The 288,358-nt window shown below is 44.2% G+C and overlaps 1 protein-coding gene across 1 annotated transcript; it reads right to left on the bottom strand.

Annotated features, from left to right (window-relative positions):
• Positions 1 to 83,833: 83,833 nt before the first annotated feature.
• Positions 83,834 to 261,919, bottom strand: zfyve27 (zinc finger, FYVE domain containing 27). The gene is made up of 11 exons (XM_041209768.1): positions 261,275 to 261,919; positions 250,115 to 250,185; positions 248,500 to 248,686; positions 236,557 to 236,652; positions 230,819 to 230,931; positions 192,915 to 193,048; positions 171,481 to 171,552; positions 154,474 to 154,618; positions 87,204 to 87,250; positions 86,359 to 86,440; positions 83,834 to 84,350 (listed from the first exon to the last, which is right to left on the bottom strand). Exons 1-11 carry the CDS (start codon positions 261,580 to 261,582, stop codon positions 84,286 to 84,288), a joined length of 1,320 nt encoding a protein of 439 aa, XP_041065702.1. The 5' UTR covers positions 261,583 to 261,919; the 3' UTR covers positions 83,834 to 84,285.
• Positions 261,920 to 288,358: the final 26,439 nt, after the last annotated feature.

The raw sequence follows: 288,358 nt of genomic DNA, 5'->3' as shown, positions 1-288,358 counted from the left end.
GGGGTGGACAATCAGGAGGATGGGAACCCCCTACAAAGCTCCCACAAATACCAGTGAGACAAACGAGCGGGTAATATGTTATCATGATGTTGGCTGAGGTATAAACATTGGCCAGGACACCAGGAGAGCACTCCTGCTCTTCTCTGAATAGTGCTGAGCAATCTTTTATATCTTCCTGAGAGGACAGATTAGGCCTTGGTTTAACACCTCCCTATTGGTGCTGTACTGGAGAGTTGGCCTAGATTTGTGTCCAAGCCTCTGGGGTAGAACTTGCATTTACTACCTTTGGACTGAGTCACATCGATGACTAGGAGTGCTACAACCTGTCTGAGTGCTCCTCAAGTCAGGCAGTTGAATAAAATTAGCTATTACTCCTGACTGCTGCCCTGTCACCTCTGCTATAGAATGAGTGGGTGCAAGGTGAGGATAGAATCCACCTGAGCAGTGATGTCCTCAACAATGAAACAACTTGCATTTACATAGCGCCTTTAACATGGCCCCGAAGTGCTTCACAGGAGCAAGTATCAGGCAAACTTTGTCCTCAGGTCACATAAGGAGAGGTCAAGTAAGGTGACATACAAATCAGAGACATACAACGCACCAGAATTGGAGGAAGGCACAGACCTCAGGAGCTGCAGCAGGTTTCAGAGACCGGGGGTGGGGGGGGTGACAGTGGGGGAGGTGAGGGGGTGGGGGGGGGGGAGGGTGGACAAAGCAATGGCCGAAGTTAGGACCCAAGGACGAAAATTTTAAAATCAGGGTATTACCTGTAACTGGAAGTGTAGTGAGGCACCTCAGAGGGTTACCTACTGTATTGGAAGAAACTGATCCATTTTTTACTCTGTGCAATGGCAACTTTGAACTGTTGTGTGATGTGCTTTTAGAAATTTTATGGATGAAGTATATTTTTGGAGAAAATGTCCCTTTGAGTCTGATGGTGGACATTGAGGACATTGAGTATGCAGTAGGAAGCTTTGCTGCTCCCAGCGTGTATTGGAAAATCATGGACTTCCGGTTTCCACGACCTTCTGTTATGGATTGGTTGTCAGAGTGAGCAGATCACCCACCTCTTGCATTCACTCAAAAAATGTGGGCTTGCAAATGCAGGGGCCTAGTAGCTGAAGCTAATCCTGTCCTCCCTCAGTGTTCACACACGCACCTTCTACAATAAGACTAACTTAGTCAGTTCAAGACTGACATTCCCAGCTCAATACATTGGCTCGTAGGAATATAGGAACAGGAATAGGTCTTTCACCCTCTCGAACCTGTTCTGCCATTCATTTAGATCATGGTTAGTCTGTATCAAAACTCCATTTGACCTACTTGAGTCCATAACCCATGTCTGTAACAAAAAATGATCTACCTCAGCCTTTCAGTTGACCCCAGCCTCAACAACCTTTTGGAGTTCCGGGGACCAGGAATCCAGTAGCCTATATTGAGAGGTAAGTTGATAAAGCCGTAAACACAAAAAGCATATGAAACGTATGGGGTTCGTTTTTAAACAGGGCTGGGTATAGAAAAGCAAAGAGTTACAAATGATTGATTATTCTGCAGTTAACTTGCTGAGTCTGGTATGTGTTCACCCGGACTATACATAGGAAGGATGTCAAGGACATGGAGAGAGGTCAGAAAAGATGACAGACTTTAAACCATAGGAAAGATTAGAGAAAATGGGACTCTTTTTATCAAAACCCTCTTCAGTTGGTAGTCATAGGCAGAGTACAAACCACACTCAACCAGCCCCAGCTTGCAAAACCCAAAACAAAATGTCTACTGTTAGATGTGATCTTGTGATTGGGCAGCACTTGCTGAACAATCATGAGTGTGCTAATAGCTACACTAACAACTAGTGTACGATAATCAGTTGAACTTGTAACATGGCTCCCTAATGATGACTATGAAAGCATTGTTGATTGTTGTAAAAACCCATCTGGTTCACTAATGCCCTCTCATCAAAGGTAATTAGGGACGGGCAATAAATGCTGGCCTAGCCAGCAATGCCCGTATTCCATGGATGACCAAATTTAAAAAAAAATAATGGAGAGGATTCCAGTGAGATCAGTGGAAAGAAAAATCAAGTGGGGCACATAATGAATGGCCAATCAGCAAAGGAGAGTTTACCATCCAGCGGTGAACATTAAAGCCTTTAAATAGGAGGTACACCCGAGCGGCACTCGGGTGCGCTCCGGCAGCACCACACCTCTGCCCCCAACACCTGCCCCACTCCCCGGACTCCCCAAACCCACAACCTCTACAGCAGCAAAGCAGCAACAAGTAAAATTGACCTGGCAGACTGGCTTCAAACATAATGGCGCTATCAGCCTGGAAGTTCTGGGTTTTTTTAAGCCTGTCTGTCAGGGCCTAAGCTCTGGCTGCTCAGCGGGATGATGAGAACTCAGTTTAAAGCAGGCTTGTCCTCCAATGTTTTCCACTTTGGGGGGGGGGGGTTGGGGGCGGCAAATTCCACTTTTTTCTCCCTCAGTGGACTGATGAGCAAATTTCAGAAAAATAAGATTCAGCACAACTTTAAATGAATTTTTTTTAAAAGCTGAGGAATTAAGAAAAGAAACAATTGCTGGGCAAAAAAAAAAAGCGACGTGTGGCAAAGTGAGGTACCCTGTCCCTTTAAGAGAATGCAAGTGGACTGATCATGTGACAGCACTGACGAATCACTGTACAGCGCGGGCAACTGGGAACTGTAAGTCTGATTCTGGAGGTTTCCGAGTGAGCGCATATGACCCGGTGCTCTGCCCTATGTCTCAATAAACCATCACTATTTATTCTTACATCAGTCTCTCCCTGTTACTCATTGCAAGCAGTTATTGAGGAGAATAAAGGAAGACGTGCAGCTAGAGTTCGGTTGGCCAATGAACTCATTTGCCCAAGGCATAAAACAATGTCACAGCAATAAGTTGTTAAAAAGTAATTAATAATAATGACCAGAGCGTGAGAGGGTCAGAGTGTGTGTGTACCAGTCTCACTCCTAGTCTCAGGGAGCTGAATCCCTCACCCTCACCCACTGTGAGTGGGTGTTGGTGTGTGGTGGTGAGGATAAGTAAGAAACCTGAGACTGGGAGTAAGGTAGGCACACAATCTTTTTCTCACTCTCACTCCGACACACACACACACTCACTCTCTCTCACACCCACACACACAAACACTCACTCACTCTCTCTCACTCCCACACACACACACTCACTTTCTCACACCCACAGACAAAAACACTCACTCACTCTCTCTCACTCCCACACACACACAATCACTCACTCTCACTCTCACACACACACACTCACTCACTCTCACTCCCACACACACACACACACTCACTCTCTCTCACACCCACACACACACACACACACACACACACACTCACTCTCTCTCACACCCACAGACACAAACACTCACTCACTCTCTCACTCCCACACACACACACACACTCACTCTCTCTCACACCCACACACACACACACACACACTCACTCCCACACACACACTCACTCTCTCTCACACCCACACACACAAACACTCACTCACTCTCTCTCACTCCCACACACACACACTCACTTTCTCACACCCACAGACAAAAACACTCACTCACTCTCTCTCACTCCCACACACACACACACTCACTCACTCTCACTCCCACACACACACACACTCACTCTCTCTCACACCCACACACACACACATACTCACTCACTCTCACTCCCACACACACACACACACTCACTCACTCACACCCACACACACAAACACTCACTCTCTCACTCTCACACAAACACAAACATACATACACAAACACTCGCTCTCTCACTCCACACACACACAAACACGCACTGTCTCACTCACACACACTCATTCTCTTACACACACAAACAAACACACACTCAGTCTCCCACACGGCAGTCACACTCTTCCCCTCTCCTGTCCCATCAACCTGGGACTCCGCAGCATTTCACCCCCCACCCTCGCAGCCAGCCTCTCCTCCCCAGGGTCCGAGCACTCCACTCCCCGGAACTCCACTCCCCGGAACTCCACTCCCCGGAAACCCGCTGCCCCAGCCCTGGTTGGGGGTGTTGGAGCGACTACACCCCTGAGTGTAAGCTGAAAAGCTTCAAAAGTATGTCTCTCTTTTCAGTGACAGAATAAAGAAAGCTGAAGAGCTCTAATATATTTGTTTATGATAAGGTAAATTAGACCAAGCTATTTCCATTGGTCAGTTAGTTGTTATGTAGAGGCCAGAAAATTAAGATCATCACCAAAAGGGAGAATTGTTTACAGAATTTTATTTTTTTATATTCGTTTACAGGATGTGGGCATTGCTGGCTGGGCCGGCATTTATTTGCCATCCCTAATTTCCCTTGAGAAGGTGGTGGTGAGCTGCCTTCTTGAACCGCTGCAGTCCATGTGGTGTAGGTATACGCACAGTGCTGTTAGGGAGGGAGTTCCAAGACTTTGACCCAGTGACAGTGAAGGAATAGTGATATATTTTCAAGTCAGGATGGTGAGTGGCTTGGAGGGGAACTTCCAGGTGGAGGTACTCCCATCTATCTGCTGCCCTTGTCCTTCTAGATGGTAGTGGTCATGGGTTTGGAAAGTGCTGTCGATGGAGCCTTGGTGAATTCCTGCAGTGCATCTTGTAGATGGTACACACTGCTGCTACTGTGTGTCGGTGGTGGAGGGAGTGAATGTTTGTGGATGGGGTGTCAATCAAGCGGGCTGCTTTGTCCTGGATGGTGTCAAGTTTCTTGAGTGTTGTGGAAGCTGCAGTCATCCAGGGAAGTGAAGATCATTCCACCACACTCCTGACTTATGTCTTGTAGATGGTGGACAGGCTTTGGGGCGTCAGGAGGTGAGTTACTCATCGCAGGATTCCTAAACTCTGACCTGCTCTTGTAGCCACAATATTTATATGGCTGGTCCAGTTCAGTTTCTGGTCAATGGTAACCCCCAGGATGTTGATAGGGGGTTACTATTATTAGGATTTAAATCACCTACTAGAAACCATGGTGGAAGCAGAATCTATAATAGTGTTGGATAAATATTTGAAAAAGAAACATTTAAAAGGCTATTGGGCCTTAGGGAGTAACTTTTTCATGAGAGCTGGCACAGAGACGATGGGCCGAATATGCGCAGTAATGGAAGAACTGCCTAGCTCTCAGAGAGCTGACACAGACACAATAGGCAGGAGAATGAATTGTAGAATTGTATTGCACAGAAGTAGGTCAGTCAGCCTGTCATGCCGGTGCCAACTATTTGAAAAAGGTGTACAATTAGTCCCATTGCCCCTTCCTCCGGCCCTAGAAATACTCAATGGGGTTAAGCAGGTAGCTCATTCAGAGAAAGGTCTCATGCATGATGAACTTAGCGGTGTCAATTTCTATGCAGCCTTATGCAGCTGGTCGTGATAAGTTAACTGCAGGACCTCTCTGATCTGTAGCCCAGCTCCAGCCAGACATATACATCAGTTCAGTAACATTCACCACGCTCTGCGATGCTGGAGTTGTGAAACACAGTGTACGCAAGAGCCCTCAAACACACAGTAAGACGGCCAAAACTTTCCTGGCACATCAAACTCAATATTATTTACAGTTGCAGGTGCAAGACCAATTGGCAGCAAGCAACTTCATGTTTCACTTTGGTCCAAAGTGGTCCTGATCAAAGGGTTATCTCACATCTTGCAATTTCAGGCTGATTATTTCTCCTGTGAGTTCCAACAAACAACTCGATTGACTTCATATGGCTATGAATGACCACCACAAGGTGCCCTGGGCGTATTTCTGACAGAGATTTTTTTCTGAGAATGAGGAATAAAAGGGCAGGGGAATGCTAAATAAGGAGAGATTTTTCATTACCCCTGCACCTTTTATTTCCTCCCAAAGCACTTTGCAGCCAATGAGTTTCTCTTGAAGTACATTCAGCATTGCTGTGCGGATAAAACTGGCAGCCAATCGGTGCACAGCAAGATCCCACAAAGAGCAATGAAGTAAATAGGCAGCTGATGCTGGTGGCGAGTGGTCAGTTTTAGCAATCCAGGACCTGAATAATAACGCATGAGCTCAGATTGACAAGCGCCAGGTCAAAACCGCCTCAGGTGAGAGAAAGCGCCCCCCCCCCCCCCACCCCAGCCCACCTCACAGCTCCAATTCTCCAACCTGTATACCTGGTGGAGCCTCACCGATTGACCCTAGCATTTCTACAGGGCCCCACTCCGGAGGTAAGGATTGTTGTGTAGTAGCGAGACGGTAGATGGACTTTGGTCATTTTTGACTCATAGTTCCTAAGTTCCTCTGCGTTAGCACAGCTTCTCCGTCCCCTTCTGTGGAAAACAGGCCATTTCAACTGTGAGCGATGTAACACAGCAAACAACCCAAAACCACAACAACTTATACTTATATGGCACCTTTAATGTGATAAAACAAATCGAGACACTTCGCAGGAACATTATAAAATAACATTTGACACCGAGTCACATAAGGAGATATCAGGTCAGATGACCAAAGCTCGGTCACAGAGGCTAGTTTTAAGGAGCGTCTTAAAGGAGGAAAGTGAGTTAGAGAGGCAGAGGGGCGTAGGGAGGGAATTCCGGAGCTTAGGGCCTCGGCAGCTGAAGGCATGGCCGCCACTACGTCGATTAAAATAAGGGATTCTCAAGAGGCCAAGGTTGGGTGAGCGTGGGGCCGGAGGAGATTACAGAGGTCAGGAAGGGTGAGGCCATGGAGGGATTGGAAAAGAAGGATGAGAATTTTAAAATCAAGACATTGTTTAACCACGAGCCAATGTAGGTCAGCGAACGCAGGGGTGATTGGGCAATGAGAGAGTGAGTCAAGACACAGGCAGCAGAGTTTTGGATGAGTTTACAGAGGGTAGGACCAGCTGGTTAGAAGCTGCTGTATAATAGTTTATGGAAGCCTGTCCTTTGTCAGTCTGGTCACTTACTGTTTGAACAGACAAAGATGTTTTCCAGTTGGGTCATTCGCTCCTGTTGGAATGTTTATCAATGCTTTTCCTCAAGCGAATTCTTACAAGAGGATGGTGGGGGTGGGAGGGTTAAGTGATGGAGTGTTTTGAAACATTTTCCTTTCATCTTCTTGAACAGTCCAGCCTAAGTAGGTGAAACTCTTAATGTGCACTGCAACAGCATATCCAATGTGCGAACCACTCGCCAGATGTGCCTAATTGGGAATCCAGATGTGGTGAATTCTGTTTCTGATCAGCAAATAAACATCGAGTGGGAGACACCAGCATTAGTCATGTGATCCAAATACTTGTATTCAGGCGTTGTGCTCATGTGAACTTTAACCTTTGTGTGCATTTGTTGGTTAAAATGGTAAGATGAAGAGTAGGGTGTCCACGTACGTTTTCATCGTTGTTGCTGTTTTGCTTCCTTGGTCACTGGGTGCTGGTGACTGCGTACTAAGTAAATAGACACGCGTGTGAAGTTCATTCACCTGGATTGTGTGTTTGTGTGAAAGGTGCTCTCCACTAAAATTCATGCACAAACTGTGTTGCTGTAGTCACACCAATGGCCAGTCAGCATATTGCCTTCTTTACATCAAACGGAGAACTCTTCTTCAAGTACAGTCAAAGGCAAACTGTTCCCATTAGCTGATGGTACAAGGACTAGGGGACGTGGACTTAGGGTTTTTGGGGAAGTGATAGGGTGGGGGAGGTAAGGAAGAATATTTTCACGCAGCAAGTGGTAATGGTCTGGTTGGTGGAAGCGGAGATGATGAATGATTTCAAAAGGTAATTGGTTGGCACTTGAGGGAAATAAACTTGCAAGGCTACAGGGATAGAGAGGGGGAATGGGATTGATTGGAATATTGTGCAAGAGCCAGCATGGACTCTATGGGCTGAATGGCCTCCTTCTGCACTGTTATATCTCTGTGACTCTATGTCAAGAGAGGGCCATTTGGTCTTTTGAAACTCCAGTCTCCCAGCTTAGCCTTAGCCCATTGTCCAGATGTGTACCATGGAGTTACACATGGCACCATATCAATTTTCAATGACTATATCTTTGAAAGTGGCTGTGTTATGACCAGTCCCCGGGCAAAGTTCCCACAATCTGTAATGATCCCAGATGAGATTTCCCCAAATTATTATGGTCCCGGGTGAGGAGGGATGAACGGGCTCCTCTTCTTTGTTGAAACACCTCGGTTGTTCGCAGCAAGGTTAATTTAAAAAGGATCCCTTCCTTCGTGGATACCTTTCCCCAGTCCAAATGTATTTTTTGTTTTAAACGGAGTCAATTTAACCAGGTTTTCTTGAGTCAAAGAAGGAGTGAGTATATTAGTTACTAAGACGTGAGAAAAAATAATAAAAATGCAACACACGTACACACAGATTAAATATGACAAGTGAGGCCAGAAATAAAGGTTTAAAATATATGCGAGTCAGTCGTTGGCTTGTCCGTGAAGAGTAGATGGCAAAACATTGCGGCCGTTGTGGTGCTCCAGCAGAGGTGGCTTTGGCAGCTGGGCAGTGCGTTTGGAGATTCTTGGATCTGCAGGTTAGCTGCAAGGAGTTGTCCTGTTTCCTTTTTGACTGTGGCTTTGTTGACTTGTGATTGGCCTCCAGCAATCAGAGAGAGAGGACATTTTTACCTGCAAGTGCAGGGATGCCTAGTTAATGTTCTTCAGCTGTGGCCTTCATAGCACACCCTCACACACCGGGCCTGGAACACTAAATCTAGCACCCAGAGACCAGGGTTGCAGTTGGCTTTTAACCCCTTTTCTTGTGTATTCCTGAAAGGGAGAAAACAAACATGTCATTTGCCCAGGTCTGCTTTCTTTTCAACTCACATCCTGTTCACAGTCTGTGATATAAATCACAGGAGATGGTAATCAGGCTTCATTATCTCCTCAACCACAAGAGATTACTGTTCAGTTTTTGCATTGCATCTTTTCCTTTGAAGTTTCTCTGTCTGAAGTAGGCCATGACACCTTTTCAAGTATGACATTCTGTTCTCTGGACCAGTTGGTCAATTATAATCCGCATCAGAATTTTCCAGCAAGTGGTTACTTTATAGTCTCAGCCAGCTTTTGCTTGTATGTCCTTTTTAAAAAAAACATGCCTTACTTAAAAGTTCAATATGTCCATTAGTAATTCAGGGCTATGATCAGCGGCCATGACAACTGTTGTCTCAACTCCTCGACTTCCTGCAATATGATACCCAAATTTGGTGGGCCAGAACCTGAACTAGGCTAGACATATAAATACTGTTGCTATAAGAGCAGGTCAGAGACTAAGAATCCTGTGGCGAGTAACTCACCTCCTGGCTCCCCAAAGACTCCACACCATCTTCAAGGTCAGGAGTGTGATGAAATACTCTCCATTTGCCTGGATGAGTGCAGCTCCAACAACTCAAGAAGCTCAACACTATCCAGGACAAAGCAACCCACTTGATTGGCACCATGTCCACAAATATTTTCTCCCTCCACCACCGATACACAGTAGTAGCAGTGTGCACCATCTACAAGGTGCACTGCAGGAACTCACCAAGGCTCCTTAGACAGCATGTTCCAAACCCATGGCCACTACCATCTAGAAGGACAAGGGCAGTAGACACACGGAAACAGCACCACCTTGAAGTTCCCTTCCAAGACACACACCATCCTGACTTGGAAATATATCGCCATTCCTTCACTGTCTCCGGGTCAAAATCCTGGAACTACCTCCCTAACACCACTGTGGGTGTATCTACACCACATGGGCTGCAGCGGTTCAAGAAGGCAGCTCACCACCACCTTCTCAAGGGCAACCAGGGATGGGCAATAAATGCTGGCCCAGCAATAGAGACATCCATATTTATATTTCATATCTATATATATATTTGAGAGGGCTGGTAGCCATTGTTAACTGTTTACTAAATACACCAGCCACAGCTGGGACTTTCACTCTCGCCTCAGAGTCAGAAGAAGAGTGACACAGGATTAAGTAGAATGCATAGAATTCAATCCAACTTCTGCATATTTATGCTCCACATGTAACTCCTCCCACCCCTCTCCATCTAGGGTCAGAGCTCAACTCCCACTCCAGACGCTTGAACACAAAATCCAGGCTGACGCTCCAGTGCAGTACTGAGGGAGTGCCACACTGCTGGAGGTGCCTTATTTCAGATGAGACAGTAAAGCGAGGCCCCGCCTTCTCTTTTAGGTGGACAGGAAAGATCCCATGGTGCTATTTCAAAGAAGAGAAAGGAAGTTCCCCCAAAAACTCTGGCCAACATTTATATCTCTCAACCAACATCAGAAAAACAGATTACGACATTGCTGTTTGTGGGAGCTTGCTGTGCACAAATTGGCTGCCACATTTCCTACATTACAGCTGTGACTACACTTCAGAAATAATTAATTGGCTGCAAAGCACTTTGGGACGTCCTAATGTCATGCAAGGTGCTATATAAATGCAAACTTTCTTTATTAAAGGCAATTCTAAACTAACAGATTGATTCATTTCACATGGCATACGCATATGAATCAACAGAATGCAGTCTTCCATATATTTCTTACTGCTCCTCATATAGTAAATCAAATTACAAATACCCCCCCGCCCCGCCACCATTTTGGCTGGCAACCTACCTACGGATTCACTACCGCCCTGACACTGACTAACACTCACTTTAAGTCTAAGATCCGTGTGTTCTCGATGTCATTCACAAAGCCAGTGAGTGATTCACGCTAACCGTCCAGGTAAACTCCCACCTGTCTCACCGGGCTGAATTTTACAGGGGGTGGTGGGGGGAGTGCGTACTGCTCGCCCACCCGGATGCAACGTCAGTCACGAGTTGACTGACTTTGTAAAAGGCTCCCTGCCCCGCACTGATAACATGCAGCCGGAGGCGGACTTTCGCCCTTCAGAGGAAGGGAGCCCCGCCCTCGAGAGCTGCCAGCCAATCAGATTAGCCGGCGGCTCTCGCTGCCCAACAGAGCCAGGGGAGAGTAGCGGTCGCTGTCAGGACTGCAAGGGAGAGGCCTCTGAAGGTGGAGGGCGGACACCGGACCCAGGTAAGTCCCAGGTTTTTTTTTAAGGCAGGGAGGGATCAGGCTCCCTAGGGAGGCGGGGAAGTAGGTTAGAGGGCAGGGTTTGGAGGCCAAGCGGGGAGGCCCAATTCCGGAGGTGGGGGGGGGGTGTTAAAATCTTTTGAGAGGGCAGGAGGGATGTGCAAAGGGCACCCCCCCCCCCACCCCCACCCCTCAAATGACGTACACCCATTTCCTTCCCACCTTAAAACAAACGGCCCCCTCACTCTCGCCCACCTTCCCGGTGTAGGCAGTGAAGACGGACTGAGGGCCTTAGGTGGACAGCGACTGGCCCCTTGATCTCAATAGGGCCTAAGGGCGGGCGGGCGGGCGGGCTAATGGGAGCTTTACCCACCCAGCAGGCCGCTGCCACCCCAAGTGTGTGGGGGCTGGGTGGGCGGGAAGACGGCGAGTTACCCACCCGGCCTATTTTATGTGCCCTCCCTCCCACTGAAAACACGCCCAGCGGGGAGCTGTAAAATCCAGCCCATTATTTCTGACTTGAAACTGCCCAACCACCATCACCACCCTGACCCCATTGTCATGTCCGCAGAGAGATGACAGGACAATTGCTGGCCTCTGACCCCATCTCTCTCAACAGTGTACCTGAAGGATTGGCCGACCAAACTGTCAATCAAAGCTGCCGCTTGGAAACATATGGGAGCCATTGCAACTATATTGTCTGTTTAGCCAAGCTCTCTTACCGTGGTTGAATGAACATTATTCTAGCTTTAAAGGTGAGAACAGCTGTAGAATGTATGCTCTGCCTGAAGTCCCGAGAGGTCATGCTCTCGATAACTGATTCATTTGATACTCCAAATAACCGGCCCTTGGACTTTTTAATCAGCTGCCTGGGGCCCTCTGGAATCCCTCTCTACCTCTCTCTCTCCTTCTTTAGGACGATCTTTAAAACCTCCCTCCTTGTCAATCGCCTGTCCTAATATCTCCTTCTGTGGCTCAATGGGAGACTTTCTTTCACAATTTTGCTCTTGTGATTGTTCCTTGGGTGTCCTACTCTAAACACGTGATATGAATGCAAGTTGTCATTGTCATCCTACGCAACATCGCAAAGAGAATGGGCATCTCTGCAAACCATTTGTGAAATTAATCCACTTTTGTAACGATACCACAATAGAAATTAAACCAAGTGAAGTCCAATTAAGATCGAAAGGTGACACACCCAAAACTGCAGGAATGTGACATTTCTGACATATGGTGTCTCCTGCCAAGGCAGTATGGCCATCAAGAAGGCTGCTGATACTTGTCTGCGCATGCGCAGAAATCCCATAACATGCATACATCAGTTTACCCAGTGCACCGCCAACTCACATTCTCAACATCTGCATGCTCTGTCACATTCTCAAATCTCTTCAGTTTAAGAAGGATCAATGAATTCACGACATTGTAGAACTAAATGTGATTTTGCAAAGCACTGACAGTCACTTTATTTTCATCCATGGTACATAGTTCTTGAAAGTAAATAAGCTGGATTCATGTCACACCTTGCCCCCTATAAAGATGGCAGCCACATGTGCCCCCTGCTGCATATTGCCCTTATAAAGATGGCAGCCACATGTACACCCTGCTGCACATTGCCCCCTATAAAGATGGCAGCTGTGCATACAATTGCACAGGAATGGCATTGGCAGCAAACACAGCCTTTCTAACAGCAACAATCTTAGTGCTGTCTCCGAGTCATTGTGGTGGTTTAGAGCTGCTTAGTGTGGTAATATGGGCAGCTTTTTTGTGGGGGGTGGGGGGTGGGGGGAGGGGTTTGGGGTAGTGGGATTGCATTAACCACATTCCTCAGCCCCTCAACCAATGATCTGGAAGACAAAAGCAAAAGCCAGGAACATATAAATTCCCTTGACCTGAAAGTCAGCAGCTGAATTTTTATCTAAAGCCTGCTTCCAGTTGTGATTTATTCCGTCATTGGTCTTAAGGGCGGGGAGGTGATGGTGGGGCAGTGGGGGTGGAGTGGGGTGTTGGGCGATGGAACTCTCTGGCTCAGTCTGGTCTCAATAACATTTTTTCACTCTTCATTTCAGCTGCTCGAACAAACTGCGTGAACTTTGCATCATGAAAGAGTGATGTTCTTCTCTGGCCCACACTGACAGTTAAAAATTGCAAAGTTCCTTTCCTTTTTCTCAGAGTAAATATTCATTTAAAAGAAAGAGCAATCTAACCTGAGTATAAGCCGCCATCTTTCAGGTGATGAGAGACAAGCTGATTGGATGATCCTGAGCAAATAGCCCAGCAAGTGTGAAAAAAAAAAGAAACTGGGAATTCCGGAAGTTGAAATGGAGGCAGTATGCGTTGGAAATGGAAGTCAGCTTTGAGAAGGGAACATAGGAACACATTCTCAACTCTTCATTTCCAGTATAGTGGCCAACTCCCCGTGCCTTTGATAGTATTGTCACTCATCTGGACTAAGCTTTTAGTGTCCTCTCTGACCCCCTCTCTCCTCTTACGAGCGTATAAATAAGGAGCAGGAGTAGGCCACTCAGCCCCTCGAGCCTGCTCCACCATTCAGTAAGATCACAGCCGTAGCCTCAGCCCCACATTTCTGACTTTTAAGGCCTTGATTAGAATGTGCCATTTTGACCAAGATTTTGAACTCCTGTCCTGATACCTTGTTATGGTAGAAATTGTGGATGGTTTACGACACAGAAGGAGGCCATTCAGCCCATCATGTATGTGCTGGTTGACAAAAATGGCCCCACCTAATCTCACCTTCCAAACACTAGGTCTGTAGCCCTGAAGGTCACAGCTCTTCAAGTAAAGATCCAAATGTTTTTTAAATGTGGGTAAGATTCATTCATCTACAACCTTTTCAGGCATTCAGTACCAGGTCCCTACCACCCTCTGGGTCAAAAAATGCTTTCTCATCTCCATTCTAATTCTTCTCCCAATTACTTTAAATCTATAAAAACAAAAAAACTGCGGATGCTGGAAATCCAAAACAAAAACAAACACAGAATTACCTAGAAAAACTCAGCAGGTCTGGCAGCATCGGCGGAGAAGAAAAGAGTTGACGTTTCGAGTCCTCATGACCCTTCGACAGAACTTTAAATCTATGTATGCCTTCGGGTTTATTGACCTCTCTGCTCAGGTAAACATGCCTCCCTATTTCAACTATCTAGACCCCTCATTATTTTATCCACCTCCCCTAAGCCTCCTCTGTTCCAAGGTACCCCCAGTCCAGCCAATCTTTGCTCATCGCTAAAATCCTCCATTCCTGGCCACACCCTCGTAAACCCCCTCTGCACCCTTTCCATTGCAATATGGATTTTTATTAGATTAAGCTCCTATGATGTGCCTTGGGATGTTTTACAACATTAATGGTGCTGTTTAAATGTGAGTTGTTGCTGTAATGTGCCCAGAATAACCATGTCTTTTCATTCTTTCAGCCACTGGGAACATCTGGCGCCTCCTTGGGAATTACTGTTGTTTTGGATTTGGAAGGGCATTCCAACATCATCCACCCATAATTAGCCAGGGATCATGAGGGGGCTGTAGGTCTCTCTCTCTCTCTCTCTGTTCAATTCTGGAAATTCCCCTCCAAGCCACTCACCATCCAGACTTGGAAATATATCAGCCGTTCCTTCACTGTCGCTGGGTCATAATCCTGGAACTCCTTCCTTAACTGCACTGTGGGTGTACATACACCATAGGGGCTCCAGCAGTTCGAGAAGGCAGCTCACCACCACCTTCCCAAGGGCAACTAGGGATGGGCAATAAATGCTGATCCAGCCAGCGAAGCTGACATCCTTTAATGAATTTTTTCATGGGTGTCTCCATGTGTGTGCTTGTGTGTGTATGTGTTTGTCTGTGTGTGTCAGTGTCTGTATGTGTGTGTGTGTTTGTGTGTGTGTGTGTCAGTATCTGTATGTGTGTTTGTCTGTGTGCGTGTGTATGTGTGTTTGTCTGTGTGTGTCAGTGTCTGTATGTGTGTGTATATGTGTTTGTCTGTGTGTGTCAGTATCTGTATGTGTGTGTGTGTTTGGCTGTGTGTGTCAGTATCTGTGTGTGTGTGTGTGTGTGTTTGTATATATATATATATATATATATATACACATATATATATATACCAGAAACTTCTCAAAAGTAAAATAGAGGTCTTGATCTAAATGATGAGCAATTTTTAAGTATGCCGCTGTCATTCTTTCCTCCATCCAGTTTCAGATGTTGTGCACCCATCCAGACCCTCTCTGGCCTGACCTGTTCTTTCCTGATGTTTCACTTCCATTGTCACTAACATCCCGGCTTCAGCGGTCCTCCTTTCTCAATCCCTGCTTCTACATTTCAGCTTAAAACCTCCTCATGGGGTTTCCGCCACTGGCTATTTAGTAACAGCTGAGTTATTTATAAGAAGACTGCAGTGTGTGCGACCTACAGGAAGCACTGCAGCAACTCACCAAGGTCAGACAGTATCACTCTCCCCTGTGACCTCGACCACCGAGGCAGACAAGAGCAGCAATATCGTGGGAACATCTTCACCTTCAGATTCCACTCCAACTCAAACACCGTTCCGGCTTACACATATATCAGTTGCTCCTTCAGCATGGCTTGGTCAAAATCCTGAAGATCAGTGACTGCCACCACCTCCTTCTCAGGGCATCTAAGGATGGGCAATACATGTGGCATTGCCAGCAATGCCCATGTCCTGTGAACAAATAAAAATAAACAAATTAAATAAATAACAGCAAAATAACATGCATATATTTATATATGTATATATACATATAAATAAAATGTGTGTGTTGTGTATGTGTGTGTGTGAGTGTGTGTATATGTGTGTGTATGTGTATGTGTGCATGTGTGTGTATGTGTATGTATGTGTGTGTTTGTCTGTGTGTGTATATATGTGTATGTGTTTGTGTGTGTATGTGTTTGTATGTATGTGTGTGTGTGTTTGTTTGTGTTTGTGTGTGTGCGTATGTGTGTTTGTGTGTGTGTGCACATGTGTGTGTTTGTGTGTGTGTGCATGTGTGTATTTGTGTGTTTGTCTGTATGTGTGTGTATATATATATATATATATACCAAAAACTTCTCAAAAGAAAAATAGAGGTCTTGATCTAAGTGATGTTATTTTTCGTAAATAATGTTTACATATGAAGTGTTTCTAAACAATACAAGAGATGAGCTAGTTTGAAGTGTGCATCTTGGAAGTTCCAATTAGACTCTCTCAGGTTCAAAAAACCTTAAAGATCCCCAGAAGGTTACTGGGACATCCTGAGTATTTTTTTTCTTTATTCTTTCATGGGTGTTGCTGCAAGACCAGCATTTGTCGCCCATCCCTATTTGCCTTTGAACCGAGTGGCTTGCTAGGCCATTTCCAAGGGCAGTTAAGAGTCAACCACATTAATGTGGGTCTAGAGTCACATGTAGGCCAGACCAGGTAAGGATGGCAGATTTCCTTCCCTAAAGGGCATTAGTGAACCAGATGGGTTTTTACAACAATCGACAACAGTTTCATGGTCAACATTACTGAGACTAGCTTTTAATTCCAGACCTAATAATTTGAACTGAAATATCTCCAATTGCCATGGTTGGATTTGAACCCATGCGCCCAGAGGATTTGCCTGGGCATCTGGATTCAGATGTAGTCCAGCAACACTACCATTACACCACAGTCTCTGGGTAGAATTCTTACCACTGAGTCAGAAAGCTGTGGGTTCAAGTTCCTCTTCAGAGGCTTGAAGACAAAATCCAGGCTGACCCTCCAGTACAGTATTGAGGAAGTGCAGCACTGTCAGAGGTACCCTCTTTCAGATAAAGTTTTAAACTGAGACTGTGTCTGCCTTCTCAAGTAGATGTAAAAGATCCAACAAAGCTAGAATGGGGGAGTTCTCCCTGATGTCCTGGCCAATATTTATCCTTCAACCGCCATCACTAGAACAGGTTATCTGGTGGTTATCATGCTACTGTTCGTGAGAGCATACTGTGTGTAAATTGATTACTCCGTTTTCTACATTAAAACAGTGATTACACTTCAAAAGTGTTAAATTGGCTGTAAAGTGCTTCGGAACCTCATGAGTTCATGACAGGTGCTAATTAAACATCATCCTCAACATCCCCCGGGTTACCATTGACTAGAAACTGAACTGAACCAGCCATATAAATATTGTGGCTACAAGAGCAGGTCAGAGGCTGGGAATCCTGCGCCGAGTAACTCACCTCCTGACTCCCACCAAATTACAGGGCACAAGTCAGGAGTGTGATGGAATACTCTCTGCTTGACTGGATGAGTGTAGCTCCAACAACACTCAAGAAGCTCAACACTGTTGAGGACAAAGCAGCCCACTTGATTGGCACTCCATCCACAAACATTCACTCTCTCCACCACCGAACGCACAGTGGCAGCAGTGTGTACCATCTACAAGATGCACTGCAGGAACTCACCAAGGCTCCTTCGACAGCACCTTTCAAACCTGCGACCTCTACGACCTAGAACGGGGTCAGCAAACTTTCAGAAGTGGTGTGTTAACTCTTCACTTATTCACTCTAATTTAAGGTTTCATGTACCAGTAATACATTTTAACATTGATAAGGTCTCTATATATAATTAAACTATAAATTAAACTATAATTACCAGTTTAGTGGGATCCTTGCCCTTGCTTTTCCTTGCTGGATTTTTTGATGTCCGGCATGTATTCGGATGTTTTAAGCTGCATACAGGCTTCTGAGTGACCAGTTGTTAACTGACTCTGAGAGGGACAGAGGACTGACATCATGTGTGAAAATATCTGTTCACACGGGTATGTGGATCCAAATGCTGAAAGCGTTTCAAACGCAATTTTCTTCAAAGTTAAATTTCACCGGCAGGGACGTCTGAGAGGTCAGAATAGAGACCCTCGTGATCCCCCTCGCTAACTTCAAGTGCACTCTGCAGGTCTCTAAATTGATGCCCACTATTGCGCTTCTCCAAGAAAGGTTTTTGCATGCTTCGTTTGAACTATTGATGTGTGACAGGCAACACTTTCACAACAGAAAGCGCAAACAGCACGGTCCTTCTTTTGAATAAATCCAAATTCTCTTGTCCAAGAAGGTAGAAATGAACAGACATCTAACTGTGCTTAGGAACTGACACAAATGTACCCCTCAATATATAGTGAAGGAAATCACGACAGACTGCTTGTACAACATCAAACACAGGACGTGATACTGATGTAAGCAGCAAATCGGGACTAAAATAGCCTGTAATGAATAAAATGCAACATTTACTATTGAAATACAAATATTATCAATGTAGCATACCCTCTCAGGATAAGTAAATGACAAAATATTAGATTTAGAACTTCTTGTGCCGTTAATTGGACTAGCAGTGTGAGTGCCACTCAAAATCATCTGCGTGCCATAGGTTGTCCACCCCTGTCCTAGAAGGACAAGGGCAGCAGACACATGGGAACACCACCACCTGGAAGTTCTCCTCCAAGTCTCTCACCATCCTGACTTGGAAATATATCGCCGTTCCTTCACTGTCACTGGGTCAAAATCCTGGAACTCCCTCCCTAACAGCACTGTGGGTGTACCTACACCACACGGACTGCAGCGGCTCAAGAAGGCAGCTCACCACCACCTTCTCAAGGGCAACTAGGGATGGGCAATAAATGCTGGCCAAGCCAGTGACGCACACATCCTATGAAAGAATAAAAAATATATTAATGCAAGTCTTAATTTCTTGGATTTGAATATGTCGATTACATTTAAAATAGATTGATTGTTACAGTAAGTAACAGTGGAAAAATACACAGTCACCATTTGTTTGAAGACAGCTTGGCTCTTTTCTCAGGCTCTACAAACATTTAAGACTTGGGAGAATACTCTGTCAGCAGTATTACAAACCCTATTAGCAGTATTACAAACCTTATTAGCAGTGTTACAAACTCTATCGGCTGTATTACAAACTCTTATCAGCAGCATTACAAACTCTATCAGCAGTATTACAAACTCAGCTGTATTATAAACTCTCGGCTGTATTTCAAACTCTTGGCTGTATTACAAACTCTATCAACAGTATTACAAACTTCTTCGAGCTAGTGACTCGATTAAAGGGTCCTCTGCAAAACTAAAGTGAGGAATGATCTGCTATCAATCATAGTGCGCGTGGCTGGTTCAATAATATCCTACAATTTTCCATATTTCGGGCCTCTCAATGGCTCCTTTCCAGCTCCCTCTTGAGTTTGTCAACGCTTTTTATTTTTATTGTTTTTCCTGAGTAGATCCCCCAGTATTCACCAGTCTCTGTGTGAGGCATTTAAACCAGCACTGTTCGTTCATCTCTCCATTTCAGGCGCGCGGTCACTCCCCTAAATGTTAACCTAGCCTCTTTTTAGTTTTTCAGATTTTTCAGGCAACTTTTGGTATCTCTTCCGGGCAGGAAGAGGATGGGCAGTGCTCAGGAACCTGTTCCGCTGCCATTCAATGAGATGGTGGCTGATCTGTATCTTATCTTCATCTACCCACCTTGGCATCAATGCTTGGTAGGGCCTGAAGGCCATGCATGGAACTTATCAGCCATCTCAGAACCCATCGAACTGCAGAAGAAGCAAGTCATCCTCAATCCTGAGGGGCTGCCTAAGAAGAAGGTGGGAAGCTCATGAGGGACATCAACATCAGTATGGACCAGTTGGGCAGAAGGGCCTGTTTCTGTGCTGTAAACGCAATGTAACTCGATATTACTTCATACCCTCGCCTGACAAAACAATCTCAAGGTTTTAACATTTTCAATTGGCCCATGGCTTCAATAACATTTTGGGCAGGAGTCCTCAGGAGAGGCAGGCCCCTAACCCAAAACAACCTCCCCTTAAAATAAGAAATAAGTTAATTCCCAACGAGGGGGCACAATTATTTCTGGAATTTCTGCTGATTTCCTGACTTTTTTTTCCCCCTTAGAAACAGGAGCCTGGATAATGAAATAGAATTCTCTAGATCATAGGGGACTGATCGTGCAAACATTTGAATGCAGGCTGTTTAAGGCATCACTCACTAAACAGCTAAAGTTTTCACTCTCAATATTACATAATGAAAGACTTGGTACTGCAACCAGACTGATATATAACAGACCTGCCATTCTTTGTTCCACAACACACGGCAGTATTATACTTCAGTGACGCACACTATGCTGCCATACAGTTTGGCGGGGGAAGGGCTATATTTCCCTTAGCTTATCTGCTGCTAAAACCTTTATCCACGCCTTTGCTAGCTCTAGACTCTGCTAATCCAATGCACTCCCACCTTTCCCTCTTTGTGCACTTCAACTCATCCAAAGCTCCACTGCCTGTATCCTACTCACACCAATTCCATTCACCCATCAGCCCTGTACTCGTTGACCTACAGTCTGGCAATGCCTCAATTTTAAAATTCTCATAAATAAAAGCAAAAATCGGAAATCGGAAATAAAGAAAGAGAAATTGCTGGAAAAACTCAGCAGGCCTGGCAGCATCTGTAGAGTTAACATTTTGAGTCCAATACGAGCTCACACAGACTCGAAATGTTAACTCTGTTTCTCTCGACACAGATGCTGCCAGACCTGCTGAGTTTTTCTAGCATTCTCATCCTTGTTTCCAGGTCCCTCTGTGGCCTCATCCCCATCTCCCTAACCTCCTCCATGGTCCTCCAACCCTCTAAGATCTCTGCTCCCCTTCAATTCTGGCCTCTTGCTCATCTTCAGTTTTAAATGTTTCACCGTTGGCGTTTGCACCATCAGCCACCAAGACCCAAGGGCAGAATTGTCCCAGGTTTGCACTAAGGGTGGTAGAGGACAGAAAAAAGAACGTTTAACCTGCCGGCCACAATGGCAGCTTTTAACGCCATATTGTCCCAGTTCCACCTCATGAACTATGCACTCCCAGCAAACACGCCATTTCGATGGCGGGCAGGTTGATACTTCCTGCCATGCCGTCACCTCACCACTTCCTCAAGCCGGGCACCATATTTAAACTGCAGATGCGCACACACCTCTGGGTGCTCCCAGCCCAGGACTGCTACACAGAAGACATGGCATCAAAAGGCAAGAAGAACTGCAGCCCCCTGATTCAGTGATGCTCCCCTGGAATGCCTTTTGGACGCTATGGAGGCCTCTAACCCCGCTCTGGCCGCAGGAGGGGCAGCTACATTACCACTCGGGCTTGGTAGGCGATGGCAGTGGTGATCAGTGCCAATGCCGCACAGAAGAGGTCAGCCATCCAATGCAGACAGAGGATGAATGATCTCATCCATGCAGCCAGGGTAAGGCAACCATCCCATCACTCCAAACTCACACACTCAGGCCCATCACCCATTCACTGGCATCTCACTCACTGTCAGCTCAAGGGACATCACCACCCATTCTCTCACCCACACCCTCACATCTCCATCTGGCCTCATCTCCTCTGGAGACTGCCTCCTCAGCCCTCACCATCTTGAGGCCACTTGCACGGATCAACATGTGGCCCCACACACACCCTCCCCCAGTGCAGCCCTCGCCCTGCAGCCTCTTCTCTTGCCTGAGGCCACATCTCCCCCTCCCCCAAGCAAGCCCTACCCCTGGAGCCATTGAAAAGCCACCCCTGCCTTACAGCTGATCTGGTAGGTAGAGACCTGCCCGTGAGTCCCATTAAAAATGATGTGGTGTTGCCTGTGAAGCCTGGCGCTGATGACTACGAGTGCTGCCTGAAGCAAGGTGGGCAAACAAACCTGGAAGTCCTGAGCCAGCTGCGTGTTGCTTACGTACAGCTGTGAAACATGTCGCCAACTTGCTCGGGTGATCCAGCGTGAGGGGATGTTTCTGGTGAGCTGGTTTTATAATGATATACAGATGTATTACAATGAAGTTCCCAACACCCAGAAGGGGCAAACGCGGCCCACCATCGGCGGGCGGAGCAGACGATTGCAAACGGGTTTCACGACATCGGCTTCCTCGCCAAACACATCAACGGGCATGGAAAATTCCAACTCAAGACTCTGAAACTTCTCCCCTATCCACTTCTACCACTTCCTCCTCCTTTTGTGACATTTCCTAAAACCTGCCTCTCTGACAGTGTTTGGTCCTCTGTCCTAATATCTCCTTATGTGGCTCAGTGTCAAATTTAGTTCGATCATCACTCCTGTGAAGCACCTTGGGACACTTTACCACGTTAACGGTGCTACATAAATGCAAGCTGCTGTTGTTGGCTAAATTCAGTTAAAGCAAATGTGTGCCGGAAATGACCTGGATTTTTTTGTTGACCTGGCAACACCTCTTCCTAAAGACATTAACAAACAATGGCAAGAACCAGGAATAAAAATCTGAGTTTTGCTCATTGAAGCTTCATTAACTTCATTAATGATGAACTTGTGTGCCATTCCTTATTCAGAGTCAGCATGTACTCGTCCACTCTATTGCTTCCCTGTGTTGGGGCCTGTTCCATTAGGTCAGCAGTCGCGACCTGCTTCCTCTACAATTCCTACACCTCGTTGCCCGACCGGCCTTGACTTTGCCCCTTCAAGCTGGGGACTAATTGTTTGGGGCCTCCATATTCCTAGCCTCCCCTGCCACCCCCCCCAGGGTACAAGGCCCAATACGGAGCCTGTGAGTTCCATGCCCTTCTCAATCTCCTCTCGAGCTGCCAAACCCCAGGCAATTCTTTCTCTTCTTCCATACTTATGTGGCAGACTCAAAAGAGCTATTACATAGGCCCAGATTCCCATCCTTGAGGTGGGAAGCGAGAGTCAGGAAAATTCCCAGCTCAGCCTGCCCGCCTGCAGAGAGAGTGCCCACAAAGACGGGATTTTCACTGTAGGGAGTGGCCCTTCATGCCAAGGTATGGCCCCCAATGAGATTCTGCGGGCACAGTGTATACATGTCCAGAGCCCCTGGTTATCCAGAAGCATATGGGGTAAGATAAAGCAGAAAAAGAAGCTTATAGCAGTTACAAAATGCTTAATATTGTAGAAATCCTAGAGGAGTATAGCAAGTATAGGGGTGAACTAAAAATTGGAAATTAGGAAAGCAAAGAGAGGTTACAAAAAAATATAGGCAGGTAAAATCAAAGGAAACCCAAAGATGTTTTACCAGTACATTAAGAGCAAGAGAGTATCTAAGGAAAAGGTAGGGCCTATCAGGGATGTGCATAGTAACTAGTGCATTGTGCATAGTAGATGTACATTGATGCAGAAGATGTGGGCAGGATTCTCAATGAGTACTTTATCTCTGTCTTCATTAAGGAGAGAGATGATGTAAACATTCTAGTTAAAGAGAGGGAGTGTGAAATATTTGGTACAATAATCATAATGAGAGAGAAAGTACTAGAGGGACTGGCATCCTTGAACGTGGATAAGTCACCAAGGCCAGATTAATTGTGTCCCAGGTTACTAAAGGAAGCCAGGGAGGAAATAGTGAATGCTCCGTGGATCATTTTCCAATCCTCACTAAGTGCAGGTGAGGTACCAGAGGACAGGAGGTCAGCGAACGTGCTACCATTATTTAAAAAGGGTGCGAGAGGTAGGCAAGAAAATTATAGGCCCATCAATCTAAGTTCAATGGTGAGGAAATTATTAGAATCGATTCTGAGACAGGATGAGTCGTCACTTGGAAAGGAACATGTTGATCAGCGACAGTCATGGTTTTGTTAGTGGAAGGCCGTTTCTTATAAATTTAATCAAGTTTTTGAGGAAGTAACAAGGAGGATTGGTGAGGGTAGTGCAGTGGATGTTGTCTACATGGGTTTTAGTAAGGCACTTGAGAAGGGCCCACATGGCAGACTGTCAGAAAAGTGAGATCTCATGGGATACAGGGGAAGATGGTGCGTTGGATCCAAAATTGGCTCAGTGACAGGAAACAAAGGTAATGGTCGATGGATGTTTTTGTGAAAGGAAAGTTGTTTCCAGTGGTGTTCCACAAGGCTCAGTGTTAGGACCCTTGCTGTTTGTTGTACATATTAATGATTTGGAGTTAAATGCGGGAGGCATGATTGGGAAATTTGCAGATGACACAAAAATTGGTCTACCAAGTGTCTTATATTAATTCAGCAAAACCTCTCTGCTCTTGTACTCTATGCAGTTATTAATAAAGCCAAGGATACTATATGCTTTATTAACTGCTCTCTCCACCTGTCCTGCCACCGTCAATGATCTACGCACATATACACCCAGATCTTTCTGCTCCTGTACCCTCTTCAAAATTTCACCCCTTATTTTATATTGTCTGTCCATGTTCTTCCTACCAAAATGCTTCACCTCACACTTCTCCACACTGAACTTCATCTGCCACCTATCTGCCCTCTCCACCAACTTGTCTATGTCCTTTTGAAGTTTTACACTGTCCTCCTCACAATTTACAACACTCCCAAACTTTATATCACCTGCAAACTTTGAAACTGTCCCCTGTACACCAAGATCATTAATATATATCGGGAAAAGCAAGGGTCCTAATACCAGTACCTTGGGAACTCCACTACAAACCTTCCTCCAGCCTGAAAAATATCCATTGGCCATTACTCTCTGCTTCCTATTTCTTTCACCAATTTTGTATCCAAGTTGTTACTACCCTTTTTATTCTGTGAGCAATAACTCTTCTCACAGGTCTGTTGTGTGGCGCTGTATCAAATACCTTTTGAAAGTCCATGTACACCACATCAACAGCAATACCCTCATCGGCCTTGTCTGTTACCTCTTCAAAAAACTCCAGCAAGTTAGATAAACATGATTTCTCCTTTAGAAATCCATGCTGGCTCTTCCTTAGCAACCCATATTTTTCCATGTGACTAAGAATTCTATCCCAGATAATTGTTTCTAGAATCCTGCCCACCACTGAAGTTAAACTGACTGGTCTGTAATTGCTGGGCTTATCCTTACAACCTTTTTTGAACAAGGTCATAATGTTAGCAATTCTGCAGTCCTCTGGCACCTCCCCTGAGCCTAGGGAAGACTGAAAAATTATTGCCTGTGCCCCTGTAATTTCTACTCACTTCCTTGGATATCATTAGATGCATCGCATCTTGTCCCAGCGCCTTGTCAACTTTAAGTACTGACAGTCAATTCAACCCTTCCTCCTTATCAATTTTGAACCCTTCTAGTGACAGAGTTTCCTTTGATAGGGTCCCCTTTGTCCTCACTTTTCACTCCACAAGCCTCTGCATTCAAAGGATCATTTCAACTAACTCCAGCAAGATGCCCACCACCAAACACATCTTCCCTTCAACACAAAAACAGAAATACCTGCAAAAACTCAGCTGGTCTGGCAGCATCGGCGGAGAAGAGCAAAGTTGACGTTTCGAGTCCTCATGACTCTTCAACAGAACATCTTCCCTTCACCCTACCCTCGTCATCATTCTGTAAGGACAGTTCCCTCTGTGACACCCTGGTCCACTCCTCCATCACCCCCAACTCATCATCTTCCCACGGCACCTTCCCATGCAATCGCAGAAGGTGCAACACCTGCCCCTTTACTGCCTCCCTCCTCACCGACCAAGGCCCCAAAACTTCTTTCAGGTGAAGCAGTGCTTCACTTGCACCTATTCAATTGAGTCTACTGTATTCGCTGCTCCCAATGCGGTCTCCTCTACATTGGAGAGACCAAACGCAGACTGGGTGACTGCTTTGCAGAACACCTTCAGTCTGTCAGCAAGCATGACCCAGACCTCCCTGTCGCTTGCCATTTCAACACACCACCCTGCCCTCATGCCCACATGTCCGTCCTTGGCCTGCTGCAATGTTCCAGTAAAGCTCAACGCAAACTGGAGGAACAACACCTCATCTTCCGACTAGATACTTTACAGCCTTCCGGACTGAATATTGAGTTCAACAACTTCAGATCATGAACTCTCTCCTCCCTCTTGACTCCTTTCCCAATTCAATTTTTATTTATTTTTTATTTTAAAAATTTTATTTTACCCTTTTATTTATTTGTTCATTTTTTAATCCTTTTTCCCCTCCCACCCTCCTCCCACCACAAGTACATCTGTCACTTGTTTTGTGTTTTGCTTCCACAGAGTGCTGACCTTTGCTCTGTTATTAACACCTTCTACTATCTTACCCTTGTGGCACTATCAGCACCTTGTTTAGTTTTTAACACCACCATTAACACTCCCTTTGTCTTGTGTCCTTGACATCTTTGTCAATCTCTCCTTAGCTCCCACCTATCCCTGACCTTCTATCTTGTTCCACCTGCTCCACCCCCACCCCCTTTAAACGGTGTAAAACCCATCACATTCCTACGTTAACTCTATTTCTCTCTCCACAGATGCTGGTCAGACCTGCTGAGTTTTTCAAGCATTTTCTGTTTTTATTTCATCGGTTTGAACATGGACTGTAAGACGCAGGTACGTTAAGCGTAGCTAAACATTGGCCAAGAGCACGCCCCCTGTTTAACTGGGTGCCAATGGAGCACATGCTGCTTATTCAGAACAGAATGGAACTTGAGGAACTATGGTACAGGAGTGAAGGGTGAGAAAGAAAAAAAATGAAAGAAGTACCGATCAATTTTTTGCGTTCCCCCCTCTCCTGTACTTCTTCCCCTGTGGCCTCCACACCCTGTGCAGCATATGTCAGTGGTATTTTTTTTTCTTTTTTCTAGTGACAAGCACGAGCATCTCTTGATTAATTGCATGCACTGGAAGCTGTTGATTAAACAGCTAGAGCAAACATGGGGTTGCATCAACTCTGTCGCAGGACCCTGTGAGATTGATGAGTCATTAATAAGTTACAGGAGGGCGTCGTTCTCGGTTTGAGGTGAATGGGAGTATAAATTGCTGGCTTGTGTCCTGCAAAGGCCAATGCCCGAATGGCTGAGTGCAAGGACTGCTCTGAAGTCTCTATAAATCTGCCTTCCGCTGATGGATTGTGTGACTTCTTTGGTTATCCATAGTCCAGATGCTTCCTTCATCGCCCAGAACAGCTGGAATGTTTCAGTTTTAAAGCTGCTGGGTTTAGGCATTGCTGCCAAACCAAGAGTGCTACAAACGGAGGTACGCCTTCACTCTTTCCTTGCTAGGGGGTCCCGATCTGTTTACTCGTTTTCTAGTCTGTTTATGCTCCTCGCTGATAAATGGGAAGTCAAGGAGGACGAAACAGTTTCCACTTTGACACCCAGCAAGCTTCAAGGACGTTCCCCATCTGGAGCACCTACAGGTCAGAGACAATGCACAATATCACAGCAATGTGTCCAGTTTCAGAAGAGCCCGCTCTGTTCTGCCAGCAAGGCAGTGTCATCCATTACAAACTACTGAATCTCTGTTGGCCCTGCTGAGTAAGTATCATCAGCTCTCAGAGTAACTCTTTCACCGACGAATGTTTTTTTTCCCCTTTCTGAAGGCTGAGGGATTACATTGAATTTTAGAGCAAAGACCTACCAGTCCATGAAAAGAAACTTGCCCTTATACAGCACCATTCACAGCCACTGTTATGGCATCAGCTAATAAATGCCAAGTTGCCCAAATCCCAGGGGGAATCTTGAAGCAGCTGCCACAACTATTTGCAATTTGTACTCATTTCGAGACGCGGGCTTTGGATTCAATAAAACGGAAGCCACCCACTGAAAAGTCGAATTCAAAGTGAGTTTTCTTAACTTCAGCTCTTGCAGACAGCAGTTTAAGGCTTAGAAGCTAGAGGCTTTTTACACTTGTTAGATCTTGGAATGCCTTCCCTTACACACAGCTTTCTCTCCTTCATACATATTTTCCCCTTCGAATGCAAATTCCCATTGTTTCACTATGTCTTTGGGCTTTATCTCTCTAATAATAAAATCTATCATAGTACCAATTTTACCAGTAATCTTTGGGAAAAATAAACACACTGTTTCTTAAATTCTCCTGGCTAGGTGAAACATTTCACCCCCTCTTTTGATTAAAGCCAGTCTGGTGTATTTAAATATGCAAATGTTCCCTTTACACCTCACATTCCAAAATCTCCCCCATGTTTACCTATTTAGCACTTCAAACATAGTTTCTCTTTCTACATCACAGCCTTCAAACCAGCTATCTCTAATACAATTAAGTCCCACACACATACACCCTCACAGACCCACAGACACAGACCCCACTATTACTCTGTTTTACAATAAAATCCAATAACATTATTAACATTATTATAACTTCCTGTCAACCACCAGACATCCCAAAATGCTTTACAGCCAATGAAGTACTTTTGAAGTGTAGTCACTGTTCTAATGTTGGAAACATGACAGCCAATTTGCCCACAGCAAGCTCCCACAAACAGTAATATGATAATAAACAAGATAATATCCTTTTGTAATGTTGATTGAGGGATAATTATTGTCCAGGACACTGAGTAGAACTCCCCTGCTTTTCTTCAAAGCAGTGCCATGGGATCTTCTATTCCCACCTGAAAGGACAGGGCCTCAATTTAACATCTCATCCAAAGACAGTGCAGCATTCCTTCAGTACTGCACTGGAGTGCCAGCTAGGCTAGATTTTTATGTTCAACTCTTTGGGTCTTAAACCCACAACTTTGTGACTCAGAGACAAGAATGCTGCCCATTGTACCATGGCTGACAGTGTTTTGTTCCACATGAACCTATTCCCAACTTACACTGTCACATATCCTTGCTCTTTCTTTGTTCCTTATCTGCTTATTTAACTTCTGCTTGAATGAATCTATGCTATTCACCTCAACTGCTCCATGTGGTAGCAAGTTCTGCATTCCCACCACTCTGTGTTTTTAATTACATTCACTATACCTTATCACAGTTCTGAGAAATGGCTAAACCAATGGCTGCAAAAGCCATTTTTACTTTAAATCATAAAAAATTGGAGAGAAGCGGCCTCCAATTTGAAGCACCCTCCCCCTCAATTACTTGCCATGACATCCTGCTGCTGTGTTAAAGTTGGACTTGGCCCTCCACCTTCGAGAGCCCACCTGACGCCCTTAACTGAACATTGGGCATGTCCTGTGGTCATTAATTGGATGCCCTGGGGAAAATCACACTGAATGACTGACCCCCACACAGCCCGGTTTCCTGACCTCCCACCACCACTACCACCTTCCCACCCCCACCCCCCCCCACCACCCACCCACCCCCACCCACCCCCACCCCCCGAGTAATTGCTCGATTACGTTCATGGGAGAGATGGTGGAGCAATGATGCAAAATTTTTGCCTGAATAGTCAGGAAGCAATTGCACTTTGACGACAGAAAGATCATAATTGATGGAAATAATTACTTCTTTGCTTTTATGGGTCTCCATTATTCTTGTAACATTGGAAGTGGCGTGCAAATCATTCGTGAGCTGCACCAGCATCATATTGCATTGCTGTCGAATTGCCGCTTGGTATTACAGAACTTGAGTATTGCTGATAAAAAGAGACATGTCGAAGCTTTTCGTCTTGCACTCATCAGGACGCTTCGTAAGAATACCAATGTCAGGGGAAAACAACAATTAATACTGTATGTGAAGAGAGTGCTGATTGGTTGGCAAGTGGACTCTGATTGGTAGAGGCATTGCCATGGAGAATGCACCAGTTATGGTAACAGACAGTTAACTGCCGAACATTGGTTGAAATTTAAACCAGGCAGCTTGACCCTCATTGGTCAAGGCAATGCCCTGAGGAATGAGTCAGTAAGTGGCTGTCATTTATTTTGTTTAAGCTGGAACAGGCTCAATGTGTGTACGTGTTCTTCCTGTTTGCAAAGAACAGGGCCCATGTACAAGATAAATGATCGTTTTCCCCTTATTTTGGTATTCTTGCAAAGTGTCCTGATGATTGCAAGATGAAAAGCTTTGACATGTTGCTTTTTTTCAGCAATGCTATTTATTTATTTATTATTTTCACAGGATGTGGGCATCGCTGGCTAGGCCAGCATTTATTGTCCTTCCCTAATTGCCCTTGAGAAGGTGCTGGTGAGCTGTCTACTTGAACCACTGCAGTCCATGTGGTATAAGGACACCCACAGTGCTGTTAGGGAGGGAGTTCCAGGATTTTTACCCAGCGACAGTGAAGGACCAGTGATATATTTCCAATTCAGGACTGTGTGTGGCTTGGGGGTGAAATTTGCAGGTGGTGGTGTTCCCATGTATCTGGTACCATTGTCCTTCTAGGTGGTAGATGTCATGGGTTTGGAAGGTGCTCCCGAAGGAGCCTTCGCTTATTCCTGCAGTGCATCTTGTAGATGGTACACACTGCTGCTACTGTGCCATCAGTGGTGAAGGGAATGAATGTTTGTGGATGTGGTGCCAATAAAACAGGCTGTTTTGTCCTGGATGGTGATGAGCTACTTGAATGTTGTGGGAGCTGCGCTCATCCAGGCAAGTGGAGAGTCCATCACACTCCTAACTTGTGTCTTGTAGATGGTGAACAGACTTTGGGGAATCAGGAGATAAGTTACTCATTGCAGGATTCTGAGCCTCTGACCTGGTCTTGTAGCCATAGTTTTTATATGGCTAGTCCAGTGCAGTTTCTCATCAAGGTAACCCCCAGGATGTTGATAGTGGGGGACTCAGTGATGATAATGTCATTGGATGTCAAGGGGAGATGGTTAGGTTCTCTTTTGTGGAGATGGTCATTGCCTGACACTTGTGTGACACAAATGTTACTTGCTACCTGTCAGCCCAAGCCTGGATAATGTCCAGGTCTTGCTGCATTTGGACATGGACTGCTTCAGTATCTGACAAGTTACGAATAGTGCTGAACATAATCAGTGAACATCCCCACTTCTGACTTTATGATAGAAGGAAGGTTATTGATGAAGCAGCTGAAGATGGTTAGGTATAGGACACTACCCTGAGGAACTCCTGCAGTGATGTCTTGGAGCTGAGATGACTGACCTCCAACAACCACAACCATCTTCCTTTGTGCTAGGTATGAATCCATCCAACAGACAGTTCTTCCCCTGATTCCCATTGATTTCTGTTTTGCTAGGGCTTCTTGATGCCACACTCAGTCAACTGTTACCCTGAATTAAATGAGAACTTTCATAGATAAGTCAACTGTGGTTCAGTGGATAGCAATTTCACCTGAATTGGAAGGTCGTGTGTTCATGCTCCACTCCAGAGACTTTACTACAACATCAAAGCGGACATTTTAGTACAGTGTTGAGGGACTGCTACATTGCCAGCTGTATCTTTCAGATGTCATGTTAAACTGAGGCCTGGTCTGCTAGGTGAGAAAGGTCACATGGTACTATTTCAGAGAAGAGCCGGGGAGTTTCCCTGTCCTGCCAATATTTATTCTTCAAACTGATTGTGATTTGTGGGATTTAGCCATTTCTTTTACTCAAGTTCTGTAATACCAAACAATTCAACAGCAATGCAATATGATGCCGGTGTAGCTCACGAATGATCTGCATGCCACTGCCAAAGTTATAAGAATAATGGAGACCCATAAAAGTAAAGTAATTATTTCCATCAATTATGATCTTTCTGTAGTCAAAGTACAATTGCTTCCTGAATATTCAGTAGGCAAAACTTCTTCATCATTATCCATCATCTCTCCCATGAAAGTAATCGAGCAATTACTCAGGGTGGGTGGGGGGGTGGGTGGTGGTGGTGGGGTCAGGAAACCGGGCTGTGTGGGGATCCGTCATTTTTCCCCAGGGCAGCCAATTAATGGCCACAGGACATGCTCGTTGTGCAGTTAAGGGCGTCAGGTGGGCTCTCGAAGGTGGAGGGCCAGTCCAGCTTTAACACAGCAGCAAGATGTCATGGCAAGTAATTGAGGGGGAGGGTGCTTCAAAATGGAGGCCGCTTCTTTCCAATGTTTTTATGGTTTAAAGTAAAAATGGCTTTTGCAGCCAGGCCACCACAATGGGATGGGGAGGGTGCCCCTATACAGGGTAGCTTGTGGCTGCTAGACACTCCAGGTAGGAATAGGAAGGGCCTATAAGCCCGTCTGGAGCACTGGCACCCTCCATCTGCTATCGGGAGGCTGCCTCTGGACAGCTAAACTGGGCCCCGGCGCCTCTAGGAAGCTGAAGGCCGTCTGCAAAATCCCAGTCAGCCTCCTTGAATTGGCCTTAAGTGGCTCTTAGTTACGATCATCAACTACTCGTCATGTGTAGACAGGTCGTCCTGCCACACCTCACCCTCCCACCCACCCACCGCCAACCCCCTCCACCACACCCCCAATCCCACTTCCGAGAAAATGATCTAGAGCCAAGGTGGTTCTGGGGAATCAGCACACCATCCGGTGGGGTTACTTTCAGTGCCCACCGGCCGCCCATCCTATGGCCCTGAAGGGGCCTAAAAATCAAACCCAACATCCCCGCCAATCCGCTGCTTTCCACTTCCTTCATCTCGCTTCGTAGAAACAGGGACAAGCTCTTCAGCTCCTCAAGCATGTTCCGCTGTTCAACTAGATCATGCTAAGCTCATGGTCTCAACTCCATCTTAGCTCCAAAACCCTCTATACCCTTCATAACAAACAAAAATTTATTGATGAAAGGACATCAGTCCAAATTGTTACCTCTTTCTCTTTCCACAGAAGCGGCTTGAGTATTTTCATCATTTTATTTCAGATTTCCAGGATCTGCAGTATTTTGGTTTTGTTAAAAAGCCCACTGACCTCAGTCAAAGGTTATGGCGAGACCACATTTGGAATACTGTGCGCAGTTTTGGTTTCCACATTTAAGAAAGGATACGCTTGCTTTGGAGGCGGTACAGCGACCGTTCACTAAATTGGTTCCTGGGGTGAGGGGGTTGTCTTTTGATGAGAGGCTGAGTAAATTGGGCCTATATTTCCTGGAGTTTAGAAGAATGAGAGGCGATCTCAGTAAAACATACAAGATTCTGAAGGGGTTTGATAGGGTGGACACACTGAGAGATTGTTTCCATTGGTCGGGGAAATCTAAAACACAGGGGCACGGTCTCAGGATAAGGGGTCGATCGTTTAGGACTGAGATGAGGAGAAATTACTTCACTCAAAGGGTTGTGAACCTTTGGAATTCCCTAACCCCCGAGGGTTGTGGATGCTCCATCGTTGAATATATTTAAGGCTGGGATAGGCAGATTCCTCAGGGAATCAAGGGATATGAAGCTGGATTTTCATCTTTGAGGAGTTGGGAAAATTCCCATCTTGCCCTGCCCACCTCAGGGGGAAGTCCTAGGAAAGGTGGGATTTTTACTCCAGGGGGAATGGGTGTGGGCTGACCCGGGATAAAGTTCGGAGGCAGCCACAGGGGTGCCGAGCTGGGCTGTTCAAATGGCCCACCTCAGTGCTGTGCGACTTTGTCTCAGTTAGAATCAAAACAGAAAGGCCCTCCGCCCTTCACCATTCACACCCTCACATCTCCCCAGCTATGCCATCTCTTTCCGTCCACCCAACCCCTATGGCCCCTCATTCTCACCATGCCAAGGTAATCCCCCACCTACTCCCTACGAACCATCATGCCCCCTCATGCCAAGCTATGCCACTCCCATGCCCATTCACCCACTATACACTGTATAGAACCAATGAACCATATAGTGACAATAGGATGTGTAAAAAAAACTTTCAAAAAAACAGTCATTCATTAATAACATTTGACTTTCTTAAATAGAAACTCCTTTTTACTACAGGACAATAAAACTGTCAATCATCCAGGCCCTTTGAAGTGTCCATAGCACAAACCTCTTTACGTTGTGTAAGTAAACATCGTGAAATTAACAGCATAGATTAGTGGTCAATCAAGCAACGTTTTCCTTGTGGCTCTGCTGTTAATGGGTTTCTGGGCTCTCAACCAAGCATCATTATTCATTCTTGGCTGAGGGCCCAGAAATCTATTAGGATTGGGGAGAGGGGGCATGAGGAGCACCTTTTGAATTTACCTTTCAAAAGGTTCCCATATGCAGACTATAGTTCACAACACCTCTGAGGTGCTGTCAACCACGGCTCTTAGAAAAGCTAGCCCAACTCCATGAAAATTGCAGAGGCCTAGAACAACCCCACATTGGAGGTGGCCAGGTGAGAAATGCAGAGTGTGGCCTCGTGACCCAAACCAATCCGCACCCTGAAAGGCTCTATTTTTGTAATCAATTCTTCTCACAATAAACAATAACATTTTATTAGCTTTCCTAATTATTTGCTGTACCTGCACACTAGTCTTTTGTGATTCATGCTCTAGGACACCCAGATCCCTCTGAATCGCAGAGCTCTGCAACCTCTCACCATTTAGATAATAATTTTCTTTTTTATTCTTCCTGCCAAAATGGACAATTTCACATTTGCCCACAATATACTCCATTTCCAAATCTTTGCCCACTCACTTAACCTATCTATGTCACTTTGTAGCCTCCTCACGTCCTCTTCACGCTGTGCTCCTACTCCCAATTCTTGTGTTCTTGCAAGGAAACCTCAATTGATCTTCTGTACCCCAGCTCTCTGGAGAGAGAGTTCCTGATTACCACTACCCTGGGTGTGAAAAAACATTTCCAAATTTCACTCCAAAATGGCCGGACACTAATATTAATTAATACTATGCACTGCCACACCAGCACCACCATTCTGGGTTCCCTGCAGAGGAAATCAGGGACTATTTGACTATCTGAACCCGATCCTGCTTGTTGCAATTTTCCCAATTGAAGTTGAACGCCCTTCAACAGACGCTAGATCAAGGATCAGCAGCGACCTACCACTCCAGAGCCACATGAGACTCCCTAATAACTCATGTGCCTCTCCCAACCTTTTCCAGTTGAATCACATTGAAAATGACAAGTCAAGTAAAGTAAGCGTTGAGTTTTTATTGCGGGCTTTAAGCACCTGAGCATGCAAATACTGGAGATAAGAGGGAAAACAAATCAAAGAAGACTCAAAAAACAGAATAATTCAGAATTAGATCTATCTTAACATCAATTTTCTTTCCCATTGATACATAAGTTGAATGTATTTTATTTCTCATGTATGTAAATTCTACCAGAGACACTTGGCGATTTGCCAAATATTTGGTTTAGACATGTTTATTTTTTTATCTTGCAGCTCTGAAAATTTTTATTTTTGGCAATTTTTTAAATAAAAAACTTTGCTGGCTTCTGTCCGTCTTATGTGTGAGGCAGTCCCTGATGCTCTCATGCACCTCCTAGAGGCCAGCATCAGAAGTGTATTGCCAAGGGCCTGGAGTAAGTCATTGTTCCTTCTTAGCTTTTTGGCCAGAGTACCATGATGCTTTTGTTTAATATTCTTGCAGTATAATAATGCTTCCCAGTAAGAATGATGTAGCTGAAATATGCTTCATGTCTGCAGTTAATTGTCTATGGCTTTTAATTACAAGATTGATTCAAAAAAACCTGAGATTAAAGGAATAGATTCGGGCAGGGGCCTGGATTTTTGCCACGGTGAAGAGCCATGGCAAAAATGGCGGACGAGCCCACAAATTGGAAGTCCTGCTCCCGAACACAGCGCTTGCTATTTTTTGCAGTGGCAGGAATGGAGACAGTCGATGTTCACACATGTGCAGTTTGCAGAGGCAGCTGAACGTTTATATCATCATTTGTCACCACCGAAGTGGGATTTTGGTAGGCCAGGAGTGTGAATCTCAACGTGTGCAGATTAGACCTGTCAAAGGGAGCTTATCTGAGCTTGGTGGATTCATTTGGGTAGCCATGGTAGCCTTTGGAGGGGTAAGCTACCCCTTTGGACCTGGTCCCAAGACATCTTTGGGATAGGTCAGATGTATTTTGGAATTGTCAAAATTAGGCATAAATCTGTGTAAAAAGCTCATTACTGTCAAGCTCAATGGAACTGTCAATGGACCTGTCAAAATCAACTGTCAAAACTATCAGAAGCACCCAACAGGGGGGCATGTCAAAGGGAGCATGTCAAAGGGAGTTGTCAAAGGGGGCATGTCAAACGGGGCGTGTTAAAGGGAGTTGTCAAAGGGGGCATGTCAAAGGGGGCATGTCAAAGGAGGCATGTCAAATGGAGTTGTCAAAGGGGGCATATCAAAGGGGGCATGTCAAAGGGGGCATGTCAAAGGGAGTTGCTAAAGGGAGTTGTCAAAGGGAGTTGTCAAAGGGGGCACGTCAAAGGGAGTTGTCAAAGGGGGCATGTCCAAGGGGGCATGTCCAAGGGAGCATGTCAAAGGGGGCATGTCAAAGGGGGCATGTCAAAGGGAGCATGCCAAAGGGAGTTTATCAAAGGGGGTATGTCAAAGGGGGTATGTCAAAGGGGGCATGTCAAAGGGGGCATGTCAAATGGAGTTGTCAAAGGGGTCATGTTAAAGGGGGCGTGTTAAAGGGAGTTGTCAAAGGGGGCATGTCAAAGGGAGTGTCAAAGGGGGCATGTCAAAGGGGGCATGTCAAAGGGGGCATGTCAAAGGGGGCATGTCAAAGGGAGTTGTCAAAGGGGGCACGTCAAAGGGAGTTGTCAAAGGGGGCATGTCAAAGGGAGTTGTCAAAGGGGGCATGTCAAAGGGAGTTGTCAGAGGGGGCATGTCAAAGGGGGCATGTCAAAGGGGGCATGTCAAAGGGAGTTGTCAAAGGGGGCACGTCAAAGGGAGTTGTCAAAGGGGGCATGTCAAAGGGAGTTGTCAAAGGGGGCATGTCAAAGGGAGTTGTCAGAGGGGGCATGTCAAAGGGGGCATGTCAAAGGGGGCATGTCAAAGGGAGTTGTCAAAGGGGGCATGTCAAAGGGAGCATGTCAAAGGGAGTTGTCAAAGGGGGCATGTCAAAGGGGGCATGTCAAAGGGAGCATGTCAAAGGGGGCATGTCAAAGGGAGTTGTCAAAGGGGGCATGTCAAAGGGGGCATGTCAAAGGGAGCATGTCAAAGGGGGCATGTCAAAGGGGGCATGTCAAAGGGAGTTGTCAAAGGAGGCATGTCAAAGGGAGCATGTCAAAGGGAGCATGTCAAAGGGGGCATGTCAAAGGGGGCATGTCAAAGGGAGCATGTCACGTCTGTTGATAGGACCTGTCAGAAATGTCAAGAGGACCTGTCAAAAGCAACTGTGCAAGCGAGCTGTGAAAGGGAGCTGTGAAAGGGAGCTGTCAAGCTGTCAAGGCATTTAAAAGTAATGTCCTTTAAATTTCTGAGAAGAAAAAATGCTTGCTGTTGCCACAGGGGCATATGTTGGCATGGAGGTTATGTGAGGTTACGAGGGTGGATACAGGGGCATGAGGTGGCATTGGTTGACATGGATGGGGCATGGAGGGTGTGGGGGGGGTGGGGGGGTGAGGGCTGAGGGATGTCTCACAGGTGACCTGAATTCAGTAAGATCAAACTCCAACTCTGACAAACAAGATTCCTTACCTTACAGAACAAAAACAGAATTACCTGGAAAAACTCAGCAGGTCTGGCAGCATCGGCGGAGAAGAAAAGAGTTGACGTTTCGAGTCCTCATGACCCTTCGACAGAACTTGAGTTCGAGTCCAGGAAAGAGCTGAAATATAAGCTGGTTTAAGGTGTGTGTGTGGGGGGCGGAGAGATAGACAGACAGAGAGGTGGAGGGGGTTGGTGTGGTTGTAGCGACAAACAAGCAGTGATAGAAGCAGATCATCAAAAGATGTCAACAACAATAGTACAATAGAACACATAGGTGTTAAAGTTAAAGTTGGTGATATTATCTAAACGAATGTGCTAATTAAGAATGGATGGTAGGGCACTCAAGGTATAGCTCTAGTGGGGTTTTTTTTTATTTTATATAATGGAAATAGGTGGGAAAAGGAAAATCTTTATAATTTATTGGGAAAAAAAAAAAGAAGGGGGAAACAGAAAGGGGGTGGGGATGGGGGAGGGGACTCACGACCTAAAGTTGTTGAATTCAATATTCAGTCCGGAAGGCTGTAAAGTCCCTAGTCGGAAGATGAGGTGTTGTTCCTCCAGTTTGCGTTGGGCTTCACTGGAACAATGCAGCAAGCCAAGGACAGACATGTGGGCAAGAGAGCAGGGTGGAGTGTTAAAATGGCAAGCGACAGGGAGGTTTGGGTCGTTCTTGCGGACAGACCGCAGGTGTTCTGCAAAGCGGTCGCCCAGTTTACGTTTGGTCTCTCCAATGTAGAGGAGACCACATTGGGAGCAACGAATGCAGTAGACTAAGTTGGGGGAAATGCAAGTGAAATGCTGCTTCACTTGAAAGGAGTGTTTGGGTCCTTGGACGGTGAGGAGAGAGGAAGTGAAGGGGCAGGTGTTGCATCTTTTGCGTGGGCAAGGGGTTGTGCCATAGGAGGGGGTTGAGGAGTAGGGGGTGATGGAGGAGTGGACCAGGGTGTCCCGGAGGGAGCGATCCCTACGGAATGCCGATAAGGGGGGTGAAGGGAAGATGTGTTTGGTAGTGGCATCATGCTGGAGTTGGCGGAAATGGCGGAGGATGATCCTTTGAATGCGGAGGCTGGTGGGGTGATAAGTGAGGACAAGGGGGACCCTATCATGTTTCTGGGAGGGAGGAGAAGGAGTGAGGGCGGATGCGAGGGAGATGGGCCGGACACGGTTGAGGGCCCTGTCAACGACCGTGGGTGGAAAACCTTGGTTAAGGAAGAAGGAGGACATGTCAGAGGAACTGTTTTTGAATGTAGCATCATCGGAACAGATGCGACGGAGGCGAAGGAACTGAGAGAATGGGATGGAGTCATTACAGGAAGTGGGGTGTGAGGAGCTGTAGTCGAGATAGCTGTGGGTGTCGGTGGGTTTGTAATGGATATTGGTGGACAGTCTATCACCAGAGATTGAGACAGAGAGGTCAAGGAAGGGAAGGGAAGTGTCAGAGATGGACCACGTGAAAATGATGGAGGGGTGGAGATTGGAAGCAAAATTAATAAATTTTTCCAAGTCCTGACGAGAGCATGAAGCAGCACCGAAATAATCATCGATGTACCGGAGAAAGAGTTGTGGAAGGGGGCCGGAGTAGGACTGCAACAAGGAATGTTCCACATACCCCATAAAGAGACAGGCATAGCTGGGGCCCATGCGGGTACCCATAGCCACACCTTTTATTTGGAGGAAGTGAGAGGAGTTGAAGGAGAAATTGTTCAGCGTGAGAACAAGTTCAGCCAGACGGAGGAGAGTAGTGGTGGATGGGGATTGTTCGGGCCTCTGTTCGAGGAAGAAGCTAAGGGCCCTCAGACCATCCTGGTGGGGGATGGAGGTGTAGAGGGATTGGACGTCCATGGTGAAGAGGAAGCGGTAGGGGCCAGAGAACTGGAAATTGTTGATGTGACGTAAGGTGTCAGAGGAATCACGGATGTAGGTGGGAAGGGACTGGACAAGGGGAGAGAGAAGGGAGTCAAGATAACGAGAAATGAGTTCTGTGGGGCAGGAGCAAGCTGAGACGATCGGTCTACCGGGGCAGTTCTGTTTGTGGATTTTGGGTAGGAGATAGAAGCGGGCCGTCCGAGGTTGGGCAACTATCAGGTTGGAAGCTGTGGGAGGGAGATCCCCAGAGGAGATGAGGTCAGTGACAGTCCTGGAAACAATGGCTTGATGTTCAGTGGTGGGGTCATGGTCCAGGGAGAGGTAGGAGGAAGTGTCTGCGAGTTGACGCTCAGCCTCCGCGTGGTAGAGGTCAGTGCGCCAGACAACAACAGCACCACCCTTGTCAGCGGGTTTGATGACAATGTCAGGGTTGGACCTGAGAGAATGGAGTGCAGTAAGTTCAGAGAGAGACAGGTTAGAATGGGTGAGAGGAGCAGAGAAATTGAGACGACTAATGTCGCGCCGACAGTTCTCAATGAAAAGATCGAGAGAAGGTAAGAATCCAGAGGGAGGGGTCCAGGTGGAGGGAGAATATTGAAGATGGGTAAAAGGATCCGTTGAACTGGGAGAGGACTCCTGCCCAAAGAAGTGAACCCGGAGACGAAGACGGCGGAAGAAGAGTTCAGTATCATGCCGAGCCCGAAATTCATTGAGGTGAGGGCGTAAGGGTATGAAACTAAGTCCTTTCTGGCGCACTGACCTCTACCACGCGGAGGCTGAGCGTCAACCCGCAGACACTTCCTCCTACCTCTCCCTGGACCATGACCCCACCACTGAACATCAAGCCATTGTTTCCAGGACTGTCACTGACCTCATCTCCTCTGGGGATCTCCCTCCCACAGCTTCCAACCTGATAGTTGCCCAACCTCGGACGGCCCGCTTCTATCTCCTACCCAAAATCCACAAACAGAACTGCCCCGGTAGACCGATCGTCTCAGCTTGCTCCTGCCCCACAGAACTCATTTCTCGTTATCTTGACTCCCTTCTCTCTCCCTTTGTCCAGTCCCTTCCCACCTACATCCGTGATTCCTCTGACACCTTACGTCACATCAACAATTTCCAGTTCCCTGGCCCCTACCGCTTCCTCTTCACCATGGACGTCCAATCCCTCTACACCTCCATCCCCCACCAGGATGGTCTGAGGGCCCTTAGCTTCTTCCTCGAACAGAGGCCCGAACAATCCCCATCCACCACTACTCTCCTCCGTCTGGCTGAACTTGTTCTCACGCTGAACAATTTCTCCTTCAACTCCTCTCACTTCCTCCAAATAAAAGGTGTGGCTATGGGTACCCGCATGGGCCCCAGCTATGCCTGTCTCTTTATGGGGTATGTGGAACATTCCTTGTTGCAGTCCTACTCCGGCCCCCTTCCACAACTCTTTCTCCGGTACATCGATGATTATTTCGGTGCTGCTTCATGCTCTCGTCAGGACTTGGAAAAATTTATTAATTTTGCTTCCAATCTCCACCCCTCCATCATTTTCACGTGGTCCATCTCTGACACTTCCCTTCCCTTCCTTGACCTCTCTGTCTCAATCTCTGGTGATAGACTGTCCACCAATATCCATTACAAACCCACCGACACCCACAGCTATCTCGACTACAGCTCCTCACACCCCACTTCCTGTAAGGACTCCATCCCATTCTCTCAGTTCCTTCGCCTCCGTCGCATCTGTTCCGATGATGCTACATTCAAAAACAGTTCCTCTGACATGTCCTCCTTCTTCCTTAACCGAGGTTTTCCACCCACGGTCGTTGACAGGGCCCTCAACCGTGTCCGGCCCATCTCCCTCGCATCCGCCCTCACTCCTTCTCCTCCCTCCCAGAAACATGATAGGGTCCCCCTTGTCCTCACTTATCACCCCACCAGCCTCCGCATTCAAAGGATCATCCTCCGCCATTTCCGCCAACTCCAGCATGATGCCACTACCAAACACATCTTCCCTTCACCCCCCTTATCGGCATTCCGTAGGGATCGCTCCCTCCGGGACACCCTGGTCCACTCCTCCATCACCCCCTACTCCTCAACCCCCTCCTATGGCACAACCCCTTGCCCACGCAAAAGATGCAACACCTGCCCCTTCACTTCCTCTCTCCTCACCGTCCAAGGACCCAAACACTCCTTTCAAGTGAAGCAGCATTTCACTTGCATTTCCCCCAACTTAGTCTACTGCATTCGTTGCTCCCAATGTGGTCTCCTCTACATTGGAGAGACCAAACGTAAACTGGGCGACCGCTTTGCAGAACACCTGCGGTCTGTCCGCAAGAATGACCCAAACCTCCCTGTCGCTTGCCATTTTAACACTCCACCCTGCTCTCTTGCCCACGTGTCTGTCCTTGGCTTGCTGCATTGTTCCAGTGAAGCCCAACGCAAACTGGAGGAACAACACCTCATCTTCCGACTAGGGACTTTACAGCCTTCCGGACTGAATATTGAATTCAACAACTTTAGGTCGTGAGTCCCCTCCCCCATCCCCACCCCCTTTCTGTTTCCCCCTTCTTTTTTTTTTCCCAATAAATTATAAAGATTTTCCTTTTCCCACCTATTTCCATTATATAAAATAAAAAAAAACCCACTAGAGCTATACCTTGAGTGCCCTATCATCCATTCTTAATTAGCACATTCGTTTAGATAATATCACCAACTTTAACTTTAACACCTATGTGTTCTATTGTACTATTGTTGTTGACATCTTTTGATGATCTGCTTCTATCACTGCTTGTTTGTCGCTACAACCACACCAACCCCCTCCACCTCTCTGTCTGTCTATCTCTCCGCCCCCCACACACACACCTTAAACCAGCTTATATTTCAGCTCTTTCCTGGACTCGAACTCAAGTTCTGTCGAAGGGTCATGAGGACTCGAAACGTCAACTCTTTTCTTCTCCGCCGATGCTGCCAGACCTGCTGAGTTTTTCCAGGTAATTCTGTTTTTGTTTTGGATTTCCAGCATCCGCAGTTTTTTTTGTTTTTATCCTTACCTTACAGCACTGGCTCTTTGGATTTTCCTTCTTCCGCCACCTCAAAATACATGCATCAATAAGATCAGCACTCATTGGCTGAGATTTAAACCATCCTGCCAACCAATCAAAGACAAATTTTTCCCAGAAAGACCGTCTCAGCTCCTGAAAGATGCCAAACTGATGAAATCAGAGAGGAAGATGCCAAAGGATCAACCAGGCTATTTGGCCAAACTGGTCTATGCCGGCATTTATGCTTCACATGAACCTCCTCCTGCCCTTAGTTCACCAGCCCACCACCAATATCTTCTATTCCTTTCTCCATCATGTGCTCATCAAACTTTCTCTAAATGCATCCCTGCCAAAATATGAGGAGAAATATTTTAAAGTAAGTGAAAATCAATGGTAAAGTACATAATCTAAGCAAAGGCAGAAGGAGATAAATAATTTTTGTAACTTTTAATATTGATAAACTGTTCTGGAAGTTTTGTAATACAATACTGTTGCCATCTCAGTCACAATCGTTAATCGTCAATGTCGACTCTCATGACAGTGCAAAACTGGTGGTGGCAGTCAGCGACCTGTTTCACATCTCCCTCCCTCCATCAAGGGAATGGTATAAACTGGGGGGCTGACTCCCTATCAGCTAGCACCGTGTTACACCATGGTAAAAAATCCATATCTACCCCTTAGCATGACAGCTGAAAAGTATTTTTTCTTCACAAAATGGAGATGCAGATTTTCCTGGTGTAGCCAGCAAAGTTTGTATTGATGCAGAATAGTCAATAATTAAAAAAAAGGTCTGAGTCCAGGAGACCACTTGCGGAAGAAATACAGAGTGTCCCTTTAACCATGCGTCTGTATCAACAAGCATAGGGTTTCTGCAGTAATTCAGCAGGAACCATATCAAGGTGTTAGAAATTATTTCTAAGTGTTCCTATGTTAATAAAATGGAACTAATGTTCCAACGACATTGCTCTTCATTACCGTCTCTATCAGTCCCATATTCATGATTATCGTTGAAAGCTGAATTTAGATGTCAGATGGTAATGCAGGGAATATGAATATTTACACATGTTTAGCTCCCTCAGTTTAACATCTCATCTGAAGGAGCGCACCACCAATAGTGGCAGCATCAGGTCTGTCAAGTTCAGCACTTGGATACACAATAAAGCTCCCTCTACACTCTCCCCATCAAACACTCCGAGGACAGGTACAGCACGGGGTTAGATACAGAGTAAAGCTCTCTCTACATTTTCCCCATCAAACACTCCCAGGACAGTACAGCACGGGGTTAGACACAGAGTAAAGCTGCCTCTATACTGTCCCATCAAACTATTCCAGGGAACAGGTCAGATGGAGAGACTACTCCTTTTATGCTATGCTTTTAGAGACTCTTCCCAGATTCAATGTGGGTTTGATACAGTGTTAAATCCTCTCTATATTCTCTCAAAAATGTTCCTATGCCCAAACTTCAGAAAGGAAGATTTGCTTTATAAAGCACTCTTTGCAACCTCAAGACTTCCAAAACTGCACTGCAGCCAATGAAGTACTGTGTGAAATGTAGTCACTGTTGTAATGCAAGGAAAACACTGGAACCAGTTTGCACACAGCAAGCTCCCACAAACAGCAGTGTGAAAATTACCAGATAATCTGCCTATCTGACATTGGTTGTGGGATAAATATTGCCCAGGTCACCAAGGAGAACTTCCCTGCTCTTCTTCAAAATAGTGTTGTGGGATATTTTACATCCAAATGATAGGGCAGATAGGGCTTTGGCTGAACACCTTGCCTGAAAGACAATGCCTCCAACAATGCAGCACTTCTTTGGTACTGCACTAGGCACAGGCTGAAGACACAGCGGCCGATGGTTGTGAGAAGGAAGTGGCGGATGCACAAGAGGCCAGAATTGAAGGAAGGAGTGTCAGCAGTTTTGTTCTCAAGTTCTGGAGAGGGGCTTAAACCTACAACCTTCTAACTTAGAGATGGAAATGCTACAGAAAAGCCACAGAAGAACATCAGCACGCCTTTTAAACAAATCTAAATGGCATTTGCCCTTTTTCTCCCCTTGGTGGCTACTTCCAGTTTCTTAGTAAGACAATATATTGCAAGGGAAATGCAACAGAACAAATTTTGAAAAGGGTTCTTCACAAACCCATAGAAACTTTTACAGTCAGTTTTTATGTTCCCCCCAAGCTTAATCTCCTGCTCTATTTTCCCCTTCTTAATCAATCCCTTGGTCCTCCTTTGCTGAAGTCTAAACTGCTCCCAATCCTCAGGTTTGTTGCTTTTTTTTTTAGCTAATCTGTATGCCTCTTCCTTGGATCTAATACTATCTCTAATTTCCATTGTAAGCCATGGTTTGGCCAACTTTCCTGTTTTACTTTTGCGCCAGACAGGAATAAACAATTGTTGCAGCTCACCCATACGCTCTTTGAATGTTTGCCATTGCCTATCCACCGTCATTCCTTTAAGTAACGTTTCCCAATCCATCATAGCCAACTTGTGCCTCATACCATCGCAGTTTCCTTTATTAAGATTCAGGAACCTAGTCTCAGTATCTATTACATCACTCTCCATCTTGATGAAGAATTCTATCATATTATGGTCGCTCATCCCCGAGGGGCCTCACACAACTAGATTGCCAATTGTTCCTTTCTCATTACACAATACCCAGTCTAGGATGGCCTCTTCTCTATTTGGTTCCTCAATGCATTGGACCAGAAAACCAACCCATATACATTCCAGGGGCAGAATTTTATGGCCCCATTTCAGCAGGGACAGGGTCTTTATAAATGCCATTGATGACAGCGGGAACGTAAAATCCCCCTGTCGTAAAATTCTGCCCCAGGAATTCCTCCTCTATGGTATTGTTACTAATTTGATTTGCCCAATCTACATGCAGATTAAAGCCACCCATAATTACAGATGCTCCTTTCTTGCACGTGTCTCTAATTTCCTGTTTAATGCCATTCCCAACATCACCACTACAGTTTGGGGGTCTATATACAACCCCCACTAACGTTTTTTGCCCCTTAGTGTTTCTCAGCTCTGGCCATACAGATTCCACATCATTGGAGCTAATATCTTTCTTCACTATTGCATTAATTTCCTCTTTAACCAGCAATGCAACTCCACCGCCTTTTCCTTTTTGTCTGTCCTTCCTAAATACTGAATACCCCTGGATTCTCAGTTCCCATCCCTGGTCACACTCCAGCCATGTCTCGGTAATCCTGACTATATCATACCCATTTACATCTATAAATGATGGTGAAACGTCTCACTTCTAAATAGTTTATGAATATAATTGCAATACTTCAGATAACTGGTCAAGTTTTAAGGATGCTATGGGTGTGACATTTTGCTGAGTTGCAGTAAAGTAAATTTACAGCTTTGCTTAAATACAAACTGAGAGAAAACTGGTTAAAACCAGTCATACCACCTATCTACATCTTTAGGTTCTTTGAAAAGAAATATTTCATGGGAATGTTTATCACTGAGTAAACAATTCCCAGTAAAATATAAAATCCAAATTTCAAAACCCCTTTATTTACTTTAAACTGAAAACCACTTTTTAAGGTCTTTTTAAAAATGAATTGTGAATGTTAATTTTTCTGACCTTTTTAATTGCTTCTTCTTGTTGGTTTCTAACATGGCCCACTATCGCTCGACACTGAAATACCAACCTGCCAGGATTGTCCTGGTGTCTCCAGCAATGGAAAGTTAATTCTTCTAGCAACCCCCGCGAGAAAGAAATGATAGGGTCGCTGAATAAAACATGGTGGGCATCCTTTTTCTGTTTTCTCGGAAGGTTTTTGTTTCTCAATTATAAAAATAGCGCAGAAGACAGGGAGTGAATGAAAGAAAAGCTGTTTGACTGGCAGCCAAGAATCATCCAATCAGGTAACAATCTTTCCAATTGGTGGGGAGAAGGTGGAATGTCACGGCAATGCATGTGTCAGGTGACCAATGATGGGGATTGAGGGTGGGGCATTTGGTGACAGATTATGTGATGAAACCTCTTGAATATGGCCAATCAGAGTTGACAACCCTTGGCAGGGGAAGTTATCCTGGTGTCCAGGCCAATTGTTATCCTTCAATCACTATCACTGAACAACCTGATTATCTGGTCTTTATCTCTTGGGAGCTTGCTGATGTTCCATTGAATAGTGACATGGGAGAGGGCAGGTGGGGCCTTAGTTTAACATTTCACCTAAAAGCCATCACCTCAGACAACACAGCATTCCATCAGCACTGCACTGGGCATGTCAGCCTGGAATTTTCAGCTTCGGTTTTTGGAGTGGGACTTGAACTCTACCCTCCTGCTTCAGAGGAAAAGTACAACGCACTATGATACACTATTTCAGCCTTTTAGCAACCCAAGCGGCCTTACAATCGCAATTTAATTTCTCATCACCGTGAGCTTTCTCCCTTCAGATTGGCTCTTATCCATAAAATAGCTAGATGCTTAAAAAAGTTGGCAGTGTATCCTTGAAGGTGTCAGTGACTCCAATGGGAAATTTGCAACAGTTTTATTCCTGTCCAGGGCCATATCGCTTCAGGAGGAGAGAGGTGGGGTGGTGGAAAGGCCTAAGGAGGAAATCCCAGAGCACAAAACCTGGTTGACTGAAGGCACAGCTGCCAATGGTTGCGAGAAGGAAGTGGGGGAAGCACAAGAGGCCAGAATAGAAGGAGGGCAAAGCTTATAGGACGATGTAGGCATGGAGGAGATGGCAGAGATAGGGAGGGGAGAGGCGAGGCTATGGAGAGATTTGAACATAAGGGTGAAAACTGAGTCAAGGAACTAGGCTGAGATTTCCAGTGCCCAGTGCCGCAGGAGTGCTGCATCATCAAAGATGCCATCTTTCAGATGAGACATTAAACCGTGGCCCCATTCAGTTAAAAGTAAAAGATCCTGTAACACTACAACACTATTTTGAAGAAGAACAGGGGACTTTTCCCCAGTGTCCTGGGCAATATGTATCCCTCAACCAATATCTTTATCTTGAAGGACTTTGCTTGTGTGAGAATTGGCTGCTGCATTTTCTAACTCACAACTTGAAGGAAAAGTACTTAATTGGCCGTAAAGCGCTCTGAGGCTTCACATGGTCATATAACTGCAAGCTGTTGTTTCTTCCTGTTGCATGCTAATACGTCAATAAATAGATGACAAAATTGGAGAAGTTCAGAGACAATGAACTGAATTTTCACCCTCGAGGCAGGCATGGGGAGTTGGGAAAATTCCTGCTCAGCTCACCTGCCCTCAGGAGGAAGTGCCCGCCAAGGCGGGATCGTCGTTGCTGGGGGATGGGTGCAGGCTGCAGTACAGGCAGCCAACTGGGAAGAAGTGTGGAGGCAGCCGCTGGGGCTGCTGGGTGCCGAGGTGGGCTGTTTAAAAAGCCTCACCTCGCTGCCATGGGACTTGTCCCAGTGGCCAAAAAAACACAAAGACCCTGCAGCCCTCACCCCTCACACCCCCTTCACCCTCCAAGCACTCCCAATACTATCTCACGCCTCCCCCACCCACCCACTCCTATGTCCCCTCATGCCCTCTATGCAAAGTCCTGCCCTTTGACCCACCTCCTCAGGCCCATCATGCCCCCATGCCAAGCTCTGCCCTTCCACCCACCCCCTATGCCTCCTCATGCCCCTGTGCCAGGCTCTGGCACTTCCATGCCTATTGACCCCCTGTACATTTTCTAGAACGAATGAACACCACAGTGTATAGTGGTATCTATAAAAAAAACTTTGAAAAAGTGTAATCCATTGATAAATTTCTCCTATGCAAAAGATGCCTGGACAGTAAGCTAATAAAACTGTCAATCATCCAGGCCCTTTGAAGTTTCAGAAACCACAAACCACAAACTTTTGAAACCACTTGACTTATGTCAGCAATGACCACAGAGATCAGGGATGCTGAGCTGTCAATCAAATAATGTTTCCTCTGGGGAGCAGGTGTTCTGTGATTCTAGTAGATGTCTGGGTATGAGGCGACATAGGGGGTGGGTGGGGGCCATTGCTTTGCATAGGGGGCATGAGGGGCACCTTTTAAACTTGCCTTTTAAAAGGTCCCTCATGAACACAAGGGTTCACGACTCCTCTAAGGGGCCGTGAACCATGACGCTTTAAAAACCTGGCCCGACTCCATGAAAATTGTGGAGTAGTAAGAGCTACCTATCTCTGCAATGGAGCCGGCCAGGTTGAGAATGCCAGAGGCAAACCTCTGACAGGAGACTGCCCTCACCCATTAAAGGCACTCCTTTATTGCAACAGCTTGGGAATGGGGTTGGGAATCCTGGACTTAGGATCTGCCCGCCATTTTTAAAGGGTTCCCGAGTCAGCCTGCCTCAGTGAGAATCCAGGCCACAGTGCTCCTTGGCCTGCAGTATAGTTGGTTGCAGAAGGATAGAAATCAGATGACCTGGTTGGTCTTTCCTTCTACCATGTGCAAGCTTTCAAAATCCAAGCTTCCAGTCATCAAGCCAGCTCTTTTTAAAGAGTCTGGACCCATCTCATCTCCTTTCCTTTACAAACTTACTGGTATCCCGGAGTGTAACCATCCACCCTACACCCACATTTCTCAAATGAAAGAAACATAAACAGGTTCGTAGAATGGGGCGGACAAGTGGCAGATGAAGTTTAATGCAGAGAAGTGTGAAGTGATATATTTTGATGGGAAGAATGGGGAGAGGTTATATAAAATAAAAGGTACCATTCTAAAGGGGGTGCAGAAACAGAGAGGCCTGGGAGTATATGTCCACAAATCACCGAAGGTGGTGGGGTGGGTATGAAAAAGCAGTTAATGAAGCAAATAAAAGCAAAATGCTGCAGATGCTGGAAATCTGAAATAAAAACAGAAAATGCTGGAAAAACTCAGCAAGGTCTGGCAGCATCTGTGGAGACAGAGACGTTTCGAGTCCGTGTGACTCTTCTTCATAACTCTTAATAAAGCACACGGAATCATGGGCTTTATAAATAGAGGTATAGGGCACAAAAGCAAAGACATTGTGATGAACACTGGTTCTGGCCTCAACTGGAGCATTGTGTCCAACTTTGGGCACCACACTTCAGGAAGGATGAGGAGGCTTTAGAGAGGATGTCATAAAGATTCACAAGAATGGCTGCAGAAATGAAGAACTTAAGTAAGTGGATAGATTAGAGGAGCTGGGGCTGTTCTTCTTGGAGAAGAGAACAGTAAGAGGGGAATTGATAGAAGTGTTCAAAATCATGAGAGGCATGAACAGAATAGATGGGGATAAACTGTTTCCATTTGCCACGGGATTGAGAAAAAATAGAAACTGATTTAAGGTGTTTGGCGAAAGAACCAAAGGCAACATGAGGAAGAATCAGTTTACGCAGTGAGTGGCCCGGATCTGAAATGCACTGCCTGAGAGTGTGATGAAGGCAGGGTCAGTCATGGTCAATCTTCAAGGGGGCATTGGCCAATTATCTAAAGAGAAAAAAATTTGGGCTACCGGGAGAAGGCAGAGCAGTGGAACTAGTTGAGTTGCACTCGCAGAGAACCAGCACAGGCCCGCTGGGCCGAATGGCCTTCTCCTGTGCTGTTACCATTCTCTGATTCTATTCTATAAGAAATGCTTGCATCAGCTGAGATCACAATGTGTGAATAATAAGAGCCTGAAGATGTCATGTTAAGTGATACTTAGAGAATGAGGCTGGACTGTGAAGTGCAGAGCAAAGAATATAATACCTTTCATTTGATCTCCAGTTCTATCCTGCTACTCAACGATTAAATGCACTGTCAAGGATTGGAGAGCCATCCACCCTGAAAGGTTTCTTTCAACTTAATTTCAAGATGGGAAGGAATGAATATGTCATTTTAATTCAACTGAGTATCTACTCAGGCTTGACCCTGCCTGGGCATGGGATAAGTGAAATTCTTTCAACTTTAAGGAGGCTCATCAAACTATTCTCCCTGATGTAAATTATATGCACGAAGGCATCCGTCTCACTTGATAATATTTGCTTCAAACAGCCTGAGGTTGCACAGCAAGCTCCTCCAGAGACCACGCTTCCATTTTGAGCAATTTTTCAGCCCTTCCCCCCCCCCCAACCGCTCCCCCCAGCCCCCCCCCACCGGCTACGCACCCCTCCCCCACCTCCAATCAGCACCTCTGTTCAACGTTGCTTTGCGCTGAATGTAGATTCACCAGCTAGCCCCACACTTAACTCACCGAGAGTCACGCTTTTGCAGTGACATGTTGACAACTCTGGCCGGGCCTTGGGAATGGGGCCCCATCTTTCGATTAGGCACTTTATAGTCTTCCAGGCCCAACACTGAGTTCAGCAATTTCAGACCCTAATCTCTGCTCCACAATTTTGTTTCCTTTTCTTTGTGTAGTTTTTGGTCTTAAGTCTTGTTTTGCTTTTGGATGGCAGTTGTTCATTATTCTGCCATTCACACCTCTTCCACACATAGTGTTTGTTTCTTTACTTGCTCCGTTACTATTCCCCTGGGCACAACTAACCCTATTGGCATTTAACCCCACCAGCCTCCGCATTCAAAGGATCATCCTCCGCCATTTCCGCCAACTCCAGCATGACGCCACCACCAAACACATCTTCCCTTCACCTCCCCTGGCAGCATTCCATAGGGATCGCTCCCTCCGGGACACCCTGGTCCACTCCTCCATCACCCCCTACTCCTCAACCCCTACCTATGGCACCTCCCCATGCCCAGGCAAAAGATGCAACACCTGACCCTTCACCTCCTCTCTCCACACCGTCCAAGGGCCCAAACACTCCTTTTAAGTGAAGCAACGTTTCACTTGCATTTCCCCCAACTTAGTCTACTGTATTCGTTGCTCCCAATGTGGTCTCCTCTACACTGGAGAGAGAGACCAAACGTAAACTGGGCGACCGCTTTGCAGAACACCTGCGGTCTGTCCGCAAGAATGATCCAAACCTCCCTGTCGCTTGCCATTTTAACACTCCACCCTGCTCTCTTGCCCACATATCTGTCCTTGGCTTGCTGCATTGTTTCAGTGAAGCCGAATGCAAACTGGAGGAACAGCACCTCATCTTCCGACTAGGTACTTTACAGCCTTCCGGACTGAATATTAAATTCAACAACTTTAGATCTTGAACTCCCTCCTCCATCCCCATCCCCTTTCTGTTTCTTCCCCCTTCCTTTTGTTTTTTCCAATAATTTATATAGATTTTTCTTTTCCCAAATATTTCCATTATTTTTAAATCTTTTATACCCTCCCCACCCCCACTAGAGCTATACCTTGAGTGCCCTACCATCCATTCTTAATTAGCACATTCGTTTAGATAATATCACCAACTTCAACACCTCTGTGTTCTTTTGTTCTGTTATCTGTGACATCTTTTGATTATCTGTTCCTATCACTGCTTGCTTGTCCCTACAACCACACTACCCCCCACCCCATTTCTCTCCCCCAACCCAAACCCCCCCCTCCCCAACCTTAAACCAGCTTATATTTCACCCCTCTCCTAATATTCGCTCTGTTCTGTGGGTCATGAGGACTCAAAACGTCAACTCTTTTCTTCTCAGCCGATGCTGCCAGACATGCTGAGTTTTTCCAGGTAATTCTGGTTTTGTTTTGGATTTCCAGCATCCCGCAGTTTTTTTGCTTTTATGTCATTTAACCTCTCCCATCTTCCGCCCTTTCACAGGCCAAGGCCGGAATTGTACGCCAGTGGGATTTTACGGTCCCGCCGAAGTTGATGTGGCTCAGGAAGGCTTTGCCGTATTTTACCGCCCCGTGACAGAGCCGTTATATCCCCCCCCGCCCCCCCAGGGGCCTGGATCTTGCGCTCCGAGGTCAAGTGCCCACCCTCTTCCCGCACCCCCATCCCCCGCACCTCCCCTCCCCACCCCACCCCCTACCAGCAGCACCAAGCCTTTCTCAGAGTACTTTTCACGCTGGCTGGCCGGCAGCTAATTGGCCAATCACGGGTGGAAGCGCATTGTGCGTCCACTTCCGGGAGTCGGGAGCGGGCCCGCCAACAATAAAGCGGGCAATTAAGCCCGTTAGGAGGGCAACTGTCGGTGACTTTACGCCTCCAGTTTGACGGCTGGGCCTTCACGTTTTCGCTACAAGCTCCGCTCCAAGGGCGGGACGAAATGTCGGAGGTGAAATAAAATGGAAGGAGACGATTGAGGGAACGATCCGCCCGCAGTCTAGTCTGCTGCCCGGCGCTTGCATTTACAGTATCGTCAGAGTTGGCAGCATTTGCGGAGGCCATTTCGTTTCTCAATTACTGCAGCTCCCCTCAGGCATCTTCACAGCAGCCGCCAGCCTTCAGGGAGCGTGAGCCCCCACCCAGTCCCCCCCACCCCCCCTCCCTTCGTCCCTACCCTCTTTTCCCACGTCCCCCCCTGCACCCCCACCCCCGGCAACGTGGAACCTCTCTCAGCCCGCCGATGGTGCACGCCCGACAAAGGCAAGACTCCGGCCCCGGTCATCGACCGGCCCTTCTCCTTGCAGCTGCTGGAAACTCGCGTAATATACCTCCCACTTCCGATGAAAGGTCACCGGCCTGGAACCTTGGGCAGAGTTTTCCGTGCGCCGGGCAGGGGGCAGGGTGGGTGGGTGGGGGGGGAGTGAGAGGGTTGGGGGTGGGGCGCGGACTGACCTGAACGCAGTGACTTGCGACCGGACGTCGAGCGGGCTGGCGGGCGAGCGAGCGGGCGTCCCGACATCACCGCGCTCTCTCTCACGCGAGGTCGCTTCGGCCGGCGGGAGCACACACGGGAGTCGGCAGCGCGCCCGCCGGCCGTTAGCGGGGCCTGCCCGGGCCCTCAAAGATCTAATTTAATTAACTCTAAGGTTGGACGGACTAAGGCAGGCGAAAAGGCCAGGCGGCCTTTGGGTTTTTTTTTTTTGCGGGGTGAGGTTTCGGTCCGTCAATAATTTTTAAAAAAAAAAAACACTTTCAAACTCTTGTGAGGGACGCGTTAGAAATGGGTTACGAAAATTTTACAGAGTGGCACGAGGGGGTCTGTTTTTAAATTGTTTCTTTTTTACTTTTTACTCCGCGCCTCAGGGAGCTTTCCCTGTGCGCGCCCGCAAACTTGCGCGCTCGCCCTCCTGCTCACCCACCCACACAGGCAGCGCTGCGGTGCACGTTTCACGCAGGGCGGGGCCTTCACTGGCCCGCCAGCTCGAAATGGCGGCCGGGCTCCGATCGCGGGCAAGGGTTGGCTCTCCGACACCTCCTGCTCACCCCGCCTCCCCCCCGCCCCCCCACCCCACCCCACCCCACCCCACCCGACGAGCGCAATATCATGGCCATTGGCTCTGTGTTTCTCCACGGATGCTGCCTGACCCGCCCAGCATTTTCTGCCCATTTCTGGCTGGAACGGTTCCTGGAGGTTGCGTCACATGACCTTCCTGTCCCTCGCTGACCGGCCTTCTCCACTGGCCGCCCAACACTTCCGCCCTCATGGCGCCTCCCCTTCCCGCGGCCAAATGAGCGGCAAACACAACCTTGGAACCTTGTCAATTTCAGTCTCCCCCCCATCTCCAATGTTGCTCTGTGTCCGAGGGGAAAACGGTTAAAGTAAGTTAACAAAAAAACGGATCCCGTATGCTTTTTTAACGGCTTCCTCAACTGGCCCTAACTCTTTGTAAGATTTGTGTACACACACACCCTGAGGTCTCGCTGTTCCTGCACCCCCTAGAAAGTTGTACCATTTCATTCGAATTCCCTCTCGTTATTCTCCCGATGAAAATTAATCGCTTCGCACATCTCTGTATTAAATTCCATCTACCCGGCTCCCGGCCAGTTCTCCATTCTATGTCCTCCTGAAGTCGGTACTGTCCTCTTCATCGTTTGCTACATTTCCAAGTTTCATGCCACCTGTAAACTTTGAAATGAAGTAATCTGCAAGTTTTTAAAGCTATAAACTTTGCTCCCTCGACTGCTCAGTTGCAAGGTTCACTGTCTTTCCATCACAAATTTGCATCTTTTTACAGATTTCAGCATGACAAAATGCTAATCCGTGGCATTTTACAATGATACAGCTTGCACTTTACACAATCCAGTCGACAACCTCATAAAACCCACCCTGGTTATTTCGGAAGCTCGGAGCTCCCTATAACAGTTACAGCTCTATCGTCACTTTTCGAATACACTTCCTCCATATTTTGTCCACTTCGTTGGACAACCCGTAAATATTCAGGTCAGCCAGATATAAAAATGAGAAGGGACCGGCAATCAAGTTCCGATTAACAAACTGAAAGGGAGGTCAAAGGATCTCTGATTCCTCATTAAAAAAAGGCCTGATGAGGATAAAAATCCCATTAATAAATCACCCAATTTGTGCCTGAATGACTCTCTTTAAAACAAGCTTGCTGGAACAACTGGAGCTGGTGTACTATCCCACAGAGAAGGACCAGATGAAGGCAGCAGCTCCTCAACCCCTCCGCCAGTGACCACTGCATCCGGTGAGGCTGCAACGACTGGGGAGATGCCAACTGTGGAACCAGGCGCTCCCTCCCAGGCGGGACCAGCACAGGCTCCACGGGCCAGAGGACGACCGCCAAGGTCATCGAGGCCAACAGGACAGCAGAGTCAGCAGGCTGGCTCAGATACCACGCCCAGCGAGGGGGCAGCACCAAGACGTAGCACCCGAAAATGTAAACATAGGGCACCTTAGGCAAATCATGGGTTTCTCACTGGTGCTTTTGTGTTGGCCCGAGATGAGAACTTTATGAGATGGTGTGATTTTTAACACCTTTTTCATTTTGTTTCATTAAGGTTCTTTGGTTGCAAAAATAAATTCAGACATGTCACCATGGCTAAGTTTGCCTCCTATGTTCTGCAGGTGGATGGTTTCCAATAACGTAATGAGTGCTTTGTGGGAATTTCAGCTTTATTAACAAGGACTTTAGTTAATGTTCATAACCAGGCAGATTTTGCACTTAGGTCTCGAATATGGAGCAGGCAGCCCAGGCTTGTCTTGGAGGTCCATGTGTGTTGCGCTAGCTGAAGGTTTGTTTGATTACAGCCTCCTGGGTGTCCCTTCCTCCCTGGAGTATGCCTGGGTCAGCGTTTACCCCCTCCGCTCATCCTCAGACTCACTGCTGGATTCACCGTGTGCAGCTGCAGCCACTGTGTCAATATCTTCATCATCCACTGCATCCCCCCTTTCCAGCGCCAGATTGTGGAGAGCGCTCCATGCAACCACTATCACCAACACACGATCGGGAGGTACTGGAGTGCGTCCCCTGAGTGGTCCAGGCATCAGGAGCGCATCTTGAGAAGACCGATGGTTCTTTCCACCACAGCCATTGTGGTGCTGTGGCTTCTATTGTACCGCTGCTCAGCTTCTGTTCTTGGATAGCGGAGAGATGTCATGAGCCACCTTCTGAGGGGATAGCCCTCGTCACCCAGCAGCCATCCATCCAGCCGGGCTGGAGCACTGAAGAGCCCCAGCATCTGGGAGTGTCTGAGGATGTAGGTGTCGTGGGAGCTGCCTGGGTACCTTGCACAGACTTGTAGAATCAGCATCCTGTGATCACACACTATCTGCACGTTCATGGAGTGGAAGCCCTTCCTGTTGACGAAGGCACCGGGCTCACCTGCTGGCATCTTGATGGCCACATGTGTACAGTCTATAGCACCCTGGACGCGGGGGAAGCCAGCAATGGCCGCAAAGCCTCTGGCTCACTGTGTCTGACTTGTCTGGTCCCAACAGAAGTGGATGAAGGTCAATGCGCAGCTGAACAGAGGTGTAGAAGCTGAGGGCAGCTGTGACCTTCAAAGCCACTGGCATGGGGTGTCCACCCACACAGTTTGTGGAGAACTCAGGCCCAATCATCTGACAGATATAGTTAACTGTCTCCCTTGAGAGACGGAGCCTCCTTCGGCACTGCACCTCAGACATATTGAGGTAGCTGCTTTGTCGCCTGTATACCCAGGCAGCAGGATAGTGGTGTCTTCTGCGGCCCCTTCTGCCTTGGACTACCTCTTGGCCCTGCACCCCTTGTGCCTGCGCCTGTCCTCCCAAAGATGGCTCCCCTGGAGGTTGAATGTGGACTCCTGGCCTCCTCCACCTTCTAGCCCTCCCTTCCTCCTCAGAGGAGGTTCCTCCAGTGGAGAGTTCAACTCCCATTCCCAGGCTAAGGGAAGGCTTCCTGATACCTGCAGGCCCAGAAAAGATTCCTCACTGCAGAGTGCAGACCTGAAGGTTGTGAGTCCAGACCAAGCAGCTGGGATGCGTTTTGAAGTATTGCAGATCACACACAGGCAAATATCAGTAACTTTGAAAAATCAATGCTCGAGAGAGCACACTTGCCACCCCACTGAGCCCTCTTATCCCACCCGTGGATGAGGTTAATACAAATGTGTCCTACCCGCCTGCCCGTTGTGCCTGTGCGCCGACCCGAAGATCGCACGGGGCCCCGAAAAATCGTGGTGAATTGGTGAATCAGGGGCCTTAAGTGGCCCGTTAATTAACGGCGGGCGGGCATTGGAGAGCAGCGCGTGCCTGCCCAGCCAAATATCGCGATGGCGCGCAGTGATGTCGGGGCTCTCGTCCGATGTCACCACGTGTCATTTTACGCGCATTCATGCGGGACCCCCCCCCCCGTCACACCAACGGGAAAATTCTGCCCCCTGGGGTTAGCACTGAGGAGCTCGAAGGTGCAGTGACGTTGTCCTCCATGTAAGCGAAATTAAAGACCTGGGTTAACTTTGGTTCAGGTTACTTAAATTTCTGGAAGCAATTGTTTGTGCATCACGCATTAAGAGGGAAGTAAAAATACCAAAGGTATTGTCTGAAATAAAAACAGGAAGTGCTGGAAAAGCTCAGCAGGTCTGGCGGCATCTGTGGAGAGGGAAACAGAGCTAACGTTACGATTCCAATACGACTTTTCTTTGGAACTTTTTCTCTCTCCACAGATGCTGCCAGACCTGCTGAGTTTTCCCAGCACTTTCAATTGTTTTTATTGCAAGATCTCCAGCACCTGCAGTATTTTGCTTTTATTGAAGGTATTGTCAGGCTTGCTTCTGTAAACCATCTGGAAACGTTATTTCAAAAGAAGTTTGGATTGAAAGTGTTTACAGCCGACCTGTCAGTACCTGTAGAGTGTAAAGGCAGTCCAGTGTTTCAGTGTAAACCTGAGTCAGAGCTCACTCCTTTAGTACTGACAAGCTCCCTACAACCAAAGCATTAAACGCTCTCTTTTCAGATGTTGATGAATCGGCAGTGCATTAGCAGATCCTAACTCACACCAAGTCCTGTTCACCCATCACCTCTGTCTTAATTGACCCACAGTGTCTCCGAGTCCAGCAACTCATTGATTTTAAAATTCCCATCCTTGTAGTTAAATCGCCTGACCCCTCCCTATTTGTAATGACCTCCAGCCCACAACCTACTGATCCTTTAACTCTGGCTTCTTGTACATTTCTGATTTCCTTTGCCCCACCATTGATGCCCGCACCTTTCAGCTGTCTAGGCCCTAAACTCTGGATTTCCCTCCCTACCTGGCCTCTCTCTTCTCCTTTAAGATGCTGGTTAAAATCTTCGTCTTTGACCAGCTTGTGGTCATCTATCCCTCTACCCCCACCTCCACACAGGGCTCAGTCTCAAACTGTGTCTGATTTATGTTCCGATGAAATGGCTTGGGGTGTTTTACTGTGTTAAAGGTGCTAAATAAATGAAAGGTATTTGTTTTACTGGAAATTTTAAAGTTGCAAATAAAAACTTGAATAATTAATAATCCTTTACTTTTCATCCATTCAAGTGAAATATTTTTGAAAGCATACCAAAATCAAAGGAAACCACAGGACAACTATCGCATCGTGGCAGCATGAAATAAGAACAGACACTCTAGAATTGCATCCTCACACACAGACAGATGAAATATACTTGCAGGAGGGGATTAGGCAGTTCAGACAGCGGGGGTGTCCCTCTTGAACATACCCACGAGCATTTAGTAAAGTGTCCCATATCCGTATCCACAAATCAAGATAAACAAAACCAGGCGGGAGCTCTGTGTGAAGTCTGTTCATGATTCAGATATTGACTATATGTGAATCAATAACCAATAAGACTGGCCCCACTTAAGCTGAATCATGATTGGCCGATTAGCTGCTCAATTTGTTCTCTGCCACAGCAGGTGGGAACTCACTGGTTTCGTCCTGCGGTTAAAACAAAATGATTATGTTTTTCATGCAATCTTTGAACTTTGGCAAGATGAGCAGGGAGGGAAGTTCTGAGAACAATCCAGCGCTTGTGCACATACTTATCTCCCACATAACAGAATGAATGTCACTCATCCATGCCTTTCTTAACTCTAGGCTATTTCAATGTTCTCCTAGTTGACCTCCCATCTTCCACCCTCCATAAACTTAAGCTCATCCACAACTCTGCTGTTTGTATTTTAAATCGTGCCAACTCCCGTTGTCCATCAGCCTTGTATTCGCTTACCTGCATTGGTTCCAAGTTAAGCAGTGCCTCAATTTTAAAATTCTTATTATTATTTATAAATCCTTCCATGGCCTCAACCTCTCCCTAGCCCTGTAATCTCCTCCAGCCCAACAACCCTCTGAGATATCTACAACCCTCCAGTTCCGGCCTCTTGTGCACGCCCAATTTTAATCGCTCCACCGTTGGCGGCCATGCCTTCATCTGCTGAGGCCCTAAGTTCTGAAATTGTCTTCCAAAACCTCTCCTTTAAGGTGCTTCTTAAAGCCTACCTCTTACGCCGAGCTTTTGGTCACTTGTCCTATTATCCCCTCATGTAGTCCAATGTCAAATATTGTTGACAATGCTTGTGTGAAGCGCCTGAGAACATTTTGCTTTATTAAAGGCACTATATAAATATAATTTGTTGTTGTTCTTGTCTTTGAGGTCAAATTCACTGAAGTCACTGTTCACAATGACCACTTAATATCACTCGCAATATGAACTCATAATAAATGGTAGGAGTCAACAACAAAAAGTTGCGTTTACCATTATTAAACATCAAAAAGCACTTCACAGGAGAAATTAGCAACAAAATTTGACATCGAGTCCCATAAGGTGATATTAGGTCAGATGATCAAAAGCTTGCTCGAAGAGGTAGGCTTTAAGCAGTGTCTTAAACAAGGGGAGAAAGGTGGAGAGGTTTAGGAAGGGAATTTCTGAGCTTGGGACCTCAGCAGCTGAAGGCTCAACCATCAATGGTAGGGCAATTAAAATCAGGGACGTTTAAGGGACTAGGACTAGATGACGAAGAGATCCTAGAGAGTTGTGAGACTGGAGACCACCAGTCTATAAGGTTGTCAACTCTGGCTGAATGCATCACAACATAACCTCCAGTCTCCAATTACTCCACAAACTCCCCTATCCTATTCTTCCATCATTGGTTGCCCAACACGTCTGTCTTCCATAATCTGCCTTCCCATAGCCAATTGGAAAGCCAAAAGACTCCGCGTTATTGGATGATCCTTGACACCAATATTTTTATAACTTATAAACATAAGGTTTCAAAGAAAATGAAACACACAATTTTCTTTTAATTCTCCCAGGAATTTTCTCCTGGGTTTCTTACCCAGAGAATAATCTTCAATTCCTGAAGACCCCAGGCCAGTAGTGGAGGGCTGGCAACCAGCCTACCTGCCTATGGCAACCATCCAAAAGTGGATTCCAGGTGTTGGATGAAGACAGGTTTGACTGAACGATTCAGGTGGGCACTAAAGACCACTTGGCACAATGCCAAGAACTGGGAGATGCTGTGGTTTCATTCCACTTTCAATCAACGGGCCATCCATCTCACTGTGGGATCTTGCTGTGCAAAAAAATGCCTGCTGCCTCTGCTCACATAATAAGCAGTTCACTGTAGCAAGGCACAACAATGATATAAATTCAAGCTCATGTAAAACTGCTCAAAACATCTACTTCATTCATGAGGTTCAAGAAGTCAAAATGTTGGAAAGGGTTCTGCACGGTGGTCCAGAGCAAAGTGATTAAAGGGGGATGATGCTCTGGGTATTAGGCATGATCCCACCCTCAACGATACCACTTGTCCACATCTGCTTGACTTATTCGTGTGCTTAATGGACCCTCACTGAGCTCTACAGAGAAGCCCTTTAAATATTATTTTCAGAGCAAATATCTTGGATGCAAAGAGAAGCCCACATGGAACCCATCAAAGAGGCAAGCACTTTATGTTCAATGTACTTACTCTTTTTCCCCTCGCATCCCCACCCCATTTGAGCTATCTCTTTCAAAAAAATAATCCTATTAGTTTGAAAATAAAAACAGATTTAACAAAATAAGATGAAAGATTTTGTCCCTCAGAAAGACGCAAATCAAATCCAAATTGTTCGCCCATAACGTAAGTTGTAATAAAGAGGAAAATGGTCCTTTCAACCGTCCTATAAAACATAATTATTTAATTGAATACATACATCCCCATTTCAAGAATAATCAAGTCTGTATAAACCATATCCCAAAACAATCCTAACCCAAAGTTTGGAATTCCAAAGCACTAAAATCACGTCCCATCTCCTCCAAGGAACCGGGAATTCCTCATTCAGCCTCTAACACTTCAAGGAATAATAATGCCGACCAAATTTGCTGCTGTGTAGTTTACTCAACATTGTCCCTTCCCTGTCCTGGAACATCAACTGCTGGTCTGCGCCAATAATTTGCACAAGTTCTAAGCCATCTATTTATAACAATTCCTATTTTATAGAAATGTTCTCTATTTAGATTCAGCTAGAGATTGTCACAGGGTTTATGTAGCCTAGTTAGATAGCCCAGGGTGTTGTCAACTAATGGGTGAGAGGCATCAAGGATCTGAGGTTGCACAGTCCTCTGCACAAGTTCATCATGACACTGAATCCCAATGGGAAAATACATCAGGACTGTGCAACCCATGACCCATGTGAACAAGCAAATCACTGCCAAATTGTTTCATGCCCTTGAGCTAAGTGGCTTGCAAGGCCATTTCCAAGGGCACTTGAGAATCAACCACATTGCTGTGGGTCTGGAGAGTCACCTATAGGTCAGACCAGGTATGGATGGTAGATTTCCTTCCCTAAAGGGCATTAGTGAACCTGACTGGGGTTTTACAACAATCAATGGCAGCTTCACAGTCACCATTACTGAGACTAGCTTTATAATTCCAGGTTTATTTATTCAATTTAACTTCCACCAGCTGCTTGGTGGCATTTGAATCCAAGTCCCCAGAGTATTAGCCTGGGACAATGGATTACCACCCCAGTGACATTACCACTATGCCACCAGTACCCACTAAGCCATACACACAGTGCACTTGTGTGTTATGCCATCCAATTGCCACAATGTGAATAATTTTCACTTGACTTACTCTTATTCATCCTTTTCCACTGATTTCTCAGAAGTTCCAGCACTGCTGGCAAGTGAAATAGAATCAAAATGAAACACTAAATGCAGCATCTCCCTCAAAAAAGAAACAACATTTGTATAAATACAACAGTATAAAACATTCTGATCCAAATGTAACATTTCTTGGCAAATTCACGGGGTCTTTATCAGGATTTAATTGTATTACATCCCTCATTAATCTCTTAAATGCCAGGAGGTCCCATTAGTTTAAATGCCTGTGACATAACATCTCATTATTAGTGCTTAAAACATACCACTAATTTCTGGAAGGCTGCCAAATCTGGGAATGAAAACCACAAAGGAAGAGAGAGAGTCGAGTTAGACTCAGTTTCTAAAATCCCTCTGAGATCCAGCCCTTTCATCAATGTGCTGCCTTTTAAATCACAAGTCTCAGTGGCCCCTGCAAACTTACTGCTGGCCTGGGTCCCCTTTATCGTATAATGTAGAAGCATCCAGAAGCATTTCTTGCCTGCAGTTGTGGCGTGTGCATAAAGCCCTATGTAAAGTTTAAACCCACGTCCTGATTAACTGCCGTATAATCTCAAACTATTGATGTGAGCAGATCTCGTTTGTCAGATTTTAAAAGAGAGAGCAGTAAAGCCATTCAGCCCTGGAGTCCTGCTTCCCCGCTCAATAAGAGAACAGTTTGACCTTCTACATCAACTTTCTCGACCTAACAACATTTTCCTCAATTCCCCTAGCGCCCTAGAATCCATCTCTGATGCTGAAAGAAGACATTTTGTCGAAGTTTTTCGCCTTGTACTCATCAGGGAGATTGCAAGAATACCAAGGTAAAAGCAAAATACTGCGGATGCTGGAAATCTGAAATAAAAACAGAAAATGCTGGAAAAACTCAGCAGGTCTGGCAGCATCTGTGGAGAGAGAGAGAGAAGCAGAGTTAATGTTTCAAGTCTGTATGACTCTTCTTCAAGTTAATGGTGACTGAGAGTTAACTGCCAAGCATTGTTTGAAATTTTAAACCAGGCTTGACTCTAGTTGGTCAAGGCATTGCCCTGGGGGAATGAACCAGTGAATGGCTGTCACTTATTTTGTTTAGCTGAAACAGGTGCAATGTGTGTACATGTTCGTTCTGACTGCAAAGAACAGGGCCCCGTGTATTAATATATGTAGCTTCCAGTACACACAAATACACCACATTGTAAGCCTGGCTGACAATTTAATAACTGGCGCATTCTCCATGACAGCCAATCAGAGTCTCCTTGCCAACCAATCAGCACCCTCTTCTCCTACAGTATAAAGTTGCTGCTTCCCCTGACATTGGTATTCTTGCGATTGTCCTGATGAGTGCAAGATGAAAAGCTTCGACAAAATGTACTTTTTCAGAAATGCTCGAGTTCTGTACCACCAAACAACTATTCAATCTTTAACCCAAAGAGGAGGCTATGTTTCAACTGTACAGAGCATGTTCAGCCCACATCTGGACAAAGTGTGTTCAGTTTTGAGCACCGCATCTCAGGAAGGAGATATTTGGCCTCGGAGAGGATGCAATAAAGGCTATTCAGCTAAACGGGTTAAATTATGAGGCTAAGTTGCATAATCTTGATTTGTATTCCATTGAGTCTGGGGGAATTGGGGGGTGGGGGGTGTGTGATTTGATTGAGGTGTTCAAAATGATTTGGCGGGGCAGATAATGAGGAATTATTTTCTCTGGTGGGGGAATCAAGAGCCAGGGGGACATCATCTGAAAATTAGAGCTAGGTCATTTGGAGGGAAAATCAGGAAGAAACTTTTTCACACAACGGATAGCAAAAACCTGGAACCTTCCGCCTCCCAAAGGCTGTGCATGCTAGGGGAAACAATTGGTGCTTTCAGGACAGAGATAGATGATTGTTAAGGCATCAAGGGATTTGGAGCGAAGGCAGGTAAAGTAAATTAAGTTAAAATACAGATCAGCCATGATCCAATGGAATGGTGGAATAGGCTTGTGGGGCTGCAAGGCCTCCTCCCATTCCTAACCATCCATAAGGCAACAGTACTGAAAACATCAAAATCACAATGTCCTGAAAATTCAAGCAGGTTAAACTTTAACTTGAATGATAGCTACTCAGCAGGTGGGTAAGGGACTATGTCATAGCGATATCACTCACTGTGAGAAGATGAGTGAGAAACGCTTTAGCGTGGAGCTGTAGCTACGTCCTGATGTTCTATCAACTTTAGTACAGTTAGTGATTTAAATAAAAGTATTTTGAACAAAAGGTTATTTCCTTCAGCAATGTCTCTTCTAGAGTAAAAAAACGAGGGATCCTAAGTCAAACCCACAATAACAGATGATGGCAGCAGTGACCACGCCCCCGAAACAGTACAAAGGGTCGTGAGGAGCCCCGAAGAGAAACCCAGCAGTGCAGAGCAGCAGCTGAAAGACTTCGAGGCCAACCCAGCAGCCACTTCGGAGAGGCGAAAACACAAGGACAGCCCAGCAACCTGCCAGGCAAGCAGGTGCGGGAAAAGGGAACCTTGACCCAGGGTGAGAGATGGGCCTTACCCTAACACCTTACCTCTCGCAGAATTTTTCCAAGACATAGAGGGCCCCAGACAGAATGAACAATGGGAAAACTGGAGAAGGCGTTTCACCCATTACCACAACGCTTCAGGTCTTGCGAGTAAAAATATTAAAGACCAAGTTAATACTGCAATATATGTTGTCGGGAGCATGGCAGATGATGTGCTGGCCAGGCAGGGGTGAACAAAGAGACAGCTTCCTATTAGGACGATATTGGAGCCTTTGGAATCTCAGCCTCCATAGAAATATTCTGATAGAGGGGGAAAAATTTAATTGACACATTTGAAAACAGGGTGAAAGGGTCAACTCATTCGTCAGCGAATTGTACCGTCCGACAGACAATATTTTGAGTGTCAAACATTAAAAAGACAACCTGATCAAAGATAGAATAGTCGTTAGTATTTTAGATGAAAACTTCTCTGACGTGTTACAATCTGGGGAAGGTTTAACTTGAAGTAAAGCGGTACAACTAAGCTGAAGAGCGGAGGCAGAACCGAGTCTTTGTACGTGCTACGAAGGAAATCCCACACATCATTTCTATATCATCCTCGGTTTCCCTTTGAGAAGGTGGTGGTGAGCAGCCTTCTTAGCCGCAGTCCCTGTGGTGTAGGGGTGCCCACAGTGCTGTTTGGGAGGGAGTTCCAGGATTTTGACCCAGCGACAGTGAAGGAATGGCGATATATTTCCAAGTCAGGATGGTGAGGGGCTTGGAGGGGAAGGAGATGGTGGTGTTCTCAAGTGTCTGCTGCCCTTGCCCTTCCAGGAGTAGCTAGGAATGATCTGTTAGTGCTCGCCTTGCCAATGACATCTGAACCCTGAAAATGAATTAAAAACAGCTTGGCGTTGCAAATGCATGGATAGAAGCAGCAGTGATATTTTGGGTACTCATGGAAGTTAGTCTGCTGGACTATGAGTGGCACCCCATTGACCGGTCTACCTTCAGTTCATTGTATATGTGGGGCTGGAGAAAACACTGAGGTAATCTCCAACTAGACTGTATGTGTGGAGCTAAAAGCACCTGCAGTAACCAGCCTGATGAAATCCCTTCAGAGGACTGTATGTGAACCCCACCCTCGCCAACTCTAGCCTGCAAGTCTTGCCAAAAAGATTGCAAGAAACCACTCGATTAATTTCCTGTCTGATTTATATTAACAAAAAAAACAAACAAGCCAGTTGAATCAGAATTATCCAACAGATTAATAACATTTCATAATAACTGGTATATAGCCCAGGGTCTGTATTGTTTAATAAAACAGTTCCTTTTGATCAACATTACAAGAACACTGTGGGGAAAAAAACACACTAATTTTTGCAATGAGACATCTGGGCTCTGTGGAGTTGAAGAGCTCACATTCAGAAGAACCATCTCATTGAGGGAAATGTCTTGGAGCATTTAACAAGGGGCAGATTAGCTCCCAGAAACTGTGTAAGGGCGTGCGAGAGTCCCTTCAGAGTCTCACTTAGGCTCGGACCGTACTCTGGACATAACAGGACTGAGTGACAATGCCAGGTAATGTGTTAAAACGACAGTTTTATTGAATATTGAATAATGATAATTATAATAATATGATAATTATAATTGATAATATAAAAAAGAAAGTAGAAAGAAAGAAAGATAACTTCATTGAAAACAGAAAGCACTTTATTATATGTCAGAATAAAGAAGAAATCCAGATTTTTTTAAAAGCATAAACAATAATGCCAAATTGGTTTGTTCCACAACAGCTCCCCAATGGGTTTGGGTGGTGTGGGGGTGGTTGGTTGGCTCAGTTGACTGGATGGCTGGTTTGTGATGCAGAGTGACATCATCCCTGAAGGCCCCAAATTCTCAACCTTGCCCCTCGCCTGAGGTGTGGTGACCCTCATGTGACACCCACCACCAGGTCATCTCTCTCTAATAAGAGAGCAGCCTCTGGTCCTCTGGGACTGCACTGCCTTTCACTTTCCCCAAAATGGGTAACCCCAAATTAGTCTGTTCCATGAAAGTATGCTAAATTGGTAAAAATTCCCCTTGGTATGTACACTACCAAGTTTCTGAGTAACCTTACAGGGGTGGACTCTTTAGCCAGTCACTCTGATGTCCCTTCCTCCGTAGACTTCAGTGGTTGACTATTCCACTTCAGCTGCAGCACTGAATCCTGGGAGCAGTGTCCCTTTAAGCCAAATTTCTGGCTCCATTCCAGCCTTTCGAGGCCTCGCCCAGGTTTTCTCAAAACAAAGAGTCTGGAAAACACACATGTTCTTATCAACTCTCTTCAGAGGCACTTGCAAGGCTTTGCAGACTTGACAATTCAAGTTATTTACGCATCTTTTGAAGGGGCCTTCCCATCTGCCATCAATCAGGTTGCAGTCTATCAATCAAGCTCCATCTCCTGATTCCACACCATAGTTGACCACCCCATGTCAGGCTACTCATTGTCCTGGCTTGTAGTCCAAGGGTCATCAAAGAACAAAGAAAAGTACAGCACAGGAACAGGCCCTTCAGCCCTTCAAGCCTGCGCCGATCATATTGCCCGTCAACTAAAACATTTTGCACTTCCGGGGTCCGTATCCGTCTATTCCCATCCTATTCATGTTTTTATCAAGCTGCCTCTTAAACATCACTATTGTACCTGCTTCCACAACCTCCTCTGGCAGCGAATTCCAGACACTCACTAACCTCTGCGTAAAAAACTTGCCCGGCACATCACCTCTATGGTTTTGTCCTTTCACCTTAAATCTATGTCCCCTAGTAATTTGACTCTTCCACCCTGGGAAAAAAGTTTCTGACTAACTTCTCTGTCCAAGCCACACATAATTTTGTAAACTTCTATCAAGTCGCCCCTCAGTCTCTATTGCTCTAGTGAGAACAATCCAAGTTTCTCCAACCTCTCCTCATAGATAATAACCTCTAGACCAGGCGGCATCCTGGTAAACCTCCTCTGCACCCTCTCCAATGCCTCCATATCCTTCTGGTAATGTGGTGACCAGAATTGCACGCAATATTCCAAGTATGGCCTAACCAAGGTTCTATACAGCTGCAGCATGACTTCCCAGCTTTTATACTCAATACCCCTGCCATTGAAGGTAAGCATGCCTTATGCCTTCCTGACTACCTTATCCACTTGCGTTGCCACTTTCAGTGACTAACATCGGGGTCAATACGGTAACAGTTCCTCTTTTTAAAGATTAGAAAAATAACTTTTCTTTAGTGGCGCATCTAGAAAAAATGCAATGTTCAGTCAAAACAGCAGCTGTGAAACCGCTGCACTGGAAAAAATTCTTGGGGAAAAAGACCAAGTCTACAATGAATAATATTACTGATTATAAAACTGATCAATATTCAATCACATCTAGGTTTAAATCAATGTCTACAAAGGAAGATTCATTACAGGTCAACTTAAAAATCAAAAGTGAAGTAAAAATAAAATGACAAAGTTAGTAATTGCGGCTGTAGGTCTACAAGGGGCAGCAAGAGAAGAGAGCTAACACCTTGTTGTTGTGAGAAGCTCAAATTCAGTGCTGAATTCACCCTGATGTTAAACGTACTGTGCAAGTCTATGCACAGAAAGGCACAAACAACAGGAGGTTCACTGAGGGAGCACGCTACGAGACACAGCATCAGGTGTGCTGCTCGACCACAAGAGCACAGCTAGCACTGAAACATTCCAGATTAGTTAGCCGTGGAACAGTGGTTAGCTCTCCAGCTCTGATTCGCAAAGGTTGTGGGTCCAATCCTTGCTCCAGAGACCTGAGCACAAGTCCAAACTGAGCACCATACTGCCAGTTGTACAGTCTTTCAAATGAATATTAACTGAGGCCTACCTGCCCTCTCAGGTGAAGGCAAATAAGCCCACGGCATTATTCTGTAGAAATGCAGGGAAGATCTTGCCAGTGGCCTGGTAAAGATTTATCCCTCAACCAACATCAATAAATGCAGATGATCTAGACATTTATCTTGTTGCTGCTCATGGCTACCATATTACAACAGTCTTGAGAAGGTGCTATATAAATACAAGCTAATTCTACCTTTCAACATGAGACGACCTGAACTTACTTTAGAATTTTGTCCGTGTGAAAATACTTTGTTGTGGAACACCCCGCTTCAAAAGGAAAAAACCTTTGAGTGTGTCAAGTAAATGGAGCTTGCGAGAAGGAATATCTCTCTGAATTTTTTTTTGAAAATTAGGCTTTTGTCTCCATGACTCAGTTGATTGGGTTGCTTATTCTGATAACCCACCCCCTTTGCACAGCCCCTGTCCCCCACTGGGCATCCACCGTGTGCACAAAGGCTTTCATTTTCACACGACTCCATCTCCTTCATGTCAACAGTGCAGTGTTCAGTGTACCAACTCCCAGCCTTGCAAACTAAAGCCAACGATGCTTTTCTCTCCAACAACAAATAAAAATGAGCAAATAAAAAGAACGATTTGACAGCAGCAGGGTCAAAGCCTGTGCTTGTTTCCACTGCCACTGGTCCAATATAAGCATCCAAGACTCCAGGTGTCAGGTGGGTCCTAGAGTCCAGACATGCTTCCGTGTTGATCTTTGCTGTGAAAGCGGGTCAGTACTCAGGTTAGCACCCTGGGAGGTACGGCTAGAAATCCTCCAGGATGATAGAGCACCACCAGGAAGTATTAAAATTCATTTTAATGGGATGTGGGCATGATCAACAAGGTCAACATTTCTTGCCGATCGCCAAATGCCTTTGATATACAACTGAGTGGCTTGCTTGGCCATTCCAGAGGGCAGTGGGTTCACAGAGCTATCAAACTGCTCTTGCTTAGCAATAGCCTGCTCACTGACGGTCAGTTTGGACTCCGCCAGAGCCATCCAGCTCCTGAACTCATTACTGCCTTGGTTCAAACATGGGCAAAAGAGCTGAACTCCCGAGGTGAGGTGAGAGCGACTGCCCTAGACATCAAGGCAGCATTTGACTGAGTGAGGCATCAGGGGGGAAAGCTCTCCACTGGTTGGAGTCATACCTAATACAAAGGAAGATAGTTGTGGTTGTTGGAGGTCAATCATCTCAGCTCCAGGACATCACTGCAGGAGTTCCTCAGAGTAGTGTCCTCAGGCCAACCATCTTCAGCTGCTTCATCAATGATCTTCCTTCCATTATAAAGTCAGAAGTGGGGATGTTCACTGATGATTGCACAATGTTCAGCACCATTTGCGATTCCTCAGATATTGAAGCAGTCCATGTTCAAATGCAGCAAGACCTGGGCAATATCCAGGCTTGGGCTGACAAGTGGCAGTTAATATTCAGGCCACACAAGTGTCAGGAAATGACCATCTCCAACAAGAGAGAATCCAACCAACACCTCTTGGTGTTGACCTTGGAACTCCCTCCCTCACAGCACATGGGCTGCAGTGGTTCAAAAAAGCAGCTCACCACCACCACCTTCTCAAGGGTAATTAGGGATGGGCAATAAATGTTGGCCTAGCTAGTGACGCCCATGTCCCGTAAATGAATAATTTTAAAAAATGGAGGCCAGACTTGGTAAATACAGCAGGTTTCCTTCCCTAAAGGGATATCTATCAAACCATTTGGTTTTTATAACAATCTGGTAGTTACATGGTCTTTAACACCAATATTGCTTCCAGGTTGATTGAATTAATTGAATTTAAATTCACTAACTGCCATACTGGGATTTGAACTCATGACTCTGCATTGTCAGTCTAGAATCTCTGCATTACTGGTCCCGTACATAACCACAATGCTACCACACAGCAATTCCCAGCTTTGAAGATATATCTCCAGGACACTGCTGCTACAAACAGCCTAGGAGAAAAATCATAAAGTTCATTGAATAAGACTGTGCTTTAAACTGCTTTCCGTAAAACTGCTTTCCATGTGTTGGTTGTAAAAGTTTTGGAGATAGAAAGAAAGGCTGTTTCACTAACAGTCAAGATTAATCCAATAAATTTGTTCCCTTTCCAGTTGGCTATCTGCCTGGAGGAAGGGCCAATGATAGAAGTGTGGGCATGGATAGTTTAAAGCAGGAGGAAGTGGTGAAATCTCCAGGAATGTCCAACTACAGTTGATAGAACCACGGGAAGCGACATAGAAACAACTCAGGCTCCTGCTCCCAATAATCTCCAGATTTGGTATCACTACATCTTTTTACTTATTCATTCATTGGATCTGGGCATTACTGGCTAGGCCAGCATTTATTGCCCATTCCCTAATTGCCCTGGAGAAGGTGGTGGTGAGCTGCCTTCTTGAACCGCTGCAGTCCATGTGGTGTAGGTACACCCACAGTGCTTTTAGGGAGGGAGTTCCGGGATTTTGACCCAGCGACAATGAAGGAATGGCGATATAGTTCCAAGTCAGGATGGTGAGTGGCTTGGAGGGGAACTTCCAGGTGCTGGTGTTCCCATGTATCCACTGTCCTTGTCCTTCTAGATGGTAGTGATTGTGGGTTTGGAAGGTGCTGTCGAAGGAACTTGATGTGTTTCTGCAGTGCATCTTGTAGATGGTACACACTGCTGCTACTGTGCGTTGGTGGTGGAGGGAGTGAATGTTTGTGGATGGGATGCTTTGTCCTGGATGGTGTTGAGCTTCTTGAGTGTTGTTGGAGCTGCACTCATCCAGGCAAGTGGGGAGTATTCCATCACACTCCTGACTTGTGCCCTATAGATGGTGGACAGGCTTTGGGGAGTCAGAAGGTGAGTTACTAACTGCAGAATTCCCAGCCTCTGACCTGCTCTTGTAGCCACAGTATTTATATGGCTAGTCCAGTTCAGTTTCCGGTCAATGGTAACCTCCAGAATGTTGATGGGGGGATTCAGCAATAGTAATGCCATTCAAAGTCATGGGGCGATGGTTAGATTCTCTCTTCTTGGTGATGGCCCTTGCCTGGCACTTGTGTGGTGCGAATGTTACTTTTCATTTGTCAGTCCAAACCTGGATATTGCCCAGGTCTTGCTGCCTTTGGACATGGACTGCTTTAGTATCTGTGGAATCACAAATGGTGCTAAACATTGTGCAATCATCAGCCAACATCCCCACTTCTGATTTTATGATGGAAGGAAGGTCATTGATGAAGCAGCTGAAGATGGTTGGGGCTAGGACACTATCCTGAGGAACTCCTGCAGTGATCCTGGGACTGGGATAATTGACATGCAACAACTACAACCATCTTCCTTTGTGCTTGGTATGACTCCAATCAGCAGAGTTTTCCCCCCGATTCCCACTGACTGCAGTTTTGCTAGGGCTCCTTGATGGCACACTCGGTCAAACGCTGCCTTGATATCAAGGACAGTCACTCTCATCTCACCTCTGGAGTTCAGCTCTTTTGTCCGTGTTTGAACCAAGGCTGTACTGAGGTCAGGAGTTGAGTGCTCCTGGCAAAACCCAAACTGAGCATCAGTGAGCAGGTTATTGCTAAGCAAGTGCCACTTGATAGCAGTGTTGATGACCCATCACTTCACTGATGAATGAATGTAGACTGTTGGGGCGGTAATTGGCCAGGTTGGATTTGTCCTGCTTTTTGTGTGCACGGCCTTTGTGATCCCAGCTGATGTTACTACTGGACAAGCCAGATCCCAGGGTGGGACAGGTTTGATAGATCCTAACTTTTATTTTTGTTTGGAAATGAGGAGAGCAGCTACTGAACAGAGTCACAGGAGTCAGCTGATGAACTTCTAACATTTATTAAACAAGAAAAGATGAACTATTTTACGAAACTGCTTCACTCACAATTATGCCTTTACTGATATATACAGATTTGTAAGGATAACTCAAGTTATAAAAGCTTTCTTATTCTCTCATATTCACAGAAAGTATACAGTCCATGTAAACCAATAGGTGACCTGTAGTCAGGGATACCACAATCTGAAACCAGGTGATAGATGCCACCCAAATAGATGCTGTGGATCCCTTATAAACTCCTCATCACACCATAAGCCAACTGAGTTCTGTCTTTCACATGAGGGCTTCCAATTTCCACTCTCAAAGAACACACTTTGGAATCTTCTCCCAAACAATGCTTTTTCTTAGACGCCTTTCACAAGGGTCCACCTCCAGGGCTTTGAACTCACCTTCCAATGTTCCTCTCCCCTGGATCGCCACATACATTCAAGTTTCGCCTTCCACACACACTCAGACATTTAACCATGCCAACAGAACACAACTGCTTCACATGCCCACAGTAAGTCACCAGCCTTTGGCTGTCTCCTCAGATCTTCTGGCTTCTCATGAGCCCATTTTGCTTTAAGACTGCGTCTTTAAGCTTGAAGCCTTCCTCCGCTCCTCACTCTTAAGTTCACTTAACTGGACCTTTTCCAGATTCTTGTTCTTCCTTTGACTAGGTCTTCTTCGGACCTTTTTCCTGTTCCACTCCCTGGTTTTGGCTTGTTCTTTGGTTTGGGACTTGCTACCTCTCCCTCTCCTATGCTGCTTCACCTGGCAACTCCTTTCAACTAAACTGAAACTGCTTTTCTGTTTCTCTCTGTGGGTGCCTCTCCCTGGACTCTTTTTGCTAGGCTACAGCACAGTTTTTCTACCGTGTGTTTGCGTTAACTTCTCTTCAGGAGTCATAAAACCTCATTAGAATGCAGGCATCCTTTAAAGTGAAACCAAAACTCAAGTTCACCCTTTCTTAACACACAAATACAGAAATACAAATTAAACTTAAAGCTGAAACTCATTCTTCACGCTCACAAATACAAATACAACTTACTTACTCTATCTCTAGCTCCGAACAATATCTGGGCAATTTTCCACATTGTCGGGTAGATGCCAGTGTTGTAGCAGTAATGTAACAGCTTGGCTAGGGCCATAGCAAGTTCTGGAGCACAAGTCCTCAGCACTATTGCTGGAATATTGTCAGGGCCCATAGCCTTTGCAGTATCCAGTGCCTTCAGCCATTCCTTGATATCACGTGGAATGAATTGAATTGGCTGAAGACTCGCATCTGTGATGCTGGGGTCCTCCAGAGGAGGCCAAGATGGATCATTCACTCAGCACTTCTGGCTGAAGATTGTTGCAAATTCTTAAGCCTTATTTTTTGCACTGATGTTCTAGGCTCCCCCATCATTGATAATGGAGATATCTGGGGAGCTGCCTCCTCCAGTGAGTTGTTTAATTGTCGACCACCATTGACAACAGGACTGCAGAGTTTAGATCTGATCCGTTGGTTGTGGGATTGCTTCGCTCTGTCTATTGCATTCTGCTTATGCTGTTTGGTATGCAAGTAGTCCTGCGTTGTGGCTCCACCAGGTTGACACCTAATTTTTAGGTAGGTCTGGTGCTGCTCCTGGTATGCCCTCCTGCACTCTTCATTGAACCAGGGTTGATCCCCTGGTTTGATGGTAATGGTAAAGTGGGGAATATGCCAGGCCATGAGCTTACAGCTTGTAGTTGAGTACAGTTCTGCTGCTGCTGATGGCCCACAGCATCTCATGGATGCCCAGTCTTGAGTTGCTAGATCTGTTTGATACCTCTCCCATTTAGTGTGGTGGTAGTGCCACACAACGCGATGGAGGGTATCCTCAATGTGAAGACAGGACTTCGTCACCACAAAGACTGTGCGGGGGTCACTCCTACTCATACTGTCATGGATAGATGCACCTGCGGCAGGCAGGTTGATAAAGATGAGGTAAAGTATGTTTTTCCCTCTTGTTGGTTCCCTCACCACATGCCACAGACCCAGTCTAGCAGCTATGTCCTTTAGGGCTCAGTCAGCTCAGTGAGTAGTGGTGCTACCGAGTCACTCTTGGTGATGGACATTGAAGTCCCCCAACCAGAGTACATTACGCGCCCTTGCCACCCTCAATGCTTCCTCCAATTGATGTTCAACATAGAGGAGCTTTGATTCATCAGCTGAGGGAGGGCAGTATATGGTAGTCAGCAAGAAGATTCCTTGCCCACATTTGACCTGATGCCAGGAGACTTCATGGGTTTGGGAGTCAATGTTGAGGACCCCCAGGGCAACTCCCTCCCGACTGTATATCATAGTGCCACCACCTCTGCTTGGTCTGACCTCCCGGTGGCACAGGGCATTCCCAGGGATGATGATGTCTGGGACAATACCTGTAAGGTATGATTCTGAATATGACTATGTCAGGCTGTTGCTTGACTAGTCTGAGACAGCTCTCCCAATTTTGGCACAAGCCCCTGGATGTTAGTAAGAAGGAGTTTGCAGGGTTGACCAGGCTGAGTTTGGTGTTGTCGTTTCTGGTGCCTAAGTCGATGCCAAGAGGTCCATCTGGTTCCATTCCTAAGAGACCTTCGTAGTGCTTGGATATAACTGAGTGGCTTGCTAGGCCATTTCAGAGGGCAGTTAAGAGTCAACCACATTGCTGTGGGTCTGGAGTCACATGCAGGCCAAACCAGATAAGGACGGCAGATTTCCTTCCCTTAAGGGCATTAGTGAACCAGGTGGGTTTTTACAACAATCGACAATGATTGTATAGTCATCAGTGGACTTTTAATTCCAGATTTTATTGAATTCAAATTCATATTCCACCATCTGCCTTGGTGGAGTTTGAACCCAGGTCATCACCCTGGGTCTCTGGAATGCTAGTCCAGTGACAATACCACTACGCCACTGTCTCCCCCTTACCTCCAGCTTGTCTCTTCCCTTTTTTGATTTTTATGGTGTTCTGTTCCATAGCCTCAGCATGAAAGTAGCACAAAGTTAACAGCATTTTTAGAATAATGGCAGACTAATTAATTGTCTTGTGAGTTGAGCATGGTTGTAACCTTAAGAGACAGGCATCCTGGCTCTTTGTCTTGGCCACATGTTTTCTAAGCTCAGCAGTGAACCTGGGCTTTGTACAGAAATAGCAACAGTTTGCTGTCCAACACTCAAAAACTGATGGAAGTTGCACGCAGGCAAGTTCATAAGTATAGGAATAGCCTTCAATAAATCCAACAAGGAGTTCAAGAAAAAACCTCTTTACCCAACGTGAGAATGTGGAAATTGCTACCAGGGAGTAGTTGAGATGAATGGTGTAAAGGATTATCTCTAATGATAGGTACTGAGAATGTACGTAGAGAGCTATGGCACAGTGATGTCTCTCACTGAGAGATGAGTGAAAGGCATCTCAGAGAATAGTTCCAGCTATGTCTTGGTCTTATTTAACATTTGTAAATAGTATGTAAATAATGTTTTTGAACAAAAGACCAATGCCTCCAGCAAGATCTCTCCTAGAGTAAGAATCCTGAGATAAACGCTTGATAACAGATGGTGGCAGCAATGACTACATCCACAGAAGAATCATAGGAAACGATGGGAAAAGCCTCAAATGAAACCCAGAAACAGTGCAGGGCAACCACACCGGTGATGACCAAATAATGACTGGCCAGGCAAGCAGCGCAGGAAAAGACAACTTCAAACCAGGGTGGGAAATGGCTACTGCTATGCCCCTACCAAAGCCCCATACAAGCTGTGCAATGGCAAAGTTGGTGGGGAGATTTTACCTGGTACTGCAACATATCAGATCTTGACAGTAAAGAGAACAAAGATCAAGACTTTGTTATATGTTGTTGGGAGCAGAGCAGATGATGCGCTGACCTTACAGGGGATGAACGAAGAGACAATCGCCTATGTGAATATCATCGGAACCTTTGACTCATACTTCAGTCTTCAGAAAAATATCGTCATAGAGTGAAAAACAGGGTGAAAGGCGAAAATTGAGAGTACGCAACAATAAAAGACAACCTGATCAGAGATAGTCGTTGCTGTTTTAGATAGGAATCTCCCTGACCTCTTACAATCTTGGGAAGGTATAAATTTAAGTAAAGCTGTACAACCGACCAGACAGGCCAAAGAGTGCTGGCAGAATTAGGCTTTTCAGAGATGTGAGGGGAAATTTCCCAAGAACAGACTGATAAAGTCACTCAGTTTGTTTAGCAAAAAGTTTAGCAAGGCAGCTTCCTAGGAGAAATAAAGGAAAATAAAAACCAGTATTGTAGTGCTGACATTGACGTCAATGGACATCCAACTAAATTCAAGCTAGACACAGGAGCTGGTGTCGCAGTGTTATCTGACAGAGTTTCATGGCTGAATACAGTGAAACTGCAACCATCCTCAATTTAACTCCAAGGGCCAGGAGGAATCGAGCTAAATGTTAAAGGTCGGCTTGATGCAACACAAAGATAGAGAAATTTCTGAAACATTGTACATTATCAAGAATCAAAAATGCTCTTTGTTGAGCAGAAAAGCCTGCTTGGCTCTGAATCTGCTTATGAAAGTTGGTGAAGTCAACACAAATTTACACAAGGTAATGAATTTAGGAAGAAATTACCTACACCTTTTAAAGGCTTGGATAAGCTGAAGACCGTTCTTTTCACATTACGCTCAAGGCAGATGCAAAACCCATTTGTCTACTCATGTCAGGGAAGATCCCACACTCACTTATGAAAAGTCAGGTGTGAGATAAAGGCAATGCTGCAACAAGGGGTACTTTCACCCATTACCAAACCAAACAGGTGGTGCTCTGGTACCGTACCAATCCCAAAGCCTAGTGGCTCCAATCAAATCTGCGTTGACCTGACACACCTGAACAAGGTTGTGGAATGAGAAATACCATCCAATAGTATTGGTGGATGAGGACTCGGCCAAACTTGTGAAAAGCACAATCTTCATCTAACTTGACGCCAACAGCGGTTTCTGGCAGTTACCACTGGATCAGGAGTCAAAACTCTGAACTACTTTCATGATTGCATTTCCTTTGGACGGTACTACTTCAACCATCTGCCGTTTGGCATCACATCTGCCTCCGAAATGTTCCAAAGGACCACAGCCAACATACTGCAGGGCATGGAAGGTGTCCTATGTCACACGGACGACATCATGATCCATGGGTTGACGAAACAGGAACATGACAAACCGGTCAGGGAAGTCTTTCTAACACTGCAAGAAGCTGGATTGGCATTCAATGACAAATGAGAGTTTTCTAAGCCCAAGTTAAAGTTCCTGGGGCACATTATCAAGCAACTGGGATCATCGCAGACCTACAGAAAACAAAGGCAATAAAAGGAGTACCTGCCACCTAGAAATATTACATCGCTACAAAGGTTTATGGGCATGGTCAACTAACAAAGTAAATTCCCATCTCACTTAGCCCAGAAAACTGAATCCCTCAGACATCTTTTACAAGACCAGGTCATGCATCAAGTCCAGATTCAAAACCAGCAGCAGTCGTTCGAACAAATCAAAATGATGCTAACATCCTCAGAGGTGCTAACCCACTACGGCCCTGAACCTCCTATGATTGCGGCAGCTGATGCATCTGCAATGGGATTGGAAGCAGTGCTATTCCAGGTCCCAAGTGACGGCAAAAGAAGACCAGTTTATTATCCATCCGGGTCATTAACCGAGACCGAACAGTGCTACACGGTTATCGAAAAGGAAGCTCTTGCAGTGACTTGGGCATGTGAGAAATTCTCCGATTATGCATGGGCCTGCAGCTTAAGATTGAGACCGATCATGACCCTGTTGAACACAAAAGAAATTGCAAAGATGCCACCCAGGATTCAGCGAATCAGACTTCGGCTCATGCGATATGACATTACTATGGAGTGCGTGCCAGGTAAATATCAGACTACGGTCAATACACTGTCCAGGATACCCACCAATTACCCAAAAACTTCATAGCCTTGACTACCAAATACTTGCCGGCAACTGACCAAAAGTTGCGTGAATTCCATGTGGCCCAACAGCAAGATGACAAGTGCATCCAGATTCGCACATACTGCCTGGACGATGGCCAGACTACATCCCAAGCAACTCTGCCTTGAGGAAATATTTTGAACAGCATCACCGCATTAACATTGTAGATGAACGATTGGTGGTACCACAAGCTATCCGCCTGGAAGTCCTCCAGAAGAACACCTAGGTATAACCAAGTGTTGAGCCGGCGCACAGCAGTCAGTTTCAGGCCAGGGATTTCGCACTCAATTGAACAGATGGTCTCCAACTGCATCACCTATGCCATTCACAGACAGGAGTAGAAAGAGCCACTTCTGCTCCCTTCCTTTCCATCAAGGTATTGGTATGGATTTGTTCGACTATAAAGGGAAAACATTTCTTATAGTATTAGATTATCATTCCTGCTGGATAAAGCTGCAAAAGCTACATGTCCTCACCTCTGAAGCAATTATTACCTCCTTGAAGATGATGTTCTCTGCACATGGTATTCCGGACATTGTCATCTCTGATAATGGACCACAATTTGCCAACAAGTGCTTCCAATCCTACGCAGCACCATATGGATTTGTGCATGTAACAAGGTTCTCAAAATACCCTCAGTCTAACGGAGAATGAGCGAGGAGTACACACTATAAAAGCCCTACTGAAGAAGAATGACGACTTTGAGCTTGCTCTGCTTAGTTATCGCTCCACACCATTACATAATGGGTTTGCCCCACACGGGTTTCCTGTGGGCCGCGGGCCAAAGACCCAACATTGTTTCCTGCCCCACACCAAATGTCATGGTGGAAGGCCATCATCAAGCTGGGAAGAAAGAAGAAGCCTATCGAGCAAGTCAATCTCATGTTTAGGGCATGGGGCTCAAGACCATCCAATTCTTGGAAGGGGAGGGAGGGTGTGGATCAGAGACCAGAGCCGTGCTGGTACAGTAATTGAGAAGCTACAGCAACAAAGGTCGTATCTGGTTCAGATACGGTCAGGAATTATTTGAAGAAACATTCATTTGATTGCCCTAATTTCAATGAACCTCAGGAGAATGTCAAACCTACAGAACGGGAAACGATAATGGCAAACTCAGCCCTGTCGACCCTGCAGGGTACTCCTTACTAACACTGGGGGCTTGTGCCAAAATTGGGAGAGCTGTTTCACAGCTTGACCTAGTCATACTCATGGAATCATACCTTACAGACAATGTCCCAGAAACCATCATCACCACCCCTGGGTATGTCCCGACCCACAGGCAGGACAGAACCAGCAGAGGTGGCAGCACATTGGTATACAGTCGGGAGGGAGTTGCCCTGGGAGTCCTCAACATCGACTCTGGGCCCCATGAAGTCTTATAGCATCAGGTCAAACATGGGCAAGGAAACCTCCTGATTACCACGTACTGCCCTCCCTCAGCTGATGGATCAGTGCTCCTCCATGTTGAACATCACTTGGAGGAAGCTCTGAGAGAGGCAAGGGCGCAGAATGTTCTCTGGGTGGGAGACTTCAATGTCCATCACCAAGAGTGGTTCGGTATCACCACTACTGAGTGAACTGGTCGAGTCCTAAAGGACATAGCTGCTAGACTGGGTTTGTGGCAGGTGGTGAGGGAACCAACAAGAGGGAAAAACATACTTGACCTCATCCTCGCCAACCTGCCTGCTACAGATGCATCTGTCCAGAATCGGCAGGAGTGACCACTGCACAGTCCTTGTGGAAACAAAGTCCCATCTTCACATTGAGGATACCCTCTATTGTATTGTGTGGTGCTACCACCACGCTAAATGGAATAGATTTTGAACAGGTCTAGCAACTCAAGACTGGGCAACCATGAGGTGCTGTGGGCCATCAGCAGCAGCAGAATTGTACTCAACCACAATCTGTAACCTCACGGCCTGGCATATCCCCCACTCTACCATTACCACCAAGCCAGCGGATGAAGAGTGCAGGAGGGCATGCCAGGTGCAGCGCCAGGCATACCTAAAAATGAGGTGTCAACCTGGTGAAGCTACAACACTGGACTACTTGTGCGCTAAACAGCTTAAGCAACAAGTGATAGACAGGGCTAAGTGATTGCACAACCAACGGATCAGTTCTCAGCTCTGCAGTCCTGCCACATCCAGTTGTGAATGGGGCTGAACAATTAAACAACTCACTGGAGGAGGAGGCTCTGCAAATATCCCCATCCTCAATGATGGGGGAACCTCAGCACGTCAGTGCAAAAGATAAGGCTGCAGCATTTGCTACCATCTTCAGCCAGAAATGTCGAGTGGATGATCCAACTCGGCCTCCTCCAGAGGTTCCCAGCATCACAGATGTCAGTCTTCAGCCAATTCAATTCACTCCATGTGATATCAAGAATTGGCTGAAGGCACTGGATACTGCAAAGTCTGGCAATAGTACTGAAGACCCATGCTGCAGAACTTGCCACGTCACTAGCCAAGCTCTTCCAGCACAGCTGCAAAACTGGCATCTACCCAGCAGTGTGGAAAAGTGCCCAGGTATGTCCTGTACACAGAGCAGGAAAATTCCAACGCAGCCAATCACCACCCCATCTGTGTACTATCGATCATCAGTTAAGTGATGTATGGTGTCATCAATGGTACTCTCAAGTGGCACTTGTTTAGCAATAACCTGCTCACTGATGCACAATTTGGGTTCAGTCAGGGCCTCTCAGCTCCTGGCCTCGTTACAGCTTTGGTTCAAGCATGGACAAAAGAGCTGAACTTGAGGTAAGAGTTACTGCCTTTGGTATGAAGGCAGAATTTGACTGAATGTGGCATCAAGGAGCCCGAACAAAACTGGAGTCATTGGGAATCAGGAGGAAAACTCTCCACTAGTTGGAATGATATCTAGCACAAAGCAAGATGGTTGTGGTTCTTGGAGGTCAGTCAGCTCGGCTCCAAGACATCACTGCAGGAGTTCCTCAAGGTAGCATCCTTGGCCCGAACATCTTCAGCTGCTTCATCAATGACCTTCCTTCCATCATAAGGTCAGCAGTGGGGATATTCACTGATGATTGCACAATGTTCAGCACCATTCACGACTCCTCAGATACTGAAGCAGTCCATGTCCATATACAGCAAGAACTGGACAATATCCAGGCTTGGGCTGACAAGTGGCAGGCAATGATCATTGACCAGAAGCTGAACTGGACAAGCATATAAATACTGTGGCTACAAGAGTAGGTCAGAGGCTAGGAATCCTGTGACGAATAATTCACCTCCTGACTCCCTGAAGCCTGTCCACAATCTACAAGACACACATCAGGAGTGTGATGGAATACTCTCCACTTGCTTTGATGAATGCAGCAGCAGCAGCAACACTCAAGAAGCTCAACACCATCCAGGACAAAGCAGCTAACTTGTTTGGCACCCCATTCACAAACATTCACTCCCACCACCACCAACACACAGTGGCAGCACTGTGTACCATCTACAAGATGCACTGCAGAAACACACCAAGGCCCCTTAGACAGCACCTTCCAAATCCGCGACCACTACCGTCTAGCAGGACAAGGGCAGCAGACACATGGGAACACCACCACATGGGAGTTCCCCTTCAAGCCACTCACCATCCTGACTTGGAAATATATCGTCATTCCTTCACTGTCACTGGGTCAAAATCCTGGAACTCCCTCCATAACAGCACTGTGGGTGTACCTACACCACAGGGACTGTGCCGGTTCAAGGCAGCAGCTCACCACCACCTTCTCAAGGGCAACTAGGGATGGGCAATAAATGCTTGCCCAGCCAGCAACACCCATATCCCATTGAATGAATTTTTTAAAAAACCCACTAAACGAGGGAAATCAGGAGTGCAACCCCCATGAACTGACCACAGATCAACAGATTCCAATCTACCTCAGAGTGAGTTGCACGCTCATTCAGGAAGACGATGAAACAACTGTAGAGACTTTCCCTTTAAGAGGGGGGACTTTAGGGAGAGGTGCCGGGCAACACGTGTATGTTAGTATGGGCATAAAGACTCAGGAGGAGATGTAGGGTAAAGGGTTAACTCTAATGATAGTAACTGAGCTCAGTCACTATGTCACAGTGATGTCACTCATCGAGAGATGAGCTTGAAGCATCTCAGAGTAGATCCAGCTATGCCTTGGTCTTAATTAACCTTTGTGAAGAGTTAGCATGGAAGTAAGTGTTTTTGAACTAAAGACCATTGCCTCCGGCAAGGCCGCTTCTAAGGTAAGAAGCCAATGAATCCCGAGAAGAACTCACAATAAGAGAAATAGCATTAGATGCATTTAACGGGAAGCTGAATAATCATTTGGGAGAGAAGGGAATAGAAGGATATACTGATAGGGTGAGGTCAGTACAGTAGATGGAGGCTTGAATGGAGCATAAAAGCTGGTCAAACAGCCTGTTTCTGTGCTGTAGCCTCTATGTAATTCTGTGCAAGAGACAAATTATGAGGGAAAAAACCATAAAAGATCGTGCAAATGGAAGAAAGTCAACTTGTAATGAACAGAGGACCTTTGTGCTAAAGCAATAAGTAGCAGCTGGTGGGATTGATAGGCTATGGGATGCTGCTACCTTCCTTGTGCCCTCTTCTTTATATTCTGATTATGTAACTAAGGGAAATTACCAAATAGCCGACCTTCTCTCTTCCTGTGGCGCTGCTTCCTCCTTTACAATACAGTGATACACGGATCAGACTTCAGAATTGATGATAGAACAAACAAACAAGGAATGAAATATTTTTGGCAGTGAAATTCTTATCTCTGTAACTACCTTCAGCCCTACAAGCCTCTGAGCTCTTCCAATTCCGGCCTCTTGTGCATTTCCCATTTCCTTCGAGTTACCATAAGCAGCTATGCCTTCAGCTGTCTAGGCACCAAGCTCTGGAACTCCCTCTTAGCCTGCCTCTCCTCCTTTAAGATGCTCCTTGAAACTCATTCATCAAATGTTTGGTCGCCTGTGCGAATATATCCTTACGTGATTCAGTGTCAAATTTAGTATGATAATTGTCACTGTGAATCATCTTCGAAGCTTTTATAATGTTGAAGACTGTGTACAAATGCAAGTTACTGGTGCTGTCGTCTTGAAAAATCTGGCTTCTGGAGCACTCCATACCCTGTGGATCAGCCTGGAAATTGTTTATGAATTTCTTCTTTTATGAAGGTTTGAAAGTGCCCATTCCAGATATCGCACTCTATCAAACACATATTACTGAGCAGCAAAAAGTTGTAAGAAAGCCAGCAAGCCATTTCCTTCACTTATCGTGATCTAGGGATAACCTGGGCTGGTTGTTGAGAAGTCAAGCAGTCACTAAGCTCGAGAAATTTCCAACAATAATTCACCTTAAAATAACCTCAGGATCCATTTAGATCACTTAGAGAATTTACAGCACAAAAACAGATCATTTGGCCCAACTAGTCCACACCGATATTTATGCTCTTCTACATCTCTCCATCAGCATATGCTTCTACTCCTTTCTCTCTCATGTGTTTATCTAGCTTCTGCTTAAATGTGTCTACACTATTCACCTCAACTACTCCTTTAGGCGGCAAGTTTCATAGGGAATACTTTCAGCAACGGGGGGAATAAAGGTTCAGGGCAGGGTAGATGTTAAATGCGATGATTCAAAGATTGACCGTGGGAAGCTGCACAGGAGAGCAGTAGATATATCCAAAAAATGTTTAAAAAAATATGAAAAATCACAGCCTCCTTTCACAAATCTAACAAATAGTTTCATTTTTTAAAAATGGTTCTGTTAGAGTAGGTAGGAGGAAACTGTTTACACTGGGTGAAGGGTCAATAACCAAAGACACAGGTTTAAGCTAATTGGCAAAAAAGATAGAAGTGAGATGAACAAAAAGGTGGTGGAAACATATTCAATAGGGACTTGAGAATTAAATCAATACATGAAGGGGAGATGACGACAGGGCTATGGGGGAAAAGCAGAGCAATAGGACTAACTGGATAGCTCTTTCAAAGGCTGCACAGCAATGATGGGCCGAATGGCTTTCTTCTGTACTGTAAGATCTTATCGTCTCGATTTTTTTTTTCATACATTAAAGGCAACCTCAAAAGATGCAAAGCAAAGGTGTTGGGAGAAAGAGAATGAAAAATAAATGAATTGAGTTGGAGGAAAAACTTTAAAAATAACATTTCTGAAAGAAAAACCTTTATGGAACACCAACCTTTAAAAAAAAATTATAACTAACAATCTGACACCAACCCGTCCACTCCCCGGAAAAACTCCAACACAAAGTGTCACAAATCTTGGGTGCCCTTCTGATATTTTTTAACAGTAGGTCATTTTTATTGAGAAAGTATTAGACTTGCACCACAGATATCAAACTAAAGGGAAAGCATAAAATACAATCTTAAGAAACATGGTTTATGAGGACTCGGAGAGCTTTACTAGCTCTTTAAATAGTGTTTGACATCGCACTCTATACAAAACAAAAGGTCTAATCTGACAATATATACAGTAGAAGGCAGTATTTAGAGGTGAGGATACATATATATATATATATATATTATATATTATTTTATATGACAAATGAACATTGATACCAGAAAGCTTTCCTTTCATAGCTAGATTGTAGCCCTAATCCCTTAATACAGAGGAGCCCATTAGCAAGCACAGATCTCTCATGTCTATCTCTGTCCTCTCCAGTTTTCAGATACAGTACATTTTATTTAAAATGTAAAAATAAAATTTACATTTAAAAGGGGAGGGGGAAAAGAAAGAATGAATGCCTCGTCCTATTTGCTCAAGATGTAATGGCATTGAGCGCACACAAAGACAGTCTCCCGTTGGGCATCTGGTGCTGAAAGAGAAAGAGAGGGAGAGAAAATTATAGTGCAACAAAACCTGTGGGCAACAGGATTGTATGTTCTGTCGCTTCCTCCAATTTAGCCGGGAACTGGAGATAGCAGAAATGGAGATGTTTACAACAAATAGAACATATACAAATACTGTGTTCAAATTATCTCATGGGAAGGAGGGACAGACGAATGGACCTGCATCTGACATCTCAACTGACAAACAGGCAAACCTCCTTACTGAAGGAAAACAGGGTTTGAATCCAACCAAATAGGATGGATTGGAAGTCATCTCTGGATGAACTTCATGTGAAATGACTCTTAATGGAGTGCACTGTGCATGTAACGCAAAATTGGCCCTTATTCAACGGCCTTTGGCAACCTTGCTCAGGGAAGCCTAGCATAGGAAACAATAAATCCTGCAGTAGGGATTCTGAAGTCTACTTTTAGGGCAAAAAGGCAAAGGGAGCACTGATCTGCACGATGTCTGACATGGAAGTGCCTTGGTGCCAACGTTGGGTGTCCCATATTGAAAGGGCTCCATTCCCCAGAACCTGTATTTCTCATTATAATGAACATCAAAAGTCAGATTTTTGTTTGGGGAAAATGTCAGTCAAATCTGCAATTTCAACCAGGCAGTGAGTTGTGTATAGTTACAGCTATACAAAACGCTGATTAGATCACATCTGGAGTGCTGTGCTCAGTTCTGGGCATCACACCTTAGAAAAGATATACTGGGCTTGGAGCGAGTTCAGTGTATATTCACCAGAATGTTCCATGCATTTCAAAGAGTTATGGTACGAGGCAAAATTACACAAGCTAGTGTTGTATTTCCTGGAATTTAGAAGATGGTATGGTTTGATTAAAGTTTTCAAGATATTAAGCAGAACAGATAGGGTAGACACTGACTTGGTTGGGGAATCTAGCACTAGGGGATACAGCATAAAAATCAGAGCCAGGTCTTTCAGAATTGAAGTTACAGAACACTTTTATAGGAGTTTGGAACACTCTTCCACAAACAGCAAATGATGCTGGGTCAACTGTTAATTTTAAATCCGAGATCGATAGATTTCTGTTAATCAAAGGTTTAAAGACAAAGGTAGGTGTATGGAGTTGGGTGAAAGATCGGCCATGATCTTATTGTTTCTACAGAACGGGTTTGAGGGGTTAAATTACTTGCTCCTATGTTCCCAAGCTGCGATTAGGAGGCTGCAGGACTCTACCTTAATTGGAAGTTTAGCAGATGCAAGCATTGCAAAGCTGTTAGTCCATTCATGATGTACATGAAACGTTCAGTTGGCATTTGCAACAGAGTTAGTTTTATTTTACTGCAACTATTTACAGGCACTAAAAGTATTTTTAATAGATGAAACAAACCAGCCATACTGCTTATATATGTGTTCAAAACATTTGATTCAGCAAAGAAATTAAGCCAAAATTCATCAGTAATTAGCTTCAAAGTTGCATGCACTTTTGATGTCTGCTTGCTCTACTCTTCGCATCAAAGTGATGATGCATACTGCGGTGGTCCCACGCTTTCGGTAGGAGCCTACACAATGAGTGTTGACATGCTCTTTGAGATGAGAAGAGGAGAAAGGGACAGGAGGGATATTACACCAAGCTTAATCATCTCCGGGAAAAAGATGTTCACTCGATATCAACCAGGAGCTGGGAACCATAGCTGCTTTCTCCCTGACCGAGCACAGAAGCATTGAGGTTCGTCATGGCACATATATCTGTCACCCTCAAAACAGAGATCAGCAAATTCAGCACAGATGGGGAAAACACACCAAGGACATTCTCGGTATGTAGTAGCACAGTAGGTAGTGCAATCTTCCACCGCATTACAAAGCAGTTTCTTTGGCTTGGTTTTTGACTCAAGGCACAGAAGCTTTGCACGCATATTGTATGCTGATTTTGAATTATTTTTGCAAATTTTTTTTAAATTGAAAGAAAACCACCAAAAGACACAAAAACGGATGGCACAAGGGAAATAGGAAGAGTCATAATTACCAGTTGCTCCCATTGACGATTTGGGAACTTTAAATGAACAGCATCTCGAACAATAGCTGTTGCCACAGTTGCTGCAGTTACGCTAAGCATGGAAAGGAAAAAAGAACTGTGATGAAAGGAGCAAGTACTTAACACATACCCAGTATATTAGCAGCACTCCCTACCAATACATTGCCTATACAACGTTAATTAACAAAAGGAAAGGGGGGTGGTGGCATAGTGGTACTGTCACTCTGGTAACCCAGAGACCCAGGATAATGTTGGGGACCTGGGTTCAAATCCCACCATTTGAATTCAATAAATATCTGGAATTAAAAGTCTAACAATGACTATGAAACTGTTGTCAATTGTCATAAAAACCCATTTGGTTTACCAATGCCCTTTAGGGAAGGAAATCTGTTGTCCTTACCTGGCCTACTTGTGACTCCACAGCAATGCCCTCTGAACAAGGGCAATTAAATGCTGGCCCAGCCAGTGACCCCACATCATCTCAAGGGTGAGTACTGACTCTCCGACATTGTAGTAACCCCTCGGTGTTGACTCTCCGACAGTGCAGCGTTCCCTCAGTACTGACCTGCCAACAAGTGCTCCCTCAGTACTGACCCTTTGACAGTGCAGAGCTCCCTCTACTGAATTTGGAGTGACAGCCTAGAATCTTGCACTCAAGTTCCTGGAGTGGGATTTGAACCTATAACCTCCGGACTCAAGAGGTGAGAGTGCTAGCTGCTGACCCATGGCTAACACTGCTGTATAGCCATTCCATCTCCTTTTTTAAAAAAAAAGATAGGCATTGAGCTTGATGACAACAAAGGAACAAATTATTTTTTTTTTGAAAGAATACTCACTCGCTTCTTCAGGACTGAAAACGTGGCACTGCAGCTGTTACAATTTCCTGAAATGTAGAAGGAAAAAAGTGTAATAAAAACATAAATTAAAAAGCACAGCTATTAAAACAAAGCTTCTTCCACACTGACTCTGCATTCCACTTCTGTTATTGCACTGATTGCCACAGCACGCTCTGGAGCAATCATTAAATATTAATTCACTGGAAATGCAGTTGACATAATCGGGTCCCAACTTTGACCCTCCTTTCAGGAGGAGGCCATTGCTGGACTGCATCAATTAAATAAAAATCACAATTTGTCAGAGAAACAGGATACAAAAATAACAGACTTTCGAGCAAAGATGTCAATGTGTATCGTAGGAAAAGAAAATGTGGTGGTGGGAGGGGTAAGGGTGCTGCAGCTCCTCGATAATCTGTGCACCTTAGCTTTGGGATGTCCAATTAGTCTTTGCCCTCCCTCTGAACAATTAAAGCAATTGCTTCACATTATGCTGGGCTCGTGGTGGATTCCTGACCCCTCACTCCATTGCTATATAGTGACACAATAACAACAATAACTTGCATTTATATAGATCCAGTGATGTGGTGAAACACCCCAAGGCACTTCTCAGGCGCATCATCAAACAAAACTTGACACTGAGCCACATAATCAGACATTAGGAAAGATGACCAGAAAGCTTGGCCAAAGGGCTAGGTTTTCAAGAATGACTTAAAGGACATAGAGGTAAAGAGGCAGAGAGGTTTAAGGAGGGAGTTCCAGCGCTTAGGGTCTAGGCAGATGGAGGCAGGGCCGCCAATGGTGGAACGATGAGAACTGGGGACGTACAAGGGGCCGGAATTGAAGATGCGGAGATCTCATGAGGATTGTGGGGCTGGAGGAGTATACAGAGAAAGGGACAGGCAAGGCACTGGAGAGATTTGGAATACCAAGAAAATTTCTGTTTGAGATCAAAGACAGACTAATTTCATTCTAAGCCAGCCAGCCTCAATGTTCACATGCTCTCACAGACTGGTGGAGGTTTACAGACACTGCTAATATTTCAGAATGCCATAAATAATCAGCATGCTAGCCGAAACGTACTCCTACTTTCAAAAAAGTGAAAGAAGTGATAAGTCATAATTTAGTGTTTTGCAAAATCATTTATTTGTAATCGACTTTAACCCTTCAAACCCAAGGAAACTCCTCTCTCCCTGGGCCAACCTCTTTTAACAAATTTTCCAGCTCTCTCACTTTCAATATTACAGCAATGAAACCACTCAAAGACCAGGATTAGCTTTATTACAGGGCTAGTAACCACAACGGAAATAAGCATTTAAAATCCAATTTTAATTAAAAAATAATAAATTTTAAGCGCTTTTTTCTTTGTTCTTTTATCCCTTTCCCTTTGACTTCACTGTCCTCTCTAATTCCCTGTCACATTTTCTTTCGATTGCTCAAATTCTACTTTTATTCCAAACAAAGTTTCCTTTTTGAACCACTGTAAAAGTTATTGCCTCTTTTTTTACCCCTCCTGTCTCCCTTTTCCATTTTTGACAGGTGAAGGAAGCACTTTCAAATTTTATTTTCATTTTAATTGTTTCAAATCTGCTCAATTTGATTGCTGTCCAGCCAAGCTGAAGCTTAAAATGTAAAGGGTAATGCTGTATAGAAGCACAAAACAGAAAGGCCTCTCTTCAGTCGCTCTGGCACTGCAAAGGGCCAGAGAGGCAATTTCTGGCTAGCTCCAGCTTTTAAAAATTCAATATGCCATCTTTCAGCAACACCACTTGCATTTAAATAGCACTTTTAACACACTAAGATATCACAAAGCTCCTCACAGGAATGTTACCAAACAAAAATCAACACCAAGCTAAAGGACATCAAAAGACATTGCTAGAGAACAAAAACTTGGTCAAAGGGTAAGCTTTGAAGTGAGTCTTAAAGGAGGAGGAGAGGAGAGAGAGGTAGAGAGATTTAGGGAGGGAATTCCATAGCTTAGGGCCTAGATGCTGAAGGCAAGGCCACCAATGGTGGTATGAAGGAGTCAGTGTGGACGCAAAGGCAGAGTTGGTAGAATGCATAGTTCTCAGAAAGTTGGAGGGAGTTACAGACATAAGGGAGGGAGAAGACATGATTTGAAATGAGGATGAGAGTCTTATAATGGAGGCACTCAAGGACCGAGAGCCAATGTAAGTCAGTGAACACCAGGTCTTGGGTGAACAGAACTTGGTTCACATCCTTCATCCATTTGCACTACTAAATACAGATCCAGTTACAAGTAAAATATGTTCTGGCCCTACTAGACTGTGTCCCCCAGTATTCAGCAGCGAATAAATATGACCACAGAAATGTATAAAACAGCTACTCTTGCAGGGATAAAGCAGAGGGTAATGCTTATCCTTCCAACTTGAAAGAGAAACACAATCAAGAATAATTTCTCTTCTCTACTTTATAATCTGAAAACATTTGAAAAAAACTCTCCAGATCAGTTTACACAAAGACCTATTTGGCCAATTTGAACTCATCCTTCAAGGAACCAACCCTACTGCCCACCTGAACAGGTAAGCGGAGCCTGGGTTCAACACCTCACTCGAAAGATGAAACCACCCTCAGTGCTGTACTGAAGTATCAGTATAGGCCATGAGTCTAAGTGCTAGTGTAGGGTTTGAACACTCACCTTCTGAGGTGAGGATCCTACAAATGGAAACAAGCAGGCGTGAGTTGTCACCACTTGTCCAAAATTCAGCTGATCTCCACCCATTTGAAATAAATTTATCCTGTTGCTACCCCAGATCTTCATTCTCAGGCCTTGGAAGTCAGTGAGGGAACGTCTCACCAATGAGGGCCAGCAAGCACAGGGGAGCTACAACGAGTGCAGTAGCAGCAAATGGGTTAAGTGAAGAGTACAACTGCGTCAATATAAAATACTTCCTTGCAGAATACCAGTTATCCCAACCGATAATGCTGAGGAAGGGAAATCTGCAGAGAATCATTTTTCCAGATGTAATCGGACAGAAAGCGTGTTTATATTCTGGAAGCTCCATCTGTTTAAATGTGACTCCATGTATAAGGTTCCCAGCAACATTTGCTGAGCATGCAAAAAAAAAAGTGCTGAGGTTATCAAAACACAGGTCAACAAGCATTTAGGTCACATCCCTGGGCTAAAAGACAAACGTGTTAAACATGTCCTTTGTCAGCTGTTGAGCCAATTCCTCAAACACTAAGTTTGGGTTTGCTGCTGTTTCATCTAGTTCTCTCTCTCCCCACCCACCTCCAATATGGGGGGGTTTGGAGGAGGTTTGGGTCAGGCAGAGGGTTATGGCACAGCCCTATTAAGACTTGGAACCTGGGTTTGGATATATCTCCAAATGAATGAAGGTCACCTGTCTCGAATGATACTACCAAGACACAAACAGCCTTGTTGTAGGGAAGAGCATGAAAATATGATACAGGGCAACAAATTGTCTTGGACAGCGTGTGGAGGTTCTCAAAGTGAAAAGAGTTTTGGGTCAATCTCAACTGATAGCAAAAGTTGACCTAATAACTCATGGGACAGAGACAGACCAAAGCACAGGTCACAGACAGAGAGGATCACAGACCAAGTCTTGCAGTACACTGGTTGATGCAAGTTACTAACACAGTTTAGTGCTAGACCAAGTGACTTGTTTGACCAATCCGGGAGCTTCTCAGGCTTTCAGTATACAATGTGATTTGTTATCTAAATAAATATCGAAACTTTGCTTTAGAAGGTGACCAAGGCAATGAAAATACTGGTTTCTGAGGAAGTCAGTCTGATTTGGTTGGTAGCATCCTTAGCTGAGTTGACAGGTTGAGAGAAGCAGGTCAAGGTTGAATCCTGGGGATGGAGGGGCCAAACAGGCATCCTAGAAGATCTCATCCTTTCTGCGAGTACATTGCTTAATATATTAAATTAAAATTTCTTTGTGCGCTAGTCTGTAGTAGACACAGCACCTTGGCTCAGTTGCTAACACTTTCATCTCAATCGCTAACACTTGCAACTCAGTCAGAAGGTTTCAGGTTCAAGCCCCACTCCAAGGCTTGAGTGTGTAGTTTGGGCTGATAATACAATGCAGCACTGAGGGAGTGTTGGATTGTTAGAGCTGGCACTCTTCAGATGAGATATTAACACAGAGTCCTTATCTGCCTTAACCAACAGTTCAGGTGAAGATCCCTTGGTACTATTTGAACAAGAGCAGCAAGTTCTTCTCACGTTGTGGCAAACATTCTGCTCTCAGCCAACAAATTAATGGGTGATTCACCTCAGAATGGCTGATCCATTTGTCCATGTAATGATAGAGGCCTCTTCAAATGAGTAGTCTATTGCACACTAAGCTCTTAAGGGTCAACTGTGTTCCTCTCTGCCGATGCTGTCAGAACTGCTGAGTTTTTCCAGGTATTTTTATTTTTGTTTTGGATTTCCAGCATCCGCAGTTTTTTGCTTTTATCTTTTAGGCTCTTAGGGGTGTCTGAATATTGTAACAAGGTGCTATAAACATAAGCGTGTCCTTTATTTTAGGGATGGAAAGCTCACATGCTTTATGCGCGAGTTGGGTGAACCTCAGCCTGGTTATAATGTAAATTAGGAGGTTAATGTAAAAATGAAAGGAGTGGGGCAGCAGGGGGGCACATTTAACAGACCAACTATACCAATATCACGGGTACAAAAGAAGAGCAGAGTCCGGGTGCTCTGCAATCAGTGGTTCGTCTCCTGACCCATCAAAGCCTCAAGTCAAGAATGTGATAGATACTTAAACTCTCTTGGATGGACGCAGATGTGACACCAGCTAAGAAACTCAACAACATCCAGGACAATAGTTTGCTTGATCGGTGCCCCTACCAATGAGCGCAATATTGATCCCCCTCCCCCTACACCACCTCATCACCAGTGTAGTATCTGCTGAATGTACTATACCAATTCACTAAGGTGACTTTGACAGTGCCTCCTGTCCCTGTAACTTCTACCACCAAGAAGGACAAGAGCAGTAATGCTATGGGAACACCAAGCTCCCTGTCATGGGGTAAACCACTGTGTGCTGGCAAACCAACATGTACTTTCAATTTCTCGATACTTCAAGCTGGGCTTGCAGAAAAAACATATTAGGTGGAATATTACGGAGCCCACCAGAGCAGGCATGACGTTGGGGAGGGGGGGGAGCTGGTAAAATCAGGCTGGAGTTTAGTGGGGAGCAGGAATGGTTGGACACAAGAATCCCACCCGCAGGACCTCAGTAAAGGTTATTAATGAGCTATTTAAAGCCAATTATCCCTGGGCCCACCAGGATTTAACAGTGGCTAAGGGATTTAATGGGACTTGTACAGGTCTCCTGTGTCTTCGAGAGCCGCCCAGGAGACCCAACAGTAGCCTACCAAGGAGTTCCTCGCTCACAGACACTCAGTGCCCAATCAAAGGACACTGCACACTGCATTGGGAAAGTGGAGGGGTGGTGGGGGGGGGGGTGGTGGTTGCTGAAAGTTATCCCCTCTCTCCTTGCTTCTAACCCCTCTTCCCCCGCCCTGCTGGTGACTCCCTGCCTGTGACCACCATCTCACCTCACTTGCCCATCACCTGGGATCCACCTATGATCCCTGCTGAAGGCCTCAAAACATTGCCAGCAGCAGCCACCACTCCTGGTGGTGCTGCCGGTAATTGAGAGCTGCAGATCTCTGGGGATGGAATTTCCACCCTACTGGAGCCTCGATCAAGTGGGAAGTCCAACGCTGACCAGCTAAGTGCCTGATTGCATTTAAATAGCGTCGAGCCTCCCAGAGAGAAGCAACATGGGGCCCCCAGCGATTCACCAACTAACGGAGGGAGCCCTTGTCACACAAACTAAATACTATCCTTATGTGACACATCTAGTGTCGCTGTATTTAAAGAGAAGTATCAAGTGATGAAATTTGGATAAGCTGTAATATATTGGGTATTGGATCAACAAAAAAAGAACTACTTTTGAGTGCAGTTTCCCCCCCCCTTCCCAATAGACAGGGCATAAATCCTGGTAATCTAACCCTGCCAAGTTTACTCAGAGACTCAAAGAATCTGCTGGCTGCAGTTGTTACTTAATAGCCCCTCAAAAGTTACTCAAATCATTTTGTTTTCCTTGGAGCAGAGAAAGCCAGCATTCCCTGGTGGGGAACGCAAGACAGATGGGGCTGGCCGAGCCTTTGAGTCTTGTGGATGCGCTGGAAACCAACTTTGTGTACTGACTCCCTTCCTCCTCCTAACATGTCACGTGTAAACAACATTAATACTGTCCAGGAGGCACAGGCATGTTTTGGATTTGTATAGTACATTGTGCCTTCTGGGTGGAATGTTGTTCAAACTAAGGACACAGTTGGCTCATGCCAACAAGAGCTAAACGTTCAGCGAATCGGCTTGATGTATCTGTTCCTTTATGGTCACATGTGTAGAGATGGAAGCAAAGCCAAGTTTCTATACATAGATCGGATTGTACCTGGTCTGTGAAAGGAATAGAATATGAAGGGCTGAATGGCCTTTCCTCATTACATAGTATGATACATTTTAAAATCACATCAACAAAGAATCTTTCCATAATGTGCTTTCAATCTACATCATTTACAATGGATAATAAAACTAAAAACTCTTATCAGAGTTCCTAACTTGTTCACATTTTTAAAAAAATTTAATAGAAAAGTCTCACGATTAATGTTAAAACCTTATAAAGCAGCAGTGCTCAAGCTCTCTGTCTCCTTGGGCCATTTAAATGTGCACCACAGGGCTTCAAAGGAAAATTTAACGTCCTATACTTCCATTAACGTGCTCAGATGCCAAGCGAGAGTTGAAGGTTCCACCTTTCGGGTGACACGCTATACCGAGTCTGTGTCTGCCTTCTAAGGCAGACGGCACTATTGGAGTTCTCCCAGGTGGCCTGATCAATATTTATCCCTCAAACAACATCGCTTAAAAAGGAAAACCAGATTCTTTGGCCATTTATTGTCGTTTGGGGGGGTTTTGCTGCGTACAAATTGACTGCCGCATTACCCTACATTACAATAGTGACTACACTTCAAAGTAGTATTCCATTGGCTGTAAAGTGCTTTGGGGCATCTGAAGTTGAGAGTTCCGCTACATAAAACACAACTTCTTTCCTTCCTGCTGCTAACTGATCTTGGAGTTTCGATTTCAGATTCATCCACAAATGAGGCAACAATGCCAAGAACGGTCCTTTTCAAAATTTCTGGTCCGCGGTATTGGAGCAGGACAGCCAGCGAGAGACAGGAGTGCAAACAGATAGGAATTGCCAGGGCTCTGAGAGTTGTCCAGATGCCTTCATTTTGATTCTGCTGGGTAGATCTGCACGAGGTCGATGGAGGAGGAAATTCTGAATGGGATGGGTGCTCCAAGGCCTGTCCTCCTAGTCTAGAAATGGTGAGAGTTGGCAACTCTAGTCAAATGCTTGCCTGGAGGTTACATCATGTCCCTGTTCACACTGTCGCTCGTGGCCAATTGGAAAGTAAAAGGACTCTACATTATCCAACTGGAAGCTTCTTGACTGTCTTACAGTCTTTCCTAGTGCCTCCAATCTCCAAAATTTCTATAATTCATAAACAGAAGTATTCAAAGAAAACGAGAAAAATGGTTTATTCTAATTACCACCATGATTTTTCTCTAGGGCGTTGCTCACAGCAGTGTCGTGGAGATTAATCTTTTATTTCTGGTGGGTGGGAACCCTAGCAAGGTCAAGTCGCAAGCAAAATTAGTGAGAGGTGCTGATCAATGTGACATATCATTGTAGATTATGTGATTAATTAGTTACCCTTGGAAAACTGCAATTTTCTGAAGACAGAGACCATTGTACCTATTTCTTTGTAGGCTGTCTCTCCCAGGAAGCAGGGAATTACTTCAAGAGAAGTGATAAGGGTCAAAGGTATGTGAATGAAAAATCACTTCTTTCTAATAACCACATGCACAGGCCCTTTTCTAGGCTTCAGCCTTTATGGTTCACGGCAGGGGGGGCGGTGGGGTGCAGTGGTACAGGAATGCTCTCCTCTCACAGCTGCAAGGTTCTATTTACGAACTCAGGGAAGAGTTGGAAGGTGAAGGGATCACACCTGCCTCCCAACTTTCTGTCTGGGTTTTCCTTCCTCCTAGGGATCTTCATTTTTTTTTTTGCCAGGCTCAAATTGCAGCGTATACACCAGGGAGATACCACCGTTTTAATGGGAGGTGTTTCCTCCTCTTTCCTTAGGAAATCTCAATGCTGCTCGACCGCAGCGCAGTGCGAACTCATTGAGTGACTTTGCAACTCAGAACTGTACTATAAACAGGAAACTAGCTGCAGCTGCCACAGAGGAGTCCTGGCATTTCAGACTCAAACAGACCGAAGGTGCAGGTGATGAAAACATAATAATCCTGCATTCCTTACGCGTATGCTTTGAATTTTAAACTAAACTGAAGAACAGGGGCAGCGTAAGGAGTCAAACCAAGCTAATATCAGACAATGAGGCCACACTATAAGGCGGTATGAGTAAATCTCTTCTGCACCCTCGCACCCTCTCCAAGGCATTTACACACTTCCTAAAATGCGTTGCTCAGAACTGAACACATTACACCAGCTGAAGCCTAACCAGTGCTTTAAAGGGGATTAGCATGGCTTCCTTGCTTTTATACCCTATTTCTCTATTAATAAAGCTCAGGATCCCATTGACCTTCATCAGAGAAATGATGGATGAAGTAACGCTGGTGTGGAACATAAACATTGGCAAAAACCAGTTGGGCTGAATGGCCCGTTTCTGTGCTATAAATAAAATGTGAAGTAATTCAACCATTTTTCCTTTATGAAGATTGTTTTTTTTTTAAAAACCGCCCCACCCCCACCATTTTGGCAGCATCTACTGGGCTCCTCAACACTCGACCCCAGGTCAGTCAGAGCCATGGCAGAGAAAATAAATTTTGCCGCTTGTTCCCTCTTCTCCCTTCCCACTGCAGCATGGGTCCAAATGGTAGCCCATGAGGCCCACTAGCCATCCAAGCTAGAATGCTAAGTGCTGGCAACTCAGTTGACAGGAAAACTTGCGTTTCTGTAGCACCTTTCACAATCTCAGAACGGCCCAAACCATTCTTATAACCAATGAAGCAGAATCATAGAATGATGCAGCACAGAAGGTGGCCATTCAGCCCAGCAAGTTTGTACTGGCTCTTTGAAAGAGCTATCCAAACAGTCCCCGCTCCACCTGCTTTTTTTTTTCCCCTAGCCCTGTAAATTTCCCTTCAAGTGTTTATCCATTCCTTTGTGGAAGTTACTGCTGAATCTGCTTTCATCAGTCTCTCAAACGCTCTATTGCTGATCATCACAACTCGCTGTGTAAAAAGAAAAACCCTAATCTTATTTCCGATTATAATGCCAATTATCATAAATCTATGTCCTCTGATTACCGGTCCTGCTAATACTGACAAGGTGGAGGGTGTGGTGGGGGAGGGGTGGGGAGGGAGGTGGCGCAGGCTGTCCCTCGGAGAATGTCAATATTGACAGGTCACCAACAAAGAAAATTTGAAAACCACTTCTGTACACAGTGGGGTGTTGACCTCATTTTATCAATTTTTATTGTTAATAAAGGTCAGGCTACAAGAAATAGCTGTGTCTATGCGAGCTTGAGTTGATGCGTTAACCTCAATATTCAGCAGAAAAGCAACATTTTCATGGATAAATGCATTCTACGTTTTAAAAAAGAAAATCAGAGCTGCAGAAAAATCAGGAACTTGTAAATATTGCTGGATTTCCTGGCAGTTCCACGAATACAACTTTGATGGCAATGTTTTTAAAACAACAGTATATCAGTAACAAATATCAAAAGCAGAGAAACTCACATTAAGTGACATGACGCACAACATAGAGAAGGATTAGACACTGAGCAAAGGAGAGAGGTGACTGAAAACACATGAGCCGACTATTCAGCCCATTACGTTTGTGCTGGCCCTTTGAAAGAGCTATTCAATTAGTCGCACTCCTTCTCATTTTTCCCCTTGGCCCTGCAAATCTTATCCTTTTCCAGCATTTATCCAGATCGCTTCTGAAAGTTATTAATTGGTCAAAGAGATGTTCTCAGAAGTACGGAAAAGCACGAGTGGGTGTTAATGGGCAGGAGAAGAGAGAGCAGGGTTAGGAAGGGACTAGGGCTGAGGCAACGCAAGGCTGCATCATCAATAGTAGAGTAGGGAGGGAGGTGCGTCACAGAAGAGACCAGAGGCCTAGTGAATTTGGCTAGAAGAGAATGTAGAGAGACAGGGTTGGAGCCATGGACTGAGGGATTTTGAATTTCATGCTGTGCGAAGCTGGTGGTCATTGGAGGTTGGGTTGAAGGGTAAAGCAAGTTGCAGGGACAGGCAGTAATGTAACAAAATTGCTTTCTTTTCTGATCTTCTCACCATGCTTTCCTCATCCGCTACCTCCTCTGCTGAAGGCGCTGACTCCAAGCTAGGGTCCCAGCAGTGCCCCCTAATCTCCAAGGTGGCCACTGTTCATTTAGGAGCCTAAATATCAATTGGAAATGGGAGAAACCAGGCCCAAGTCTGATCATTTTCCAGCACAACTTGCCAGAGTGCCATTAGAAACTGGAATTCTGGTGATCATCTGCACTCAACCCCAAGGCTCTAGAGACAATTTACAGCTTCTCCTGCCACTGCGTTGATTGTAAAGCTACTACATGTGCTACTACAGTTGGGCCCACTGACATAACTGTGAAGTGGAGACAGATAGAAAAAAAATTAGATAGTGAATTTACTAAAGCTGCAGCCTCGGGCAGATATCCAAGGGCCACATTCCTGGCAGCTTGGGCGAAAGTTAGCTAGCTCATACCCAGGAGGTGTGCAACTATGAGGAGAATGGAAGTACGTCAACAACTGGCAACACCGTTATGTAGAAATCAGCGCAAGGCAGTTCACAAGAAGGAAGGAAGGATACGGAGCTGTAGTTGGAGTTAGGTTACAGAAGAGTGAGGAGGCTTCTGAAGGGGCAAGGCAGTAAGGGTTGCAGAAACAATAGCAGAGGGGTGGTTTAAAAAAGCTGAAGGCTCTGCCAGCCGTGAAGGAACGGAGGAAGAAGATGGTTCCACAGTTGGAGGGAGATGAAGTGACCAGCAATGGAAGAAACTCAATACGTAAAGAGAGACATAAGGTACATACCAAAAAAAGTTGTCTTTCAGCTAAGTCTAAAATTTTGTATATGAATGCTTTTCACAGTTGCAAACTAGATTTATTTTTTCTCTAAAAATTGTCCCTCTGTAAATAGCAAGATTGTAAGCTGCAAATCTCCAGCTCATACTCACTCCTTAAATACCTTTGCCAGATGATGTACAGTGGACCCTTGGGATGTGTTTAGGTAATTGCAACAACTACTAAAATGTCAAATGAAATAAATATTCCCACTATCACAATCTGGAAGTCTCAAATGTACACACATTGCTGCATTCCACCACAACAAAGGATTTTCCTTTCAGCTATTGATTATGAACTTTCAGGTTTGGCACAATTTACAGCACACAATATTTCAAATACACTGCCTCTTCGATATGGCAAAAAAGCTCAATTTTTCAAACGTTTCAGTCTTTTTATTAAATAAAAATGAATGGTTGACCTCCCATTGCATTTCACATGGGAGAGTCAAGGGCAGATGTAGTTTTCAGATGAAGTGGGGTTAGAGGGAAGGGAATAATTGAGTCATAATGGTGTCCTTGTTATGAGACCATACAAATATAAAAATAAGGGCAAAAGGAATTACAAATTCTAGGCGGTAACTTTGAAGTTAGGCAATAGGGAAAAACAAGCTATTTTGCATCAGTCACCCATCACCCAAAGTCCAAATTATAACACCAGTATTCACATTTATAATGGGAACTGCCAATATAAACTGAACACACTCGTCAGCTGTGGCATTGCAATGCCTTTACTGGATAAGAGGGATGGAGGAAAATTACAGCATGACAAATCTACATAGGCATTATAAATACAGACATAAGAATTTATACTGAGAAAAGTAGAGAGGTAGTGTGTGCATGTAAGATTTTTATCGATTATAATTTTTGGAGAGATTCTCCTCTTGATGAGCCAGACACTGTAGATGTAGTATATCTGGACTTCCAGGAGGCTTTTTATAGGATGCCGCACAGAAGATCAATACACAAGATAAGATCAAACAGAGTTAGGGGTAATGTATTAGCTTGGATAGAGGATTGGCTAACCAACAGAAAGCACAAAGTCGGGATAAATGGGACTTTTTCTGGAAGGCAAGCTGTGGTTTGTGGGGGCCACAGGGTTTGGTCCTTGGGCCCCAAGAATTTCAAATCTAAATTAATGGCTTGGATTTAGGGATATAAGGTACTATAGCTAAATTTTCAGATGACCAAAATAGATGGGAAAGTAAGTTGTAATGAAGAAATAAGACATTTACAAATGGATATGGACAGGTTTGGTGAATGGGCCAAAATTTGGTAGATGGAGTTTAACATGGATAAGTGTGAGGTTATCCATTTTGGTCGGAAGAATAAAATGGTGACTTATTATTTAAATGGAGAGAAACTTCAGAATGCTTCAGTGCAGAGGGATCTGGGTGTCCTTGTGCATGAATCGCTGAAAGCTAATATGCAGGTACAGCAGGTAATAAGGAAGGCAAATGGAATTTTGGCATTTATTGCTAAAGGAATAGAGTACAAAAATAGGGAAGTGTTGTTGCAACTGCATGAGGCATTGATGAGCTGCACCTGGACTACTGTGCACAGTTTTGGTCCCCTTACTTGAGGAAGAATGTAGTTGTTTTGGAGGTGGTTCAGAGGAGGTTCACTAGATTGATTGCAGAGATGTGGGGCTTGGCTTATGAGGAGAGATTGAGTAGTTTAGGCCTATACTCACTAGAGTTTAGGAGGATGAGAGGAGATCTAATTGGGATATATAAGCTGCTAAAGGGGATAGGCAAAGTGGGCGTGGAGCAGATATTTCCCCTTGTGGGGCATTCTAGAACAAGAGGCCATAGTTTTAGGCTAAGGGGTGGTAGATTTAAATCAGAGATGAGGAGGAATTACTTTTCTCAAAAGGTCGTGAATCTGTGGAATTCACTACCTCAGAGTGCAGTGGATGCTGGGACGCTGAATAAATTTAAGGAGGAGATAGACAGATTTTTAGTTAGTAATGGGCTGAAAGGTTATGGGGAGAGGGTAGGAAATTGGAGTTGGAGCTGAAATGAGATCAGCCATCATCGATTTGAATGGCAGGGCAGGCTCGAGGGGCTGAATTGCCTACTCCTGCTCCTAGTTCTTATGTCCTTATGATGTTTGAGAGTAATTTGCAGCCTGGCTTTAACACACAAGATCAGCGAGCTTGTATAGTAGGAATGAATCAGTTTGTAAACAGATGTCACACTACACAGTTTAACCCCATTAAAATTGGAGAATCATTGAAAATTATGGCACAGAAATAGTCCATACAGATCATCAAGATTGTGTCCCCTGGTTTTCTCCATAAGCCACCTAGTCTAACCTTGCTCACCTGTTCTGTCCTCTTTTTATATCTGGATAATTTGCTACTAAGCAAACATTATTGTTTTTTTTTTCATAAGAGTTTAAAGTTATGTTTTTGCTCTCCCCAAGTCTAGTTATGGAAAATAAAAATGCATTTTTAAAAAATTAACAAGGAATGGCTTTTCTTTTTCTCTCATTCTTGAGTGCCTCTGCACTACTCATTAACCTGCACTGAGGGGGGCAGTTATTCAACTGTCTCCGTACATGTGTGAGCATGGCAGCATAGCGGAGCCTAATCCTGTAGGCCCACATTTTCCAGTGGGTTCACTGGAGAGCATTCAGGAACACTGGCCGATTCATCCCTCCCGCTTCCTGAGGAGTTACAGACAAATGTGCACACCATGCTTGTTGCTCTGTTTTAAGTACAGCCTAATTCAGTGCTGGTGAGGACAGAACTCAATGCTACCCTTGAACAGAGCCTTTAACAACTGGTTCATTGGGAGAGCAGCCAATGAGTTACTTTAAGTCCATGGGTAACCTTCTGCCTTCACCAATGACACTCTTTGCAGACTGTCAAAATGGATACAGAATTGTCATATGTTCCTAGGTAGTTGCATGAAGCCAGTACAGGCTGTCATATAATTTGAACATATGTCTCACTGGATTCATCCCATGCATCAGTCAATCTCTTTACGAACTCCTACAAAATCGAGACAATGGAGTGGGAGCCCACCACTGCAGTTAATGGAAGTGCTGCAACATAAGTATAATGACACCTACCCCCCACTAATTATTCATGTCAGTCATGAGTCTTAATGAACAATCAGTTTAAACACATAGGGGTCAGTCAAGCTAGAACTCTCACTCAGATACGGGCATTCGAGGGTTCGCAAGCCCTACTCCAAAGCGCAAAATCTCATTTGCCACTTCCAGTGCAGTACTGAGGGGGCACTACACTGTCAGACATGTCACCTTTTGGACAAGATGTTAAACCCAGGCTCCTTCTGCCCTCTTGGGTGGATATAAAAGATTCCGTGACATGATTTAAAAAAAAACAGGGAACACTCCCCAGTGCCCAGACCAATATTTATCCTTCAATCAATATTACCAAAAAAAATAGCTGTTCGCGATTCCTCTCTGTAACTTTAATTGGTTGCCACATTTTCTACATTACAAGTGACTCACTTCAAACATACAGTAATTCATTGGCTGTAAAGAATTTTGGGGTGCCTGAACGCATTAAAAGAATTACATAAATAAAAGTGTTTTTGCTTTACTACAGTAAACAGGTTAGCACAATTTTCTTGAAAATGCTGTTACTGAACACTTTCTGATACTTTTGCAACATAATCAGGGAGCAATATCATATTTCTCATAGAAAAACACAGTCGACAACAATTCTCAAGGACAGGAAGGCCTCTCAAAACACCTTACAGAGGAAATGATACAATGTACACTAACAGAAAACAAAAAGTAAAATATTGAACCTGATCACCAACACAATAGAATGGAATTCAGAGGAAGCTTACCTGTCACAAAAATCAAATTTACACCTTCCTCAACATAAACATAGACTTAAAAAAAGAGTCTCCTAGCTACCTGCACTCCCTCAACATTCATCTCAACCAAAATTCCACAGCCCCTATCCTCACTCGCACCATCTCCCATCATCCTAAAGCTCTCCTGGCCCCCGGTACCTCAGTAAACTAACTACAAAATTCACAACGTTGCCTTCAAATTCTTCTACGCCCTTACACTTACCTTCCTTAGTGGTTGCCTCCAGCCCTCACCTGTACTTCTTTAAAACTGGTATTCTCCTTGCCGCACAAAACCTCCTTTCAGCTCTTCCACAACAACTCCTTTCCAACACTCTCCTCATTACCAACCTCCTCAGAATGTTCATAAATCGCTCAAAAACACTTCTTTTTAAACAGTGCCTTCAGTTCCCACACTCAAATCCTCTTACAAGCTCAAAGATAATTACAGGGGACGAAGGCTATTCAGCCCATCTTAATTCATAGTCACATCCAATTAGTTTTAAAGGGACTTTAAGATTTTCACCTTCACTATTCTTTATGGGAGACCTTGCCAATGCGTTGAATGCTCTTTCAAATAAAGAGCTTTCTGAACCAATCCTAAGTTTATCTTTTGTAGCTTGAACTTTTGTCCTTATGTGCTGCTCTTGGCAACTTAATTTGGAATAATTTTCCACATTTGCCTTTCCAACCATTCAAAAGAAGTAAAATGATTTTTTCATACGCAGTGTTATCAGAACGTGGAATGTTTTATTAAAAGCAGCTATTAGAGCATCATTATTTAAATGCATTTTATGCATTTCTAGAAGATCACCTCTCAAAGCATTCCCTTCAAAGTCAAAAGCTTGTCCAGTTTTTTTCTTAGTAACTCGGGTCCCTGGCACTTGGGGGAAATTAGCCTTCAGCTCCTCTCTTCACTGTGTCCAAGTGATTGAGTCTTTGCATCTCGGTGACACACTGGATGCAGTATTCAAGGTGTGGCTGCCCAGAGCACTATATACTTTGATCAAGGCTTCCTCTGATTTGTATTCTAATGATGAAGTGATCAAGTTCAACATTTTACTTTTCATTTTCTGTCTGTGTACAGTGTATCATCCCCTCTTCGAGAGGCCTTCTTGCCCTTGAGAATTGTCGGCGACTGTATTTTTCTATGGAAATATGACAATGCTCCTTGATTATGTGTCCCCCGGAACAAAGAAAAGACATCCCCTTCAGACAGCTGATGCTTCCTGTATATCGGCTGCATATAGTGACACCATATTCCCGACCGGAATAGAATATTGGATAATTTCCTCATCAATCTCGTCTGGAGACTGCACTGTTGTAAAGAACCGGGACTGATTTTATGCACATAGTCTGTATATAGCTACCTGCTCTCCACTCACTGTGTTTTGCTGGAGAAATCTCCAAATGCAGAAATAATCCTGCTTTTATCAGAAGTTGCTGTGGTCATGAGCTTTGTTTTCTGTATTCAGAAACCCTTTTAAATAGACTCTGCAGACTGTTTGCTGTCTTGCATTCTTAAATACATTATTTTGAGTAGATAGACTGAGTCCTGCTGTAAGTCCTGGACCGTCTTCAACTCACGGGTTGACACAGTGGTGTCAGGAAACTTTATATCATGGAGGAGTTTCAAGAATAACGTTTGTATAACAGGCAGGATTTCCTGATGCCGATTTTACACCATCACCCACAATGCGACGGCTTATAGGCAGGTTTGCACACCCAGTAATCACCTGAAACTTGTGCCATTCTACTTTTAGTTCTGGCCAACGGGGTAGGAACTGCTGTATGAGGTGGGCCATTTAACCCATCATGCCTGTGCAGGCTCTCAGAGAGCTGTCAATTCATCTCACTCCCCCTCTTTCCCCATAGCCATGCTAATGTTTTCTTTTCAAGTATTTATTCAATTCTCTTTTGAAAGTGACCCTGCTCTCATGCCCACATGTCTGTCCTTGGCCTGCTGCATTGTACTAGTGAAGCTCAACGCAAACTGGAGGAACAGCACCTCATCTTCCAACTAGGCACTTTACAGCCTTCCGGACTGAATACCGAGTTCAACAATTTTAGATCATGAACTCTCTCCTCCATCACCACCCCCTTTCTGATCCCCCTTTTTTCCAATAATTAAAATAGATTTTTCTTTTCCCACCTATTTCCATTATTTTTAAATGTATTTCCACCCGTTGTTTTATCTCTACATTTTAGCCTATTTCGATCCCTTCCCCCCCCACCCCACCCCCACTAGGGCTTTACTTTGCTCGTCCTGCTTTCTACTTCTAATGTCACCTATTATCACATTCCTTAGGTAATATCACCACCTTCAACACCTCTTTGTCCTTTTGTCTGTGACATCTTTTGGTTATCTCCACCTATCACTGGCCCTCAACCCAGCTCCACCTGTCCCACCCCCCCCCCGCTCTTAAACCAGCTTATATTTCACCTCTTTTCTATTTTTCCTTAGTTCTGTTGAAGAGTCATACGGACTCGAAACGTTAACTGTGCTCCTCTCCGCAGATGCTGTCAGACCTGCTGAGTTTTTCCAGGTATTTTTGTTTTTGTTTTGGATTTCCAGCGTCTTTTTGCTTTTACAATTACCCACTCCGAATCTCTGCCTGTTCCATACATAATTTATTTCACCGGAAAATATCTTTCAAGTCGCCCTGTCTGCTATGGATAACTACTGTCAGCCTCCAATACTAAAGAGCAGCAAGTACTACCAGCAGAGACGGTGTACATTAATAGGCCAAACCCAGAGAGTGTTCACTCCAATCCTGCACCTTTAAGGTTTTAAGAAACATGCGTCTGAAATAACAAGTGAGTGCGAACAAGCAAGTGAGAGAAAATATGTTTTAATAAGTGGTGCCCCAGACTCACATTGAGTGATCAATGCCGTGCTATTTCCAATGTAAAACATTTCTAGCCATTTCCCTCCAGCCAGACATTCCACACGTAGCTCACTGAATGGGGGTGTAAACGAGAGCAAATCTCAGGACACTTGAAAGGAACTTCTGCACAGTTCGAACTATCTCGCATCAAATCTATCGCTGCCAGAATAAATGGAATACACTGATAGGACATAACATTAATTCCATTAATATACTGTTAACTGCATGTCAAGCTGTCTACAAAAACAGCCACAAGTATGTGCTGTAGTATCTAGGCTCAGTTATTTCAACTGATCCGTTGTTTCAAATGCAAAGCCTGAAGCCAAGTCAGTCAATAATCACACCATATTTATAGCACAGAAATAGGTCTTTCGGCCCAACTGGCTTATGCTGGTGTTCATGCTCCACATGAGCCTCCTCCCACTCTATTCACCTCAACTCCTCCTATCAACATCTCCTTCTATTCTTTTCTTCCTCAAGTACTTATCTTGTTTCCCATTAAATACATCCATGGTATTCTGCTCAATCACTGCATAGGGCCCTGACAGCATTACCCACATCCCAAGACCAAATAAAAACAAAATGCCTTGCAGAGGGTGCAGAGGAGATTTACCAGAATGATACCTGTGATGAGGGAGTCCAGTTATGTGTAGAGTACAGAGAAGTTGGCATTGTTGTTCTTAGAGCAGAGAAGGTGTTGAAAAATTTTGATAGAGTAATTAAGGTGAAACTCTTTCCCCGGACAGGAGCAAAATTAACCAGACACAGCTTTAAGATAATTGGCAAAAGAGCTAGAGGGGAAATGAGGAGAATTTATTCTTATACTGCCTGAAGGGGCATTGGAAGCAAATCCAATAGTAACTTTCAAAAAGGAATTGGATATATACTTCAAAAGGAAAAATCTGCAGGCCTATGGGGAAAGAGCAGGGGATTTTTTTTCAATAAGTTAGGAGGAGGTCATTTGGCCCATTGTGCTATGAAAACTTATCCAAACCTGTCATAATCTTGTACACCTCTATTAGATCTCCCCTCAATCTCCTTTGATCCAAGGAGAACAGCCCCAGCTTTTCCAAACTAACCTTGTAGCTAAAATCCCTCATCCCTGGAACCATTCTGGTAAATCTCCTCTGCACCCTCTAAAGAACCCTCATATCCTTCCTAAAGTGTGGTGACTTGTTGGGGCTGAACCAGAGCTTTATAAAAGGCTCAGCATAACCTCCCTGCTTTTGGCTCGATGCCTCTATTTATGAAGCTCAAGATCCCATATGTTTTGCTAGCTACCCTCTCAATATTTCCTGCCACCATCAAAGATCTATGCACATGAACTCCATGGGGGCAGCAATGGCTATGAAGTGATTTGAAAACAAGAATGAAAATCTTAAAATCGATCAGGAACAGGAGCCAATGTAGGTTATACAATAGACTTTCAAATAAAATATTCTCTCCCCATCCAGAAATAAAATTAAGATTTAAAATATAGCCCCACCCAAGATGTAAATAAAATCGTTTGCGGGGCCAACTATGATGTTAGCTACTTGTGTTGGTGACAAAGGCACATTGCTAAACATCCAAGATCTGATTGCCAGCCTTGCTCAATAACACACTTGCATGGAACTATTAATACTATATAAAAAAACTCACTGCTTCACATGCTTCCCCCTTTCTGTTTAATTTCTCCCAACAAACTTGTAATTAGTGCAATTCTTTCCATGCACCTGAATCCTATCCCAATCCCATATCATCTTGACTCAACTGGTAACTGTCCTGCTTTTGACTTAGCACTTGACAGTTCAAATCCCAGCAAGGAATTTGAGCATACAAGCAAGGCTAGTACATCCCAAACTGTGGGTCACAACCTCAAGATGGGATTTTGGGTCACAAGCTCTGAGGCAGCAATGGCTGCTGTGGAGCTCAATCTGCTTCTGACAGCTATAAGTCCTGACATTTTTTTTGTTGGTAGGCATGGCCTAAAAGACTACTCTCTGAGGCCCAATTGCTGCTGCTGCAAATGTAAAGCCAGTGAATAGGTAGGTGTTTGCTTTATTTTGGAGAAACCCTGCCTTTTCACCATTTCCCCTCTTGCTCAACTCCTGTTTCCACAACCTGCCCCTAAACAACTGAAGCAGCCCCCACTGATCAACAACTGAAGCATTCTACCCCACCTTCTCATACCGCTCAATTTTCATTCTGGGTCACGTGATGTCTGAGGCATTAAAATGGGGTCACACCTGGAAAGTTTGGGAAACATTGATCGAGGCTGGTGGGCCAGTGCAAAACCCAGGGTTGCTACGGAATTGAATGTCCCGCTTGTTACAGGCAAATGCGCAAAGCCGAGGCAGTGTGTCATTTGGGTATAAAAGGTCCCATGGCACTGTGAGAAAAGGGCAGCAAGTTCGCCTGATGTCTTGGCCAACATTCCTTCCTCAACTGACACCACCTGAAACAACACAACAGCTGGCCACTCAGCTCATGGCCGCGTGTGGATGTTATTAGCTCAGGAATGGATGCAGTGTTTACCTACATAATGACAGTCTCTGCCCTCCGAAAGAAAAGTAGCTTATCGTGTGAACTTTCTTGTTGCTTCTATGAGAGAAGCTCTATTGAAATGCAAGTATTTCCTTTCAATCAGCTTTCTCTGTAGAAACAGAAGTATTTATTTTCTTGACCATGTAGTAAACTGAGAAAAGCCAGATCAGGCTCTGCAATATGGATGTGATATCCTTGCCAACCCTGCAAGGAAGGCATTGTATATTTGTAATAGAAAAAGGAATCACTTAGCATATCAAAAGCTGACTCGGGCACTCTATGCTTTCAGCTGGCTTGCCAGCTATGTGTGTTAATTATTCAAAGAATTTGTTTGTGTCTTGCACATGTGAACCAAATCATTTCTTGGCGTCTCTTTCTATAAATATTCATTTATCTTCAGAGCCACGGCATCCCTTCATGTCACAATCTATACATGTGAGAGTCATTTACAAAAGAAAAACAAAAAAAAAAATCCAAAAGAACTCAATCGGTTTTAAAACCCTGTGGTGGGACCACTGCAGTTCCCGCCACTGCTTCCCCCAAACTTTCACCCCTGCTCTCGATGCCACCAGTTCATGAGATAAGGTCCCCCTGGCACCGCGTTCCACCACTCCACCTCCCCCCCACCCCCCCACCTCATTGCCCCCTCCAAGTGTGAGTGGAGAAAGTGGGGGTCACCATCAAGCTAACCCACTGTGAAGGTCACCATTGCTTAACCTGATCTGGTTCTCATGGATACACTTGGGCGTGCACACTTTGGACAGTGACCAGAAGCCTGACTCATCTCCACCCCTTTCCTAGCCTCAGCTGAGGTGTGCTAACACAGTGCCCCTGTCTGATGGCAACAGCTAGTTCAACTCAGAAAAGGGATTACAATTTTTCTGTCAATGACATTCTGGGAGCAGTTAAGAGGCATGGAGCTTCAACATGAAAGGTCACCCTTTGCACAAGAAATCTGGAGTTTATTCTTTTAAAAAAAAAACTTAAGGCATATATATATTTTTAAATAAGTGGGGAAGTAGAGGGAAGAATGAGTCACTTAAAGCTTTTGTTTCTTTTTAATCTAAGCTGTTCACCAAGCAACATGTTAGAGGTAACTTTATTACATCGTTCCTAAGTTTCTGTAACTAAGCATTCCCATATGTACAACACATGCACACCGTTATAATATCAAACAGAATAATGTATTAACTCAAATTGTCTAGGAAATGCTATGTCGCTGACTGCCAGGACCCTATGACTTGAAAACAACAAAAATATAAAGAGAGGCGCTTGCCAGATGACACATTTGTGTTCTTTCTGACAGACTGAATAACAGATCACTCCACCCAGCAAGCTGATTGTGAGAGTTTAATCCATGATGTGTGCTCATGCATGTATATTTTGGATGTCCTGTTCCTATCTACACAAACACAAGTAATGGATACAGATCTAAGTGCCTGGGTGGTTCAGAGTTAGACATCTAAACAGGCGCGATATGCATTGCTTGAGTCCACAATCCTGCACAGCATAGCACTTTTCTACAAATCTTTGCCAACTTCAGGGCTGATGATGCCCAGGGAGTTCGGACTTGGTTATTTAACAAGATGTGCTTTAGTTCAGCTTCACTCAGTGCTGAGTTTCAAACCCCACAATTTCGCTTTTAACCACCTCCAATGCTTGGAATTGAATTGTTGCACCATGCTGTCTCACACTAATCTAAAACCTTCAAAGCTATGAAGGTAGATTCACTATTTATTCCCCACTTCATATCAGAGCTCAGAGTTGACAAAGTGTAGTTAACAAAGAGGCAGTTTTCCATTGCTTACTGATAAGGTGAAATCATAGAACAGCTAACACATGCAGCTGGTGTAGTGGGGAACATCCCTCCACACCAACCACTGCTGAAATGTAAAGTTACTGTGTTCCAAGCAGCCCTTACCCCACTGTGCAGTGAGTGGGAATCACATCTAACCCAAAAAAGAGAGTCTAGTTTCTTCTAAGCTGCATTATTTATTGTCTTTCACAAAGCCAGGATGCTCCAAAGTGATTCACAGGCAATGAATTACTTTTGGAACTTTTGGTTCATAAAATAAAAACTTATATTTACATCACAGCTTTCATGACTTCAGGCCAGCTCAAAGTGCTTCACAGTCAATGCAACATGTTGAAGTGTAGTCACTGCTGAAATGTGGAAAATGTGACAGCCAATTTGTGCACAGCAAGATCCCTCAAACAGCAATGAGATAATGACCAGATAATCAGACTAGCTATGACCTTACTAAATGGTGAAGCAGTCTCATCGGGTTGAATGGCCTACTTCTGCTCCTAAATCATACGTTAGTATGGAATCTGTTTTTGATGTTGACTGAGGAATAAAATGTTGACCTGAACACCAGCCCTCTCCTGCCCTTCTTTGAATAGTGCCATTGGATCTTTCACATCTACCTGAGCAAACAAATGAGAGGGTGTAACCTCTCAGCTGAAAGGTGCAGCATTCCTCTATTCTGCATAGTGTCAGCTAAGATTCTATATCAAGTCCTTCAGTGGATCATTTGCTGTGAGTGTTACCGAGCTAAGCTGATGCCCAAAGCTCTTAGTGCAAGGTATCATCATGGCTGTAAAGAATAACATTAAGGGTAAGATTGTAGCAGATTGTAAATACTGAGGGAGGTAGAAGCTCTGAGGATGAATGTGTTACCACTCAGAGATGATGCAGAGAGTTTATTTTCAATACAGTGAAGGATGGTTATTCTTTTACAGTCGAGTAGGTATTTTTGACTATTCTCATTAAATGTGGCCAACATCCTATGCCTCAGAGAGGATGCTTTTGATTGCCAAGATATCTAGGTAAATACAGAATATGTCCAGAAAATGAATGAAGGGTTCACTGGATGAGCTCTATAAGCAGAAATTGAATAGAATGTGCCTATACTCTCTGAAGTTTAGAAGAATGATCTTAGAAAATTGAGAGAGAGCTCAACAAGGTAGATTCTGAGAGGTTGTCTCCCCACCCCCCCACCCCCCCCCCCCACCCCTCACCAACTGGCTGGACAGTGTAGAACCAGGAGTCAGTCTAAGAGATCGATTTTGGACTGGGATGAGGAGAAATTCCTTCACTCACAGGGTTGTGGACGCTTGGAAACCTCCATACCACAGAGCTGTGGATGCTCAGTTGTTGAGTATATTCAAGACTGAAATTGATTTTTGGGCACTAATCATAATCAACAGATACAAGTATAGAGCGAGAAAGTGGAGTTGATGTAGGAGTTTAGCTGTGACCTTATCAAATGGCTGAACAGGCTCGAGGCTATGGCCTCGACCATGGCCTATTCCTACTACTTATGTTCTTATGAATCTTCAGTGACTGATATCAGTGACTGATATCACCAAGTCTTTGGAAGATGGCAGAACAATATTCTAAACTTTGAATGATCGGTCAGGGGCCTGAAATGTTAACTTCATTTCTCTCATTCCACAGATACTGCCTGACCTGTTGAGTATTTCTAGCATTTTCTGTTTTCATGTCAGACTTCCATCATCTGCAGTATTTTGCTTTTGTTCTCTAAGCTTTGACTTGAGGTGCAACTGTCAAATAAATTTACTAACAGTAAGACAAGAAGAAAATAGCAGCAATAACACAGAAAAGTTTTTTTTTAAACAAGTGTAGTCAATAAGCTTCATTAATCCCTCACATGAGTAGAGAGCAATAAGCACTTACTGATGGCTGTGCTGAAATGTGACACTGGTAATAAATATCCTTACAAATTGGCTCTATTCTTTTTCTCAGTGTTTGTGGAACTAGTTGATTCGATTATCTGTTTGGCCAAAATCAGGGACAATGGCATCACATCAAGCTGTGACACAATGTTTGTAAGTGCAGCTGTATTTAACCATAAAGAAAGGAGCCAATGTGAATCCGAGACAAGGATGTTTCATTTTTGCTAGGAGCAAGAGTTTGCTGGATTCTGAAAAGTCTGAAGAGTGCAAACCAAAGTAGCATCAAGAAAGGAAGGAAGAACTTGCATTGATATGACACCTTCCACAATCCCAGCACATCCCCAAAATATGTTACAGCTAATGAAGCTTCATTACTACTGTGGGAAAAAGAAAGGAGTGAAGGGCAAGAAAGCTGGTAGGAGGAGAGAGATTGAAAGCTAGAGTTGGGAAAGGACTCATCCATCCACTGAATTCATCCCTCACTCCTGCCCGGCGTCCTTTTCAGGAATATGAAAATTAGAGACACCTTCCCATACACCAGGGCTTTATTCATGTTTTTGGAGGGGCTCAGTGTTCAGCAGTTGTTTTCTAGATGCACACACACACACGAGAAACTGGGTTGAGACTGGTCAACTCATTTCATGTAGAGCCCTAATAGGTGTTAGAGAAAGGAGGCTTTGTGGGCTATGCTCAAACCCACAGTTCAATAAGAACATGACAAGAGGATGAAAGAACAGCGATCCTTCCAGCAAACCCACTTTCTCAGCAAATATAAGTGACATTCACAGACTCTACCTAGGATATTTATATTTTGGTGAGAGGTGAATAACCATAGAAAAGATGAGAAACCACTCCCTAATTCCCTCAGGGAATAAGCAAGACTTTAGGATATCCAGCCATGATACTGCAAACTAAATTGCTCATCTCTATGGTCCAAGCAGCATAAAGACCATTTTGTCGTACAGAAGATTTGAACATGCATCAAATACCCGGTTAACCATCTCCAATTAACCACCTTGCAGCTACACAATGTTCCTATAATATTTTACTTCAGAAATGACTCTTTATAACACTTCAATTCTGACACGGTTAAAATGTGCTCGTTTGTGGAGCCTGGGTAAAAGGGAGAAGGGCTTACTTTATCACAGTGAATTAGTGTAGTGCCTGTCATAGAGGAAACATGGCAGCCATTTTGCATACAGCAGCACTTCACAAAGAGCAGTGGACAATGCTGTGGTTTTGCCTCTCTCTCCATGGGATCTGGGTTCAAATTTAGACCAGATTGATGGGAATGAAAGTCTCTTTTGAAGGTTGTAAAGCTCCTGAGTGAACTGAATGTGAGGCACTCTCTGTCAGGCTTCCCAAGAGACAATACATTAAAATGCCCACACTTCAGCACTGACCGGCATTAGACTGTCAATCTTACTTGAAAAGACCACAAAGAACGGCAGATGTGAGAAATGAAAATAGTCAACCCACTCAACACATATATTGTGTTAAACATATGGTACAGATTATATGCAGGATAATAGATGGTTGACATTTATCAAGTTGGGGGGTTTTAATGATGTCAATAAACAGTGAAATCAAAGCCAAGCAGTTTATGTCGTCACATGCCTTCAAGTCAACAAACTGCCTCTTATCAGCAGAAAATACATTAGCTGATCATCTGTGGCATTGCTCAGGGCTAGTTTACATTATAAAATTAACCATGCTTCGAAAAGTACTCTACTGGCTGTAGAGTTGTGAAAGGCGTTATATAAATGCAAGTCTTTATTTTACTGTGGGCAGTGGGGCATACAGACATATAAAATAGGAGAAGTAGGCCATTCGGCCCCTCGAGCCTGCTCCACCATTCAATAAGATCATGGTTGATCTGTTTGTATTTCTAATTCCACGTTGCCATCTTCTCCCAGTGAACTTTGACTCCCTTCCCAACAAGAATCTATCTATCTCCACCCTAAAGATTTTCAATGACCCCGCTTCCACTGTCTTCTGAGGCAGAATGTTCCAAAGTCGCAGAACCCTTAAAGAAAAAACTTCTCCTAATCTCTGTCCTAAAAGGGCAAACCCTAATTTTAAAACCATGCCCCCTAGTTCTGGACTCACCCACAAGAGGAAACGTCCTTTCGACATTCACCTTGTCCAGACAATTCAGGATCTTATATGCTTCAATCAAGTCACCCCTCACTCTTCTAAGCTCCAGTGGAAATAAGCCCAGTCTGTCCAACCTTACCTCATAAGACAACCCGCTCATTCCAGGTATCAATCTAGTAAACCTCCTTTGAACGGCTTCTAACGCATTTACATCTTTCCTTAAATAATGAGACCTAAACTGCACACAGTATTCAAGATGCGGTCTCACCAATGCCCTGTATAACTGAAGCAGCCTGTGACATCTAGCCATGCACGAAGGTGTGTTTCAGATGGATTGTTCCTCTTAAGACCATTATTTAGGTACTCGCTGTGACAGAACAGTCCACATTAGGCACACACTGAGATTATACACTGAGCAGAAATTTCCACAAGTTGGCAGCTACTTGCAAGTCCTTGGCTCCTGCTCTTGGAAAAATGATAGGTCATCAAAGTCAACAAAGCCAGCAGAAACAAAACAACCCTCATTTTTAAAAACCAAAATTTTTGTGTTCTGAGCTTGAAGTAGAAAATGCGATGAATACCCATATGGAGTGGGACTGTTTAATAATTACTACTGAAGCATTCTATTACAAATTTGGGTCAGCTACAGATATCTTCTAGGAATCAATGTCACTTATGTAAGCATCTAAGCATCTTTCTTTTAAGTGAGTTGAATCATGCTGCCCTCTAGCTACTTGTATAATACTGGGATCTGGAGCTGTGACAATGAATGAGAGAGAGATTTGGACTGGATCCCTTGCTCTTTATCGTTCTCACCAACGATGGGCCGAGTTAAACATTGGGCGAGTCAAGGCTCAGTCTGAATTAACTGGGTTACGTGTATAGTGCAAAAGGTCAGACTCACTTAATTTAATCAGCAAATCTTATCTCTGCATGTTGATTTTTTTATGCGTTCATGGGATGTGGGCATTGCAGGCTAGGCCAGTATTTATTGCCCATCCCTAGTTGCCCTCGAGAAGATGGTGGTGAGCTGCCTTCTTGAACTGCTGCAGTCCCTGTGGTGTAGGTACACCCACAGTGTTGTTAGGGAGGAAGTTCCAAGATTTTGACTCAGTAATAGTGAAGGAACAGCGATACATCCAAGTCAGGGTGCTGAGTGGCTTGGAGGGGAACTTCCAGGTGGTGATGGTCCCATGTGTCTGCTGCCCTTGCCCTTCTAAGATGGTAGTGGTCATGGGCTTGGGGGTACTATCTAACGAGGCTTGGTGAGTTCTTGCAGCGCATCATGTAGATGGTACACACAGTTGCCACCTCGGTGGTCCAGGGTGTGAATGTTTGTGGATGGGGTGATAAACAAGAGGGCTGTTTTGACCTGGATGGTGTCAATATTCTGAGTGCTGTTGGAGCTGCACTTACCGAGGTAAGTGGAGGATATTCCGTCACACTCCCGACTCGTGAAAAGTCATGAACATGTGACACTTGTCACTTTGGTGGGTCATCTTACATTCAACAGAATAGCCCCGCTGCAAATATAACCTTCATTCCAGGGTGTAACATCTTCCCCCACCCTCTCCAGCCTCATGGTCCACACATATGGCTTTTTGCTACATGGCTTAAAAACATAAGCAATGGGAGCAAGAGTAGGCTATATGCCCAACGAGCCTGCTCTGCCTTTCAATAAGATCATGGCTGATTCTCATCCTCAACTTCACTTTCCCCACTTGATCTTTTTTTGAATATTGAGGTGATTATCTACCTTAGCCTTGAATATTCCAATGACTGAGTAACCTCACCTCTCTCAGATAAGAGAATTCCAAAGATTCACAACCCTCTGAATGAAGAACTCTTTCCTTATCTCAATCCAAAATGGTTGCCCCCTTAACCTGAGACTCTGCACCCTAGTTTTAGGCTCTCCAGCCGGGGTAAACGGCCTCTCAGCATCTATCCTGTCAAGTCCTCTCAAGATCTATGTTTCAATGTGATCTCATTCTTCTAAACACCACGGAGTATAAGCCTATTCTATTCAATCTGTCCTCATAAAACAACCCCCTCATCTCAGGAATCAACCTTCACTGTGCCCCCTTTAAGGTAAAAATATCCTGCCTTAGGTATGCAGACCCCAGTATTCCAGGTTTGTCTCAATAAAGCCCTATAGAATTGCAGGAAGACTTCCTTACTCTTGCACTTAAACCCCATTGCAATAAAGGCCAACATGCCAAATCATTTGCTGTACCTGCATGTAAACTGTCTACAAGAAAAAAAAAATCTCTCTAAACAGCAATAGTTAGTAGCTTCACAACATTTAAAGAGTTATGATTTTCAATTCTCCATACCAAAATGAATAACCTCACATTTCCCCACATTATACTCAGGTGGGTTTCTCAAGTGCCCAAGGCAACACAGCGTTAACATGGCAGAGTGGCAAGGAAAGTGCAATAAGCCAACTGCTTGAATTGTACTTTATCCAGGATGAGGGACTTCAGTTATGAGGAGAGGGTGGAAAATTTGTGCCTGTTCTCCTTGGGTCAGGGAAGATCAAGAGGTGACCTAATAGAGGCTTTAAAGATGATGTTGAGCTGGCATAGAATAGAAAGGATATTTGTTCCTTCTGGCGAGTGGGTCAATAACTTGAGGTGACAGATGTAAAATCATTGACAAAAGATCTAGAAAGGAGATGAGGAGAAATGTTTCACTCAGTCGTCGGGATCTGGAACTCTGCCTAAAAAGATGACAGGAACTGATTCTAGAAATAATTTGAAAAGTGAGTTGGATAGGTACTTGAGGGACTTACAGGATTACAGACAAAAAGCTGGGGTGGGGAAAAGCATAACTGCTTTTTCAAAGAGTCAGCACAGGCACAATTGGCTGAATGGACTCCTTCTGTGCTGTAAGTTTCTATGATCCTATAATTCTATTTCTCTCTCTTATTTTTCCAGATGATGAGGATTGAAATTTCCATAACACACATACAAAAATTCCTTTGTGGCCACAAAACTGATTCAGCAAAGAAAAACACCTCCTGAATAAGAAATGAACATTCCAACTGCTTGTTCCAGTGCAGTCTAATGATTTGTACAAATGTACAAAGTGTGACTGCCAAAGTGAGACATGCTGTGTTGTTTAAATATCAGGAAAGACTTGGGTTCTTAACTCTACAAAAGAGAAGGCTGAGAGGCAACTTGATATAACTTGTTCAAATTATGAAAGAGTTTGACAGTGTAGGTGTGGAGATATTTCCACTTGTGGGAGAGACCAGAAGTTACGGCAATAAATATAAGATGGCCACCAATAAATCCAGTGCCAACTTCAGGAGAAACTTCTTTAAGCAGGGACTGGTGTTAATGTGGAACTTGTTATTACAAGGGGTAATTGAGGTGACTAGCACAGATGCAGTTAAAGGGACGCTAGCTAGGTAAGTACACGAGGGAGAAAGGAATAGGAGATGCTAATAGGGTGAGATTGAAGTAAGGTGGGGGGCAGCTTGTGAGGAACATTAAAACCAGCATGGACCAAATTGTCCATTATGTAATATTCTATCCCCTAGGAAATCACTTATAGCCTATAGATTAGATTCAAGACATCATACACAAAAAGGCAAGTACTGTGGCAAACAAATAATTCCCTGAAATTCTATGTAAATAGCTAGAAACTAGTTGAGATGGTGGTGTCTTAAGAAGCTAAAATTTCTCTCAAGAATATTAACATTTTCACCGTTGATAATTTATAACATGGGGGCTGGGGAGAAGCCCATCTTCTGTCAAGGTTCAGAGTCATTGAAAAGCGAAGATCCAAATTACACGAGGGGCTATTCTTAAACAGAAAGGTGTACAGCATCACTACAAAAGGATGTCACTTGGCCCATCAAGTTCCTTCCTTGTGCAGATCCTGTGTGAATCAATCCCACCAAGGGCACAACCTCACCCTGTTAATCTCCAGAGCGTGAATTTGCATCAAAATGCACTCTTTGTGAAAGGTAAATCATACAAAGCTCATACCTTTCAATTTCCTCTGAAGCAAGTGAGCTGCCTTACATGACCTGGGAGTGTTCAATCCAACAAAACAACAACTTACATTTTATACAGTGGCTTTAACATAGTAAAACATTCCAAATGCGCTTCACAGGAGTGTTGACACCGAGTTACATAAAATGATATTAGGCCAGGTGACCTTGGTCAAAGAAATAAGTTTTAAAGAGCACCTTGGAAAGAGAAGAGAGGCAGAGAGTTTTAAGCAGGGAATTCTAGAGCTTAGGGCCTATGCAGCTGAAAACAGTCACCAATGCACTGGAAATAGAAGGCGTTACTTTCCCAAATACTAGGTTTGAACGAAGACCCTTCAGCCCATTTTCATCTACTTTCAAAGCAGCAACCTTGCCGTCTTTTCAATATAAATTCACAAGAGCAGCTCAGATTGGTCCTCAGCTGTATTGACTCACCACTAACCACAAAGACTGCAAAAACAAAACATGTTTAAAAAAAGGAACAGCTGGAAACTGACAGCAGATTTGTCTTCAGCGAAAGCGATAGGTTCACATTAAATATAAAACCCTTCACCAATTTCCTTTCAGAGGTTGAAAGGTCTGTTCTCTATGATTTTATTTTTGATTTTCCACATAAGAAACTTAGAAAAGCTCATATTAAACTACCTTGTTCTAATGATAAAAAAAGTGAAGTTTTTCATTGATTCCTTCAACTGGTCACATAGAAAATCAACAAGCTAATGACTAAAGGAACAAAGAACTTGTGTTTACACAGTCCTGTTCACATCTTTAGAAAGTCCAAAAGTGTTTTCCACTAAACAAATTACTTTTGAGTATAGTCACTGCTCTAAGGTAGACAAATATGGTTGCCAATTTCTGCACAGAAAGATCTCACAATCAGCATAAAGATGAACGACCAGCTATTTGGTCTTGGAAATGTTGGCTGAAAGGCAAATATTGGTCAGGCCACTAGGACACCTGCTCTGCTTCAATGAGTGGCAACTTTTAAACCTGGCTGCTCAGATGGAAGTAACATCTCTTCCGAAAGACTGCACCGCATGTTGATGCAACACTCCCTCAGTACTGCAATGGAGCTTCAGTTTAGATTATATGCTGAAGTCCCTGGGGTGTGGCTCAAATCCATAACCTTCTTGGGAGTTCCACCAATTATGCCAAATTAGTAAGTTTTGACCATATTAAAGTAGCACAGAAAATGATTTTTCACGAGCACATTAAGTATCATGCTGGCAAAATGAATTAGACCACCATCCCCCACACATCCACTATTTAACCCTGGCCTCCTGCCTTTCCCAGACAATGGCCCCAGCCACACAGGAATCTCCGTGTCCCAGAGTATTTCCTCGTTTCAGTCTACACCTACCACCAGGTGTTTTTTATTCTGGTGGTACAGCACAAGGAAATATAGCCTACAGTATGTTTTGCAAGGAGAAGAACAAAAAGCCAGTACCTTAGTTTAAAAAAGACCTTTTTGTCAACCATCCTATAACGTCTGTTTATCATCATCTGCAGGTGCAATAATCCTTCTAAAATCCAGAGAGATGCCGTGTAGTTCAAAATGATTTTATACAGTGCTAGTCTCTGGAGTTTGTTTAAAAAAGCCCATTCACTTTCAGTGTAGTGTGCTCCTATCAATCAGTACAATTAATCATATTCCATCAGCACTGCTTCACTACTCAAAGCATGTTCCAGCCCAGCGGACTTCTCACCTCATCGGCTGAGCAGATTTGATTAATGAACACTTGTGCTTTTCCTACCTGCTGAGGTCGTGTTGACTGTCAAAGCTGTTATTCTATGAGTGAAAAATGCTCCTAGCTCTGGTAAATAAAGGCAACATCCAACATGGCCTATCATATTCTCTCTCTCTCTCTCTATATATATATATATATATATGTAAAGATAAAACCAAAGTTTTGGTGCCAAGAATTCACTGTGTGACCCACTGAAGTAGTCAATGAAAAGCAAATGTTGCTTTTCTGGATGGGGACCAGAGCGAATCAGAAAGCAGCTCCTTAAAGGACCAGTGCAGAGAACAGTAAAGAGGCCGTAAATTGGAAGCAGAAGTATAAAGGTGACAGAAGTGTACAACAGGTCAGCCAGTAGATGAGAGAACAGGGCAGCGTTCAATTGTCAACGTTAACCTGGCCAGTCTCCCATGTTCTACCCTCACCAAACTTGAGGTCACCTCAAACTCTGCTGGTTGTGTCCTAACTCACACCAAGTCCCATTCACCCATTCCCTCTGTGCTCACTGATCTACACTGTTGCGATCCCCCAGAGACCAATAACTTTTGAAAAGAAAGTCAAACTTTCAGTTATTGCTTGTTATGACCGGGATGGGAGGAGTGTGCAGTTGATCTAGCCCCACTACTCCACAGGCCGTACCATTAGTTTAAAAGTTTAATTTATTCACCAACGTGGCCAATCGTTTACCTTCAATATCGGTACCCAGAATAAAAGAGACTGAAGGAGAGTCATACGGACTCAAAACGTTAACTCTGTCTTTCTCTCCACAGATGCTGTCAGACCTGCTGAGTTTTTCCAGCAATTTTTGTTTTTGTTTCAGATTTCCAGCATCCGCTGTATTTTGCTTTTATATAAAAGGGACTTTAGCCAGGCTTCTTTCAATAAATAACAAACCTATTAGTTTGTTACAAAACCGGGCTTGTCAAATAGAAAGGCGGAGCTTATCAACATACAGTATGGAATATGAAATTATACTAATTACTCTTTCGAGATACCCCGAGTCTCTCTCCCTCTCACACACATACACGCAAAAGAAAATAAAATAAAAATAGAAATGGGGTATCGCGGCCAAAGGTTAAAAATCAATGGTTTAAAGGCAATGGAGTTCTTGAAATGGCATGCGGGTTATACAGTTGGACTCTCAGCAATGATCTGCAAAACAATCGATGACCTTGGCACTGCTTTCCAGGTGGATTCATGGAATACTCGAGCGTACTCTATTCCAGCATGCAGAGCATCTCAGAAGCAGCTTATACCCACTTCTGGCTGTGGACTGGCTCTGGACTGAAAAAAGGCTGTTGTTATGCTTCTCAAGCAGTTGGTCCTTCACTTCTCAAAGCAAAGCCAAAACACGCTTTTAAAGTACAGTTTTCTAAGCATGTTTTTTTTTTAAAGCCATAAAATCCATGTGACCCCCTCTGTACACAGTTCACCCAAACCAAGAGAATGACAGGTTTTTTTTCAACTGCTTAACTACAGTTTCTTGTAAAAGAATGCGTTTTCTAGGAGTAGCAATCAGAGTCCTGCATTAACCCCATAAAGGACTGTGTATTTTAAAATAAATTCTTCCAGAATGTCCTAAGCCCATGAAGGTAAACCATTTTCTGTGATTAGTGTTCAAGTCAAGCTGAACAGATGATAACAAGATTCATATTTTAAGGCACTTACTGTAACAAACAGACTAAAACCACTATTCAAATACTATATTTGTAGGTAACTTATAATTCAAACTACAGAACAGATCTGTTAACAGAATCAAAAGAGCCCACTATCAGAATATGCTACACTATCCTTTAAATAGACATTCAATTCTCCTGGAACCAGTCTAAAATAAGTCTTAGCTCCCAAGGGTTTAGTTCCGATCCTTTCCCTTCCCAGCCTGGAAACTTTTAATTCTAGGACTGTCTTTCATGGTGCGAGTTTTCCTGAAGACCTCTTCCTCCAGCTAATGCTAGGCAAATCTTCCAGCCTCTTTAACTCCTCAGGAATTTGGTCTGTCAAATCTAAGCGTGAGCTCCTACTAGCATTCCTGTGCGATGAACCAAAGAAACCTTCAGAGTTCACTTGCCATTCAATCAGCACTCTCTTCTCAGACAGTATAAATTGTTGTTTTCTTCTTATATTGATAATCTTGCAAAGTGTCCTATAAGTGCAAGATGAAAAGCTTCAGCATGTCTCTTTATTCAGCAATAGTCAAGTTCTGTACTACCAAACGACTTAAAGAAACTTTTGGCCTTAGCTGCTCTCTCTCCCTCCCTTCTGGATGCTGGCAGGCTAATGTGCCTGAGAGTTTTCAGGAATATCTTAGAAATCCTTCCCCTCTCAAAGCCAATTTTCATGGCAACATTAATCGCATGGTATTGTATCCAGGTAGAAATGCTGATTAACTAATCTTAAAACTAAAACTTCCTTTTATATTAGAAGAAAATGAATAGTTTAAAGTACAACTGCTCATAACCTCAACATTCTCAACACATTTCTTGGACTTTGGAAACTTGTAGTCTATCCTCTGTTTGCACAACAGGCTGCGACCATTGCCTTCAAGTGTAAACACCTTGCACCTTGTCCCCAGTAAAACAATCTGAACCCCTCTTAATCTCTGATAATCAAAGCACCCAGGCGTGCTGTCAGGCAGACGTCAGAAAAGGTCACGTGACTTCCTTCATTTTACCTCAAATTAAAGACACAGCCCCAAAACACAATAATCTTTTAAACCTCATAATTGTCAAATCTGACTTGTGGTTAAGCAACGCCTTAATTTTAAATTACTCATCTTTGTTTTCAAATCGTTCCAAGACATTACTCCTCTCTATCTCTAATCTCCTCCAGCACCACAACCCTACTAATTCAGCTGTTAAGAGCTTTGGGACTTCCCGAGGATGTGAAAAATGCTACTTTAATGTCCACTTACTCTTTCTTCTTTACTCAATTTGCACGCATTACTATAAAATGTGGTACATGGGTCACACCTTCATGCTGGCTTTATCAGAGATGAAAAATTTAAAATATAGTGCTTTTCACAATGCTGGGCATCTTAGAGCGCTTTACAGCCAATGAGGTATTTTTTGAAGTGTTGTTACTGTTGTACTGCAGGAAACACATCAGCCAACTTTGCACACAGCAAGCTCCCACAAACAGCAAAATGTGATAACGGCCAGATAATCTGTTTTTGAAACGTTGAGCAGCACACCCTCAGTAACCCACTGGAGTGTCAGCTTGATTTTGTGCTCAAGTCCTGGAGCAGTGCTTGAGTCAGAAGATTCTGGTTTCAGAGGCGAGAGCACTACCAACTGAGCCACTGCTGACACATCTGTGACAGCTACCAAAACAATGACACTTATAATGGCCTGACTCACGCACTGGAACCTATGGACTTGCTGCACTATATTTGCTGCCCCGCTTTGCAACAGTCTGAGCTAGAGACCATCTGCAGTGCATCACAGGGCTGATGTCTCAGGGAAATGGTACAGAATTAAAGAAAACATTCCTAACTCAATCAGCTTGCATGTCATCTCAAGAACATGCCAGAAGACTTACAAGGTGAAACACAAGTTTATCACTGCTTCAAGTAGGGCGCGATGATACTCAAGGCCATGTCTTTTAAAAAAAACCCTTGAAGCTCTCCATTGCCACAAACTCTGATAAGACAGCTCATAGCACATGTTCCCTCATACAACCCTCACCAGACATTCCCTGATTCACAGAGATAAAAGCAAAAAACTGCGGATGCTGGAAATCCAAAACAAAATCAGAAACAGAAGTACCTGGAAAAACTCAGCAGGTCTGGCAGCATCGGCGGAGGAGAGCACAGTTGACGTTTCGAGTCCTCATGACCCCCCAACAGAACTGTTCTGTTGGGGGGGTCATGAGGACTCGAAATGTCAACTGTGCTCTCCACCGCCGATGCTGCCAGACCTGCTGAGTTTTTCCAGGTGCTTCTGTTTCTGATTTTGTTTTTGTTTTGGATTCTCAGATTCACTGTCATGACTAGAATGATGCAAACACGGCACCAAGCATTGGCCACTGCAATTCTGCTCATGTTAGTTGAGCAAGATGTTCATTTTCTTTTAAAATAAAGTTGATTAAACACACATTCCAATGAGAAAGAAAACTTCCAAGGGGAGAAGCCACCATCTGTGGTTAACTAAAAAAGTTAAAGACAGCTTCAAACTTAAAGAAAAAGCTTTTAATTGAGCAAAGATGGGTGGAAGGTCAGGAGATTGGACAAAATATGAAGAACAGCAAAGAATGACAAAAAGATTAATAAGTACGGAAAATTTCAAGTACAAGAGAAAGTTAGCTGGAAATATAAAGTTGGATAGTAGAAGTTTCTATAGGTATAAGAAAAGAGTTAAAGTGATGTTGGACCTATAGAAAGTGAGTCTGGGGAGTTAATAATGGAAAGTAAAGAGATGGCAGATGAATTGAACAGGTATTCTTCATTGGTTTTCACTATAGAGCTTACAAGTAACATCCCAGAAATAGCTGTAAGAGAGGGAGGAAGTCAGAAAAATTACAATCAGCAGAAAAGTAGCATTGAGCAAATTGTTGGAGCTGCAGGCTGCCAAATCCCTTGGTCCTGATGGACTTCATCGTGAGGTCTTGAAAGCAGCGGCTAGTGAAATAGTTGTTGCGTTAGTTTAAATTTTCCAAAATTCCCTAGATTTGGTGAAACAGCAAACGTAACTCCTTTATTCAAAAAGGGAGGGAGACAGGGAGCAGGAAACTACAGGACAGTTAACTTAATATCTGTCAAAGGGAAAATGTTAGAAGCTATTATTAAAGATGTTATAGCAGGGCACTTAGAAAAATTCAAGACAACCAGGCAAAGTCAACATGGTTTGGTGGAAGGGAAATCATGTTTATTGGAGTTCTTTAAAGGAGTCACATGTGCTGTGGGTAAAGGGGAACCAATGGATGTACTGTATTTAGATTTCCAGAAGGCATCTGATAAGATGCCACATCAAAGGTTATTGTGGAAAATAAAAGCTCATGGTGCAGGGGGTAACATATTGGCATGGATAAGAGATTGGCTGGCTAACAGGAAACAGAGAGTGGGCATAAATGGATCTTTTTCTGGGTGATGGGATCTAACAAGTGGTGTGCCACAAGGATCAGTGCTGGGGCCTCAACTTTTTACAATTTATATAAATGACTTGGATGAAGGGACAGATGGTATGGTTGTTAAATTTACTGATGACAGAAAGATAGGTAGGAAAGTAAGTTGTGAAGCAGACGTAAGGTGACTACAAAGTGATGTAGATAGGTTAAGTAAGTGGACAAAGACCTGGCAAATGGAACATAATGCGGGCAAATGCAAATTTATCCATTTTGGCAGGAAGAATATAAAAGAATCATATTATATAAATGGTGAGAGATTGCAAAGCTCTGAAATTCAGAGGGATCTGGGTATCCTAGTGCATGAATCACAAAAGGCTAGAATGCCAATACAGCAAGTAATTAGGGAAATTAATAGATCGTTATGGTTTATTGTGAAGGAAAGGGAATACAAAAATAGGGAGGTTATGCTTCAGTTGTACAGAGCACTGGTGAGACCACATCTGGAGTACTGTGTACAGTAACAGTCTCCTTATTTAAGGAAGAATGTAAATGTGTTAGAATCAGTTCAGAGAAGTTTTACTAGACTAACACCAGGAACAGGCGGGTTGTTTTATGAAGAAAGGTTGGACAGGTTAGGCTTGTATCCACTGCATTTTTGAAGAGTAAGAGGTGACTTGATCGAAACCTTTAAGGCCCTGAGGGGTCTTGACAAAGTGGATGCTTCCTCTTGTGGGAGAATCTAGAACTAGGGGGTCATGGTTTAAAAATAAGGGGTTGCTCATTTAAGACAGATGAGAAGTTTTTTTTCTGAGGGTCGTGATTTCTCTCTTCCTCTATAGGCAGTGGAAGCAGGATCTTTGAATATTTTTAAGGCAGAGCTAGATAGATTCTTGACTGACAAGGGGGTGAAAGGTTATTGGGGGTTGGCAGGAGGTTACAGTCAGATCAGCCAGTATCATACTGAATGGTGGAGCAGGCTTGAAGGGCGAAGTGGCCTACCCCTACTCCTAATTTGTATGTTTGCATAAGCAATGAGGAAATGCTACAAGAACTAGGAATAGTTACATTAAAAAATGTCTCAGGAAAGACTATGGTGAAGCACTGAGGTTTATGAGGGACTCAAATAAACTAGATCCTAATAATATATTTGGCATAATCACTAACCATGACAAAAGTCCATGGGTTGAGTTTCAGAGGAGAGAAAATTAACTGACAGTAAAGTTTTAACCACTTTATGTTGCTAAGCATTTAGAACAGGTTGCTTGGGGAGGCAATGGGGATGGATGTAAACATCGATGTTCACACTGTGACTTGAGAGTCAAGGCAATCCCCTGGCCCAATAGCCTACACTCTCAAATCTCCAGTTACTCAGTCCTATGTGAACTTACATAAATTCTGTGTTTGTTTGCTAGTTTGTCCTGTTAGAATGTTGTGGGCCTGGAATTTTGCAGAGGATTAATTTTAGTGCAGAGATGGATAAATAATAAACCTGAAAACCAAATTCTATTTGTCTTGTCAACTTGAGATATTTACAAATTAATGGGAACACAGGTTTAAACTTTATTTTAAAGGCTGGGGCTCTTTAGGCAAGAGCAGACTGAGGGGTGACTCGATAAAGGCTTTTAAGTTTACGTAAGAGTTTAACAGGGTAAATGGAGAGAAAGGTATCCACCTGATGTGGGCGTGTTGTGCAGGGGACAAGGAATAATCACTACCAAACCCAATAGGGAATTCGGAAGAATACCTTCACCGAGAAAGTGGTTAGAATGTGCAATTCGCTATCACAAGGGGTAGCTGAGGCGAAAAACATAAATGCATTTAAGAGGAAGCCAGATATGTACTTGAGGCAGAAAGGAATAGAAAGATATTTTAGTACAAAGGAACAAAGTTCCCAAGATTCATGACCCTCAGAGAAAAAATTTCTCATCTGTCTTAAATGGACGATAAGAGTGCAAGGCAGAAAGAAGTTATTCATGCACCCCAAAGATAAGTCTCTATTACAAAAAAATTCCAAGCTATGATAGTGGCTCAGACCAGTGAAAGAGTCACTATTCACAATGCAGTCATGCTATTACAAACATATTACTGCAAACACGTTCCTTAATCACAGATGGATTCCTGTTGAAGTAAAAGGTGACCGCAAAACTCTTTTTAAACAAAACACAGAACAAGGAAAATGCCACTCTCTCCAGCAAGCCCATTCATTCCACAAACATACATAATTCTTCACTGGACTCGAGCCAATCACTTCAGCACCAAGACTCTCTTCTCTAGAGTTTCTCACCTCACCCTAAAATAAACCATGTGAAAATCCGGTTCCTAAACAAAACAAGAAACACTGAGCAGGTCAGGCAATATCAGTATGAGAAAGGAAAGGAAAGTGAATGTTTCAGGTATAATCCTTTGTCAGATTTTATGCTACACTCCACAGTCCCTGCCATGGTATGACATGTCACAGCATTTCAGAAATTGCTGCAATCCACTTGATTGTAGTGAATATGGTTTGGCAGAAGACTTGCGCACCAAAGTCCTACAATTTATGTTTTGGCCTACCTACATATAAATGCTACTTTTCTCTGAAATTCCTTTTAGTTTCTATTTTAAATGAGTCAACATTTCAATTCAAAACACTGTGAACAATATTAGACCAACACTTCAAGTGCTTGTAAGTTTCTATCCCAGAGTCTAACTTCAGGGCCCCATCAATCCACTTCTAAGATTCAAATATTTAATTTTCCTACACTGCTTCCGTCAATCAATTTACCTGCTTTCCAATCTTGGAAAGGCCAAATTAAACTGCACTTGAACAGCTTCTCTGAAGCCAAAAAGCATTTTTCTGAACAAATCTTATGTTTCCACTGTAAGTGTCAGTAAGTGACACTTGCCTTGGAGTCAGAAGGTTGTGGGTTCAGGTCTCATCCTTCAGACATGAACACAATCCAGGCTGACATTCCCAGTGCAGTACTGATAGACAGCATTTCCTGATGGACCACTGCCCTATCAGATAGGATGTTAAAATAAGGTCCCTTCTCCCTTTTCAGGCTGGCATAAAAGATCCCTGGGCACTATCAGAACAAGAACAAGGGTGTTCTGGGCCCATTTGTACCTCTCAAACAACATAAATAAAACAAGATTATCTGGTCATTTATATCATTGCTGCTTGTAGGAGCTTGTTGTCTGCAAATTGGCTGCCACAGTCCCGACATTATGACAGTGATTAAATTTCAAAACGTACTTAATTGGCCGTAGTGCTCTCTTTGGGGTTGTGAAAGGTGCTGTATAAATTAAAGTCCTTCTTCAGTTTATTTGTTTCCAAGTCTCAGCAGCACTGAATTCAACTTCATCTGAGTCAGCGATGGTGCAGTTGAAATAAAGCCAAAATTCCCCAGTGCCTTTCCATAAAATTCTTACACTTCCACTACAAACGGCTCTACATATATAGTAACTGCATGAGTTACAAAGACATCAGTTACACAGCCAGTTGGTGTAGATTAGATTGCTTAGCAATGCAGGCAAGGAGGTTATAATCATTACCATCACTGGATGAAACTCAGTTCCATTACTGAAAGCTTGGCAGGAACCCCAGACCTATATACTAGGCACTAAGCCCAGACAGACAGGTGTGAGGCACGATTGTCTTATCGTACCCCCCCCCCACACACATTCAAAAGGAACTGAGATAAAGCCTCAAAGCAAAGTAAGAGATGAACATTTTACGCAAAGGAATACTGGAAGATAAGGTGCTACTGTGGCCTTTATTCCTCATCAGTCGTGGAAAAGTACTGGTTTTATGAAAGAGAAAGACCTATGATATGAAGTTGTGGGATAATAGCATACACATTGGTCTGCAATTCCTCTCTGCACTGTCAGTTTGCTTAAGATAAATGAATTAATGCCTCTGCAAAAATAGCAGGTGAATTTCCAATGAAGATTTTAAATGCTCACACCCCACAGCGTAAATACAGTAGCCAAGTACTGTGCCATCTTTAACTGAGGGACCTCTGAGGAGTTTAGCCACACAAATGGAACCACCATTTTTTCCACATTTTTAGCATGATTCATCCTTACTTTCTGTTGTCATATAATTGTCACACTTTTCTGTCAGCTTTCCGCATTATAATTCCTATGGTCCACATTTATAATGGAGGTAGCCTCCGTAAAAGTGCCATGCTGTGATTAAAGCTATCCCAGTTGTAGCTTTACAACTGCTGTCACTGCGCCACAGCTCCCAACCCCAAAGTCTGTCCTGCAATAACTCCTTTGCCACAATCAACTCTACTTTCTTATTTCAGAAATTTCAAAAGGAAGATTCCATGGAAGCTGGTCATCCCCTCTCGAGCATTGGCCTGTGTAGTTACTACTGGCAGGCTATTCTGACATCATCCATTGTGGTCAACTCTCAAACTAACCTGGGGCGCTAAAGGCACTTTATAAATACATGTTGGTGTTGGTCTAGCAATCCACTCAGTTGTTACCAAAACCACTACATGCAATGGCCCAAGAGGGAGGCCCACCACCAACTTCTCTGGGAAACTAGTAATGGATATTAAGTGAACCTTATCAGCAAAACCACATCCAGTAAATGAATTTAAAAATGAAAAGAAATAATGGCCAAGCCAACTCGTCTGATGTCTGCGTGTGCACATTCCCAGTGGGGAAACACTAGGTAGTGATCTGGGACAGGAATCTTGACCACTATTTTCTTTTTCTCTCGTTGAGGGATATTGAGACCAATTCTCCAGCCTTAGCAGTTAACTCGATACATGTTTGGGACAAAACCTGAACTTTCTTTATCTGGGTGGCATGTTTGCTGGTTGCAGCAGGGCTCAAGTGTCGGAAAGCTGAAGGTACCAGTGAATAAGGCAATTCCCTTGCTACTGGGTGAATCTAGAAACACAAAGTTGGCCGAAAACCCTTTAATTGTGGGTCTTGTGTTCTGTTGCTGGATTCACTGGCTCTGCTGCAAGTCGATGTTTACCTACAGAATTCAGTGGCAAATGGGGTAAGGAGTTGCATTATTTGCCTGTACATAAGGCTGGAATATAAAACGGTCTTCAAACAGAGCAGTAGAGGGTCCATGACTGGTAATACAGCATTCACTACCATGGCAGTTATGATGCTGCAGTAGCAATGTAGAGGTCGTGAGTTCAAATCTCAACAAGCTGTGGAACGGAACAAATCTGGTCATTTATGGGTTGCCAGATTGCTGCTATAAAATTAATTGGTCACGGATCCTGGTTTTGATCACCATCTAAAGCCCCTGCTACACAGTGTGCTTCCACAGATCTAGCATAAGAATAAGATGGGGCTCGTCTTTGATGCCTCCCAAGGGTCAAACAAATCTGTCAGCATTCCGTCTGGCCTCACACATGGTGCCTGTAGAGAAGGGAACTGCGCCCCAGCATGAACCGTGAGAACACAGGACTTAGGGGCAGGAGTAGGCCATTCAGTCCTTCAAGCAAGCTCCACCATTCAATCAGATCATGGCTGCTCTGGTTGTGGTCAACTCCACTTTGCCGGCAATCACTATCGTCAGAGGAGAAAGAAACCAAACAGATCTTGCTGGCTTGCTGCTGCCCTTCTCAAGGGTTAATCGCAGTTAGCGCCAGCCCACAATCTCCAAAGGCAACTGACAGCAGCAGGCAGCATCGCAATTAATGTGACAGAAATAGTAACATCACTTTTGCAGCAATATATCAAAGAACATTTTGCAACAATGGCAGCCTATAAACTATTATTCAAACCAATTTAAAAACCTGATGCCTTTTGCTAAAACAGTCACTAATTCAATCCCCATATTATACAGGAGTGGATCCTTAAGCCCTGTGCAGAACTTCCTTTACATATATTTTAAGTAAAAGTAAGAAAAAACAAAAATCACATACAATTTTCTAAATGCTGGACAAATGGTGTTTCCAATTGTCTGAACGGTTAGGTAAACACACACACACACACACACACACACACACACACACACACACACACACAGGCTGGATGGGCTGAATGGCCTATTTCTGTGCTAGAAATTCAATGAAACTCCAGGTAAATTAATTTTGGAAATTTGCAAATCATCTCTGTTCTCAGACATTATGTTCAAAAGGTCACCTCTAGGTCTTCGCTTACGGTTAGGAAGGAAGACAGCGATTTATATGACTAACTGGCTCCAAGCTGTTTTTCTGCATGCAGTAAGCAACTGTGGAGCCATTTTGTTTTTGCACAACAAGATACCACAAACTGCCACAAACCACATTAGTCGGTTGATTCAAAGAGTGCTTTTTAAAATTGGTGTTGGCCGAGGTACCAGGAGATTGCCCAGCTCTCGTTCCAATAGTTCCATGGGATCTTGAAAAGTAATGATCAGAAGAGGCACAGGGTGGGCTTGTCTGGAGGACAGCAGCTGAGAAACACTGTGGCATAACCCTTTGGGGTCTAGTTTAGATTATAAACCCAAATTACTACAAGGCAGGGGAGGGGCTTGAACCCATAAACTTCTAATCCAGCGACAAGAGCACCACCAAAAGAGGTAAGCAACAAAACAATAACTTTTGTTTATATAGCACATTTAATGTAGTAAAATGCCCCAAGGTGCTTCACAGGAACGATCATCAACAAAATGTAACACCAAGCCATGTGAGGAGACATTAGAACAAATGACTATGAAGCTTGGTCAAAGAGGTTTAGTTTGAAGGAGCACCTTAGAGGAGGAAAGGTGGAGGGGTGGAGAGGTGAAGTGGTTTAGGGAGGGAATTCCAGAGTTTAGGGCCCAGGCAGCTGAAGGCACCGCCACCAATGGTGGGGTGATTAAAATCAGGGACATTCTAGAGGCTAGAATTGAAAGAGTGCAGGTATCTGGGAGAGCTGTAGGGCTGAAGGGGGTTATAGAGACAGGGAGGGGTGAGGCCACGGAGAATTTTGAACACAAGCATGAGAATATTAAGATTGAGGTGTTGCCGGACCTGGGGCCAATGTAGGACAGCAAACACAGGGGTGATGGGTGAATGGTACTTGGTGCAAGTTATAATGCAGATAGCAGAATTTTGATGAGTTCAAGTTTATGGAGTGCAAAGTTGCAGGGTCAACCAGGAGAACATTGTGGAAGAAGGGAACTACTACAAATAGCAGGAGAGGGATAAAAGCAAAAAAAAAAACAAAAGCTAATAGAACTAAATTTAAAAGAGAAATATTGCAAGTTCCAGAGTTACATGAAGCAATGAAAGTGGTCATTGGTCTAACCAGAGCCCACGTTAGATTCCAAGAGAGCTTATGGGTCTCTAAAGAGAGCTGATAAGAAACTATTTATATAGCTTCACACACTGCTAGTTCATTCATCACCCGCTTCTCTTGCTGTCACTGCATAACCTGTTGCTGACTAATAGCGGTGCGTACCTGTCAGATGTTATCAGATAACTAGCAAGAGGAAACAATTGGCTGGAAGTGGACAGCCAGACTACACAGTCACATAACACCCCTTCTGCTGTCACTCGACTGGTCGGTCACTTCACAAGGCTTAAGTGCGTCTTCAACAAGGTGACTGTATGAGGCGCCAGAAAGTGGGCTAAATTAACTCAGAGAAGGTTGGGATTTCAAACTGTGCAGGTGCCAGGCTGATTTTCTGTTTATTGTCCTTGGTGCAGGGTGAGCTTCTACACTAAGTTACTGTTAGTTGTGTCTGCTGTGGCATGGTTGGCAGCAGTCTTGCTTCTGAATAAGCACAAGAGTCCAGGCCAGCACACTTCAGTTCATTACTGAGGGTGTGCTGAACTGCCAGGCTATCTTTTGGATGTTAAACCGAGGCCCCATCTGCCCACTCAGTTGGATGAAAAAGAACCCATTACATTATTGTGAAGAGGAGCAGGGGAGCTATCCCTGGTACCTGGTCCCTCAAACAATATTAAAAAAAAAACAGATTATCCGATAATTACACATGGCTGTTTGTGGGATCTTGCTGTGTGTAAATTGGCTGCTGGGTTTCCCACATTACAGCAGCGATGGCATTTCAAAGGGTGACTAGTGGGGGTGGGGGGGGGGGGTGGGGTGTGTGTGTGTGTGTGTGTGTGTGTGTGTGTGTGTGTGTTGGGGGGTGGGAGGGTGGGAGGGGGTGCAGAAAAGGCAGTCAGGTTTCATGCCCCAGAGTGGATGTGTGTGTGTGTATATATATTGAACAATTGCTCAAGATTATGTCTGATCTGAATCATAGAATGGTTATAGCACAGGTGGAGTCCATTTGTCCTGTCAAACCCATGCTGACTTTCCACAAGAGCAATTTAGCCCACTCCCCCGTCCTTTCCCCATCGTCCTGAAATTTTTTTTTCCCCTTCAGGTTCTTTTTCTTTATTATTTCATGATGTTGCTGGCAAGGCCAGCAGTTATTGCCCATTTGCTGCTAGGTCATTGCAGGGGGAAGTTGAGGCTCAACCACATTTGTCTAACAAATTGGATTGAATTTTTCGAGATGGTGACTAGTTGTGTAGATGAGGGTAGTGCAGTTGATGTAGGCTACATGGACTTCAGTAAGGCTTTTGACAAGGTCCCACATGGGAGAATGGGCAAGGTGGCAAGGGCCCATGGGATCCAGGGCAATTTGGATCCAAAACTGGCTTAGTGGCAGGAGACAGGGGGTGATGATCGAAGGTTGTTTTTGCGATTGGAAGCTTGTGACGAGTGGTGTACCGCAGGGATCAGTGCTGGGACCCTTGCTGTTTGTAGTGTAACGATTTAGACGCGACTATAGGAGGTATGATCAGTAAGTTTGCAGATGACATGAAAATTGGTGGTGTCGTAAATATTGAGGAGGAACGCCTTAGATTATAGGGCAATATAAATGGGCTGGTAAGATGGGCAGAGCAGTGGAAAATGAAATTTAATCTGAGAAGAGTGAGGTGATGCATTTTGGAAGGACTAACACGGCAAGGAAATACACAATGAATGGTAGGAACTTAGGAAGTACAGAGGATCAGAGGGACCTTGGTGTACATGCTCATAGAACCCTGAAGGCAGCAGCATAGGTACACAAGGTGGTTAAGAAGGCATATGGGATACTTGCCTTTATTAGCCGAGGCACAGAATATAAGAGCAGGGAGGTTATGTTGGAACTGTAAAAACTCTAGTTAGGGCACAGCTGGAGTACTGTGTGCAGTTCTGGTTGCCACACTATAGGAAGGACCTGATTGCACTGGAGAGGGTGTAGAGAAGATTCACCAGGATGTTGCCTGGGCTGGAGCGTTTCAACTATGAAGAGAGACTGGACAGGCTAGGGTTGTTTTCCTTAGAGCAGAGAAGGCTGAGTGGGGACCTGATAGAGGTATACAAAATTATGAGGGGTATAGATAGGGTAGATAGGAAGAAACCTTTCCCTTTAGCGCAGGTGTCAATACCCAGGGGCATAGATTTACGGTAAGGGGCAGGAGGGTTAGAGGAGATTTAAGGGAAAGTTTTTCACCCAGAGGGTGGTTGGAACCTGGCTGAGGGGGAGATAGAGGCAGGAACCAAACACAACATGTAAGAAGTATTTAGATGAGCACTTGAAACACCATAGCATACAGGGCTACAGGCCAAGTGCTGGAAAATGGAAGTAGAATAGATAGGTGCTTGATAGCCAGCATGGGCACAATGGGCCGAAGGGCCTGTTTCTGTGCTGTATAACTGTATGACACATTGCTGTGAGTCTGGAGTCACGTGTAAGCTACAACGGGTAAGGATGGCAGATTTCTTTCCCTAAAGTGGCTCTAAAAGCAGGTCAGAGGCCAGGAATTCTATGGACAATAGCTCACCTCCTGACTCCCCAAGCCTGTCTGCCATCTACAAGGCGGTATCAGGAGCGTAATGAATACTCTCTGCTTGCCTGGATGAGTGCAGCTCCAACAACACTCAAGACGCTTGACAACATCCAAAACAAAGCAGCCCGCTTGATTTGCACCCCATCCACCACCTTAAACGTTCACTCCCCCCATCACCGATGCACAGTGGCAGCAGTGTGCACCATTGACAAGATGCAATGCAGCAACTCACTAAGGCTCCTACGACAGCACCTTTCAAACCCCATGACCCCTAACACCTAGAAGGACAACGACAGCAGATAGATGGGAACACCACCACCTGCAAGTTCCCCTCCAATCCACTCATCATCCTGAATTGGAACTGTCGCCGAGTCAAAATGCTGGAACTCCCTGCCTAACAGCACTGTGGGTATACCTACACCACATGGACTGTAGCAGTTCAACTGGAAGGTCACCGCCACCTTCTCGAGGGAAATTAGGGATGGGCAATAAATGCTAGCTTAACCAGCGACACCATGAAAGAATTTAAGAAAGGATATTAGTGAACCAGATGGTTTTTACAACAATCGCTGGTCACCATAACTGAGACTAGCGTTATATTTCAGATTTATTAATTGAATTAAAATTCCACCAGCTGCCGTGGTGGGATTTGAACCCGTTCCCTGGCAACGTTAACCTGGGTCTCTGGGTTACTAGTCCAATGACATTACCACCAAGTTACCGTCTCCCCTTATAATTCTCATTTGAAAGTCATGATTGAGTCTGCCTCCATCACACCTTCATGCAGTGAAACTCCAGATCATGACTACCTGATGTGTCAAAAGGCTTTTCCTCATGTTGGTTCTCTGACCAATCACTTTAAATCCATGCCCTCTGGATCCCATCCCTTCTGCCAGTTCAAACAGTTTCTATCTACTCCGTGCCCTCGTGATTTTCAGCACATCTAGCAAATCCCCTCTCAACCTTCTCTAAGGAGAGCAACCCTAGCTTCTCCAATCCTGGAAGCACTCTCAAAGCCTTTCTGAGAAACAAGTAAGTTTAAGATCACATCTAAGACGTTGCAGATTGGATGAGTAACAAGAAAAAGGATAGGTCAGAGTAATGGGCAAAACTCCTGGGGGAGTAGGAAGCATAGGATTACTCTCTTTTGAGGACATGACATAAAAGGACATAACGTTCAGTGGCCATAACAGCAATGACAGAAAACTGAAGTTAGTAGCATGGTAGTAGAACTATATATAGACACAAAGAATTGACAGCATGGCAGAGGGCCATTTGGAGGGGACGTGCGTGTGTGTGTGCGAGAGAGTGTGTGTGTGTGTGTGTGTGTGTGTGTGTGTGTGTGTGTGTGTGTGTGTGTGTGTGTGTGTGTGTGTGAGAGAGAGAGAGATGCATGAATATATAGATTTACATTGATTGATATATAGATACAAGGGATACCAGCTGGTGTGCTGCAGAAGTGCATATCTTTTCACATGAGTTCAAACTTGGGTCAGTGTGATCAGATGCAAGTTCTTCTGCTGGCTGTAAGAATCCAATTTGAAATTAATTCAGACAGTCTCAATCCAATTCCTTGTGTGTGTGAGGTTATGGCACAAAGTACGCAGCGTCATCATCAGCCTCAGTTAGCCAATCACTAATTACAGAGGTAACATCACAGACATATATATAAGTTTAACTTTCTTTTTATTTATTCATGGGATTATGGAAATTGCTGACAAGGTCGGTATTTATTGTCCGTCCTTAATTGCCCTGACAATTGCGTGGCTTGCAAGACAAGGGCAGGCCAGGCAGATATCCTTCCCAAAAGGACCGTTAACCAGTTGTGTTTTATGACTCTCATGGCCACTGTCACTGTAGCCAGTTTTTACTTCCAGGCTGTTTTTAATAACTGAATTCAAATTCTCAAACTGCTGTAGATGGAATTTGAACTCATGTTCTCTGGATAATTAGTTGAAGCCTCTGCAAGACTAGTAACACAACCACTATACTACTATATCTCTTGCACAGCATGTGACCACATTGTTGGCACAGAGTAAAGGGAGCTTCATTCTATTTCTAACAATGCTATACCTCAGGGTGTCAAACACATGGTTCACAGGCCAAATCCAGCCAATAAGCTTTCGTTATGTCGTAAACTTTAGGATGGATGCTTTCAATTTGCATGCTTGAGACATAAATTATCTCTACTGCTGATTTCAGCTCTGAACTTTCTTGGCCTAAAGGACTGCAAAAGATTGTTCCTTTGGTGGTGGATTTAGACCAAATCGGAGTTGTAATGTTTCAAGATTATTCCACAGAAAGGAGTTATGTGGAGAAAAAAGAGACATTACTCTTAAAAGCAATGTGTGTTCTCATGTGTTTTAAACTAACTAGCACCCGAGTGAAGGTCACTATGTTAAACAGAAACAGTTTCTTGCCCCCTGCGCATACGATAAACCATTTTGCATGATTGGAAAACCTTTTTATATTAACACAGTAACAACAAATTGCATTTCCATATCGCCTTTAACATAGCAAAACATCCCAAGGTTCTTCACAGAAGTGTTAACAAAATGTGATGCTAAGCCGCATAATATTGAAGCAATGATGATATTGAGGCAGGTGACCAGAAGTGTGGTCAAAGAGGTAAGTTTTAAGGAGTGTCCAAGTGAAAGGGGGAGGTGAGAGAGAACACAGCGAAGAGGGGAAAAATGCTCTGATATTTTCAATGTTGTACAGTGTTATTTCTAGCAGAGATAGTCAAGCAGTCAAATCAAAACTTTTCCTATCTCATCATATGAAACTGCTCTGGGTCAGCATGACACGTTCATCTCCACCGCTAGACGTAGTCAGGATGTTGGGAATTACAGTGTATTGAAATTTATATGAAGATTAAAAGGAGACTGAATGCTGATCTTAAAATCAAGGGAACTATTGCGTTTTTTTGTATTTTTATCTGGAAGTATTTGACTTCCTTATCACACAATAATTCTCTCTTAAAACAAAGGGCTTTGCCTTGTTCTCGAAGCTTTCCCAGACTCTCTGAATTAACCATCTCAACAGCAAGTCTTTTTGATATTACCGAATGTTTGGAATTATTTTCTGAAACAGGATTATTCGATTAGGATTCACAGAGAAGGGGTTCGGGGCCAACCCTGTGCCCTTCCTGCTGGAATCCCGACATACAAACGGCTTCCACACAGTCTCCTTTTAGAAGGCACTGTTTATTTATCGCAGAATTATTGACATAGGATATCCTTGTTAAACCCATTAAGTTTATTTGCAATGGATTCCCGCCCAATAGCTTACTGGAGACAGTATAAGCTTAATAAAAGTCAAGAGGATAGAGTAGGAGACATTTCTCATAGTTCAGTGCTGCAGGACAAATGGTGCTCACTGCATTATGTTTCTGCTCAGACACAAATAAATATACATACAAACACATGCGCACATGCTCAAACATAATCTCTCTTGCACACTTTCGTTTTGATGCCCTGGCTGCTTTCATTTCCTTCTGGGAGGATGGGAAGGACACTCTGGTTGACTTATTTTTTTTTTAAATGTCAGCTTGGCCATGTGGTGCCACGCTTTCCTCAGAGCGAGAAGATGAGAGTTCAAACACCACATGGACTGCAAGAGTTCAAGAAGGCAGCTCGTCACCTCCTTCTCGAGGGCATGTAGGGATGGGCAATAAATGCTGGCCCAGCCTGCGAAGCCCACATCCCTTGAACGATTTTTTAAAAACCCACTCCCGGATTTAAGTGCATAAACTAGCCTGACGTTTCAAAGCAGCACTGCGAGAGTGTTGCACTGGTGAACTTGCTATCTTTTGGATGAGATGTGTTCAGGAGGGCCCAAAGAATTTCACAGCCCATAGATTACTTTTGAAGTGCGCTCACTGTTATGACAGGAAAACGTAGCAACTGCTTCACACACGAGTGAAACAAAGAGCCAGCTAACCTATTCTTGGTGGCGATGTTTGAAGGATGAATGTTAGCCAGGATACTAAGTTCACCTTCTGTTTGAATAACCAAGTAGGGCTCCAGTATGACCTCATCCAAAAGATGGCACCTCTGACAACAACACTCCTTTCAACTATACTGTTCCCATATCCTAACTCTCATTACGCCCCATTCACTCATTATCCCTGCGTTCACTAACCTACATTGGTTCCCTGTCCAGCAATGCCACAATTTTAAAATTCTTATCTTTGTTTCAAATCCCTCCATGGCCTTGCCCTGCTCTACTTTTGTGACTACCCCCCCGACCCCAAACCCTCAGGGATCTATGCTTCCCCAAATCTGGCCTCTTGTGCATCCCCGATTTTAATCGCTCCAACATTGGTGGCCATGCCTTCAGCTGCCTGGGCCATAAAACCTGGAGTTCCCTCCCTAAACCTCTCTGCCTTTAAGACCCTCCTTAAAACCTACCTCTTTATGACCAAACATTTGCTCACCCATCTTAATATCTCCTTATGCCAAATTTTGTCTGATAATGCTGCTCTAAGGTGTCTTGCAGAGTGTTACTATGTTAAAGATGCTCATATAAATACAAGTTGTTGTTGTTGTTGACGGGTCGACTTAGGTTATCTACTGGAGTGGGTTTGAACCCATAAGCAAACAAAAGCAAAACACTGAGGGTGGTGGAAATCTGAAATAAGAACAGAAGGTGCTGGAAATACTCAGCAGGCCTGGTAGCATCTGTGGTGAGAGAAAGAGTTATACAAGTAGTCATTTGGTATTACAGAGCTTGAGCTTTTCATTCTTGCACTCATCAGGACCATCGCAAGATGGGCTCAGGTGGGCTCTGATTAATAGAGGCTTTGCCATGGAGAATGCCCCAGTTAAGGGTGGCTGACAGTTATTTGCCGAGCAATGCCAGCAATTTAAACCAGGCAGCTTGACTCTCCATGAAAACGATTCTACTTGCCAACCCATCAGCACTCTCTTCTCATACAGTATAAAGTTGTTGCTTCCTTGACATTGGTATTCTTGCGATTGTCCTGATGAGTGCAAGACAAAAAGCTTCGACAAAGTGTCTTTTCTCAGCAATGCTCAGGAAACAGGTTTAATATTTTGAATCAAATATGACTCTTCTTCAGAGCCCCTAAACCCCCAATCTGAAGACTCCCATTTCACTCAAAAAGTTAACTCTGTTTCTCCATAAATGGCGTTAGACCTGCCGAGTACTTCCAGCACTTTGTTATTTGAACCCATGAGCCTCTGACTCAGAGAGAAGTGTGCTGCCAACAGAGTCAGGCTGTCGATCATCTGCAGATAAACATGTGAAGTACAGTAAGATAAAGAGCTATGGGAAGAAAGTATGGGAAAGTAGAGCGCTGCGATTTTTTTTTATTGCTCTTGTATACAGCTGGTGCAGGCATAAATAGTCAAATGGGCTACAATGGTGCTTTGAACCTCAAAGTGATTCTGGAGACAGTCATATCGGCTCATTTATTTTGCAAGGAGGCAGTCGAATTTGGAGCCACCATCAGCAGCTGTAATGGAAGATTAAGGGACTGCAAAACAGAACACGTTGATCAAAGATAGAAACACTGCACATGTGGCAAACCTTCACAGTCATTCAGGCGTGAGCTCGAATCATCATGGACATCATACAAAATAGAACCACACTTCCTGAAGGTGGTAGAATAAGGTGACATGGCCATTATATGCCTTGGCATAGGCATTATAGAGATACGAAAGCAAGGAAGTTACACTAAACCTTTACAAATCACTGGCTGGACCTTAGCTGGAGCATTGTGTACAATTCTGGGCACCACAATTTAGGAAGGGCGTTAAAGCCTTGGAGAAGGTGCAGTACAGGTGTCTTAAAATAGTGCCAGGGAGAGAAACTTCAGTTCTAATGCAGAGGCAGTAGAGAAGCCAGGATTGTTCTCCTTACAACAGAGAAGGTAAAAGGGAAGATTTCACAGATAAGTTCAAAATTAAGGGGTTTTGTTATGAAGAAATTTAGTTCCACTGTCTTAACAGTTGGTAATCCAAGTTCACAGATTTAATATAACTGCAAAATCATTGGGGGAGGGGAGAGAAGATTTTCTTTACATGCAGTGAGTTATGATGATCTGTCTAAAGGATGATGGAAGTAGATTCAGCAGTGATTTGCAATGGAAAAGTAAATAAATACTTAAAAAGGAATAATTTGTAGGGTTTTGGGGGAGTCGGGAGGGGGGTGAAGATGCGGGGCTAATTGGATAGCTCTTTCAAAAAAGAGCTGACACAGGCATGATGGGCTGAACAGCCTCCTGTGCTAGAAAATTCTATGATTCCAAAACAATTGCCATTTGGATGTGATACCAAGGCTGATTTAGTCGATCCAAAAGCATATATATCGTCTTTTGCCAAATCCACTCCCAATACTTTATCATCTTTTTCCATACATAATCTCCACCAACAGGTACCTTGACCAAGGATAGCAGGGGAGGGGATGGGGACAGGGCAGACACACACTCTTCACAGGTCAACCAGTTATTTTACCACTGGCCTGATTCTACCCTCATCTATTAAAAACATGAAGTGAACTTTGTGGCAATGATCATAAGATAGAATCACAACTGGATAATTTATCTCTGTTATGTTGGAATATTGAGGTCAACTGTGGTGACCCATTTCTGCCCCAGCACTGCCATCAGAGCTGAACATCATCCTTTTATGGAAAAGGAAACAATAATGTTGATCTTTCTGGGAGTGTGGTTTAGTGAAGGATTTATTGGAATGTTTATCTTGAGTGAAATAAAAGGTTTAATTGGAACAATCTCCCCAGTAATTCAGCTTTTAAATGCTTGGTAATTATTAACTGAAAGTCTTCCAGAGAGAAAAAAGGATTAAAATTCCTGGTCACCTGCAGAACGGCTCCTGATCCTTTGTGATGGTTTGATTTGGCTGGACTTGGGAAGGGGGCAAGGGAGAGAAATGCTTGCGTGCTTTCTAATGTCGGAGTGTTCTGGCCTTCCTTGTAAAAAATGTGATACCAATTACAGAGCTAACTGTTGCTTTTGTTTTTAATTGGGAAGAAAAAGGCCATGCAAAGGGCCAAGGCCCATAGTCCCTGCAAAAGCAATGAGAAACAATGAGGTATATCAAGGAATGGTAATTGGTATTAATTACCTGATTAAGTGTAAATTATTAATTGGCACGAGTATAGATCAGGAACATTGGAACAGGACTAGACCATTCAGCCCCTCAAACCCATTCCACCATTCTGAGAGGTCAAGGTTGGTCTATGGCTTACTTCCATGTACCCAATTTTGTCCCACAAAGCCTTTGATAACAAAAATCTATCAGTTTTAAAATTAAGAAGTGATTTAACATCAATTGCTCTTTGCAGAAGAAAATTCCAAACTTCTACCACCCTTTATGTGCAAAAGTGTTTCCTAATTTTGCTCCTGAATGATCTGGCTCTTACTGTGCTCCCTGGTTCAAGGCTCCCCAACCCTATCTACCCTATCTGTTCCACTTAATATCATGAAAAAGTCAATCAAATCACCCATAACCTTATAAATTCCAGGGAATACTATCCTAGTTTGTGTAATCTCTCCTGTAACAAATATTAATTATTAATTGATAATAGATAGGTCACATTGTAAATGACTGAAGTCATCAAGATATTGAGAACAAAAAGGGGGCATGAAAAAACATTGGCAGGTAAAATAAAGGAAAATCCAAAGTTATTTTACAAGTACATTAAGAGTAAGAGGATAACTAGGGAAAGAGTCAGGCCCATTAAGGACCATAGTGGTAATTTGTATGTGGAGCCGGAAGACATAGGTAGGATTCTAAATGAATACTTTGTGTCGGTGTTCACAAGTGAGAGGGATGACGTGGATATGGAAATCAGGCAGAAGGGCTGTGATATAATGAAATAAATTAGCATAGAAAGGGAGGAGGTTCTAAGTGGTCTGGCAGGCTTGGAAGTAGATAAATCTCCAGGCCCGGATGAAACGTATCCCAGGCTGTTGAGTAAGGCAAGGGAGGAGATAGGGGCGCTGGCAATAACTTTCAATACCTCTCTGGCCACAGGAGAGGTGCCAGAGGACTGGAGGACAGCCAATGTGGTACAATTTTTCAAGAGGAGAGGAAGGGATAAACCAGGGAACTACAGGCCAGTCAGTCTAACCTCAGTGGTGGGGAAACTATTGGAAGCAATTCTGAGGGACAGAATTAAGCTACACTTGGAGAGGCAAGGATTAATCAATGGCAGTCAGCATGGTTGTGTTAAGGGGTGGTCATGTCTGACCAATCCTGATTGAATTTTTCGAAGAGGTGACCAGGTGTGTAGATGAGGGCAATGTATTTGACATAGTCTAGTTGGACTTCAGCAAGGTTTTTGATAAGATCCTGCATGGGAGACTGATAACGAAGGTATCCATGCGATCCAAGGCAATTTGGCAAATTGGATCCAGAGTTGGCTGAGTGGCAGGAAGTAGAGGGTGATGGTCGAGGGGTGTTTTTGTGACTGGATGCCTGTGTTCAGTGGGGTTCCACAGAGATCAGTATTGGGTCCCTTGCTATTTGTGGTATATATCAATGATTTAGATTTGACTGTAGGAGGGTTGATCACTAAGTTCGTGGATGACATGAAAATTGGTGGGGTGGTAAATAGTGAGGAGGATATAGACGGACTGGTCAGATGGGCTGATCAGTGGCAAATGGAATTTAATCTGGATAAGTGTGAGGTGATGCACTTGGGCAGGACAAACAAGGAACAGGAATATACGATGAATGGTAGGACCCTGGGAAATACCGAGGATCCGAGGTCCCTTGGTGTATAAGTCTACCAGTCCCTTAAGGTAGTGGGATAGGTAGATAAGGTGGTTAAGGCGGCATATGGGATACTTGCTTTTATTAGCCGAGGCATAGAATATAAGAGCAGGGGGGTTATGTTGGAACTGTATAAAACACTGGTTAGATCAGAGCTAGAGTATTGCGTGCAGTTCTGGAATCCACATTATAGGAAGGATGTGATTGCACTAGAGAGAGCGCAGAGATTTACCAGGATGTTGCCTGGGCTGGAGAGTTTTAGTTATGAGAAGAGATTGGATAGACTGGGGTTATTTTCCCTGGAGCAGAGGAGATTGAGGGGGGACATGATTGAGGTATATAAAATTATGAGGGGCATAGATAGGGTAGACAGGAAGGAACTTTTCCCCTTGGTGGAGGGATCAATAACCAGGGGGACATAGATTTAAGGTAAGGGGCAGGAGGAAGAATTTTTTCACCCAGAGGGTGGTGGGAATCTGGAACTCACTGCCTGAAAGAGTAGTAGAGGCAGAAGCCCTCATAACATTTAAGTAGTATTTGGATGTGCGCTTTGCGATGCCATGGCATACAAAGCTATGGGTCTAGTGCTGGAAAATGGGATTAAAATTAGGTGCTTGTTTGACCGGCGCAGACTCGATGGGCTGAAGAGCCTTTTTCTGTGCTGTAGGTCTCTATGACTATAAAGAGGATAGGAATGTTCACGGAAATGCCTCGAATTTCTGCTACTGCTATAAATCATAGCTTCCTTGAGGATTAAATACCACTTTCCAGGACCTCAAGGGGGGGGCTTGGGCAGGATAATGGGTTCAACCTTCAAGCTCCTATAATTATGTTTTACTGTGGGGGACAGGGGTAAGAGGGAGAGTCCTTGCGTCTTTAGATAAAAGTCAATGGATCTCACAACACTACAGAATGATAAAACAAAATCAGAATTACCTGGAAAAACTCAGCAGGTCTGGCAGCATCGGCGGAGAAGAAAAGAGTTGACGTTTCGAGTCCTTATGACTCTTCAACAGAACCCTGTTCTGTTGAAGGGTCATGAGGACTCGAAACGTCAACTCTTTTCTTCTCCGCCAATGCTGCCAGAGCTGCTGAGTTTTTCCAGGTAATTCTGTTTTTGTTTTGGATTTCCAGCATCTGCAGTTTTTTTGTTTTTATTACTACAGAATGATACTTCTTCCCGGGTATCTTTTGGGTGAACTTTTCACCACCTGAAAACTTACATGGGCTCAGAGATGCACATAAAAAGTTGTATATTCCAATAGCTTCTTTTATATTAAAATAAAAGCAAAATACTGTGGATGCTGGAAATCTAGAACAAAAACAAAAATACCTGGAAAAACTCAGCTTCTTTTATATGTAGGGAATAGGTAAATTATCAGATTTGTTGGGAAACCGAGGGTGGTACTAAGGAAACTAAGGGATACGAGGCTAATACAAGAAGGTGAAGTCGAGGTGGGAGGAGATCAGCCGTCAGATTTGCTAAGGGTGGAGCAGGCTTGAAGGGCTAAATGGTCTACTTCAGCTCCTATTTCTTATGTTCTTAAGTGGAGGGCAAGGTGCACAGTGCAGGGCACCCCTGAAGGTAGAAGAGATGAGGAAGGATGGTGAGAGTCAAGTAGTAATGATTAGGTGCCACAGGGTTTGGTTTATATTAGCCAGTAGGATTAGGGAGAAGGGAACCACTGCAGGAAGTAAAGAGCTCTGTACTTCAGAGCTGCTAGCAGAAAAGTAAATTTGATTCCAGTGGTGGCGATGGAGTGAGAACGCATGAGTAGGTCAAAGTACTTGGGAGATTGGAAAGAATGAGAAGAGGAACCTTAATAATAGTCAATAAAATAGAAATACAAGAAGGTTGGAAGAGAGAGATATATATTCAGAAATAATTGATTGGCATCGGAGGTGCAGCAAGAAAACCACTGGATCTTTTACGTTCACTCGAGGGGGCAGACAGGTTCAGCATCTCATCTGAAAGATGGAACCTATGGCAGTGCAGCAATCACTCCTTGCTGTACAGAGAATATCACCCTGGATTACGTGCTCAAGTCTCTGCAATGCGGCTTGAACTCTTAATTCTGGCTCAGAGTTAAGAATGCTGCCCACTGGGTCAAGACTGATACCCAAAGAGGGGTAACAGTGCTAGAATTCAAGGATGGTAAAGGAATGTGCCTAAGTGATAGGAATACACTTAAAAATAGAAATTACAGCATCTCGTTTTGTTCTTCATTCTTCCCCAAAATGGGTACGCACAACAGTTTTTGTTATTTTTACCTTTGCCTATTCCAATCTTACTTTGTTAAATAAAAGCCGATGCAGCCTGTCTGATTGAAATCAATGGAAACACAACACCGCGAAAATTACAATGATCTCTTCTCCTGGTACATGTGATGCTCGATCTCTTAGCTACAGATTCAAATTAGACCTGACGCTGATAATTTTGACTACATCCTGTAAGGATTCCACAAAGTATTTTTATAATAGTTGGAATAATCGTTCTATTTTTCTTTTTAAAACGTTGCCTGAATTCATTCCATATTTATTTAATACTTCCCCCTTTTCTCAATGATCTTATTTTGGTGAGTCTGACCCTAAATCCAAGTTGGCAAAGGCCCTCAGCTCAGAAATGCTCAGAATTTTAGACTAAGTGGGCAATTTGTTTGAGGGGCCATTGGAACAGCTGGTTCAAAAAATACAGATTATCATCTGTGAAGCACCTTATGATAGCTCTCAAAAATGCCTCCAAACACTTTGCACACAATGAACTAACCTTAAGTTCCAGTGACTGTTATGTAGGCCCTTAACTTGTACACAGCAAGATTCCACAGATGGATGATTTACCAGTTTTTTTTTTCTCCATGGTGTCATTCAACGAAGGAACATTGGCTAGAGCACTGGGGCAACTCCCCACAAATAACAGCCAGTTGTTACAAACTTTGAAACTTTTGAAATGCAATCACCGTTGTAATGTAGGAAATGTGGAGCTATATAAAAGACTGTACATAGAGAAGAGGTATATAATTTCAAGTTGTGTTGTTAAGACACAGAGTTAAGCAGAAAAAATGGGGCACTTTTACACAACAGCTTACACTATTAACATGTCAGAACATCCCAAGAAGATTCAATGGTGTATGACTAAACCAAGCAAAAGGAGGTGAGTCCGGTTGAAGGGGCAGGTTTGAAAACAGAGAAATCTAACAACAGTAAAAAAAAGAATTTCAGTTAACAGATTAAAAATTTTAACCACCTTGACTCAGAAAGTAAGTGTGCAGCTGCAGCCCCTGACCGATACATAACCCACATACTTTTTAAAACAAACATGATCACACAAGCCGCCCGAGCTAAAAGCAGAGATATGAGAGAGAATAAGAAATCTGATCAATAGCAGCAAATACAGGAAATACACAGCACATCTCCTTGTCCCCAAAAGAGGAGGAGAGAGGGAGAGAATGGGTTATGATGATTTAAGGATCCTGGAGGTGGAACGATGGGGACTAACCCTTGACTGTTTCTGATGAAAGGCCATGCTTGAAATGTCCACCAATCATTGTTCCCCTTTTGCACCATGGCCTCCAGACCTGTGTGTCAGACGTGCTCGTGGAATAAAACCCTAAGGTTCTGCAACCTAGACCAATAATTCTCGGCCAATATTCATCCCTCAATTACGACCTGGTAATTATTTGCTGTTACTGCTGCGGGGGCTTACTGTGCTCAAATCGGCTGCCACGTTTCCTATAGTGCAACAGTGAGGACACTTCAAGAGTACGTCATTTGCTGTAGAGTGCCTTGGGGTGCCCTGAGATCATGAATGGCGCTGCACAAGTCCACTTCTTGCTATCTTTCTTTAGGCCAACACTCTGATGACTTCATGCTCATTGTGCTCTTAGGCCACCAAGGAAGCTGCCTGAACAAGCTCAGGTCAAGAAATCCAGGCCTCTGCAACTGTTGGCTTTGTACAACAACCTGCATTTGCATAGCGCCTTTAATGTAGTAACAATGATCCAAGACGCTTCACAGGAATGTTAGCAAGCAAATCTTTACACCGAGATACAGAAAAAGACATTGGGTTGGTTGGTTTTAAGGACCGTTCTGAAGGAGGAGATAGAGGTAGTACGATTTAAAGAGGAAATTCCAGAGCTCAGCACCCAGGTGGCTGAAGGTACAGCTGCCAACAGCAGTGTGATTAAAACTGGGGAGGCACAAGAGGCCAGAGTTGGCAGAGCAGAGAGATCTTTGTAATTTGCAAAAGCAAAATACTGCAGATGCCGAAAATCTGAAATAAAAACAGAAAATGCTGGAAAATTCAGCAGGTCAGGCAGCATCAGTGAAGAGAGAACAGAATTAACATTTCAGGTCACTAACCTTCTCTCACCATAGATGCCCTCTGGAGAGAAGGTGTATGGGTGGGAATGGAACAGTGAAAACAAGAAAAGGATAACTGGGAGGGCAACACTTAAGTTTAGACATATAGCACTTTGATATACTTTCAAGATTAGCAGACACTGGGTTCGTAGTAAAAAGCATTAACCTCTTGAGACACAAGGGAGATGACCTCTTAACAACACCTTCTCTTCATTTCCTCTCAACTTTTGACAATAACAACCCATGATGTCCAAACAACTAATTGCCAACAACTGCGCTAGAATTGTTGGACAATGCTGAGGAACTTGCTTCCTAACTTCCGGAAGACAAGTCAATGGAAAATGGCGCCATCATTGAAGAAAATTTCATTTTAGTCAGTAAATAGTCGCAGGAGCAACATGCAAGCACATAAATATTAAACTTTTATCCATTGAAATGATGCACAAGATAAGGATAGATTGGACCCTACTAAACAGTGCCACCCGTGCCGAATGTTTATTACACAGGTTTCCCCCCTCTACTGCCCCACCACCCACCTCGATCATCTTTTCCTCTCAACGTCTTAATCCTAGGAAACAGTACAAAATGCAGAGAGCTTGAATTTAATGGTTTCCTGTCATTTACCGAAGATTGGAGACATTTGATGAAACAAAGCAAACACTGAACTGCGAGAGTCAGCTTGACAGTAACATTTGTAACACAGAACATGATGCCTTTCCACCCTACAATAAGTTGCACAGAAGTTTGAGCTGAATTTGAAACAGTGGACTATAGGGTCAGTTCATGTCAAACTACTTTTCCCTAATTCACCAGATTAAATGGTGGTGCCAGATTCAATCAGGGCGCTGGCCGACTTGGCTCAAATGGTATACACCACTGTCTCATGCATTATAATTCTAACTGCTCTTATCAAGTGTGTCAGCTTGTTTAAAATATCTAACTCCCGTGATTCTTTAAGCAGTCGCTATCTGAAGGCTGCAATTCATTCAGAGTGGACTGCAGATAAAACAAAGAGCTCTCAGTCCCTACTTATGGTGGTCGCCAGTGAAAAGTGAATGGCAGTCCCTCCTGCACTGCATGACAAAGAGTATTTGCCCGGGATTCCTGCAGTTATGTGAGCTATAGAGTCCTTGTATTACAACAGGAAAGCAAGGAATTGCATTTATATAGCATTTTTCAAACCTCAGGACGATCCCAAGAGCTTTACAACTAATTAAGTACTTTTGACGTATAGTTACCATTGTAATGGAGGAGAGTGCGGCAGTCAATTTGTGCACAGCAAGCTCTCACAAACAGAAATGCCATAATGACCAGATAATCTGCTGCAGTGATGTTGGCTGAGGGATAAGTATTGGCTAGGACACCAGGGAGAATTTAAACAGCCTCCTTTACCAGGTTTTCCTCCTTGAAGGACATTAGTGAATCAGTTGGGTTTTCTTTAATGACAATCTGACAGCTTATTCTCTCTTACTAGTGCCAGCCCCTCTATGTATCTCCACCTTGACATTATGGAGAGGTTTGCGCGCTTCAACAATCCCTCAAGCGATGCCGTCGGGAGCTCCTTAACCCTGGTAGGGCCACCCACTGCAGCAAGACTATGGTGAGGCACCAGACAAAGTGCGGTCCAAAAGTCCTCTATGGCAGAACAGACAAAGGAAGACTGTGCATGTCACTGGCTGCAAAGGCAGAAAGCAGCTGCAGCAGCAAGGTGGCCCCAGTTACTGTGGTTCAACATACCATCAAAACCCATCAAGCTCATGTGCACAATAATGGTGCCCCAATGTCGCCACATTAGACAAAGTCATGTAAAACGTCAACCAGGGGCCATTTGCCAAGCTCTGTGGTGATGGAGAATTGGCAACGGGCATGGGGGCTGTGAACCTGTGAGTCCCTAATTAGGAACTGTGCACAGCCGACTGGTGCACGAAGGTTTTTGGACACCTCTGTTGGGACAGAAATGCCTTTGGGCAGCATTTGTGACTGAGCAGTCCTGTTCAGGATACCGTCTGCCCATGCCACATGGGGAGGGGGCTAGAAAAGGTGCCCTAAAAATAGGCTGTCCCAATTTCTCCTGGCTGGGGAACCACGCCCTGTGGGATCACCATCTTTGGTGGTCAAAGAAAGAAGACTTTAAATTTTGCAACTTGGAATTTTAGAACACTCATGGAGAATCTCAAGAGTGACTGCCTGGAAAGGACTGCAATCGTATCATGTGAAATCAAGACTCCAAATTGACATCGCCGCCCTCAGCAAGACCCACCTGAGGAGGGACAGTTGAAGGAACTAAGAGGGTGATACACCTTCTTTTGGAAAAGAGAGGCTGATAGCAACCTTTACATCCCACGGAGTTGGTTTTGTCATCTGGAATAGGATCTTTGATGTACTGCCAGAACTCCCCAATTGTATAAGTGGCATTTCACCTACAGCTCAGCTGTAATCACCCGCCATCATCAGTGCTAATGGCCTGACACTTGACTCTGATGAAGATGCTAGGGTAAAGTTCCATTCTGACCTTGATGAAGTCCTCATGCTTTCTGGGGGACTTTGTCAGGGTGGCTATGATTCTGAGGTCTGGAGCTTGAGCCATTGGGAAAACCAGGGTGGGAAAAGCCAAATGTAAATAGTGTCCACCTGCTAACAAAGCACGCTCAGCATGGCGTCATTATAACAAACACCCTCTTCTGCCAAAAGATGAATACAAAACCATATGGAAGCATCCTCAATCAAAGCACCTCCTGAATTATGTCATTGTTTGGGTCAAAGATCAGATGGCTGTATCGTTCAATACAGGGACTGATGCTTGCTGGACAGAGCATAGACTTGCTCAATCTGTGAAGAATATCCACCTACCACTAAGACATCGCAAAGCTCAAAAGTCCAAGAGGAAGATGATCAATGTCTCAGCCCTAAACCAGCCTGACTGAAAAGAGGAACTCCTCCAGCTCACAGCCAATCAGGAAAATCTTCATACATGTAACTCAATTCCAGAACAATGGGATCAAATAAAGTCAGCTGTACTATACGCCTTTGTTCAGACCATTGGATTCGAGCAACATTGTCACCAGGACTGGTTCGATGAAAATTATGCTCAACCAAAACAAGCAGCCTTCACTGCCTGGCAGAACAATCCAAGGTTGCAAGTCAAGGAGGCAGCATTCCAACAACTCAAGGCTGATGCCCAAAGACAGATCCAAAAGACAAAGGACATGTTGTGGGAAGAGATACTGTGGAAACTAATGAGGTACTTCTCCCTTGTGCATAGCAGGGAAATCCTGACGTGCATTCCCCAGAATCACCTGAATCCTGTGCCGGAGGAAATCCTTAGAGACACTGTGTGGCTTTAGACCCTGCAGCATAATCTCTGTTGCCAGAAAAATGTCGAGATCAACACAGGGAACTCTTCATTGCATTCATTGACCCGACCAAAGCAACTGACTCAGTAAATCGCGAGCTCTGTGGATTGGACATCCGAATCTTTGGAACACAAGAAACTTCATCACAACCCTGCAACTGCTTCATGATGATGACAGCAACTGTCTGAGTGGGAGATCTGAAAAAGACACCTTTAAAATCCAGACCAGGGTCAAGCAAGTCTGTGTGATAGTCCCCATACTATTTATAATCGACCTGACAATGGTTATTCACCTCAAAGATCAAATGCCCTCCGGTGTCAGTAGTATTTACTGCCTAGATGGAAAGCTCTAACCTCAGTCGACTCCATGCCAAAACTAAACTGATCACCACAGATATATAGGATCTACAGTTTGAGGGTAACTGCATTGCTGCTGCTCACTCTGCACCAGATTTGCATGCCACTCTCAATCTCTTCAATTCTGCATAAAAGAAACTCCACCTGTCCTTGAATGTTGCCAAAATAAAACTCACATCAACCCACACCTGGTCAGCCAAATATTCCACCTCTCATATAAGTTGAAGGGGAGACTCTGGAATATGTGGAGCACGTCCCATACCTGGGCAGCCACCTCTGTCAAAGGGCCACCATTAACAAGGAGATCCAACACAGATCATTTGTTGCTAGCTCAGCCTGCTTCAAACTATGGCAGCGATTGTTTGTGGCAACACAGACCTCTGAAAGTTACCAGAAGTCCCAGTGTACAGAGCAGTGGTCATCATTCACCTGTACTGCAGCGAGACCTGGACTATGCATCAGTGACATGCAAGAAAAATTCGATCAGCAATGCCTCTGCCGTATCCCCCAGATCAACAGGAGGATCACGAACGAACGCTTGTGCCCTTCTCGAAGCCAGCTCCACAAACATTCAGGCAAAGCTCCTGCAAAAATCAATTTCCAAGTACTGGATGCTGTGTCCAAATGACTGAAAAGCAACTCCCCCACCAGGTCCTGTTTTCTCAGCTCATAAATAGCCAGCATTCCAGGGGAGGATGAAGAATATACTTCAAAGGAACCATGAAGCTCCCTTTGAAGTGAGGCAGCATTGACATTAATGACTGGGTGCAGCTTGCTACCAATCATTCAGAATGCCGACAACTTGTCCATCAAACTGCGTCATGCTCATGCTTTCAGTCCCAATATCTTAATGAAGAAGCAGGGCACGACAGAGAAGGAAAGAAAAGGACGCAAATTCTGCATTCCAGATCCCACTACCTAGTGGGACGCCCTGCCCCATGTGCCCAAAGATTTGTGGGTTGAGAATCAGCCTGTTCACTCTCATGAAGACCCATGGCGGAATCCGGAGTGGATGTCTTCCTTGAATCGAAGGTCAGCTGATGACATTTGGTGCCAGCTTTATCCTTCCAGACATAGAAGAAAATGCTCTGAAATTCTCAAATTGTCCTGGTGTGATTGGAATTCACTTCTGCTGGTTGCTCATCAAGTTTCAGAACCTCATGTTCCTGTACTTCAAACATACCAAAGACAAGTAGGTACCATATATCCAGAAATCTTTTGTGCATTGCCCCTACACAGTATAAATATTGTTCTCTCTCTCAAACCTCACCAATACTGATATTTTATTGCCCAGTTTTCAATATGTTCGCAGTCTGGCAGGCTGTCCTCATTCTGATCTCTCATAGGTGATTAGCCTATTCAAACTAGTACCTTCCCGCATTACAATCTTGACTTCCCTTCAGAAGTATTTAATTGGTTGTAGAATGCTTTGGGACATCCTGAAGTTGTTAGAAACACTAGAAATGCAAGATTGTATTTTCTTCCTTTGCTGATTATATCAGCAGCTCACACTATGTGAAGAAAAAATGTCCAAGTATCAGTAAAGAAACATGGAAAAGGATGTCACAGTCAATTGATACATTTTTTTGAGCCACTTGGGAACTTTATCTGCTAAGAGACTGTGGAGGTATAAAATGATTTTCAGGCACCCAGCATCACCATCAAACACTCCCAGGTCTGGTACAGATGGGGTTAGATACAGAGTAAAGTTCCCTCTACACTGTCCACACTCAGGGCAAGTACAGCTCGGGTTTAAATACAGGGTAAAGTTACACTATCAGATCAAGCACTCACAGCTCAACGACACCAGCAGCTAGATGTAAAGTGAAGTACCTTTTATACTATCCATTAAGCGCTCCTTTGTCAGACACTGAGGGGTTATACATATGTAGATTGAAGCACTCTCTGCCTGCAACAAGCATATGGCTCAGCTCCAGCAGCATGTAGCCACTTAGTAAGTTTAAAAGGAGGTCTAGTGGTAAAAATTTCCCTTGAAATGGAGTGTAATCTGAAAACATTTTTCATCTTAGTGCCAAGTAACAAGACAGAACCCTCTATCATGAAAATTATTTAGCAAAACTCTGAACAAGAGAAGACTGGGAGCTGTAAAAATAAAAAGAACAGAATGTGCAATGTGAAAAGGTTATTAAAACTCTTGTTGTATTTTGTAGAGCAGGTGCACTGTTGCCCTTTACTCCTGGGATCCAGGCATAAATCCAAATCAGTGGAAATCAGTTGTCATCCACAAAATGAAGTTCCAAAGCCACAAGAATGCAGCACAAAGCTGCACAGGGAGGAGGGTAAAGGGATCTTATTTACTCAATTTTCTATTACTTTTCTCGTTTTCTCCTAAGTGCAGGATCCACAACAAAATGGCAAATCGGCAGTACCTAGCAGCAAGGGCCACGGGGCTGGAATGATTGTATGGGTTTCAGCAGCGATGGTGGAGCCGGACATTCCTGGACAGGGTGTAGAGGGAGGTGGCCCTGTATTTTGGTCAAATTGTGGTGTAGATGCTGAGATTTGGCACCAAAGGTGACTATTTAGCAGTACACTATGTGGTGATACTGCAGTTATTAGCAATGTGAGATTGGCTGTGTTGTTTGAAAGTAATGTGGTGCAGGTCCTAGGAATTTGACAGCATTGAGGGCATGGCCCTGCATTTTGTAGTAATTGGAACAGCTCCAATGGTTTGGAAAAACCTGCAGAGGTCCTTTAGATTGATACCACTGTGAAGAGAGAACCTGGTCTTCTTTAGAATGGGCACCTGGAAAGTTGTGTTCAGTTCATTGAATAGTTCCCAGGATCTGGCAAGACTGATTTACTTTCCCAATCTCAGGCCAAAGCAATACTGGCAGGAAACAAAGAGAACAGTTGCAGGGGCTGAGACCAGGGGAGAAATCTAGAGCTCTAGCACAGGCTGCTTACAAGTTGGGAGGGGTTTATGAAACAAGAGGACGGGAGCAGCCTTGATTTTCTGCTCAGTTCTCATTCCGTAACATGCCTAGAATGCCCTTCCAGTACTGCCAGATGATTAGACTCCCACCTTTAATACTACTATGTTCGAGGGTCCAATACCATTGCTAAACCTGAGAATCCAACAATGAGCCAAACCTAGCATTCAAACTGCATAATTTCCAGAAGATCCTACTAAAGGATTATAGACACAATAGAAAGCCATCTGTTGTTAAGTCCATGGTAACTTGTGTCCAATAAGAAGAGAGATCTGTAACTGTTACTGTAGCAGCTTCATCAATATTAGGAGTTGGAATATAAAAATTGAGAGGGGGTGGGAGAGAGAGTGGAAGAGAGAGAGAGAGGGTGGAAGAGAGAGAGAGAGAGAGAGAAGAGAGAGGGTGGAAGAGAGAGAGAGAGAGAAGAGAGAGGGTGGAAGAGAGAGAGAGAGAGAGAGAGAGGGTGGGAGAGAGAGAGAGAGAGAGAGAGAAGGCAGAGGAACATTACAGAAAGAGAAAAAATACAATTTTATTTTTAATTTCTGCAACCAATATCACAGATGATCATTAATGCTTAATTTACCACAATATCATTGTACAATTTCAGCCTAAATTCTCTCACAGAATACCTGCTTAACCCACATAGAAAGATTAAAGTAAGGAAAATCTGGGAGAACATGATTTCCACTCACCATAGTTGTTGGTGGGATAACGTTTCCGCAGTTTCTCAGTCAGCTTCGAAACTTTGCTCCTGATGGGCTCGTTTTTATTAAAAAATCCATTGTCCTGCATGGTCAGATCGTAATCCCCACCGCACTGGGGACCATCGTCATCCTCCTAAACACAGGAGCATAAAATCATCAGATCAGAAGTTCCCACAAGTTTTCATTAAATCCAAGACATAGCAAGTGAACTTTGGAGCAAAAGCCATTAGCCTTCACAATTGTTTACCAAGTTTTTGTCCATGTCAGCTGCTTAAGCATTGCCAAGGGGCCACATGTAAATAAACACATGTCTCCATTAATTCTCAAATCATTGATACCAAGAGATCTTGACTGAAACATAGAAAGTCCTGAGGGGTCTTGACAGGTTGGATGTGGAGAGGATGTTGTCTTTTGTGGAAGAATCTAGAACTAGGGTCAATTTTTAAAAATAAGGGGTTGCTCATTTAAAAGAGATGAGATGAAATGTTTTCATTCAGAGAGTCATGAGTCATTGGAACTCTCTTCCCAAAAAGGTGATGGAAGCAGAGTCTTTGAATATTTTTAAGGCAGAGGTGGATAGATCCTCGGTAGCAAGGGGGTGATAGGTTATCGGGAGTAGGTGGGATGCAGATTTCAGGTTACTATCAAATCTTATTGAATGGTGGAGCAGGCTCGAGGGGCTGAGTGGCCTGCTCATGCTTCTTGTTCATGTGTTCTCATTCAGAATTCATCAATGAGACAATAGTGAATACAAAATGGAAGTGAATATAGGGTTGAATTTGTTAGTCTTCAAGGGGCAGACTTCTAGGACTCAGACAACAAATGGGTTGTGGTTATCTAGCAACCTGCAGTAAGCAATAGCGTCTGGCATGAATGAGATTAGTGGGTAACAGAACACATTGTAGCAGCAACAGGAAGACAACCAGTCTTGGGTAGATGTGCACATGGTCCAGGATTCCAACACAGCCTCAAGGCCTGTTGAGAGCTCTAGACAGGAAAACATAGCCTCTTTTTAACAGAAGCCCTCATCCAAATATACAATAAGACACAAGTGTGTGCGCGCACGCATGCGGTTTCAGGCTTGCAAACTATTAACTGGAAGATTACTTTGGGCTCTTTTCCTACCTGACGATTGGGATAAAATGCATCTTGCTGATGAAAGAAAGGCTCCCATTTACAACACATGATCGGAATTGTTACTATCCACATGTATGGATGGATAGCACTTTTGACAGTGCTGCACTTCCTCAGTACAGGACTGGAGTGTCAGGCTAGATTATGTGCCCTAGTCCTGAAGTGGAATTCAAACTCACATGGGAGTTTTTCAGTTGCTGCTGAAAGGAAATTTAATGGCAGTTAGTTGCCCATTTAGCTGCATTGGAGCTAAACATGGTGTTACCGGGTTCCCTCTAGCAGCAAATCAGTACTTAATGCTCTCAGGGAAACTACGGGGAATCAATAAATACTGCCTTGCCAGCAATGCCCACAATCTAAAACTACATTTATAGTGCAGCAACATAGTGTTTACTTCTGGAGCCCTTGGGCCAGGAGTTTGTCAGCCAGAGTCCCCTCAATTGCAATCAATCTTTGTACAGATAAAGCACTGTCACAACTGCCACACTGAACTCCACAACCAACATATAAAGTATTCAGAGGATCAGATATGCTGGGCAAACGGCTCTTGCTCACAATCAACAGGATGAAAGTCACGGATGGGTTATCGGATTTGCGCCAAGTGCCCATCCAGGTACTTTTTAAAGAATGAGAGACAACCTGCCTCCACCATCCTTCCCAGGCAGTACATTCCAGACTGTCACCACCCTCTGGGTAAAAAAGCTTTTCCTCACATCCTCCCTCAACATCCTGTCCCTCACCTTGAACTTATGTCCCCTCGTGACTGACCCTTCAACTAAGGGGAACAGCTGCTCCCTATCCACCCTGTCCATGCCCCTCATAATCTTGTACACCTCGATCAGGTTGCCCCTTGGTCTTCTCTGCTCCAACGAAATGATGAGTCCATTGTAAACAGTATTGTGTGAATTGCTGTTTATAGCAGTGGGCAATTCAATGTAAACATGAACCATTTGAATTTAAACTGCAAGTGGGCTTAATTTGTCTCTCAGTAAATTGGTACAATCCTGTAAACTGAGTTTAGAAAATATCCCCAGGTCTGTAGTACACAAAATACGATCGTGTGAATAACACAGAATTCCAGGCATGCGATCTAAGTAGGTGTTTGCATGTGTCTGTCAGACTAACAAGAGTACCACTTCTACTACCCATTGCACTTATAATAGAACCGGCATCTCCTTTTGTTGCTGGAGGATGCAATGGGCACCTTCTAGTCTCCTAGGAGCACACAACACAAGGAGGAGAAATCCTTCTCCTTCCACTTGTTCAAAGATGTTTCCTTACAGCCATGATACAAGGCTAATGAGCACAGATTTTTTCCATCATCGGCCTTGTGAAGATGTCTTAGGGTGTCACATGTGAATGTTCAAACTTATGAAATAGGAGCAGAGGTAAGCCATTTAGCCCCTTCAGCCTGCTCTGCCATTCAACAAGATCATGGCTGATCTGTTTGTGCCTTAAGTTCCACATTCCCATCCAACCCCAACAACCTTTGATTCCCCTGCCTAATAAGAATCTACCTCCACCTTAAAAATATTCAATGAGCCTGCCTCCACCACCTTCGGAGGCAGAGAGTTCCAAAGTCGCTCAACCCTCCTCACTTCTGTCCTAAAATCGCCATTAGGTTAGATCCATTTATGGTTCGAGCCATGATTCAATGGGGGTGACTCTCACTTCTGGGTCAGATGGTTGGGGCATCAGTTGCACTCCAGAAAATTGAACACAAAATCTAGGCTGACACTCATTGTGTAGCACTCCCTCAGTATTGCACTGTCAGGGGTGCTGTCTTTCAGATCAAATACTAAACTGAGGCCCTATTTGCCCTTTCAGGTGGACACAAAAGATCCTTTGGTATCATTTCGAAGATGATTACTTTCCTAGAGGCAATATTTATCTCTCATCAACATCCCGAAAACAGATGACCTGGTCATTATCATAAAAACAAAAAAAACTGCGGATGCTGGAAATCCAAAACAAAAACAGAATTACCTGGAAAAACTCAGCAGGTCTGGCAGCATCGGCGGAGAAGAAAAGAGTTGACGTTTCGAGTCCTCATGACCCTTCGACAGAATTTGAGTTTGAGTCCAAGAAAGAGTTGAAATATATCCCTACAACCACAGCCCCCCCCCCCTCCACCTCTCTCTCTCTATCTCTCCGCCCCACACACACACCTTAAACCAGCTTATATTTCAACTCTTTCTTGGACTCGAACTCAAGTTCTGTCAAAGGGTCATGAGGACTCGAAACGTCAACTCTTTTCTTCTCCGCCGATGCTGCCAGACCTGCTGAGTTTTTCCTGGTCATTATCACATTGCTGTCTGTGGGACATTGCGCAAATTGGTTGCTATTGTTTCATTGGTTATAAAGCACTTTGAGATGTCCTCAGCTCTTGAAAGGCAATATATGAAATCAAGTCTTTCTTTATGTACCAATCGCCTAACCCACCATCAATGCAATCTGGGCACAAGTTAAGTGTTCAGAATCTCAACCATGAATCTAGTTCTGATGGCAGACGATCTTGCTCACCCCACTGAGGAAAAAATAGTGCTACCCGACTGCTCCCCGTATCAACCTAAACATATTTGTTCTAGAGATTAATCTCCATCTGTTTCTTTAATTTTCTGCAAGTCATAACAGTGCGCTCTATAACATATGAACATACAAATTCAGAGGAGTGGGCCACTTGGCCCCTTGAGTCTAATCCGCCATTCAATAAGATCATGGTTGATCTGATTGTAACCTCAACTCTGCATTTCTGCCTACCCCCGGATAATCTTTCACCCCCTTGTTAATAAAGAATCTACCTAGCTCTGCTGTAAAAATATTCAAAGGCTCTGCTTCCACCACCTTTTGGGGAAGAGAGTTCCAAAGGCTCAACACCCTCAGAGAAAACATTTCTCATCTCTAAATGACCCCATAAACATTGACCCTTAATTCAAGATTCTCCCACCAGAGAAACATCCTCTCCATATCCATCCTGTCAAGAGCACTCAGGATCTTAAAGTTTCAATCAAGCCACTGCTTCCTCTTCTATATTCCAGTAGACATGCCTAACCTGTCCAGCATTTCCTCATAAGATAACCCACCCATTCTTGGTATTAATCTAGCAAACCTTCTCTGAACTGCTTCTAACGCATTTACATCTTTCTTTAAATAAGGAGACCAGTACACAATACTCCAGATGTGGTCACACCAATGCCCTGTCCAACAGAAACATAACTGCCCTACTTTTGTAATCAACTCCCCTCACGATAAATAATAACATTCTATTAACTTTTCTAATTACTTGCTGTACCTGCATATTAACTTCTTGTGATTCGTGCACTAGGACACCCAGATCCCTCTGAATCTCAGGGCTGCAATCTCTCACGTTTAGATATTAAGCTTTTCTTTTATTCTTCCTGCCAAAATGAATAATTTCACATTTGCTCACATTATTCTCCATTTGCCAGGTCTTTGCCCACTCACTTAACCTATCTATGTCACTTTGTAGGCTCCTTGTGTCCTCTTCACAATTTACTTTCCTACCTATCTGTGTTGTCAGCAAATTTAGCAACCATTCCTTCGGTCCCTTCATCCAAATCATTTATATAAATTGTAAAAAGTTGAGACCCCAGCACTGATCCCTGTTGCACACCACTTGTCACATCCTGCCAACTAGAAAAAGACCCATTTATGCAAACTCTCTGCTTCCTGTTAACTAGCCAATCTTCTATCCATGCCAATATGTTATCATGTTACACCATGAGCTTTTATTTTCTGCAATAACCTTTGAATTGGCACCTTATCAAATGCCTTTTGGAAATCCAAGTATAGTACATCCACCGGTAACCCTTTATTCACAGCACGTAACCTTTTTTTAATTCATTCATGGGAATGGGATGTGGGCATCACTGGCCAGGCCAGCATTTACTACCCATCCCTAATTGCCCCAGTTCAGAGGTCATTTAAGAGTCAACCACATTGCTTTGGGTCTGGAGTCACGTGTAGGCCAGGCAAGGGCGGCAGATTTCCTTCCCTAGAGGACATTAGTGAACCAGGTGGGTTTTTACCACAATTGACAATGGTTTCATCGTCATCAAAGAACTCCAATAAATTGGTTAAACATGATTTCCCTTTTACAAAACCATGTTGACTCTGCCTGATTGCCCTGAATTTTTTCTAAGTGCCTTGCTATAACATCTTCAATAATAGCTTCTAACGTTTTCCCTATGACAGATGTTAGGCTAACTGGCCTGCTTTCTGTCTCCCTCCCTTTTTGAATAGAGGAGTTCTACTCTAATGGAACCTTTCCTGAATCTAGGGAATTTTGGAAAATTAAAACCAATGCATCAACTATCTCATTAGCCACTTCTTTCAAGACCTTAGGGTGAAGTCCATCCGAACCTGGAGATGTGTCAGCCCGCAGCCCCAGCCATTTGTTCAATACTGCTTCCCCGGTGATTGTAATTTTCCCCAAGTTCCTCCCTCCCTTCCATTTCCTGATTTACAGCTAATTCCGGGATGTTACTTGTGTCCCCTATAGTGAAGACTGAAGCAGAGTGCTGGTTTAGTTCATCCACTATCTCCCTACTTTCTATTATCAATTCCCCAAATGCACTTTCTATAGGACCAATGCTCAATTTGTTAACTCTTTTCTTATTGAAATATCTATAGAAACCCTTACAATTCATCTTTATACTTACTAGCTAGCTTTCTCTAATACTCTAATTTTTTCCCTCCTTGTTAATCTTTTTGCCATTCTTTGTTGTTCTTTATATTATTTTCAGTCTTCTTACCTGCCACCCATTTGTTTTAGCAATATTCCATGCTGTATTTTCACATTCCAATAGAAAGATCTCAAGAGATTATTTGCAAAAGCTTGCCCCCATTTCAAAAAGAAGTGCTTTTGAGTCTGTGTTTAGCCAACAACTCGTATGCGTGGGGGTATAAGGGATAGAGTAGTGCCTCTCACAGATGGGCTCGCTGACACTTTGGGGTGGCTCAACCTGTACTGGTACTCACGTTCACCCAGGTCTCACCTGTGACTCCATGTGTGACAGCAGCCAAATCCTGGTAAACTGCTTTGACAGGCGAGCTAAATCAGAAGATGATGGCCAATGGGTCTCCTACCCTCGGCAACATAGGGATTTGGCTATCCTGGTACGCGAAGACTGATTCCAGTCAACTGGGAGGATGAGACTAATCTAAGGTCCAATGGTCTTGAAGGCAGGTCAGAATCGTGTTATGGAACGCGTGGAGCTCAACCAGACAAAGATGACATCCTGGTCACGCACTGCATCTAAATCTATCTCCAGCTGCCTAGACTCATCTTGCCACCACCAACATAGGTCAGGATGGGAGAGTGAAGCTGATGATGCGCAACTCTCCCTCCCTATAATCCAATTCACATGCAAGTCACGCACATCCCATCATCATCATTCATCTTTCAGTACAACAAAATTGGTCCAATGTCTGGTACAGGCATGAGTTAGACTTAAACAGGAAAAAGGAAGGCACTGGGTATAGCACAAGTTAAGGTGTAGGCAACCTACTGTCCAAAAAGAAGCCTCAACATTAATGTTACCTTCATTCAGAAACCATCACTTTTCACTGGCTCTAGGGCTTTTTATGCAAAATTATCATATTCAGATACCAAATGATCTTGCAAATGGACCAATAGAGAAATTATTCGCTATTGGCTCAGTTTGTTATACCTTCATCACTTTGCTTCCTCAGCATGACCCTCAGAAAGGGTAACCCCGACTGGACTAGGATAATATTCTACAAGGGTGAGGGAGAGCTCGGACACTATTCAAGGGAGACCAGTTAAAAAGGAGACAGGCTCAGCACAAAGGAAACCCATTCACTGATCCGTCAAACCCCTGCGTCCCACCGGGGAAGCCCTTCCACCACACATTGTTACTGCAGGGCAGTGGCATGTAACTGGTGGAAAGGACACCACACACAGAATGAAATTCTCTTTCTGACAACTTAGAAGATCTCTGAAATGAAAATCAATTTGGGTGACCCAGGCCAGGGCTGGGAATGAAGCCACGGCATCAAACCAGCAGACTTAGCATCAGGTCAAATTCCAGTCTGAGAAAATCAGTCATGTTTGTGCTGTCATGAGTTTCGGTAGATTAGACTAGCAAAGGGTAGGATTATAATACATTTCAATAAGTTTGATATTAACTCGACCCAGGCAGCCTGCATTTAATTTTGGAATGTTTAGTAGCATTTCTAGGATGGCAGAGATAACAGAGTGAGGAGCTAAGGCACGCCACAGTTTTATTGGATGTTTTAGAAGAATGAGTTACAATGGGAGGCCGTGTAAGGAGATCGGATTCGGAAGAGCAAAAGGAGCAGCATTTGTGCAGACAAACATTTCTTTAGAGTTACTAAGGTAACTAACAGTTCCTACTGCCCTTCACACTAGGTCTTCCATGGCTGCATTGACTCTTGGAGGTAAAACCCAACATTGTGTTACCTTGGAGGAGGATGACGATGAAGACTGCATGTGCATGACTCTTACGGCAGTCAGAAATTAGAAGATAATAACAGGATATATAAATGGAAAGCTATAGGATGTTGAGCTATAAGGACTCCGCAGCCTAACCAGGATATGGAGGAAGAACATGGGGCACACCAACCAACTACCTTGCCCATCTCTTTTAACAGAACTGCACCTGTTCCTGCAAACATAGAAGCAATTAGTTGCCATCTCAACCAAACTAATGCCTACAAGACAACATTCGATGTGTTCAGGAAATGTTAGGGTGATGTATTTTACAATCTGTTCAGAAAGCACAACATTCATTCAGTAAAGAGAACATTACCAATTAATTTGAGGAATATAGGAACTCCTACTCTTTAAACAGTTTAAAAACCAACACTAAGACATTATCAGTGATTGAAAAGGAGTTTCCCTTTGAATATCTACATGCTACTCACCGTTACCAGCAGCTGGTGCTCCTTTTGGAATAAGCCGCAAAAATAAAGAGAGAAGGAATAGTTTGAAATATTGAATACGGGTAAAAAGAAACAATGCTCAATAGAATTCATTTTGACAAGGTGCCCGAATGAAGATCCATGGCCTTAAATGTTAACCTTGTTTTCAAATCTCTCCATGGCCTCAATTATCTCCGTAGCCTCTCACAGAACTACGAGCCTTCGAGATCTCTGTACACCACCAACACTGGCCGCTTGCACAACCCCAATTTTAATTGCTCCAGCACTGATGGCCGTGTCTTCAGCTGCCTCAACTCGAAGATCTGTCTTTCCCTCTCCTAGATTTCTCTGCCTCTCTGTCCTCCTTTAAGACACAATTTATAACTTAACCCTATTTGGTCACCTCCCCAAAACTTCTCCTTATGTGGCTCAAAATTTATTTGATTACTCTTCTCTGAAGCCCCTTGAGATATTTTATTACCTTAAACGCTAGGTAAATGCAAGTTGTTGCTATGGTTAATCTTGATGCTGACAAATCTGCCATGCCAACACTCTTTGCTTTTATTCCAGCTAGCCTACATTTGGACTTTATCTTACAATTCCAATTTCTTATCCTAAGACTGAACAATTTCTTTCTATGGAGATAACATTCTCCTTCTTTTGGTTTTACTTTCTCCAGGAAGAATTCTGCATTCCACAAGATATGGAATATCATTGTTAACTGAACAAGTTTCCATTTTTTGAACCTACTGCCCGAATCGGGCACTCTCCTGGAAAAGGAGTACACAAGTCAGGTTCAGAGTAAAGCTCCCTCTATACTGTTCCCATCAAACACTCCCAGGACAGATACAGCACAGGGTTAGATACAAAGTAAAGCTCCCTCTACACTGTTCCCATCAAACATTCCCAGGACAGGTACAGCACAGGGTTAGATACAGAGTAAAGCTCCCTCTACACTGTCCCCATCAAACACTCCCAGGACTTGTACAGCACGGGGTTAGATACAGAGTAAAGCTCCCTCTACACTGTCCCCATCAAACACTCCCAGGACAGGTACAGCACAGGGTTAGATACAGAGTAAAGCTCCCTCTACACTGCCCCCATCAAACACTCTCAGGACAGGTATAGCACGGGGTTAGATACGGAGTAAATCTCCCTCTACACCAGTGAAGGTTAGTGAGTGGCATGTGCACTAACCGTGACCTCATGAATAAAATTTGCGGGGCAGCACTTTGATTGGACGCAGACGGCGCATACGACTCTCACAGTCAATGTTGTGGTCAATCGGCATGCACCTCACTTCACGCACCCTTACTTTGCATGCGTATCACTTTGGTAATACCAGTAGGGGAAAAACTACATGGAAGGAAACCAACAGAACCTGGCAGCTCTGCATGTGGGCAACTATCAACAAAATGTCTTGTGGGTCGCACTCAGAACCCTGATGGGCCACAGGCTGCCCACCACTGCTCTACATTGTCCCATCACACCGTCCCATAGCAAGCACAGCATGGGTTAGATACAGAGTACATCTCCCTCTACACTGCCCTATCATACACTTCTAAAAGAGGTGCAGCAGTTAGACACAGAGTTAAGCATTCTTCATTCTCATTTTAACGACACACTTTGGACCCAATCTCAAAAGGTGCACGCTCTACTGTTTTGTTTACATTCCCTCATCACTTGCCTTATATATTTTCTCTGTGGAAAGCACCCAATCTCCAGCAAATTAACTAATGGTTTTTAACTCCCTCTGCACCTGAAGGACTTGTTGAGAGGGGTTGTGCCAGGGGCATCAGAATCTTGCCCAAGTGCCCATTCTTCCAAAGTGAGTGCTGGCAGTCAGTTTCGACAAGCTACATGCATTCTTGTGGAGCCCTTTGCTATCCTTACCCAATGTTCAAACACATGTATTTTCCAGCCAGGATCGCTAGTTAGCAAACAGCAGTAGGAACACCAGTTGATTTTCCTCTCCTCATCCCATAAAAGCTGCAGCATTTTTAATGCCACCTTAAGATAACTCACACAGTTGAGTTCACTGACGTCAGCTCACTGCTTTATCCAGATCAGCCACCAAAGGGGCAACTAATCTTAATCACTCATCAGTTTTATTGCAATCAGTTTGTAAATCTCTAAATCTAGACAGTAGCAGCTGATTCAATGAGGCTGAGATAACAGGATTGACAGCAAAACCAAGTCCAAATTCTGTCACTGTCCAATCTCCACACAGAAGCATTTCAGGGGCAGGCACCCAAGGCAATTGTAGAACACAACAACTGCCAACTGAGTGGAGATCAGCCAACTTAGCAAAAAATAATACATTTATATAGCCCCGTTCGAGATCATGTCATTGTAAAATACTTTACAGCCAATAAAAGTATTTTTGAAGAGTAGAAATGCAGGACATGTGGCAGCCAATTTGTGCACAGTAAGCTTCCACAAACAGCACTGTTCTGATGAATACAATTTGTTTTAGACATGTTGATTTATGGATAATATTGGCCAGGACACAGAGGAGAATTCCCCTGCTCTTCTTCAAAATAGCGTAGTGGAATCTTTTGCAATCAACTGAGGCCAGATGGGGCCTCAATATAACATCAGAAAGGCATCTCCAACAGTACAGTACTGGAATGGAACCGGTGGCCTAGGTTCCATGCTCAAGTCTCTCGAATGGGACATGAACCCAAATCCTTATAATGCAGGGGAGAGAATGCTGCCAACCGAGCCTGGGCTGAAACCCTGGGTCAGCAAGGAATAGAGCTGGGGTCTGGATGGTCTGTATGGACTACGCTGGATAATGACTGCTCACTGAACATGCACACACTGACAGAAAAAATAACAGATTTCTCAGAACTCTGGCAAACAGGAAAACTTAGTCAATGTGGCCAAGTAACCAGATATAATAGGAACTGCCGTATTCTGCATTTTCATTGCCTGGGCTTTTCCTTATTCTCTCATGGGATGTGGATGTCACTGGCAAGGCCAACATTCGTTGCCTATCCCTGATTGCTCTTGAGCTGGGTGGCTTCCCAGGCCATTTCAGAGGGCCCTTTAGAGTCAACCACATTGCTGTGGGTCTCGAGGCACCAAGGACAGCAGCTTTTTTTTCCTCGAAAGGGCATTAGTGAACCAGATGGGTTTTTACAATAATCAATAATTGTTTCACGGCACCATTACTGAAACTAGCTTCCAATTCCAGATCTATTCATCAACTGAATCTTATTAATTGACTGAATTTAAATTCCACCAGCTGCCGTTGTGGGATCTGAACTCGTGCTCCCAGGGCCTCTGGAATACTCATCCAGTGACATTATCATTATGCTATTGTCTCCCTAATAATCCACATTACATCTTGGCGATATGAGAATGGGAATCCAGTTTTAAGAATCTGGAAATAAAAACCTGAAGTGAGCATGAAGTTGCTGCATTGTCAGAAAATCCTAACCAGATCGCTATGTTCTTCAGGAAAGGAAACCTGCCACCTTAACCAACCTGGTGGCATACACGTGACTCCAGTTTCATACAAGGTGATTGACTAACAACTCCTCTCCGGCGTGCTAGGCCATTACACGCAGTTGGATCATTACCTTCTAGGGATGTCTAGGAACGGGCTGACCAGAGATGCTATCATTCTGAGAATGACTTCATTTTTAAAATCTTATTGCAGTTTAAATTCAAATGGGCCTTCACATGGTGGCACAGACTCAGTGAGGAACCAGGCGCATATGTCCCGTCTCCACAGCGCCATAGAGCATGCAAACTCTGACACACTGTGCCATGTTCAGGGCTGTGGATGGATGTGTGCTTTCCTTGCACGTTACTTCCCTAACAACACTCAGGTTTTCGGCTTTGAATTTAACTGCACATCAAGAGTGGCTGTTACATATCATTCTGTTCAGCCTGTTCTCCCAGGTGTGAACTCTGCAATATCTCCATGGTACATAATAAAAATAAACCACGAGGAATCCACATCTATTCACATAAACCAAAAGAAAATCATAAAGTCAATTCCGGAAATTGCACATAAATGATTGTATAGGACACTGTGCCAAATAAAACCAGACATGACACGCATACTTGGCGTAAAATTGGGCCTGAAGATTTTATGGACTGAAATTGCGGTGTGTGAAATTAGTAACAAATGTGTTGACTTGCAATTTTTTTGCCCACTATTTTAAACAAGGGTATGAACCCATCTGTCTGAAACACCTTCTGTTAAATAATGAAGAGGAAATTCAACAAAACAGTGATTTTATCATAAAATATTCCCAAAGCAGTTCAAAGCAGGAGGAAATAACTGAGCATGAGCAACGATGGGAAAAGGTTAGGAAATGACTATGGTCCGAGTTGGGGTTACAATAGTGACTACACTTCAAAAGTACTTAAGTGACTGTAAACAGCTGGAACGTCCTGTGGTTGTGAAAGACGCTATATAATTGCAAATCTTTCTTTCTTAAAGCAGAGATAGGGGCAGCGAGGTAGAGAGGTTTGGGGAAGAGATTCAGAATGTACAACTTAGATGGAGAAAAGGAGTCATACAGACTAGAAACATTAACTCTGTTTCTCTCTCCACAGATGCTGGCAGGTCTGCTGAGTTTTTCCAGCATTTTCTGTTTTTGTTTTAGATGGATGGCAGGTCCTTGGAAGAAGGGGTTTATAAAGGAGGCCAGTGAAAAGAGCAGGAGTTGGGCCAAAGATCAAGGACTGAAGGAAGTTGTATTGGTAGAGAGGGGGGTGAACTTGTCTTTACTTTGTGTCCTCAATGTACAAGATAGTCAATAATATATTCAAGAGAAGTTTATTTACACAGAGAATAGTGAGAATGTGAAACTCACTACCATATGAGTTTTTTTTATTAGTTCATGGGATGTGGGCATCACTGGCCAGGCCAGCATTTATTACCCATCCCTAATTGTCCTAGTTCAGAGGGCATTTAAGAGTCAACCACACTGGACGCAAGGACAGCAGATTTCCTTCCCTAAAAAGGGCATTAGTGAACCAGATGGGTTTTTACAACAAGCAACAATTGTTCATGGTCATCATTAGACTTATAATTCCAGATTTTTATTGAATTCAAATTCCACCGTCTGCTGTGGCTGGGTTCAAACCAGGGTCCCCAGAGAATTACACTGAGTCTCTAGATTACTAGTGCAGCAACACTACGCCATCACCATACGCCTTGGTGTAGCTATATATAGCGTAGATACACCCAATTGAAAACTGGATAAGTCAATGAAGGAGAAAGGAATTGATTACACTGCTATGGTTAGATGAAGTAGGTTTGGGGAAGAGCCTCATGTGGAACTGTTAGCCAAATGGTATGTTTCTGAGCTGTAAGCACAATGTAATGTAATTTCAAGTGAACACGGTTTGCTACTAATACCATACCATCCAATTTCTATCCATGTGTGCCCCCCACCCCATGCCGGTCACTTGACGTCATGCAAACATCCATCAAAATATTGCAAAATTCCCTCCACTTCATCATAATGATCGGATAAACTGGTACATTAATACTTTCTTTTGTTTTGATCAATTCTCTCTGTGCGCTCTTGACAAGTCCAATATTCAAAACACAGAAACTACAAAGGCCAGTTGTGTGGAGGAAGAGTTAGGGCTGTGTCTTCAGGTGGCTGATTAATCCCGGGTGTAGGATCCACTTATCTCAATTGAAAACATGTGGCAACAGAAACCTGGATTTAAATCATGACTCTTTCTTCTTTATCCAGTTTATACTGCAGACAAATTCCCCCGGCCTCAACCCTATCCATCCTTCTCTGAACATAAGGTAAGGGATTGTTAATTCAACGATCACAGCTCAGCCTGACCCTGCCTTCACTTGACTACCCACATAGGTCCAGATGTGCATTCTAGCAGGGAGTTGCGGCTACCTGAATGACTCAGTCCCTTCCCTAGGTGAGGGACAGGAGACAGATTGTATCACCTCCACCTGTTACCCCGACTGGAATCATTCTAACACAACACAAACCACTGACTGTGAAGGGGCTTGACAGGGGTAGACATTCAATCCACTTGCTGGGAGATCTAGAACATGGGGGCACAGCCTCAAGATAAGGGGTTGGTCATTTAAGACAGAGATGAGGGGATATTTCTCTACTCAAACAGTTGTGAATCTTTAGAATTCTCTACCCTAGAGGGTTGTGGATGCTCCATCATTGAATATATTTAAGACTGAGAGATGGATTTTTGACCTTACAGGCCAATGATGCACCCACACCTGGAATACTGTGTATAGTTTTGGTCTCCTTATTCAAGGAGGGATATACTTGCATTGAAAGCAGTTGAGAAGGTTCACTAGGTTGATTCCTGGGATGAAGACGTTGTCTTGTAAGGAAAGGTTGAGCAGGTTGGGCCTATACTCGTTGGAGTTAAGAATGCAAGGTGATCTTATTGAAACATACAAGGTTCTCAGGGGGCTTAACAGGGTAAATGCTGAGAGGATGTTTCCTATCGTGGGGGAACCTATGACTAGGAGGCAGAGTTTCAAAATAAGGGGTTTCCAATTTAAGATGGAGGGGAGAAGAAATTTCTTTTGAGGGTCATTAATATTTGGAATTCTCTATTCCAGAAAGCAGTGGAGGCTGAGTCATTGAATATTTTCAAGGCTGAATTAGACAAGGTTTTTTTATTGAAAATGGAGTCAAGGATTATGGGGAACTGAGAGGAAAGTGGAGTTGAGGCAACAATTGGATCAGCTATGATCTTACTGAATGGTGAAGCAGGCCTGATGAGCTGTAAGGTCTATTCCTGTTCCTATTTCTTACATTTCTTAAGTTTTTGTCATGGAGGGGGACTTCCCAGGGTTGCCAAGACTCCAGGAATTGAGGATGAATCTCCAGGACACTGCTGCCACAGAAAATAAACATAGTGGCACTTCAAAAAAAAAGTACATTTTCTTCCCCTATTTTCCTGAAATGCTTATTAGTCATTAAAATATCAGTGATGGGAACAAAATGGCTATTTGACTGAGAAGTCAAGAACCGTGCTACTGATGAGACTGTTCAATTAGTAACGGGAAGGCCGTCAGCCCCCAGTCCTGAGAGAGAGAATATCGGGCAGGATGGTTGGCGACAGAAGGTCGTGTGATGAAACCTCCAGTAATCATTCCAACCCGAGCTGGCAGCCCAAGGTCATTTGTGCTTTGCAAGATCCAGTTCTGCAAAGAGGCAGTCCACTGAGCTAGCAAGAAAAGCTATGCTATGGCCACTTAATTTTGTGTTATTTTAAAAAAAGATACAAAAGCTGTCCAAGGCATTAATGTCTCCTAGAGCGTGCCCTCCTTTTCATCATGAAAGCAGAAAAAGAGAGACAGCAGTAAAACTCCGCTCACATGGGGAGAGACGGGGGGGGGGGAGGAGGATGCGTGCTGTTGGCTGCAATAGGAGCTGGCCGAAACTAGTGCACCATTCAGGTCCAACGCGAACAGCAGCTTTAAAAGGAGGCATTAAACACCTAATAAAAGATGAACTTGCATTACACTTTTGCATTGTTGCACCTGAATTCCCCGAAGTCTGTGTAGGAGGAACATAAAAAAAACAAGGGAAAGCATTGTGCTAATTTAAAGGGGGAGGGGGAGGAGGAAACAAGAATATTTGCTGACAGTGTGATTTATTTAAAATTAATAAGCCATGTATTCAGATAAACTGCTCTTTCATGATGCATTGGACCACACAGCAAATTAGAATCGACTCATAACAACAGGCACAATCTGTAATTGAAAAAAAAGGCTTGTACTTATAAGCACCTCATTACAACTCTCAGAAATGTCTCACATACAGTGAGTTACCTTGAAGTGCGGAGATTGCTATGAGTGTGAAAGCAGCAGCCAATTTGCATACAGCAAGGTCCCACAAACACAAGACTGGATTGTTTGTCTCTTTCTTTAAGGTGATGCCGGTCGAAGGAGGAATGTTGGCCTGGACAACGACTTTTTTTTTGTTACATCCACTCGAACAGGCAGACGGGGCCTCAGTTTAACACCTCAGCCAATCTGAGATAGCACGTCAGACAGCACCTTAATACAGCATTCCCTGCTCCTCTGAAAATAGTGGCATGGGGACCACTGACAGTGCAGCACTTCCCCAATACTGCACTGGAGGGTCAGCATGCACTTGAGGCTGAATGTTCATGGGGTCTTAAAGATTATCCACCATGGATATGGAGGAATAGCTACAGAAAACCTAGGAAAAAAACGGCATACAAACCACGTGCAACATTTTTCCCATGTTTCCATTGATCTTGTGCCAACCTTACAGAGGACGATTATGAGAGCCCCAAAAGAAATTCATCCCTCAAGTGATTAGTGCTGAAGTGGAGTTTGAACTCATAACCTTCTGATTTAAGGGGCAGGAGTAATACTAACTGAGCCAGGCTGCCAAGGTCGTCTTGAATAAATGCAACAGGGAATTCAGGAGAATCTTCATTACTCAAGAAATGTTGAGATTTGAAATTTGCTACAGAGCGTAAGAAGAATAAAATAAAATGCATTTAAAGGGAAGCTAGATAAGCACATGAAATAGAAGGATATGCTGACAGGGTGAGACGAAGTAGGGCAGAAGAGACGACTCTAGTGGAGCATATACAAACCGGCAAAGACCAGTTGGGTGAATGGCCTCTACATTCTGTGGAATTCTGGTCTTTAATGATTAGCCATCCCAACGAGATTAAATCCTTATCGCAATGCAAGCGATAACCTATGAAGAGCTGCATAATTGTGGGTTTTTGTTTTAAACTTGTGTTTTGGGGGATTGTTCTTAGTGACTTTGATCTTCATGAGTATCCTGTCCCTCCGATTTACATATTTGATCAATGCAACAAAGTAGTCACTCACGATGGTGGCATCAAATTTAAGGCCAAAAATTCGCAACGGTAAGCAACAGCAGGCAAATCCTCTGTCAGTAGTGTCCAGCTCACCTCTATTGCATCTTTGAATTCATCTTCTGCCTCCGGCTCCTCAGGCTCCTCCAGGTTTCCCGGGGTTACTTCCTACACAGAAAGATCAAAAACATGTATTACTTAAAATAAATCGTTGATGGAGGGGGGGGAAAAAGTAGGGGGCAGATGGAAAATATGGTCCTCATGATAAATAAAAAAGATAAGATATTAAAGAGGTGTAAGCACTTAATTTGGTGGAAGAAAGGAAGTGGGCAAGTGACCTCTTCCAAGCTGGAGATCATACGGCTTGATACTATCAGACAAATTTCAAATCCCTTATTCTGTTACTTATGCAGGAGAGGCTAACTCAATCAGACTTTTAAAAAAATATTTATTCATGGGACGTGGGCACCACCGTTAAGACCAGCATTTATTGCCCATCCCGAAATGCCCTTGAGAAGGTCGTGGTGAACTCCCTTCTTGAACCGCTGCAGTCCCTTCACTGTGCTGTGAAGGAGGGAATTCCAGGATTTTGGCCCAGCAACAGTGTGGAAATGGCAATATAGTTCCAAGTCAGGGTGGTGTGCGACTTGGAGCGGAAGTCTATAAAAAATTTGGACAACATTATTGCACAGGCCATTTTCAGCAGCCAACATTTAGCAAGAAGCCTCTTAGTCAGCAGTTTATTCAAACACAGAGAAAGCACTGCTAAACTTTAAGTCTATTATTGTTGGGTATTTGAAAGTATCACAGCTAAAAGAAGAAATAAAAATGTAAATTTTCACTTCATAGGCTCTGATGTTTACAGCACAGAAGAAGGAGGCCATTCAGCCCATTGTGTCTGCACCGGTCAAAAGATCTGACTACACTAATCCTATTTTCCAGTGCTTGGCCCTTAGCCCTGGAGGCTTTGGCAACGCAACTGAATGCTTCTTAAATGTTGAGAGTTTCTGACTCAACTACCTTTTCAGGCAGTGAGTTCCAGATTCCCACCACCTTCAGGTGAAAAAATTTCTCAACTCCCCTCTTAGCCTTCTACCTCTTACCTTAAATCTATGCTCCCTGGTTACTGACCCCTCTACTAATAGGAAAAGTACCTTCCTATCCACCCTGTCTTATACACCTCTATCAGGTCCCCTCTCAACCTTCACTGCTCCAAGGAAAACAACCCCAGCCTATCCAATCTTTCCTCATAACTCAGACCCTCCAGTCCAGACAGCATCCTGGTAAATCTCCCCTGCACTCTCTCCAGTACAATCACATTCCTTCCTATAATGTGGTGACCAGAACTGCATGCAGTACTCCAGTTGTGGCCTAACCAGTGTTTTTTTTTTTTACAGTTCCAGCATAACCTCCCTGCTCTTGTATTCTATGCCTTGGCTAATAAAGACAAGTATCCCATATGCCTTCTTAACCACCTTATCTACCTGCCCTGCTACCTTTGGGGAATCTGTGGATATGCACACCAAGGTCCCTCTGATCTTCAGTATTTTCCAGGGTCCTACCATTCATAGTGTAATCCCTTGCCTTGCTAGCCCACCTCAAGTGCATTACCTCACACTTTTCAGGTTTGAATTCCATTTGGCAACATTCTGCCCATCTGACCAGTCCATTGATATCCTCCTGCAGTTTACAGCTATCCTCACTATTTATCATCCCACCAAGTTTCCTGTCATCCGCGAATTTCTTGATCATACCGTCTACATTTAAGTCCAAATCATTTACTTACACCACAAACAGCAAGGGCCCCAGCACCGAGCCCTGCGGAACTCCATTGTAAACAGACTTCCAGTCACAGAAACATCCCTCTACCATCACTCTCTGTTTCCTGCCTCTCAGCCAATTTTGGATCCAATGTGCCACTTTGCCTTGGATCCCATGGGTTCTTACTTTCTTGACCAGTCTGCCATGAGGAACCATATCAAAAGCCTCGCTAAAGTCCATGTAGACTGCATCATATGCCTTCACCAACATTCCTGGTTACCTTCTCAAAAAATTCAACAAATTTGTCAAACACGACCTTCCCTTAACAAATCCATGCTGACTATCCCTGGTTAATCTCGCTCTCTCCAAGTGCAGATATATTCTGTCCCTCAGAATTCTTTCTAGTAACTTCCCCACCACCGAAGTTAGACTAACTGGCCTGTAATTTCCTGGTATATCCCTTCCTCCCTTTGTTAGTGATGGAACAACATTAGCAGTCCTCCACTCCTCTGGCACCTCACCTGTGGCCAGAGAGGATTTGAAAATTACTGCCAGGGCCCCTGATATCTCTTCCCTCGCCTCCCTCAACAGCCTGGGATACACTTCATCTGGGCCTGCGGATTTATCCACTTTTAAAGCCACTAAATTCGCCAGTACCTCCTCACTGTTAATTTCCTCTAATATGTCACAGTCCTCCACCCTGATGTCTATACCTGCAGCATCCTTTTCCCTTGTGAAGACCGATGCAAAGTATTCATTAAGGACTGCACCCACGTCTTCCGGGTCCCCACACATTATCTCTATGGTCCCTAATTGGCCCTGCTCTTTCCCTAATTATTATCTTGCTTTTTATATATTTAAAAAACCCCTTTGGGTTTTCCTTTATTCTACCCACCAATCTTTCTCAAGCACTCTCTTAGCTTTCCTAATTTCCTTTTTAAGTTCCCCCCTGCACTTTTTATATTCCTCTAGTGGCTCTGCCGTATTGAGCCCTCGGTATCTGCCATAAGCTTCTCTTTTTCTCTTAATCCTAACCTTTATGTCCCTTGACATCCAGGATTCTCCAGACTTGGTCCCCCACTTTGTCTTTACGGGAACATACTGGCCCTGTACTCTCGCTATTTCCTCCTTGAATGCTTCCCACTGCTCTGACACAGTTTTATCTGCAAGTAACTGCTCCCAGTTCATTCGGGCCAAATCGTATCTCATCTTAGTAAAATTAGTCTTTCCCCTGTTTAGAACTTTTAGTCCCGGCCCAACATTATCCTTTTCCCTAACTATCCTAACTCTAACTGAGTTATGGTCACTATCTCCAAAATGCTCCCCTACTGATTCGCCTTCCACCTGCCCAGGCTCATTTCCGAATATTAGATCCAGAACTGCCCCCTTCCTTGTTGGGCTATGTACTGGCTAAGAAAGTTCTCCTGGATGCAACTTAAGAATTTTGCTCCCTCCCTAGCACATTAAAACGACCCCAGTTAATATTTGGGTAGATGAAATCCCCTACTACTGCTTTATTATTCTTACACTTCTCTGAAATTTCACTACATATTTGATCCTCTATCTCTCCCTGATTGTTTGGGGGCCTATAGTACACACTCAACAGCATGTTTGCCTTTTTTGTGTTTTTTTACTTCTACCATATGGCCTCATTTGATGATCCTTCCAAGATATCATCCCTCCTCACTGATATAATTTTTTCCTTGATCAATATTGCGACACTGCACCCCCCCCGCCACCTCCACCGCCCTCTTCTATCCCCCTCTCGATCTCGTCTGAATACCATATAACCAGGAATGTTGAGCTGCCAATCCTGCCCTTCTTTTAGCCAAGTCTCAGTCATAGCTATGATATCATACTCCCACGTGCCTATATGCGCTCTCAGCTCATCTGTCTTATTCCTCAAGTTCCTTGCATTAAAATACATTCCATTTAGCCTTGCTAAACTCACTTCTTTCTTATCTAGCCTATGTTTCCTCTGCCTTCCAGACTCACTCGCTAGCGTTTTACTTATAATTAACTTATAGTTAACTTCTAATTCCATCTCAGCTTCTCTCCCCTCTGAATTACTTTTCAGGATCCCATCCCCCTGCCAATTTATTTTAAATCCACCCGTACAGCATTAGCAAGCCTCCCCGCGAGAATGTTGGTGCTGTTCCTGTTCACATGTAACCCGTCCAACTTGTACAGGTCCCACCTCCCCCAGAAATGGTCCCAATGCCCCAGGAATCTAAAGCCCTCACTCCTGCACCATCTCTCCAGCCACGCATTCAAATGCGTTCATCTGCCTTCATCTTTCTGTTCCTATACTCATTACTGCATGGCACCGGGAGTAATCCAGAAATTACTACCTTTTAAGCCCTGCTTTTCAGTTTCCTACCTAAATCCCTCGTTTTTCTTTCTTCCCATGTCATTGGTCCCTACATGGACCACGACCTCTGGCTGTTCACCCTCCCCCTTCAGAACACCCTGCAGCCGTTCCGTGACAACCTTGACCCTAGCACCCGGGAGGCAACATGCCATCCTGGGGTCACGTCTACGGCCGCAGGAGCGTCTGTTTAGTCCCCTCAATAATGAATTCCCTACCACTATTGCTCTTCCACACTTCTTCCTCCCCCCCCCCTGAACAGCTGTCACTCTCACCATTTTCCAAGGCTGAAAACTGTTTGCGATCGAGATGCACTCGGGGAATTCCCTGCCTGGTCCCCTTCTTCAGTCTGGCGGTCACTCATTCCCTCTCTGCTTGCACGTCCTGAAGCTGCGGGGTGACCACATCCTGCAACGTGCTATGCACGAAGCTCTCAGCCTCGTGAAGGCACAGCAGTGCCCCCCCCCAGCTACTGCTCAAGCTGCAAAACCCGGAGCTCGGGTTGCTGTAGTCGGTGGCACCTCCTGCACACGTGGTCATCCAGACCGCCAGGAGTGTTGAGGATATCCCACAAAGCTCAGGATGTGCGAATCACAGGACTGAGCTCCCCAGGCATATCTTAACTAAATAGAATATGGACCCTTGCTGTCCCAAAGTCCGGCTGTTTTAACCTCTCTGTCCCAAAGTCTGGCTGCTTTAACCTTTCTGTCCCAAAGTCTGGCTGCTTTAACCTTTCTGTCCCAAAGTCTGGCTGCTTTAACCTCTCTGTCCCAAAGTCTGGCTGTTTTAACCTTTCTGTCCCAAAGTCCGGCTGTTTTAACCTCTCTGTCCCAAAGTCTGGCTGTTTTAACCTTTCTGTCCCAAAGTCTGGCTGTTTTAACCTCTCTGTCCCAAAGTCTGGCTGCTTTAACCTTTCTGTCCCAAAGTCCGGCTGCTTTAACCTTTCTGTCCCAAAGTCTGGCTGTTTTAACCTCTCTGTCCCAAAGTCTGGCTGCTTTAACCTTTCTGTCCCAAAGTCTGGCTGTTTTAACCTTTCTGTCCCAAAGTCCGGCTGTTTTAACCTTTCTGTCCCAAAGTCTGGCTGTTTTAACCTTTCTGTCCCAAAGTCTGGCTGTTTTAACCTTTCTGTCCCAAAGTCTGGCTGTTTTAACCTTTCTGTCCCAAAGTCTGACTGCTTTAACCTTTCTGTCCCAAAGTCCGGCTGCTTTAACCTTTCTGTCCCAAAGTCTGGCTGTTTTAACCTTTCTGTCCCAAAGTCTGGCTACTTTAACCTCTCTGTCCCAAAGTCTGGCTGTTTTAACCTCTCTGTCCCAAAGTCTGGCTGTTTTAACCTCTCTGTCCCAAAGTCTGGCTGTTTTAACCTCTCTGTCCCAAAGTCTGGCTGTTTTAACCTCTCTGTCCCAAAGTCTGGCTGCTTTAACCTCTCTGTCCCAAAGTCTGGCTGTTTTAACCTCTCTGTCCCAAAGTCTGGCTGTTTTAACCTTTCTGTCCCAAAGTCTGGCTGTTTTAACCTTTCTGTCCCAAAGTCTGGCTGTTTTAACCTTTCTGTCCCAAAGTCTGGCTGTTTTAACCTTTCTGTCCCAAAGTCTGGCTGTTTTAACCTCTCTGTCCCAAAGTCTGGCTGTTTTAACCTTTCTGTCCCAAAGTCTGGCTGTTTTAACCTTTCTGTCCCAAAGTCTGGCTGCTTTAACCTCTCTGTCCCAAAGTCTGGCTGTTTTAACCTTTCTGTCCCAAAGTCTGGCTGTTTTAACCTTTCTGTCCCAAAGTCTGGCTGCTTTAACCTCTCTGTCCCAAAGTCTGGCTGCTTTAACCTTTCTGTCCCAAAGTCTGGCTGTTTTAACCTTTCTGTCCCAAAGTCTGGCTGTTTTAACCTTTCTGTCCCAAAGTCTGGCTGTTTTAACCTTTCTGTCCCAAAGTCTGGCTGTTTTAACCTTTCTGTCCCAAAGTCTGGCTGTTTTAACCTCTCTCCCCAAAGTCTGGCTGTTTTAACCTTTCTGTCCCAAAGTCTGGCTGTTTTAACCTCTCTCCCCAAAGTCTGGCTGTTTTAACCTTTCTGTCCCAAAGTCTGGCTGCTTTAACCTTTCTGTCCCAAAGTCTGGCTGCTTTAACCTTTCTGTCCCAAAGTCTGGCTGCTTTAACCTTTCTGTCCCAAAGTCTGGCTGTTTTAACCTCTCTGTCCCAAAGTCTGGCTGCTTTAACCTTTCTGTCCCAAAGTCTGGCTGTTTTAACCTCTCTGTCCCAAAGTCTGGCTGCTTTAACCTTTCTGTCCCAAAGTCTGGCTGTTTTAACCTCTCTGTCCCAAAGTCCGGCTGTTTTAACCTTTCTGTCCCAAAGTCTGGCTGTTTTAACCTCTCTGTCCCAAAGTCTGGCTGCTTTAACCTCTCTGTCCCAAAGTCTGGCTGTTTTAACCTTTCTGTCCCAAAGTCCGGCTGTTTTAACCTTTCTGTCCCAAAGTCTGGCTGTTTTAACCTCTCTGTCCCAAAGTCTGGCTGTTTTAACCTTTCTGTCCCAAAGTCTGGCTGTTTTAACCTTTCTGTCCCAAAGTCCGGCTGTTTTAACCTCTCTGTCCCAAAGTCTGGCTGTTTTAACCTTTCTGTCCCAAAGTCTGGCTGTTTTAACCTTTCTGTCCCAAAGTCTGGCTGTTTTAACCTTTCTGTCCCAAAGTCTGGCTGTTTTAATCTTTCTGTCCCAAAGTCTGGCTGTTTTAACCTTTCTGTCCCAAAGTCTGGCTGTTTTAACCTTTCTGTCCCAAAGTCTGGCTGTTTTAACCTCTCTGTCCCAAAGTCTGGCTGTTTTAACCTTTCTGTCCCAAAGTCTGGCTGCTTTAACCTTTCTGTCCCAAAGTCTGGCTGCTTTAACCTTTCTGTCCCAAAGTCCGGCTGTTTTAACCTTTCTGTCCCAAAGTCTGGCTGTTTTAACCTCTCTCCCCAAAGTCTGGCTGTTTTAACCTTTCTGTCCCAAAGTCTGGCTGTTTTAACCTTTCTGTCCCAAAGTCTGGCTGTTTTAACCTCTCTCCCCAAAGTCTGGCTGTTTTAACCTTTCTGTCCCAAAGTCTGGCTGTTTTAACCTTTCTGTCCCAAAGTCTGGCTGTTTTAACCTTTCTGTCCCAAAGTCTGGCTGTTTTAACCTTTCTGTCCCAAAGTCTGGCTGTTTTAACCTTTCTGTCCCAAAGTCTGGCTGTTTTAACCTTTCTGTCCCAAAGTCTGGCTGTTTTAACCTCTCTCCCCAAAGTCTGGCTGTTTTAACCTTTCTGTCCCAAAGTCTGGCTGTTTTAACCTTTCTGTCCCAAAGTCTGGCTGTTTTAACCTTTCTGTCCCAAAGTCTGGCTGTTTTAACCTTTCTGTCCCAAAGTCTGGCTGTTTTAACCTTTCTGTCCCAAAGTCTGGCTGTTTTAACCTTTCTGTCCCAAAGTCTGGCTGTTTTAACCTTTCTGTCCCAAAGTCTGGCTGTTTTAACCTTTCTGTCCCAAAGTCTGGCTGTTTTAACCTCTCTCCCCAAAGTCTGGCTGTTTTAACCTTTCTGTCCCAAAGTCTGGCTGTTTTAACCTCTCTGTCCCAAAGTCTGGCTGTTTTAATCTTTCTGTCCCAAAGTCTGGCTGTTTTAACCTTTCTGTCCCAAAGTCCGGCTGTTTTAACCTCTCTGTCCCAAAGTCCGGCTGTTTTAACCTTTCTGTCCCAAAGTCTGGCTGTTTTAACCTTTCTGTCCCAAAGTCTGGCTGTTTTAACCTCTCTCCCCAAAGTCTGGCTGTTTTAACCTTTCTGTCCCAAAGTCTGGCTGTTTTAACCTTTCTGTCCCAAAGTCTGGCTGTTTTAACCTTTCTGTCCCAAAGTCTGGCTGTTTTAACCTCTCTCCCCAAAGTCTGGCTGTTTTAACCTCTCTCCCCAAAGTCTGGCTGTTTTAACCTTTCTGTCCCAAAGTCTGGCTGTTTTAACCTCTCTGTCCCAAAGTCTGGCTGTTTTAACCTTTCTGTCCCAAAGTCTGGCTGTTTTAACCTCTCTGTCCCAAAGTCTGGCTGTTTTAACCTTTCTGTCCCAAAGTCTGGCTGTTTTAACCTTTCTGTCCCAAAGTCTGGCTGTTTTAACCTTTCTGTCCCAAAGTCTGGCTGTTTTAACCTCTCTGTCCCAAAGTCTGGCTGTTTTAACCTTTCTGTCCCAAAGTCTGGCTGTTTTAACCTTTCTGTCCCAAAGTCTGGCTGTTTTAACCTCTCTGTCCCAAAGTCTGGCTGTTTTAACCTTTCTGTCCCAAAGTCTGGCTGTTTTAACCTTTCTGTCCCAAAGTCTAGCTGTTTTAACCTTTCTGTCCCAAAGTCTGGCTGCTTTAACCTTTCTGTCCCAAAGTCTGGCTGTTTTAACCTTTCTGTCCCAAAGTCTGGCTGTTTTAACCTTTCTGTCCCAAAGTCTGGCTGCTTTAACCTTTCTGTCCCAAAGTCTGGCTGTTTTAACCTTTCTGTCCCAAAGTCTGGCTGTTTTAACCTTTCTGTCCCAAAGTCTGGCTGTTTTAACCTTTCTGTCCCAAAGTCTGGCTGTTTTAACCTTTCTGTCCCAAAGTCTGGCTGTTTTAACCTTTCTGTCCCAAAGTCTGGCTGTTTTAACCTTTCTGTCCCAAAGTCTGGCTGTTTTAACCTTTCTGTCCCAAAGTCTGGCTGTTTTAACCTCTCTCCCCAAAGTCTGGCTGTTCTAACCTTTCTGTCCCAAAGTCTGGCTGTTTTAACCTCTCTCCCCAAAGTCTGGCTGTTTTAACCTTTCTGTCCCAAAGTCTGGCTGTTTTAACCTCTCTCCCCAAAGTCTGGCTGTTTTAACCTTTCTGTCCCAAAGTCTGGCTGTTTTAACCTTTCTGTCCCAAAGTCTGGCTGTTTTAACCTCTCTCCCCAAAGTCTGGCTGTTTTAACCTTTCTGTCCCAAAGTCTGGCTGTTTTAACCTCTCTCCCCAAAGTCTGGCTGTTTTCACCTTTCTGTCCCAAAGTCTGGCTGTTTTAACCTCTCTCCCCAAAGTCTGGCTGTTTTAACCTTTCTGTCCCAAAGTCTGGCTGTTTTAATCTCTCTCCCCAAAGTCTGGCTGTTTTAACCTCTCTCCCCAAAGTCTGGCTGTTTTAACCTCTCTCCCCAAAGTCTGGCTGTTTTAACCTTTCTGTCCCAAAGTCTGGCTGTTTTAACCTTTCTGTCCCAAAGTCTGGCTGTTTTAACCTTTCTGTCCCAAAGTCTGGCTGTTTTAACCTTTCTGTCCCAAAGTCTGGCTGTTTTAACCTCTCTCCCCAAAGTCTGGCTGTTTTAACCTCTCTCCCCAAAGTCTGGCTGTTTTAACCTTTCTGTCCCAAAGTCTGGCTGTTTTAACCTTTCTGTCCCAAAGTCTGGCTGTTTTAACCTTTCTGTCCCAAAGTCTGGCTGTTTTAACCTCTCTCCCCAAAGTCTGGCTGTTTTAACCTTTCTGTCCCAAAGTCTGGCTGTTTTAACCTTTCTGTCCCAAAGTCTGGCTGTTTTAACCTTTCTGTCCCAAAGTCTGGCTGTTTTAACCTTTCTGTCCCAAAGTCTGGCTGTTTTAACCTTTCTGTCCCAAAGTCTGGCTGTTTTAACCTTTCTGTCCCAAAGTCTGGCTGTTTTAACCTTTCTGTCCCAAAGTCTGGCTGTTTTAACCTTTCTGTCCCAAAGTCTGGCTGTTTTAACCTTTCTGTCCCAAAGTCTGGCTGTTTTAACCTCTCTCCCCAAAGTCTGGCTGTTTTAACCTCTCTCCCCAAAGTCTGGCTGTTTTAACCTTTCTGTCCCAAAGTCTGGCTGTTTTAACCTTTCTGTCCCAAAGTCTGGCTGTTTTAACCTCTCTCCCCAAAGTCTGGCTGTTTTAACCTTTCTGTCCCAAAGTCTGGCTGTTTTAACCTCTCTCCCCAAAGTCTGGCTGTTTTCACCTTTCTGTCCCAAAGTCTGGCTGTTTTAACCTCTCTCCCCAAAGTCTGGCTGTTTTAACCTTTCTGTCCCAAAGTCTGGCTGTTTTAACCTTTCTGTCCCAAAGTCTGGCTGTTTTAACCTTTCTGTCCCAAAGTCTGGCTGTTTTAACCTCTCTGTCCCAAAGTCTGGCTGTTTTAACCTTTCTGTCCCAAAGTCTGGCTGTTTTAACCTTTCTGTCCCAAAGTCTGGCTGTTTTAACCTCTCTCCCCAAAGTCTGGCTGTTTTAACCTTTCTGTCCCAAAGTCTGGCTGTTTTAACCTTTCTGTCCCAAAGTCTGGCTGTTTTAACCTTTCTGTCCCAAAGTCTGGCTGTTTTAACCTTTCTGTCCCAAAGTCTGGCTGTTTTAACCTTTCTGTCCCAAAGTCTGGCTGTTTTAACCTCTCTCCCCAAAGTCTGGCTGTTTTAACCTTTCTGTCCCAAAGTCTGGCTGTTTTAACCTTTCTGTCCCAAAGTCTGGCTGTTTTAACCTCTCTGTCCCAAAGTCTGGCTGTTTTAACCTTTCTGTCCCAAAGTCTGGCTGCTTTAACCTTTCTGTCCCAAAGTCCGGCTGTTTTAACCTCTCTGTCCCAAAGTCTGGCTGTTTTAACCTTTCTGTCCCAAAGTCTGGCTGTTTTAACCTTTCTGTCCCAAAGTCCGGCTGTTTTAACCTCTCTCCCCAAAGTCTGGCTGTTTTAACCTTTCTGTCCCAAAGTCTGGCTGTTTTAACCTTTCTGTCCCAAAGTCTGGCTGTTTTAACCTTTCTGTCCCAAAGTCTGGCTGTTTTAACCTCTCTCCCCAAAGTCTGGCTGTTTTAACCTTTCTGTCCCAAAGTCTGGCTGTTTTAACCTCTCTGTCCCAAAGTCTGGCTGTTTTAACCTTTCTGTCCCAAAGTCTGGCTGTTTTAACCTTTCTGTCCCAAAGTCTGGCTGTTTTAACCTCTCTCCCCAAAGTCTGGCTGTTTTAACCTTTCTGTCCCAAAGTCTGGCTGTTTTAACCTTTCTGTCCCAAAGTCTGGCTGTTTTAACCTTTCTGTCCCAAAGTCTGGCTGTTTTAACCTTTCTGTCCCAAAGTCTGGCTGTTTTAACCTTTCTGTCCCAAAGTCTGGCTGTTTTAACCTCTCTCCCCAAAGTCTGGCTGTTTTAACCTTTCTGTCCCAAAGTCTGGCTGTTTTAACCTTTCTGTCCCAAAGTCTGGCTGTTTTAACCTCTCTGTCCCAAAGTCTGGCTGTTTTAACCTTTCTGTCCCAAAGTCTGGCTGCTTTAACCTTTCTGTCCCAAAGTCCGGCTGTTTTAACCTCTCTGTCCCAAAGTCTGGGTGTTTTAACCTTTCTGTCCCAAAGTCTGGCTGTTTTAACCTTTCTGTCCCAAAGTCCGGCTGTTTTAACCTCTCTCCCCAAAGTCTGGCTGTTTTAACCTTTCTGTCCCAAAGTCTGGCTGTTTTAACCTTTCTGTCCCAAAGTCTGGCTGTTTTAACCTTTCTGTCCCAAAGTCTGGCTGTTTTAACCTCTCTCCCCAAAGTCTGGCTGTTTTAACCTTTCTGTCCCAAAGTCTGGCTGTTTTAACCTCTCTCCCCAAAGTCTGGCTGTTTTAACCTTTCTGTCCCAAAGTCTGGCTGTTTTAATCTCTCTCCCCAAAGTCTGGCTGTTTTAACCTCTCTCCCCAAAGTCTGGCTGTTTTAACCTCTCTCCCCAAAGTCTGGCTGTTTTAACCTCTCTCCCCAAAGTCTGGCTGTTTTAACTTCCTTTTAAGGAAAACATTCCTCAATTTGTAATTCACAGGATAGTAACAACTAATGTCACTCATCCAACTGCAAGGTGAATAGAAAACACAATCTTCATTTGCACAATATTTGACTTTGTATTTGACTGTCCAGTTGCAATCTGGGATGTGCTGCCTGAAAGGGTGATGAAAGCAGATTCAATAGAAAATTTCAAAACAAGAATTGGATAAATACTTGAAAAGAAAGATTTTGCAGGGCCATTTCAGATAAGAAAGTTGGGGGGAGGAGGTGAGACAAGTTGGATAGCTCTTGCTGGCAGAAGCACACTGGGCCAAATGGCCTCCTGTGTTACAAAATACTATGGACAGAATTTTACACACCCCAGTGGTGGGTTGGCAGATGGGTAGGGGTGCATAAAATTGGGCATAATGTCATTGGTGCTGTTCTAATCATTTACCTGCCCACCCCACCACAATTTTACATGCAGTGGGAGGGTGCTGAACTGCCTGACCACCCAAGGGCCAACTAACCAGAACTCCCCACTGTAGTCCTCCCATTCTGCAGGTCGCAAAGTTTGAAAAATTCCATGACTACTCAACTACTTCACAGGATCACACAGCGTAGAAGAGGCCCTTCGGCCCATCGAATCTGCACCAAAACGTGAGAAACACCTGGCCTACCTACCTAATCCCATTTACCAGCACTTGGTCCATTGCCTTGAATGTTATGATGTGCCAAGTGCTCATCCAGGTACCTTCTAAAGGATGTAAGGCAACTCGCCTCCACCACCCTCCCAGGTAGTGCATTCCAGACCGTCACCACCCTCTGGGTAAAAAAGTTTTTCCTCACATCCCCCCTAAACCTCCTACCCCTCACCTGGAACTTATGCCCCCTAGTGACTGACCTTTCAACTAAGAGGAACAGCTGCTCCCTATCCACCCTGTCCATGCCCCTCAATCTTGTACACTTCGATCATGTCGCCCCTCAGTGTTCTCTGCTCCAACGAAAACAACCCAAGTCTATCCAACCTCTCTTCATAACTTAAATGTTTCATCCCAGGCAACATCCTGGTGAATCTCCTCTGCACCCCCTCCAATGCAATCACATCCTTCCTATAATTGGCGACCAGAACTGCACACAGTACTCCAGCTGTGGCCTCACCAAGGTTCTATACAACTCCAACATGATCTCCCTACTGCTGTATTCTATGCCTCAATTGATAAAGGCAAGTGTCCCATATGCCTTTTTCACCACCCCACTAACATGCCCCTCTGCCTTCAGAGATCTATGGACACAATCACCAAGGTCCCTTTGTTTCTCAGAACTTCATGTCATGCCATTCATTGAATACTTCCTTGTCAAATTACTCCTTCCAAAGTGCATCACCTCACACTTTTCAGGGTTAAATTCCATATGCCACTTATCTGCCCATTCAACCATCCTGTCTATAGCTTCCTGTAGCCCAAGACACTCAACCTCACTGTTAACCACCCGGCCAATCTCTGTCATCTGCAAATTTATTAATCCTACCACCCCACCCTCCCATTCCTCCACCCCAACCCACCCAAATTCATCTATGTCATTTATATAAATGACAAATGATAGGGGCGCGAGGGGGTGAGAGAGAGTGTGAGAGAGACAGCACGAGGGGGAGAGAGAGAGAGACAGCGCGAGGAGGAGAGAGAGAGAGAGACAGCACGAGGGAGAGAGAGGGAGAGAGAGAGAGAAAGAGAGAGAGAGAGAGAGAGAGAGAGACAGTGCAAGGGAGAGAGAGAAAGAGAGCGAGCACACGAGGGAGAGAGAGAGAGAGACAGCGTGAGGGAGAGAGAGAGAGAGAGAGAGAGCGCCAGGGAGAGAGAGAGACAACGCAAGGGAGAGAGAGAGAGACAGCGCGAGGGAGAGAGAGAGGTATGCCACTGGACACTGGCTTCCAGTCACTGAAGCATCCTTCTGTCATCACCCTCTGTCTCCTACAACTAAGCCAATTTTGAATCCACCTTATCAAATTACCCTGTATCCCATGTGCATTTGCCTTCTTTATAACTCTCCCATGTGGGACCTTGTCAAAGGCTTTGCTGAAATCCATATAGACTACATCAACTGCACTACCCTGTCACCTCCTCAAAAAATTCAATCAAATTTGTTAGGCATGACCTCCCTCTGACAAAGCCATGCTGACTATCCCTGATCAAACCTTGCCTCTCCAAGTGGAGATAAATTCTCTCCTTCAGAATTTTCTCCAATAGTTTCCCTACCACTGACGTGAGACTCACTGGCCTGTAATTACCTGGCTTATCTCTACAATCCTTCTTAAATAGCGGAACCACATTAGCTGTTCTCCAGTCTTCTGGCACCTCCCCCGTTGCCAGAGAGGACTTAAAAATTTGGGTCAGAGCCCCTGCGATCTCCTCCCTCAGCAGTCTGGGACACAAATCATCTGGACCTGGAGATTTGTCCACTTTTAAGCCTGCCAACACCTCCAATACCTTGTCACTCCCTATATCAATTTGCTCAAGAACCTCGCAGGAGAGTAAGAAATCAGAAATGTACAAGGGGATAAACTAGAAGGAACCTTCTGGAGTTCTCAGGAGGGTTGTAGGGCTGGAGGTTGCAGACATAGAGAGGGACAAGGCCATGGAGGGACTGGAACATGAGAATGAATATTACTGTCAGTCATAACTCAATTCCACCGTCTGTTAAATATCTTTCTGGCTCCCCCTTGGATCTGTTAGCACGATCATCTTTTATTTCCAAATTCATTCTGATGTTCTTGACCTTGTCTTTCACGTTTCCCATTCTGGTCTTGTTTTAAGCTATTCACTTTAATCAGCGATAGAAAACCCCTTTTGTCTTGTTACCTCCTGCTAACAGTTTCCTAAAGAAATGTCCTCTTTAACCTTGCCTTTGGTCTCCAGCTTCTTGCTGCCTTTGAAGCACTTTATCATGTTAAGAACTAAACTGCCACTGCATTATGGCAAATCAATGTGTTTAGGGGGCAGCAGCTCACAAGACCCAGAAGGAAGAGCAACCAGAGCAAGCAGCTGCAGGTGGATATCAGAGCACCTTGTAACATAGTCAGTCTCATTACACAGGTGCAACCAATACACGACATTTCATGGCATTGTTCGTACATTATGGGGGCCTCATGGTTCAAGAAACAGTTAATAGAAGCAATTGACGGCATGCCTGTCTGATAAAGCACCATCCTGTATGCAAGTATCAGCCTCAACTCCGTGGTAGAACTCTCACCCCTTGAGTCAGAAGGTCGCAGGTTCAAACCCCATTCCCAGGCTTGAGCACATAATCTAGGCTGGTACTCCCAATGCAGCGTTGCATTGCCAGATGCAATTTTAAGCCAAGGCCCCATTCTTCCCCAGAATCATCACCATCCCCATCCTATGACCTCTCCATCGTACTCAAAGACATGTTTGCTTTATTCAAAGGCATGGCTTTGAGCAGATGTAGGAATGTGCATCTGCATGGTTCCCTTACCTGTCTGGTACTTAGCCATAGACCAGGAAGGTGCACGGGCATTTTTCTCTGTCAGAGAAACAAGAGTTTTATATAGCTCCACATTAAGAATGGAGCACAGCAAGGAGGCTTTTCATGAACTACCACAGCAGTACAGGGATTGAACCTATGCCATTGGCATCATTTTGCCATCTAGGAAACTGAGCTAACCAAACCCATATGTCTTCCTCAAGGACATGGATGGCCTTGACCAGACGTAGGAATGTGCACTCATGTGTTCCTGGATGCCTTTGTCTCCTGCACTGTGGAGTTGAGCTTTGTGAACGAGAATGCGAGCTTGACATGGCCCAGTTCTGACCGTGGCAGTGCAGCAGTCTCTCTCTCTCTCATACAAAGCACAGAATCCACAAAGTCTCAGCTGAAAATGGAAGACTCTCAGCTAATCATTCTGGGCTAAATTCAAATTAAGGGAAGAAAAGGACAGGTAAAATAAACAAACAAAAATCTCAATCCAAATATTTCATTTTTAATTTCAAAAGTTAAAATATGTTAAAGATATGGAGTTTGACAGGATACCCAAATGCCTCAAACCTTGAATAAAAAGAAAAATCCCCACAAGGACAGATATTTTAAGGGATTGTGCATAATTTCCAGCATTTCTCACAAGTTAACAGTCGCTTGGTGGTACAGAACTTGAATATTGCTGAAAAGAGACATTTTGCTGAGTACGCAAGAGGGAGGGAAGGAAAAGGAAAAAAGAGGGAGGGAAGGAAAAAGAGGGAGGGAAGGAAAAAGAGGGAGGGAAGGAAAAAGAGGGAGAACACACGAGCTCTGAATTTTAAGCCTGCAAATCCTCAGTTTATGCTTTTACTCTATTCAGAATGAGCTTGTGAAGGTCTGGCACCTATTTGCGGTTTTGCACCTCTTGCTTTGGGACTCCAGCTGTTTCTAACACACAGCATGCCAAAATCTATGTCTTTATTTAATGTACGATGTGCCAAGATCTATATCCTCAAGTAATACACCACATGCCCAGACTTCTAACCTCATTTAACATGCAACATACCGCAACTCATTGTGGTACACAATGTGCCACAGCACAAACACTCCTTTAATATAAAATGGGTCACAAACTGGATCTTTATTTAACATGTAATGTCATGAATTAGAGGGACTATTTGGATTTATATAGTGCCTTTTGATTTTTCAGATGTCTCAAAATGTTTCACAACCTGAATAAGTTATGCTTTGAAGTGTGGCTATTGTGCAGACAGATACACTGACAATTCGCATACGGCAAAGTTCCACCAAAAGTAACGTGGTAAATGATCAGTTCACCCCTCAAGGAGATATTGGTGAAAGGCAAGCATTGACCAAGGCTTAGGGAAAAGTACCCTACAGTTCTTTGACTTTGTCCACCTGAACAGGTCACCTGAGCCTTGCTTTGACGTGTCATCCAAAAAACGGCACCTCCAACAATGCAGCACTCCCTCAGTACAGCAACGGAATGTCAGCCTGAGCTATTTTCAACTGTCAATTCCCTCCGGGTTACATCTTCACAATCAGAGCAGCTGGATGAGAATTTTAAAATTGAAGTGTTGCCCAACCAAGTGCCAATGTAAGTCAGTGACAGCAGGAACGATACGCTTCTCTCAAGTCCTAGTTGCAACACGCATTGAACACTTTTCAGTTTTTGGCTGGCCGACAAATACCGTCAAATCAAACCTCGCACCAGCCAACACTGGAAATGGGAGGACAGATGAATGCAGATGGCGTTATGCTCTCCAAAAACTTCACTTGAAAGTGAGATTGAGAAGGTTGGTATGCAGGTTAATAGTAATTATGCTAACTGTGATAGAATAAAGAGTAATAAACTACCCCACAAAGATGTGTATTGGGTGATATTAGTCTGTTGGTTGCCGAAACATTTTAATTGGAATCTGTTGAGCTTTGTGAACGAGAATGCGAGCTTGACATGGCCCGGTTCTGACCATGGCAGTGCAGCAGTCTCTCTCTCTCTCGTACAAAGCTCAGAATCCACACAGTCCCAGTTGAAATTGGAAGACTCTCAGCTAATCATTCTGGGCTAAATTCAAATTAAGGGAAGACAAGGACAGGCAAAATAAACAAAAATCTCAATCCAAATATTTCGTTTTTAATTTCAAAAGTTAAAATATGTTAAAGATATGGAGTTTGACAGGATACCCAAATGCCTCAAACCTTGAAAAAAAAAAGAAAAATCCCCACAAGGACAGATATTTTAATGAGATTGTGCATAATTTCCAGCATTTCTCACAAGTTAACAGTCGCTTGGTAATACAGAACTTGAATATTGTTGAAAAGAGACAAAGATAGGAATGCCAAATTTCAAACGTTTGCATCAATTTTGAGATTGTTTGAAATCTGGCATTCTTGTTTTTGCTCTGATGACTGCAAGAAAAAAAGCTTTGGCAATATGTCTCTCTTTTCAGCAATATTCCAATTAATTTTTAATCATTCATGGGATGTGGGCATTGCTGGCTAGGCCGGAATTTATTGCCATCCCTAACTGCCCTTGAGAAGGTGGTGGTGAGCTGCCTTCTTGAACCCCTGCAGTCAATGTGGTGTAGGTGCACCCACAGTGCTGTTAGGGACGGAGTTCCAAGATTTTGACCCAGCGACACTGAAGGAACTGCGATCTATTTTTAAGTTAGGATGGTGAGTGACTTGGAGGGGAACTTCCAGCTGGTGGTGCTCCCATGTGTCTGCTGCCCTTGTCCTTTGAGATGGCAGCGGGCATGGGTTTGGAAGGTGCTGTCTAAGGAGCCTTGGTGAATTCCTGCAGTGCATCTTGTAGATGATACACACTGCTGCTACTGTGTGTCAGTGGTGGAGGGAGTGAATGTTTGTGGATGAGGTGCCAATCAAACGGGCTGCTTTGTCCTGGATGGTTTTGAGTTTCCTGAGTGTTGTTGAAGCTGCACTCACCCAGGCAAGTGGAGAGTATTTCATCACACCTTGGACCTGTGCTTTGTAGATGGTGGACAGGCTTTGGGGAGTCAGGAGGTGAGTTACCCACCGCAGGATTCCTAGCCTCTAACTTGTTCTTGTAGCCCCAGTATTTCTATGGCTGGTCCAGTTCAGTTTCTGGTCAATGGTAACCCGCAGGATGTTGATTGTGGGGGATTCAGTGATGGTAATGCCATTGAATATCAAAGGGCAATTGTTAGATACTCTCTTGTTGGAGACAGTCATTGCCTGGCACTTGTGTGCTGTGAATGTTACTTGTCACTTGCCAGCCCAAGCCTGGATATTGTCCAGGTCTTGCTGCATTTGGACATGGACTGCTTCAGTATCTGAGGGGTCAGGAATGATGCTGAACATTGTGCAATCAGTAGTGAACACCCTCACTTCTGGCCTTATGATGGAAGAAAGGTCAATGACGAAGCAGCTGAAGATGGTTGGGCTGAGGATACTATCCTGAGGAACTCCTGCAGTGATGTCATGGAACTGAGATGATTGACCTCCAACAACCACAATCATCCTCCTATGTGTTAGGTATGACTCCAACCGGCGGAGAATTTTTCCCCAGATTCCCATAGGCTCCAGTTTTGCTAGGGTTCTCTGATGCCACATTCTGTCAAATGCTGCCTTGATGTCAAGGGCAGTCACTCTCACCTCACCTCTGGAGTTCAGCTCTTTTGTCCAGCTCTTTTGTCCATGTTTGAACCAAGGCAATAATGAGGTCAGGAGTTGAGTGACCCTGTCAGAACCCAAACTGAGCATCAGTGAGTAGTTTATTGATAAGCAATTGCTGCCTGATAGCACTGTGATGACCCCTTTCATCACTTTACTGATGATCGAGAGTAGACTGATGGGACAGTAATTGTCAGAGTTTGAATTTGTCCTGCTTTGTGTGTACAGGACATACCTGAGCAATTTTCCACATTGCCAGGTAGATGTCAGTGTTTAAGGTTTACTGGAAATGCTTGGCTAAGAGTGCAGGTTTTGGAGCACAAGTCTTCAGTACTTTTGCCGGAATATTGTCAGGGCCCATAGCCTTTGCAGTATCCAGTACCTTCAGCCATTTCTTGATATCACGTGGAGTGAATCGAATTGGCTGAAGACTGGCATCTGTGTTGCTGGGGACCTCCAGAGGAGGCCAAGATGGATCATCCACTCTGCACTTCTGACTGAAGATTCTTGCAAATGCTTCAGCCTTATCTTTTGCACTTGGGTGCTGGACTTCTCCATCATTGAGGATGGGAATATTTGTGCAGCCCCTTCTTCCAGTGAGTTGTTTAACTGCCACCATCATTCACGACTAGATGTGACAGGGCTGCAGAACTTAGATCTGATCCGATGGGTGTGGAATCGCTTAGCTCTATCTATCACTTGCTGTTTATGTTGTTTGGCAAGTAATCCAGTGTTGTAGCTTCACTAGGGTGACAACTCATTTGCAGGTATGCCTGGTGGTGCTCCTGGCATGTCCTCCTGCATTGAATCCCTCACTATCAACATCTTTAGGGTTACCATTGATCAGAAACTGAACTGGACCAGCCATATAAATGCTGCAGCTACAAGAGCAGGTCAGGAGCGAGGAATCATGCGATGAGTAACTCACCTCCTGACTCCCCAGAGCCTGTCCACCATCTACAAGGCACAAGTCAGGAGTATGATAGAATACTCACCACTTGCCTGGATGAGTACAGCTCTGACAACACTAAAGAAGCTAGACACTGTCCAGGACAAAGCAGTCCACTTGATTGGTACCACATCCACAAACATTCACTCCCTCCACCACCGATCACAGTAGCTGCAGTGTGTACCATCTACAAGATGCACTGCAGGAATTCACCAAGGTGCCTTAGACAGCACCTTCCAAACCCCTGACCACTACCATCTAGAGAGGCAAGGGCAGCAGATGGATGGGAACACCGCCACCTGGACGTTCCCCTCCAAGTCACTCACCGTTCTGACTTGAAAATATATTCCTTCACTATCACTGGATCAAAATCTTGGAACTCACTTCCTAACAGCACTGTGGGTGTTCATACACCACGTGGACTGCAGTGGTTCAAGAAGGCAGCTCACCACCACCTTCTCAAGGTTAATTAGGAATGGGCAATAAATGCTGGCCAAGCCAGCGACACCCACATCCCCTGAATGAATTTTTTTTAAAAACTCTTCATTGAACCAGAGTTGATCCCCTGGTGGTATGGTAGAGTGAGGGATATGCCTGGCCATGAGGTTACAGATTGTGGTCGAGTACAATTTTGCTGCTGCTGATGGCAACTGTGAGGTGCTGTGGGCCAAGTCTTGAGTTGCTAGATCTGTTCAAAATCTATCCCAATTAGCACGATGGTAGTGCCACACAACACGATGGAGGGTATCCTAAATGTGAAGACAACGTGAAGAATAAGCTTTGTTTCACCTCACATTTTCCCCCTACTCCTGAAAAATGTATTTCAAAGCTATTCTTCTAAGACTGACTACAAGGCAGAAATTCAGTTGAGAAAAGCAAGTGATAGGCAGAGAGAAGAAAATGCATGAGTAAAAAAAAACACCGAGGAAGATTTTTCAAACTGGAATATAGCTGAAGGGCTCATATAGCTTATATATAGAACAACTAATACCCAAAAATGACTTGCAAATTGGAATCCAGTTCCAAAGAAATTCAAGCCACGAGAGGTGAATCCTCAAAAAGCTACTGCGAAGTTCAGAGAATATTTTAATTAGCCTTGTACACACTAATCATTTTACCGGTACTGATTTCTGCACAAAATAACAAGGCAGCAGGTGCCTAATGCCTGCACTGACTACTTGGTCTACAGGGGACCAAGAAAATAAACTGAATGAATGAAGATCAAAAGAGTAAAGACATGCACACTGTAGGGAGATGTACCCTGGAATATGGAAGCAGTAGCATCAGTCTTGCCTCAGCAGAGAGCCCCTCACACCTCAGAGTCAGAAAGTTGCAGGTTCAAGTCCCACTCCAGAGTCACCAATACAGCATCTAGGTTGGCACCCCAGCACTGAGGGAGTGCTACACCACCTGAGGTGCTCTCAGAAAACAGGTCGTAAAAGATATCATCGCCATTATTCAAGCAAGAGCAGGGAGTTCTCCCCAGCGTCTTGGGGGGCCAATGTTTATCCCTCAACTAATAACATTAAAACAGACTATCTAGTCAGAATGTGATTACTGTTTGTGGGTTATAAAAGGCATTATATAAATCCAAGTTCTTCATTGCTTTCTTCCATCCAGCGGTATTTATTAGGAAAAGTATACACCAGTCTATAAAATCTAAGCTTCTCACCTCTGGGGTACTTGCAGTTGGAGTTATGTCCTGGTTTAAACCTCCTTCCGAATCTGACACTGCAGCCACCTCCGCTTCAATCTCAGTGTTTGATCTAAAATTCTGCAGTAAAGCTCCCTTGTAATCAGTAGTAACTGCAGAAACAAAAAAAAACAACAGGGAGAAGAAAAGTGAAACAATCATTGGGAAACACAGCATTTCTTCACCTCTCCCCTCACTCCCCAACCCTGCCAACCCAACTTGAAAGCTGTATAAAGCAACACACCAGGCTGAAAGATGGAACTGCTTTGATGGACCAGTGCGCAAATGCATCGGTCTGGTTTCAAGTTACGCAGGCCAAGCAAAAAATCCCAGTTTAAACTGCAATACGGGGGATCCAAATAAGAGTGGTGACAGAGGTTTTGGAATAGAAACAGAACATGCTGGAAATACTCAGCAGATTAGGCAGCATCTGTGGAGAGAGAAACACAGTTAACGTTGCAAGTCTGTGACCTTTCACCAGAACTGAGAAAAGTTAGAGATGAAATAGGTTTTGAGAGTGGGACAAGGAAAAAAGGAAGATCTGTGATAGGATGGAAGACAAGGCGGGATTGAATGGCAGAACAGTTAATTTTCCAGATGTTATATATTGTTGCATTATCTGTAAATATCTGTAAACAGCTAGGAACTAATTAGCTAGGAGCTAATGGTTGTGTGTAAGCACTCCAGGGGCCACATTTCATGGCTGCACTAGAGGCCGATGTGATGTGCAGAACCAGTTCAAACCAGTCCTTCAAACAAGGCAGCATGGCAAGTTAAAGATCAAGAGTTCTGATCTTTTCAAGTTTAAAGTGCGATTATTACCAACATCATTGATATGAAGCGTGGGAGTGTTGTGAACTGGGAGGAGGATGGTGTGGAACTTCAAAAGAACATAGGCAAGTTGGTGGAGTGGGCAGATAGGTGGCAGATGAAGTTCAATGCGGAGAAGCGTGAAGTGATGCATTTTGGTAGGAAGAACATGGACAGACAATATAAAATAAGGGACGAGATTTTGAAGGGGATGCAGGGGCAGAAAGACTTGGGTGTATATGTGCATAGATCATTGAAGGTGGCAGGACAGGTGGAGAGAGCAGTTAATAAAGCATATAGTATCCTGGGCTTTATTAATAGGGGCATAAAATACAAGAGCAGGGAAGTTATGCTGAATTTATACAAGACACTTGTTAGATTTCATCTGGAATATTGTTCTGGGTAACATAATATAGGAAAGGATGTGAACACATTAGAGAAAGTGCAGAAGAGGTTTACAAGAATGGTTCCAGGAATGAGAAACTTCAGCTATGAGGATAGACTGGAGAGGTTGGCACTATTCTCCTTGGAGAGAAGGCGGCTAGGAGGGGATTAGATAGGGATGTTCAAAATCATGAGGGGGCCGAATAGAGTAGATGGGGAGAAGCTGTTCCCACTCCTAAAAGGATCAAGAACGAGAAGGCACAGATTTAAAGTGATTTGTGAAAGAAAAAACTGTGACGTGAGAAAAAAGCTTTTTCACACAAGTAGGTTTGGGTCTATAATGCACTGCCTGGAAATGTAGTGGAGGCAGGTTCAATCGAGGCATTCAAGGGGACATTAGATGATTATTTGAATAGAAACAATGTGTAAGGGTATGGGGAAAAGACAGGGCAATAGCACTAGGTCATAATACTCATTTGGAGAGCCGGTGCAGACACGATGAGCCGAATGGCCTCCTTTCTGTGCCTTTAAGACTCTGTGATCCAAAAGACAACAAGGACACATAGCACTAGGGCCAAAGGGAATGGTGATGGGGCAAGGAAAGAAACAAAAGATGTGCCTAAAGCAGGCGTGCTGCTGATTACAAGCAAAAATGAGAGAAAAACCAAAAAAATGCTGAGAAAAGGAAACAAAATGGGGCAGAGATTATGGTCTGAAATTGTTGAACTCAGTGTCGAGTCTGGAAAGCTGTAAAGATGAGGTGCTGTTCCTCAAGCTTACGTTGAGCCTCGATGGAACAGCACCTCACCTTTACAGCAGGCCGAGGACAGAAATGTCAGCGTCAGAGCAAGGTGCAGAATTAAAATGACTGGCTACCTGGCATGATCGGGGTCATGGTTACAGACTGAATGGAGGCACTCCACGAAGCAGTACCCAGTCTGCGTTTGGTCTCCCCAGTGTGGAGGAGAACAATCGTGAGCAGAGAAGTAGACTAGATTGAAAGTAGTGCATGAAAATCACTGCTTCACGTGGAGGGAGTGTTTGGGATCTTGGATGTTGAAGAGAAAGGAGGTAAAAGGGAAAGTGTTACATCTCCTGTGTTTCATGGAAAGATGCTGTGGGAAGGGGATGGGGTGGTGTTGGGGGGTGGTGGGGGGAGGGGTGCTGACTGAGAAATGGCCAAGGGTATCAAGGAGGGAATCCTTCCTTTGGAATGTTGAAAGGGGAGCAGAGGGGAAGATGTGTTTGGTGATCACACTGGAGCTGGCGGAAATAGCGGAAAATGATCCGTTGAATATGGAGGTGGGTGAGGTGGAATGTGAGGACAGGGGAATACTACCATGGTTCTGGGAGCGCGGGGAAGGGGATAAGAGCAGAAATGCAGGAAATGTGGCAGACACGGTCAAGGACCCTGTCAACAAGGGTGGGGTGAGGGGGATCCTCAGTTGAGGAAAAAAGACATCTCAGAAGCACTGTTGTGGAAGGTTGTTTAAGATATGACAGAGACAGAGGAACTAGGAGAATGGAATGGAATCCTTGGACGTTTTGGAATTGGCCTCAATGACCTTGGCCTAGAGATGGGGACAAAAACCATTCAGATCAAGGTGCCTGCTCTTGTTTACCGCTTAACAGCCCTGCTTAAAGTATTCACACATGGGTGCCCATAATAACAACAACCTGCATTTATACTTTATCACAAAATCATAGAATCATATGTTACAACACAGGATATTTGGCCCCTTGTGTCTGTGCTAGCCCTCTGAAGGAGCAATTCACCTAGTCCCACTCCCTTGTCTTTTCTGTGTAGCCCTGCAAACTTTTCCTTTTCGGCTATTGATCCAATTCCCTTTGAAAGGCTCCTCAATTGACCCTACCTCCATCAGACTCTCAGGCAGTGTATTCCAGATCCTAGCCCAAGTACCTTAAATCTATGCCCTCCACTAATGGGAATACTTTCTCCGTATTTAATATCTATATCCCTCCCGATTTTGAATACATTTATCAAGTCCTCTCAACAGAAAACACAGTCTCAACTTCTCCGATCTTTCTACTTAACTGAAGATCCTCACCCTGGAACTATTCTTACGAATCTTTTTTGCACCATTTCTAATGCCTTCACATCCTTTTTAAAGTGTGATGCCCAGAACCAGACGCAATACTCCAATTGAGGCCGAACCAGTGTTTTACACAGGTCTAACATAACTTCCTTGCTTTTGTACTCTATGCCCCTATTGATAAAGCCCAGAGTGCTGTAAGCTTTATAAACCGTGCTTTCAACCTGTTCTTCCACCTTCAATGATTTACACACGTCCCTCAGCTCCTGCGTCCATTTAGAATTGGACCCTTTATTTTATATCGTCTCTCTGTGTTCTTCCTACCAAAATGAATCACTTCACACTTCTTTACATTAAATTTCATCTGCACTTGCCTGCCCATTCCACCAAACTATTCATGTCCTTCTAAGTTTCTCTTTATCCTCCTCATGGTTTACAATACTTCCAAGTTTCGTATCATCTGCAAATTTTTGAAATTGTGCCCTATCCACCAAGGTTTATCAGGAAGAGCAGGGGTCCTTTGGAAACTCCACTATAAACCTTCCTCAAGTCCGTAAAACAACTGGTCACCAATATTCTTTGTGTGGTAAAGTGAGGTACCCGCTCCTTTTAATTGAATGCAAGTGTACTGATCATGTGACAGCAGTGACATCAGTGAACAGTGCGGGCAGCTGGGAACAGTTAAGTCTAGTTCTGGAGGTTTCTGAGTGAACACATATGATCTGCCCTATGTCTCAATAAACCATCACTGTTTATTCCTACATCAGTCTCTCCCCGTTATTCATTGCAAGCAGCAATTGATGAGAACATAGGAAGGCGTGCAGTTAGAGTTTGGTTGGCCAATGAACTCATTTACCCAAGACATAAAAGTGACAAAGAGGATAAAGATAAAAAGAAATTTCAAGATGGGTAAGAAAAGCATTAGAAAGAGCATCTGTACTTAACTTATAAAATAGGCGACAGCCAGCAACTGGAGCAGAAAGCAGTGTTGCAGTTTAAAATAAAAACCTTGCAGAATCGCGATCGCGGGGATCCTGCCAAAACCCAAAAATTGTGAAACCCAGCAGAGAAAAGCCGACAGCAGCACAGACAGAGTTAAAAAAAAAAGTGACTGCTCTTAACACGGCAATACATTTAAAAGGGTAAATAAATGAAAAATGGCTATGGGCAGAAAATTATAAGAGATCCCAGAGAGAGGGCGACTCCGCGGTAAGCTAAGCACCTAAATTCTTCATTACCTGAAAACCCAACAGAAGTGCAGCCCCATGCAGTCGTTCACAATGCCGCAGTTCGGCATGTCGATCCAATCGACCCCATTTCAGATGCCTGGTCTCAGTATGTCAAAAGCCTAGTGTTTTTTTTTACCACTGACAACATGGTGGGAGAGGAGAAGGGGGCGATTCTTTTGTCGTCATGCGGAAGCAAAATGTACGGACTGATCCATAGCCTTATATCACCTAGCGCCCCAGACTCAAAGACTTTCGACGAGTTAATAAAAATTGTACAGAGCCACGAGGCCAAAGCCCTCAGTTACTATGCAGCACTTCAAGTTCAATTTAAGGAACAGGCTTCTGGAGAAAACAATAGCTGAACATGTGGCTGTTTTAAAAGGCAGTAACTCAGCATTGCGAATTCAGAACGTCCATTAGTGATATGTTGAGACACCAGCTGATATGCGGGATTGGAGACGATACTATCCAAAAGTGTTTGCTAGCCGAACCTAGTCTAGATTTCAATAAGGCATTAGAATTAGCTACCATGATGGAGAGTGCTGTTAGAAATTCCTAAGTTATAAAAGATACACAAAATGGCGGCGTCCATCTGGTTGAGCGGGACAATCCAGCAACAAAAGGCGTGGAAACTTCGGACTCTACAGGAAGATGGGGAACTCTCTTTAGCTCCAGACCATTGATAAACAACGGTACTGCAGTGAAAACCCACAAAATAAGTGAGAGAAATACATCCAGGCCTCCAGTGAGCGAACGACAGCTCAAACAAGTCGAGTGCTTTTTCTACCACCATTATGGCCACATAATGCGGCACTGCAGAGAAAGGCTAAAACAACACTATAAAGGCAGAAGGAAAAATCATGAAATATGCCTCATGGAAGAGCCAGAAGAAATAAAATCAGACACCCAATCGTTATATAACCTCAAAGTGGGTAGAAACAAGCCAATCCAAGTAGCCATAATGATCAACGGACAACCCATTAAGATGGAAGTTGATGCGAGAGCGTCGATGTTGGTCACTGGAGAGCAAACATTTAGACATCTGAGTAAAGGAACCCATCCTTTGAAGTTAGAAGTTTCAGACACAAAGCTGAGGACATACACGGACGAAGAAATAAATGAGAAAGGGGTATGTCAGTGAAGGTGCAGTATGAGGAACAGTCTGCAAAATTACCCCTATTTATATAATGTCAAGCAGGGGACCGAGTCTCCTCAGAAGGAACTGGCTGGGAGAGATAAATCTTGAGGGCCCGCTAAGTTCCCAATTCGAAACCAGAAGTGTTGCTGCAAAATAAAAAGCGTGTGCAAAGACCCAAAGGGAGAAGCCCGTGGAAGTGTTACACCAGCACAGAGTTCAAGCTGAAGTCAGCATCCTTCAAAAAGGAAATGGAAAGTCTGTTAAAGGGTCTTTGTGCGCTACAAAATTCAATCAACTCCCAATCTGTGCCATGAGAAAGATATGAAGAAAAGGAAGAATTAAGCCCGCCTCTGGCCGAGTTAAGGAACGAATTAGCTGAGAAGGGGCAACAATATGCGATTCTCCAGAAAACTATTAATGAGAATAGGAAAGATTTGAAAGAGCTGAAGCAGCAGCTGCACAAAAGCCCTGAAGTTTTAAAGCTAGAAGGCCCCGAATTCTCAGAAGAGCTGTCAGGAAACCCAACTACTGAGCTCATTCACATTCAGCTCGCGTCCGAGTCTAGTCCAGCCAACAGCGAAATTAAAGACAAGGTGGAGATACAGGTCAGTGCTACCAAGAAAAGGACATGCAGGAAGAAAGAGAGAAATTGACAGTCCTCAGAAAGAAAAAGAAAATATTTTTTTTTCTTTTCCTCTTTCTCCTCACACATCACGTAGCTCATCGCTGTATTGCTTTGTGCTTGTTGCCCTTTATCTGTTTCAGCTTGGAGGGGAGGGGCAGTAGGAGTGAACGTGACTGCACCCAGAAGATGGTGAAATCATCCACTGAGGGAGATAGTAGGCAACTGCCCCTGAAAAGGAGGTCTTGGAAACACCAGCTGAGGTCGTTGGGCTACGACGCACAACCCATCAAAGAAGGGCCGCCCGAGAGACTTGACCTGTAAATAGTTATTGTGTAAATAGTTAATGTTTTAAGCTTTTAAATAAAGGGGGAGGGATGTGGTAAAGTGAGGTACTGTGTCCCTTTAAGAGAATGCAAGTGGACTGATCATGTGACAATGCTGACGAATCACTGTACAACGTGGGCAACTGGGAACTGTAAGTCTAGGTTTGGAGGTTTCTGAGTGAGCATGTATGATCTGGTGCTCTGCCCTAAGTCTCAATAAACCATCACTGTTTATTCTTACATCAGTCCCTTCCCGTTATTGACTGCAAGCAGCAATTGATGAGAACATAGGAAGGCGTGCAGTTAAGAGTTCGGCTGGCCAACAATCTCATTTACCCAAGACATAAAACTTTGTTTCCTATCACTCAGCCAATTTTGTATCCATGTTGCTATTTTTCCCTTTATTCCATGAGCTCTAACATTGCTCACAAATGCCCTTCGGAAGTCCATGCACACCACATCTACAGCATTACCCTCTTCAACCGTCTGTTGCTTCATCAAAAAACTCCAGAAAGTTAGTTAGGCACGATTTGCCCTTAACATATCCCTCCTGGCTTTCCTTAATTAACTGGCGTTCGCCCAAGTGACTATTAATTTTGGCCTGAATTATCATTTCTAGAAGCTTCCCTATCACCAAGGTTAGCATAGTAAAACATCCCAAGGTGTGTGACAGAAGCATAATCAGGAATTGATCTAGAGAAGGAGAGAACACTAGAGGGGTAAATAAGCTAAACAAAGCAGCAGATAACGCTCGCCTTCCTTCCAGGGTGCATTGGAATTATGCAAGGTGAATCCTTGGCACTGTTCAGCACTGTGTAAAGTTCTTTCACGAAAGGCTTAAGACTGAATCGTCAATCCGGTTGCTTAATCTACTACTGTCTTCTATTGGTTCTCAGGCATCATGAATGGCATGGCATTACACGCTATGCCATAATGGGGTTTGGCTGATGCTCTGTTGATGCCAGCTCAGTCAATGAAAGCCGGCGCCATTGACTCAATGGAAAGTGGCATCCTAGAAAATATATTGTGGATCCAACCAGGGATCAGGCTATTTTGGGTCTGGTAATGTGTAACGAGGCAGGTATAATAAATGATCTCAGAGTAAAAGATCCCCTAGGAAACAGTGGCCATAACATGTGGAATTTAGCATTCAGTTTGAGAGTGAGAAACTTAGTTCGGAAACATCTATGCCAAATTTAAATAAGGGTAATTACCAAGAAATGAGGGCAGAGTTGGCTGGAGTGGACTCGAAAAGGAGTTTAGCAGAAAAAACAGTTGGTGAACAATGGCAAATGTTTAAGAAAATAGTTCATGACTCACTTCCTTAAGTACTCTGGGATGTAGATTATCAGGCCACAGGGATTTATCGGCCTTCAATCCCATCAATTTCCCCAACACCATTTCCCTACTAATGCTGATTTCTTTCAGTTCCTGCCTCTCACTAAACCATGTGTTCCCCAACATTTCTGGTATGTTATTAGTTCTGAATGGCTATAAATTGAGAGGGGAATGTGCAACGAGACCTGGGTGTCCTTGTACACCAGTCGCTGAAGGTAAGCATGTAGGTGCAGCAGGTGGTAAAGGCGGCAACAAATGGTATGTCGGCCTTCATAGCCAGAGGGTTTAAGTACAGGAACAGGGATGTCTTGCTGCAATTGTACAGGGCCTTGGTGAGACCACACCTGGAATACTGTGTGCCGTTTTGGTCTCCTTATCTGAGGAAGGATGTACTTGTTATAGAGGGAGTGCAGCAAAGGTTTACCCGGCTGATTCCTGGGATGGCAGGATTAACATATGAAGAGGGATTGAGTCGATTAGGACTATATTCGCTAGAGTTCAGAAGAATGAGGGGGGGGATCTCATAGAAACCTATAAAATTCTAACAGAACTAGGCAGGGTAGATGCAGGAAGGATGTTCCTCATGTTGGGGGAGTCCAGAACCAGGGGTCACAGTCTGAGGATACGGGGTAGACCATTTAGGACTGAGATGAGGAGAAATTTTTTCACCCACAGAGTGGTGAGCCTGTGGAATTCACAACCACAGAAAGTAGCTGAGACCTAAGCACTGTATGCTTTCAAGAAGGAGTTAGATATAGCTCTTGTGGCGAAAGGGGTCAAAGGGTATGGGCAGAAAGTGGGAGCAGGCTATTGAGTTGGATGATCAACCATGATCATAATGAATGGTGGAGCAGGCTCGAAGGGCCGAATGGCCTACTCCTGCTCCTATTTTCTATGTTTCTACAACAAAGATATATCCCAGTGAGGAAGAAGATTGTAGGAAGGGGATAAACCAACCATGGCTAACCAAGGAAGTTAAGGGAAGTATTAAAGGGAAAGAATAAAACATACAATGTGGCAAAGATTAGTGGTAAGCCAGAGGATTGGGAAAGTTTTGAAAACCAACAGAAGATGACCAAAAAAAAATAAAGAGGGAGAAAATAAACTGAGGGTAAACTAGCAAGTAATACATAAATGGACAGCAAGAGCTTCTTTAAATATATAAAAAGGTAAGAGAGGCCAAAGTCAATATAGAATGAGGCTGGGCAAATAATAATGGAGAACCAGGAAATGGCAAAGGAGTTGAGTAAATACTTTGCATCAGTCTTCACGGTAGAAGACACTAATAGTATTCCAAAAATATTAAATAATCAAGGGGCAAAAGGTGGGGGAAGGAAATAAATACAATAACTATCACTAGAGAAAATGTACTAGGGAAACTAATGGGGTTAAAGGTTGATAATTCACCTGGACCTGATGGGTTGCATCCTAGGATATTAAAGGAAGTGGCTACAGAGACAGTGGATGCACTGGTGGCAACCTTCCAAGAATCCTTCGATTCTGGGAAAATCTCAGAGGATTGGAAAACTGCCAATGTAACACCCTTATTCAAAAAGGGAGGGAGACAAAAAACAGTAACCAAAGGCCAGTTAGCCTAACATCTGTCATTAGGAAAATGTTGGAGTCTGCTATAAAGGATGTGATAACAGAGCATTTAGAAATACATAATCTAATCAAGCAGAGTCAGCATGGCGTCAAGAAGGGGAAATCATGCCTGACAAATTTATTAGAATTCTGTGAGGAGGTAACAAGCAGGATAGATAAAGGGGAACCAATAGATGCAATATATTTGGATTGCAAAAAGCGTTCGATAAGGTACCGTTCATAAGGCTACGTAATAAGAGTCCATGGTGTTGAGGGTAGTATATTAGCATGGATAGAGGACTGGCTAACTAATAGACAACAGAGAATTGGGATATGGGGGGCATTTTCAGGATGGCAACCTGTAAGCTGAAGTGCCACAGGGATCAGTGCTGGGGCCACAATTATTTACAATATATATTAATGACTTGGATGAGGGAAATGAATGTACTATTGACAAGTTTGCAGATGACACAAAAATAGGTGGGAAGGCAAGTGGTGAGGATGACACAAAGAATCTACAGCGGGATATAGACAAGTTAAATGAGTGGGCAGAAATGTGTCAGATGGAATATAATGTGGGAAAGTGAGAGGTTATGCACTTTAGCAGGAAGAATGAGGGAGCTGAATATTATTTAAATGGAGAAAACTGAAGAAAGCTGCAACACAGAGGGATTTGGGGGTCCTCATGTATGCTAGCTTTTTGTGATTCATACAAGTTCAGCAGGTAATAGGTAAGGCAAATGGAATGTTGGCCTTTATTTCAAAGGGAATGGAGTATAAAAATAGGGAAGTCTTGCTGAAACTATACAAGACACCAGTTAGACCACACCTAGTATCCTGTGAACAGTTTTGGTCCCTATATTAAGGAAAGGTATACTGGCATTGGAGGCAGTCCAGAGAAGGTTCACTAGGTTGATCCTGGGGATGGAGGGGTTTTCTTATAAGGAGAGATTGAGTCGGTTGGGCTTGTACTCATTGGAGTTTAGAAGAATGAGAGGCGACCTTATTGAAATATAAGATTCTTAGGGGGCTTGACAAGGTAAATGCTGAGAGATTGTTTCTCCTTGTGGGAGAGTCTAGGACCAGAAGGCATAACTTCAGAGTAAGGGGGCACCCATTTAAGACAGAGATGAGGAGAGTAGTCGATCTACGGAATTCTTTACCGCAGAGGGCTGTGGAGGCTGGGTTGTTAAGTATAGACAAGGCTGAGATAGACAAGATTCTTAATTAGTAAGGGAATCAAGGGTTATGGGGAAAAGGCAGGAAAGTGGAGTTGAAGATTATCAGATCTGCCATGACCTCATTGAATGGTGGAGCAGAATTGATGGGCCGAATGGCCTACTTCTGCTCCTACTTCTTATGGTCTTATAGTTTTCACATGGGAAGTGATCACTTAACCAGTCAAGAATGACCAAAACATCAAAGTCAATATGGCACATCACGCAAGACACTGCAGGGAGCAGCACTTGATATTGAAAGTCCCATCCTGAGAATCAAGCATGTAAAAAAAATGGGAGGGATCATCCACATCATTCGTTCATTGAGCTAAGGAGACACCCCAGCTAATCACTAAGATTCCTTCTGGTACCTGCATCTTAGGTTACTAATGGTTGGAAATGACTTGCATCGTGACATTAAAACGAAGTGCCAGAAGTACACAGCAAATCAGATAGCATCTGTGGAGAGAGAAACATGCTGCCTGACCTGCTGAGTGTTCCCAGCACTTTGTTTTTTTTTTATTTCAGATCTCCAGTATCGGGGATATTTGCATTAATATAACACTTAATACTGCTGAGTGGATGTCACCACATCTTGTGCTATGGCCAGTCACCCAGGATGGATCTCATGCTCCAAGAGAGGCTTTTTAGGGGGCCAAGTATATATAAAAAAAATTGATTCAATTTTAAGGCACACGTAGAGATGAGAAAACAAACTTTTCAGATACTAATGTCCCATCCTACCTACAATAATAAAAAGCGACTGGCTCTCAAACATTTCTGATACCTGCAAGTAGAAAGTGAAGTGAATGGAACAGTGCAGCCCTCATGAGAGATGGAAAAATGCAGTGCTTGCATTTGCCAAGCGATGCTGTTGGCACACGCAAATCCTTTTGGAATATAGCGCACAGGCAGATGCAGAAGTACAAATGTAAGTTTTCCATTCAGATGGAAACGTTTATGTAGGGAGGAAGGGGTTCGCAGCCTCCACCAAAACCACATTTAAAAAGAAAACAATCTGAATATATTATCTGAAAAGCACAATGATAAACAGCATTAATAACTGCAGATCCTCAGTAAGTCACGTTCACAGGATTCCACTCATGAAACAAGATCTAAAGATGCACCAAAAACCAAATGTTCACATCATTTACAGAGGTTTCTATAACCAAGGTCACAGTGACAGAATATTCATTGCTTGGCAATTCCAGGTTTTTTTTTCAAATTGGGCTTTAAGGCACCCTAATAGAATGATACAGGATAGAGTGTTATTCATAAGAGGTTGTAGTGGAAGAATTAATCCAGGCTGGTCTTTTGGTTCAAGCTGGTTTATTTTCAAGACAACTCCTCAGTGCTACTGACTTCCAGCTAGCTTCCACACAAAGTGTTCCAGCTGTATCTTTTTATTCTATTTAGATGGGATAATCAATGCCCATCACCTGTTTAACTAGCAATTGTCTTTAACAAGGTGAATGTCACATTGACATAGAGGACCATTTGGCCCTTCATGCTTGTGCCAGCTCTTTGAAAGAACTATTCAATTAGTCCCACTCCTTTCTCTTCCCTTTTGGTAATCATATATTGGGGGGAGATGGTAACGTAGTGATTTTGTCACTGGGGTGGTAATCCAGTGACCCGGGGTAATGCTCTGGGGACCCGGATTTGAGTGCCACCACGGCTGGAATTAATCATGGTCTTATGGTGACCATGAAACCATTGCCGATTGTCCTAAAAACCCATCTGGTTCACTAATGCCCTTTAGGGAAGGAAATCTGCCATCCTCACCTGGTCTGGCCCACATGTGACTCTAGACCCACAGCAATGTGGCTGACTCTTAAATGCCCCCTGAACAAGGGCAATTGGAGATGGACAATAAATGCTGGCCTAGCCAGTGATGCCTACATCCTATGAACAAATAATAAAAAAAAATTGGGTGTTTAATTGTATTCAAGCAGTAGGCATTAACTGGGGATTCACTTGCGCTCATATATGGAGAAACAGACTGAAACTGGGGTTTTTGGATTTGGAGGTGCAGGTTTGTAATGTGTACCTCGATAAATAAAAGCTTATAAATGTCTAACCTTCACTGCTTGGCTACCTAGAATAGAACGCCCATACTTTTCAAATCCCAACCCCCGCCCCTTTCAAGTATTTATTCAATTCCCTTATGAAAGTTACTATACAATCTGCTTCCGCAAGCCCTTCAGGCTGTGCATTCCAGATTATAACAACTCGCCGTGTAAAAAAAAAAAAATGTTTTCCTCATGTCACCTCTGATTCTATTACCTTGAATCCATCTGCTTTTCAGTGGCCTTTTCCGGGCCACCGAGCATTACAGTGCAGCCTGCCTAGCCCACCATCATGGAGGAGATCCTGATGTGGACAATAGAAATCAGTATAATAATCGAATCCCCAAATTTTGGGTTTATACTTATCACACAGCAAATGCCTTGGCAAGGGAACGAAGACAAATACAGTACAAGTGGTAAGTGAACCTTATTCACAAGGGTTAAATACAAATGAAGAGTGTTAATGGACTGTACAGTGAGGCAACACCTCGCCTTGTCTTACAAATAATCCAATGGATCATTAGGTTAGAATGATTAGCAGAAGGATAATCGTGCAGGATTCTCGTGTATTCCAGATTGCTTCTGGAGTAACTAAACGCTTTTCTTCAACTACAACCTACTTGTTGCAGAGTTACTGGCCACAAGGTTGTTACAATGATGCAGCACTTCGATAAAGAAAGACCTTTCCTCTGGTTGTGGTAGTCAGTGGTCATAATCTAACATGGCTACAGAACGAGAATAGAAAGAGTACAAAGAATTTTCCTCATTTTTTAAGCTTGTTCTTGGGGATCTGAGCACCACTGGCAATGCCGACATTTATTGCCCATCCTTAATTGCCCTGGAGAAGGTGGCGGTGGCCAACTTCTTGAACACTGCAGGCCATGTGGTACACCCACAGTGCATTCTGGAGAGGGCAGTTGGTTCAGAGTCAAGTCTTAACTCTTAAACCCCCCCACCCCACAGCTGCCATGAATTTGAACTCCTGACTCTGGAGCATTGGTCCAGGTCTCCGCGTTATTAGTCCAGTAACAGAACCACTATGCTACCATCCCCTCATGCCGGGGGTTGTTAGAACCACCGGGAGCGGTTGAGGCAAACACAAAATGCACCTTTTAGAAAGTGGATTAATATTTGAGCGAGAAGAAAATACAGAGCTACGAGTTTCTAATAAATTGACAGCACAGACACAACTGGACGAATGGTCACATTCTGTGCTGGTCAATCTCCTGGTATGTATGACTGAGCCGCACACTGCCTTTACTATCTGAGCTATCAATGGAATTCAGTAAACATTATTCAACACAGCACAAGATATCTGGAAGCAATTTCAAAGCTGCAATCTAATGCAGGGATTCAGATATGAGGGTTATAAATAGTTGAATTCATTCAAGTGGTTTATAACATCTGAAACTCTTGATTAGATTATGCCATGTAATCATTTGTGTATATACCCATTATAAGCCAGCAAACCCCTCAATTCGATCAGTCATGCAAACATTTTCAAATATTCATTATACTATAAAGAATCTTTAGTTAGGAACATAACATAAGAAGTGAGAGCAGGAATAGTCCACACATCAAGCATGCTTTGCTATTCAATAAGATCAAGGCTGATCTTCTACAGCAACTTCACTTTCCTGCACTATCCCTATATCCTTTAGTATATACAAACCTATTGTTCCCAACCTTAAACTTACCCAACAACAGAGCACTTACAGTGCTCTGGGGTAGAGAGTTCCAAAGATTCTCAACCGTCAGAGAAAAAAAAAAATCATCTCATCCCAGTCCTAGATGGCTGTTACCTTATCCCGACACTATTATACATAGTTCTAGTTCGCCCAGACAGGGAAATAGCCTCTCAGCATCTACCCTGCCAAGCTGAGTAAAAATTTTATATGTATCATTGAAATCACCCCTCATTTCTCCAAACTCCAGAGACGCATGTGGATACGTTCCACTCAATCTCTCCTCACAGGGCAATCAGCTCATCCCAGGAACCAATCTAAGTGAACCTCGATCAAGAAATTTTCAATTAGAATACAGTCTTATGGCAATTCGATGGTATTTCGGACTTTATACTGAAATTATGATGCTCGGATGTTACTGTCAAGTATATTATTCTGTATGTAGGAGAAATAAAAAGTTCCTACAAAATATTCTGATGAAATTGTCTTGCCCAAAATATTAGCCTGTCTGGTTTTTTTTTAAAGTTTACCTTAGGCACCTTTCCTGTGCCAAATAGCACAAATTGAATGCTACAACCTGATACTTCCACAAGAGCTGAGCAACTGTTGAGATCTTGGGCTCAAACACAAACCCAGGTTACTGTATGTGGTTTATGGGATGAACTTATTCACTTTCCTTTACAATTGCATTGACTTCAGAAAGGAAGTACAATAAAACATTCAAAACGTGGTTCAGACTATAAAATACCAGATTGATTAATAGTAAACAAACAGTAGCAACAACTGATTTACTGTATTATACAGATACCAGCTATCGTTTCCCAGTATATGCAAACAATTACATAATTTTTAATTGCTTCCTCTACATCAAAAGGCAAAGTAAAATTGGACCCAAAACAAGCTCCTTGTATAGTTTTCAACGGCCCTCCTGCCTATGTGCCAATTTCTGACAGAGAGATTTCAGGAGGCTTGCTCAATATCTTGACCTGAAGAGGTCAAACATCCCCACTGACTGATGGGAGACCCTGGCTTGTGACCACCAAAATGGAGAAGGCTCATTCAGGAAGGCACCGAACACATCGAGACACTTCATTGCGAATGTGCAGAGGTGAAGTCCAACCTACCTACCCAACCCTTCAAGCACTACGTGCCCTGCATGTGGCAGAGTCTGCAGATTGCACACTGGATTTGTCAGCCACCTCAGAACCCATCAAACAGGAGTGGAAGCAAGTCATTCTCCATCCCGAGGGGTGTCTAAGAGGAGCTCAATATATACTTTCTAACTCTCAAGTACCACACAGAACAAAGGAAGTCAAAGGAAATCTTTCACCACTTATTATTTTCCAATAACATGCTTTGCTATTTTAGAATCGTCTCACTCTCCACTTCCGAATGTAGTCCAGAAAGAGTCCCATGGTAGACACCAGGCCACTGGTACTTCACTGGAGGCCATTCTTCAATTGTCAGCCTAGCTGGTGTACGTGGGCAGCTGCTCATCCACAGCCGAGTCTCACCCTGCCTGCTCTTTGTTGCCCACGTGTGCTCACTTTTGGAGCAGAAGTCAATGGGTAACAGGGAACAATCTGTAGCTTGTTATTCTGTGGTTAGACTAAATTTGCTTTGAGCTGTTGCAATCCAGAGTGAGTGATCATCAGGCAACAGGATATTTTTCATTGTATTAATATATTTCTAATACTGCATGCTCCACACAGACTCCCCCAAGGGCAAACCAAACTGCACCAAACAAATTCCAGATGAGCAGTCCTTTCTAAGTTTTGAAGGAACAGGGAAAGTAGGAACTCGCAACCAGACACATAAATCCTCAGATCAAATGACAATCCATCAAAGTCACCAGGTCATCAGTAGTCAAATTTCTCCCATCGTCAGTCAATGGACCTCCAAAAGAGAGACTACTCTGCATTGGTTTTGGGGGGGGGGGGGGGGGCGCGCATGCGCGCGCGGGGCGGGTGGAGGGGTTGCTAGAAGGGAAAGATGCTACAGCAAGCTCTGGTCTTTCCACACTTTCTTCAACCCAGATCACAAATGGTCAGAATGCTCTTAAGTCAGCACAAATTAGTATTCTCATTCAGAGGATAGCTGGTACTGCGAAAACAAGGTACTGTCTCTCAAAACAAGGGAGCGGATTCAGAGGCTCAGAATAACTATCTTCAACTAGGCAAAGTTATGCCCAATCAGAGTGATGTCCCCACTCACAGTTTAGTTAGCACAAAAATTTACCGAAAAGAATATTTTGTTTGTTCAAAATAGGAACACTATTCCTTTCCTTCCTCCCATAAGTTTCTTTCATTATTAAGTTGCACAGGAATTTCAAACTGAGGAAGAATGCAAAATAAACAGTACTTTTTAGTTAATTCTGCACTTGCTGACTGATGCAGTGAGAGCTCGTCACGTTTAAGTAGTTATTAGCAAACAGGATAAGGGCCTTTCAGTGTCATTGCTATGAAACAGCTGAATTGCAGAACCCGACAGCACACAGGGAAGCTGTTCGACCCATCATTGCAAGTGAAATTCAATCTGTAATACGACTATCTGCATGTCACACTAACTACACAGAGATGAATTGTGTGCTTCTGTAATCAGACCCCCGTTATGCGAGATTCCTAATTTGCTAAATTTATATGTTTGTTTCCTGCTGACTGTCCTTCTGACCATCCTGAGTGTGTGGAATTATTTTTAAGCTCAAGATTGCGTGGTATGAAAAGAACAAGCAATTAAATATGGGTATCATTTCTTGTTGCAGATTTAAGACAAATGAAAAATCACTTATTCATGAAGTTTCAAGCTGGGTGTTCACGCCTGTGCTGGCTCTTTGAAAGGGATTGTGGTTAAAAAATCCAAATCATTTCAAGCCCCATTCCAATGCAGGTGGAAATACTTTTGTACTTTGTTTTTAAATTAACGGCATAAACTTATCAAGCTTCAGTTTCAAAAGAATCATTTGGTTAACATAATTTTTTTTTAAAAGCCATTTAACAAAGTATATACTCCATTACCTATCTGGGTAATCAGACGAAAAGCTCATTAATGGGAGTTAGGTTATAGAAGTAGCAGAGACTGATGTGCAGGGCCTGATATCTTAAAGATAAAAGTGTCGATCTCCTGAAGATAAAGGGAGCTTAGTTCCTGGAATTTTGTGGGTCTTGGCTTCTATCATTGGAACACACGCTACGGTTCCATTGAAAAAGTCATGCAATGCAGGTAACAGTATCAAGCTCTCACCTCAAATAAAATTGTCTTACAAGGTAATATGTTTTAATGTGTTTCTTGCACAATGCCCTTAAATGAATTGCCTCAAATTGCTGCTACCATTAGCACGTTACACTAGCGTTAAAAGGAAATATCAATTGTGCTAATGGACAGTTTTCACAGTTCAGTGGACAGTTATGAAAATTTTCACACACCCACTGTTAGGCTTCACTCATCGCAATGAACACCCAGCTTGAAACTTCACGAATAAGTGATTTTTTATTTGTCTTAAATCTGCAACAAGAAATGATACCCATATTTAATTGCTTTTTCTTTTCATACCACGCAATCTTGAGCTTAAAAATAATTCCATACGCTCGACAGTCAGGAGGACAGTCAGCAGGAAACAAACGTATAAATTTAGCAAATTAGGAATCTCGCATAATGGGGGTCTGATTACAGAAGCACACAATTCATCTCTGTGTAGTTAGTGTGACATGCAGATAGGCATATAACAGATTGGATTTCACTTGCAATTCAGAAAAGGGTAGATATTGCCCCCAAATGGTTTTAAAGTGCTATGACTAAAAAGAATAGCAGCCAGCTTTAAAGAAACTCTATGCTCGCCACCCACTCTTTTCGCTTTGTTTTAAGTCTTCTTACAAAACAGAAAGCACCAATCTTCCCCACATCCTCACTTCACGTACAGCTGCCCTCTGAGTACCTTTTCCCAATTACCATTCTTTACGTGAGCACAGACACTGAGTACTCACCATCAGCAGTTGCTGCATAGTGACATGGAGCTAGAGTCTGGCTGTTATGTTCACTCTTTCATTCCATAATCCATGGCTGATTGAAGCACGGCTCAAGCCTCCCAAGCGGACAAATCAGGCAACTCGACAAAGGCCAGGACTAAATTGGAAACTTTCCCAGCGGGTGTGCTTCAGTGTATCACTGCAATTACAGGATAATTATCTTTTGGCTTCTCCCAGTTTACGTGGGGTCGCCGCAATGCCAGATGATCATCCTCGTCCAGTCAGTCCCCCATTCCTCTTCCAATTATGCCGAATTCATTGGCATTGCATCTTTCCATTTGGTCTTAGGCTTTCCTCTTCTTCTTCCTGGCAGCCCCATCTCTATCACTCACTTCACCACATTTCCTCGCTCCTTGCAACGGTGATCATACCATTTCAATCTCTTCTCCGCTACTTTCTTTGATGCTCCCACAGTCTTCACTGATTCCCTGATGTATTGATTGCGGGTTCCTGATTTTGTCCTTTCTCAATACTCCGCACATCCATCCCAGCATCCGCACCTTATTAGTATCCAGTATTTGTTTCTCTCTTCTTGATATTTCCCATGTCCCTGCCCTATATAAGGCTGGTTTCACAACCGTCTTATAGATTCTACCTTTCGGTTCTAATAGGACAATGTAGCATTATATTTAAAGAGAAAAGATTAAGTGTGAAGACACTGTCAATTGATTTCTAGAGAAGACTTTTAAACAGGGTCGATACAAATAAAAGGAGACCATTTGGCTTTCAACTCATTTACCCAGAGTAGGGCAGCAGATCCACCTTAAGAGATTTTATGCAGTGTTCTCTTTAAAATTTTGTTGTTACGCACAGCCAGTTTTCTCAATGCACTACTGCACACATGCATGATTTAACACAGAACTAAGGCTTCCGCAGTATCTTCCAGACACCTGGGCGGCAGTGTCTGCGTGCAGCTTAGTAGGAATGCTAATTATATAATAGATTTGTGTTTACCAAGAGCATACAGGTTTCAGAATTGCTACAATCCTTTTAGAGATCGTTGATGTTTAAAGAGAAATCCAAAATCCCTGTTACCTACTGAAAGGATAAAGTCACAAGATTCCACAGTTTAAACAAACAATTTTACTATAAAAGAATCAAACAAAGCAAACTCTACTAACTAAACACTGTCTTAGGTTATCAATTATACCTTACGCTCAAAAAAATAAATGCGATCACTTCTATTTTAAAATTGAACTCCTCAACTGAACCTTTCCCTTTCCACTTTGACGTCCCTCAGAAAGTCGTTGACTACTTATCAGGTTCTTGAAGGCCCATTAATTTCCCGGGACCAAACCAAAAGTGCCACGGTTCTCTGGGCTTCACTTCTAATCTCCTTGGTGGCCCTGCTAACCCCCAAGGTACGAGCTCTCTTGGGGTCCTTCCACTAGCTGTCAGCAAGGTGGCCCTCCACCAATTCGAGTGCCTCACAATGGTGGACACTCCAGTTCTAACCTGGGCTTCACTGCATCCTGTTTTAGTGTCTCCACATCTGAAATGCCTTTTTGCTTTGGATCTACAACTGCTTTTCAGCTCTTAGCAGACTCTCTACCGCTTCATGCTGAACTTGGGGCTTCCATCCACCAGCTTGGCTGCTTTCAGCTCCTACATCAAAGATCTTCCGGAAAAATCCAACAACTTTCCAGAATTCCAATCAAGGCTCCAATCTGAATCAATACCTCTATGGCAACACAGGCTAGCTGAAATGTTCAATAGATATTTACATTAACTAACCTTTCAGCTTCAAAACCAAACCTCTTGATCCCCAGATCTACAGGGATAATTCAAATTTCTCATGAAGTCAGGGCAATTCTCCTCAGATCTATTGTCTGCAGTTCCCCAGCTAAATGAAGGCCACCTAACTCTGACCTCGTAAGTACACCTGCAAGGCCCTTTGATGTGTGGCTTTGGGTGGTCTGGCACCTTCTGACCTCTAGAGGTTCAATTCCCTTATATTTCAAAACTTGCTTCCCAAAAACTAATAATTACTCCTCTAAAATATTAACATAAACCATGAATCTAGATGATTATGAAAGAATCAAGGAAGCACTGTGGGTGTACCCGCACCACATGGACTGCAGTGATTCAAGAAGCCAGCTCACCATCATCTTCTCAAGGGCAATGAAGGATGGACAATAAATTCTGGCCTTGCCAGCAATGCCAACACCCCGTGAATGAATAAAAAAAATTAGATTGGCCATGATGCAGTCGAATTGACGAACAGGCTTGAGGGGCTCAATGACCTATTCCTGCTCCTATAACAGCATTCAACTGTTTCTTAAAGTACTCAACAGCTTGCACGTATACAATAATGTCACTACCGTAACATCCTGAAAACAAAAATAGGAATTCCAGACTTATACCTGAATTGCACTATTCAGAAACAAAAACAAAAATAGCTGGAAAAACTCAGCAAGTCTGACAGCATCTGTGGAGAGGAAGACAGAGTTAACATTTCGAGTCAGAAGTCCATTTGTACATCAATCATTCTTTGTGGAGAAGTTCCTAAAATCAGCCCATTGTTTATTCTTTGTTTTGTTGTTGGAGTTTACTTGGCATTCTGAAGTTCATGCGATCCCTAGATTGGGTAAGTGACAAAACTCAAGACAGAGTAAGTTACCTCTAACAATGCACCATGCACCCAATGACAGATTAAAGTTACAAATGACCAACTATACATTAACACCGGAGGTAGGTCTCACAGCCCAGTCCACTATGGAGCAACAGTAGCAAGAAGAGGCTCTGTGTTCACAGGTTCTAATTAATTTCAGTCTACAAATGGAAGATCCTACAGCAATCTCCCTTTAAGAAGCCTTTCACAAGTCACAATACTTGCTGAAGGAAGAAAAAGCAGAGTGTGATTTCACTTACAATCCATTAATCACCGAGAAAAAAAAAGGATCTTCAATCTTTCATTTAAAAAGTTTCTCATCCAGAGGTAGCATGCATATTTTTGCAAGGGAGTTCTTTGATATTTAGTGGGTTATCAGTGTTTTTAGCCCCTAAAAGATATCTGAAGAACATTGGAGTTCTCCCCAATGTCATGGCCAATATCGATCCCTCACTAAAAGAGATGATCTAGTCATTTTCACATTACTGTTTGTGGAAGCTTGCTGTGTGTAAATTTCAGCGTTTCCTTCATTACCACAGTGACTACACTTCAACATTGGCTGTAAAGCACTTTGGCACTGTTGAGGTAAGAGCTTTCTTGGGGTCCTTCCACTAGCCTCCAGCAAGACGACCCTCCACCACTTCTTAAGCACCTTCCAATGGTGGATACTCCAGTTCTAACATCGGTTTCACTTTCTTTTACTCCGCTATTCCAAAAGGTTAAGTGCTAAAGGTACCAAGTCATGCTGTACTGCGCCATCTAGAAAAGCCCCCAGATTTTACTGACACACACGCACACACACTCACATGTGCACACACACTCATTGTCAGGGCTCCTGGGTGTGCATTGGTCAAGAACAGCGGCAGGCTCGGTTCTAGTGCTCTCCCACTGCAGCTACTCATTATAGACACCAGCCGAGTCCACCACAGGTTCCAGTCCAGCCTGTCAATCCCCTCTTCGCCTGCCAAAATCCGTCAGCTAAACAGAAGTCATGCACTTTCAATCCTTGCCACAAATTTGGAAGTCATAGGATAGAATAGGAGTTAATAGTTCACAATGTCTTTAGTAGTCTAACAGCCCGTTTGACACTCGCTCCGAGCATTTACACATTGTGCGAGGCTGCTTGAAAGAGACCTGCCTATTAATGCTTCCAGCTTTAGTCATAAGAAGAATGGGCGAATGAATGGTTAAATACGGGGTTCACAGACCTCTGAACCATCAACCGATAAATTGCTGTTGTTACTTTCAAGTAGTTTCTTTAAATGAAAAGGGAAAGTTATCCTATTTGGTCTGGACCCAAATGTCATTTTACAGAATTACACAATCTCCAAAACTAGCTTGTTTTACAGTGACTCTCACCCACTGAAATGTGGGTTCTCACGTGTAACCCTGGTGCAGGCTTCCTATCACTCGTTCTTCTTCCCAGAGACTCTGACCTATTTGTTACCCTTACAACAGACATGACTATTTATTTTTTCTAAAACACTATTATGATTATACATATTGTAAGCGCAACTCTAGTTCAAGATTTCCTGTAGTTAAGGAGGAAACCTTAGCAGGCACGTTTACTTTACTGTGGTCCAGCTGACAGCAGAAACTGCTGGACATGCTCCTACAATCAATTTGAAGCAGTGCTCCGCAGTTGCCCGTTCATCAAAAGTAGCGACACAGGTTAAAGGGCTATTAAAAAATGCAAACAAAGCACTGGGGTTCATTTCTAAAGAGAAATATAGATTTGAGAAGCAGGCAAGTTATGTTAAACTTGCACAGAACCTCGATTACAGCACACTTAACTGCACAGCATGTGGACAGCTCTGCTCTCCAGGTTACAAAAAGGATAGAAGCACTTGTTAAGGTTCAAAAAAGATTTCCTAGAATGATAAGATCACAAGATCAGGAGAAATAAGAGTAGGCCTTCGGTCCATCATTCGATAAGATCGTGGCTGAACTGATTGTAGCCTTGACTCCACTTTCATGCCTTCCCCCCATAACTCTCAACTCCCTTGCTGATCAAAAATCTATCTGAGCCTTGAATATGTTCAATGACCCAGCCACCATTGCTCTCAGTGGGAGAGAATTCCAAAGACGACGACCCTATGAGAAAACAAATTCCTCCTCATCTCCATCTTAAATGAGAGACCCATTATTTTTAAACAGTGCTCCAGTTCTAGACTCCCAAGAGGAAACATCCTCCCAGCATCCACCCTGTCAGGATGCCTCAGAACCTTGTATTTTTTAAAATAGTGTCACCTCACATTCTTCTTAACTCCAATGAGTTTAGGCCCAGCCTGCTGAACCTTTCCTCATAAGATAACCCTTTCTTTCCAGGAATCAGTCTAGTGAATCTTGAACTGCTTCCAATGCAAGTATATCATATTTGAGGAGCGATGGCCAAACTGTACACAGTACTCGAGGTACAGTCTTACCAATGCTCTGTCCAGTTGTAGCAGTTACGATATTACAATTTTTTTTTAAAAGAAAAGCTGCTTTGTAGGTCACATTTTATAAACCTTGGTCTGAGTTTAAAGGCTGTTTCCAAATGGGCTCCAAGGGTCACCTGACTTTCCCCTGTAGATTTGAGCTGGAATCTCTTCAGCCAGACAAAGAGACGACATCCTCAGACATGTACATTTAAAAATTCAAAGAGTGCTCCAAAAGAGTGAACAAAAACGCACTAGCCGGAATGGTCCAGTCCCTCTGTGGCAGATCCCCCGCAGCCATGGAAATCTCCGTTCACATCTTCCGGTCCCACCGGCATGAGGGGCTGGAAAATTCTAGTCACTGATTTGATGTTTCTTTCCACCAAATACAAAAAAACTCACTGATAAGCCACTAAGGTGTGAACAACCTTAACTCTTTTTGATCACTACATAGGTAAGGAGACTTTGGGTAACTGTAATGGAATATGCCCGCTTCCTTTGTATGGAAAAGTTACTTGACATTTTTGTACAGGTCACATGATAAATGGTGGCCACTTTGGCTTACCTAGGAAAAGCGTAGAAAAGGTTAGGAAGTGGACTACAACACAGTGAACCATCTTGAAGAAGTTCAACCCAGGGAAAGACAGAGAAATGCATCGGAAAACAGCTACTGGTCTGCTGTAAAGTAACTAGGCAGCTAAAAGCATCATGCTTGCGGAACAGGAGGAACCTCTCTCCTCACTCAAAAACTGACCCCACCTACTAAGTTACCCCTTGAAGCAACCTCCGGCAAGTTGACTGCGGAAGCCATAGCAGCTGCAGAGACAACACTATAACCTCAAGACCTTCATTTCAGACAATGCACCATCTCGACTTCAAAACATATCAGGCCTGCACCGAATATGAAATAAGCTTGATCGACGTTTAGTATCGTTTTATCTTCATTTGTAACTAACCTTTGTGTATTTGTGTGTTAATAACTTTAACTTTTCTTTGGTAACTTCGACAGCAAGTATCAAATAAAGTAACCTTTTCCTTTTCAAGTAAAAAGGCTTTTCTGCTGGGTTAGTTATAAATCGAATTACTCACTCCAAGGGTAAAATATGTACACTCACACACAAATACATTATTCATGGGCGACTTTGGGGAAACACCTTTAAAGCATCCGTGACACAAGACTTCCTTATTTTTATACTCCATCCCCCTTGCAGTAAAGTCCAATGTTCCATTTGCCTTCCTAATTACTTGCTGTACCTGCATGCTAACCTTTTGTGATTCATGTACAATGAATCCAGAGCCCTCTGTACTGCAGCATTCTTCAGTCTCTCTCCATTTAAATAACACGCTGCTTTTCTATTCTTCCTGCCAAGTGGACAACCTCACATTTTCCCACATTATACTCCATCTGCCAATATTTTGCCCACTCACTTAACCCGTCTATATCCTTTTGCAGGCACTTTGCATCCTCCTCATGACTTGCTTTCCGACCCATCTTTGTACCATTGTTTTGTAGCCAAAATTGCCGATCTGTGTCTTCATCCAAGTCATTAATGTAGATCATAAATAATAAGGCCCCAGCACTGACCCGTGGCACTCCACTAGATATAATTTGCCTGAAAATGATCCATTTATCCCCACTCTGTTTACTGAGTTAACCAGTCCTCTATCCATGCTAATATGACACACCCCCCCAACACCACGAGCTCTCATCTTGTGTAGTAACCTTCTATGACACTTTATCAACTGTCCTTTGGAAATCCAAATATACTACTGCTACTGGTTCCCTTTCATCCAAACTGCTTGTTACATCCTTACACCATAAGTTTGTCAAACACAATTTCTCTTTCACAAAACCATGTTGACTCTGCCTGATTGTATTACAATTTTCTAAATGTCCTGCCACTACCTCCTTAATAATGGATTCTCTCATTTTCCCAATGACAGATGCTAACTAGCTGGCCTAAAGTTTCCTGCTTTCTGTCTCCCCCCCTTTCTTGAATAGTGGTGTTAACATTTGCAGTTTTCCAATCCTTTGGAAACTTTCAGAATCTAGGGAATTTTGGACGATTACAACCAATACAGCCACCATCTCTGCAGCCATTTCCTTTAAGATCCTTCAGGTCCAGGGAACTCATCCGCCTTTAGTCCCATTAATTTTCCCCAAGTAATTTTTCTCTAGCGATCATGATTGTCTTAAGTTCCTCCCTTCCTTTGCCCCTTGGTTGTCTACTATTCTTGGGATGTTTTCTGTGTTTTTAACTGTTAAGACAGATACAAAATAGTTGTTCAAAGTCTCTGCTATTTCCTTGTTTCCCATTATTAATTCCACAGCCCCACCCTCTAAGGGATCAATGCTTATTTTAGTTACTCTCTTCCTTTTTACATACACGTAGAAGGTTCTATTCTCTCTTTTTATAATTCTTGTTAGTTTTCTCTCATATTCCAATTCATGCCTCTTTATTTTTTTTTAGTCATTCTTTGCTGGTTTCTAAAATTTTCCCAATCTTCTGGCCTACCGCTAAACTTTGCAGCACTGTATGTACGAGCAAATGAAATAGGAGAAGTAGGCCATTCTGCCCCTCAAGCCTGCTCCACCATTCAAAAAGATCATGGCTGATCTGTTTGTGTTAAGTTCTACATTCCCATCTACCCCTGATAACCTTAGATTCTTGTTAGGCAAGGGAATCAATCTACCTCTGCCTTAAAAAATACTCAGTGACCCCGCTTCCACTGCCTTCTGAGGCAGTGTTCCAAAGTCACACAACCTCAGAAAAAAATTCTCCTCATCTCTGTCCGAAAAGGGTGACCTCTAACTTTAAAACAGCGCCCCTTAATTCTGGACCCACCCACAAGAGGAAACACCCTTTCCACGTCCACCTTGTCAAGACCATTCAGGATTTTATATACTTCAAGCAAGTCATCCTTCACTCTTCTAAACTCCAGTGGAAACAAGACCAGCCTGTCCAACCTTTCCTAGTGATTGTAATTTCACCAAGTTCCTCTCTTCCCTACACCTCCTAAATTATAGCTATCACTGGAATGTTTTTTTACATACTCTGTAGTGAAAACAGGAGCAAAGTATTTGTTTGGTTCAGCCAACAGTTCATTATCATCTACTATCAACTCCCAATTCTCACTCTCCAGAGGACTACTCACTTTACCTTCTCTTTTCCTGTTTAAACACCTGTACAAACTCTTGCTATACGTTTTTACATTTCTAGCTAGCTTGCTCTCATACTCTCATTTCTTTCTCCTGGTTAACCTTTTAGTCATTGTCTACCGTTCTTTATATTCTGACCAAACCTCTGACCTGCCACACATCTTTGTGCAGTTATATACTTATTCCTTAAGTTTGATGCTTTCCCTAACTTTAGTTAACCATGAATGGTGGGTCCTCCCTTTAGAATTTTTCTTTATAGTAGAAATATACTTATTCTGAGTATTCTGAAAAGTCCCCTTAAATGTCTGCCACCGCTTCTCTATTGATCTATCCCCTAGCCTAGTAACCCAATTAACTTCAACTAGCTCAGCTTTCATGCCCACATAGTTGTTCTTAGTTAAGTTTAAAACACTTAAATTTAAAATACTAGCCTTAGGCCCACTCTTTTCCATTTCATGCTGGATGCAAAATTCAAACAAATTGTGGTCACTGCTACCGAGGGGTGCCTCGAAAGTCATTAATTAATCCCGTCACATTACACAATTCCAAATCTGATAATAACCTGAGCACCGGACCCTGCAAGGTTCAGGTGTAGACCGTACCAATGGTACAGCCTCTGCTTTTCCCAGTACTGGTGCCAACGCCCAACAAACAGGAACCCACTTCTCCAACATGAGTCTTTCAGCCATATGTTTTTATGTAATACGTAATTTTATGTACCTTATGCCAACTTGCACACGGCTCAGCTAACAATCCAGAGATTATAGCCTTTCAAGCTCTGCTTTTCAATTTAGCACATAGCTCCTCATACTCTACACAGAACCTCTTTCTTAATTCTACTTATGTCGTTGGTACCTAAGTGGACCACGACAACCAGATCTTCCCCCTCCCACTGCAGGCTCCTCTCCAGCCCTGAGCAGACGCCCCAAATCCTGACACCGGACAGGCAACACAGCCATCTGGACTCCCGCACATTGCTGCAGAGAACAGTGTCAATGGGAGAGGCAGTGGCATAGTAGTACTGTCACTGGACTAGTAGTATTCCAGAGACCCAGGCTAATGTCCTGGGGATGCAGGTTCAAATCCCACCGCAGCTGATGGCGAAATTTGAATTCAATACAAATCTGGAAGTCTGATGATAACCCCAGAGCCACTGCAGCAGTTTGTTGTTAAAAACCCCATCTGGTTTCACTAATATCCTTTAGGGAAGGAAATCTGCCGTCCCTTACCTGGTCTGGCCTACACGTGACTCCAGACCCACAGCAATGTGGTTGACTCTTAAATGCCCTCTGAACAAAGGCTATTCGAGATGGGCAATAAATACTGGCCTAGCCAGTAACATCCACATCCAATGAACTTTTTTTTTTAAATCTCCCTCACCATACTGTCTACAACCACTAAATTCCTTTTTAGCTCCTGCCACTTGAATAGCTTCCTGTACCACGGTGCCATAGTCAGTTTGTTCATCCACCCTGCAGCCCCCACTCTCACCCAAACAAGCTGACAGAACCAGGGTAATTGCATTAGATAGCTGCAGAGGCTCACGCTCCTGCCCTCTGGACCCCTTGCCTGTCTCATTCACAGACAGACCCTGCTGTCCCTGACCACTAACCAAAATCAGAAGACCCTATCCTAAGAGGTATGACTACCTCCTGGTACAAAGCATCCAGGTAACTTTACCTCTCCCTGATGTGTCGCAGAGTCCACAGCTCAATGACTCTGAGCCGAAGTTCCTTGAGCCGGAAGCACTTACAGCAGACGTGTTTGCCCTGGATCTCAATGTTATCCAGGAGCTCCCACATGCTGCAGCCTTGACACATCACCTGACCTGCCATCCTTAATGTGTTTCAAATAATTACTTGATTATGTTATTCACTTATTTATGTTGCTTTTTTCATATATTTAATTTACTTTACCACCAATTTATTTTAAACCTTGTTTTATTTTAAATCTCTGGAATAGAATAGACCTTAGCCACTCGCCAGATCCTCACCAAACAATCCTTTCCCTGTATACAGCAAGAGTTCCTACAGGATGAGAAAGGTAGAAAAGGGAAACAAGCATGGCCTTCACTCCTTCGCCAAACTCCCCTTCTCACCAAGTCTGCACTCAGTTTCCTCGGTTGCACTCCATCTGCCCATCTTTTCTTTCAATTTCAAACCATCCCTAACTTTGTTAGCCATGGATGGTGCTTCCTTCTCAGTTTTTCTTTCTCAATGTAATATACCTTTACTGAGAGTTATGAAATATCTCTTAACTGTTTGCCACTGCTTCCCCACCTTCTTAGCTTTTAATTTATTTTCACATTCCACTTTAGCTAACTCATTCTTCATACCCTTGTAATTTATTAGATGGACGTAGAGATTTTCACTTATATGAGAGCAGGCAATGGATCATAAATATAAGATGGTCACTAATAAATCCAACAGGAAATTATGGAGAAACTTCTTTACTCAAGACGCTGATGAGAATGTGGAACTAGCTACCACAAGGAGCTGTTGAAGCAAATAGCATAGATGCATTTAAAGGCGAGCTAGGTATGACCATGAGAGAGAAAGGAATAGAAGGTTATTCCAACAGGATATAAGTAGTAGGTTTAGAGGCAGCTTGTGGAGCATAAACACCAGTGCAGACCAGTTAGGCCGAATGTCCGGTTTCTGTGCTATAAATTTTTCACAGCTCCACATCCTCTCCAGCACACCAGATATTCCCCCACCTTTCAATGCTGTAAAGTTCATGTTTCCTCTGTCCTCACCTTCCAACAGCCTTTTCATAACTTACCTTGTGAGCAACGATCGCAACTCTCTCCCTGAACATCGTTTATGCTCACTATCCATTGCTGCCTCTGTTTAGTAGCTTAAGACACTCTGTTAAACAGAAGGCGCTGTGTAAACATAAGCAAGCTGAACTGATTTAAATAACTCCAGCTGTCCCCACAAATGGACGTAAAGAATTCCACAGCACCATTTTGAAGAAGGGCAGACGAGTTCTAGCCAATATTTACCTCAAACGAAAAGAGCTGATATCTGGTCATTATCTCATTACTGTTGGGGGGAGCTTGCTCTCTGTAAATCAACTTCTGAATTTCTTGCGTTACAACAGTGAGTGCATTCAAAAAGTACATCATTGGCTGTAAAGCGCTTTGGGGTGCCAGAGGTCACGAAAGGCGCTATAGAAATGCACAGCTTTCCTTTCCTAATTCACCGGCTCCCTACTTTTTAGTCACTAAACAAGGCTCACTGATCACCGACTGCAATTTGACAGTCCCACCGAAAAGTGGATCTACAAATCCAGCGCAGAGTTTAAGCAAGAACCAGGTTTGTGGAAAGCTGAGCCAAAACCGGCCGCAGGGTGAAAGCAGCTCAAGTTTGTGTATCCTGCAAAAAAAAACACAGCTGTGAATCCATCTTTATCCCCTCACTGGAAAGAATTTCATGCTGTAATACAGTACAAATGATTCCATTTGGTTCGGTTATTAGGCGTAAATCTAGTTAAGCCCCTTTCCAGCCACTTACACACACACAATGAGTATAACGGGAGCAGGTGTTGGTAGGGTCACTGGGGCAGGGAGGAGAAGGAGGAAGCTCTTCCCTGACCTTGTTGAGAAATGCTCAAAAAGATTATAATGGAGACTTAGAATAAAAGAAGCATGGGTAACATGGCGTGTAATTCAATCCAATTGGCAACAGCAACTCACCCAAGGCACTGGACTGTAAAGTACACAGTTGAGCTTTACAAACAAAAAAATTCCATCTAAAATACAGCCTTCCATTAGGCTGCAAGCCATCGTCTTATTTTCACTCAAAACACTAAATGTTAACCTCAACCTCTCATTGCCATTCTGCCTGTGCCAGGAACCATGTGAAATGCACACGAGAAATGATACAATAGCCTCTTGTTGGTCGATTATGTTTACACATTGAAACGCACATCTCAAAAATTTCAAAACTGGGGATCGACTGATTTTTGCTGGGCAAGAGTATTGTTTGTTATGGAACCAAAGTGAAGTTAAGATGCAGATCAGCCAAAACCTGAATGAATGATGCTTCAGGCTTGAGGGGCTGAATGGTGTTGTCCTGTCTCCAAGCAAATTCAGCCTTTCGACAGGGAGTAAATAGAAGATTCAGAAAGTACACCAATCTGATTTTAGATCTGGATTCTAGAGACGGTCCACACGTGAAACATGTACTCATTCCTTTTTGCTGATATTGTAGGATACCCACAGAGTATTTTCAGAATTTTCTGTTTCATTGCAGATTTATTTTTCTGTGGGAGATAAAATGCATTCCTCAGCCCATCCCAGCAGCATATCTGAGATGGTTGCTCGCTCTGCAGTTCATGGAGCTTTCTGAAGGCACTCTTCTCAATTCCTGCGACATGTATATGACTCTTGCTGAAGACTTCTCAATGAGCCGACCCCAGACTTTGGGCAACTTGGTAAATATGTGTGGTGCAAGGAACCAAATAACGCGGTATGGTGCTAGAGTTGAATTGGCTGATCTCGGCTTGTGAAGCAGTTGGGGCTATATGACTGGCTTTATTATTCCTGAGGTAAGGAGGAAGCAGGGCTACTTTGGCAGAGACCTTTGCCAGGGTGGACAAAGACACACTCACATGCTTTCACAGGTACTGAGCAATGTAACCTTAACATGTTCCGCAGCACATGGAATCCAGGTTTGGAGACCCATCTCTATTTGGTGTTGCTGACCAAACTCAGCAGTAGCTGAAGTCGTGCGCATTTTCGGGTGGTCGGTTGATACTTATTGTTCTATACTGCCTTAAAAGCTTCAACTGGCAATAAGAGCCCAGCTCTCCCACTACTAACTGCCAGTCCGAAATAATAAACTAAATGCCCTTCAACTCATCAAGGATGCATGAGGAAGAGCGGCAGCAATAGAGGGTCACTCTCCTGAGAACAGTGATTTAACATCAAATAGTTCCAAAATAACTTGCACCTTAGCTGAAGAACAGGCTTCAAAATGCATCAACTTGGTGTCAATCACAAGGATAAGTAGAGATGAGGAAGGCCATTCAGTCTATCTAGGTTATCCCATCAGAGGTGCCCATGAGCTCCTCCCCGCCACCTCCCTGTCACGGCCACCTCTTGAACAATTCTGAAATTACTGACTCCGCTCCCCTACCAAGGGACCATTCCTGGCATCGATCACTCTGTGGGATGGGGTGCTCCTTAACATTAGTCCTGCAATAGTCATTTACCACTTTTGCATCTCTATCACTTACTCTGCAATCATGGTTTTATGTGAAACACACAGTTCCAAACAGGATTAACATTTCGTTAAAGTGTCTTAAACACGTCTGTAAAAGTCATCTCTCGTTCACCATCCTTAAATAATTAACTATTTGTAAAACCAAAAAGCCAAAACATTGCGTTTCATCCATATGACCTCATCAGATCGCTTACTGATCCCACAGGACAGAAAGACAGTAAGATCGACACTGACTTTTCACCTCTGGTTTCAAACCAAGTCTTACTGATTGAATCCAAGGACCATCTCTCTCTGCTGGCCTGAAATAAATCTGGGAAGCATCAAATTGTGACCAAGGATCCAAAGAACATAATTTCTCAGCTCAGACAATATCCCTCATTCCAGCTAGCATTTGGCATCGAAACAAGTCTCACCTACCCTCATAACTCCGTCCTCTGAAACGAAGAAAAACACATTTAAAAACACAGCTATTGATTTTGGCTGTCCCTTGTCACTTGCAGCAATATATAAACAAAGAGTAAAAGTTAGAGTCTCTGTAAAATAAACGTGTCTGAAGAGGGACACAAGTGAGTGGAGACAGAGACAGAAAAATTACCAGCAGGGGAAGAATAATTATCTTGAAGACGAAAGGAGGTCCAAACTGAGAGAAACAGACAACAGGAAAATAAACAGACAAAAGCACATCAAACAGTAAACAGGAACACAGAAGCGAAATGAAACTTTGAGAAGGAGATGTAAAATAAACAGTTGGTAAAGGTTGCTTGCAACTCAAGCCAAACAGGTCAGGAAACCCCAGGTCTATGCTGGATTAGTGAGCTCAGCCAAGGAGGGAGTACAGCTCTCACCAAGCTAGTCTCAATGCTGCTGGGCGAGGGAGAGTCAAAGGAAAAAAGTCAGTCACGGTTTTTGCTGATTGCAACCCAGCGAGTCCAGTTGGGAAGTGCACGTGCAAGACAGAAGCTAGGTTAGCTCCGCTGTGACCCTTCTAACCCTCGTGCAACAGTAGTTATACAGGCTGTCAACACCTGCTGTCTAGGCTTGCAAATGATGATGGTACGTGATAGCAAAGGAACATCGCAACAGGAGAAGGCCATTCAGCCCTATGAGCCTGTTTCACCACTCAATGAGATCATGGCTGATCTGTGACCCACCTCCATATTGAGCTTTATCCCTTAATACCTTACACTAATCTCAGATTTAAAATGAATTGATCTAACATGAATTGTCATTTGCGGTGTTACAAACTTGTACCACCCTTTGTGTGTAGAAATGTTTCCTAATTTCACTCCTGAAATGTCTGGCTCTAATTTTTAAATCGTGTCCCCAAGTCCCACATTCCCTGACCAGTGGAAACAGTTTCTCGCTATCTACACTTAATATCTTGAAAACTTCAATTAAATCGCTCCTTAATCTTCTAAATTCCAAGGAATAGAAAGCTAATTTGAGTACTTTCTCCTTGGAGTTTAACCTTTTCAGTTCAGCAGAAGGGATCACTATCCCAACCTGAATCAATGCTTTTGGGGGTGGGGAGGGCTAGTGGGTTCAATTAAGGGATGAGAACAGGGAGAAAAACAAAAGAAAAAAAATTGAAGAGTGAAAAAAGAGGATTTTTCCCTTTTTCAATGGGGAGGAATTAGGGGAAGATATTACAAGGCCCTGTGGAAACAGACTTCACTGCAGTGAGGCAATATCCATCAATTCAAATATTGTAGTGCATCTCCATGGAAAATACATATCACATCAGAAGCTGCTTCCAATCAGGTTCTGACCGCTGCTATTACACTCAGCAAGCTGGGCCACAAAAAAAGCTTAATTCCTGTTTGCATCATCTCAACGTTTGCAATCGAGTCACAATTTATGCGCAGGCTGTGGATGAGTCAAATCAGTGGCCATGAGAATGGAAATGTTGCTCAGCCCATTGAGTCCAAATCACTGGTGTTATCAACTACAACGGAAACCCAGAAGGGACAAAAAAAAACAGGAAAGACTGGGAAATAAGAGCACTGGCCCGAACTGTTTTTTTTCCCTTCTGGGCATCCTGCCAGGCAATTCAAGAAAAGTTATCTAGGGGCACCTTCGCATCACAGGCGTGCTGTCGATGGCAAACGTACCAGTTTCCCACCATCGGGGAAGTAAGGATGTGCTGTCTTCCGCATGTTGCGGTGAGAGGAGGGGCCCATTGCTCTGTGGGCCTCCTCGGCCGGCAATCTCTGCTGCTCTGCTTTAAGCGTAGAGCTTTGGTTTAATGAGCGAGTGCTTGTGTCACCAGAGAGCCAAGTCACACCTCTGATGCATTAGGCCAATTCGGCTTCTGTTCGCACACCTACACTTCATTTTCCAACCACAAAACCTCCTCACAGGAAATGCAAGGTGACACAGCTCATTGTACTGGCAGAAAACGCTTTTGCATTTGTACAACATCGTTCACAAACCCAGGACATCTCAAAGTGCTTTACAGCCAAAGTACTTTTGATGTGCAGTCACTGTTGGAACGCAGAAAACATGGCAGCCAATTCGCGCACAGCAAACTCCCACAAACATCAGTGATCTGGTTTACTGCTATAGAGTAATAAACGTTGGTCTTGCAAGATGAGTTACATGAAATAGATGCATTGTGTAAGAACTGGCTTTGGTATAACCATGCATGCAACAAGCAGGAGGGGTGGGCTGCAGAATATCGAGATTGGAGAGGACATTGGGCTGAAGAACTTATGAGAGCCACAGGTGCAGCAACAAGTTGGGGCTTGCAACGAACCGGGCTGATGTAATCAGTGCTGAGACAAAGGATGGTGCGGTCAGTAGAGTTTGACTTGCGATGGGCAATAAAATGACTGAAAGCCAATCAGGTAAGCCAAAATTGGCTTCTGAGCAAATACGGTCAGTGACAGCAGGTATGCTGATATCGCGGTAATTAGGATGCATCCAAGAATTTAAAAGTCAGAGCAGGTGGAGATGTGTACTGCAGTCGGAAAGAAGAGGCCTTGTCAGTCACTGGAAGACATGCGAAAAGACATCGGTGGATCGCGCTCCAGCATGAGTGTACTAAACGACCAGTAATTATTGCTTTCTGTAACTTGAAAATAAGGCTCAGTAAAGGCACAACCATGTGTAAGTGGAATCACTACTCTCAGTGCCTGTCAATATCCTCAGAGTAGGGGTCCAACCCAGTGTCACTGCCCGACAGTCAGGATACCTAAGACGCTTCATCAGTTCACCTAAGAGGGCAGACAAGGCCTCAGTTTAATGTTTCATCAAAAATAGCAGCTCCAATAGTGCAACACTCCCCCAGTACTGGCACTGGAGTGTCAGCCTAGACCTTGGGCTCATGGCTCTGGTATGGGATTTGAACCCACAGCCTTCAAGCACAGAGAGCAGTGTGTTACCCGCTGAGCCACTACCATCACTGAGCCTGAGGAGAGGGCAGAAAACCAGTGCCTCTTACCTATAATAATATCACAAAGAAGCTTTCCTTAACATCAGAGCCACAGGTCTACAGCAACTAAGGCAAATTTTGTTTTAAGTGCATGGGGTTCCCCAGGATTTTTAGCAGCATTTTGAGGAACTGGGTTTCCTGCTTCCAACCTGAAAACGAGCATTCTTACAAACTGATTCCCAGCAAAATCATCCCCATTGGTCCCTCACTAAGTCTGGCTTTGAATAGTTAAATAGTTCCCACTGAACTCGAACTGGGCCTGTAGTGCGACTCAGTTCCTGCTAATAGCGCAGTTGAAAAAAAAGAGGTATGAAAGTTCAGTGCTACCACCATCAGGCAGAAAGCAGGGTTGCAGCTGTGCAAAAAACTATTCGAAAATTTATCCATAAGGCTATATATATTATCTATCTATTAAATGTAGTCTTGTATATCTCATATTTCATCTTGGATGTCATGATTCAGTTCTACAATGCACATCTCTTATTGAACATTAAATTGGATAGCTCATTCAAAGATCACACTGTGACTTTAATAATAGAAAAACAGAATAATACGACACAGAAGGGAGTCATTCGGCCCATACAGCACAAGTTGTTTTGGGCAATCCAGTTAGCGAATGGGTCAAGCTGCATTTACATAGCACCATTATCGTAGTAATTGATCCTAAGGCACTTCACAGGAGCAATTTTCATAATAAATTTGACACCGAGCGACATAAGATGATATCAGGACAGGTGACCAAAAGCCTGGTCAAAGAGGCAGTTTTAAAGGGGAGGAAGAGGTAGAGAGGCAGAGAGATTTAGGGAGGGAATTCCAGAGCTTCAGGCCTGGAATAAGTTTGAAAACAAGGGTGAGGGATTTAAAACATTGCTAGACTGGAAGCCACTGCAGGGCTAATGGGTGAAAGGGACTTGGTGCAAGTTAGCATACAGGTCATAGATTTGGATGTGCTCAAGGTTATGGAAGAGTGGATGTCTTCCAGGAGAGCATTGGAAAAGTCGAGTCGAAAGGGAAGAGTGGAAAGTACATTAGGAAATTACACAGGCAGTGAGGCACCTAGCTCTGGACAGAGCAGAAAAGTGTTTGCTCTGCCTCCAAGCAGTGTGTGCTTGATGCCAACACAGGGTTCAAAGTGTTCCACTAACATCTATCACCAGGATCAGCGCAGAAAGTCACAAAGCTGATTCAGTGGCTGGAAATCGTTGATGTAGTAATCCTTCAGATTGAGAATCAATCCTACAACCATGAACTACTTGAGATAATGCTGGAGCATTCTGAAACTTGGTTTCATGCTGCTAACGTTTCATTAACAATGCAGTTGGGATTAAGTTAAAGAATTGACTGGTGTGAAATTCCCTACACAGCAAACTTCTCAAACTCGGTGGAACAGTCTGCGCGTATTCACAGTATGTTGAGAGAGAAGAACTGATAGTTAGATAAGGATGCGGAGGAGCATGAGAACTGTACCCCAAACAGCACAACCTCCCTCCCACACAGACATATACACCCCTAACTTCACAGTATCTCAAAAAACCACAAAAGACCTACAGCCAATTCAGAAAAAAAACACACAAATTCACCTCCAACTCTAAGGCAATGAACCTATGCTCTGGAGCAACTTTCACAACAAACTAAATATTCTGTCATAAAGCTATTAATGTATATAACATTTTGGAAAATATTTTTCTTTTAAAATAGAGGTTTAGTCTGCGGGTGTGTCTTAATTACATTAAAGTCTGGGTGCTTTGATATGTACTAGTTTGAGATGTAAACAGAGATGTATAATGTATTTGCATTTTTTGAATGGAGCAATCAAGAAGTGGGGTGAAGACTTCATGCCTTTCTAGCAGCTACCAAGCAATATGTTTATATTACTAATAAAATTGGTACTATGAAGGAGGTTTCATTGTTAAAAGGTAAAGTTCAAAGAGACTGGTGAGACAATAAGAATTTGAATTCAATCAGTGGTGATAGGTATAACTTCAGTAGTTTTCAGGGCAGAGGCAATGTAAGATCAAAGGCAGCTGTAAGCCTCCAACTGTCTCCACAAGGAACCAAAGTGCAAAGAACCTCATTTTGAATTCGTAAGGTGAAAATGCTTTGCCTGGTGTCTGGTTAAATCTATGGGTTGCTGTTGCCGTAATGGAGCTTAGCTTGGGAATTTGCTAAAAGTTACAGTAGTAGTAATTTGTAGCCACGAGTACATCTATTTTAACCTGTGTAACTTAATAAAAATATTTCCTTTAGTTTGATGTAAAACCTTGAGAGCTGATGGTTTGATTCCTGAATTTAGAGTTGAATCTCAAACATAACACTTAAAATTATAGGCTCTGCCAGTTGTTTAAAGCTTCCCACTGGGATTTTTTAAATAACTCCACTTTACCAACTGCTTCGGTCATTACAATTCTGGACTGGAAACATGAGGCAGAAAGGAGTGAGATACAAACCTATACAAAATGCTGGTTGAGCACTTGGGACAAGTATCTTAATTTCCCCTTTCATCAGCATATTTTCATTGATTATACCATCACATCCGTATTCCCAATCACTTACCCCTGTAAAAATCAGCATTTCCCAGAAATAACACGCTGTTCAGGAGAACCATGACCCAACAGAGTGGGAGCAGGTAAAAGACGGAAAGTGTTCCCAACAGGCTCCCGTAAAACCTAAACAAACAGAAAGCAAGGCAGACATCCAATGTTAGCACTTCAGAATTACAGGCTAATACGATGCAAACAGTCATTGTATTTGCATTATCAAAGGCTCGATGGGTCGAATGGCCTCCTTCTGCGCTGTGTAAAGATTCTGTGATTCCTCAGGAGCTGAAGAACAGGAGGCCATTCAGCCCCTTGAACCTGTTCTGCCATTCACTGAGGCCATGAATTGATTTGCATCTTAATCCCAGCCACCTGTTTTGGTTCCAATCCTTTTTTTCTTTTAAAACCATTGTGCAGCTAAAAACTCTATCCATCTCAGATGTAAACTTATTAATTGAGCTAGTATTTACTACCTTTTGAGGGGGAGTTGCACACCCCTACCACCTTTTACATGAAGGAGTGTTTCCCAACTTCTCTGCTGAACAGCTGGCTAAAATTAAGTCCACCTTATCAAAGATTTCTTACCCCGACCATCAGAAAAAGTTTCTATCTATCGACTCCTTTCAACATACTAAAAATCTCAATCAACTCAAACCCTTTTAAATTCTACAGCAACATAGGAGCAAGGAGTAGACCATTCAGCCCCTCAAGCCTGCTCCATCATTCAACTAGATCATGGCTGATCTTTTACTTCAGTACCATTTCCAGCCTAATCCCCATATTCCTAGATGACTTCAGCATCTAGAAATCTTTCTGTCTTGAACACTGTCAATGATTAAGCCCCTGCAATCCTCTGGGCTAGAGAATTCCAAAGGTTAACCACGCTCCGAGTGAAGAAATTCCTCCTCACCTCGGTCCTAAATGGCTTGCCTCTTATTCCGAGACTGTATGCCCCTTGGTTCGAGACACCCCAGTCAGGGGGAAACATCCTTTCTGCATCCACCCTGTTGAACCCCATAAGAATTCATTCTTCTAAATTCTAGAGCAGGAGCAGGGAAACCTTTTCTAATCATGGGCCATTCACACAAACAAAATCAGTCACGGGCAACCCACACACAGGAATCAACTTAATTTAGTTTCTTTTTAAAAAGAGAATACAGAAACGTTCAACTCACCCACTGTTTTAATACGATGGCTGAATTTGAATATTATATCGTTAAGTATTACTACAGTAATTTAGCTGATGCTTTTATCCAAAGCAAATTGGTAACGATGAAGATAAATGCTATTTTGAAGGCGCTACTGTCATAGGTCTATTTTTTTTTTTAGAAATCTTGTTGCTGGCCAGATGAAATTGAGCAATGGTCTCACGGACCGTAGATTCCCCACTCTTGCTCTATAGAATTTAGGCCCAGTCTGGTCAATCTTTTTTTATTCATTCATGGGACGTGGGCCTCGTTGGTTAGGCCAGCATTTATTGCCCAGCCCTAATTGCCCTCGTGAATGCTGTGTGCATTCAGCTAGAGAGTCTTTAATTCTGCCTTTTTAACATTATTCTGTATTTAGACTCTATTGGATGCTGGCCTTCCACTAATTTTCTACCTCCCATTACCAGCTTTGTTTTTTTCCAATGAATTTCCTCTAAGGTTCCCATCCCCTTGAGAAGCTAACTTAAATGCTTCCCACCAGCACTAGCAAATCTGTCCTGGCCCTGCTAAATGGTAACCCATCCTCCTTGTACAAGTCCCAGCTGCCCCAGAACCAGACTCAATACTGCAGAAATCTAAAGTCCTCCCTCCTACACCATCTCTCCAGTCATGTGTTCATTCATTTAATCTTCCTAATTCTGTACTCACTAGAATGTGGTTCTGGGAGTAATCCTGAGATTACTGCCTTTGAGGTCCTGCTTTTCAAGCTCTTTCCTAGCTCCCTAAAATCTGCTTTCAGGACCTTATCCCTCTTTCTACCTATGTTGCTGGTACCAATGTGATCCGTGACTACTTCCCAAAAGGAATATCCTGCATCCACTCAGTGACATCTTTTACCCTAGCACCAGGGAGGCAACCCACCATCTTGAAGTCACATCTACAACAGCTATCTGTTCCCCTAACTATTGAATCTCTTACTGTAATGGCACAGCTGATAGTAAATGCTCAAATCCCAGAGGGAAACTTGAAACAGCTGCCAGGACTGTTTTGCAATTTGTATTTTACTTAAAAATGTGTGCCTTGAATTCAGTAGGAACAAGTCCACCCAGTCTTAGAGGTTTTTTGCAAAACTAAACTGGCATTTATTAAAATATTTTAAGCACATACATAGGTCTACAAATTACTACCAGAATAACTCCTAGCTCCCCTAATTAATCTGACTCCCAGTTACACCTCCGTTAAGGCAACAATAAAATCAAACAGGATTAAACAGACCTTGGCATAGCATACAGTACCCTGGGCAATAATATTCAAAGTGAATTTTCTTAGCTTCGGTTGCTGCAACTGCAACGTGATGCATAGAGGCTGGAGGGTTTTCACACTTGTGTTAGATCTTAGAATGCCTGCCCCCTTTCACATAACCTCATCTCCTTTATACATGTTTATCCCTTTTTAATGTAAATTCCATTGTCCCAAGATGACTTTGCAACTTTACTTTTCTCATAATATAAATCTTTCATAGTACTCATTATCAGTAACCTTTGGGAAAAATAAACACACTTAGCTTAGGCTTAGCCTCTTATGGTAGGTGTAACATCTCATCATCTCTTTGAAATTCAAACTACACTGGTTTATCTAAAAATGCAAATGTTCCTCACACACTAAAACCTCAGCCATGTTTATGCATTTAGCGTTTCAAACCCAGCTTCCCTTTTGATAACTCAAAAGCCCCCACCTAGCTGTCTTCAATTCAGTTAAATCCCACCCCCCACAGCGAAACAAATCCAAACCCCACCATTAACCCACTTTGACAATAAACTACAATATTATGATGAAAATTATTTTATTTTCATGACACAACACATTGTCCCCTCCTGTGCAAATGAGCCACCCATGGTGCAACAAACATGACTCGTGCTACATCCCTCTGAGGAACCATCGTCCTCACCAGTATCCAAAATGGAAAACCAGTTAGTGAGCAACATAGACTCAGAGGCTCCTGCACCTGGTACTCCTAGACTGTTTGGCAGTCACCCATTCTCTCCCAATCTGCATGCTCCTAACCCGTGGTGTCACCATCTCCTTAAATGTGCTATTCACATAGTCTCAGCTTTGTGGATGCGCCACAGTGACTCCAGCCGTCACTCAAGTTCCTGCGGCTGGTGAAACTCCATCCAATTTGAGGAACGCCAGGTGATTTCTTTGCTATTTCCTAGCCACCACACTTAGGCAGGACAATGATAGTGCCAGCTGCATATCAACCATCACAAGATAGTTCACAAGATCAAACAAATTTGACACTGAGTGGCAATGGAGTTATTAGAGCAGATGGCCAAAAGCTTAGTCAACTAGGTAAGTTTTAAAGAGTCAGCAGGTCTAGCAACATCTGTGGAGAGAGAAACAGAGTTAACGTTTCGAGTCCCTATGACCTTTCTTCAGAGCTGAAGAAGAATTTGCTAAAGGAAGGTCCTGCCTCACAAATTTGATTGAATTCTTTGAGAAAGTGACAAGAAGAGTTGATGAAGGTAGTGCGGTGGATGTTGTGTACATGGATTTTAGCAAGGCATTTGACAAGGTCCCACATGGCAGATTGGTCAGGAAAGTAAAAGCCCATGGGGTTCAGGGTAATGTGGCAAATTGGATAAAAGGTTGACTTTGTAACAGGAAACAAAGGGTAATGGTCAATGGATGCCCTTGCGAATGGAAAGTTGTCTCAAATGGTGTTCCACAGGGCTCGGTGCTGAGAGCCTTGCTGTTTGTGTTATATATTAACGATATGGATGTGAACGTGGGGGGCACGATTGGGAAATTTGCAGATGACACAAAGATTGGCCGAGTAGTCGATAGCCATAATCTCCAAAATGATATAGATGGAGTGGGTGGTAAAGTGGCAGATGGATTTTAACATAGAGAAGTATGAGGTCATAAATTTAGTGAGATCAAACAGTTACAGGGGTTACACAACAATTGGGAATATACTAAGAGGGATAGATGAAGTGAGGGATCTTGGCGTACAAGTACACAGGTCCCTGAAGGTTGCAGTTCAAGCAGGCAAGGTTGTAAAGAAAGCATATGGAATGCTCTCCTTCATTTGCAGAGGTATAGAATATAAACGGAAGGATATAATGTTGGAATTGTATAAAACACTGGTGAGGCCTCAACTGGAGTATTGTGTGCAGTTCTGGTCACCACATTACAGGAAGGACGTAATAGCTCTGGAGAGAGTGCAAAAGAGGTTTACAAGTATGTTGCAAGGGCTAGAAAAATGTAGCTACGAGGAGATATTAGATAGGCTGGGGTTATTTTCCTTAGAACAAAGAAGGCTGAGAGGTGACTTGATTGAGGTGTACAAAATTATGAGGGGAATACATACAGTGGACAAGACAAAATTGTTTCCCTTGATGGAGAATTCTAGAATCAGGGGACATAGATTCAAGATAAGTGGCAGAAGGTGTAGGGGGGACATGAGGAAGAACTTTTTTTTTTTACACAGAGGATAATGGGTGTCTGGAATTCGCTGCCCAAGTTGGTGAGAGGCAGAAACTTTAAACTCTTTTAAAAAGTACCTGGATCTGCACCTAAAGTGCTGTAAGCTGCAGGGCTATGGGCCGGGTGCAGGAAGGTGGGATTAGAAAGGACACCTGGGTGTCCTCGGGCTGGCATGGACAAAATGGGCCCGAATGGTCTTCTTCTGTGCTGTAACTTTTCTATGGTTTCTAAGTGGAAGTATGATGAAATTTATACTGTGTAATGGGGGGGGTGGAGCTGGATAGAAGGCCAGCAGTATGTGGCGACAAAGGAGGGATTGACAAAGATGTCATAGATGAAGATTGATATCCTTTGTCAATTCTCCTTTGTCGCTACCTATCACTGGCCTTTTATCCAGCTCCACCTGCCCCATCCCCTTTACACAGTATTAATTTCATCACATTTCCACTTCTCTTCAGCTCTGAAGAAAGGTCATAGGGACTCGGAACGTTAACTCTTTCTCTCTCCAAAGATGTTGCTAGACCTGCTGAGTTGTTCCAGTATTTTGTTTTTTTTTCAGGTTTCCAGCATCCACAGTATTAGCTTCAGAGAGTGCCTGGAAGAAGGGACAGAGAAAAAGAAAGGTTTAAAGAGAGAATTCCAGGCATTAGGGTTAAGCAGTTGAAGGCATGGCCCCCAATGGTGGAGTGATTAAAATCGGCAATATGCAGTAGGCCAGAATTGGAGGAGCAGAGGTCTTGGAAAGTCGTAGGGCTGGAGGAGGAGACAGAGATAGTAAGGGGAAAAGGTGTGTGGGAGCTTACTGTGTTCAAACTGCTGCACTTCCTACATTACAGTAATTATACTTCAAAAAGAACTACATTGGCTGTAGGAAACTTTGGGACACCCTGAAGTTATATAAATGCAGGTTCTCCCTTTCTTCTGTTCCACTAACAGAAAGCTTACGAAAACCAAGCGAGGAGTGGTTCCTTTGTAATGGCCATTTCTATTTTAATCATTACATTGATCAAGGCTTGACAATTCACAGCAAATTTACTTCCCTGCATCACATCTTCTTCCCCTCCGCCCCCCGCCCCACACCTCCACCATCTTCCAACATAACGAACCATTCACTCACAGGACAGACAGCGAATGATCCTCCCAGTACAGGACTCGATATGCAGCCTCGCAACTGTTGCAGGTCTTATTCAGCATCTCATCCAAGTGAACTAAACTGTAGAGAGAAAAAAAAACCCACACAAAACGGAAGCATTAGCAAAGTAACAATCATCAAGCATTTCAACCCAATTATTCCCTCTCATGATATCATCATGGAATGGGGAGGCTCATTCCAAATATTTTACAGTTAGCAAGGGTGAACATGAAGTAGTCATTTACATTAAAATCAGGAGAAATAGAGCACTCGATATAACTGATGAATTGGTGAACTAAGTGTAATTTAAGTAGATGCTGTCTACAGGAGAGTTAAAGCTTTTCAGAAAGGAGGGCAGTTTACCTTGATACTAGCTGTACAGATAAATTTTGTATATTATATTATATTATATAGAATATACAGAAAGAAGCCATTCTGCCCAACTGGTTTATGCCCTACATGAGCCTATTCTCATCCAACTTCACCTACCCCATCTGCACATCCTCCTAATCCTTGCTTATTTGGTAGCACTCGTGTCTGAGTCACAACATTTGGATTCAAGTCCAACTCCAGGACTTGAGTGTCAGCTTTGATTTTTTTTTTGCCCCCCCCCCAGTGCAGTGCTAAGGGAGGCCTGCACTGTGGGAGGTGCCACCTTTCAAGATGTTAAACTGAGACCCCGTCCACCCTCTCAGGTGGATGTAGAAGGTTCCATGGAACTACTGCAAAGAAGCGGAGGAGAGCTATGCCCAGTGCCCTGGTGAGTAATTATCTCTCAACAAATATAGCACGAACAGATTAAAACTGATCATCTTGCTGTTTGTGGAAGCCTACTATGCACAAATCAGCTGCCTCATTCCTACATAACAACAGTGACTACACTTCACAAGTGCTTCATTAGCTATAAAGCCCTTTGGAACATCCTATAAAAGGTGCTGTATAAACAGAAGTCTTTTTCCCTTTAAAAGACTCAATGCTATTCACCTCAATTGTCCCTTGAGGAAGCCAGCTCCACATTCTAACCATCCTCTGGGTAAAGAAGAATCTCCTAAATTCCTTACATGTATTTCATAAATGACTTGTGTGTTTTTTGGCAAGCCCAGAGGAATACTGGCTGAACTGCAAGGTCCCCTAATGAAACAGTCTGTACCACGAATGCAAATGCTATTCCAGAAAGACATGGGCAAGCTCCCGATTTGACACGGGGATGGTTTGCGACTGATTCCTGGATTTAAAAGATGATCAGACAGTCCTCAAAACTGTAACTAAATTTGTGTATGGAATTGGCAGTGATGTGCACACAAATCTAAAAAGCAAATTCTTTGGTTACAGATTCCTCCCAGACTGACTGGCGTTAGAAAATCGTGGCCAATGTTGGAACATAGATACGAGGGCCAAGCACAGAACTGTCCTATGATCTTGCCGACTAAGTCAATGCTTGCAAATTGATTTATTTGGACAGACTGGAACTCCGCAATGTGTTAAGCAACTCTTATCAAGCAGCCCTAGCTCACATAGGTATGCATTGATCAAAAGCTGCATGATTTCAAAGGGGAATGAACATGGGTCATCCTGCTCCAGCCAAGATACATTCTTTCCATGTTATTGTACTCACACTGAATCATTTTCACCTAAGCTGCCTGAGACAATTAATGAAGATCAGATGGTGAGACTAGACCATGCACACGGATGTTCTTAAAAAAAAAATGTCTGACACAACATACCAAGCTAATGATATTCCGATCATGAAGGCATAGTTTTGATGATCAGGCCACATGGTACACAATGGGCTGATTGATCTCTTTGTGTCTTCTCATCTGCTGAATGATTCCCAAGAAAGATTGCTTGTGACACATTGACAAGTAAGATGCGATTTTCATGGTGAGCAAAAGAGACATTAAAGACTGTTTCAAAATGACTGAAACAGAGAAAAATAAATGTCCACAAATAGGAGCAACTCGCTCAGGGTGAAAAATTCCAGCGAAAAGCCATTAGTGAAGGCACCTCCCACTATCAGGCCCGTCGCACTGATGATGCTGAAGGTATACACCAGCTGAGGAAGTCTTGCTTGTAAATCAAAATCTCAAGCCCAGTGTAACCAGGATCCACTGTTCAAACTGCATCAATAGATCTCAACGGTCATCACAGAACTGTCTGCAGAAAATTAGATGATATCCTGGCCGTCTTCTTCAATCTCAATTGACCGATGACGACTCCCACTATTAAACATTGGAAGGGTGCAAGAGATGAGCTATGTACAGCATGAGTGCCCCCTCATGTCAGGAATTGCTGCAGAGGAAACAGTCACTATGCTACAGCAGTCAACCACTCCAAGTTTTTGTTTTATTCTTTCATGGAATCTGGGCATCGGTGACAAGGCAGTTGAGTCAACAACATTACTGTGAGCTTGGAGTCACGTGTAGGCCAGGCCAGGTAAGGTTGGCAGATTCAGAAAATGCTGGAAAAACTCAGCAGGCCTAGCAGCAGCTGTGGAGACTGAAACAGAGCTAACGTTTCAAGTCCACATGACCCTTCTTCAGAGCGCTGCTAACCTTCATAGAACCATGAGGCATAGAATATAAAAGAGCAGGGAGGTTATGCTGGAACTGTATAAAACACTGGTTAGGCCACAGCTAGAGTATTGCGTGCAGTTCTGGAATCCACATTATAGGAAGAATGTGATTGCACTAGAGAGAGTGCAGAGGAGATTTACCAGGATGTTGCCTGGGCTGGAGAGTTTTAGTTATGAGGAGAGATTGGATAGACTGGGGTTATTTTCCCTGGAGCAGAGGAGATTGAGGGGGGACATAATTGAGGTACATAAAATTATGAGGGCATAGATGGGGTAGACAGGAAGGAAATTTTCCCCTAGGTGGAGGATTCAACAGCCAGGGGACATAGATTTAAGGTAAGGAGCAGGAGGTTTAGAGGGGATGTGAGGAAGATTTTTTTCACCCAGAGGATGGTGGGAATCTGGAACTCACTGCCTGAAAGGATGGTAGAGGCAGATACCCTCATAAACTTAAGAAGTATTTGGACGTGCACTTGCAATACCATGGCATACAAGGCTATGGGCCTAGTGTTGGAAAATGGGATTCGAATAGCTAAATACTTGTTTGACCAGCGCAGACTCGATGGGCCGAAGGGCCTTTTTCTGTGCTGGACATCCAGCTGACTGAACACATTAACAACAGACAAGTAGAAAAAAAAGAAAAGAATATTGGAATTTGAAAGCTACAGAAAGGCTGCCACTGGAAAGCAAGCCTTTACCCAATCTCTGTGTACTGAATTAGTGTTGGGGATGCCATTTGCTTTTTGCTTTATTAACAGGTGTTGAGTTTCTTCCATTATAGTTGGGAACTCATGAACTTTTACAATCTCACACTTCATCTCTATTACTAAAACACAAGTTGGAAAAATGGAAAATCTACAAACGCAATGAATCAAAAACAAAACAGAAAATGTTGAAAATGTGCAAACAGACTAGTTAAGATTGAAAACAAAAACAGAATTACCTGGAAAAACTCAGCAGGTCTGGCAGCATCGGCGAAGAAAAGAGTTGACGTTTCGAGTCCTCATGACCCTTCAACAGAACTAGGTGAATCCTAGTTTCACCTAGTTCTGTTGAAGGGTCATGAGGACTCGAAACGTCAACCCTTTTCTTCTCCGCCGATGCTGCCAGACCTGCTGAGTTTTTCCAGGTAATTCTGTTTTTGTTTTAGATTTCCAGCATCCGCAGTTTTTTGTTTTTATCTTAGTTAAGATTGAATATTGGGCAAAGAAAATTATTTTATATAAGAAATACGTCAACTGACTTTGGTCAGAAATATGCCATAAATGAAATAAATGACCATTTCAGGCCTATTTTTGGAGGTCAAGCACAGAATATTGGCCAGGACGCCATGAAAAATTGTATTTTTTCTTTTCCCAAATAATGCCACTGGATCATTCACGACACGTTGAACCAGGCAGACGTGACCTTATTTTAACATCCCAACCAGAGGATGGGAGCTCCAACAGTTCAGCACTCCCTCAACACTACAATGGTCTGTCAGTCTAGTTCACGCACTCAAATCCCATTGCTGGGAGGCTCAAGCCCACAACTTTGATTCAAGAGGCAAGAATGTTACCAATAGAGTCACTCTGGCAAAGTGAAGCAGGATATTTCTCACAAAGGGTCATGCACTAAAGTTAACTGAACTTTCCCCTTCAGATTCCTGACCAACTTTTCCAACACTTTCAAACCTGTGGCATGTGGACTTCTCAAAATAAAAAATATTATTAAGCATGATAAATTTCAAGTAAACTGGAGCTGTAATTCATAGTAATCCTTTGTCAGAACTGACTGAAATACTCTCCCAAAGCAACAGAGTTTTTCCTTACCTCCCCAACAAATTAAATTGAAAACATGAACAAATGCCAAGAATACATGAAGAAATGTGTCAGAGAAATTGTAAGAAATTAGTTTGACAATACATATGTTGGATTAAACTAGAAATATGATCAATTCACACACACACTTCCTGTAAGGCTGAGAGGCGCATTGGAACAAACACAAAATGTCACATGAAGAATGCAGAGGCACTTTAAAGAATGCTGACTCCAATTAAAATTGGAAAAGGCTGGCTTTCAAGAGCAAAATAAGCTTAAAAAAAGTACATTTGTGTCAGGGAAAGGGGCTTATGGCCCTTGCAGTGGATTGGAACCCTATAACCCAACCCCAATATCTTAACGAAAGGTCCCATGTAACTAGGTTTGGAGCACACATCTTCAGCATTACAACGATGATGCTGTCAAGACCCGTGGCATTTGCTGTGCCCAGTGCATTCAGCCATTTGGGTGGAATGAATCAAATTAGCCAAAAACTTATATCTGTGATGGTGGGAATCTCAGGAGGAGGCAGAGGAAGAGCACTGGTTCTGTAATTCTGGCTGAAGATGCTACATGGTTGCAAGCACCTCAGCCTCGTCTTTTACACCAATGCAATGTTGGGCTCCGTCGTCATTGAAGATGGAGATGTTCATGGAGCTGCCTCAACACAATGTGAATTTATATAGCACCTGTAATATAGTAATATATCGCATTTTAAAATCTTATTGGTTGTTTAAATTGTACACCACCATTTGTGACTTGAAGTGGTAGAGCTTTGACCTGAACCATTTGTTTGGGATTGTCTAGCTGACTACAGCATTCTGCTTCTGCTGTTTAGCATGCATGTATCTTCACCAGATCGTAGAAGGTCAATCATCTCAGCTGTAGGCCCCAAGAATTTGCCAGTGCAAGCCCACCTATTTTAAGATGCTTCATTATTATTTTCCCCTTTTAAAACAACTTGAATTTATACATCATCTCTAGCATAGTCAAATATCTCAAGACGCTTCACAGAGCATTATCAAACAAAACTCAACACCGAGCTACTTATGAAAGGTCATGACCTGAAATATTAACTGTTTCTTTCAGATGCTGCTAGTCCCGCAGATTATTTCCAGCATTTTCTATCTTTACTTCAGATTTCCAGCATCCGCATTATTTTGCTTTTGTAAGGAGACATTAGGACAGCTGATCGAAAGCTTGGTCAAAGAGCTAACACTTTAAGGAGCTCCTTAACTGAGGAACAAGATATAGAGGTGTGCAGGTTTAGGAGGGAATTCCAGAGTTTAGAGCCTCAGCAGCAGAAAGCATGACCACCAATGGCAGAAGGAAAATCGAGAAATGACAGAATTGGAGATGTGCAGAGATCTTGACGGGCCATCAGGGCAAAGCAGATTACAGATGGTGGGGGGGGCGGGGTACATGGAGAGATTTGAAAACAAGAATGAGGACTTAAAATTTGCAGATGATACAAAGATTGGAAATGTTATCAACTGTGATGGGAAAAGTCTTGAACTGCAAAAGAACATAGGTATGTTGGTGGATTGGGCAAAGTTCAATGCAGAGAAATGAGAGGTGATTCATTTTGGCAGGAAAAATATGGTGAGACAGTGTAAAATAAAGGGAGAAATTCTAAAGGAGGTGCAGGAACAAAGGGACCTCAGTGTATACATACATAGATCATTGAAGATGGCAGGACATGTTGAGGGAGCACTTAATAAAAGCATATAGTATCTTAGGCTTTATTAATAGGGGTATTGAGTAAGGAGGTCATGTTGAACTTGTATACGACACTAGTGAGACCTCATCTGGAGTACTGCGTCCAGTTCTGGGCACCATACTTGAGGAAGGCTTTGAAGGCTTTGGAGAGAGTACAGAGGAGATTCACAAGAATGATTCCAGGGATAAAGAACTGTAGCTATGAGGATAGATTGGAGAGGTTGGGAATTGTTTCCTTGGAGAAAAAGCGGCTGAGAGGAGATTCGATAGAGGTGTTCAAGATCCTGAAGGGTATGGATAGGGTAAATAGTGAGAAACTGTTCCCACTCAAGAGAACATCAAGAACTAGAGGGCACAGATCCAAAATAATTGGCAAAAGGAGTAAGGAAAAATTTTTTCACCCAGAGGGTGGTTGGAGTCTGGAACAAACTTCCTGAAAGGGTGGTGGAAGCAAGTTTGATCGAGGCATTCCAAAGGGAATTGGATCGCTACCTGAAAGGAGAGAATGTGCAAGGTTATGGGGATAAGGCAGTGAAAAGGGATTAGGTGGAATGCTCTTTCAGGGAGTCAGTGAAGGCTCAATGGGCCTAATGGCTTCCTTCTGCATTGTAAAGATACTGTGATACTGTTGCCAGAGCAGGAGCTTATGTGGTTGGAAAGCACAGGGCTGATGGGTAAATGGGATTTGATGCGAGTTAAATCACAAGCAGCAGAGTTTTGGATAAGCTCAAGTTTATGGAGGATGTAAGGTGGGCAGCCTGCAAGGAGAGGTCAAAAGTGCAGCTGTTCAATTGCAGTATTCAGCTCCATTCACATCACCTCAGACAAAGCAGTCTGTGTTCACATGCAGAAAGATCTGGAAAATGGCCAGGCTTGGCTTGATAAGTGGTAGGTTACATTTGCATCATATAGGTTCCAGTCACTGATCATCTCCAACATGCAGAAGCCAACTATCTCATGCAAATATCCCATCACCAAGTCTCCCACCATCAATATCCTGAGGCTATTAAATTAGGTCAGAGGTGGGTATTCTGAGGTAAGTGACTCACTTCCTGACTCCTCAAAGCCTCATCACCGCCTAATAGGTAAAAGTAAAGAGAATGCTTTCCCTTTACCTGGATGGGTGCAGCATTTGACTGCTTGACATCATCCTATAAAAAGCAGTCCATTTGACTGGCAAACCACTCATCAGCTTCAACAGCCATTCTCTCCACCACTGGTGTCTGCTGTGTGTTCTAACTACACTACATCAAGTTGCCAAGGCTTCTATGCAGCATCTCCCCACAGACCCACAAGTTCCACATTTCCACCACTTAGAAGGGTAAGGACAACAGGCATATAGCAACACCAGGACTTCCAAATCAGGCAACAAGGTCCTCTTCAAGTCACACAACCCCACCCCACATTCCCCCAAAACCTGGGCATATATTACAGTTTCGTCATCATCACAGGGTCAAATTTCTGGAACTTCCTACCAAACATCAGGGAGAGGAGGGGGAGAACGGGATGGAAGAGAGCTGGAGGGAGGGAGAGTGGGCCTAAGTGAGCAGGGGAGAGAAAGCAAGCGGGAGGGAGAGTAAGCGTAAGCAGGGGAAAGAGAGGAAAAAGATCACAAGTACAGCAGAGAAAGTGGGAGAAAGAAGGGTTTAAGGAATAATTTTTTTTTCAGTGGTTACCAGTCCTCTCATATATTGCACCCCCCCCCCCTCCATTCAAAGGGACACAGGAACACGCAAAGAAATAGCTCTTAGCAGCAGCAGCAGCAACAACCTGGACCTCCCCATTCACATAAACCTTCAAGACTCCTCAACTCACCACATGGCTCTACAAAATCCCCTCTGGACGAGAATTGAACATCTCCAACTCCACAACACTGATGAAACCTGGAACAAAGCTTGGGCAGAAAACGCCCACCCAAATAAACACATCGTCTCTGACCCAACATCTGAACAACCAGGCTTCAATCTCCCCCGGAGCATGTGGACACCCCTCAACAGGACACGGACAGGACATGGCTGATGTGGACCACCTGATGTTCAAGAGGCACCTCAAAACCACGCCAGGATGCAACTTCAGAAACCCTGACCAAACCACGGAGTACACAATAACATCTTGCCCCTGACTCAGGTTTGAGGGCAACATCCTGGAGTTACACTTCCTCTCTAGCAGGGCGTTGGACCATTTAGGGAACTTGGCATTAAAACTGTGACAGCAGTTTCTCCTCCTAAAGCCATATGAAAGAAGAAAAAAGGGAAGTTTTAAAGAAGGAGCCCAGGAAGCTGTAGGCATGACCACCCATAGTGGGAGAGGAGGATGTACAAGAGGCTGGAGTTACAGGAACCAAGTTAAAGAGGGTAGCTGTAGGAGGGAAAGCAATGAAACAATTTGAACAATAGAGTGTTTTAAAATGAGACATTGGAGCACAGGAAGCCAGTGTTGTCAGGAAAGGGGCGATGGGTGACTGGGATTTAGCATGTGATAGAATACAGCCCACAGAATTCTGGATAAGCTGAAATTTATGTAGGGTGGAGGCTGGAGGGAGTCCAGGAGAGAATTGCAATAGTCAAATCTGGAGCTGGTATCTCAAAGCTCTTCAATTTTTGTACAAATAATGACAGACCAGGAAAAGACTCTCTGAACCGTCCCGCACAAAACTGTGATATCTTCACAATAGATATATTCTACTCCATCTGTCTGTGCTTCTCTTAAATGTAGAGTCCCAGCTCTTTTAGCTTATACAGATAACAAAGATGCTTTAAACTGGGAATGATTGAGGCTTTGGAAAAGGGGGTCACAATTTTAGTACAACAAATTACTTTGCAATATTGTTATGTACGCAACAAGTTGTATTCATACAGTGCCACTGATGTAGTAAATATCCCAAGTCAATCTTTACTGCAGGAGTTTAAAGAGGTGACAGTAACGGCCCTTGACATCTAGGCAGCATTTGACACAGTGTTGCATCAAGGAGCCCTAGCAAAACTGGAATCAATGGGAATCAGGGGGAAAACTCTCCGCTGGTTGGAGTCATACCTAGCACAAAGGAAGATGGTCGTGATTGTTGGCGATCAGCTCAGCTCCAGGACATCACTGCAGGAGTTCCTCAAGGTAGTGTCCTCAGCCCAAACATCTTCAGCTGCTTCATCATTGACCTTCCTTCCATCATAAGGTCAGAAGTGGGGAATCAGAAATGGGGATGTTCGCTGATGATTACATAATGTTCAGCACCATTTGTGACTCCTCAGATACTGAAGCAGCCCATGTGCAAACGAACCAAGACCTGGACAATATCCAGGTTTGGGCTGACAAGTGGCAAGTAAAATTTGTACCACACAAGTGACAGGCAATGACAATCTCCTACAAGAGAGAATCTAACAAATACCCCTTGACACTCAATGGCATTACCATCACTGCATCCCCCACTTTCAACATCCTGGGGGGTTACCATTGACCAGAAACAAAACTGGACTATCCATATAAATACTGTGGTTACAAGAGCAGATCTGAGGCTAGGAATCCTGCGGTGAGTAACTCACCTCCTGACTCCCCAAAGCCTGTCCACCATCTACAAGGCACAAGTCAGAGTGTGATGGAATACTCTCCACTTGCCTGGGTGAGGGCAGCTCCAACAACACTCAGGAAGCTTGACACCATCCAGGATGAAGTAGCCTACTTGATTGGCACCCCATCCACAAACATTCACTCCCTCCACCATCAACACATAGTGGCAGCAGTGTGTACCAGCTGCAAGATGCACTGCAGGAATTCACCAAAGCTCCTTAGAAAGCACCTTCCAAACCCACAACTGCTACCATCTAGAAGGACAAGAGCAGCAGACACATGGGAACACCACCACCTGGAAGTTCCCCTCAAAGCCACTCACCATCCTGGCTTGGAAATATATCACCATTCCTTCACTGTTGCTTGGTCAAATTCCTGGAATTATCTCCCTAACAGCACTGTGGGTGTACTTACACCACAGGGACTACAGCGGTTCAAGAAGGCAGCTCACCACCAACTTCTTAAGGGAAATTAGGGATGGGCAAAAAAACGCTGGCCTACCCAGAGACGCCCGCATCCCATGAATGAATAAAAAAAAGTTTCTGCTTTCATGTTGGCTATACATAAATCTGCCACTTCCATGACAGAACAACAGAATGACAGGATCAATAGCGTGGGAAGAAACGTGGGATAGGAAAAGGCTGAAACAGGCAAAGCAAGCACTCTGTTGTTCAGACGGTTTGAAAACAAAAGATACAATAAACCAAAAAGAGCGACCTTTCCTCCCTGCAATAGCTTTTGAGAATTTGATAGCATGACATTGTGTTGAGGGGAAATGGTTGGGAGGAGTTTGGAGCTAAAGATCATTGAACACCCATTTCCTCAACCAGCTGAAATCAGGATGCAACATGACCAGTTTACTACAGTCTGACGGCAATCTTTGTGCTCACAGTACAAGTACCAATATCCTGTGATCCTCTTAATGTAAAGTAATCTGATAATTTAATTGATTTTGGCATTAAAATCCCACTGATGTTGCTTAAATCCAAGTGCTGGGTAATACAAACTCTTGTGTAAAACTCTAATTTAAATTTTAACAAGTACGTGGTGGATTAAAAAAGGGTGTATATTCAAAAACTGCTGCTCTTATGACACAAAAATCCTCTAAAAGCGAACAAGTGTCATCTATTTGACCTTTGTTGGTGCCAGGGCATATACTTAGAAGCCTCTCAAGCCATTTAAGGAGGTTACAGTCAATATTCTCATTAATTTGCATATACTTCAAACTTTGGATCCTAACAGAATTTCGGTGTTTTTACGTGTAACTTATTCACCAAAGACGCAGCAGCCCCAAGAATAACCCTTTTCAAAACAACAAAGTAAAAGAAAAACACAACCACAAAAACGCCATAGCTTTTGACCCATGGTATACGGTTTGAATGCCTCAACTGTAATGAGGGGAAAGAGATTACTGTGTCAGCCTTGACCCAGTGGATAGCACTCACATCTCTGAGTCAAAAGGTGTGGGTTCAAGCCCCATTTGCAGAAATTTGAGCACAAAATTCGGGCTCATTACACTCCCAGGGCAGTACTGCAGGAGTGCTGCGCTGTCAGAGGTGCCATCAAACTGCCCTCTCAGGTGGAAGTGAAAGATGTAAAAAGGATGCAAAAGGCGGTATTTCAAAAAGCAGGGGAGCTCTCTCCATTGCCCTCACCAATATTCATCCTACAACCAGCATCGCTAAACCAGATGACCTGATCATTGTCTTGTTGCTGTGGGACCTTGCTGTGTGTGTGTATTAGCAGCCACATCTTTCTTTATTATTCATTCATGAGGTTTGGCATGTCACTGGCAAGGCCAGCATTTATCGTCTGTCCTTAATTGCCCCTGAGAAGGTGGTGGTGGTGAGCCGCTTTCTTGAATGCAACTGAGTGGCTTGTTAGGCCGTTTCAGAGACAAGTTGAGAATCAACCACATTGTTGTGGACATGGTATCAGACATAGGCACCGGCCAGGTAAGGATGGCAGGTTTTCTTCCCTAAAGCACATTAATGGATCAGATGGGCGTCTATGACAATCTGATAAATTTAATAGCTTTTTATTTCAGATTTATTTAATTAATTGAGTTCAAATTCTCAGTTCCCATGGTGGGATTATTATCCAGATTACTAGCCTAGAAACATACCCCTGTGCTGCCCTTCCCTATATTTTCCTGCACTACAACAGTGACTACCTTTCCAAAAGTACATTATTGGCTATAAAGTGCTTTGGGACATCCTGAGGTACAATATAAATACATCACTGCAATGCACTATCACCAAACTGAGATAAACTCACAAAGTTTTGATTTCTACCAGAGCTTCCTGTCTGGTGATTTTGACCTTCTGAAGATCCTCTCTCCGGACACTGTGACTTTTCCGTCTCACAAGGGCCTGCTCAGTGAGCTGCTCCTGGCAGCAATCCTGCAAATACCCCAGTAAAGCAGGGGTAGAGATAAATACTGCAAACAGGATGAACCAGCCAGCTGCAGAGAAAACAAGACAATAAGTGACCACTAAGTACAAGCTTCCAAAGAAAAAAAAAACCGCATATGAACTTTGCACTCAAACGGAAGGACATTCACTGCTGGGGAGAGAAGCGTTTTCATGTAGCCTGCGTCAGCATCAAGTCCTGCAAGATGGGTTAGATGAGGAGCTTAAGCTTCCTCTTGTGCTCCATACAAGCATTACCAGATCAGGTGGAGCACAGGTTACATACACGGGGTCCTAATAAATGAGTAGAATTTCTATCGCCATTCTCCCAAACTCCCGCCATGATCTTTGGAGAAAGTCCAGAGGCAGCCATTTAGGAGACTGCTCTAGGATTTCGATCAACCTTCTGTCAAAGCTACAGCAGTAGATGTCATGCACCTTTGCATCAGGATAGCATCCCCAAATTGCACCACTGCAATGTTTTTAATTCCCGAGAACAGGCTGGGGTCTTAACCAACACAAGCAGTAAACAACATATTAAGAACATAAAAAACAGGAGCAGGCATAGGCCATTTGGCCCCTCGAGCCTGCTCTTCCATTAAATAAGATCACGGCTGATCTGATCGCAGTCTCAAGTCCACTTTCCTATCTGCCTCCCATAACCCTTGACTCCCTTGTAGATCGAAAATCTGTCTAACTCAGCCTTGAATATTCTCAAATGACTCAGTCTCTACTGCTCTCTGGGGTAGAGAATTGCAAAGATTAATGACCCTCTGAGAGAAGAGATTCCTCATCTCCATCTTAAATGGAAGACCCCTTCAACACGATGGGCCGAATGATCTCCTTCTTTGCTGTAAGATTCTGATTATGAGATTACCAATTTAGTGCCAAGTTAATACCCTTTCATGCCTACATGAAACTGGACTGAGTTTATCTAAATTTATTCCACATTGGAACCTTACAGCCAGTGCAGGAGACACAGGTCCAATTAATCCGGGCAGGATTATGACACAAGTCTAATAGGTAAAAGGTCAGTCACCAATCACTCTCCATAATGGGGACCACTTTAGAGGAGACAGTGGGGTAGTGGTAACATCACTGGACTAGTAATGGAGAGGTCCAGCTAATGCTCTAGGGACATGGGTTCCAATCCCACTGCGGAAGCTGGTGGAATTTAAATTCAATTGATAAAATTCTGGAATTATAAAAACTAGTCTCAGTACTGGTGACCGTAAAACCAGTTGAAACCAGGCAATTGTTGTAAAATCCATCTGAAGGAAATCTGCCATCCTCACCTGGTCTGGCCTACATATGACTTCAGGCCCAGATCAATATGGTTGACTCTTAACTGCTCTCTGAAATGGCCTAGCAAGCCACTCAGTTCAAGAGCAATTAGGGATGGGCAACAAATGCTGGCCTTGGCAGCGACACCCATATCCCAGGAAAGAAAAAAAAAATTAATTTAACAATTCACTTCTTACCTTCACTGAGTGTCAGGAATAACACGTTGAGTGTGACACAGCACAACATGGAGCATTTGGGTGCTTTCCACCTGCAAAACAGTAAGCTTGATTAAGAAATCTGGCAGCATCCCTTTGCCCGAATTAGTAAGGTCCTTAACAATATGCCAACTTCAGGGTACATATTGACTGCAGCTACCTGCCCAAGACTGGCAGCTACAGTTTAATTGAAGCAAAGCTGGAAACATAGCCTATCAAATCATAGATACAAACAGGGCAGGAAGAGGCTATTTGGCCCATTGTGGCTGTAACAGCATGCTGTAGTGACTGTCTGATTGGTCCCATTCCCCTGCTCTTGCCCATAGCTCTGAAAATTTCTCTTTTTCAAGCATACATCCAAATTCTTTTTGAAACTCATTATTGAATCTGCTTCCACCATCTTTTCATGCAGTGCATTGCAGATCATAGCTACTCGCTGTATAAAATAAAAATCCTTATCTCCCTCACTAGTTCTTTCACCAATTACTTTAAACCAGTGTCCTCTGGCTATCAGCTGTCCTGTCACTGGAATCAGTTTCTCCCTATCTACTCAACCAAATCCCCTCATAATTTTGAACACCTTCCTTAAAACTTTCCTTAACCTTCTCTGCTCCAAGGAGATGTGGGGTCAGTCAGGATCTCAGTTCATTATCCTTTGACTGCACATTAAAAACTGCATTGATGGGGATATCTGGCTGGGAGACAGGAGAAAATTTAACGGCAGCTATCTCACTCTCGACTAAGAAGACTTTGTTCATCAAATAAACTATCAAATTGCACAAAAAATAGAATTACCCAGTGCCTTGTTCTGGTCAAGGCAGTTGAATTGCATTCTGATTTTCCTACGCAATATAGGCCCTCAAAATTTAAATAATGTCATAAAATATCATAAATGCAAAATTATTATAAATTTGGAGAAAAACCAGGAGAGGGAAAAAGTATTTATAGCCATTACATTTGAACATTAAAATTGACCTCTTGCTTCTCATAAAAAAGAAATGTATTTATTAATGATACATCTGGATATAATTTACTCACACTACCATTTATTGATATTTCAGATTAAACTGATAGGGAAGGAACATCGAATACAATAGGTTCATTATCTTGTCCATCATTCCAGTATTCCTAAAGGTGCTGGATCAGGTTATACCAATAAAACTCATCATTTTATTTTCTTTAAAGGTGCATCCACAGCATAACTGCAGCACCAGTGGAAAATAGTAAAGGGTAGATGAAGAGATTTCTAATTATGCAGCAAGTTATGATGACTTGGAATGTGCTGCCTGAAAGGGTGGTGGAAGCACATTCAATTGTAACTTCCAAAAAAGGGATTGAATAACTAATTGAAAAGGAAAAAATTGCAGGGCTATTGGGGAAAGAACAGGGCAGTGGAACTAATTGGATAGCTCTTTCAAAGAGCCAGCACAGGCATGATGGGTCAAATGGTCTCTTTCCATGCTGTATGATTCTGTAATTATAGTATAAATGTAGTTGAAATATGGAGTCAGGTCCAATCTAACCCACAAAGCACAGTTGGATTTTTGGAAGGTGCAGAATCAGACCTCTTTGAAGTTAGCTTGGACTATGACACTGGACTTACATTCTGTAAGTTTAACTTCAACGCTTTAAAGGGCTAAAACAAATGAGTTTCAGGCAGTATGAAACCAATTCAAGTCGAGTGGAAAACTGAGCAGGTCTGACAGCACCTGCGGAGAGGAATACAGTTATCGTTTCCAGTCCGTATGACTCTTCACCAGAACTTCACCATTCTGGTGAAGAATCATACAGACTCGAAACATTAACTGTGTTCCTCTCCGCAGATGCTGTCAGACCTGCTGAGTTTTTCCAGGTATTTTTGTTTTTGTTTCGGGTTTCCAGCATCCGCAAGTTTTTTGCTTTTAAACAAATTTACTGGCAATTCTGAAACAACTGGCACTCTCACTGGAAGGCCAACAATGGACAAACCCTTTGAAATTGGAGGTGCAAGCTGTATGGTGTGGGAATTCTGCAGCAGGCTTCACTTAGTGAACTAGAAAGGCTTTGTGTTAATACCAACAAATGGGAGGTAGAGAAGCAATTCAAACCTGTGAACCCACGGAAAGCATGCGGCCCAGATCTGATCAGCGGAAAAATTCTTAATGAATGTGCTCATCATTTGGCAATTAACTCTCTCTCTGGTCTTTCAGAAATGCTTTGACATGCGTGCTGCTGGAAATCAGCCATCATCACCCTGGTTGTTAAGAAGTCGCGGCCAGCTGAGCTGAATAATTATCGAACAGTTGTTCTTGCATCGATAGTCATGAAGTATTTTTTTAAAATTTATTCTTTCATGGGATGTGGGCGTCACTGACAAGGCCAGCATTTATTACAAATCCCTAATTACCCTTGAACTCAGTGGCTTGTTAGAGGGCAGTTAAAAGTCAACCACATTGCTGTGAGTCTGGAGTCACACGTAGGCCAGACCAGGAAAGGATGGCAGATTTCCTTCCCTAAAAAGGCATTATTTCAAGCACATTGCGTCAAAGCGGCTTTTAGATCCTCTTATTCCACATTTGATCAGTTATAGTCTGCCTATCAATCTCATAAATCAGTGGACGATGCTGTTCTGACCTTGGTCCATCTAATCCAACAACACACAGATAGATTAGGCAACAATGCTCTTTGTTGATTTCTCTTCAGATTTTAATACCATGAAACCATTCAAGCTTACTGAAAAATTGAAAAACCTTGATGTCAATCCTACTCTCATACTCTGGATCATTGATTTCCTTCACAACAGGACCCAATTGGTGTTAATCTCTGGGATTTACTCAGAGCCCAAGTTAACGAATACTGGATCTCCTCAGGGTTATGTGCTGTCACATTTACTTTTCATCCTCTATATGAATGATTGTTGATCAGAGAGCACAACAATGTAACGATCCTCAAGTATATGTTGATGATAGGGTACTTGTGAGTATCATGAAGAATAACGACATAAACTATAGGAACTTCATGGAGAAGTTGGTAAAATGATGAGATAACAATTCTCTTAAACGGAACGAAATCAACAGAAAATAACTAATTATGGACTTTAGGATAAAGCCAGTTAATGACATTGTTCCTGTGAAGATTCAAGATGTGGGCATTGAAGTAGTTACTAACTACAAATACCTAGGTATCTAAGCAGATGATAGGTTGAATTAAAGGGAACAGTGTACAGATGTGGTGGTCAAAGGACATACATTATTATACTACCTCAGAATTAAAATCCTTCTGAGTAGATTGTACAATTGTGAAACTCTTCTCTATGGCTGCAGCTGAGAGTGCTATCTTTTTCAGATGTATCGCCTGACATTGTTGTCTTAGGAAAACAGGCTCTTTAAGGTTCATTATTGAACCAGGGTATTTGAAGAGCAAATCTTTCTTGATTAAATCTGCTCAAAGAATTTTGATGAAAGTAAAGAGTGTCACGAACAAGGGGAATTACCACGTCTCAGTATTGCAGCTGACTGCATTCAGGGAAAAGGCTACAATCCAACAGATGCAGAAGAAAATTAGGTCCTGAACTCATTTGTGCCTTTCTCAATAAAGGACTTTTAACTGGAGTTTGACGTATGGATGAGGATATGCATTCAGTGGGGCTCACTGACTGATTATTTTAATTACTGGAGTAGTTTTTAATACATATTTAACTAAAGTTAGATCTCTGTGATAGGGTCATTCTCTTTCATTGTTATTATTCATTTATATGCATTTTTTTAAAACTGAACAAGCAATGTACCCAATGTCCCAAATTATTTATACACACACCAGAATTTCCCTACCAAAAGTTTAATTTATAAATCCAGAGGGCTTCAGGCTCTTCATAAACAGGAATAATCACGCCCCTTGACTTGACTAAAGGTTTCAAGATATTAAGGAGAGCTGATAGAGAGAAACTATTAACACTGGTCGGAGACATAGTCTAAAAAAATTAGAGCTAAATCTTTCGAGAGTAAAGTTTTGAAACATTTACATGCAAAAGGTGGCAAAAGTTTGGTACTCTTCTGCAAACACCAGTTCATGCTAAGTCAATTGTTAATTTTAAATCAGAGATTGATCAATTTTTGTTAACCAAAGGTATTAAGGGATAATGGGGCAATGGCTGAGATAAACTGGGGAACTTCCCAGTAGCTCTGCCTTAGGGTCCCACTGCCAACCTAGTCTAGTCAATGCGACATAGATAAGTTGGTGGAGTGGGCAGATAGGTGGCAGATGAAATTCAATACGGAGAAGTGTGAGCTGATGCATTTGGTAGGAAGAACATGGACAGACAATATAAAATAAGGGGTGAAATTTTGAAGGGGGTGCAGAAGCAGAAAGACTTGGGTGAATATATGCATAGATCATTGAAGGTGGCAGGACAGGTGGAGAGAACAGTTAATAAAGCATATAGTATCCTGGGCTTTATTAATAGGAGCATAGAGTACAAGAGCAAGGAGGTTATGCTGAATTTATATAAGACACTTGTTAGACCTCAGCTGGAGTATTGTGTACAGCTGTAGGTGCCACATTATAGGAACGATGTGAACACATTGGAAAGAGGGCAGAAAAGGTTTATAAGAATGGTTCTAGGAATGAGAAACTTCAAAAGACAGATTGGAGAGGTTCCTTGGAGAGAAGGCGGCTAAGAGGAGATTTGAGACACATTCAAAATCATGAGGGGGCTGGGCAGAGTAGATAAGGAGAAGCTTATCCCGCTCGTAAAAAGATCAAGAACAAGAGATCACAGATTTAAAGTTATTTGCAAAAGAAGCAAGTGTGACATGAGAAAAAACTTTTTCACACGAGTGTTTTGGGTCTGGAATGCACTGCCTGGAAGTGTGGTGGAGGCAGGTTCAATTGAGGCATTCAAGAGGACATTAGATGATTATTTAAATAGAAACAATGCGCAGGGATACGGGGAAAAGGCAGGGCAATGGCATTAGGTGATAATGCCATTTGGAGAGCCAGTGCAGATACGATGGGCCAAATGGCCTCCTTCGTTAAAATTCTGAGATTCTGTTATATTTAAAGAAAAGTGGTCAAGTGTGAAAATACTATCAAGCGATTCCTAGAAACGACTTTTAAACAAGGTAGATATAGATAAAAGGAGATTATTAGCCCATCTTAACTCATCCATCCAGAAAGGAACAGCAGATTCACCCCACAAAGTAGATAAGGTTTTTGTTTGGCAAGAGTATTCAAAGTTACAGGATGGTGTAAGGGGAAGATCAACCATGATCTAGTTAAACAGAACAGTCCTGAAGGGCTAAATGGCCTACTCCTGCTTCTATGCTCCCTCAATCCTTCTGCGCCCATTGCTACTATCCAATTGAATAACACGCCCAGCTAACTTATTTCACAACTTGCCTTTGAGTAAAATAAATCTGCCCAATTTCCCTTCTAACTTCCTAATGTTTAAAACTTCTCGCTCCTGGAATTTAAAACCCAAACAAATTATTTGCAAGTGTGAACAACCACGCCAACAGAAACCTTGCTAAACCAGTTGCTGCAGTGTGCTTCCCCTGATGGTCAGCTGACTCAGTGAGTAAGCCAAGTACCCTTGGTGTACCAGGGCAGTTGCTGACTATCCCAATCTGAAGCAACAGAAGTGAGCAATGATGGCCCATGGGGATGTTGCAATGGAAAGACAATAGGGTCTTAAAGCAAGTGCAACAGAGGACTTTCATCACTAAACTGAAGCCAGCTGTTAACAGCCTATATAAAAAGAGATAAAGGAATGCCTCAGTACATGAATATTGATTGCATGGGAATTTGTACGTTAAAAAAGAGAATCTGCTTCTATTGGATATAAAGGAAAATGAAAGACTTGCATTTCAATAATACAATTCATAACCCCAGGCTGTGGAGGCTCAATCATTGAGTATGTTCAAGACAAGATCGATAGTTTTCTAGATATTAAAAGACAGCAAGGAATATGGGGATAGTGCGGGAAAATAGTGTTGAGGTAGATGATCAGCCACGATCCAGTTGAATGGCACAGCAGCTTCAAGGGACCAAAAGGTATACTCCAGCTCCTATTTCTTATGTTCCTAAGGAAGAATGTTGGCTACAACACCAGAGGAATGTCACATTCTTCTGTGAATAGTAATGCGGGATCTTCAATGTCCATTTAAGCAAGCGAGTGTGAAGGGTTTTTAAAATTCCCACATTTTTCATATCATCAACAAGGATATGACTTTTGGACTTTTAAACTGCTCAGTTAAGTGTAAAACCCTGCAGACAGGAGGCTCGGCCCATGAAGGCCTGGAACTGGGCATGCCCGGGCTTCTTGAGTGCAGTGTGTTTTTTTTCACTTGAAACCATGCGAGAGGAGACAAGAATACGCATTCTTCCCTTTAAAACAATCAAACCAGAGAAAGATTTCATGTTACACGAAACTAAAGCCCATTAAAATCTTGCATAAATATTCGCCACTAGCTACTAAGGCAGGAAGGCACAATCAATGCGATTATGCAAACCCATCAATACTCCACACATACAATGGCTTTCAGTTCAAAACTAGTTACAGGGGCAGGAAGACAATGATAAACATCATGCAAGCCTATTAAAAACAACGAGACAACAATCACCGGGGGAAGCCCACCAAAATCTAACAAAGAACTAACCTTGATTTGGACTCCGATAAGAAATTCGAAAGACAGTATAACTGGCTAGTCAGTTACGAAGGAGGGAGAGAGAAACCAGCTAGCAGGAGGGGGTGGGCAGTTTTGAAACGGTTGAAACAGAGTTTAAGCAAGAAGATCTGGAAGTTTGCAGGCCCGCAGGCAACATCACGGCAAGGGGCACAGGGTGGCAGGCTCAACCGAAGACAAGGCCACAACCACAGCCCTCCAAGAAGATCGACCACCCACAACCGCCTCCTCTACTCAACTGAAGAACCCTCTCAGATTCCACAGACCAGGGCCACGTGGGGACGGCAGGCCCCAGAGGACACAAAGAGCGTACCCCAAAACTGCAACCGGCTTACCTGACTGGATTTTGAACTGTCAAGGAACCCTGGGTTGGTGAGCATGATCCCTGACCTCTCCTAGTTCAATTTAGTTAGGTTTTGGGGGGTGGGACAAGGGTAAGGGGATTAGTAGCATGACTTTCCCTCGTTATGCCGTGTGTTCCCCATTCTTAACTAAGTGTACTTTGTAAATCTGTATAATCTCAGTGTAATCCTAATGTTATAAACTCATTTGTGACTTCAATAAATTTTCTTGCACCAAAACCAGTTGTCTGCTGCACTCTGTCACAACTCCCAAATAAGTCCAAGGTCTAGAACCCAGGGAGTAGGAGCGATTTGAACTGCTCAGAAGTCAGAAGTGAAACTGACACACTCCACCACCCCCTACAAATGAGGCATCGCAGGTAGATGAGACACTGGTTCTAGGTTTCGCCCAGAGGTCAACACTAAAGCTCTGCCGCTGTGTCGCACAGGAGCATTGTCTCAAAAATCATGGCCTTCTGACCAACTAAGCCAAGGTAGTACACAAACACTTGGCCTAGCAATGTGAAACCTTTCTCTGTTCATTACTGTCCACTTGCAAGAATGGGCCTATCGTTCACTAAGTAGAAAAAAATTGCTCCTCGCTGAAAAAAGTCATTCAAAAGGTACAGTCAACAGCAGATGTCCCTGTCAGCGACACTCGAGTACACACAACCTGACTAGCCTGGAATTAATGGCATTTAGTGCCAGGCCAGGAACACATTTACAGATGCCCTGTACAGATATCAACAAAATTAAACACCAGGATTTTGGAACACTGCCTTGCCTCTATGTCCAATGCCCTTAATATCTCCCTCCCTTGCTGCTCCCTCTAATGAAGCATTCATAAGCCATGGTCACCACGCTGTGAACCAAGAAGTACAATGTTCCCTCTAAGCTGTGCAGGCATGAATCAGGAACGCACCATATAAGGAACAAACAGGCAGGCCGCACACAAACAACAAGCCCTTTCAGATGCACGCTTGTGCAGCTACATAGTGCAACTAGTCAGCCACAGACGGCAAACAGTCTACAATAACTTTTATTTCTGTAGCACCTTTAATGTAATAAAACATCCCAAGGCCCTTCATGGGTGCATTCGGGGCATTATAAAACAATATTAGACAGCAAGTTACAAACGGCAATATTAGGTCAGATGACCAAAACCTTGGTCAAAGGGGTAGGTTTAAGCGGTGCCTTAAAGGAAGGAAGCAAGCTAGAAGGGTGGAGATGTATATGGAGGGTATTGCAGAGCTTAGGAAATTGCAAGCATGGCACCAATGTTGGGATGATTAAAATTGGGGATGCTCAAGAGACCAGGATTAGATAAGCACTGATACTGGAGGCTTGTGAGGCTGCAGGAGATTACAGAGTGAGGGAAGGATTTGCAAACAAAGATGAGAATTATAAAATCAAGACGTTGCTTGACGGAAGCCAACATAGGTCAGCGAGCAGAGAGGTGTTAGGTGAACAGGGCTTGGTGAGTTAGGACAGGAAAGTTAGAGGCAACATTGCTATGGAGTCTCACTCACAAATTGGTTGCTTTGTGAAGGAGTTTTTTTCTGAAGGCTTGTAAAGGGAAGGGGAGGAATAGTAACAAACCAGTTCCATTCCTGCACTTGCCCAGGCTACTGTGGAACAGACCGAACTTTACCAGTGTGACTGACAGCACACAGCTGACAAGGGAGAGAACCTTCATGTTCAGTTTTGGAAAGCAAGCAGCAAACTGCAAGAACCAAAGATGATTATAAACTGAGCTATGGAAGTGCTTCGGAAAAACTCCCTAATTAGCCTTCACTGGACAATCACAAGTTACATTCCAAGTTGCACAATTCACTTCAGTAAATTTCTTTGTGGATTCTAACAAGAATACTGAATTATTTGTAAACATTGAATTAACTATAAATTTCAGAACAAGACAATAAGAAATAGGAGGAATGCGCCACTTGTCCTCTCAAGCCTGCTCCACCATTCAACAAGATCAAGGCTGATTTTCTATCTCAATTCCACCTTCCACTGTACTCCCATATCCCCTAATTCCCTTGAGATCCCAAAATCTGTCAATTTCAAGTGTTGAACATTCTCAATGACTGAGCAACCACAGCTCTCTGGGGCAGAGATTTTCAAAGATTCACAACCATCTGAGTGAAGAAATTTCTCCTCACCTGTCCTAAAGGGCCGACCTCTTCCTATGGCTGTGACCATGTGCTCTAAATTCCCCAGCTGTGGAGAAACTCTTTTTCCAACACTGTACTATCATCCTGCAATTAAATCACCAGTATGAAATATACCATAATTGAGGCTCTTATTGGAACAGGGGTGACCCACATTTCTTGAAACAGCCAATTTAAACAAATGAGGTTTGATGACAATTGACATAATTTATTGTCCACTGTCCTTCTGCAGTCTCTGGTGACTTTGCATGTGAAACATGCTAAATGAACGAACATCTTCAAAACAACCTAAATTGCTTCCCACACTTGCTGCGCCCCTGGTACACTCTACACCTCTGGAACTCACGCCTGGAACGCACAGTGATGACCAGGCTGCACATGTGCTAGTACATTTGGTTCAAACACCTCACAAAGCACCACCTCGCACTCTCAGCAGCTAAATCCTCTTACTATTTCAGGATCCAAATCCTCTTACCATTCCAGGACAAGGACAACTGGCTTACAAATTTAATCATGCAATTCTGACATCATAAACTAGTAGAGCTGGTGTGGGATATACAGACCAGCAGAACCCAGAGGTTACTTAGAAGCCCTATACTCATGAAGATGAACATTAACCTTTATTTTTAAACACTGCTTGCAGTATACAGAACAATAGCATCAATCATTCTGCGACCTATTTCACCAGTCAGTTGTACACAACAGTGAAATTAAAACATGCAAGGCTACTCTGACTCTCAACAAGAGAACCTTTAGCCCATTTCATGCAGCCTTCTAAAATACCAAACCTACCAGTGCCCATTACATCCATTAGCACTCAGATGTCATGTAAATGCATCAAGCATTTGGGTGCCTGCCCGAGCTCAGTGGATGGCACCTGCAATGCAGGTGGCCATGCACATGGTCAAGTCTCACTCCAGAGACTTGGAACACAAAATCCAGGGCTGGGACTCCAGTGTAATACTGAAGGAATGTTGCACTGTCTGAGGTGCCATCTTTTCGAGATGGTGTTAAACTGAGGCTCCATCTGCCCTCTCAGGTGGATGTAGAAGATGCCACGGCACTCTTCAAAGAAGAACAGGGGCATCCCCTTTGGTGTCCTGGACCAATATTAATCCCGCAGTCAACATCACAGAAACCAAATTATCCGGTCATTAGTCTATTAATATTTGTGGAACCTCACTATGCCTAAATTGACTTCAGCATCGCCACAGTGAATTTAATTCTTAAGTACGTCATTGGCTGTAAAACAATTTGGGCATCCTGAGTAATTATGTAACTTGTTCTTTCTTTCCTGCCAACTAGTTTCAGTTGTTGATGACCCTTTTCTTCTCAAAAAAGAAGAGCTTCTACATCAAATGCACTTCCAGTTACCTCTTATACTCTATAAGCCTTGAGCAAATCAAAAAATAAAGTGGCGTGCTGGAGAGACCAATGTAAAGAATCCATAGAGATGAGTGATACAGAAGCTGTAGGTACATATAGCACATAACTGAAAGATGTTAAAAAGGTATTATCAGCCAACAAGCTATGTGTCTTATTTTGCAATAAACTACAATACTACAATAAAAACAAAACACTTCTCAATTTGATTCTTGTGATGATAGTCATCAGATTTACAATTCCTAAGCCAACCCTGTTAACAGTCAAGTACATTCCACAAAACTAGCTGAAAGTTTAACTGGGCTCAAGTTGCTCGACAAACTATTTTCTGTTGGCTAACAAAATTTGCTTCAAAACACAATGCTGTATGATGAAAAATATCACCTTCATCAAACAACTCATGTTCATTCCTGGCTCTTTAACCTAATCCAGCACCAGCACCAGCCCCCCCAACACAAGAGAATAAGAAACTGTGCCCTTGAATAAAGAAAAGCCATCATACAGAAAGTAACAAAACAAATCTACAGACCATCAGGTGACAAATTTGAAACAGGAAAAAGATCGTTAAAAATATAAACACCACACCTGATTAAATACTTCACCATCTCCCAGAAGTCGTACAGCGGCTCTGCAAAGAGCTCCAGTCTCTTGAAAGCCACCACCAGGCTCAGGAGGTCGAAGGTCTGAGGGGGCTTGGGTCTGGCCCTGAGCTCTGCTGTGGGGTTGGCCTCTGGCTCGGGGAGGGGGCTGCTGGCACTGAGAGGGGAGCTGCTGGTGCAGGTGACAGGGCTGGTGGTGGTAGTGGGGCTCCCAGCAGAGTTCCTCCTCTCTCCCCCACTCTCTGCTGCTCCAGCAGCCTCCCAGGTAGGAAAAGTGCCCAAAGCAGGCTGCATAGCTGCAAATATATTATCTATTTAAATACATAAATATCTATATATATATATATATATAATAGAATTATTTCAAAGAAAATATTGGTCTGAATGCTGCAATGGTACCAAAGCCCTGCTCTGTGAACACAATACTAAGCTGGTGGACTGGGGGTTGGGAGGGGTGGACTGGGGGTCACTGAGGGGTCACGGCGTTGCTAGGAGACGGGCTCGGGGGCGGCCATGCTGCTCTCGGACGCTCCGGTAAGTCCTCGTTCGTTCGTTCGTTCGTTCGTTCGCTCGCTCCCTCCGCCGTTGCCTCGATGCCGGCGCCCAGACTGTTGCCGTGTGTTGGTAGAGCCGCCTCCTCCTCCTCCTCCTCCTCCTTCTTCTTCCTCCTCCGCCCTCTCTCGCTCCCTCAGCCAATGGCCGCCCCGGCCTGAGCAACCGAGCTCCCTTCCCCCCTCCCCACCCCCCACCCGCACATCAATCTACGGCGGCTCGATGAGGTCATGCGTTGGCCAGCTCGATCGCGTTTGCATCATTGACCAGGGTTTAACATCTTGTGGGCGTTTGGGCTGCCAACTTTGGTTGGGAGTATTCCTGGAGGTTTCATCACATAACCACTCAATCCACCACCTGGGCCAGTCAAATAGCCTTCCCCTACCACTCATCTACCATATGGTATTTTATTAACAAACGTGTTCAAAGGAATTAAAATAAACATTTTCTTTAATGACCCATGATCTCATATACGTATGAACATGGGAATCAGGAGCAGGAATAGGCCACTCAGCCCTTCCAGTCTGGCTGATCTGATTGCAACCTCAACTCCACATTCCCACGTACCCCGATAACCTTTCATCCGCTTGCTTAGCAAGAATCTATCCACCTCTGCCTTAAAAATATTCAAGGGGCAGAATTTTCTGTTTGAGGTGAGGGGAGCAGGCCCCGCACGTCAACACGTATAATGAAACGCGGTGACGCTGGGCGTGCGCCCCGACCTCACTGCGCGTCATCGCCATATTTCACTGGGCGGGTGCTCGTTGAAATTCGATGTGCGCCCACCATTAACAAATGGGCCCTTAATTCGTCAATCGACGGCGATTTTCAGGCGCCTGTGCGATCTTCTGGTCGACGCACGGGCGCAACGGGCAGGCGGGTAAGAGACTTTTTTTATGAACCTCATCCACGGGCGGGATAAGAGGGTTCAGTGGGGCCGTGAATCTGGTCTGTGAAGTATTTATTGGAGAAAGTCTTTTAAACTTGCCTGTGTGACCTGCAGCAGCTCAGAACGAATTCCAGCAGCTTTCTGTGGACTTTGAACCTTCAGTTCAGCACTTTGCAGTCAGTAATCTTTATCGGGCCTGCAGCTATCTGGAGGCCTCCCCTTAGCCTGGGTATTGGTTCTGACATGTCCATGAGGAGTAAGTGAGGGCTAGAATAAGGCGGAGGCCAGGAGTGCACGTTCAGCCTCCAGGGGAGCCACCTTTGAAAGTACAGGACAGGCACAAGGGGTGCAGGGCCAAGAGATAGTCCAAGGTGGAAGGGGCCGCAGAAGACGCCGCCATCCTGCTGCCAGGGTATACAGGCGGCGAAGCAGCTACCTCAATATGACTGAGGTGCGGTGCAGAAGGAGGCTCTGAGTGTCAAGCGAGACAGTCAACTACATCTGTCAGATGTTTGGACCTGAGATATCTCCTAACTGTGTGGGTGTACACCCCATACCAGTGGCTCTAAAGGTCACAGCTGCCCTCAACTTCTATGCCTCTGGCTCCTTCCAGGGCTTGGTGGGTGATCCTTGCGGTGTCTCCCAATCAGCTGTCCACACTTGTGTCAAGCAGGTCACAGACGCTCTGTTCAAGCGTGCATTGACCTTCATCCACTTCTGTTGGGACCAGGCGGGTCAGACACAGCGAGCCAGAGGCTTCGCGGCCATTGCTGGCTACCCCAGCGTCCAGGGTGCTATGGACTGTACACATGTGGCCATCAAGGTGCCAGCAGGTGAGCCCGGTGCCTTCGTCAACAGGAAGAGCTTCCACTCCATGAATGTGCAGATAGTGTGTGACCACAGGATGCTGATTCTACAAGTCTGTGCAAGGTACCCAGGCAGCTCCCACGACACCTACATCCTCAGACACTCCCAGGTGCCGGGGCTCTTCAGTGCTCCAGCCTGGCTGGATGGATGGCTGCTGGGTGACAAGGGCTGTCCCCTCAGAAGGTGACTCATGACGCCTCTCCGCCATCCAATATCAGAAGCTGATCAGCGGTACAATAGGAGCCACGGCACCACAAGGGCTGTGGTGGAGAGAGCCATCGGGCTTCTCAAGATGCGCTTCCAATGCCTGGACTGCTCAGGGGGCGCACTCCAGTACACCCTGATCATGTGTCAGTGATAGTGGTTGCATGCTGCACTCTCCACAATCTTATGCTGGAAAGGGGGGACGCAGTGGACGATGAAGACATTGATGCGGTGGATGCAGCTGCACACGATGAGTCCAGCAGTGAGTCTGAGGATGAGGAAGCACAGGGGAATTCTGAGGGGCTAAGCGCTGACCCAGGACTACACCAAGGAGCAGGAACACCCGGGAGGTGAACCTTCAGCTAGCTCAACACAAATGGATCAATAGGACCAGGCTTGCCTGGCACTATCATTCTCGGCACCTCAGTGCTAAATCTGCCAAGTCATCAGCTGCAACTAAGGGCTTTGGACATAAACTTAAATGTCCAAACAACCACTCATGATATTTATCTTAAACATACAAATGCAGAACAAAGGAGCCACCCTCTGCCATGGAAACACATCTGATTTTTATTTTAACCATCAGAAGTTCTGACAAATCCAAAACAAAACATCAAGCAAACAGAAAAAAATTATAAGTACCTAATCTCGGGCCAACACGAAAGCACCAGTGATAACCCGTGGTGTGCTTAAGGGAGCTTATGTTTACGTTTTTGGGCACTACATCTCGGTGCCGCCCCATCACTCGGAGTGGCATCTGAGCCAGCCTGCTGACTCTTCTGCCCTGTTGGCCTTGATGACCTTGGCAGGCATCCTCTGGCCCGTGGAGCCTGTGCTGGGCCCGCCTGGGAGGGATCTGCCAGTTCCACAGCTGGCATCTCCCCAGTCGTCGCAGCCTCACCGGATGAAGCGGTCACTGGGAGAGGGGCGGAGGAGCTGGTGCCCTCATCCGGAGCGCCCTGAAAGGTGCCCACAGATACGACAGGCAGCTGCTGCGCTGACGTGAGGTCGCTTCAGACTTCCCTGCTCACCGTGAATGGATGGGAAACGAGCTGGGAAGCTTGAAGCCCACACCATCTCCCACATTGGCACTGACCAACTGTGGCCACTGGCACTGTGAAGGCTTGCAGGTCCAAGCATAACCCCAGGAGGACCTGATTGTTCTCCTGGAGGCGCCTCTCTACGAGAGTCGCCACTCTCTCCATGGAGGAAGTATGACGCTCTGCCATGAGACTCAATGCATCACTGCTGCTCCACGTGGACTCCTCCACCACAGATACCAAGCGAAGCATAGTCTCATGTATCACTCCCAGATGCTCCCGCACACCCGGCTGCATTTCCTGCAACTGCCATGTCGCGGACGACTCCCAGAGGCACATCATCAGGCATCTCCTGTTCCTCCTGATGTCCATGCTCTGATGATGTTGAAATGAACAACAAGAACAGTGGATCAGTTAGCATGCACACAGTGACACTCTTCATCCCTTTCCCCCAGCTCATTATCTTTATTATCATCCCGTATCTCAGGAAGGATGTGCTGGCCCTGGAGAAGGTCCAGAGGAGGTTCACGAGAATGATCCCAGGAATGAAAGGCTTAACATATGAGGAACGTTTGAGGACTCTGGGTCTATACTCGATGGAGTTTAGAAGGACGATAGGGGGATCTGATTGAAATTTACAGAATACTGAAAGGCCTGGATAGAGTGGACGTGGGGAAGATGTTTCCATTAGTAGGAGAGACTAGGACCCGAGGGCACAGCCTCAAAGTAAAGGGAAGACCTTTTAGAACAGAGATGAGGAGAAAGTTCTTTAGCCAAAGAGTGGTGAATCTATGGAATTCATTGCCACAGAAGGCTGTGGAGGCCAGGTCATTGAGTGTATTTAAGACAGAGATAGATAGGTTCTTGATTGGTAAGGGGATCAAAGGTTATGGGGAGAAGGCGAGAGAATAGGGTTGAGAAACTTATCAGCCATGATTGAATGGCGGAGCAGACTCAATGGGCTGAATGGCCTAATTTCGGCTCCTATGTCTTATGGTCTTATGGTCTTATTATGCACTCAACCTTCCAGAACCAATGGACACCTTACAGTTGTATAGAACTTTGGTGAGGCCACAGCTGGAGAACTGTGTGCAGTTCTGGTCGCCACATTATAGGAAGGATGTGATTGCACTGGAGGGGTTGCAGAGGAGATTCACCAGGATGTTGCCTAGGATGAAACATTTAAATTATGAAGAGAGGTTGGATAAACTTGGGTTGTTTTCGTTGGAGCAGAGAAGACTGAGGGGCAACCTGATCGAGGTGTACAAGATGATGAGGGGCATGGACAGGGTGGATAGGGAGCAGCTGTTCCCCTTAGTTGAAGGGTCAGTCACGTGGGGACATAAGTTCAAGGTGAGGGGCAGGAGGTTTAGGGGGGATGTGAGGGAAAACTTTTTTACCCAGAGGGTGGTGATGTCTGGAATGTGCTGCCTGGGAGGGTGGTGGAGGTGGGTTGCCTCACATCCTTTAAAAAGCACCGGGATGAGCACTTGGCACATCATAACTTTCAAAGCTATTGGCCAAGTGCTGGTAAATGGGGTTAGGTAGGTGGATCAGGTGTTTCTCATGTGTCGGTGCAGACTCGATGGGCCAATGGGCCTCTTCTGGACTGTGTGATTCAGTGATTCTGCTGTATAAGTATAAGATAAAAACAGAAAATGCTGGAAAAACTCAGCAGGTTGCTATAAATGTAAGTTTTTGTTGTAACGGAGCAGTTCAATTTTTGTAAAACCTCCCTGGTTCACTACATGCCCTTTCGGGGAAGGAAATCTTCCTGTTATATCCAGTTTGGGTTCAGTGTGACTCCAGAGCCAGAGCAACATTGCTGACTCCTAAATGCCCTCTGAAGTTCCCCAGTAAGCTACTCAGGTGTATTCAGGAAGGTGGCTCACCAACATCTTCACAAAGGCAGTTAGAGATGTTCTGAAGAAAGGTTACTAACCTGAAATGTTAAACTTGTTTCTCTCAAATGCTGCCGGACCTGCTGAGAGTTTCCAGCATTTTTTGTTTTAAGTTCAGATTCCCAGCGTATCTTTTGCTTTTATAACACGTGCCAGCCTTGCCAGTGCTACCCACATCCCGTGAACGACTTTACCAAAACTTACACTGATAACGGCTTACATTTATAGACCACCTTTAACAGAATCACAGAATTGTTACAGTGCAGAAGGAGGCCATTCGGCCCATCGTGTCTGCACCAGCTCTCCAAATGAGCATCACAACTTACCTCCATTTTCTTGCCTTTTCCCCGTACCCTTACACATTGTTTCTATTCAAATAATCATCTAATGCCCTTTTGAATGCCTCGATTGAACCTGTGTCCACCACACTTTCAAGCAGTGCATTCCAGACTTGAACCACTCGCTGTGTGAAAAAGTTTTTTTTTTCTCACATTGCATTTGCTTCTTTTGCAAATCACTTTAGATCTGTTGCTTCTTGTTCTCAATCCTTTTACGAACGGGAACAGTTTCTCCCTTTCTATTCTATCCATGATTTTGAGCACCTCTATCAATTCTCCTCTTAGCCTTCCCCTCTCCAAGGAGAACAGTCCCAACCTCTCCAATCTTACTTCATAACTGAAGTTGCTCATCCCTGGAACCATTCTTGTAAACCGCTTCTGCAGTCTCTCCTATACGTTCACATCCTTCCTATAGTGTGGCACCCAGATCTGTACACAATACTCCAGCTGAGGTGTAACTAGTGTCTTATACAAGCTCGGTATATCATCTTGCTCTTGTGCTCTATGCCTAAAACATTTCACCAAGGATGTTATCAAACAACATTTAGCACAATATTCTGTTTCTCCCCTCCCAAGAAAACCTTAAAGGTGTATATGTTCTTCTAAGTTACAAAAAAAAATTACTACAATAACATGCATTTATAATGCACCTTTAACATAGCAAAATGTCACCTGGATGCTTCACAGGAGTATGATCAAACAAAATGTGACATAATATTTTTTACCCTGCCCAAAATAAATAACTATATATTTTCTTCTAAATGTAACGTTAAAGAAAAAACACTTTACTTATCTTGGGAGAAATGTCATAGAGGCATTAAAAAATTAAGTGTTTTGCTTCTTAATTTTCTTTGTAATGCTATTATTAGTTCTATAAGTTTTGGAGAGGATGGAAGAAACAGTATTCAACTCACAGTCAATAACCATCCAATTCGCCCATAGGGAGGCAGTGCATCACAATGTTTGATATGCCAGGTAACCAATGATGGGATTGTGGGTGAGTTGGAGGCAAGTGGTAATGTAATTTTTTTTATATTCCATACTTTCATGCACCCACTTTTTTCCCTTTGGGGAATAGTGGGGAAGTAATGGATGGATTCACAGGATGATTATCAGCCTATCAGGCCATGTCCTTCCATGTCCTGGTAGGGACTTGAAACCAGAGCTTCTGGCTCATGGGTAGGGACACTATCACTGCGCCATGAGACCCCCAGTCATGCGATGAAACCTCCAAGATTTCCAAGAAGCAGATTTGGAATCATAGAAATAGAAATATTTATAGCACCATTCGGCCCATCGTGTCTGCACCAGCCAATCAAGCTATGCAGCCTAATTCCACATCCCAGCTCTTGCTCCATAGCCTCCTATCTTACGGCACTTCAAGTGTTTATCCAGGTATTTTTAATCTAGCAATGTGGGATTTTTTTTGCCTCTACCACCCTTTCAGGCAGTGAATTCTGGATTCCCACCATCCTCTGCGTGTGAAAAGTTCTCCTCAACTCCCCTCTACTCCTTCTCCCAAATACTTTTTTAAGATCTGTGCCCCCGGCTACTGACCTCTCTGCTAAGGGAAATAGGTCCTTTCTATCTACTCTATCGAGGCCCCTCATAATTTTATTCACCTCAATTAAATCTCTCCTCAGCCTCCTCTGTTCCAAAGGAAACGACCCCAGCTTATCCAGTCTTCCCTCACCAGTAAAATTATCCATTCCTGGCAACGTCCTCTTGAGTCTTGTGTGTACCGTCTCTAGTGGGATCACATCCTTCCTGTAATGTGGCGACCTGACTGGTGGTTGATAAACTTTTCATTGAAGTGAGATGCAATGCTTGTGATAAAATTTAAAAATGGCAAAGACCTGAAAATGCTCAGGAGGCCGGGTAATATGTGAAAAGAGGAAAGACTGGTTCATGACTCAGATGTATGTCACAGATTGCATCTTAAATATTTACTTTTTTAAAGAAAGCAGTCTCATTGCATTTCACAATATTAAAACGTATCTGTCCATTACAGGAATGATGCCTTTTGAGTATGATTTAGCATTTTATGGGTTTCTTTAATTTTGTCAGTGTACGCACACGGTTAATAACCACCCTGGCTCACAAATCATCCTCACAAATTTAGTTGGAATAAATGGCCTTTTTGCTGAAAATTAGACTTTGTGGGAGCAACCAAGCCACTCAATTCACACACAGACGTTCGCTGGAATTTTCCAGCCCCTCACACCGGCAGCATCTGGTCCCGTCAATGTGAACGGAGATTTCAATGCCCCGCCACAGGGGAACCCGCCATAGGGGTGCTGGAAAAAACTGGCCGTTCTGCTTGATTTGTTTTCAGAGGTTGAATGGCCTCTTGTTGAACTTGACGTACCATTATTTAAATTCATAAGATCCCAGTAACAGCTGAAATGGAATTCACAAGTTGAATTTTTTTAAACCATAGAGTCCAATTGGAATAGCCAAAGAAAGCTAAATCAGATCAGTTTCATAGTTAGTATATCTGTCGGGCAGGCTGTGCAGGAGCGGGCGCAGACCGGATCGCCCCCCGCGATCGGGTCCACGTCGCCATTTTACATGGGTGGGCCAATTAAGGCCCACCCAGCGTGTTTCACGACTCCCGAGGATAGTGGGAGTGAGCAAGCGGCGGCGGGCATGCACAGACTGCAGGGTCCAATGGCAACCCGGCAGCCTGTTTAAATGAAGGCCTGGCAGCCTTTGCAAGGCTGCTCACAATGGCCGGGAGAAGAGCACCGCAGAGGGCTAATGTCCATCTTGCAAGTCCAGAGGGCTGGCCATCGGGGCAGGCCAGGCCGGAGGGTAGACCATCGGGGCAGGCCAGGCCGGAGGGTAGACCATCAGGGCAGGCCAGGCCGGAGGGTAGACCATTGGGGCAGGCCAGGCAGGAGGGTAGGCCGGCAGGGCAGTGTGCCCCTCGTTTCTCTGACGAGTGCCTAGCTGCCCTTCTGGAGGAGGTGGCAGTACAGCGGGAGGTCCTGTTTCCGAGGGACGGGAGACAGAGGCCTCCCTGCCTGACCAGACGAGGAAGTGGCCGAGGGCATTAGCTCCCATGATGTGGTGTGGCACACGTGGGTCCAGTACCGCACAAGATTCAACAACCTGTGCTCAGGGAGGGTGAGTAACATGTTGGCTCAGGTCACTTAATGCATTCATCACACTTTTCCCCCAAGTCCCACCAGCCCCCCCAACCCCAGCAACCTTGAGTACAGTTATGGCATTGAATCCCTCATGGCATGTATCCCTCACTGGGTGGGCCACCAGATATTGCCCATGCCCAGTTCACCCTGAGAGAGATGAGCTAGGATGGTTTCTGCATCCGCAGCATGTGTGACACTGACACCCAGAGTATAGAATGGGGATGAAAGTCAAGGAGCTGCACCCAGGCAGAGAGCTGGAACTGGGAAGCATGTCAAAGTCAGGGTGCTAACATGCTGGGAGGGGAGCTGCCAGGTGGCAGGGCACCAACCCATCTGTTGCATTTGCGTTCCACGTGCTTGTGTCTCCTTGCTTTGCAAGGTAACATCTTGTGGTGCCACATGTGAAGAAGGCAGCATTTGGGCAAGGGGGAGGGGGTGGGGATCAGCCCTGACTTATTTGGATGAGTGTACAGCAGCTGCGGGGTGACGAAGAACTGGAGTCCTGCAATGTCCCACTCTGGCTGGGTTGGCAGGGATGCGATGGGAATTCAGATGCAGGCTGGACTAATCAATGCTTTTCTTTCCTTTTCAGGGGAAGACTGCGCACAGTTCTGCAGAACGGATGGAGACAGGCAGAGGCCAGGCCCAGTTGGCGATCCTGACACCTTATGAGCAGCAGGCCATTAATCTGGAGAGGCGCCATGCCCCCAAATCCACGGGTGGCGATGAGGCTGGGGTGCAAACGGGAGGTATGTTTGGCGAGCACTCAGGTGTGTCCCAGGAGCCATGGCACTGTTGAATGCTCCGTGATTGAAGTTAGCAACATGGGTTGACCTTTGATAATGGAAGGATGAGCGCATAATAATCCAGGGGAGCAGCATGCAAATTGACATTGTCTGCACTGTAACTAATCAAATGTTCTTGTTCTTCCTTTCAGCATCACCAGAGCAGGGCTGGGAGGAGGAGGAGGCAGAGAACCTACCTCTCATGCCTGCGGGCCCAGACTAAATTGACTCATCAGCATCACACCATCTCTGCCAGGCAAGCACCAGCAGAGATACTAGCACCTCAATGGGAATTTGATCTTCGGCTAGTGTCCTGGGTCACAGCAGTGAGGACACTTCACACTCACTTGAGATGCGGGCAGAGACAGAGTGCCGGAGGACTGCTAGGGACCAGATATATGCTTGGTCGGTGGCTGATGATGGGCCTCTGGAGTCGTCCACGAGGCAGCAAACGCTGGAGGTGCAGCAGGGTATGCGGGATGATCTGGCAGAGATACATGAGGCTATGCGTGACATGGTACGTGTGCTTGAGGAGTCCACGCAGAGCGTCACCGATGCATTGAGCCTCATAGCTGAGCACCATGCTTTCTTCGTGGAGAGAGTGGCGACTCTCCTGGAGAATAATCAGAACCTTCTGGGGTTGTGCTCGGACCTGCAAACACTCACAGCAGCATTGACCTCAACTGGTCATTGCCCGTGTGGGAGATGGTTTGGGCACCAAGTCTCCCAGCTCAGTGCCCATCCATCCATGGTGAGCAGGGAGGTCCGAAGCGATCTCATGTCTGCGCAGCAGCTGCTTGTCTGCAGGCTCCTGTCAGGGCACTCCAGATGAGAGCAGCAGCTTCTCTGCCCACCTGCCAGTGACTGTGGCATCCAGTCAGGCTGCGGCGACAGGGGAGAAGCCAGCTGTGGAACTGGCCGCTCCCTCCAAGGCAGGACCATCATAGGCTCCACAGGCCAGAGGACGTCCGCCAAGTTCATTGAGGTCAACAGGACAGCACAGTGAGCAGGCTGTCTCAGATGCCAATGCCAGTGAAGGGACAGCACCTAAACGGAACACTTGTAAGAATAAATTTAAGGCACCTTAGGCACACCACGGGTCAGTCACTGGTGCTTTTATGTTGGTCCATATTAGTTTATTGAAGACTTGGTGTGATGTCCAACACTTTTTTTGGTTTATGAAGATACATCGATAAATTTTGATATGTTGCCGTGCTTCAGGACGATTCCTTCTGCAAGTGGACAGGAGCTCATAATGTTATGAGTGAGTTGTTTGACATTCAGCTTTATTAACAAGGGCCTAAGTTAATGTTACTATCCAGGCAGATTTAGCACCCAGTTATCGAGTATGGAGCCTGCAGCCCTGGTATGTGTTGAAGGTCCATCTGTGGTGTGCTAGCTGAAGGTTCTTTGGATTAAAGCCTCCCGGGTGTCCCCGCCTCCCTGGAGTATGCTCGGGTCAGCATCTACCCCCTCAGCGTTCTCCTATGTGTGCTCATCCTCGGACTCAATACTGGACTCATCGTGTGCATCCAGAGCAACTGCGTCTACATCTTCCTCATCCCTTTCGTCACCCCTTTCCAGCGTCAGATTGTGGAGAGCGCTGCATGCAATCACTATCAGCGACACACGACCTGGTGGGTATTGGAGTCCGCCCCCTGAGCGCTCCAGGCATCAGAAGCGCATCTTGAGAAGATCGATGGTTCTCTCCACCACAGCCCTTGTGGTGCTGTGGCTCCTATTGTACCGCGGTTCAGCTTCTGTTCTTGGATGACAGAGAGACGTCATGAGCCACCTTTTGAGAGGATAGCCTTTGTCACCCAGCAGCCATCCATCCAGCTGGGCTGGAGCACTGGACAGCCCCGGCATCTAGGAGTGTCTGAGGATGTAGGCATCATTGGAGGTGCCTGGGTACCTTGCACAGACTTGTAGAATCAGCATCCTGTGATCCAACATTATCTGCACGTTCATGGAGCTCTTCCTGTTGACGAAGGCACCGGGCTCACCTGCTGGCGCCTTGATGGCCACGTGTGTATAGTCTATAGCATCCTGGACGCGGGGGAAGCCAGCAATGGCCGCGAAGCCTCTGGCGCACTGTGTCTGGCTGGCCTCGTCCATGGGGTAGTGGATGAAGGTCAATGCACGCCTGAACAGAGCATCTGACACCTGCTTGACACAAGCGTGGACAGCTGATTGGCAGACTCCGCAGAGATCACCCACCAACCCCTGGAAAGAGCTGGAGGTCTGGAAGTTGAGGGCAACTGTGACCTTTAGAGCCGCTGGAATGGGGTATCCACCCAGATAGTTTGCAGAGATCTCCGGGCCTATCATCTGACAAATGGAGGTGAATATCTCCCTTGAGGGACGTAGCCTCCTTCGGCATTGCACCTCAGACATATTGAGGTAGCTTCTTCATTGCCTGTATACCCTGGCAGCAGGATAGTAACGTCTTCTGCGGCCCTTTCCACTTTGGACTTCCTGTTGGCCCTGTGCCCCTTGTGCTTGCGCCTGTCCTCCCAAAGGTGGCTCCCCTGGAGGCTGAATGTGGACACCTTGCCTCCTTCCACTTCTGGCCCTCCCTTCCTCCTCAGAGGAGGTGCCTCCAGTGGAGAATTCAACTCCCATTCCCAGGTTAAGGGAAGGCTTCCTGAAAGCTGCAGGCCCCCAAAAATGACCTTCGCTGTAGAGTCCTGACCTGAAGGCTTTTACTCGTGTCCAAGAAGCTGATATGAGTTTTGAAGTATTCCTGCTCACACAGGCAAGTATAAGTGACCTCCACACTTAAATACCTGAAAGATCACATTCACGACCCTACCCACCCCCCCTTATCTTGCCCGTGGATGGGGTTTATACAAATGTCTTACCCACCTGCCCGTTGCGCCTGTGCAACATCCTGAAGATCGCACAAGCCCCTGAAAAATTGCGGTCAATTGCTGCCTCAGGGGCCTTAATTAATGTTGGGCGCCTGTCCGAGAACAATGTGCGCCCACCCGTCATTTTACAGAATTTTTCCCAACGGGAAAATTCTGGCCATGGGGATGGGGAGGGGGAACCATTACGTAATAATATTAATTTCAGCTCAATTTAACGTAGAATTTGGAAAGAACATAAGAAATAAGAACAGGAGTAGACCATTCAGCCCCTCTAGCCTGTTCCGCTGTTCAATAAAATCATGGCTGATCAACTCCACTTTCTCGCCTGATCCCCATATCTCTTGATTACCTACTGCTCAAAAATGTATCGATCTCAGTCTTGAATATACTCATCAACTGGGCATCCGCACCTCTCTGGGATAGAAAATTCCAAAGATTTACAACCCTCTGAGTGAAGAAATATTTCCTCATCCCCATTCTCAATGTCCAACCCATTAGCCCGAGACTATGGGCCGGGTTTTCACATAGTAGGGAAGACTCCATGAACCTTTAGAAATGGTGGTGGGACCTGGATGCAGAAGTCCCGCCCCATTTCCACCAGATCCCATTTTTGCCGGTGGGGGGAAGGGGCCAGGCATGATTCACACAGGAGGGAAATGTGAATTCAGCAGGTCCATTGGAACTCAGTGCTGAGTTCAAACAGACCCCGTTTTGGTGTCAAAAGGGCCTTAACTGCAGTGGGAGAGTCACAAGTTGATGGAGTAGAAGTAAAAGCCCTTGAGGAGGAGATGAAGTCTGTTTAACTGTCATGATCGGATGTTTTTTAACTCCCTTGCTCTTTAAACTGTTTAAAAAAAACTGGCTGCAGCTGTCAGTGATTATTAAATAAAATCTGCTTTGAGTGACATGCCAGCTGGTTCAAGCAGTTTCATTGGATTTATATGTTGAGTTTCCCTAAGGGTTATTCATTAAGAATGCTTGGCTGAGTTTCAAAATCTACAATTATCTTAGCAGGGGATTCTGAGTTCACAGTTTGATTAACAGTTTAAAGAGGCTATCAAAGGATTAGGGGTATGAACAGAAGCTTGTTTGTTTTTATAAGAGAATAATACTTCAGGAAATTTAAAAACTTTGTTGCTTTCATAAATGGGCATTTTTTTACATCAATTCTGCATAGTGAGAGCTATTTTAGATTTTTAGAGGTTCTTGAGGCACCATGGTGGGGGGAGGGGGGTGGTAGTTGGAGGATTGCAGGATGAGGGGGTGTGAGGGATGAGGGTTAGAGAGTGTAAAATCTTCTAAAACAACTGGCACCAAGCCCCAGAGAACTCAGAGGCTGGCCTTCTAACCAGCCTGCTTCTGCAGTAATTCACCCCCATGTCCTCTTGGCATCTGCTTCCGGGGTCAACGGTCCCAGCTTCACCCGGCACCTGGCCACTCAGAGCAAAAAAAATCTCATGATTCAGAGCGCTTTTAACCAAGGCCCGTCTAGGTATCCAAAATCCAGCCCAATAACTTCTAATTCTAGATTCTCCAGTAAAGGGAAACAATCTCTTAACACTTAAGACTAAATTAATATTTAATTATACCACAAGGCAATAGCTGATCTTTACAACTATGGTTAAATCAAATATCTGCTCCATTCCTGTTATTATTTGCTTATTGTATTACTATTTAATAAGCTTATTTGATGATTAATGCCTAAAGGGATTGTCATTCTGCCACCTTCCAAATACAATAAGGGGCTCTGCATGCAAACGATAAAAACAGCAGCTCAGATAATTAAGAAATTGGTTTGTTTTCCCTGCACACTAAACACAGAGAGGGATTTGGAAATGTACTGCTCCCTTAAAAAGGCAGACTTCATGTTGGGGAACCAGAAACATCTACTGAGTAAAAGTGATATTGAAACCGGAAGACTTAACTCTTCCAACTCGCTCAGTTGAAGTAAGGCTCACTCAGTGTTGTTTCTACTAAAGATAGACAGGACTTTGTGATCTCTTGTGGGTTTGTAATCTGACTCACTCCTCACATTGTGATCGCGTTGACAGCTGTGGCAGTATTAGGAAGGAAAATTGCTTCTGAAATGACCTTTACATTTGCTTCACCGGTTCCCTCACCAAAAGGCCTTGCACGCTGAAGGAGAAAGGAAACTTTCGAGACTAATGGCCGGAGTTTTGTTGATTTTCAGGATTTTCCAGTTAGCCTCCAGTGTGCCGAAGCAATGCGGGTGGGGGGGTGGGGGGGGTGGTGGCTGTTCAACTGCCAGGAGGTGAGCACCCAGTGGCAGGCAGGTGGGGGAGGTGGGGGGCGGTGGGGGGGGGGGGGCGGTTGTGGGGTGGGGGAGGTGGGGTGGGGGTGGGGGGTAGTCCTCCAGACAGGCCTGCAGACCTGCCTGGGTGGGAGTGCAGCAACAGGCTGCCCTGTACAAAGATAAAAGCAAAAAAACTGCGGATGCTGGAAATCCAAAACAAAAACAAAAATACCTGGAAAAACTCAGCAGGTCTGGCAGCATCTGCGGAGAGCAACACAGTTAACTTTTCGAGTCCGAATGACCCTTCAACAGAACTAAGTAAAAATAGATGAGAAGTGAAATATAAGCTGGTTTAAGGGGTGGGGGGTGGGGGGGGTTGGGGGTGGGGGTTGGGACAAGTAGAGCTGGATAAAGGGCCAGTGATAGGTGGAGATAGCCAAAAGATGTCACAGACAAAAGGACAAAGAGGTGTTGAAGGCGGTCACGTTAACTATGCTCCTCTGCGCAGATGCTGCCAGACCTGCTGAGTTTTTCCAGGTATTTTTGTTTTTGGCCTGTACAGAGGTTCTTTCACCCCAACACAATGGGGTCCTGGCTGGTTTTTTTCTGCTTTATATTTAATTTTTTTTTTTAAGTTGCTGAGGTGGTGCTCCAGGTTGAAGCACCCTCTCAGTTTCTTACCCTCTGCTTCAAGTTTCCTGCTCCTCTCAAGTTGGAAGGCCTCTGATTGGCCCTCCAGCTGAACAGGGAAGCTGTCTGCACACTAAAAATCCCAAAGAGTGTGCTCCCTCCCCAGGGTGAGTTCAGATGCTGGAAATAGTCATGACTCCTGTTCCCTGCCCCCCAAAGCCAATATTCAGTCCTCCAAAACAGTTCTTCCTCCAGAATTATCCCTGTAGCACCTGTAACAGCCTCCTCAGAGATAAGTGGTAATAGTTGTCCTCCAGTGCAATGTTGTTCCTGCCTGTTGAAAGTTTCTGTAAAGAGAAGAAGAGCAAACATTAAGTATATATGAATGTATGTACGTGTCTACAGCTTATGGCTTTAGCAACCTAGATGCTCCTATACACTTAACCGGCTCTTCACTATTACCAATTAAGGCCCGCCCAGTGTAAGACGCGGCTGCGGAATGAGCGCAAAGGGGCAGGCGGGGGTGGGGGTGGGGGCGGGTGCTCAATGCCGCCAGGTCCAATGGCGACTCGGCGGCTGATTCAAATGCGGCCTCGGCAGCCCTTGGAAGGCTGCCACTGAAGGACGCAGAAGTCGTGATGGACAGCATTGCGGGTAGACGTGGCAGGCGGAAGGGCAGGTCGGCGGGGCATCCGGCCCCGCGTTTCTCCGATGAGTGCCTCGCTGCCCTCCTGGATGAGGTGTCAGCCTGGAGAGAAGCCCTTGTCCCCAGAGACGGGAGGGGAAGGCCCTCCAACTCACCAAAAAGGCCCGAGAGGAGGTGGCATTCAGGGTCAGCAGCCACGATGTGGTGATGCGCACATGGGTGCAGTGCCGGAAGCACTTCAATGATCTGCAATCGGGAAGGGTGAGTATCGTGTTGGCACGGGTCACTTTGCAGAGCAGCTAAGAGCTGCCCATCCCCCCCATGGACCTCCGAGGTGTTAGAGTGTGAGTGTCAAATGTCAATGAGGCAGCATCTGGGAAAGAGGGTGAGCCCTGGCTGCTTGGACTGAGTGCCTTGCGGCTCTAGAGTCACGAATTGGCTGAGCCCTGCGAGGTGTTCCTCAGGTGGGGTTGGCCAGACTGCTATGGCGCTGCAGGTAGAGAGTGGACTAATCAATGCTCCTCTGTCCTTCCAGGCGAAAACACCCCATAACAATGCAGAGAGGTCGCATACTGGCAGGGGACCCCCACACCTACTAATCCTCACTCATTACGAGCAGGAGGCCCTGGAGCTGGAGAGGTGCCATGTGCCTAGGTCAAACAGCCGCGGAGAGGTTGGGGTGCTACAGGGAGGTAAGAGTGCAGTGCACTGAGGTGAGAATGTCGGTAATTGCAACCATTCCACTGTTGTCTCTATATTGATGTGAGCCTCCAACCTGGAATCCCCATTGATAATGGAAAGAAGAGGGCACCCTGATGCACATCTCTATCTCATGAGGCTGCCAGGCATGCACAGTAATAGTGTGACGACTTCAACTAATGACATGTCCTTGTTGTTCCTTTTAGGCTCATCACCAGCCCTTCGGGATGAGGAGACTGAAGGCCCACACCTGACCCCTGATAACAACACCGATCAGAGTGCACCTGCATCACACCCACTTAACCTCCAGTGAAGACAATGGTTTCCAAAGGCAGAGAGCATTCTGCACCCAAATTCAATGACACCTCACTGGTGCTCCTGTTAGATGCAGTCAAGGCCCTCTGCTACGTCCTCTACCCCTGCTCTGGCCGCAGGAGTTTCACCAAATCCAGCTTCGGAGGCGGTCGCAGCGGTGGTCAGTGGAAAAGCCCTGCGGAAGAGGTCAACCACTCAGCGCAGGAAGAGGATGAATGATCTTATCCATTCTGCCAGAGTAGGTCAGCCATCTCATCACTCTTGACCCACACACTCACAAGCTAGTCACACATTCACAAGGATCTCACTCGCTGCCATATTAAGGGACATCCACACTGACTCTCACACACCCTCACATCTCCATTTGGCCTCACCTCCTCCGGAGTTTGCGTCCCAATCCTGCTCAGGGCTCCACCCATCACCCACAAATGCTAGGCATCTTAATCATCTGCCCGCACATGCATTTTGCTCACACTCTCTCCATCTGTCTTCAAGCAGGACAAGCTGGCTCACAATAAGAGGGAAAGGTCCCAAAACCGTGCTGGAGTTCCTGAGATCAAGGTTCTCATGGACTTCAAAAACAGAGCCATAGAGAGGACAGAGATGTGCCTGCGCTGACAGGAAGGCTGTCGGTGCACACTCAAGTGAGGATCTGTAACCTCCTCAGTGCAATCATGGGTGGACGCTTGAGCGATCCCACAGACTGGCATAGAAGTTGAGTAAAACTTACTTTTACAGCCAATGGCAATGGATGCCCTCCAGGTCCCTGTGGCACCAAGTCCTGCAGAATGTGGCAAATGTGAATCACCAGGTCCCCTGACATGTGGAGGCATCGGCGACGCTGGTTTTCGTTCCTCTATAGATAACACATGCAACAGCTATACACCGTGAGTCTAATGAGGCACCTACGAATGACGCCTCTCTGAGGTTCACCCTCTGTGTCCGGAGGGGGCCCCGCTGCCCCTTGGTCTTGAAGGTTTTGCTCCTCACTTTGGCAAGCCAGGCACCTCCGTCGTGATATTCTCCTTCTGCTTTTCTGCTGGTAAGCAATAACGCAGGCAGTGATAACACCACTCTCCATCTTACTGATGGTCCCCTCATCGCAGTCTCATTGAGAAACACACAAGAATTAGCATTTGTTTCCAAAGGACCAATTCTGTCAAGGAATCGTCCGTGATTATGGGCTCAAGGCCTTTTCCATCTGCCACAAAGTACTGGCCCTTGAATTGATACCCAGTGTAGGTTGCGTGTCAACATTCCCCCCACCACCCGCCTTCCCCTCCCCCCACCTCCCCCGACTAACACCCCTTCAAACCCACATGGCCGACTGCCGACAGCTTTGGCCAGGCGACTGGATGTTCTGCTTTCAGCCCAGACGTTGGGATCATCATTACCTGCACCCCAAGACTGCACTGCTTGGGCTAAACATGAGGGTGAATGTTCAGCGACTACATGAGATTAATTTAGGAGATCCAGAGGCTTCTCCTCTCTTGAGTGGTGCCTGGCCACATTTCCAAGGGGCTCCTCAAGCTTGTCTTGTCACCGAGAAGCTCTGCAGTTCCATAACACTCCGGGGAATTTGAAGGCTGCAAACAAGGGGTTAAAACCAGGAGAACAATCATTGCCACTTTGCAGGATTAGTGTTGCATGAATGGGCACTGTTGCATTTCAAAGGAACAGCTGCTAACATGTCTCAGCTTTGCCTCTGTCCTCATTTTGGAACTACCATTTCAGTTGGGTGGCCCTTGAGTGACCACCCAGCCCCCAAACCGTGTGTCTGAGCGCAACCTTCCCTGCTCGTTGCTCCCAGTGGAGCCCTTACCCTGCAGCCCCTTCCCTCAGTCCTGTCTGCCCCCTCCCTTCCCCAGTGGAATCCTTACCCTGCAGCACAGTGAAAACCAGCCGCATCTTACCCCTGCTCTGGTAGGTAGAGACTTGCCTGTGAGACCACCCCCCCCCCACCCTGAAAGCGATATGGTGCAGGCTGCAAAGCCTGGCGCTGATTCCAGTGAGCACAACATGATGCAGGTGAACTGACCTTGAAGTTCCGAGCGAAGTGCAGGTTGCCAGGTGCATATTGCTTATATATGGTTGTGAAACACATTCTAATTGCACGCTGACGTGGGCTCTTAATCCAGGGTGGAGGGATGATTCCGGCGAGCAGGTGTCATGGTGACATGCAGAGTTATGGTAATGATGCTCGCAAAGCCCGGCAGTAGGAAACGCAGCGCTCCATTAGCAGCTTAAGCACACAATCGCTTCCTCATTTCACATCATCAGAAAACCGGTTTTGGGCCTTCTGATTCAGGGGTCAGAGTGCTACGCAATCTAGTGAGCCACAACTAAGAGCTTTGTACCTTTACATTATGAGTGCACGTGTGGGACCCTCTGGCTTTTCCGAGGCTTATCCCGTTATGGGGCAGCTGATGGTAAATGCCAAGCCGCCCAAATCCCAAAGGGAAACTTGAAAGAGCTGCCAAAAATAGTTTTTGCAATTTGTTCAGTGTGAGGGGAGGTTTTGAAATCAGGAAATGATGACCCGGACTACTTGTGATGATTTTATAGTAAATATTTATTCAAAGAATAAAGCAAAAAATAAATAATTACACTTAAACACAAGAATAGCTTTACATAGTAAACAGTACTTTTAAACAGCACTTTAAAACAGTTCCATAAGATCTTAACTACCTTCAGAGCTAACTTTCCCCTTTTCTGTTCAGCAACAATCCTTATAGATTTTAAAATCTATAGAATTCCAGTAGTTTCTAATCACACAGTGCCTTTTTCCTTGGGGTGTCCTCTCAGGCTGACATCAACTGGTTCTCCCAATCTGGTCTTGTTCACACTGTCTTCTGGAAGGCCTGACCAGCTATCCTGCTGTCTTCTGGGAGATCTAAGCAGCTACCCCCACCTACGCTTCAGTATTTCCTTAAATGCATTCCTTCCCTTTGATCTCTCTATGTCTCAACCAGTGTCTTCAGAAATGCTTTCTTCCCAGAATTGATTAAACTCATTTCTTCACCCTAGCTCTTAGACTTACAAAAAACAAACTTACCTTATCTTTACCTTACTTACACTTTTTATAACCTGCATAGATCCCCCTTTGAACAAAAACAACTCAATTCAAAACTACTCCTGTTATTGTTTTATGTAAACCTCTGATTGAAGTTCCCCTTGGTTCATTAACATACTAACTAAAACCACTTCTTACTGTTGGTTTTAGACTCTTGCAGTCGCTCTGGCTCTTATTCGAATGACCATATTTACAACCCCCAACAGTCTGTCTTTCAATACATAAGAAATATGACAGTGATATTACCAGATGAAAAATACTACAATCTCTTGTATTCTTGACACTTCCCACCCCCCCGCCCCCGCCCATTTAAAAGAGTTGTGTAGGGTTCCCAGCTGTGATTGAGAGAATGTAGAGAACAAGAGTGTGGGATACCCAGTGGAGTGGTACTAAAGAGCTGCCACTGTGCCTTAAAGGGGCACCCACACTTTCAAAGAATGTGAAGTGACATCTGTAGAATCTGCTTCTAACTGGAAGAATGGCTCCAGTTGGGTCTATTTGGGGAGTGGGGTTGGGGAGGGATGTGGGGACAGCAGTAATGGAAGGAAGAGATTGATAATATGGGGGCGCCCCAGTATTCCCCTGTAGGCATCAGTGGTTTGCCGTTGCAATTTAAGCCTTCTTGGGCGTTATAGGGTTGTGCTCCATCGCAGTTACGCTTTCAGAGCACGGCCCCTAGGAATTTGGGGTTAAGTTCTGAAGAGCAGAAAGCAAGTTTGCAATTGCATCTGTTTTTATGCAGGGCAAAGAGGGATGCCGTCATGTTTGAAGAGCAAACCATTGTGTAACACAGAAGAGGAAGTCGCTGCCCTCATTTTCATATATTCATGGGTGTGCTTCCAGCATTGTAGGTTTGGAAAATAACATGCAGCTAGGCACATAGACCCATACCACCACACCTCACTTAACCACATCCACCCCCTCAATTCCACCATGTTGTATGTCCGTCAGAATGAAAGATCCCACCTTAAATTGTTGATGCATTGAGATACAAACTGTGAGAAGTTATTCTGTATGGCATTTCCTTAACAGACAGCAGATGGCAGCAAATAACCAGTTTTTGATGACAACCTGCTGACTGAAAGCCTTGTGTTTACACTTTGTCTTTAACAACCTCAGGACGTCCCAAAAAGCACTTTACAGCCAAGAAAATACTTTTGAAGTGTGATCACTGTTGTAATGTAGGGAACACAGCAGCCAATTTGTATGCAACAAGCTCCCACAAACAGCAACGTGATAATAACCAGATAACCCGTTTTATGTTGACAGAGGGATAAATATTGGCTGGGACACCAGGGAGCACTCCCCTGGTCTACTTCATAATAGTGCCATGGGATCTTTCACATCCACGCGAGAGGGAAGATGGGGCCTCAGTTTAACGTCTCATCTGAAAGACAGCAGCTTCAACAATGTAGCGCGCTCTCAATGCTGCACTGGAGTGCCAGCCTCAATTATTGTGCTCAGGTCCTGGAGTAAGATTTGAACCTACAAACTTCTGGCTCAGAGTTGAGAGTGCTACCCACTGAAGTACAACAGTGCCAAAGTAAAATTGAAGGTATAAGATATGTAAAGAACAATTTACATTTATAGCGCACTTTAAACTTAGTAAGTAAAATGTCCCAAAGCTCTTCAGAGGAGTGTGGGGTGAGGGTGGGCTGCCATACGTTTGGTCAGAGAGGTAGGTTTTCAGGAGCATCCAAAGGGAGGAGTGAGAGAGGGGCAGCGAGGTTTCGAAAGTGAATCCCGGAGCTTAGGGCCAACACCGTTGCAAGCACCAATGGCGAGATGAATGGAGGGGGGGATGTACATCAGGTAAGAATTGGAAGAATGCAGATATGGGGAGCAGTAAAGCCGCAGAGGGATGGACAAAGGTGAGAACTTTAAAATCGATGCAGCGCTGTGTCAATGCTGATCAGTGAGCACAGGGACTGAAGAATCTTGTAAAGATATGCTGGAATGGTTCAGGCATGGGGTCAGAGGCAGAGGGATTTGATATAAGATCTCTGTCCAAAATGCTCACTTGCCTCTTCTAGATATTTCCAGCATATTGCTGTTACTATTCCCCAGTACATAGTAAAGTGGAATTACTCGCTACTATTGCAGGGGTATAGCCCAGAGTAATTAACAGCAGGTATCTCACTTAACGGAAACAGTGGGGTTGAAATCATTTAAACAGGCAGAAAACGGGGGCAACACAGACCCGTCCTAGGCAGCGGGTCTGCCCCCAAATCTGGGCAGGCACTGACCCCAATACTAACCTCGTGGGAACGTGTTCTCCATGGGACAGATGCCCAAAGCAGGTGTTAGCCCCTTTAAAAATCTAAATTAGGAGCCTAACAACAACTTGTTTTCAGAAGACAGCGCTCACTCATGTAGGATTGCAATACCATTTCTGTTTTTTCCTCGCCTGTCAGTTCAAATGTTTAATCTATAAATCAACGGCCTGAATCTTCTTTAAAAGGAACAACTCACATTCATGTAGCACATTGTAAAATCGCTCAGAAATGTTCCCCAGCACTCCCTGTACAACGATCTGATTTCAAATCACGATAATTATCCTTGTTATGTAGATGGTGACAACAACTTGCATTTAAATAGCACCTGTAACATAATAACAGGTTTAAGGTGCTTCACAGGATCGTGATCAGAATAAAATTGAACACTGAGCCACACAAGGTAATATTGGGAGAGATGTCCTATGCCTTGGTCAAAGAAGTAGGTTTTGAGCAATATTTTACAGGAGGAGAGAGAGAGAGATTTAGGGAGATAATTCCAGAGTTTAGAGTCTAGGCAATGAAAGCATGGCCGCAAATAATGTGCTATGGAAACTAGGGATGCGCAAGAGACCAGAATTGGAGGAGCTGAGACCTCAGAGGGGACCTCATCAAGACATTTGTTGACTTTGTTAGTGATCGCCAATGTCAGTTACGAAAATAAAAATTCTTAAAAACAAACATTCTTATCGGGCCAAGAGAAGCTGAGCCGTATCAAGGGAGTCAAAGGGCTATGGGGGACAGACAGGCAAATGGAGTTGGGGCCACAATCAGATCAGCTATGATCTTATCAAGTGGCAGAGCGGGCTTGAGGGGTTGAATGGCCTTCTGCTGCTGACTCGTATATGTATGTTCTTATGTTCGAGTCACCACCTCTAGGAGTGATGATCAACGCCTCCCTCCCTCTAAGTAGACCAATTCCTTTGCCAAACTCTCTGGGAAGTTCCTGGCATGGGGAAGAGAGAAAATGGTGAAGATTTCGGGAGGCCATGGATGGAGTTGGTGGCCTGTGTGCATCACAACATTCCTCTCAATTCCTCTCCCACAGCTGACTGAGTGCCCTAAGGTAATTGCAATGAATAAGGTTGAAGAAGAGCTACAACCTGCCTGTAGTCCTATACCTTGCCAAGTGCTCCTCAGGATTAAGCTTGCATTTGTTTTGTGATTTCGGTTTAGGCCGCTCACTGTTAAGGCCCGCTCCAAGTCTAAGCCCACACTGAAATTTATCCTGTTTTCCTTTGATGTTTGAATCATGGAACCCATTTTGTTCTACTCGTCAGGATGGGTTTGCAGAGGGCAGCCTGGATTCTGGGTTATGAACCTGTGCACCCGAGTCAACACCTTCAGCAGGAAAGGGAAAATAAAGAAGGAAGTTGTTTAAGGGACTCCCACAGTGGCAGAGCTGATATTTGCTCTGTGCACAGAAACAAATTTACCAAAGTCTTTGTTGATACATCAAAGGTACAAATTAAATTCCTATTGACTCAGCTTTTGCAATGCTGATTCCATTACTCTGGAGTATAGAAAATAATAAATAGTCCATTCCTCTATTGAGGAATAAACACTAACATATCAGTCACTTACTGCTGAAGAATATATAGTAAAGTAGAGCCTGATTGGCAGCAGTTCATTCACCTTTAGTCTCTAACCTCTCCATCACAAAAATGGATGTATCTATTTGATCAATATTGCCCTGGTCAATATTTCTTTGAACTTTACCTCACTTGTTACTTCTCAGTTGGAAATGTCCAATCCTGCAGGATTTTCCTATCCCTTTGCATCCTTGTGTTACAATTAACAATCATCACAGTCTCCTCCTCCAAGAATAACTACTTGCATTTATATAGCGCCTTTAGCATAGTAAAACATCCCAAGGTGCTTCTCAGGAGCATAATAAAACAAAGGTTGTCACCCAGCCAATGAAGGAGACGTTACAATGGGCGACCAAAAGTTTGGGCAAAGAGTTTGGTTTTAAGGAATATCTTAAAAGAGGAGAGAGAGGTGGAGAGGTTTCGAGAGGGAATCCCAGAGCTTGGAATCCAGGCAGCTGAATCCTTGCACCAGAACTGGAGGAGCACAAAGATCTGAGAGAGTCGCGGTGTAGAGGAGGTTACAGAGTTAGGGAGGGATGGGGCAAGTCCCACTATTGTCCCACCTTAGTGCTTGAACACTAAAATAAAATCAAGACTGGCACTTCAAGATGGGGAGGTGGTAGTGCTGGTGGTGGTAATGGTAATGTCACTGGATCGGTAATCCAAAGACCCATGGTAATGATCTGCAGCCATGGGTTCAAATCCCACCATGGCAATTGATGACATTTAAATTTAATGAATAAATCTGGAATATAAAGCGAGTCTCAGGAATGGCGACTATGAAACTATCACCGATTGTTGTAAAAACCTATCCGGTTTGCTAATGTCCTTTAAGGAAGGAAATCTGCTCTCCTTACCTGGTCTGGCCTACATGTGACTCCAGACCCGCAGCAATGACTCTTATTTGCCCTCAGTCAAGGGCAATCAGGGATGGGCAACAAATGCTGGCCTTACCAATGATGCCAACATCCCATGAAAGAATAAAAAGGAAAAAAATGCAGTACTGAGGGAGTACTGCACTGCCAGAGATGCCATCTTTCAAATGAGATGTTAAACTGGGGTCCTGCCTGCCTGCTCAGGTGGATGTGAAAGATGTCAGGACACTATTTTGAAGAGGAACAGGGAAGTAATCCTCATATCCTGACCAATATTTATCCCTCAATCAACATCACAAAATCTGATTATCTGCCCATTATCACATTACTGTTTGTGGGAGCTTGCTGTGCACAAATTAGCTGCCACGTTTCCTTCATTACAACAGTGACTGCACCTCATTGGCTGTAAAATTGAAACTCGCCACAATCAATGATCTAGGGGTTTGTGCAATATTCGTAAACCACTCGCTTTGGCTGGAAAATACTTGTGATGTCTGGTAGCCTTGAAAAGCGTTATATAAATGCACATCTTTCTTTTAATTCATGGAGGTTCTTGAGCACAAGGATGAGAATTTTAAATTTCTAACTCACTCATTCTTAGGATCTTAACTCATTTCCCTCCTCAGTTTTCCATTTCCACGACAATGTACAAGCCTTTAAATTCCTAACCGTTCAGTTACCTGATTTTGTTCATTCCCTTCAGTCTCTGTTGCTGTTTTCTCATGTTGAAGCTCAACACTTTAAGTCGGGCCACTTGATAAACTAGGGAGACACTAGGACTGAATGATGAGGTTCTTAACCATAGTTCAAAGGTCACAGCAGCCAAAGCGAGTGGTTTACCAATATTGTACAAACCCGTAGATCGTTAATTGTGGCGAGTTTCAATTACCCAAATGCTGGCCAGAAAACACATAAATGTTGTCAATAACCATCCCAGCTCTAATCATCAGTAATTACCTAGCAGAGGTTGATGGGAGCAACTGAGGCTCATTGATAATAATGGGCTATAAGTTGCCATGGTAGGACAGCTAATAATGTCTGCTGTTACAAAAACAGAATTACCTGGAAAAAATCAGTAGGTCTATTCGTTTAGATAATATCACCACCTTCAACACCTCTTTGTTCTTTTGTCTGTGACATCTTTTGATTATCTGCTCCTATCACTGCTTGCTTGTCCCTACAACCACCACCCCACCCCCCACAACTTCTCTCCCCAACCCCCCCACCCTCCCCCCCACCTTAAACCAGCTTATATTTCACCTCTCTCCTAATTTTACTCAGTTCTGTTGAAGGGTCATGAGGACTCGAAACATCAACTTTTTTCTTCTCCGCCGATGCTGCCAGACCTGCTGAGTTTTTCCAGGTAATTCTGTTTTTGTTTTGGATCTCCAGCATCCGCAGTTTTTTTGTTTTTATATTAATGTCTGCTGTTTGTTTGATTTGTCCTTGCACATTTAGGTTTCTTTAAATATTTAGGTGTGGGAAGTTGCTGATAATGGCACTGTAAAGGGAAACTGAGCACCTGAATCGGGCAAGCAACTGTGTCTCTCATTAGCCAATCAGATTGAAAGATTGTGAAATTAACAACGCAAAGATAAAAGCAAAATACTGTGGATGCTGGAAGTCTGAAACAAAAACAAAAAATGCTGGAAAAACTCAGCAGGTCCAACAGCAACTGTGGAGAGAGAAATACAGTTAACGTTTCAAATCCGTATGACTCTTCTTCAGAGCTAAAGCAAACATTTCTACTTCTCTTTAGCTCTGAAGAAGAGTCATACGGACTTGAAAAGTTAACTTTTTTTTCTCTCCACAGACGCTGTTGGACCTGCTGCGTTTTTCCAGCATTTTCTGTTTTTGTTAACGACACAAAGAATGAGAAGGAATTGCAGGTGAATTCAATGCCAATCAGATACAGAAAGAGGAATAAAGAGAGGGTAGGGATGATCGGAGGGAGAGTAAAAAGAGACAAAAAGGAAAAGTTAGAACAAAATTATGTAAACTTTACACTTTTTAAAATCTCCAACTGCAATTAAAACCTGAAGGGATTTTTTTTTAATTTATTCTTTCATGGGATGTGGGTGTCACTGGCCAGGCCAGCATTTATTGCCCATC

This window comes from Carcharodon carcharias, chromosome 17, assembly GCF_017639515.1.
Source record: "Carcharodon carcharias isolate sCarCar2 chromosome 17, sCarCar2.pri, whole genome shotgun sequence".
Taxonomy (NCBI): Eukaryota; Metazoa; Chordata; class Chondrichthyes; order Lamniformes; family Lamnidae; genus Carcharodon; species Carcharodon carcharias.
Note: the sequence above shows the minus strand (reverse complement) of the source record. Positions and strands in the feature narration are given on the sequence as shown.

Bases quoted from the DNA above. Each gene is read 5' to 3' on its own strand.
- zfyve27 (XM_041209768.1), bottom strand. From the start codon at position 261,582: ATGCAGCCTGCTTTGGGCACTTTTCCTACCTGGGAGGCTGCTGGAGCA. The intron at 171,553-192,914 runs GTGAGAAGCTTA...CTTTCTGTGTAG, and splicing joins CAACTGCAAGTACCCCAGAG to GAAGTAACCCCGGGAAACCT. The intron at 87,251-154,473 runs GTGAGTGGAAAT...TCTACATTTCAG, and splicing joins TTATCCCACCAACAACTATG to GAAATTGTAACAGCTGCAGT.